The sequence below is a fragment of the Mustelus asterias genome, chromosome 4, assembly GCF_964213995.1.
Source record: "Mustelus asterias chromosome 4, sMusAst1.hap1.1, whole genome shotgun sequence".
Classification (NCBI taxonomy): domain Eukaryota; kingdom Metazoa; phylum Chordata; class Chondrichthyes; order Carcharhiniformes; family Triakidae; genus Mustelus; species Mustelus asterias.
The window spans coordinates 27,912,087-28,141,803 of record NC_135804.1 but is presented as its reverse complement, the minus strand read 5'-3'; the positions used below and the strand labels follow the sequence as shown (position 1 = coordinate 28,141,803).

Below are 229,717 nucleotides of genomic sequence, written 5' to 3'. Positions count from 1 at the left end.
CCGCCCAGTCTTGCATCTTGCATCCTATCTATGTCTCTCTGTAACTTCTGACATCCCTCCAGACTATCCACAACCCCACCAACCTTCATGTCATCGGCAAACTTACCAACCCATCCCTCCACTTCCTCATCCAGGTCATTTATGAAAATTACAAACAGCAAGGGTCCCAGAACAGATCCCTGGGGCACACCACTGGTGACCGACTTCCATTTAGAAAAAGACCCATCTATACACACTCTCTGCCTCCTTTGGGCAAGCCAGTTCTGGATCCACAGGGCAGCAGCCCCTTGGATCCCATGCCCTCTCACTTTTTCTAGAAGCCTTGCATGGGGGACCTTATCGAACGCCTTGCTAAAATCCATATAAACCACATCTACCGCTTTCCCTTCGTCAATGTGTTTAGTCACATTTTCGAAGAACTCCACCAGGCTCATAAGGTACGATCTGCCTTTGACAAAGCCATGCTGAGTATTCTTGAGCATACTAAACCTCTCCAAATGCTCATAAATCTTGTCCCTCAGGATCTTCTCCATCAGCTTACCAACCACTGAGGTTAGACTCACCGGTCGGTAATTTCCTGGGCTATCCCTATTCCCCTTCTTGAAAAGAGGAACAACATCCGCAATCCTCCGGCACCTCTCCCGTCTCCATCGATGACGCAAAGATCATCGCCAGAGGCTCTGCAATCTCTTCCCTCGTCTCCCACAGTAACCTGGGGTACATCCCACCCAGACCCGGCGACTTATCTATCTTGATGCCATTCAAAGATTCCAGCACAACCTCTTTGTTAAAGTCCACATACTCAATCTTTTCAGTCCACCACAGTACATCCACCCATGTCCTTCTCCTCTGTGAAAACCGAGGCAAAATACTCATTAAGCACCTCTGCCATTTCTACTGGTTCCGTACTGATTTTCCCGCCTTCACCTTTTATAGGCCCTATTCCTTCACGTCGCATCCTTTTACTCTTCACATATTTATAGAACGCCTTAGGGTTTTCCTTAATTCTACTTGCCAAGGCCTTCTCGTGACCCCTTATGGCTCTCCTAATTTCCTTCTTTAGTCCCTTCCTACAAGCCGTATACTCCTCTAGATCCCTATCTTCGCCAAGCTCTCTGAGCCTTTTGTACGCTTTCCTTTTCTTCTCGACTAGGTCCCGCACAGATTTCGTGCACCACGGTTCCTTTAACCTACCAACTCCTCCCTGTCTGCTCGGAACATTGTCCTGTAGAACCCTAGACAGACATTCCTTGAAAAACTGCCACCTCTCTTCAGTAGATTTCCCCGAGAATACCTCCTTCCAATTTACTCCTCTAATTTGCTGCCTTATGTCTTCATATTTCCCCTTACTCCATATAAACGCTTTCCTAGCTTGCCTGATCCTCTCTTTTTCCAATGCAAGCATAAAGGAGATAGAGTTATGATCGCTATCCCCAAGATGCTTTCCCACTGAGAGATCTGACACCTGTCCAGGCTCATTGGTCAGTATCAGATCAAGTACAGCCTCTCCTCTTGTAGGCTTGTCCACATGCTGTGTCAGGAAACCCTCCTGAACACACCTAATGAACTCCTCCCCATCCAATCCCCTTACCCTAGGGATATTCCAATCTATGTTTGGGAAATTAAAGTCTCCCATCACAACAACTCTGCTATTATTGCAACTCTCCAGGATCTGTTTCCCTATCTGCTCCTCCACCTCCCTGTCACTATTGGGTGGCCTATAGAAAACTCCAAGCAAAGTGATCGACCCCTTCCCACTCCAAACTTCCACCCCCAGAGACTCTGAAGACAATCCTTCCACAGCATACACCTTCTCTACAGCTGTGACACTATTCCTGATCAGCAGTACCACTCCACCCCCTCTCTTGCCTCCCTCCCTGTCCTTCCTGAAACATCTGAATCCCGGCACCTGTAGTATCCAGTCCTGTCCCTGAGACATCCAAGTCTCCGTAATGGCCACCCCATCACACTTCCAGGCATCGATCCACGCTCTGAGCTCATCCCCTTTATTCACTATACTCCTGGCATTAAAGTAAACACATCTCAATCCTTTGGTCTGAGCTCTCCCCTTCTCTATCCCCTGTCCATCCTCCCTCTTGCACCATCTATAACCCTTCTCTGTTTGCGAGCTAACTTCCTCGCTCCCAATCACCTCGTCTCGATCCCCTCCCCCCAACCTATCTAGTTTAAACTCTCCCCTGTAGCCTTAGACAACCTTCCCGCCAGGATATTGGTCCCCTGGGATTCAAGTGCCACCCGTTTTTTGTGTACAGGTCACACCTGCCCCTAAAGAGGTCCCAATGGTCCAGGAACCTGAATCCCTGCCCCCTGTACCAGTCCCTCAGCCATACATTCATCCTCCACCTCACTCTCCCGTGGCACAGGCAGCAATCCTGAGATTACTACCTTTGCTTTCCTCCTTCTCAGCTGTCTCCCTAATTCCCTATACTCTCTTTTCATGACCCCTTCCCCCTTCCTTCCCACATCAGCAGTACCAATATGTACCGCTACCTCTGGCTCCTCTCCCTCCCCCCTCAGGATGTCTGGGAGCCGACCAGCGACATCCTGGATCCCGGCCCCAGGGAGGCAGACCACCATCCGAGACTCCCACCTGCCTCCACAAAAATGCCTGTCCGATCCCCTTACTGTCAAGTCCCTGATTAACACTGCCTTCCTCCTCTTTTCCTTAGCCCTCTGAGTGACAGGGCCGGACTCCACTCCGGAGACACGGCCACTGCTGCTTCCCCCAGGCGGGCTGTCCCTCCCAGCAGTACTCAGGCAGGAGTATTTGTTGTGTAGGGGCACATCCACCGGGGTGCTCTCAAACACCCGAGCTTTACCCTTCCTGGGCGTCACCCACTTGGCCTCCACCCGTGGCCCTGGTGTGACCACCTGATGATAGCTCTTGTCTATCACCTCCTCATTCTCCCTTAACAGCCTAAGGTCCTCGAGCTGCACTTCCAGCTCCTTAACACGATCCCTCAGGAACCGCAGCTCAACACACCCCTCACAGATGTGGATGTCTGGGAGGCCAGGTACCTCCAGGACCTCCCACATCCTACACTGGAACAACACACTGGCTTCACACTCATATTTGCCCCTTTATACCAAGGTACACAGAGAAAAGTAAATAAGAATGAAAAAAAAACTCACCCCGCTCGCCCTGTCCCCCGAAGCCCTGTGAGCCAAAGCCCTTATAGCTCACACTCTGCTCCCTGCTCACTACGCTGCCTGCTCCCGACGCTGCCCGCTGTATACTGCAGTGTACCTTTTATACTTCACGCGCTTAAAAAAACCCTTCCCAGACTCCTAAGCAGCCCACTTCCGGTTTTCAGTTTAAAATTAAGAAAAATACTACTACAAAAATAAAGGCAAAAAAAACACACTAACTGACTGAATAAATAAATCTCTCACCAGCACTCCTGCCACAAATCACTCCCTCTCTGCTTGCTCCAGTGGAACAATGAGGGTGATCCGCGTGCGTGAGTGCGTGTATCCTGCTGTGTGTGCGTGTCTGTGTGTGTGTGTATCCTGCTCTGTGTGTGTGTGTCCTGCTGTTTGCGGATAGCAGGAAGATTGGCAGGGTGGTTAATAGTGAGGACGAAGGTCTTGGGTTGCAGGAAGATACAGGCGGGTTGGTCAGCTGGGCAGATCAGTGGCAGAAGGAACTTAATCCTGAAAAGTGTGAGGTGATGCACTTTGGAAGGAGTAACAAGACAAGGGAATACTCAATGACTGGCAGGGCTCAGAGGATTCTGGGGATGCTGGTCCACAGATCCCTGAAGGCGGAAGGACAGGTTAATAGGGCAGTTAAGCAGGTGTACGGGACACTTGCCCTTGTAGCATAGATTATAAGAGCAGGGAGGTAATGATGGAGATGTATAAATGCTAACTAGGCAACAGCGGGAGTACAGTGCGCAGTGCTGGCCGCCTCACTATAGGAAGGATGTGATTGTACTGGAGAGGGTGCAGAGGAGATTCACCAGGATGTTGCCTCGGATGGAGCATTTAAGTTATGAAGAGAAGCCAGATAAGCTCTGGTTGTTTTCTTTTGATGTGGAGATGCCGGCATTGGACTGGGGTAAACACAGTAAGAAGTCTCACAAAACCAGGTTAAAGTCCAACAGGTTTATTTGGTAGCAAAAGCCACTACCAAATAAACCTGTTGGACTTTAACCTGGTGTTGTGAGACTTCTTACTATGTTTTCTTTTGAGCAGAGAAGGCTGAGGGGGAACCTGATTGAGGTGTATAAGATTATGAGGGATATGGATAGGAAGCAGCTGTTCCCCTTGGTTGAAGGGTCAATAACGAGGGGGCATAATTTGAAGATGAGGGGCAGGAGGTTTAGAGGGAATTTGAGGAAACATTTTTTTACCCAGAGGGTGGTGGAAGTCTGGAATGCACTGTCTGGGAGGGTAATAGAGGTGGGAAACCTCACAACTTTCAAAAATTACATAGATGAGCGCTTGAAATGTCATAATATGGGCCAAGTGCTGGAAAGTGGGCTTGGTGTAGATTTAGTGCAGTTTTGTCAGTGCAGACTTGATGGGCCAAATGGCTTCTTCTGTACTGTATGATTCCATGACTCTACCATGCAACGTGGGCGGCACAGTGGTTAACACTGTTGCCTCACAGCGCCAGGGACCCAGGTTCAATTCCGGCCTTGGGTGTCTATCTATGTGGAGTTTGCATGTTCTCTCCGTGTCTGCGTGGGTTTCCTCCGGGTGCTCCGGTTTTCTCCCACACTCCAAAGATGTGCGCGTTAGGTTGATTGGCCATGCTAAATTGCCCCTCAGTGTCAGGGAGGCTAGCAGGTAAATATGTGGGGTCACGGGGATAGGGCCTGGTAGGGATTGTTATCGATGGGCTGAATGGCCTCCTTTTGCACTGTAGGGATTCAATGATTCCATAGATTCTATGAAAGTAAAAATGTTTGGATTGCACTTGGCGAGAATGATTCCCCCAACCCCCCACAAACCCAGCTCCGAGCAGTGTCCTTCCACTCCATTCCCCACAGCCTGCCTATCTATTACAATCTGAGATTCCTAACCAAGGATGATCAATATGGTCCAATAGACAAAACACAACCTTGGTCTTTGATGTTTCTATTTGGTTCACTTCATATTATTTAGTATTTTCAGTCATGAAAGGCACTACATAGTTGCAAGTATTTTTGTAATTTCTGCTCTTCTTGTAACTTGAGAGATTCAAGCAAATTGTAGAATATTATATCCATTGCATCAGGAAATATGATTTAAAAATCATTTACTTGAAGCCTAAGGAGATTAAATATCCTCCATAGTGAACTAATCTTGGTGTCTGAAAGATGTCTGATAGCTGGGTAAAGATGTATATGGTAGATAAAGGTGTACACTGGGTAAAAGTGTACATGGTGGGTAAAGGTGTACATGGAGAGTAACGGTGTACATGGAGAGTAATAGTCTACGTGGTGGGTAAAAGTGTACACTGGGTGAAGGTGTACACTGGGTGAAGGTGTACACTGGGTGAAGGTGTACACTGGGTGAAGGTGTACACGGTGGGTAACGTGTCTAGAAAGATGTGTTGAAAGGTGGGAGCTGGTTAGTTTTTTTGAAGGTTCTGTCTGTTACAAGTACTTGTTTTGGATTTGTCGTGTTCCAATGCTTCAGATTTTGTATTAGAGTGGGGCAAAGGAGAGACCAGCTTCAGCAGGTCAGATCCACAATGTATTTCCGGGAGGGGATTATTTGAAACATAGGAACTCAAATTGGTGTCCAATTGATTGATATTCAGGAGTCTGCCTGTGTCGAGTAACTGGATGCCCCCACAATGTGTACTCCAACCAGAAACACACGACAGCGTCTGAGAAATACAGAAATATATTGCAGCAATACTTTCAATCCCATCATAGGATATCTACACCAAGGTGCAGTGTCACTCTCATCCTGCCTGTTAATGTGCAGTCGGTGAATTGCCTCTGCACTGAGGGCAGCCAGGTCTTAACCTTAATCTACTCGATATTTCCGTGGTGAGCTGACCAGAGTTCCAGTCTCTTTGGAAGGTATAGTGGAATGTGTCAAGTTCTGCCTTGGGGCACGAGGCTGGGCAAATCAGCCTCTCAATTCAATTATACCAGTCCCTTTCTTTTGGTGCGGAGCTGGGGAAGGATATATTTATCCACATGTATAAATACTGAGATTTTTAAAGAATCAAATACTCAAACGAAGCAACATTTCCTCTGTGACTGTCACAGAGAAGGGGACAAATTCCCACACTATAATATCAATCGGTTGGAATTTAAGCCTTCCGATATCCAGACGAGTTCCGAGTTTAATCAATATTTATCGCAGCCTAGCTTTCACAGAATCATAGAATTTACAGTGCAGAAGAAGGCCATTTGGCCCATCGAGCCTGTACCGACCACATTCCCACCCAGGCCCGATTCCCCGTAACCCCATATATTTACCCTCCTAGTCCCGCTGACACTAAGGGGCAATTTAGCATGGCCAATCAACCTCACCCACACATCTCTGGAATGTGGGAGGAAACCGGAGCACCCGGAGGAAACCCATGCAGACACGGGGAGAATGTGCAAACTCCACACAGATAGTGACCCAAGGCTGGAATTGAACCTGGGTCCCTGGCGCAATGAGGCAGCAGTGCTAACCACTGTGTCGCCGTGCCGCCCTTCCTTTATGGGTCCTGTCCAAATTCCAATGTTCAAAGCCGATATGATCCCAATTTGCTCAATCATCAGGTATGCAAACAATGCTACAATCTGGCACAGCTTCTATTCTTTAACAATGAATGCTGCCGCACGCATATACCTCCCTGGGTTCAAATGGTGTTGAGACTTTGACACGGAAACCTCTCTGTGGATGTGTGTGTGTGTGCTGTGAGATGATCTTTCTCAGGCATGTGCTCACCAGAGTTTTTTGAACTTTGCCAGCAATTATACATAAAGTTTCACCATTAACCTTTAGAGGAGCAACAAATTGTTTAATTTATTTTTTCAAAATGCCTTGCTGTCACAGCTCCAGCTGTGTGCTGGTCCCACTTGTCAATCTGGCATTCACCCTGGGGCTTGGTGTCACCAGCAGCTCAGGGGCAATCCACTCCCAGATCCTTGCTGTCAGTCCTCTGTTTACCTGCACAGTACGGCAGAAATTATCTCGCTGCAACACTATTGGTATATAAGTGCATCCTTATAAGCTCCATATCCTATAAGACATAGGATCAGAATTAGGCGACTCAGCCCATCGAGTCTGCTCCACCATTCAATCATGGCTGATATTTTTCTCATCCCCATTCTCCTGCCTTTTCCCCATAACCCCTGATCCCCTTATGACTCAAGAACCTATCTATCTCTATCTTAAAGACACTCAATGACCTGGCCTCCTGCGGCAAAGACTGTCCCAATGACTGACTTCCTTCTCCCTCCTGCTTCCTAATTAAGACGAATTGTGCCTCATGTTATCTCTCCTGTGTGCTGTTATACATTATAGGGCTGGATTATTTTTCTAAAAGTTCAAATCTTCAGAAATCTGCACAAACACAATTCCTGTTCAGTGTTACAGAGATCAAACTCAGAAATACCCAGTTGGACTGTTGCCAACATGACCACAGTTATTGGCTCTTAATTCATAGAATCATAGAATCTCTAGAGTGCAGAAGGAGGCCATTCGGTCCGTCGAGGCTGCACCGATAACAGTTCCACCCAAACCATATCACCGTAACCACCCCTCACCCCCTGTATTTACTCTGCTAATTCCCCTGACGCTAAGGGGCAATTTAGCATGGCCAATCCACCTAACCTGCACATCTTTGGAGTATGAGAGGGAACCATAGCACCCGGAGGAAACCCACGCAGACACGGTGAGAATGTGCAGACTCCACATTGACCTGAGGTCGGAATTGAACCTGGGTCCCTGGCACTGTGAGGCAGCAGTGCTAACCACTGTGCCACCGTGCCACCCTTCAGTTTAGTTGAATTAAGATACACACCCAACATATTCAATACAGGATCTGCCACTGGACAACTGTTAAGTTAAATTTTTCTGCAATTAAAATATCTTTTGTCGGCTTCAGTTCTGTTATTTTAGAAAGAAAGGTTTGCATTTATATAGCACCCTTGTTCCAGAACATATTGAACAGTACCATAGGATTTTTGAACAGACACGGCACGGTAGCACAGTGGTTAGCACTGCTGCTTCACAGCTCCAGGGTCCCGGGTTCGATTCCCAGCTCGGGTCACTGTCTGTGTGGAGTTTGCACATTCTCCTCGTGTCTGCGTGGGTTTCCTCCGGGTGCTCCGGTTTCCTCCCACAGTCCAAAGATGTGCGGGTTAGGTTGATTGGCCAGGTTAAAAATTGTCCCTTAGAGTCCTGGGATGCGTAGGTTAGAGGGATTAGTGGGTAAATATGTGGGTTGGGCCTGGGTGGGATTGTGGTCGGTGCAGACTCGATGGGCCGAATGGCCTCCTTCTGCACTGTAGGGTTTCTATGATTTCTATGACACGTTCTTGGTTTGACAATGCAGCTCTTCCCCAGTACTGTGCAAGAGTGAACCTCAGAACATTCTGACACGTGTCCGGAATCGAATCCAGATCCCTGGCTAACCATTATGCCACCGTGCATTTGATTTATTGAATCAATAGAAATTTCCAATTTTTAAAATTTGTCCATGGGATGTGGGCGTGGCTCGCTGGGCCAGCATTTATAACCCGTCCCCGAGGGCATTTACGAGTCAACCACATTGCTGTGGGTCTGGTGTCACATGTAGACCAGACCAAGTAAGGATGATAGATTTCCTTCACTAAAGGACATTAGTAAATCAGATGGGCTTTTCTGACCAATCAACAATGGTTTCATGATCATCGTTAGACTTTTAATTCCAGATTTTATTGAATTCAAATTTCACCATCTGCTGTGGTGGGAGTTGAACCTGGGTGCCCAGACCATTACCCTGTGTCTCTAGATTACGAGTCCAGTGATAATACCACGATGCCACTGCCACCCCACAACTTATACTTAACCTGATTGGCAGACGTTAGCAAAAGGCTGTGGAGGCCAGGTCATTGAGTGTCCTTAACACAGAGATAGATAGGTTCTTGATTAATAAGGGGATCAGGGGTTATGGGGAAAAGGCAGGAGAATGGGGATGAGAAAAATATCAGCCATGATTGAACGGCGGAGCAGACTCGATGGGCCGAGTGGCCTAATTCTGCTCCTATGTCTTATGGTCTAAAAATACCCATTCATGAGAAAATGCTTGCTACCTTTGAGTAAAATTTCTTTCATCGAATATTCACATTGACGTTTTCCACAGATAATTACCATATAGACTTGTGTAAAAGCCAATCTCATGTAAAAGTGACCCCTGGTCTTTCACGCATCAAAGCCCAAAAAAATCAACACCAAAGCATAATGATTCAATTTTATTGTAAATGTAAAATTACTAATAAAAATGAATACTAGTTATTACGATCACCACTTTTTTATAACTCTAGTGACTGGGTGAAAGGATCACACAAGATTTCAAGTTTTAAGATTTTTATGGTAGCAAACAAACTAAAATGATCTAAACACTAATCAACAAACAACTTATACTTTAGATTAGAGAGAAGAAATTCCCCATTTAGATTTTAACATGACCATTAATCTCCTGCTATGGTTATACTTTATGCTGTCCCTTAAGTGGACACTTCTTTCTTCAGGGACCAGTCAAAAGTTATTCTCAGATTCTGAAGGCTTGCTTCCTTTTCCTTTCCCAGCCAAGTAACTGCTAATCCTAAAACTGATTTTTACTGTGAGGGTTCTACTGGAGATTCCTCCCTCTTGCCTAAGCTGGGTAAATCTTCCATCCTCCTTTAAATCCTCATGAATTCCATCTCTTTAATCTAATTGTAAGCTCCCACCAGTGCTTTGCACGATGATCAACAGAGTTGGCATTTTCTTTGCTATCGTGTGGGGTTGGCTGCTATCTCGCTGCCTCTCAGATTCTGAAGACTGACTAGGGTCTGTGAATTTCAGTGATACAACTAGAAAAACTGCAACCTGATATCACAATGGCTTTCTATTAACATGCCCCTTCCCAAAGCGCATCTCCATGGCACCATGAATCATACGGGTCTTGTATTCAGGTAGAAATGCTAATTAGCTATAATCTCGAACCTAACATTTTGAAATAGATGGTTTAAAGTCTAATCATTTTTAAAGCCTGGCATTCCTAACACCTCCCAAGAGGCTTGGAGAATAATAGTCTACCCACAGTCAGCACAGCCTCTCTTGCTCCAGGGGTGAACATCTAATATCTTCTTCCCAGACTGGGCCTGCCTTGCCCTGATTGTAACCCAGCTACCCAGGCTTCTTGTTGAGAAGAATTCGGAGTCGGTCACATGACTCCCATTATTACTGAATTTTACCTTAAAGAGACAGTCCCAAAACATAACAATTTAATACATTTTGTATTTGTAACGTGTTAAGTAAAGAGTTAATCATTATTACATTAAAAATTTGCTTTTATTTAATAAAACTAAAGTGATCAAATTACAATAATTAATATGAATTCTTTAGTATGGTTGGATTTTACTTTATTCTATAGCAAAGGACATTTTTGGATCTTTTAAAATTTATTTATTAGTCACAAATAGGCTTATATTAACACTGCAGTTAAATTACCATGAAAATCCCCCGGCGCCTGTTCGGGTACACTGAGGGAGAATTTATCATGGCCAATTCACCTAACCTGCACATTTTTGGACTGTGTGAGGAAACCGGAGCACCCGGAGGGAACCCACGCAGACACGGGGAGAATGTGCAAACTCCACACAGACAGTGACCCAAGCCGGGAATTGAACCCGGGTCCCTGGCGCTGTGAGGCAGCAGTGCTAACCACTGTGCCACTGTGCTGCCCCTTGGGGCCAACGTCAAAAGATTATCTCGAAAAGATTATCCGTGCAAATGTTGACCCTATGATTTTTAACCTCAAAAAATGGTCTCATAAATTTAACTTTTACATGAGTATATGCAGTTGAGGCTATTGAGGCAACCTGTAATTTAATAAAGTACTGGAAATCTTATGAAAAGGTTTAAAATTTTGAAAGCGAAAGGTCTATAAATACTTGGTTAAGCTTATTTTCATCCTGTTCACCTTATAGCACGAATAAATGATGTTATGCTTGAGGATAGCAATGATTAAAAGTCAAAGGTGCTGGAGAGGGTGTTCGGAGATAATAAACTGTACAATTATTGCCATCGTTGAGTTTTGACCAAGCTCTTTCATCTCACTCACTCCACTGGATTGCTCCTTAACTGCTGAGATGTAACCAGTAAATGTAACAGATGGAATCTGACCAAGCATTAAGAGAGATAGTGCAACTTGGAACTGGTACAGTAAATGGATTTAATTAAATTAGAAGAAAGACTGAAGGTCATGAATGTTATTGGAGCAATATCATTTCATACTTTCAGCATTCCAAAGCTAGCAACTGGGAAAGTGTAATGAGGGAGTTAACCCTTTCCATTCCAACATTCTTGAAGTAACACACACATTTTTCAAGGCTGATGGAATGAACAGCTCGCTTCCATTTGGTAACATTTAATGTCGATTTCCAGTGTCAGATATCACAAATTAAACAGGAGAAATTAGGAAACGGTTCTTTAATTAATTCCAGGTGGATGAAGAATACATGACTGCAGATGGAGAGTGGGGAGTTTAATCACTGCAGGAACAGCTGAGGCTGTTGCTATTTTTTTTAAATGTTGTTGGCTAATCTTACCCAAGGTAGCAACAGAATTTCAATCTGCCATAAATAATATTTTTGATAATATTTTAAAGGGGAGGCCATGGCCTAGTGGTATTATTGCTAGATTATTAATCCAGAAACTCAGCTAATGTTCTGAGGACCCGGGTTCAAATCCTGCCACGGCAGCAGGTGGAATTTGAATTCAATAAAAAATATCTGGAATTAAAAGTCTACTGATGACCATGAAACCAATGTCAATTGTTGGAAAAACCCATCTGGTTCACTAATGTCCTTTAGGGAAGGAAATCTGCCGTCCTTATCCGGTCTGGCCTACATGTGACTCCAGAGCCACAGCAAAGTGGTTGGCTCTCAACTGCCCTCCAAGGGCAACTAGGGATGGGCAATAAATGCTGCCAGCCAGCGACGCCCATGTACCACAAATGAATTTTTAAAAAATTCTTTTGGGGCTTCAGAAGTTACATTTCTACTTCGCAGCCTCATGGAAGGTGTAGCTGAAAAGCTTGTAAAACATTTACTTCCTGATGCTGGGGAGGGGTTTGAATTTGTGAAACTCACAACATACTCACAGTTCGTTGACTGAATATCCAGGTTGGAAAGCTGGTTTTAGGAACAGAGGTTCAGGAGATGGCTTGAGCCTGTTCTGCCATGAGATCATGGCTGATATGTGACAAAACTCCATATTTTGGCCTTTGCCCCATCTCTCTAAATGCCTCTGGTTAACAGAAATCTATCAATCTCAGATTTAAAATGAACATCGACAGAAATCATAGAATCCCCACAGTCCAGCAGGAGGCCATTTGGCCCATCATGTTTGCACCAGCTCTCTGACAGAGAGTATCTTCCCAGGACCTCCTCCACCCTCTCCCCATAACCCCACACATTTACATGGCTAATTCCCCGAACCTACACATCTTTGGACACTAAGGGGCAATTTAGCATGGCAATCCACCTAGCCTGCACATGTTTGGACTCTAAGGGGCAATTTTGCATTGCTAATCCACCTAACCTGCACATCTTTGGACTGTGGGAGGAAACCAGAGCACCTGGAGGAAACCCACACAGACACGGGGAGAACATGCAAACTCCACACAGAAAATCACCCGAGGCCGGAATTGAACCCGGATCCCTGGCGCTGTGAGGCATCCATTGTGCCACTGTAGTGCCCCTAGTTGAGCTAGCATCCACCGCCACTTGCAGAAGTTCCAAACTTCTATCACTCTTATGTATAGAATGTTTCCTAACTTCTCTCCTGAGTGGTCTGGCTTTAATTGCTAGGCCAAGTACCCAGTCATACACTCCCCAGGCTGTGCAGATAGTTTCTATCTGTCCTATCAATTTCCCTTATATCAAGTTCAATCAAACCTTTCAAATTCTAGGGGATGTAATCCTAGATGAGGAAATCTCTCCTCTTGGAATCCACAGATCATTATCGTGAACCTATACTGTATTCCCTCTAAGACCACTATATCCATTCCAAGATGTCATGCCCAGAACTGAACACAGTACTCCAAGTATATGATTTAACCAGGGCTTTGTATAGCTGCAGCATGACTTCTACCTCTTTGTACTCCAATCCTCTAGCTATCAAAGCCAGCATTCCATTAACCTTGTAGATTTGATGTTAACCTATGATACTTTAATGACTTAACTTCATGAATTTCCAAGTGTCTTTGGACTTCCAATGTTTGTAGCTTTTCACTAAAACATTTGCATTTATATAGTGCCTTTCATGATCACAGGACGTCTAAAGGCACTTTACAGCCACTGAAATACTTTTGAAGTGTAGTCACTGTTGTAACATAAGAAATGTGGCAGTCAATTTTCACACAGCAAACTCTCCCAAATAGCAATGTAATAATGACCAGATAATGTTGTCTATGATGTTGACTGAGGGACAAATACTGGCCAGAACACTGGAGATAGCTCCCCTGCTCTTCTTTGAAATATGGGAGGCAATGACCGAATGGTATTATCGCTAGAAAACTCAGCTAATGTTCTGGGGACCCAGGTTCGAATCCTACTATGGCAGATGGTGGAATTTGAATTCAATAAGAAATATCTGCATTAAACATGAAACCATTGTTGATTGTCAGAAAAACCTATCTGGTTCATTAATGCCCCTACCTAGTCAGGCCTACATGTGACTCCAGAGCCACAGCAATGTGATTGACACTCAACTGCCCTCAGGCAACTAGGAATGGGCAATAGGTACTGGCCAGCCAGCGACGCCATTGTCCCATGAATGAATATTTAAAAATAGTGCCATGGGATCCACATGAGAAAGTACACAAGGCCTCAGTTTAATGTTTCATCCAAAAGATGACACCTTTGACAGTGCAGCATTCTCTCATTACTGCATCGGAATGTTAGTCTTGTCTTTTTTGCTTGGAACCTTTCAATTGAGACACTGTCACCATTTAGACAGTACTTTGAGATATCATTTACCGCCTAATCTCCCCATGCTGATTGGCTAGATGCCAGGGATAGTTTACACATGCATACTAGGTTCAGACAATATTTGCTGACACTTGCGGTTTCTCCCACCGCTGCTGTCATGGTGCGCACTCATCAGACTGTCCCGGTACTGGTTTACGTCTCACTCGCTCAGCTGCTCACTCCATTGCCTGTATGCTCTGTCCGCCATCAGCGCCAACCCTCTGCAGATTACAGCAAGAATTCCTCTGTGCCATATTCGCAACATTCATCTTCACATGTGGGATTTGAAACTGATTATTTTTGCACCTTCCCTCTGTGCTAAAAATGAAAACACGCAGGAAAGCTCAGTGTGCTGCCCAGTTAATGCAATTCCTGGCGTTTGCCTTGATCCTGGAGCTTCTGGCCCACAGCTGGGGCACTACCCCTGGCACCACAAGACCTCCGTGTTTGCTTGTAACCGATAAAGTAAAATGTAGAAAATGAGCCCTGAACAGAGACATTTTGACGGTTATTATTGCTGCTTTTCACACCGGGTTCGGTTAGACTGGTTAACTAGAGGTGCAGTGAAACCTGTGGGATAAATAACTGGTCTGGTTGATGGTTCGTGCTAATATTTTAGAGATAATGTTTAGTTCTGGAAAGATTGATGTTGTGAAGGTAAATTAAGTAAATTAGGGTATAGATATTGCCAGAATGCCCAAAATAAAATAGCAGTTCAGAAGTTTACCCATCTTTGTTTAATAGAGTCATAATTGAAGACGTCAAACCATAAAACAGGAAGTGGGTTCACCTAGCTGGAGAACTGGAGATGTGGGGTGGGATTTTATGGCCTCGCTTGTCCCGAAACCATAAAATCCCACCCGAGGTCAACGGACCTTTCCATTCAGCTTTGACAAAGGGTCATGTGGACTCGAAACATCAGCTCTTTTCTCTCCTTACAGATGCTGCCAGACCTGCTGAGATTTTCCAACAGTTTCTCTTTTGGACCTTCCCATTGTCCGCCCCGATTCCCGTGGTGGGCGGGGCAGTAGAATTCCAGCCTGGGAGGGTGGTGGAGGCGGGTTGTCTCACATCGTTGAAGGCTGAGCACTTGGCACATCATCACATTCAGGGCTACGGGCCAAGTGCTGGCAGATGGGATTAGATGGGAGTTCAGGTGTTTCTAATGTGTCAGTGCGAATTTGATGGGCCGAAGGGCCTCTTCTGTGCTGTATGATTCTATGATGTCTACACTGCTTTGTAACGAGGTTCATTCCAGAGAGATATTTTGTTTTCTGGGTTAGAGCTAAATTAGTTTAGAAGCATTCAGTGAACCCGAAATGCTAAGTCATCTTGGAAATGGGTGGAACTTAAGAAGGTTCTTTGGTTTCAACTAATCTGAGTGTTTTGCAGTAGGGGAACAGACTCCAAACTGTAAAGGTGCTGCTGTTAGCAGGCTCCAGGCAGTTAGGGTTTAGAAAAGCCCAAGGACTCATTTGGTGCAGCTGTTAGTTGTAGTTTGGACCTCATGTGGTTTGCAGCTCACAGAGAAGCTCTCAGAACTATTCATTGCAGTTAGGGCTCAGGAGAAGGCATGAGGAGTTGAAAAAATGGAAAAAGGTAATTGGTTCCGTGTTGGAGACAATTAGTGCTCGGAGAAGCACTATTTATAGTTATTTAGAATTGGGTACAGGCAGGGGACTGGAGGTTGGAGAAACACAGGGGCAGTGCCAGCTTTGTGAAGTTAACGGTCTATGAAAGAGTTGGAATTGAGCTGGTACTTAGAGGGGGAAAGTGCACCTTTGTGAATCCCGGGAATCGTAATCACAAATGGAGAGACTGAACCATCGAGAGGTGAGCAGTCATTGTTACAGTCCAAGTTGGAGTGGCTTTAAAGGAATTTGAAGGAATTCACAGGCCTGATCTTAGAAGGTGGAGTGTTGAAATCCCTCATGAGAGAGGCAGAGTTTTATTGTGGACTCAGAGTGGTCAATGATATCTGGATGGGTGACTGAGAAATCCATGGGATCTGTCTTGGTTGCATCTGTCGTTTAATGTGCAGTTTGGTGTGCTTGACCACAGTTTGCTTGTTAATGCATATTTTCTTCATGTTAACTCTGAATGCTAGGGTATAAGATAGATGTTGTAAATTGCTTTACTTTGTCAATTTAGTATAATAAAGTTTATTGGGTTTGTTTAAAACTATGGAATTTTGTGGCTTTATCCTCGGAGTAAGTTACAGGGATTTTAAACTTGTCTATTTTAAACAAAATGTTACTGTTCCACAAGCGGATTGTTACAGCTGAAATGATATATCTTTGAAAGGGAATTCAAAACAACCAGCAATGAATAAGAATTTGTGTCAGCAAAATAAAGCTCATTGTGACAGATACTGTCAGATTTCCATTTTTTATGCATCTATTGAAATGGTAAGCAGTTTTCATTCAGTTACAGTCTTTCAATGCTGAAATGGAAATTGCATCAGTCTTTTTATTAAATCTTTGACATTTTTTTGAATATGTTTTGGGATTTGCAGACTGCTGTTTCAATCACTGGGTTTTGACATCACAGGCATTTTGACATTTTGACATCACAGGCAGTGCAAGTACGTGTCCATGAAGCAAACCCTCGACGGCTGCGCCATCACCAAACTTAGCCATCGCCTCTGTGTCTAAAGTGGGTGACATCACACTTGCCTACATTGAAATCAATTTGCCATAGACTTTTCCAATTCGTATTGTTGTAATTTTATACTTTCATCTGCTTACTGTTTACAATACTGCCTATCTTTGGGTCATTAGCAAACTTGGAAATGTGGCTTTCTATCCTATCATCCAAGTTGTCAATACTGTAAGTAGTGAATGGTTGTAACCCTGACAATTCTCAGTGGTTCTTAGCTGTTGAATGGACTTTTCAACCTCATGTTGGGCTGGGATTATGCTGAAGTGGTGGTGGGTAGCACGCTATGGGATGTGGTCAAAGGCACTCCTGTCGAGGACTGAGTCTCAGTTGGGGAGATCCTTGAAGTGCTCCTTCCAATGAGTGCTGACTGCCTCTTTGTCCTCAATGGGCACTACTCTATTCTTAGCTCTTAGGGTCCTTGGACACTTGGGCTGTAAATGATCTTGACCACATTGAAGAATCCATGCATGTCCTGGCAGTCGGTGAGTTGCTGTATTTTCTGCGCTCTTTCCATTCACCATCTTAAATTCACTGGGTTTTTTGTCCTACCTCAGCCTTCAATCACCTGTAGACCTACTTTCGTACCCTCAAATGTTGGTGATACTTCCCGTTCAGGAATGCCTTGTGCTTACAATTTAGCAGCTTCTGGATCCCCTGGTCATTCTTGTCAAACCAGTCTTGATGTTTCCTGGTGGAGAAACAAAGATTGTCCTTGAAGGTGTTGATTATGGTGGATTTAAGGACAGAGCAGGCACTGTGAACATTCTGTGGATCCTATTTGTTGAGTGTTGGCAGGTTGCTTGTGAGGCGCTGTTCTGAGTGGGTCTTTCTTTGCAGTGTCCTTGTGTGGGATTTTACAGCCTCGCTCTAGCGAGATTGGAAATTCCTGTCCGAGGTCATTTCCATTGTCCACCCCTCGCCCGCTCCGATTCCATGACGGGCGAGGCGGTAGATTTCCCAGCTTGAGTCCATCAATATTACATTTCAAAGGAACCTCAACCACACATCGAACCTAAAGCACAGAAACCGGCCAAACTGCTCCATGGTATCCTTTATACTCCAGACACATCTCCTCACTGCCCTTCTCTAACTACAGTAAGAAGTTTAACAACACCAGGTTAAAGTCCAACAGGTTTATTTGGTAGCAAAAGCCACACAAGCTTTTGGAGCTCCAAGCCCCTTCTTCAGGTGAGTGGGAATTCTGTTCACAAACAGGGCATATAAAGACACAGACTCAATTTACATGAATAATGGTTGGAATGCGAATACTTACAGCTAATCAAGTCTTTAAGATAGTCTGCTTTCTTGCATCTTTGTAGAAACTTGATGTCTGTGTCAATATGCGCGATCTTCTTAGAGATCCTCTCCACTTGGAGCCGGCAGTTTGCGGTGTCGATGGTAGTCATGATGTGGAGACCCCAGTCCAATGCCGGCATCTCCACATCTTCTCTAACTAACCATATCAGCACACACTTTTATTCCTTAATCTGAATATCTGAATTTACCTCAGCTACTCCTTATGATAGGGCTCATGGGATTAGAGGTAATATATTCACATGGACTGATGATTGGTTAATAGGCAGAGCAGAGTGACTAGGAATAAATGGGTCATTTTGGGATCGCAGGGTGTAAATACATGAGTGCCGCTGCCTTTGCCAGAGGCTAAGTCCAGTTTGGTTAATGTTTTCTGACAGTTGCGCTTGAGGCCGCCCTCAATAGTTGAGTGCTGCAAGGATCTGTGCTTGGACCCCAGCTACTTACCAATATTATACCAATAATTTAGATGAGGGCATCAAGTGTGAAATATCCACGTTCACTGATAAAACAAAGCTAAGCTGTAAGGAGAACACAAAGAGGTTGCAAAGGGATACAGTGTGGTTAAGTGATTGAGTAAGAAAATGGCAGATGTAGTTTGATGTGAGGAAGTGTGAAATTATACACTTTGGTGGGAAGAATGGGAAAGTCAAATAGTTTTTGGTGTGAGATTGGCAAATGTTGCTATTCAGAGGGAATTGGGAATCCATGTACACAAGTCACAGAAAGTTAATGTGCAAGTACGGCAAGCAATTAAGAAGAGTGAGGGACAATAAGAGTAAGGATGGCTTCTGAAATTATATAGAACTTTGGTGAGATCATATTCAGAATACCGTGTAAAATTTTATTGTCCTTATCCGAGAAAAGATGCATGTGCTTTAGAGGGAGTCCAGTGAAGGTTCACTTGATTGATTCCTGAGATGGGGGGGGTTTATATTTGAGGGACGATTGAGTAGAATGAGCCTATATTCACTGGATTTCAGAAGAACAAGAGGCGATCTCATTTAAATGCATAAAATTCTTAAGGGGACTTGATAGAGTAGATGCTGAAAGGATGTTTCCCTTGTATAGAGAGCCTCGAATGAAGGGGCATTGTCTCAAGATAAGAGGGAAGCCATTTAGGACTGAGATGACTCAGTGAGTCATGAATCTCTGGAATGCTCAACCCCAGAGGGCTGTGGATACTCTGTGGATAAGTATATTAAAAGCTGAGATGGATAGGTTATTGTGAACCAAGAACTTCGAGTGTGCGCATGTGCAAACTTCAAGTGTGTGCATATGTTAATTTCAAGTGTGAACTTTGAGACTGTGTACGTGTTCTGGTATCAATCCCATGAATCCTTTTTGCATTTGTTTCAGTACCTGCACAAGATTTTTATAATGCTGAGACAAGAGCACTCCCAATTGTGACAATACTGAGCCTTTAGGAAATGTATTTGTCATGTTTTTGTGCAGAATCTGTTGTCGCAGTTCATTTTTATTATCATAGCCATTCTGTCTGTACACAGCAGCACTGTATTGTTGCTGCAACAGCATAATTGATCTTAATTGCTACAATGTTTGTTTTAATCTGAACAAAGGCCAGGTTCTGTTATTTTGTGTTTTCCCCTGGGATATTGCAGAGTGGAGTGTGATTGACAGGTAAGGTCATAATCCTGGGTGCAGCTCAGCTTTCAAAGAGAACTCAAAACAGTCTCCTTTTTGGGATCTTTAGAGAGAGGTTGCTTTTTCTGTATCTCTTGCACTGTTTGAAGTAGAGACTGGAAGCTGTCAAGAAATAAATCTCTTTCTCTGAGATTCTGCTGTTTGGGGGTGGAACTTTCTTTGGAAGTTGCTGCATGAGAAGTAGACAAGTATCAGTCTGGATCACTCTCTAGAGGTGTTAAAAGACCAGTAATCTAGTAGCCACATAAGCATGTTTGGTTTTCTGTGCTAACTGGTTCTAAAGAAGGGATTTATGTCTATGGGGGGATACTGTTAAATTGGAACATTAGTGATAGCTAGCTGTTAAGAATATGTTGCCATGTTTAAGTATTTTAATTGGTAAAAGTTTTGCTATTTTCTAATGTTATATTCTAACTTTGTTCTTAAAGTTTGTTTTGATAAATGCTTCCCAGTGGGTCACTTAAATCATACCTGGAGGGAAACACCTTTTGCTCACCCTAATGCCAAAATCAAATGTAAAAGTTGGGGTCTAGGCCGACTGCATAATATATCTTGGAGTTTCTGATCTGGTTCTTAACACAATGTGGATTGACCAAGGCTCCGTATAAGGTTAACACAACTCATCTGCTTTTCAATTCCATCCCTTGAGAAGATAGCTCTAGTACTTGGCTCACTGTGTTTAAACAGATGGTCATTACATTGAGATTTGTTAGTGTCACTAGGGTTGTCACGTTTAAGCGATTTAATCATTGAAAGATGTGAACACTGAGTAAAAGATACAAGGGTTTTTGTACATTAATTATGATTTCGGAACAGTGTACTTTTTTTCCTAGATGAATGACAATTGACCTATGTATCATATCTTCCATAAGTATTGCAGTTAAGTAAGGGAAATATTTATTGTTAAAGTCAGAGAAAATATTTTTAAAAACTGTTCGTTCCGGTAGAAAAGTATTTTACACAATTGAAGTTGCAACAACATTTATAATGCTAAAATTCAACACATTTACTCTGTTTTCTGTTCATTATAAGTTGCTTGCTCAGGAAAATTCAGAAATTTACAACTTTTGTCACTTTCCCCAAAGGATAACAGAATGGGAAAGTGCAACTCCCCTATTGAGCCGTCAATCAAAGCACATCCACCAATAGACAGCGTCTTCTTGATTACTATTCACCAATAGACAGCGACTTCCTGGTTAATACACACCAATAGACAACGACTTCCTGATTACTATCCACCAATAGACAACGTGTCCCACACACTATCCACCAATGGTAGCGCAGCGCGCGATCAACAGAGGGACGCCGGTAACATTGTGAACAAGAGAGAGAAAGAAGATCACAGTGTTAGTATTTAATGTATTACAGCAGAGAGGGAGACTGGAGTGATCAGTGTTAGTGTTTAATGTGTTACAGCAGAGAGGGAGACTGGAGTGATCACCATGTTAGTATTTAATGTATTACAGCAGAGAGGGAGACTGGAGTGATCAGTGTTAGTGTTTAATGTATTACAGCAGAGAGGGAGACTGGAGTGATCAGTGTTAGTGTTTAATGTATTACAGCAGAGAGGGAGACTGGAGTGATCAGTGTTAGTGTTTAATGTGTTACAGCAGAGAGGGAGAGACTGGAGTGATCACAGTGTTAGTGTTTAATGTGTTACAACAGAGAGGGAGAGACTGGAGTGATCACAGTGTTAGTGTTTAATGTGTCACAGCAGAGAGGGAGACTGGAGTGATCACAGTGTTAGTGTTTAATGTATTACAGCAGAGAGGGAGACTGGAGTGATCAGTGTTAGTGTTTAATGTGTTACAGCAGAGAGGGAGACTGGAGTGATCACAGTGTTAGTGTTTAATGTATTACAGCAGAGAGGGAGAGACTGGAGTGATCACAGTGTTAGTGTTTAATGTGTTACAACAGAGAGGGAGAGACTGGAGTGATCACAGTGTTAGTGTTTAATGTGTCACAGCAGAGAGGGAGACTGGAGTGATCACAGTGTTAGTGTTTAATGTATTACAGCAGAGAGGGAGAGACTGGAGTGATCACAGTGTTAGTGTTTAATGTGTTACAACAGAGAGGGAGAGACTGGAGTGATCACAGTGTTAGTGTTTAATGTGTTACAGCCGAGAGGGAGAAACTGGAGTGATCAGTGTTAGTGTTTAATGTGTTACAGCAGAGAGGGAGAGACTGGAGTGATCACAGTGTTAGTGTTTAATGTGTTACAGCAGAGAGGGAGAGACTGGAGTGATCACAGTGTTAGTGTTTAATGTGTTACAGCAGAGAGGGAGACTGGAGTGATCACCATGTTAGTGTTTAATGTGTTACAGCAGAGAGGGAGACTGGAGTGACAGTATTGTTAGTGTTTAATGTGTTACAGCAGAGAGGGAGACTGGAGTGATCACAGTGTTAGTGTTTAATGTGTTACAACAGAGAGGGAGACTGGAGTGATCACCGTGTTAGTGTTTAATGTGTTACAGCAGAGAGGGAGACTGGAGTGACAGTATTGTTAGTGTTTAATTATTGTAGCAGTAGGCAGATTATAAGTGACCACATTATTGCAGCAAAAAGATCGAGGAAGTTTGTCTTTCACATTATATATTTGTACAGTTACAGCAGTGAGCTATGGGTTGGTACTGCATCTGGTCTTAAACAATTAATATAGTTATAGCAAAGAGTTAGGATTAGCAATTTACCAGTTACAGCAATGGAACAGATACATCCGAATTAATACACCTGTACCAGAGTTAAAACTATTAATAGTTAAAGCGGAGAGATATAAATTGGAATTTAATGCAGATACAGTACAGGGAAAGGTCAATGTTGTTTTACAGTAGGGAAGGATTGATGTAAGGAATACTGTGAAAGAAAACTGTTCACATAAAATGATGTTTGATTAGATTTTGCATATTTGCTTACACTGTGACAGTGCTTTTTCTGTAAAATACAGAATGTCCAGTGTTGCCTCCGATTATCTATCCTGTTCCCCTGATATGACGCAGAGGAAGACACTCTCACAGTTGTTGGGTGAGCTTACATTGAATTTATAATTAATATGGTTCTTTAATTTCAAGCTTGGGTCTACATTAGATGGACATTATCGTCACTGAACATTGCCTGGTGAAATTTGTTTGGGAAAGCAAAGAGGATATCTCACTTTATTTCAAATCACTATTTAGTCAAATTTGTATCAACTGATAAATGATACGACATTAAGTATTTGCAAACGTACAGAACAAACTCTAAACCTATTAAAAAGAAGATAAAAGTCTACAATTGAGTAACTCAGTGGTGGATGTAATTCAGTCCAAAGAAATGCAAGGTACCACAGATTGGAAAAGAAAGATGTTGCAAGCATAGTATGGATAGTGATGGAATTGGTAAAAATGAAGTAGAAAGGGATCTGGGTGTGATAGGATTTGAAAGATTTCAAACTTTTAAATGTAATAATTTTGGGGTAAAGATGATCAAAGCAGAGAGTTTAGTCACATTTGATAAGTTGCACATGAGTTCACAGAATCACAGAATACTACAGTGCAGAAGAGGACCTTCGGCCCATCGAGTCTGCACCGACGCATAAAATGCCCTGACCTGCCCATCTAATCCCACTTGCCAGCACTTGGCCCATAGCCTTGAATGTTATGGCGTGCCAAGTCGTCATTGAGGTACTTTTTAAAGGATGTGAGGCATCCCACCTCCACCACCCTCCCAGGCAGTGCATTCCAGACCATCACCACCCTCGGAGTAAAAAAGGTTTTTCCTCAAATCCCCCCTAAACCTCCCATCTCACTTTTAACTTGTGTACCCTCATAACTGACCCTTCAACTAAGGGGAACAGCTGCTCCCTATCCACCCTGTCCATGCCCCTCATAATCTTGAATAGCTTAATCAGGTCGCCCCCTCAGTCTTCTCTGCTCCAACAAAAACAACCCAAGCCTATCCAACCTCTGTTCATAACTTAAATGTTCCATCCCAGGCAACATCCTGGTAAATCTCCTCTGCACCCCCTCCAGTGCATTCACGTCCTTCTTATAATGTGGCGACCAGAACTGCACACAATACTCCAGCTGTGGCCTCACCAAAGTTCTATACAACACCATCATGACCTCTCTGCTTTTGTAATCTATACCCCAATTGATAAAGGCAAGTGTGCCATATGCGTTTTTCACTACCCTCTTAACCTGCCTTTCCGTCTTCAGAGACCTTTGGACAAACATGCCAAGGTCCCTTTGTTCTTCAGAACTTCCCCGTGTCAGACATTTCATAGTATACTTCCTTGTCAAATTACTCCTTCCAAAATGCATCACCTCTCACTTTTCAGGGTTAAATTCCATCTGCCACTTATCCGCCCATTTGACCATCTCATTTATACCTTCCTGTAACCCAAGACACTCAACCTCATTGTTAACCATCCGGCCAATCTTTGTGTCATTGGCAAACTTACTGATCCTACCCCCCAGTTGGAAGATGTCTTGCCAAAACTACAAATACTTGGGTCAGATTGAACTTTGAATATTGTATTTGGTTTTGGGTCACTAAAAATAGGAGCAACTTGAACAAAAATATGGAAACAATGTGGAGGAGGATCTCAAAGGATTGAGTTCTGAGGAAAGACAGGACAAGCTGAGTCTCTAGCATCAAAGGGAAGCAACTGTGATTAGGCTGCACAGTACAATATCACAGAATTGTTACAATGCAGAAAGAGATCCTTTGGCCCATCATGTTTGCACCAGCTGTCTGATTTCGCTTAGTGTCATTCTCCTGCCTTCTCCCCGTGACCCTACACATTCTGTCTCTTCAGATGACCCGTCTAATTCCCTTTTCAATGCCTTGACTGAACCTCACTCTCAGGCAGTGTATTCCAGGCCTTAACCACATGCTGTGTGGGGAAGCTTTTTTCTCATATCATTTTTGCTTCTTTTGCCAATTACTTCAAATCTGTGTCCTCTCATTCTCAATCCCCTGTGGGAGCAGTTTCTCCCTATCTGCTTTGTCCAGACCCCTCAAAATTTTAATTACCTCCATCAAATCTCCTTTCAGCCGCCTTTTCCCAAGGAAAACAGTCTTAACTTCTCCAATCTATCTTCAGAACAAGTTCCTCCTCCCTTGAACCATTCTTCTGAATCTTTTCTGCACTTTCCCAAATGCCTTCACATCTTTCCTCAGTTGTGGAGGCTAGAATTGGAGACAATACTCCAGCTGGGGTAGAACTATTGTCTTATTATGCTTGTAAGTGCGTTTTTTAGAAACAGCAATTTGAATTGAATTAGAAATGTTTGATTGTTTTGTTTTAAAAAAATTTTTTACATTTTATTTGAAATTTTAATCTTAAATTTTATTTGAAGTGTTAATTTTTTAAAAATGGCTTTATTTTTCAATAATAAGAATGAAGGAATGGTCCCAAAAAATAGTCAATTAGCATGGGTTTGATGGAGAATGAAGGGAACTGAGGAAAAATAACTATGGCGTAGTCTTGTCTTGCTCAGTATTTTTTGATGGTCTTGACAATTCCTCTTTCATTCGTTGATGTCCAGCAACTAAGAGAGGCCACAATTTTTAAAACTTTCTTCAGGTACAAGACCCCACAGGCACAGACGGAGATGCTGTTCAGAGCTTCAACTGAAAGATACTGTGATTCAGTTTATGAGGCATCATCAGAACCTGGGTGACCTACTCCTTGAGGTAATGTTCATGGCAAGACTGCTCACATTCCTGTACTCAGCAGCTGTGCTAAATGTTCGTTCAGGGTGGCACAGTGGGTTAGCACTGCTGCCTCACAACGCCAGGGACTCGGGTTCAATTCCTGGCTTGGCTCACAATCAGTGCGGAGTTGCGCGTTCTCCCTGTATCTGCGTGGGTTTCCTCCGGGTGCTCCGGTTTCCTCCCACAGTCCGAAAGACGTGCTGGTTGGGTGCATTGGCCATTCTCCCTCAGTGTACCTGAACAGGCGCCGGAGCGTGGCGATTAGGAGATTTTCACAGTAACTTCATTGCAGTGTTAATGTAAGCCTACTTGTGACACCAATAAATAAACTAAACTGCACATGGGAAGGTGCATTGCCTGTTAAAAGAACAGAAATTTCAGTCAGAAATAACACAAATAACTGTTCACTTTCTAGGTAAATGGGTCAATGAGTAGATGTTTATCTCATCCTGGTAAAGTTAACCCTGACGATCATGATGCCAATACTCCTGGTGAAGGTCCTTTTATAGGTAAGTTTATTACATAATTACACAACTTTAACCAACATTTTCCTGCGACTGTCTTCAGGCAGCAATTACATGGGTTACACGGACAGCCATTGTTGGCAAGAACTGACTAAATGCATGTGAATGCATCCTTTTATTTACTGCAGTTATGTCGATCTGGAGTTTTTCATGAAGTTTACTGATCTATAAATGTGTGCAATGCAGGCAAATATTGCTGAGGCCGTCAGAATTCACTTGCTGCATAAGAAAGAAACACTTGCTATGGTTACAATGACACTAAATCATGAGATATTAATTCTAAACCATATTACCACTGTTAGCCAGATAGATCCCACTGCAGTTAAACTGTGAACCCTTGCAGTAGGGAGTGATGAGGCATCATTGTGTAACAGAGCATCCAGCAGCCCTGCTTAGATCAACATTAGGCTGTCAGGAAGATACCCAAATGAGAATGCTGTCCAAAACCTGAATTTAAACCCAGCTCTCTCTGCTCAGGATGCAGTGAATTAATGGGTTGCGTCACTCACCTGCTGCTCATGTTAATTTGGCTACATTTAAGATATAATGTGTATTTATAAAAAATTGCAGTAAGAAAACAACACTGGTGAAATGATAAATAAAACACATATTTAAAACTAGGAGACTTAAAATGAAAGCTTTAGTCCATTTATATTCTAGTGTCAGAATAATGCATTCTGTTTTACATTTTATGATATTATTTGGTATACTTGACACTTCTACAACTGCAAAAATGACTTAACTCCTGTCAGCTAGTCACAACTAAGGTCAGGTGCTGAATGTAGTGGGAATTGAACCTACATTCATTGCTACATCCTGTCACTGAGCATTAGACGTTGAGCCAGGTTTAACCTGTTAAGTGTAACTCTTAGTAAGGTTGATGATAGCATTGATTGTCTACTGTAAATCACTGTTAGTGATTATGTTACCATGCTAATAACTGAGAAGCCTGGATTAATGGTCCAGAGAAGAATTCAAATCCCAACATAGCAGCTGAGAAATTTCAATTCAATTAAATACATAAATCTGGAATTTAAAAAGCTGGTGTAATTAAAGCTGGTGACCTGATGAAGGAGCAGCACCCCTAAAGCTGGTGGCTTTTGCTACCAAATAAACCTGTTGGACTTTAACCTGGTGTTGTTAAACTTCTTACTGTGTTTACCCCAGTCCAACGCCGGCATCTCCACATCGTAATTAATGATGACCATGCAACTGTCAGACTGTTGAAAAATCTTCTGCTTCACTAATGCCCTTTAGGGAAGGCAATCTTTGTTCCTTATATGGTCTGGCCTTAATGTGACCCTGGACCCACAGCAAAGCAGTTGACTCTTATCTGCCCTCCTGATTGGCCTAGCCAGCCCCTCAGTTCTATTCGAGAAGGTGGCTCACTACCACTGTTTCAAGGATAGTTACGAATGGACAATAAATGCTGGCCTTGTCCATGATGCACATGTTCCAGGAATTAATTTTTAATTTGGTGATCAATTTTTCTAATGTGCTTACTAACCAGCATGTATCTTCCTCAGCCTCCGTCCTACAAGAGCAGGCTTTGCAGATGGACCTCCCTGTTGGCCTTTTGTCTGCAAGAGCATCCATGGAGAAAGTCCAACAAATTATGCAACTTGGGGTTGTGTCTAGACGTGCTGTAATATTGGATTCAGTTCAACGTGTAGGTGAACTGCTTTTGATCAGACCTTTTTAAGTATGCAAATTGTGGCAGTAAATGTAAAGCAAGATGGGGGGAAAAATATTCTGAATAATCCGTAGTTGCCATTGATTTATCACAATGTCTGGGACAAGATACAGTAGTAATGATTTGAAATTGTTCACATTTCTGTAGAAAGTAGTAGGAAAGGAGGAATCTTTAGATCCTCGCCACTGTTTTGATGAAGATTAGTTAGGGTACCTTCCCAATGCCTAGATTCTCGGATCATTGACTGTCCTCAGTCTGGTGAACGTTATTTGGAGCTTGATGGGTTGAATGTGTTAAGGGCCAGATCTGAAACTCCAATATATATTGGAGAATATTATGAGGTTAGCCTAGATCCTAACTTTTACATTTAATTTTGGCATTAAGGTGAGCATAAGGTATTTTGCTCCAGGTGTGATTCTATTGACTCATTAGGTAGTTTTTATTAAAACCAACTTTATTTAAGAACACACTTTGAATATAACAAAAATAATTAGCATAACTTTTAAAATACTTAAACATGACAAAGTATAATTCTTAACAGCTAATTATCACTATAGTTTCAATTTAAGCAAAATCCCCATAGTCCTAAATCCTACTTCAGAACCAATTAGCCACCCAAAACAGATATGCTCATGTGGATGCTCGATTTCTAGCTTTGTAACCCCTCTGGACAGTTACAGAAAGGCCGTGCCTCTGACTCCCATGCAGCAGTTTGCAGAGAAAGATCTACCTTCAAGCAGCAGATCTTCAGAGAAAGAGACCTAGTTTCTGGCAGATCCCAGTCTCCAAACTTCAAAGAGAGAAAGAGTTACTTCTCTCTCCAGCTCCCAAGCAGCAGCTGAACTGGGTTTCTCTCTGTGAGCCTGGCCTCACCCAATCACGTGACCTTTCCTGCCAAAACCCGAATCAAGCCCCACTCTGGGAAACCCCCAGGGGAAAACACAGAAATTAACAACCCTGCATTATCCCAGATTAAAACAAACATTTTAGCAATTAAGATCCATTATGCTGCTGCAGTAACAGTACGACCTGCCAGATCCACCAAAACAGCACCAATAATAAAACAGATCCTGCACCAGAAACATGACACAAATACATTTCTTAAAAGCACAGTTTCGTCACAAATGTTACTATGGATTAGCAAGTTCTTTTCAGGTCCAGGGTCCCACGTGTGAATCTGACTGGCTGAGTAAAAGTTTAAAAAACTAATTGTAGGCCATTTGTTCTCCGTGAAGCGAATTTAAGAAGTCACCAGTTTGCAGTTCTTTCTCAGTACAAAAATGTCCTGATTTGAGAGCATTTGGCAATCTTACTCAGGAGGATACAGGATGCCTGATGTGAGAAATGATAATGTCACAAAGGTGCACTAGGTGGGAACTATAGCACGTGATTGAATAAGAGAGTAGAGGGAGCATAACTCTAACTGTATTTAAGTTGAGTGTCTGAAATAGAAAAGTGTTCAATTCTCCCGCACTAATCTCTCTAGCCTTAATGAGTACAGAAAGTCATCAGAATACTTGTGGGTGGGGGGGAGGGGAAGCAGGGCTCGGGTGGGGGGGAAGCAGGGCTCGGGGGGGGGGGGGGAGCAGGGCTCGGGGGGGGGGCGGGAGGGGGGAAGCAGGGCTCGGGGGGTTGGGGGGGTAGCAGGGCTCGGGGGGGGGGAGGGGCGGGGAGCAGGGCTTGGTTGGGGTGCGAGGAGTAAACTGCAATCATTTTGACTGATCCTGAACATTAATTCTAGCATATTTTAAATGGTTAGAATCAAGGCATTTATATAAAAAATGGAATGCTCATAATGATAGGAAAAAGACGCAGTTAATAGATATTGTTTTTAGTGAAAGATAAATAATCTAGGATAGTAGGAGCTGAATACTATCCATTCAGTAAAAACCTAAGCTAGGAGTTTTATAACAGGACAAAACCGAAGAGTGCCAATTTTCATTCTTTGGTTGTTATTGTTCATTAACACTGACTTCATTCATATTCCAGAGTATGCTTGCCTGTTTACTTCAGAGTATGCAAGAACTGTTGTCCTCCAACATTCTCAGCCGGCTACAATTCTGTGAGGAGATTTGGAAAGCAAAGGTAAGGAGAAAGGTTCAGTGGGATGTAATTATTGGATGTCTGTGTTGTACCTGAGATATTTCTCCTAGATTGCAATAGAAACATAATGTAATTCTTGTGGAAAGTATCAAATTTGTCCAACTGTATTTAATACAGGCTAAGTTCCATTTTAGTATTCGTGACAACCATTAGCACAATAGTGCAACAGAATTCACAATGAATATTTCATGAAACATGTCATGTTTTCATCAGTATAATATTTACTGAGAGATGTGTTACCACTTCCTAGAAACGGATAACCTTTGAAAAGAAATTCAAACATCCAGTTAACAATAGCTGCAAGAATGACACAACAAGGTTTTGCGTTATATAACATTTACTGTAACAAATGACGGAAAACACAATTGACTAAACATTATTTTCTTTTTGTAGGCAACTTTTACTTTAAACTACGGAGAGGAACATTTATACTTATCACACTTCACACTCCCCACCAAATTATAGCCTTTCAGCCAACAGTCCAGTTATTCCCATCTTCCAGTGGGTTCCTGTATCCCTCTTTTGCTGAGTAATAACTCGGAATGACCATCTCCAGGCACTTTCCTCAGTTTTCAGAGAGTTCTTTAAATCCACCAACAGCAGTAAAGCCAGTTCCGAAGATTCATCTGTCCCTGGCAATGCCAGAACAAATCATTAATCCGTAGAAGGCTGCAGAATGGAAAACTTCCACTAGAGACCATCTTCCTCCTGTATTCGGCTGTGGTTGTTCACACAACCATGCAGGCTTTTCTCTCTGCTGACCACACAGAATCTCTGCTGTCTGTCTATGATACTCACTGATTTGTAGGGAAGCCTACAACCTGATCTCAAAAATGGCTTTCTCTGCCCTCTTTTCCCCGTAACAACATAAGACTTTGTAGCTAAGTAGAAATGCTAATTAGTTACTCTTGACCTCAACCCCCTTTCATCTTAGAAATAATTGGACGGTTTACAGTTTACAACCTGACATCAAATGGCCTCCTCCTGCTCCTATCTTCTATGTTTCTATAGCAGGGTTAGGCTATTGAGTTGGACGATCAGCCATGATTGTGGTGAATTGTGGAGCAGGCTCGAAGAACCAAATAGCCTCCTCCTGCTCCTATTTTCTCTCAACAACATCTTTCTGGGACTCTGGGAGACTCAGTCTATTCATGGTAAACTCAGAAAATGTTGCCATTGTTTGCAAGTGTGAATAGCTTGGCATCTTCTTTTCGGTGAAACGCTCTAAGCCTTCCTTTGATCTCTAATAATCAAACCACCTGCCCAAGCTTACTGCCAGGCAGATTTCAGGACAGGTCACATGACTCCCTTTATTTACCCTAAATCGAAAGCTGCAGTCCAAAACTAGAATCTTACAAACCTCATAATTGTAACAGTTGGGCGAAGAGTTTATTTCTTTAATTGTTTTTATTGGTCTTAAAATAATTTCTCAAGAAAATTAAGGTGTTGCGCACTAGCCAGAGTGAGGATTGACTCTGTGTCCAGTTGGTGCATTAGATGTCCTGCTTGTTTAGTCGTCAGTTGTACTTTCTTGACTTTACCACAGATAGTAGTTCAGCGTGATTAATAGAATATTTTGTGTTTAAAATCCACAATTTCCTCCAGCTCAAAATTTTATTACAGAACTCTCAATACCTGGGGCTTTCTGTTTGAATGGAAGAAGTAGAATATGAAGCAGCATGGCCTTGTACAAACTGATGATGTTTAGGTATTCAGTTCTTTGTGGTGCTGTGTGAATCTCATTTCAAGGAATCCTATATCATGTACTCTGCTCCCATTTCCAAAATGCTCTTTTAAGGATTAGGGATTCTACAACATGCCTAAGCATTACAATTTTTAGAATGAAAAATATGCGTCACTTTTCTCACCTTCAAAAGGCAGAAGAACTGAGGAAGTGAGGGAGAACTGCAGCCTGACAACATTTCTGCAGTTGAGAATCCTATTTTTGGATGGGATTATTATCAGAAGGAGTGCCTTTGGCAAGTAGCTAGTGGTGACACAAACTGCAAAACTAATGATACTCGCTGGAATAAATACCTGAAGATTAACTACAGTAGCAGTTTTATAGAATTGCACAATATGTTCTTCAACCAAAGGTTTGCTCATGAAGAAATGAAGTGCAGTTATGCTGATCAGATTTTATTAGTGGTTTTGTTTGGTATGTGTGTCTGCTTTCTGTTGTAATTTGTATTCAATTAAAATGTAGAGTGGACTGAACTAAATCTGTCTCCCCTACTATGATTTATTACCTAATGTACTGCTGCCTCCGAACTACCAGGTCCGTGTTAATTTGTGTTGAGGAGTAAATCTTTGAAAACTTTATTTTCCTATCTTTTTGTCAGTGGTTAGAATGATCTGTAGAGCATTCATTTTTTGAATGACGAGTCCTTGGTTACTGATGTTCTAGTTGATGGTTTAGCTGGTGCGGTATACATTGTCCATTCTCATGCTCAGTGCTGTGTTCTGATGGTTACTACTGATAGAAACAGTATAATTTTTCTTTGACACAGGAATTACTGACTCTGGAAATTGTTTGGCACTTGCACAAGGAGAACATTGTGAGCCTTGAAGAGCTGGTGGTGAGGTATGTCCATTAAATAAATAAATAGCGTTCTGTATCCCATTATCAATGAGTGGCAGCCTCGCTGAGTGACTGGTTGTTTTGTGAGCCCATGCAGATTGTTTTCAGGTGGGGCTATTGAAAGAATCAAGTTTTTTTTTCAGTCTGGAGAGAGAATAGGATCAATGTTTAGAGTCAGGATGTCCCTTTGTCAGTGACGAAGGGTCCTCTAGATTCGAAACATTAGCTCTATTCTCCCTCCACAGATGCTGTCAGACCTGCTGAGATTTTCCAGCACTTTCTGTTTTTGTTTCAGAGTCCAGCATCTGCAGTATTTTGCCTTTTTAAAAAAATGTTCCTGCTGTAATATTTTTGATACCAATATTAGGACATCACTCTAAAGAGACCCCCCTTTGTCCCTGATTCATAGAAACATAGAAAAACTACAGCACAAAACAGGCCCTTCGGCCCAAGTTGTGCCGAACATATCCCTACCTTTTAGGCCTACCTATAACCCTCCATCCTATTAAGTCCCATGTACTCATCCACGGGTCTCTTAAAAGACCCTATTGAGTTTGCCTCCACCACCCTCTGTGTGAAAAACTTCCCCCTAACATTTCCCCTGTACCTACCCCCTAGCACCTTAAACCTGTGTCCTCTCGTAGCAGCCATTTCCACCCTGGGAAAAAGCCTCTGAGAGTCCACCCGATCTATGCCTCTCAACATCTTATACACCTCTATTAGGTCTCCTCTCATCCTACGTCTCTCCAAGGAGAAAAGACCGAGCTCCCTCAGCCTATCCTCATAAGGCATGCCACTCAATCCAGGCAACATCCTTGTAAATCTCCTCTGCACCCTTTCAATCTTTTCCACATCCTTCCTGTAATGAGGCGACCAGAACTGAGCACAGTTCTTGACCTCAGCTTTTTCACTTAATCCAATGGCAGTACTGTAATCCAGAAATGGCAGCAGGCAGGACTGGAGCCTTGAGAAGCAAAATGGCTGAACTTGGGGAAATGGCCTGGCAGAGTTTTAGCTATGATGGGGAAGAACAAGGGACTGTCATGATGTTATTTATACTCCAGCATTTTCTTCTGTTTTATTTTAATAATCTGATTTGTTTTATACAATCTTATGGTATCAAACAAATTGTAGAAGATCCTTTTATTGAAAGTTAGCAGAGAGTGAAAACTTTATAATCTGATGTTTAAAACCATGCTTGCAAAGCGACAGTAAGGGAAGAAGCCCTGATTTTCTGCTCTGTGTGCAGTAACCCTGACGCGACTGGTGTGATGCATTGGCTCTTCAATGATCTCTGTCTCCTTTGTTCGGGAACTGAAGATCATCAGCAGCATGAGGAGATACAGAGGCAGATATTATCAGGTAGGAAGAATGGCAGAAGTACTAAATCATGCAGTATATGCAAAACACTAAGTTAGTTAAAGTGAAAAAAATAGTTTTGTACTGAAATGAAGTTAGTCAACTTAAGGACTGTTAGTTATATCAGGTAGGTTTTTTAATCTTTTGTGTTCACTTGTATGTGTCTCGGCCTATCGACTGCTGTAAGCATTTGTATTACCATAACTCTTATGCACTGGATCAGTAGGGACATGTTGCACCTTTTCAGAAGCACTGACTGTTGTGATCTAGTGGGAGCTGACATTCTGTAATGAGGAAAGCTAAGAAGTATCACCACATCACATTGTGCTAATGCTGCTTCCAATATAAGGTCTATGTCTGTCCTGTGAATTTTTGCACATTTGAGATTGCTGAAGTCTCTTTGTTTATATAGTTACACCTCTACATTGAAGCACCTTTGGAAGCATTTATTCATTTTCACAGAAATAGATTTCTTTGAACAGTTGTTTTACACTATTTGTTCTTCTTTAAATATCTTTTCTTTCTTCACACACTGTTTCCAGCATTTTCTGTTTTTTGTAATTTCTGATATCCAGCAATTGTTTACCTCCATACGGCCGTAGCTTCTGAGCTTTCCAGTGCCAGATAGGGGGGTTACCCCAAAGATGTGCTGTGGAATCCTTCTTGGAACTTCCCAGGCAAGCATTTACACAGCAATTGTCCAGAAGCACTAACTTCCCTTGGGCAACTGCACTGCACTCTGATCCATCTGAGCTTCAGATTGTTCCACCAGGGTTATGCTAATTACTTAGAGAAAGTTAGAAGAAATAAAACTTCTAACTTCAGGGTGACTATTTTAAACACCCTGACCTATCCCCGCACGGGTCTCTCCAGGACATCCCCCAGTGTTTTAGGCAATCCTGGCTCCCCCATGGGATTCTCCACGTCCCCACTGGACCCCCACCTGTGAGCCCAACTCTCATCCCTGACCTGAAATTCCTGAGCACCGTGGAACCCGCCCCCCCCCCCCCCCCCCCCCCCCGACCCCAAAACTGACCAGGCTGAACCCCTCCTCCCCCTCCATGCACCAAACCCGACCTCTACACAACCCTTGCCGGTGTCTGACCCAGCCCCGAATTATATCCACGTGCCTTAAACACTTGTCCTTTCCCTAGCCTGTCATTTTCTATTGGACCTTTAAACTTAACTGCTTTACGGCAGTTAGTGCAGTAAAAAAGAGGACGTGTCCTCCTCCCCTCTGACGCTGTTAGACTTCAAAGCTGGGCCCTGGGACGCAGTGTGCTGCCTGGATCTCACCCGGCCTGAATCGGAAGGTGGGGTGTGACAGGCACGGAAGGAATTTGGTGCAGGGACGTGGGTACGGAGCAGCAACCAGATGCTGAATACTACTCTGAGGAAGTTATGGCCCATAGTGATAATAGATTTGATTGCCTGATTCGCCATTATGGTTACTATATACAATTTTGTCTTTTCAGACATGGTGACTGTGTTAATAAGAAATGGTTTTCAGGAACTGAATGTTGTGGAGTCGGATCCCAAGTTGCGGCACTTTCCACAGGTGAGGATGATTCCAGATGTTCCACCTTCTGGACCCAGTGTTACGAATGGCAGTATTTGTGAGTTTACAGCCTTTTCAATCCAAAACGTGAACATCATTGAACTCAGTAGATGTACAAAGTGCACCTGCTAACATGTCGTTAACCTGGTATCCTTCCAGTATCACACCCATGGTAAAATCTTCTTGGAGTACACACTTCTAAAGGGGATGTGTTTTAATTCTCTGTCGTATTATTGACCTTTAACTGAACAGTCTCTGTAGTGATTGATACTTTTAAAGAGAAATTCAAGCTTCCAGTTAACAGCTGAAAGAACAACATGGCAAGATTTCACGTTTTCAAACTTTTATTGTGTCAACTGACCAAAAATACTATTGACCAAACACTATTTTCTTTTGAAGGCAACTTATACTTTAAACTATAAACAGTTCCTTTTTATTCACTGTACACTGCACTCTGCATTGAATTCCAGTTTTATAGCAAACAGTTTACAGGAGCTCCAGGCTTCCAGTGGGTTGTTTCCTTTTCACTTTCCCAGGCAGTTAACCTCCAAGCCCAGAAATACCTTTCACTGTGAGGGTTACACTTTAGATTTCTTTCTCTAGCCGCTGGATAAATTTTCCAGCATCCTTTAACTCCTCACCAACTTGGTCTTCAAACTAAGTGCAAGCTCCCATCCGCGTACTGTATGGTGAATAACAGAGTCATCATTTTCTCTGCTTAAGGTGCAGGCCTGGTTTGTTTTACCTGTTGCTCTCTACATCTCAGTTGGCTACTGACCACACAAGGCAAACCTGCAACTTGCTGTCTGTCTGTGATATGCCTGGCTTTAAAGGGAAGCCTGTAACCTGATCTCAAAGCTATTCCTCTTCCCCATGGCAACAGAAAACAACTTTGTATCCAAGTAGAACTGGATAGTAGATCTATTAATCAGTTATCCTTGATCCCAACTTATTTTCATCTCAGAAGTAAAGGAATAGTTTACAGCACAACTTAATAACTTAATGACTAGAGCACTATTCAGGGAATATGAGAGTCTCCAGTTCTATTCATTGTAGTATTAGAAACTGCTGTCATTGTCCCCAGTAAATACCTTGCACATCCCTCAGTAAAACAATCTGGGCAGGATTTCATGTCTCATCCCGAAACCGTAAAATCCCACCTGAGGTCATGGTCCGCCCATCGCCCGCTTCAATTCCCGTAGCAGGCGGGACGGTAAAATTCCAGTCTCTGAGTCTTCCTCCGATCGCTAACAATCAAACCACCTAGACCTGCTGTCAGCCAGATTCCTGCACAGGTTACATGGCCCCTTTCATCTATCCTACAGTCCCAAAATATAGTCATCCTAGAAACCAAAAGATTTGATTTGACTTATTATTGTCACGTGTGTTAGTATACAGTGAAAATTTTTGTTTCTTGCATGCTATACAGCCAAAGCACACCATTCATAGAGAAGGAAAGGAGTGCAGAATGTAGTGTTATAGTCATAGATAGGGTGTAGAGAAAGATCAACTTAATATGAGGTAGGTCCATTCAAAAGTCTGACAGCAGCAGGGAAGAAGCTGTTCTTGAGTCGGTTGGTACGTGACCTCAGACTTTTGTATCTTTTTCCCGACGGAAGAAAGTGGAAGAGAGAATGTCCGGGGTGCGTGGGGTCCTTAATTATACTGGCTGCTTTTCCGAGGCAGTGGGAAGTGTAGACCGTGTCACTGGATGGGAAGCTGGTTTGAGTGATGGACTGGGCTTCATTCACGACCCTTTGTAATTTCAAAGTTTTGTAGATGCAATCCTAAAACATAACAATCTGATAAACTTCACAGTTGTAACTAACTTCTAAACCATTTTCCCTCCTCTGGGTTTAGGACCCATTCTTCAATATTATTCTTCAAATCATCAACTCCAGACTAAATACCAACTTCCATTCCTGAGAATTGTATGATTCAGAGATAGTTTGAACAGCAGCTAGGGGAGCTAAAGTTGAATAATTTATACAACGTTATGAACATCAAAAGTGACGAATATGTTACAGCGTCAACTATTCTCGGATGTCTTTCACCTCCCTTTTGAAGCTTTGCACTAGCAAGAGTTGAACAGTATAAATAACATAAGGTCACAGAGTGAAGTTAGATAAAAAAAGATACATCATCACCACTATCCCATTTTGGAGGAGTGGAGACCCCAAACACCTCTCTTCCCCTAGATCCAGTAGGGACGGTTAGCAGAGAGTTCTGTTCCTCCTGCCCACCATATTTAAATTCGATAAGCAACAGCTAGATGGGATTTGGTGTTCGTCTTTGGTAATATGCTGAGAATTAATGAAAGGGATGTTGGCGAATGTTTGACGACTTCACCTTTCTCTCTTTACGTGGCTGCCCCCTGCTTGTCCATGGCAGCTGCTCACAGCACCAAGTGTGGTGGGGGCGGTAGATCAAACTTCCTGCTGTGAACGTCATTAGGAACTGAGTTCCGGGGCTGAGTCCCAGGTCCATTAACTCCTGTGAGCTGCAGACAGCAATGGAACTTGAGCTTTTTTTGTAAAAGAAATCCCACCACTTTCAGTGGGAAGTGAATCGGGCGCATAGAAGCATGTTCCATCTGATCTGTTTTGGAATCTTTCTGTGCATGAATTTGATGCTGGTTTTCATAGAAGTCATAGAAACCCTACAATGCAGAAGGAGGCCATTCGGCCCATCGAGTCTGCACCGACCACAATCACACCCAGGCCCTACCCCCACACATTTACCTGCTAATCCCGCTAACCTACGCATCTCAGGACTCTAAGGGGCAATTTTTAACCTGGCCAATCAACCTAACCCGCACATCTTTGGACTGTGGGAGGAAACCGGAGCACCCGGAGGAAACCCACGCAGACACGAGGAGAATGTGCAAATTCCACACAGACAGTGACCCGAGCCGGGAATCGAACCCGGGACCCTGGAGCTGTGAAGCAGCAGTGCTAACCACCGTGCGCCTTACTGCCTGACAAGTGCCATTTATTCCAGCATAAGCGTTTCACATTAAATAAAACCAAAATAATAAATATATTTTGATTGTATAACTCCAGTACATTGTAATAAAAATTCTAGGGGATTGGTGGAATTTTTAGACCATTTTTAAAAGTTTATTAGTGTCACAAGTAGGAAGAAGGTGGAAGAGAGAATGCCCAGGGTGCGTGGGGTCCTTGATTATACTGATGCTTTTCTGAGGCAGCGGGAAGTGTGGACAGAGTCAGTAGGTGGGGAGGCTGGTTTGCGTGATGGACTGGGCTTTGTTCACGATTCTTTGTAGTTTCTTGCCGTCTTGGACAGAGCAGGAGCCATACCAAGCTGTGATACAACCAGAAAGAATGCTTTCTATGATGCATCTGTGATGGTTGGTGATCGTCATAGCGGATGTGCCAAATTTCCTTAGCACCGTATTGGGGGTAGAGGGAGTGTAGCTCAGAAGCAAAAGGGTTGCTGTGAATACCTGATATAGATGATTAGCCATAATCTTATTGAATAGCAGAGTTATTCAAGACCCACTATGTTAATATTTCTTATCTTAAAGAAAAATTATGGCCTTTAAAGAGACTTCTGAAGAATGGTAAACTTTTATTTGATTGTTTTAGATATTTAAATTGAGAACATTTGTGTCTTAATAATAACTTCAAAAATAAATTACTTTGGTGTTTTTGAAATGGTGCAGTAATCTCTGGACTATGAATCCTTCACTTCTCGGGATTGAGAATACTGAAGTTAAAGCCATGTTGAGGGCGAATATCCTATTTATCTTTTTCTGCACTGAAATGTAATGATGTCACAGGGTAAAAATCATCTTGACGAATAATACATTTCGTAAGCTCGCAACAAATCTTTGGAATGGTTTATATCTTGAAATGATGTTGTTTTTCTGAATGCTTGTTCACTCCTCTTTATTAACAGATCTGTTTCGCAGTGTTGGACAAGATGATTCCATGTAAGTAAAGTTCATTATCGATATCCACATTGTGATTTTAGAATAGACAGCAATGAAATGACTGCCGTAATCTTTGTGAAGCACGTTGTCTCCATGGTTGAATGAAATGTCTAACAAGGCTGCTAATGTAAGGAGAAAGATAAATATGGGTCAGAATGTGACCATGCCAAAATTCCGAGGTTCCTGTAAAATTCAGCTCTTGTTCTTCCAAACGCTGAGTATCCCGGTTACTCCAATGGGTTGAACAATATGCACACTGCCACGTTTCAATCATTCCTCGGTCAGTTCAGTAACAAGAGTTCCTCCATATCAGTCTCCTGGATGGTCATTTCTAAACAACCCGCTATTTACCAAGATGAACCATCCCAAACCTTGCATGAGGAGATTTTCTCTTGTCATCTATAACCTCCATTCAGTTTTTCAATAATGTGTTCAGAATTTTGCACTCGCAAGGGAACGCTGACTCATATTCTAATGCTTTTATTTCCTTGTGAGCTGCATTAATAACAGTACTGATCCATGTCGTTTATAGTCTGTTGGTGAATCATTTATTTTCGACAGTCAGGAGCTATGTTTTCTATGCAGTACATTGTGCACAGTTCTTGCTGAAGGTGTACTAGTCATGTTCTCATTACTGGTAAAGAATTGGGAATGCTGGTTAGGTCCTTTGCAAGTTGTACTTGAGAGAAAGTTGCAAGTAAAATAATCCTTCCTTTTGTTGTCATGTAGTTTTGATTCACCAGTTCCTAAAGGCAGGTTTCCTGCGAAAGTCTTCTCTGATCAGAGTCACAGATGACGGGTGAGATTCTCTGGCCACCTAGTCACGTGTTTCCCGCCGGGAAGGGGAGGGGGGGAGGGGGGGGCGCTAGCGGCGGGATTCTCTGGTCCTGCTGCTGTCAATGGGAATTCCCATTGATGTCACCCCATGCTGGCGGGAAACCCGTGGGCAGAGTGCGCTGCTGGTGGGACGGGCGAATCACGCCAGTGTGAATGGCCGGAGAATCCTGGCCAGCATCCTCTGTGCCTGAGTGCGGGACGATATCCCCTTCTCTTCCTCTGTGGCCTTTGACATTGTCAACCGTTCCTCTGATTTCTCTTCTCTGTTCATAGAATCATAGAAATTTATGGCACAGGAGGCCATTCGACCCATTGTGCCTGTACTAACAAAATAGTGGGCCAGCCTAGCCCCACTTTCCAGCTCTTGGTTTGTGACCCTGAAGGTTACAGGTGCTTATCCAAGTACTTTTTGTGAATGTGATGAGTGTCTCTCCCTTTCAGACAGTGAACTCCAGACCCACACCACCCTCGAGGTCCGAAAAATAAATACCCTCAACTACCCTTTGACCCTTCCACAATTACAGCTCAATTTGATTGCATTCTCTTACACTTTTATCTATTGAGTGGTAGCCAGTCATCTTCAGCCATGACTCCTCTCCCTGCCCTTGCACTGGTATCTCTAGAATTTCCCAAGGCGAGATTGTCCTCCCTTACAAGCTTCATTTTAATAAGATCATGTGAAGGTCAGCTTTGACCTGCATGTTACTGACACCAACTCTATTATTGCAATATCTGTCTTGCTGTCTTCATTGTTTTTGCTACCAGATTCCACATCCCGTCTTGGATCAGCTGCATGTTCATTTCGTTAACTATTAGGAAGAAGTAGGCCTTTGGTCTGTACCTCTGCCATTGATTCCTATTCAGCTCCAAGCTGAGCTCCCATCTCTCAATCCCCACTCGCACAAAAATTGTCTATTTTTATCTTTGTAACAAAAGTCTGACTTGGTTGGCTCTGCCTCAGCCAATCTGTTTCTGAAACCTCCGTCCAACCCTTTGTTATCTCAAAGTCTTGACTATTTCAGTGCTCCCCTGGCCAGCCTGGCACCCTCCAGAATCTGTAGACTTCAGCCCATCCAAAGCTGTGCTGCCTGGATTCTATCCCGCATTGATCCCCTTGCACAGCATTCCTCTCTTCGCTGACCCACATTGGCTGCTGGCCCTCCACGTTTAAATGATCACCCTTGGGCAGGATTCTCTGATCTCTGATCTCACTCCGGCCCTGCTGCAAGTGAGAACGGAAAATTTCAGCAGCACTGGAGAATCCCAGCCACAAATGAACAAAGAAAATTGCAGCGCAGGAGCTGGCCCTTCAAGCCTGCACTGATCATGCTGTCCGTCTGAACTAAACCCTCCTACCCTTCCGGGGACCATATCCCTCTATTCCCATCCTAATCATGTGTTTATGGAGGACGGAGATTTTCGCCACTAGTGTTAAATCTGTTCCTGACCTCGTCTTCCTGACCGCTCGTGCAGCCTAAATTCCCTGGCTACTCATAGAATCCATACACTGCAGGTGGAGGCCATTCGGCCCATCTAGTCTGTGCTGCCTCTCTGGAAGAGCATTTTACCCATGTCCACCCTTCTTTCTGAGGTACCAAGGGATGTTTTTCTAAATTAAAGACTTTATAAATGCCAGTTGTTGTTGATGCTACCATGAATTTTTGCCTTTATTTACTGTGAAAATCATGTTCATCAAGTTTGTTACTGCCTTTCCTCTCTTCCAGGGTTACTGGAAAATGTGTGGAATGCAAAGGAAAGTGAAGACACTATGGGGCAGAAAGCAGGTCAATTCTGGTATGTGCAAATGTCTACAAATTCTTTCATTTGTTCACGACCCATATTGGTGGAAGGTGACTTCCAGCCACAGTCTTGGTGGTTCTATGTATAATATGCACTTTAAAAAGTTTCTTTCAATTTTTCTTTGTTCCTCTCCAATTCTCTTGGCTTTGCTCCCATTGTGGGTGTTGACTGCCTGGCTGAGGTAAGGTTCCATGGACAGCGATCAAGGTTTTGCCCCAGCTGTCCATGACTTTTGCGTGAGGTGGGTGCTGGCTGATGACAGCGGGCTTTAGCAGATGGAGTAGAGTGGGAGCACTGCCTGCTGTTGTCACTCTTTATCCAGGACACTGCACTCAAAATTGTTTCCTCTACCGCTGCCTCAGCTAAGTCAGTACGCATTAGGCATTGAAATATAAATGTTGCTGCCTGGAGTCCAAACATGTCTGGGTTAGGTTGATTGGCCATGTTAAATTGACCCTTAGTGTCAGGGGGACTAGCAGGGTAAATATGTGGGGTTAAGGAATAGGGACAGAGTGGGATTGTTGTTAGTGCAGACTCGGGCCAGATGGGCTCCTTCTGCACTGTAGGGATTCTATGATATCACACAAGAACACAAGTGATAGGGACTGGAGTATACAGTGTGACCTGTACCTGCTCCACTATTCAATATTGTCACGGTTGATCTTTTGTTCCGACTCCATTTCCCAACCATCTCCCCATATCCTTTGATTTTGTCTATCTCAGCTGTAAATCTATTCAAAGGTAGAGTATCCACAACCCTCTGCTGTAGAGAATTCCAAAGATTCACAACCTTTTGAGTGAAGAAATTCTCCCTCATCTCTGGAAGCCATCCTGGACATGAGTTTCACAGTAAGAAAAGACAAAAATCCAAGGTAGCATCCACAACAACAACTGCCATTTATAATTCCTTTATCCTGAAATGGTGCCCCCCTGTTCCTGATTCCCCAGACAGGGGAAACAACCTTTCAGCATCTCCCCAGGAATGAAGGTGATCAAGTGACCTGTTCTAAGTTCTACCTGACAATGAACCTTGGTTGTTAAAGCTTAAAGAGAGGCCCAGGTTGTCTTACTGAACAGAAGCTGCAGGTTCACACCTGTAGGCAATGGCAAGAGCGGTTTTGCAGACTGTGCATAGACTGTTAGGGTGGGATTTAACCACCTAAGTTGCAGGGAGGCCGCCAAACATTCTTCTGGTGCTGTTGTTGTCAATGGGGTTTCTTGTTGAACGCACCTCTTACTGCCTGGAAACCCGCGGCGGGAGTGTACCGTCGGTGGGACCGGAAGATCCTGCTGGCATGAAGGGCTGGAAAGTTCCGGCCTTAGTCTCCAAGTCTCACAGGGAAGTGTTTGGAACGTCGGGTTTAATAAACAGTGACGCTGTCTGTGTAATTACAATATAGAATGGAGTTGGGGTCCAGAGTATTGGTAATGAGCATTTCTAAGCATACAGTTGTCCTGGAGATGATGTTATGATCCCAGCTGATAATACTGGACAAATCTGATTCCAGAGTGAAACCTGGCTTGATGGACCCTCACTTTTTTTTCGATTCCTGGCTTGGGTCGTTGTCTGTGTGGAGTCTGCACCTTCTCCCCATGTCTGCGTGGGCTTCCTCCGGGTGCTCCAGTTTTCTCCCCACAGTCCGAATAGGTGCATTAGCCATGCTAAATTCTCCCTCAGTGTACCCGAACAGGCGCCAGAGCGTGGCGACTAGGGGATTTTCACAGTAACATCATTACGGTGTTAATGTAAGCCTACTTGTGACACTAATAAATAAACTCAAAACTGTTAACATACTACGTCCCCTATTCTAAATTCTAATGGCTTTGCCTCGGATCTCTCCTGTAAATGTCCAGTGTGTTAGAATGTAACCAATGATAACACTGGATCTGTTGTAGGGTGACCAATGGTAAGAAGCTGTAAGGGTCAGCTGACCCAGTAAACTAGGAAACCAATGATAAAACGATATGGTGGTCAGCTGACCAAATACGAATCTGTTGGGCATTGGGGAGAGCTTGGAATGGCCCAGGATGAGACCTCAAATAATAAAGTTTCTTTATTAAAGCTTTTTCTCTGATTTATAAGTTGGAGTAAGTTTTTTTTTATTGCCTACAACTAAATAGTTCCTTCTGGAGAATCAACACAGTGAACCCACTTAACATCATTGTTCTCTTTGTGTGCCAAGATGTATTCAGGGTTGTGTGGGAGCCCCTCCAGGTCCAACAGGAATTTGACGGGGTGGCCCCCTAACCTGCAGTCTGCTAGGGATCTTCCTACCCTGTCCCACCTTGCTTTGCATACCCAGTGCTCTCTGACACTGCCATGCCCTCAGACTAAGTCTAAGGCATACCAGAAATGTGCGCTGCACCCCTCTGACACTCCAGGAGGTGGGTCTTGGCCCTCCTCGTGGCTGACTCCAGAGTTTATCCACATCCTTAACTAACCTGGTTTCAAAATCTGCCTTTTTGTTGGTCTCACTTTTCTAAACACCTCTTTTGTGGCCCAATTTCTGGTCGGTTGTCTGTATCCTCATTCACCCACTTGAATCCTGGGGCATGTTTTGAACTGTTAGACTATATTTGGCTTAATGTGTCACGCAAGCACTTAGGCTGCTTCTGTGTGTAGTATTGATAAATGTATAAAGATGATGGAGATATAATTAGATTACTAATTATTAGTAATCTAATTATAACACAGCACAAATTGCCAGTGGCAATGAGTAGTAGAATGATTGAGGGCTCAGTGTTTAGTGAACCGTACAGGCCCGGCATGTTCCATGTTTGATAGCTGAACTTGCAGTTAGTAGACCTGCACCAAGGCTATGGCTGGTTTCTCACTGCTCTGATAGTCAGCCAGGCTTCCCATTGGTAATTGCAGACCAGCTCTGTTTCAATGCCTACCTGGCTAAATACTCTGTCAATATCCCTTTGACCCACAGCTGAACAACGGAAGGGTATTGAAATTGTCAGTACCTGTGGTTCTGTACTGCTGCACCTTTGAACAAAGAGGAAATGAAAGGAAGAAGGATAACTTTCCAACCAATTAAAGCCACCATTTATTGTTTGGAAATCATGGATGGAATGTTGCAATATGTTTGATTAAGATAAGTGTCTTTCTCAACGTCTTCAACACGTTTCCTCTTTCAGCCGTGTTCAGGGCAAGTTTAGAAATAATCAAAGGCACATTGATATCAACGGGACAGCTATCACTGTGTGCTTGACTTATAAACTGCATTGATTCATTGATAGGATGTTGGAATTTCTGTTTCATGTGCAGCCTGGTGTAGGCTGATAGTGACAGATCTTTATTATGCTCAGGAGATTCTGTGTCTTTTGCTTGTGTAACTAAATATTCTTGGCAACTAGTCTTCATTCACGTTCTACAGCGAAACAAAACCTGTTTGAACATAGTGGGCCCGATTTTACCATTTTCATTCTAAGTGCTGAATCTGGGTGTAATTCAGATCCGACTTGGAAACCTGCTTTCAAGCGCCCCCCATACGCACTCAGCCTGAAAAAAACATCGCCAGTCCCATTCGCGCTGTGGGCGGGGCTTAGCGCGCCTGAAACGATCGGAGCTCTGAACTGCGCATGCGCAGTTAGAAAAAAAATTGAAAAAGCGCACCCGTGTCAGATTGCTCCCGGGCCGCAGAGAGAGTGGTCCAGGAGCGGAAAGCGGCAGCAATGGTGCACACAGTCATCACTGTCTGCCTTATCCACCCCACCACTCGCCACACACATCGCTGTCCCCTTATCCACCCCCCCACTACCCAGACCGATCACCCGCAGAGTGGCAACGGACCCCCCTGCCTCCTCCGCCTCCCCCCCATCAGAGATCTATCTGTCTCCCCCCCCCTCCCCACCAGTGATACATCTTACCTGCCTCCCCCCCCTCCCCCTCCCACAGAGAGAATGGTCTGGCCTCACCCTCCCCACCCCCCTCAGAGGAACATCTGACCCGCCTCCTCCTCCTCCCTCCCCCCTGACAACGATTGCCCCCCTTCCCCACCAGAGACGCATCTGACCCGCCTCCTCCTCCTCCTCCTCCACCCCCCCCTCCCCCTCCCCCCTACCACCAGACAACGATCTGGCCTCACTCCCCCCCGCCCCCTCCCCCCCCAACCAAAGAATGATCTGACCCTGACCCCCCCACCCCCGTCAGAGAGCAGTTGGAAGCCCTGAATGCGCTCTTCAGCAGCTGGAGCGCCCGATTCAGACTTTTATTTAGCAGGTCCATTACGATGCGTTCCTGATAAAGTTGGGCGGGCAGTTCATGAATTCAATTTAAATGCATGCAAATGCATTTAAATCGCCGTTGTGCCCGTTTTGGGCGAGAAGTGGATCACCGCCATTCTCGGGTTTCGGTAAAGTGGCAATCTGCGCGGACGCGGATCGCGTTAATGGCCTCACGCCTGACTTTAGCATGATTTCGCGCCCGTTGACGCAATGGTAAAATCGGGCCCTGTGTTTGATTGCAGCTCTGTGCGATGGGACATGGACAATTTATGATCACATCAAGATTTGCATTAGCTTATCCTCACTTTAGAGATTTTGAATAAGTTATTCATTTGTTAATTAAAGAGAAAACTTGTCTATTAGACCAATGGATTGAAATGGTACACTCCTACATACAGTCAATAGCAGGGGAGTTTGATGTGAAGGAAGTTTTTTTTGCATTTAGCCATGCCAGTTGGAATATCTGACGTTGTTCATTGAATCACCAGTCCATCCATTCTCCTTGGTTATTATGCACGAGGTGTGTTTAATGTCTGGATCACTGTAGATAAAGATGTTCTTTGTAGTGGGATGCATGCATGGGATTTATCTGAAATCATGTCGGAAAGTTAAATATCAAAGATTAGTATTTGAAATGGGTCTGGCTTGAGTTGTGATTGAAATTTCCCAGAACAGTTACTTCTGACATTTCATTAATTTTAGCTTATAGAACATAGAACAGTACAGCACAGAACAGGCCCTTCGGCCCACGATGTTGTGCCGAGCTTTATCTGAAACCAAGATCAAGCTATCCCACTCCCTATCATCCTGGTGTGCTCCATGTGCCTATCCAATAACCGCTTAAATGTTCCTAAAGTGTCCGACTCCACTATCACTGCAGGCAGTCCATTCCACACCCCAACCACTCTCTGCGTAAAGAACCTACCTCTGATATCCTTCCTATATCTCCCACCACGAACCCTATAGTTATGCCCCCTTGTAATAGCTCCATCCACCCGAGGAAATAGTCTTTGAACGTTCACTCTATCTATCCCCTTCATCATTTTATAAACCTCTATTAAGTCTCCCCTCAGCCTCCTCCGCTCCAGAGAGAACAGCCCTAGCTCCCTCAACCTTTCCTCATAAGACCTACCCTCCAAACCAGGCAGCATCCTGGTAAATCTCCTCTGCACTCTTTCCAGCGCTTCCACATCCTTCTTATAGTGAGGTGACCAGAACTGCACACAATATTCCCAATGTGGTCTCACCAAGGTCCTGTACAGTTGCAGCATAACCCCACGGCTCTTAAACTCCAACCCCTGTTCATAAAAGCTAACACACTATAGGCCTTCTTCACAGCTCTATCCACTTGAGTGGCAACCTTTAGAGATCTGTGGATATGGACCCCAAGATCTCTCTGTTCCTCCACAGTCTTCAGAACCCTACCTTTGACCCTGTAATCCACATTTAAATTAGTCCTACCAAAATGAATCACCTCACATTTATCAGGGTTAAACTCCATTTGCCATTTTTCAGCCCAGCTTTGCATCCTATCTATGTCTCTTTGCAGCCTACAACAGCCCTCCACCTCATCCACTACTCCTCCAATCTTGGTGTCATCAGCAAATTTACTGATCCACCCTTCAGCCCCCTCCTCTAAGTCATTAATAAAAATCACAAAGAGCAGAGGACCAAGCATTGATCCCTGTGGCGCTCCGCTAGCAACCTGCCTCCAATCCGAAAATTTTCCATCCACCACCACCCTCTGTCTTCGATCAGATAGCCAGTTACCTATCCAATCGGCCAACTTTCCCTCTGTCCCACACCTCCTCACTTTCATCATAAGCCGACCATGGGGGACCTTATCAAACGCCTTACTAAAATCCATGTATATGACATCAACTTCTATTCAATTCTTGCTGAATTTCCATCCTGCAACTCTGCCACTCTTAACCTGATGTGGAGATGCCGGCGTTGGACTGGGGTAAACACAGTAAGAAGTTTAACAACACCAGGTTAAAGTCCAACAGGTTTATTTGGTAGCAAAACCCACAAGCTTTCGGAGCCTTAAGCTCCTTCTTCAGGTGAGTGGGATTCTGTTCACAAACAGGGCATATAAAGACACAAACTCAATTTACAGAATAATGGTTGGATTGCGAATACTTACAGCTAATCAAGTCTTAAAGGTACAAACAACGTGAGTGGAGAGAGCATGAAGACAGGTTAAAGAGATGTGTATTGTCTCCAGACAGGACAGCCAGTGAAATTCTGCAAGTCCAGGCAAGCTGTGGGGATTACAGATAGTGTGACATGAACCCAATATCCCGGTTGAGGCCGTCCTCATGTGCGCTACATGAGGACGGCCTCAACTGGGATATTGGGTTCATATCACACTATTTGTAACCCCCATAGCTTGCCTGGACCTGCAGAGTTTCACTGGCTGTCTTGTCTGGAGACAATACACATCTTTTTAGCCTGTCTTGATGCTCTCTCCACTCACGTTGTTTGTATCTTAAAGACTTGATTAGCTGTAAGTATTTGCATCCCAACCATTATTCTGTAAATTGAGTTTGTGTCTTTATATGCCTTGTTTGTGAACAGAATCCCACTCACCTGAAGAAGGAGCTTAAGGCTCCGAAAGCTTGTGGGTTTTGCTACCAAATAAACCTGTTGGACTTTAACCTGGTGTTGTTAAACTTCTTACTCTTAACCTGAGCAGTGAATTACACAGAGTAAACAAAGTCACGAGACCAAATTAATTTACCGTTCCAAATCCGAACTTTGTTCAGTGTTCAACAAGAATATTCATATTTCCTACCGAGGATAATTGACAACTGGCTTATATGTATGATTAGGGTGGCACAATGGTTAGCACGGCTGCCTCACAGCGCCAGGGACACTGATTTGATTCCTGCCTTGCGTGACAGTGTGGCGTTTGCTTGTTCTTCCCATGTCTGCATGGGTTTCCTCCCACTGTCCAAAGATGTGTCCAAAGGTTAGGTGGATTGGCCATGCTAAATTGCCCCTTGGTGTCCAAAGATGTATAGGTTAGGTGGATTGGCCATGCTAAATTGCCCCTTGGTGTCCAAAGATGTATAGCTTAGGTGGATTGGCCATGGTAAGTGTAAGGGATTGCGGGATAGGGCGGAAGGGAGGGTCTGGGTGGGATGTTCTTTCAGAGGGTCAGTGCAGACTCGATGCCCTCTTTCTACACTATAGGAATCCTGTCTAGTGGTAATCAAAAGTTTTTGTTCCGCATATCTATCTAATTGTAAATAGATAGTTCAGTTGTTGATCTGTACACTTCACATCTGTTGAGTTAGAGTGGATGAGACTGCTAAATCCTGTAAACGGATAACTCTGAACATACAGTTTACAATTGGAAGAAGAAACACCTGCTTACAGTAACTCTTAAACTGGGGAGTGAAGAGCAGATCTACTCTACAGCACCGTCTCTTATATTATTTAACCTGGGATGTGGCGTCACAGGCAAGGCCAGCATTTATTGCCCTTAAGAAGGTGGTGGTGAGCCGCCTTTTTGAACCGCTGTGGTCCATGTGCTGTAGGTAGACGTACAGTGCTGTTAGGGAGGGAGTTCCAGGATTTTGACCCAGTGACAGTGAAAGAACGGTGATAGAGTTTCAAGCCAGGATGGTGAGTAGCTTGGATGGGCACTTTCAGCTGATGGTGTCCCCATGCACGTGCTGTCCTTCTAAGTGGTAGGGGGTCTGGAAGGTGATGTTGAAGGTGCCTTGGTGAGTTGCTGCAGTGTACCTTGTAGATGGTGTACACAGCTGCCATTGTGAGTTGGTGGTGGAGGGAATGGATGCTTTGTTCTGAAATTAGAAATTTTGGTATTACTCTGGACTCAGCAGTTTTTAAAACTGTACATTATTGGTAGTGAAATACAAAATCAAATCTTTTTTTAAAATCATAAAATATGTTTATTGCAAATACTCTGTTACTTTTTAAGAATTCATATGGATTCTGCTTCCTACAGGCTGAGTATGTTTGATGTGGCATCGTTCCATGGGGCCATCTCTCTGGATTCACTAAAGCTGTTCTTCTATCATGCACTAACGCAGATTCTCACCTCCAATCCTGTGCTTGAAGGTAAGAATAACAGATAACATTGACAATTCAGACAACACTATCTCTTACACACAAATTATAAATTAACAGGTCTGTATTGAACCTGCGCTCTCGGTCTTTGTGCTTTTCAAAAAATGTTTTTTTTCTTTTCCAAGCTAGCACTGCTGCCTCACAGCTCCAGGGGCCCGGGTTCGATGCCTGGCTTGGGTGACTGTCTGTGTGGAGTTTGCACGTCCTCCCCTTGTCTGTGTGAGTTTCCTCTCTCAGTCGGAAAGTCGTGCTGGTTGGGTGCATTGGCCATGCTAAATTCTCCCTCGGTGTACCTGAACAGGCACTGGAGTGTGGCGACTAGGGGATTTTCACAGTAACTTCATTGCAGTGTTAATGTAAACCTACTTATGACCATAATAAATAAACTTTAAACTAAGAAAAACAATCTTCCTTTATCCTGTTTGAATCTTTAGTCAGGAGGGTACGTCTGACCAGCAGCCTCTCCAGTGACAACATTAATAATGTTCTTCGGGTGATGGTGGCATGTTATGTTCCATTTATCAAGAAGGAAGTGATTTTGCAATGCTGGCTGCCACCTGCATTGCTGGACAAGTTGTTCCATTTATATTGGAGCAGTAGTTTTCAAATTGCAAACCTGGACCTTTTGGCTTGGATAGCCACTCCTCAAACCAGGAATCTTCATTTACATTTAAAGTTTATTTATTAGTGTCACAAATAGGCTTACATGAAGTTACTGTGAAAATCCCCTAGTCGCCACACTCCGGCACCTGTTTGGGTACACTGAGGGAGGATTTAGCATGGCCAATGCACCTAAGCACATCTTTTGAACTGTGGGAGGAAACCGGAGCACCCGAAGGAAACCCACGCAGACACGGGGAGAACGTGCAAACTCCACACAGACAGTGACCCAAGCCGGGAATCGAACCCTGGTCCCTGGCGCTGTGAGGCAGCAGTGCTAACCACTGTGCCACCGTGCCATCCTGGTAACTAGAGTTACCAAGGAGGGAGAAAGGTCAGCCAACATATATATAGGCACTCTCTCCCCCTCTCTCTTTTGAATGCTGTTAGGTAATTCCTGTTGTATATGGGTACCACACTGGGACAGGATCAGACTCTCCTGCGATGCTGCCCGATGGTGAATAGCCCAATACCACCAAGCGTTTAGCTAATGTATGAAGTGTGGAAATCTTACTGTGACATCCTTGAAGGACTGCCAGCCACCTTGTGGCAAAGCAAGAATCATCATCACCTTCAAGGGGGAAAAAAAGGAAGTAAATGGCCAATTAAAAGGAGTGCAGAGTGAGTGATGGTTACCACGTGTTTCTGCTGTTCTCTACACGGGGATGATATAGACAGAATCATGTTACACTATCCTGTGTCACCTGTCTGGTTTGATCTTCTCAAAAGCTTAGCTGTTAAAAGGCATTAATTTACTTTCTTTAATGGCTCCTTCTGCAACTATCAGAGAAATAGTGAAAAGTACTTTTAAATGTTTCTAAACGATTAGTTATAAAGAACAATTCAGGCCAGGAGGGAATGTCGGATATAACTTCAGCATTCTCTTCCTTTCACAGCTTCTGATGCCATTCGCTTGCAGGGAGAGTGGTGCTTTGCCAAAACAAGGCCGCTTCTAATAACGCTATACAGGAAGGTAATTGACTGTTGTAACAGATAGTTGCATTCTAAGAAGTTTATTGCAAATGCCTGAACGATGTGCTTCAGTGGTGATACGGGAAGAAAATGTTTAGCAGGGTATGTTCTGGTATTTTGTAACAGGATCTCAAGTCTATGCCTAATGACTCCTCCACAATCACAGCTGAATAGGTATGCAAAAAAGATTACACACAAAAATAATTTGAGGGACTGCTAAAGCTAAGTAAATATAGGTTCTAAAATCTACCATTTAAAGGATAGAACAGAGGATGCTGATCAGATTACTTAGATCATAGGTTTAAGGTGAGAGGGGAGAGATACAAAAGTGTCCAGAGGGGCAATTTTTTCACACAAGAGGTGAGTGTCTGGAACAAGCTGCCAGAGGTAGTAGTAGAGGCGGGTACAATTTTGTCTTTTAAAATGCATTTAGATAGTTACATGGGTACGATGGGTATAGAAGGATATGGGCCAAATGTGGGCAATTGGGATTAGCTTAGGGGTTTTAAAAAAAAGGGCAGCATGGACAGGTTGGGCCGAAGGGCCTGTTTCTATGCTGTAAACCTCTACGACTCTATGACTCTACTTCTTTTAAGTTGCAGTCTTGTGTTTTCCACTAAGTTGAAGACTCTGTTGCAGTTGAGGTTTATATGGAATTATCATTCTCCAGCCGAGTGACTTCAATTTAGTGAAGCAATTCTATTCTTGATCTTTCTCAAAACAAAAGGTTGAATCTGTTTCTCACTGAATTCAATTCACTCGGCTAAAGAGCCCAACAGTCAAATGTGCCGAAAAGCAAAGCATTACCAGACCATGTTCTGAAATATCTTGATCCTGAATTGAAAACTGGTTTAAAAACCAGTTCAATTAATATTGCCGGTTTGGAAGGTAAAATGAACCTGAACGTGGTCGGTTTAATTTAGGCTAGACTGTTCCATAGACTCTCTGAAAAAAATACTGATCTTAAAAAAAAAAGTGCAATGATCCAAATCTTTGACCTGCGGTGAAGGCTCTGCCTCAGTTATTTCAGTGTTTTGGATTTGTGTTCAAATCAAAAGGTGGGATTAATTCAGGTCAAAGTGACCCAGGATATCTGAGCCAAGAGTGACTGATCCCTATTCTACTCATTTGCTATTGCTGTTTATGTCTGGTGTGAGTCCTGGATTTCACTCCTTCCATTGCCTTTAGGAGGTTGAATGGAGTAACTGTATCGGCTGAAAGAATAAAATCTGTATTGTCTCTTAATCCTCTACCTCGGCCTTTTGCATAATTTCACATTACCCCCCCACTGTGAATTCGGCCTTTCTCCTCCGCTGTGCACTGACCAGCGCACTGCGATGGAACAGTGGTTAGCACTGCTGCCTCACAGCGCCGGGGTTCATGGTTCAATTCCCGGCTTGGGTCACTATCCGTGTGAAGTTTGCACATTCTCTCCGTGTCTGCGTGGGTTTCCTCCTGGTGCTCAGGTTTCCTCCCACAGTCCAAAGACGTGCTGGTTAGGTGAATTGGCCATGCTAAATTCTCCCTCAGTGTACCTGAACAGGCACCGGAGTGTGGTGACTAGGGAATTTTCTCAGTAACTTCATTGCAGTGTTAATGTAAGTGTACTTGTGACTAATAAATTAAGTTTAACTTTAACTTTTAATTTTAAGTTAGTTCAGCACATTATCTTCAATCCTCCACATCTCCCAAAATTTGGCAAGACCTCAGCAGTCAGCACATGTACTGCCTGTTTACAATTAGCAGCCCCAGTCACTTTATGACATTGGAAGCTTCTCCTTTTATTTTCTAATACATAGAATCATAGAATCCTACAGTGCAGAAGGAAGCCATTCGGCCCATCGAGTCTGCACCGTAGACCTAGCTAGTTCCCCTGACACTAAATATTAATTTAGCATTGCCAATCCACCTAACTCGCACATCTTTGGATGGTGGGAGGAAACTGGAGCATCCGGAGGAAACCCACGCAGACACGGGGAGAATGTGCAAACTCCACATAGACAGTGACCCAAGCCGGAAATCGAACCCGGGTCCCTGGCGCTGTGAGGCAGCAGTGCTAACCACTGTGCCACCGCATATTCCATCTCTTTTCCCAGTACCACCAGAAACGCGACCCTTCCTTTCCCAGTGTAATGAATTCTTGCAATGTTGTACCTCTCCTTGACCCTCTAACCTTTTTAGATTAATAACATGCTTTGTTATGCATTCCTGCTCTCGTGCAGCTGTTTGTAGTATTCAGCGCAGAGGAACTGATCACTCATTTTCAGCACGTTCTGGAGACCCATGAGGTTAACTGGCAGAATGTACTATCCTGTGCTTCTACGCTGCTGGTGTGCCAACCACAGACCCAACAGCATTTGAAAGGTATGAAATAATCGATATGAGGATGGTGACAGGAATTCGTTTCAGAAGTAATAAAATATTGTACCATTAAATGTGTATCTCCCCTGGTCTTGCTCATGGTTATTCCGAGCTACATTTCTTCTAATAGGCCAAGAGATTTGGAGTAAAAAGCATGAGCGAGTATTTTTTTTGAGTATTGCTTCTTTTAAAGATTACAATGCACCAACTCAAGTAAGAACACCAGTCGCTACATTACAATGATATCCATTTTACTTTCAATGTACTGGGGCATTGAAGTTACCTTGTGGAGGATTTTGACATAATATTAATCAGTTGATCAATTGTGACTTTGCATATCTTATTTATTAGTCACAAGTAAGGCTTACATTAACACTGCAATGAAGTTACTGTGAAATTCCCCTAGTCGCCACACTCCAGTGCCTGTTTGAGTCAATACACCTAACCAGCTCGTCTTTCAGACTGTGGGAGGGAACCGGAACACCCGGAGGAAACCCACGCAGACACGGGGAGAGCGTGCAGACTCCGCACGGACAATGACCCAAGCCGGGAATCGAACCCGGGTCCCTGGCGCTGTGAGGCAGCTGTGCTAACCAGAATGTAGTTACTCCTTTGTGTGTCTCTAATGTCTTTTTATTGCTCATTCTCTTCTATTCCTGTCACTTTCTCTTCTCTGCCTCTTCCACCTCCCCGCTTTAATTCTTCACATTGCTCCTCCGTGTATATGGACTAGCATTCACCTTTTATCACTGTCAAGCGGAGGTAATTAGTTGGTTTCAAAATGTAACTGTTTTTTGAAAATGGCAGGAATGAATGAAAATAGTGCTCTCTCTCTCTCTCCCTTTCCCTGTCTCACTGTCACTTCTCACTGTTCCTTAGCTTAATCCGCTGTGGAAGTTTATGGAACGTAAAACAAATGCTACAATGGAAGTGCGATCACAATTCCTTACAACCATTCAATTGCTTTTTAAATAAGAGAATACACTCAGTATAAATTTTACTTGTGGAAATCTTCTAAAATTTGTGTTGTTTTTGAAAATTATTTGAAGAAAAGCAACTGAGACGAATGTTCTGAGAGATATGTAAACAAATCCCATCAATACAGCGGATGGAAGTGCACTGGTTATCATGAGAAATTAGCTACACTGTATCTATATCACATGTAGACCAGGCCATTCAACGTTAGCTCATCGAGTCACAGTTCTGGCAAAACATATTGAACCCAATCTCGGCTTTTGTGAAAGGTGGGAACCATGTAAAAAAACATTAATTAAGGCAGTAAAAGGCAGTTCAGTGGATTATATTAAACTGATATAGTGGAATGTGTATTTTTAAAAATTTCAATGCATAAATTCTTATTTGAGACATTAAAAATTTCAGTTACTGAGAATTATTTTTTTAAATCCGCATTTTGGCCAGTTTACAGATTGTTTAGCTCAGTGTACTTCATTTGCATGAGCAACCACAATGTGACACTTCTAACGTACATACCCAGGTCTTCCCCCTACCAGAGTAATACATATTGTGTTCAATAAACATGTACATCTAATATATTTACTAGATTATATATGTCATTATATAAGTCATTAGTATATTTATTAATGACTTAGAGGAGGGGGCTGAAGGGTGGATTAGTAAATTTGCTGATGACACCAAGATTGGTGGAGTAGTGGATGAGGTGGAGGGCTGTTGTAGGCTGCAAAGAGACATAGATAGGATGCTAAGTTGGGCTGAAAAATGGCAAATGGAGTTTAACCCTGATAAATGTGAGGTGATTCATTTTGGTAGGACTAATTTAAATGTGGATTACAGGGTCAAAGGTAGAGTTCTGAAGACTGTGGAGGAACAGAGAGATCTTGGGGTCCATATCCACAGATCTCTAAAGGTTGCCACTCAAGTGGATAGAGCTGTGAAGAAGGCCTATAGTGTGTTAGCTTTTATTAACAGGGGTTTGGAGTTTAAGAGCCGTGGGGTTATGCTGCAACTGTACAGGACCTTGGTGAGACCACATTTGGAATATTGTGTGCAGTTCTGGTCACCTCACTATAAGAAGGATGTGGAAGCACTGGAAAGAGTGCAGAGGAGATTTACCAGGATGCTGCCTGGTTTGGAGGGTAGGTCTTATGAGGAAAGGTTGAGGGAGCTAGGGCTGTTCTCTCTGGAGCGGAGGAGGCTGAGGGGAGACTTAATAGAGGTTTATAAAATGATGAAGGGGATAGATAGAGTGAACGTTCAAAGACTATTTCCTCGGGTGGATGGTGCTATTACAAGGGGGCATAACTATAGGGTTCATGGTGGGAGATATAGGAAGGCTATCAGAGGTAGGTTCTTTACGCAGAGAGTGGTTGGGGTGTGGAATGGACTGCCTGCAGTGATAGTGGAGTCAGACACTTTAGGAATATTTAAGCGGTTATTGGATAGGCACATGGAGCACACCAGGATGATAAGGAGTGGGATAGCTTGATCTTGGTTTCAGATAAAGCTCGGCACAACATCGTGGGCTGAAGGGCCTGTTCTGTGCTGTACTGTTCTATGTTCTATGTTAACATATTTCATATGGATGGGTGCAGTTGTTTGCCTTGTGACAGTTCATTTTACATTTCTAATTGGAAAGTAGAAGTCCTGTGGTACAGGATTCTGTGCCAGAGGTCCAGGTTCAACTTCCACTCCAACACTTGAAGGACAAGGAAGGTGCACTCATAATGCGGCCAAACACATTGGGCACTATTTTACCATTTTGATTCTAAGTGCTGGGCGGACCTGAAACTGGGAGTGTTTCAGATCCAACTTTTAGACCTGTTCTCAGGCGCCCCCATACGCACTCTGCCTGAAAAAATAGCAGCATGGGATTTATCCAGTCGAAGGGGATTCAGGACCTGCCCCCTTGCCCCGCGGCACTGTGGGTCACACCTGTCTTCAGGCAGAGAATTGAAGAAGAAAAATATGAAAGATCTGTGATCTTCTTTCTTGTCCTTTCCATCATTTTTCTGCCCATCTGTTCACTACCCATATCATTCATACACTTATCCATATTAATCAGATTACAACAGTGGATGAACCTATTAGTATACAATTGAAACTATCTATTGTTATTCCCAGTGGAGACCATTCTTAACTTCAAACATGGAATATGTTCTTGTGGAAGTTTCTATAACTGTGTTTTATATTTTAAAATGGACACTCACAAGATGGCTGCCAAGAGTCAGGTAACCTTTGATTATTCAACACTGATCATCTCAAGCTACCGGAAAGTCCTAATTGAATCGCCCTGTGTGGAGGCCTTCTGCTGGAATGGACATACCAAGAAATTGTCATCCAAGAAAGAGAACTGAAGGGCATGTTTCAGCGATGGCTAAAAGATTCAGATGTTCCTCATTAGCGACAAACAAATAGTTTAATTACTCCTAGTTATTCATTTTTGTCAGGTCAGATTTTGAACCCTCTACAATTTCTCATGTCTTTCCAGAACTGCTGGCTAGATTGCTGATAAATTCCTTTGAGAATTACGAGTTGGAGAGTATCATCACTGCTTTGCTGCTGGCACGCCAGGCTGCACTAGAGGGACCAGCTGTTTTCATCAGCTACTCTGAATGGTTCAAGGTAAGATTGGACATTTGAACAAATATAGCACTTTGGAATCTTCTTCACTGCCTCTTTAAGTAGGTTCTTTTCACTTCCCTGAGTGAATGTGCAATCCCAACCATTGCAAAGTAAGTGCTCGGGGTATCCATTTATTCATTCAGGCTGGGAACTCTTGAAATATTTACTGACCTTCTTTGAGAGAATCTCAATTGGCACCTGAGGAGCTTTCATCATAGTTGAACTACTAATAATTTTAAACATTTTGAACAGAGAGTGGAGGTCAAGTGGCTAATTACAATTAAATAAAGGTAACTATAAAGACATGAGGGAGGAGCTGGCCAGAGTTGATTGGAAAGGAAGCCTAGCAGGGAAGACAGTGGAACAGCAATGGCAGGAGTTTTTGGGGGTTATTCGGGAGGCACAACAGAAATTCATCCCAAGGAGGAGGAAACATGCTAAGGGGGGGACAAGGCATCCATGGCTGACGAGGGAAGTCAAGGACAGCATAAAAGCAAAAGAAAAAGCATACAAAGTGGCAAGGATTAGTGGGAAGCCAGAGGATTGGGAAGCCTTTAAAAGTGAGCAGATGACAATTAAAAAAGCAATAAGGGGGGAGAAGATGAAATATGAGTGGAAGCTAGCTAGTAATATAAAAGAAGATAGGAAGAGTGTTTTTCAATATATAAAAGGTAAGAGAGGCAAAAATAGCCATTGGACCACTGGAAAATGAGGCTGAAGAAGTAATAATAGGAAACAAAGAAATGGCAGAGGAACTGAATAGTTACTTTGCATCAGTCTTCATGGTGGAAGACACCAGTGGGATGCCAGAGCTCCAGGAGAGTGGCACAGGTGAGTAGTGGCCATCACTAAGGAGAAGGTTCTGGGGAAACAAAGGTGTGAAGTTAGATAAAGCACCTGGACATGATGGACTAACAGAGTTCTAAAAGAGATAGCTGAGGAAATTGTGGAGGCATTGGTGGTGATCTTTCAGGAATCACTGGAGGCAGGGAGGATACCAGAGGACTGGAAAGTAGCTAATGTAACACCGCTGTTTAAGAAGGGAGGGAAGCAGCAGATGGGAAATTATAGGCCGGTTAGCCTGACTTCAGTCATTGGCAAGATTTTAGAGTCCATTATTAAAGATGAGATTGCAGAGTACTTGTAAATGCATGATCAAGTAGGACTGAGTCAGCACGGCTTTGTCAAGGGGAGGTCATGTCTGACAAATCTGTTAGAGTTCTTTGAGGAGGTAACGAGGAAGTTAGATAAAGGAGAACCAGTGGACGTGATTTATTTAGATTTCCGGAAGGCCTTTGACAAGGTGCCACATAGGAGACTGTTGAATAAGTTAAGAGCCCATGGTGTTAAGGGTAAGATCCTGGCATGGATAGAGGATTGGCTGACTGGCAGAAGGCAGAGAGTGGGGATTAAGGGGTCTTTTTCAGGTTGGCAGCCGGTGACTAGTGGTGTGCCACGGGTCAGTGCTGGGACCACAGCTTTTCACAATATACATTAACGATTTGGAGGAAGGGACTGAAGGCACTGTTAGGAAGGCAAATGCAATATTAGCATTCATGTCGCAAGGGCTAGAATACAAGAGCAGGGATGTACTTCTGGGGCTGTATAAGGCTCTGGTCAGACCCCACTTGGAGTATTGTGAGCAGTTTTGGGCCCCTTATCTAAGGAAGGATGTGCTGGCCTTGGAAAGGGTCCAGAGGAGGTTCACAAGAATGATCCCTGGAATGAAGAGCTTGTTGTATGAGGAACGGTTGAGGACTCTGGGTCTGTACTCGTTGGAGTTTAGAAGAATGGGGTGGATCTTATTGAAACTTGCAGGATACTGCGAGGCTTGGATAGAGTGGACGTGGAGGGGATGTTTCCACTTGTGGGAAAAACTAGAACCAGAGGGCACAACCTCCGGGTAAAGGGACGATCCTTTAAAACAGAGATGAGGTGGAATTTCTTTAGCCAGAGAGTGGTGAATCTGTGGAACTGTTTGCTGTAGAAGGCTGTGGAGGCCAGGTCATTGAGTGTCTTTAAGACAGAGATAGATAGGTTCTTGATTAATAAGGGGGTCAAGGGTTATGGGGAAAGGGCAGGAGAATGGGGATGAGAAAAATATCAGCCATGATCAAATGACGGAGCAGACTCAATGGGTCGAGTGGCCTAATTCTGCTCCTATGTCTTATGGTCTTAAGGTAGCCTTATGGGGAAAAGCAATTGAGGACTAACTTTGGACAAGATATTCTGAAACCTGGATGGGGTCACTGATCATTTTAAGATGAGTACCTCACACTTTCCTCACAATGTCATTGCATCATTTTACTTTCTAATGACCTGCATTCCCCTCCGAGCCATTCACCATCCTGACTTAGATATATAACGCTGTTCCTTCACTGTTGCTGGGTTAAAACCCTGGAACTCCTTCCCTAACAGCACATTGGGTGTACCTGCACCACATGGACTGCAGCGCTACGAGAAGGCAGATCATCACCATCTTCTCGAGGGCAATTGGAGATGGGCAATAAATGCTGGACTAGCCAGTGATGATCGTGTCTCATGAAATAACTTTTTAAAATATAAACTTTTTCAGGTTTTTCCTCAATTTGTTTATTGTACAGTAAATGCTTTGACTAAATTTCTATCCCATTCTCTGGACCTGTTGTTCTTGTGTGGAGACAAGATTAAGTTCCTTTTCTCCCACATTTGTTCAACTACTAGAAAGGATAAAGGAAGGGAATATTAGGATAGATTGACTTTTTAAAATAATCTTAAAACTTTCTAATACCTAATTTTAATCTTTGGCTGCCCATCATCCAAGACCTCCGTTTTAGGGCAGCTTGGTGGCACAATGGTTAGCACTGCTGCCTCACAGGGACCTGGGTTCAACTCCCAGCTTGGGTAACTGTCTGTGTGGAGTCTGCACATTTTTCCTATTACTGCATGGGTTTCCTCCGGGTGCTCCGGTTTCCTCCCACAATCTAAATGGTTAGGTGCATTGGCCGTGCTAAATTCTCCCTCAGTGTACCCGAACAGGCACTGGAGTGTGGCGGCTCGGGGATTTTCACAGTAACTTCATTGCAGTGTTAATGTAAGCCTACTTGTGACTAATAAATAAATTAAATAAACTAAATTATATAGATATTTAACAAGTCCTGTTTGGATATTTCCATGTCTAACACCTAGGACTGAGTTAACAGCTCGCTGAATGAACAGTGGGGCTTATTCATTACTCATGAATTTACCTTTCAGATCTATTCTTTGAGTTGCTATTACTAGCTGAGCATGTCTATTCATGGCAATAATTTAAATAACTCCATAATTAAGAAGGAACTACTCGATTGGATTCAATCGCCGTTCTGAGATGGGATCTGAGTTTCAATTTAAAACTGAAATTAAGTGAGAGCTGAGGTCACCTCTCTCCCTGCTCTTTCCATCGTAAATGCCAGCGTGATTTCAGATTACCCATGTTAATTACACTGAAGGCAAAACAAATCGTTCAAGAGTGAAACGACTTGTACGCACTTCCCTTTGCCCGCTGAGGTTGCCTATTGGATATTGGATTACCTGCCTGTTAACCTCTGATTTGCTGCATACAGTTGCATCCTGCTCCAGCTGCTGACCTGTCCTGGGATGAGTCAGCCTCTAATTGATGCTGGAAAAGTATGTGCAGTGTGTATTTAGCTGCCTTCTGGCCAGTCAGACAGAGGGCCATTATTTTCATTTCTTTTTTTTTTCACCCTCTTCTTTCCTCATTTAAATCACTCAGCAGTCCCAGCCCTTGTATTTGGAGGGTTCTTTATTTTACTCCCTGTAATGTGCACTTACAATACCAAAGACTGTATATAAGCTACTTCTCATCCAAAGCTAGGATTCCCTACCTCCTGTAATGAATCCCTCCACGGCGGCACAGTGCCTCATAGCGCCAGGGACCTGGGTTTAATTCTGGCCTCGGGTCACTGCCTGTGTGGAGTTTGCACACTCTCCCCGTGTCTGCGTGGGTTTCCTCCGGGTGCTCCGGTTTCCTCCCACGCTCCAAAGATGTGCAGGTTTGGACGATTGGCCATGCTAAATTGACCCTAGTGTCAGGGGATTGGCAGGATAAATATGTGAGGTTAAGGGAATGGGGCCTGGGTGGGATTGTGGTCGGTGCAGACTCGATGGGCCGAATGGCCTCCTTCTGCAGTGTAGGGATTCTGTGATTTTTGCCTGCTTTGTCACCATTCCTACAGTGGGTGTCGATGATCAGAAGTGCCGCTGGAGTTCGATTACCTGCTGTTACTGCCATTTGATTCATTTATGTTCTACCAGTGACTTAAATCTGGAAGCAGCTTTGCACTAGCCAACTGATTCAAGTCCTCTAAATCGGGGGATCTTTGAACTTATTGTTGCTGCCCTGTGCAGATATTCCACACACTGGCATGAAGAGGGTACAGGACGCACGATTGATTTGGAGCAAGTTTTTCTCTTTGATAAGAATTTCCTTCTGAGTGATTATCCAGAAGCTGATAAGAAGTGAAGGTAAAGCAGCCTGTGGCATTAGCATGTGTAAATCCACACCTACTGGTGGGAATGGTGAGATCTGTCACCTAGGACTGAGTTAACCGATGACTTTGAGGGGGGAAACATTAGGTATTACAAATACAGTCAATCTTAGCACCTCAGTGCTTCAGCCATCAAACATGAGGCTTTAGTAATGAATGTTGTAGATAGGTAACTCTACGTTGGAAAATGTCCTGGACATGCCTGCTCCTGCTGTCTCTCCTGATCCCTCCAATTGCTCATGTTCCAGCGGGATGGATATCCATTAGGGGGAAAATTAGCTGATTTTCAGTCTTCCCAGACTCAGCCTAAATCTAGCCCCTCCTGTATGACTGGTTCTGAACCAACTGGTGCTTTTCCAGGTGTTCTCTGGACTTCCGAATAAATTGCTGTGTTTTGAACTTCATTTTACTGTTGTATTTAACGTTGGTTATTCACAGGGTCCCTTAACCTTCCCTGCACCTCCACATTTTCTGACAGTTACGTGCCCAGCAATTTACATGGGCAGTTTAATTACTTGAAAGCTGCCACTTTATTAAGCTGTATTATTGATTTGTATGCAGATTGATCAGTCAAAAATCATGCAATAAGTTGTACAATTGTACACTGTGACCTCTCCAGTCCTGAAATCAATTGTTCAGGAACACTAGTTTATCAGCAATAAATCAGAGCAGACATTCTCTTGACGTCATTGACATTGTTTTAGGCAGCACTTTAGGAGCATAATCATGGAAAATACCTTATTTGGGTGAGTGAGAAGATTTTTATTACTACTAAGTTCTAAGTCTAAGTTTATTTATTAGTTACAAGTAGGCTTACGTGAACACTGCAATGAAGTTACTGTGGAAATCCCCCAGTTGCCACACTCCGGTGCCTGTTCGGGTACACCGAGGGAGAATTTAGCACGGCCAGTGCACCTAACCGACATGTCTTTCGGCCTGTGGGAGGAAACTGGAGCACTCGGAGGAAACCCACGCTGACACGGAGAGAACGTGCAAACTCCACACAGACAGTGACCCAAACTGGGAATCGAACCCGGGTCCCTGGCGTTGTGAGGCAGCAGTGCTAACCACTGTACCATCCTTTATGTTACTTTACTTTATGTTGTATCACTACTTCATGTTTCGGGTAAATATTTATATCTATAGTATTTTCCAGTTATAACACTTGTGGCTAGACATTCTAACATCTTTATATAATGTGGAAAATTTCTAAATCCAGGGATGAGTTGGTTCCAAACATCCCGGGCTGGAGAGGCTACACTGTGTTCAGTTCTAGATGGATGTTGCTGAGCCTCACTATACGGTCTCTACTGTTTGTAACTGGATTCCAGTAATACAGCACTAGAGGATCACTTGGATCCTTGGGGATCTTTTGACGCCACTCTGGTACAAAATTGGATCACCTGCAGTACAAAATAAAATATAATTCCCAAAACTCTACTCTTTTCCCTTTGTTAGAACTCCTTTGGGTCTGCGAGCGGTTACCATGGCAGCAGCAAGAAGTCCCTAATTTTCCTACTGAAATTCTTGACGGACCTGGTGCCGTTTGAAAATGCTCAGTACCTGAAGGTGAGAAGGTTATTCGCGATTGGGGATCAGTAGCCAGCCTGAAGTCTGATTTGAGTATTGTTGAGTCCTTTGTCCATCTATGTGTATACTCTGCTGGGGGACAGCAAGACAGGGGAGGTAGTGGCATAGTGGTATTGTCACTGTACTCGTAATCCAGAGACTTTGGGGACCCAGGTTTGAATCCCACCACAGCAGATGGTGAAATTTGATTTTAATACAAATCTGTAATTAAAAGTCTAAACGATGAGCATTGAACCATTGTTGATTTAAAAACCCATCTGGCTCACTAGTGTCCTGCCTGATCTGGCCGACATACTCCAGATCCACAATAATGTGGTTGACTCTTAACTGCCCTCTGAAGTGGCTTTCTAAGCCACTCAGTTCAAGAATAATTAGGGAAAGACAGCCAGCTCACCATCCCAATGGATGGAAAAAAAACACAAGAAAAGCATCTGTATCTAAAATGACCATGTTTACAATTTCCTTTGCTGTCTAAATAATTAAATGTTACATTAGGGGTTAAACAAAATTCCTTATTGTTCCTTTATGTGTAAATGCAACAGCATCGACAATACTTTGTCTCTGTCCTGGGATGAGGGGAGATTGAGTAGACTGGGCCTGTATACCCTGGAGTTTAAAAGAATGAGAGGTGATCTCACTGAAACATTGAAAGTGACTAAGGGTAGTTACTGAGAAAAGGGGTTCCCCTGGCTGGGAAATCTAAAACATGGGGTCACAGCCATTTAGGACTGAGATGGGGAGAAATATCTTTGCTCAAAGGGTTGTATGGAGTTCTCTACCAGAGAGCATTACTGATGCTCAGTTATTGAGTCTATTGAAGACAGAGTTGGAGATTTTTGGATACTAGGGGAATTAAGAGATAGTGTGGGAAAGTGTAGCTTAGGTGAAAATTAACCATGATCTTTTGAAAAGTGGAACAGGTTTGAGGGTCTGAATGGTTTTCTATGTTCTTGTAGAGCTCTCTGCAGTAGGAGCGACACTTCATAACACTCCCTTCCTTGTACAGGTTCATATCTTATATCCTCCATATGTGGCATCAAAATATCGCATCCTGCTGCTGGAATATATCTCTCTAGCTAAAACTCGGCTTTCAGATCTCCAGGTTAGTGATGAGACCAAATCTTGAACTGTATGATAGCTTAACAGGATTGAAATGCAAATCCTGTTTGGTTTCACGTAAAGAGGCTCTACTGAATGCTGTTTATATTCCATCCATTCCCTAATTACAAAAAATGAATAATAAGAAGGCTACAGATGTACATAATTAACGGCACAGCAACTAACCAGTCCCAGCCTTTTCATTCTGTATGAACTCTACACCTTCCTTTTTCTAGGTGTCAATTGAGGAGTTGGGTCTGTATGAGGACCTGTCAACAGCTCATGGTCCCCCTAAGGTCAGTACAGAAATTGACAGATATGGGTTGTGTGTGTCTCTGTCTGTGTGTGTCTCTGTCTGTGTGTGTCTCTGTCTGTGTGTGTCTCTGTCTGTGTGTGTCTCTGTGTGTAAGCTGAGAAATAGTCCACTTCTGTTGGTAGCTCTGTTAGCTAATGACTTTGCTTTTCATTTTTATTCCCTGAGAATTGCTTGCTGCGGAACTGAAATCTAGTATCGTATCCATTGTGATATTTTAGGTACAAGTCTCAAATTTAATTGGATAATGGACGCAATCTTTCACCGATTTATAAGGAGGATAATGAATTCATTCATGGGGAAAGTTTGGTTTGCTGCACTGAATAGATCTGAATGATTTGAGGTAACAATTGTATATCTGAAAAGAAATGTTTGACTAGTTTTGATTCAACCTCTTTTCTGTAGCCCCAGTGTCAAGCCACGCAGGATGTGGAGAGAGCTATTCTAATATTTGAAAACAGTGGAAAAATCCCAGCAAGTGTAATGGAAGCAAGGTAAACCATGCTCAGTTTCCAACTAGTGAAATCTACTCTGGGAGATTTGATTTATCTGTGTAACACTTGCTGGTTTTATGTAGACTTGTATTGCAAACGTTTACTGAAGAAGTTAGAAATCTCCAAACTCGCTTTGTTCAAGACACCCACCTGCTGCTCCATCGGCCCGATTCACACTAATCTGCACAACACACACTACCCCTGCCTGACCCCACACTGACATTGTAACTAGCTCTCACTCTTCAGCTGCCACCTCCCATCTTAACAACCTGTCGTCATGGGGTACAAGTCCACAGATCCCTGAAGGTGGCAGCACAGGTAGATAGGTGGTGAAGAAGGGATGCTTGCTTTCATTAGCCAGGGCACAGAATACCTGAGCAGGGAGGTCTTGGGACAACTTTATAAAACATTGCTTAGGCCACAGATGGAGTAGTGTGCAGCTCTGGTCACCACACTATCGGAATGATCTGATTGCACTGGAGAGGGTGCAGAGGAGATTCACCAGCATGTTACCTGGGATGGAAAGTTTCAGCAATGAGGAGAGACTGGATAGGCTAGGTTTGTTTTCCCTGGAGCACAGGAGGCTGAGCGGGGGGGGGGAATCTGATGGAGCTATAATGAGAGACATAGGCCGGAATTTTGCCGCTTCGCCCACCCCGGAATTGGGGCGGGCAAGGTTCACGGAACGGAATTTGCCTTTGTCATCAGGTGGGATTTTGGGAGCCTCACCTGAGCAAGGCCGTAAAATACCAGCCATGGAGAGGGTAGATCATGAGGATCATTTCCCATGGCAGAGGCGTCTAAGACCAGAGAGCATAGGTTTAACGTGGGAAGTAAGTTGTTTAGAGGGGATCTGACAAACTTTACCCAGAGGGTGGTGGAAATATGGAAGGAGCTGCCTGAGAGGGTGGTGGAGGCAGATACTCTCGCAATAGTTAAGAAGCATCTGGACGAGCACTTAAATCGCCAAGGCAAAGCAGGGTATGGTCCAAGTGCTGATAAATGGGATTAGTATAGATTGATATTTGACGGCTGGCATAGACATGGTGGGCCGAAGGGCCTGTTTCTATGACACTATGGGGGGAGTTTTCCCATCCCACCCGCCACAGGAATTGTAGTGGGTGAGGGGGTGGATCAGGCGAAGGTGTTGACCTTGGGTGGGATTTTACGGTTTGGGGTGACTCTATGTACTGTGTGACTCTGTTGACTTTATGCTCTCGCTACCCTGCTGCCATATTTCACGACTCCATTTCCTTTCCAAAATCTCTGAATGTGTCCAATCATTCCTAAAATCCCGGCTGCGAAATCTACCAAAGCACACAACCGCCCACCCACCCCCCCCCGCCCCCCCCCCAACTAAACCACACAATCCCCCCCAACTAAATCTCACAAACCCCCCCCAACTAAACCACACAATCCCCCCCCAACTAAATCTCACAAACCCCCCCAACTAAATCTCACAAACCCCCCCAACTAAATCACACAAACCCCCCCCCAACTAAATCACACAAACCCCCCCAACTAAATCACACAAACCCCCCAACTAAATCATACAAACCCCCCCAACTAAACCACACAATCCCCCCCCAACTAAATCTCACAAACCCCCCCAACTAAACCACACAATCCCCCCCCAACTAAATCACACAAACCCCCCCCAACTAAATCTCACAAACCCCCCCAACTAAATCTCACAAACCCCCCCAACTAAACCACACAATCCCCCCACCCCAACTAAATCACACAAACCCCCCCCAACTAAATCTCACAAACCCCCCCAACTAAACCACACAAACCCCCCCAACTAAATCTCACAAACCCCCCAACTAAATCTCACAATCCCCCCCAACTAAATCTCACAAACCCCCCCAACTAAATCTCACAATCCCCCCCAACTAAATCACACAATCCCCCCCCAACTAAATCTCACAAACCCCCCCACTGAAGCACACCCCCCCCCCAGTCAAAGCACACAAACCCCCCAACCAAAGCACACACCCCCCCCCCACTAAATCACACAAACCCCCCCCAACTAAATCACACAACCCCCCCCCCACTAAAGCATACACCCCCCCCAACCAAAGCACACAACCGCCCCCCCCCCCCCAACTAAAGCACACAACCCCTCTCAACCAAAGCACACACCACCCCCCCCCCCCCCCCCCAACCAAAGTCACAAATAGCATCCCCTGATTGTGGCCTTGATACATTTTCCCTCCTGTACTTCTCTGCAGCCTTTAATAATGATGATCATGTCACACTCCTCCAATGCCTCACCTCCCTTGGGACTGCCGTTACTTGGTTTCATTCAGCGTTATCTTAGTCAGAGCGTGGGCAGCAGTGACTCACCCCCGGCACTCTTAACCCGGGAATGTGAGAATCTACAGGCTGCTCTTGGTGATGTCGTGTGAACGTATGCGGTCAGCTTGCACATGTACACTGATAATACCCAGCTCTACGTCCCAGCCACCTCTCTCAACCCCTGCGCTGCCTCTCTGCTGTCAGGCTGCTCTGGATGAGCTGCAGTTTCCTCCATTACAATATTGGGAAAACTGAAGCTATTATTTTCAGCTCTCAACAGAAGGTCATCACATGATTGTCTTTAATATCACTCCTGTCGGAGCTGCAAAAGATTAGAATTTAGTTTTTAAAAACTCAGTATCAGTTTATTAAAAGATATGCGACCATGAAGCTATTGGAGTGTCGTAAAATCCAAACTGGCTTATTACTTTCCTTAAGAAGGGAATGCTCCCACCTTTACCTTCTCTGGTCTGTATGTGACTCCAGTCCCACACCACTGCGGTTGAGTCTTACCTGCCCTCTGAAATGACCCAGCAAGCAATTCGGTTATGTCAAGTCATTACCGGGACAATAAGAGGGAGGTAATAGTTGCTCCCTTCCCAATATCCCAGAATGAATGAAGTTTTTTTTTAAAAACCTGCTTTTCAAAAACATTTTTTGTACCTTATTCGGAAGTTGGGATCTCCAATTTGAAAGCCATATCCATCATTAAACAGTATCCGGAAATTTCCTGTCCTGTAACGGGCGGGTCGGAAAATTCACCGGATCATTTAAAGGTCCGTTGACCTCGAGCGGGAATTTCCAGTCTTGGGGCGCTGGAAAATCCCGCCCAGTGTTTTATTTTTAATCACTAGAAGCAAACTGATTTTCTAAACGGTTCCAATTGTGCAATCAGTATACATTTTCTTTTTCTTTTTCCAGTATTTTCCGAAGGCCGTATTATTTGACAAGGTTTTTGCCTGCTCTGCTTGCCCCTCGTGTGGTTAGTATTCCTGATATTTTGATAATAGTTGAACACACTGAGCAATAGGATATCGTAAAATTGTCACAATTGATGTGTCTTGTTTTATAAAATGAAATGCCTGATGCTTCAGTGTTAATGGCTGTGACTTGATGTGTTGTTACCTTCAGCTGCCTGTCTCCCAGGATTCACACATGGTCTTAATTGACTCTCTGAAAAAGTAAGTGACCGTCTCAAACCTATAAGTAATGCAGTAAGGTGGCACAGTGATTAGCACTGCTGCTTCCCAGCACCAAGGACCCGGGTTCGATTCCCGGCCTGGGTCGCTGTCTGTGTGGAGTTTGCACGTTCTCCCCATGTCTGCGTGGGTTTCCTCCGGGTGCTCCGGTTTCCTCCCACAGTCTGAAAGACGTGCTGGTTAGGTGCACTGACCCGAACAGGCACCGGAATGTGGCAAGTCGGGGAATTTCGCTGTAACTTCATTGCAGTGTTAATATAAGCTGACTTGTGACACTAATAAATAAACTTTAAAGAAAAATCTAGATTCAAATTTTCTAAGGGCCTAAGCACTGCTGTATAAAAACTACCTTTGGTTTGAGTCCAAGACACAAGCTATCTACAATTTAGTGTTAAATGAGAAACTCACTCGGAGGCCATCAAGCTAACTGGTGTGGAAATTTCACATTTGGAGAAAAGGGAACCGTCTCTCAGGTTGGGGACTAGGGTTTCGTTTAGTCAAGAACAAAGGAATCTCTTGACCATCAAACAGATGTCGTATCAAAGGGCTTTGTATTTATCTTTTATGCCCATATACGTCAGCTACCTCGATTGCTTTAGAATAGGAGAGACAAAGTGCTCTGGAAGGAAATTATACAGAGGATATGGGACAAAGATTATGGAGATCTGGAGAGTGTTAGTTTCAATAATTAAGTTGAGGAAGAATGAGTCTGAAGTGAGCTTGTACCTTAAACCAGCTTTATTTCCCAGACAGCAAAGTCACAGATACTCTCCCAGTTCCTCCCGGACACCCAGCTAGTTGCATTGAGTTCACAACTCAAAAACATGCTATTTGGCCAACCAGACTATGCAAGAATTATGCTTCGTACAAGTCTCCCTGCGTCCCTCTTCATCTAACTTTATCAGCATATCCTTCTATTCGTTGATTTGTCATACTCATCACGTTTCCTCTAAATGCATCTCTGCTGACGGTCTCAGCTACTCCGTGTGATAGCAAATTTCACATTCTAACCAGTCTCTGGATAAAGACCTTTCTTCCGATTTCGCTATCGGATTTATTAATGACTGCCTTTATATTTATGGCCGCTAGTTCTGATCTGCCCCACAAGTAGAAACATTTCTCTTCGTTTCCTTATGAAACCCTTTCATTTCCATAAAGAGCTCTATCGGGTCAGCCTTTGTTTACTAGGGAAAAGTGCCCAACCTGTTTGGTCTTTCCTGAAGCTCAATAACAAACTCAATGTGTCCTGGAGACCAGATTAAACTGTATGGGAAATAACTAACTGAAGCCATTTGTTATATTTGTCCCAAGTTAAGTTTATGGTGGCTTCCCCCAAAGAGTCTGTTTGAGACAATTAATGAGGACTTGAGAATTCAGCCCAAGAATAAAAACATTGGGTGGGATGTACCGAGCGACTTGCTCTGTGTTTCGCGGCGGCAGGAGGTGGCCTGCCATTGGCTGGCAGTGGGATCTTCTGCTTCCGCCATTGTCAAAGAGGTTTCCCGTTGAATACACTGCTCGCTGCTGGGAAACCTGCGGTGGGATCCGGAAGATCCCGCCAGCGCGAATGGCTGGAAAGTTCTGGCCATTGTGCGCCTCTACCTTCCGAGCCGGCACAAGAATATGGCATCAACGGCTGCCACTGTTCATTATGTACAACACTTATTATTCTGCTCTCATGATGAAGCAAGCATTGCAGTTAACATTTTGTATTGCTCCGTCAGGTGACAGTGGGTTTATGACTCTTATTTGAGTTTCTTCTCCTTTTGTTTCTACCAGAGTAGATAAAATACCAGACAGCATGTATTCGAGTTATATTCACGCATGTGAAAGAGAGAGACAACATCTGCTTGAAGGTTAGGACTTTACAGTGTATGCGTGTGTGTGTGTTGTCTATAAAATGTATTTTGAGCCTTCGCATGTGTTGTGAAGGTCATGTTATGTAACTTGCTAATTTCAGTGAATGTTACCTCTCTGCCCCACTGTACTGCATCTGAAATTATCTTGTTATTGAATCTGTAAATGGCTGTTTGTCGTAGATGATTTAAAAATAAACTCTCTATGTTTTGACCCCTGTTGCTCTGTTTCTGAAATATTCTCAGCCTTTTACCTCCTTTGTCTCCCATTCCCGTTTCCCAGATATTGGCACTGAACTGCTTCAAAGCACAGCGTAATCCGAATCAAATACATCTCGTAATAATCAGACCTCCCTCATTCTCAAATTCAGAAACCCACATACCATTCCTCCCTCTTAACAATACTATCTCCTCCCTCTGACCTGCGGCTTCATTTGCTCCAACATTAATGGACTGGAGCTGAACTGCTTCCTGTCCAAAATGTTGGAAATACTCAGCATGTCAGGCCATATCCGTGGAGAGAGAAACCGAGTTAACGTTTCAGTTTGACCTTTCATTGGAACACAAAGTAATTCTGTTTCTCCCTGTAGTAACTCAGGAAGCCAAACGGAAAGGAATGGTGTTTTATTTTATAGAGAGAAAGTTCAACCACAAGCCTGTGGTGCATGTACACAAGTCCCAGCCAGAACACAGAATAATGCACTCACTCGGGGGCCTGCTTTATAAAGGGCTCCAGATACAAGTTCCACCTGTTTATGTAATTGCCTATCACCACGGGAACTTGTATTCTACGGGTCCCACTGGAGGTTAATCAGGGATTCCCCACGTAAGTTCTGGAGGTTATCAACACTCCCCCAAAGATGCTGCCTGGTCTGCTAAGTATTTCCAGCATTTTGTTTTTATTTCAGATTTCTAGCATCTGCAGTATTTTGTATTCATGCTTCTGTTCTGCAGCGCCCATTAAATACAGCAGCTGATGAGCCACAATGAAGCAGTGAATCTCGCCCTGCCTCACTCCAATGGGTCATTATTCCATTCTCCCCAATGCCCCACCATGCAGCATGTTTTATCCCCCTCCCCAGCCACTGCTCAGTCAAACATTCCAACCATTTACACCTCTGGAATGCACACACTACTCATCCATACATCAGACCCTTGCACATCTGTCCTTCCTCTAAGCAGTCTTTCAAAATTAGATGACAACCTGTCACTTACAGCCCTGTATCTCCCCCATTCCCAGTAGCAGCAATTTAACACCAAGCAGAGGGTGCGGAGGGAGGCTGAGGCAGAGAGAGGGAAAGTGGAAAGTTTTTTGGAAAGTTTGTTTATTAGTGTCACATGTAGGCTTACATTAACACTGCAATGAAGTGACTGTGAAAATCCCCTAGTCGCCACACTCTGGTGCCTGTTTGGGTACACTGAGGGAGAATTTAGCACGGCCAATGCACCTAACCAGCACGTCTTTCATACTGTGGAAGGAAACTGGAGCACCCGGAGGAAACCCGTGCAGACACGGGGAGAACGTGCAGACTCCGCACAAAGTGACCCAAGCCGGGAATCGAACCCGGGTCCCTGGCACCGTGAGGCAGCAGTGCTAACCACCGTGCCACTGTGCCGATAAGAGATGTAGGAGAAGGGCAATATTACAATGACCCCAATTCCTACTGCACTCCCATTTGAACTACCGACAAATCTATTCCCCCTTTCCCTCCTCTTTCTCCCCATCCTCCCACCTTTTCCTTCCCCTTCCTTGTGTACTTCTCCTTCCTGCTCCAACTCCTTCACACTCTCCTGCTCTGCTCCCTACTCACTCTCCCCCACTTCCCCTTCTCCTCGGAGCTCTCCTTTCCCACCCTCTTCATTCTTCCTTCCTCGCTGCGCCTTGTCTGAAAAGTATTGGCAAATGAAAGGTCTTTTTAACTAAATGGTTTTGTCTGTTGTTAAATCGCATGCCAGTATGTTGATCTTTTTTTCACGGTAGTCTGGTTAGAATTCCAAACATTGAAATCGATATTAAAAAACTTGGAAGACGACATGGATCTTTATCAGTTTCTTGTTTTGAAAGCAGATATTTCTGTGTCTGAGGAGATGCAGCAGCCGATGGAACCGATTGCAGTCCTGACGACTGCTCTCGAAGAGCTGAACAGAGTGGTTACTAATCCAGGCAATAGTGACGGTATGAGTAGCAGATTAATCCAATGACACGGTCTTGAACAATGGGGATTGGTCTCACTGAATTCATTCACATCCCCAGCCTCTGTGCAACTGCTTTCAAAGCTGATAACATTTGTATTTTTAACAGGGCATTTGGCAACGCAATAAATTGGGGGATGAAAAGAAGCAAATTGTTTATTCTGTGTTTAACTCTGCGATAGACCAAATGGCCTTCTCCTGTCCCTGGAATATTCTCCAATCATCCGGTATTCCATTAAACAATTTTTGGATTGCACTTTTTAAATGTGGTGGGAAGAATTGTGTGTGCCCGTGACCTGAAGAGCTATTCTGGCAGGAGTACGACTCCTGGTAGGATTGGTCAAATGGGGTAGGAACACTTCACTGGTCCCCGAAGAACGTTGTGAGTTAGGCTAACAAGCTCTCCACATAAACATGTCTTTCGTTACCTCGACAGTCCAGAGAAAGATTAAGGGGGCAATTTTATCTTCTCGTCCTGCCCATCGATAGGCGGGGTGAGTCGATAAGATCGTGCAAGAGGCAGAAAATTGAGTTTGTGCCCGATTCCTCGCCTCTCGCGATCTTACCGGGCCCGGATTTCTGGCGTGATCAGCCTTGCGCCCAAAAAGGGCATAAGGCTGATTTAAATATTTAAATATATTTTAAATAGAATTGAAATATAATTAGTGAGCCCGGGACGAGAATCCCGTATGGTCCCTATCAACGAGGACCAGGCGTGATGAGCTTGCTGGTAGGACTGGAGGCCATTGGGGCCTCCCCAGGAGGTCAGAGGCAATGGAGGCATTGACCCTTGGGCAGTGCCGCACTGGCACCTTGGCACTGCCAAAGGGCAGGGTCTGAGGGTATGGGGCATGTGGGGGGCCATGATGGGAGCATGGCCAAGGGGAGTAGGGGGGGGAGCTGTGCACTCTATAACCAGGTCGGGGGGAGTGGAGTCCAGGTGCGATTGAGAGGGCTAGGGGTGGGATGTTTGGGCAGCGATTGACCGGGCTGGGGGTGGGAGATTTGGGGCGGTGATCCATCGACCCAGAATGCATGATCGGCCAGGGAGGCCAGCAATCCATGGTGGCGGGGAGAGGTGGGGGGGTGTAGGTGGGGAGGGTGCCTGACAGATCTCTCCCTGTTCTGTTCAATTGCACCCTTTGGTGTGAGCAGCCGGCTCTCTGGTGAACCTGAGCCACGCCCCCTCCCCCTGCTGACAGGAAACGGATTAAGCGAAAAAAACGCGTGAAGTAAGATTGCATTTTCAAACTCGCCCAAAAAATGTATCGGAAGTTCTCTTGTTTTTACCCTCGTTTGGCATTTAGATATTTTTGGTAAAGTTGGCCGCAATGTTACAGATGTAAAGTATGACTATAAAGAAGAAAGAAGCTGCATGTGTTAAGCATGCTTCACGTTTTCGGGGCATCCCAAAGTCCTTTCCAACCTGTTAAATATATTTGAAATGTAGTCATTGTTGGATAGGTCAGAAACATAGCAAAATCCAACAAACAGCAAAGTGATAATGGTCAAATCATTTGTTTTTCATTTATGTCAACTGAGGGATAAATATTGGTCAGGGCAGTGGAGAGAACTCCCCTGCTTTCCTTTTGGAAGGGTGACATTGAATCTTTTTCATCCACCTGAGAGAGCAGACAGGTCTCGGCTTTCTAAAAGACTGAGCTCAGACAGTGCATGACCAGAGCATTGACCTAGATTACCCAGGTGTCAGCCATGGCCCAGTTGGTAGCACTCTTGCTTCTGAGTCAGAAGGTTGAGAGTTCAAGTCCCACCCCTAGAACCTGAAAGAAACCTAGGGAGACAATCCTCCAGTGCAATGTTGAGGAAGTGTGGCTGTCTTGATGGTGCCATTGTGCAGCTAGATGAGGGTGGGCAGATGAACCTTCTCTGGTGAGCGTAAAAGATCCCATGACACTATTTCAAAGAAGATCAGGGGAGTTATACCTGGTGTCCTTGCCAATATTTATCCCTCAATCAACATCACAAAAACAAATGATCTGGTCTTAATCAAATGCTGTTTGGGAGAGCTTATGTCTTCAGGGTATATTTCATTGTTTGGGAAGTGCTTTGAGATGTCCCGAAGTCATGAAAGGCGCTACCTGAATGCAAATCTTTCTTGAACAACCTTCCGATTGAGAAATAGGAATTGTACCCACTGACTCTCGGCTGACAACCTGGAGTCTGATATTTGGAAATTTATATTAGAATGCAAAGGAAGTAATCTTTCCAGGACCGAGGTATTTAAAGAAATTATTTAAAACTATATCCATATTCCATCTCCTGCATGCTTATTAATTATGTCAGATGGATCGTAAGTTAGTTAATGTGAAAATGGATGATCTTTTTCTTACCATATCTTTGCTTAAACTGAAAATACAGAGATCTTTACATTTGTTTGTGCTCATGATGTGAACTCTTTTCCAGTTGTTTCTGCACAGATTGCTGTCATCTCTGGTCAACTGAAAACGATGATAGCTGATGATGATTGCATAGTGATGGATCAACCAATCCAATTAGAAACTTCTGTACATAATTTGGGGCCTCTAGAACTAGAGGTGAGTGTTCTTTTGAAGACCACATTAAACTAATGGTTGAACTGATTTTATATCTTTATCCAGTATTGATATGTAAGGTTGATGGGTATGTGTACACTGTGTCAGGTGTACAAACATATGAGAAAAATGTTCCTGCATGGCAGAAAGTTATTTTGTTTAATGCGGTGTTTTTTGTGGTGATGCAGACTTGCCATATAAATTTATTAATTAGTTAACAATTATTTTATTTATTTGTTCATGGGATGTGGGCTTTGCTGGCTGGGTCAGCATTTATTGCCCATCCCCAATTGCCTTTGAGAAGGTTGTGATGAGCTACCTTCTTGAACTGCTGCAGTTCATGTGGTGTAGGTACACCCACATTGCTGTTAGAAAGAGAATTCCAGGATTTTGACCCAGTGACGATGAAGAAACAGTGATATAGTTTCAAGTCAGAATGGTGAATGTCTTGGAGGGGAACTTCTAGGTAATGGTGTTCTCATGTGTCTGCTGTCCTGATCCTTGGGGTGGTAGAGGTCTCAGTTCTGGAAACTGCTGTCAAAGAAACCTTGTTGAGTTGCTGCGGTACATCTGATGGATGATACATACTGCTGCCACTGTGCATCGGTCTTGGAGGGAGTGGATGTTGGAGGTGGCGAATGGGGTGTCAGTTAAGTGGGCTGCTTTGTTCTGGATGGTGTCAAACTTCTGAAGTAGTGTTGGAAGTGCACTCATCCAGGAAAATGGACAATGTTCCATCACACTCCTGAGGTGTGTCTTGTAGATGGTGGACAGACTTTAGGGAGACAAGAAGTGAGTTACTCGCCGCAGAATTGCCAGTCTCTGACCTGCTCTTATAGCCACAGCAGTTTACTGGTGCATCAGTTCAGTCTTTGGTCGGTGCAAACCCCCAGGATGTTGATAGTGGGAGCTTCAATGATGGCAATACCATTGAATGTCAAGGGAATGCCACTTATATATTAATGATCTAGACCTTGGTGTACTGGAGACAACTTCAGAGTTTGCATTTGACACAAAACAGGGAAGCATTGTGAACTGTGAGAAGGACAGTGCAGAACTTCAACAGGTCATAGCCACGTTAGTGGAATGGGCAAACAGGTGGCAGGCGAAATCCAATGCAGAGAAATGTGAAGTGATTCATTTTGGTGGAAAGAAGATGGACAGACAATATAAAATAAAAGGTACAATTCCAAAGGGGGTGCAGGGGGACCTGGGTGTATATGTGAACATCTCATTGAAGGTGGCAGGAAAAGCTGAAAGAGCAGTTAATAAAACATACAGTATCCTAGGCTTTATTAACAAGGGCATAGAGTAGAAGAGCAAGCAGCTATGCTGAACTTGTACAAGACACTAGCTTGGCCTCAGCTGGAGTATTGGCTGGAATTCTCCAGTGTGGGATTAATCGCCGGTGGGATTCTCTGGTTCCTTCCAGCAGTGCACTCCCTGCCACAGGCCTCCCGGTGGTGTCAGGTAGCTTCAATAGGAATTCCCATTGACAGTGGCGGGACAAGAGGATCTCACTGCCAATGAATGGCGCCCCACCCCCTGCCACTGAGTGGAAGCCAGAGAATCTCGCCTATTGTGTCCAGTTTGGGGCGTCGCACTTGAGGAAGGATGTTCAGGCATTAGAGAGAGTGCAGAAGAAATTCACAAGAAGGGTTCCAAGGATGAGGAGCTTCAGTGATGAGGATGGATTGGAGAAATTGGGACTGTTTTCCTTGGAGACGAGAAAGCTGAGAGTAGATTTGATAGAGATGTTAATAATCATGAGGGGTCTGGACAGAGTAGATGGGGGAAACGGTTCCCGCTCATGAAAGGATGAGATCGAGAGGGCACAGATTTAAAGTAATTGGCAGAAGCAGCAAGTGGTTGCGGTCTGGAATGAACTAACTGAGTGTGTGTAGTGGAGGCACATTCAACCAAAGAATTCAACAGGCTTGTGAACCGTGAGGAGGACAGTGTGGAATGGACTGCTTCAGTATCTGAAGAGTCGCCAATGGTGCTGAACATTGTGCAATCATCAGTGAACATCCGCACTTTAGACTATATGATGGAGGCACGGTGAAGCAGCTGAAAGATGGTCGGGCTGAGGATTGTATAAAATAAAGATACTAATTGGAGCATCCGTTAGAGTTTTATAATCATGTAACAAGGGATTGGAAAGCTCCAGACCAATTTCAGTGTGGGTGCTACAAAATAGGCGGGCATGTGTTCCCAAAGTACGGAACTTATTTTTTGTTTGCTGATTGGAGATATTTTCCCACAGTATAGTGCATGTGGAATAGATTGTCAGATAAAGATGTGCAGGTTAGGTGGATTGGCCATGCTAAATTACCTCTTAGTGTCCCAAAATGTGTAGGTTAGGGAGATTAGTAAGGTGAATGCGTGGGGTTACGGGGATAGGGCAGGGGGTGGGTCTGGCAGGGATGCTTTGTCAGAGAGTCAGTGCACACTTGATGGGCCGAATGGCTTTCTTTTGCGCTGTAGGGATTCTATAATTCTAATATAATTAATACTAGGTCAGCTCAAACTTTTTAAGAAGGAGCAGAATCAGTATTGAATGAGAGAATGAATTGAACAGTATTGGAGATATTAATGATTCTATTTGGGTGAGGTATGAGTTGGGAAGGGAATAGAAGAATTTGGGTAAGTGGGAAAGGATATAGGAAGAGTCATAATTGAGAAATTCACACATGGACTGTGGACTAAACAATTTGAGTCCAATGGCATGATGTCATAAGTTTGATATTTTGTCTTGTTGAATTTTTGTCATGAGTGATAATAGAAATAGTGGACCCGATTTTACCATTTTGGTTCTAAGTGCGGAATCTGGGCGCAATTCAGATCCGACTTGGAAACCTGTTCTCCGGCGCCCTCATACGCACTTAGCCTGGAAAAAAAATCGCGAGTCTGAATCGTGCCCTGGGCGGGGCTTATCGCGTCTAAAATACTGCTGGTCTGATCGGAGCTTTGAACTGTGCACGCGCAGTGAGAAACAAAATTGAAACATGCGTCCCTGTCACATTGTTCCCAGGCCGCAAAAAGCGGATAAAGTGGCCCGGGAGTGAAAAGCAGGTACGATGGCCTCCACAGACATCGCCCCACCCCCACAACATAACTGTCCCCCTTATCCACCCCCCCCCCCCCCCAACTGGTCACCCACAGAGTGGTAGCGGAACCCCCACCCCCTCTCCCCCCTCCCCCTTTCCCACCAGACAACGATCTGGCCTCCCTCTGCCCTTCCCCAGATTTCCACTCCATCTGATGAAGAAGCAGCGCTCCGAAAGCTAGTGGCTTTTGCTACCAAATAAACCTGTTGAACTTTAACCTGGGGTTGTTAGACTCCTTACTGTGTTTACCCCAGTCCAACGCCGGCATCTCCACGTCATCCCCTTCCCCCACCAGACAATGATCTGGCCCCCCCCCCCTGCCCCCCGCCCCCCCCCCCCCCCAAACCAGAGATACATCTGAGCCACCTCCTCCCCCCTCACCAGAGAATGATCGGACCCGCCTCCCTCCCCCCAGCCCCCCCGATTTGAGTCAGAGAGCCGTTGAAGCTCTGAACTTACCTCTTCAGAAGTTGGAGTGCCCGAAACAGACCTTTGTCGAGCATGTCTGTTTCACGCTGAATCTGGACACGCGATGGTAACGGGGGAAATGCTGATAAAGTTGGGCGGGCAGCCCATTAATTCCATTTAAATGCATGCAACCGTTTCGGGCGCGATTCGGATCGCGGCCATTTTCGGGCCTTTTTAAAGTGGGCATCTGCGCGGACGTGGGTGCGGATCGCGCTAATTGCCTCACGCCCGACTTTACCAAGTTTTCGTGCCCAAAAACGGGCGTGACGCAATGGTAAAATCCAGCCCCAGTATCTCTGAGCATTTCAATGCATATTGAATCTTCTCTCGTTATGGCAATCCATATAACCATACTGTGCATCAAAAATAGCTGCCCAGCTATTTTCAGACTTCGCCATTTTGAGTGACTGGGCGGAGATTTTTGGGAGTTTTTAAACGGCCTTTATTACAAGATATAGAAAAGGATCTGGTGCTCCAGCTGGGGATGCATCAGGGAGCCCGGAATAAAGCATTACACGCACAGTTATACTCTCAGATTCAGTTACAAGGAGTTAGCATACACCAATCAAAGGTGTGCTTCTGTTCAGAAATAATCTATGATCCTAGGGAAGGGGAATTAAAAACTCGAGGGCATAGGTTTAAGGTGAATGGGAAAGATTGAAAAGGGACCTGAGGGGCAACTTCTTCACACAGAGAGTGGTGCGTGGGTGGAATGAGCTGCCAGAGAAAGTGGTTCAGGCAACGTTTAAAAAGCATTTGGATAAATACAAGGATGGGAAAGGATTAGAGGGATATGGGCCAAACATGGGCAATTAGGACTAGCTGAGAGGGCACCATGGTTGGCATGGACCGGTTGGGCCAAAGGATCTGTTTCCGTGTTGCAATGCTCTATGACTCTATATCTGCTCACAGCTAATAGTTAGGATTACATAATGTATAACATATGAGTGTTTGTCCAATTAAAATTTGTTACGCCTATTTAAATATAATATCATCAAGTGTGTATTTTTTCTACTTGCCTACCAACTTCCAGATATGAGTATGATAGATACATGTTTGACCAGTGGTGTATCAGCCTCCCTTGCCTATTGTTCCTTGTTTTTGCAGACATACACATTTGCAGCTGCATAATGGTCAATAAGATTTTTGTGTGCGTGCTGTATGACTACAGCCTTCCTTGTAATCATGGTCCCTTTAACTGTTATCTGGAGGCCGCCTGGTACCAAGTCATCTGGTTCCTCAGAGCTTCTCTGTCTTTGCAGTCTTTGAAAAATTAGCAGTTAGCAGCTTATGTGATTTTTAACCCTTTCATGCGGTGAGGTCAAGATGCTTGCTATTTCTGCAGTCATAAGGTGACAGACATAGTTGTTGTAATTTGTGCTACTAACAGCTGCAAAGACAGCTCTGGGAGGGAGATAATCTGTTTCAGGCTGTGCTGTAACTATGTGTTTGCACTTGTAGGTCAGAGATCTTCTGTTGAAGAGCTTTTGTCAGGCATTCCTTATAGCAACAAACTCCAACCCAGCACAGAGGTAAGACACTGCTGTGAAGTAAGCAGCAATGAGCACTGGTTAATTCAAAGACCAGGACAATGCCTCTTCTGTTATCATGAGTATCAAAATTAACCTGCTGCTAAATGTGCTGGAAAGTAGCAAAAGGCCTAAACCTGTTTGCTCCATAGTGCTATTGTCCAGAGTAAACATCTGTTGTATCTTACTGAAAACTATTATTTTTTTAAAAAGCATATTCTTGTGTAGAGACTTTTAAAAAAAGGTTCAAATATAATTAGTTTGAAACATCAGTTCTGTAGCTGTGAGGATGAACAGTGCCAGGTTCCAAGCAAATGTCTTGTTTACTGTAATTTGTTAATGGAGTTTGATTCCTTTACTTTCCTGTTGACTTCCTCCATACACCCCCCTCCCTCCATACACTTCCTCCATACGCCCCCGCCCCCCTCCCCCAAGCCTAGATTAAGCACATTTTTCTAGCCCAGAAGGCACCAGTTTCTGGGATATCTGTGTTACTCTCACCAGCTGCCAGAAAGCATTTTAACCAGTCTGTGCAATTTAGTGAGCGTGGTTTAGTGGTGTCACCACTCTCGTCTCAATCAGAAAGTCGTGGCTTCAAGTTCAATCCCTGAGCACAGAACCTGGGCTGATGCTCCAGCGCAATATCGAGGGAGTGACAGGCTGTTAGGGAGCAATCTTACCAGCTCATCCTGCCAGTCGATTGGCGTGGCAAGCCGGTAAGATCGGGTGAAGGGTGAAAAAATCTAGTTTGTGCCTGGTTTTATGCCTGTCACAATCTTACCGGTGCTGTTTTGCCAATGAAATTGGCCTCACGTTAAGGGCACAAAGCCGATTTAAATATTTATTACTTAATTTAAATATCATTAGTCAGTGGTGGGGCTGGGCAGTGCCCATGGCATCCTGACAGTGCATTCCTGACACCATGGCACTGTCCACCGTGGGGGGGGTGGGGTTGGGGGAAAAGACAGGAGATCTTCCAGCACACTGAATACGTGTACACAGTAACTGGGAAATCAGGGCACTTACGCAGTGGCGTCCCTCGAGCTCAGCAGCTGGTTTTCCAGTGAGATTAAGCTCCGCCCCACCCTCTACTGGCGAGAATCGCATCCTGGCACTTCTTTTTTGACTAAGTGCCATAAGATTGCATTTCTGAACTCGCCGAAAAAACAAGTCTGAAACTCTCCCGTTTTCTTGCTCATTCAGCACTTGGAATTTTTTTGGTAAGATCGCCCTCTAAGTCTTTCAGATGAGATGTTAAACTGAGGCTCCATCAGCCTCCTCAGAACATTACAAAAGACATTATTTTGAACCAGAGCAGGGGAGTTCTCCCCAGTATCCTGCTCAATATTTATTCATTGACTAATTCCACTAAAGCAGCTAATAATTTAGTCATTAAGTTACTGTGTGCAAATTGGCGGCTGTGTTTCAAACTGAGTTCACACCTCCAATGGGTTGTAAACCTCAATGAGCAGAGAAAGACCAGCAGAAATTCTATTGCCATTACCCATTATTATCTATTGTCCTCGTGTGTATTGTACAGTACTGCAGTTTTCATTCCAAGTCATAAATATTCTATACTTAGTGCTACATACTGAAGAGGTAAAAAGAAAAAAATCTACAAATGCTGTGAGTGTGAAATAAAAATACAATATTTTGGGGACACACAATGGATACATCAGCTTCTGAAAAGGGGTTAATGTTTTGAGTTAATTATCTAAGTTTAATGTTTATTTATTAGTGTCACAAGTCGGCTTACATCAACACTGCAATGAAGTTACTGTGAAAACCCCCAGTCGCCACACTCCGGCGCCTGTTCGGGTTACACTGAGGGAGAATTTAGCATGGCCACTGGACCTAACCAGCACGTCCTTTTGACTGTGGGAGGAAACCGGAGCACCCGGAGGAAATCCACGCAGACACAGGGGAAAATGAGCAGGCTCCGCACAGACAAGTGACCAAGCCAAGAATTGAACCCGGGTCCCTGGCACTGTGAGGCAGCAGTGCTAACCACTGTGCCACCGTGCCAACGTCAAAAAGAGTTGTTCCATTGGGTTCCAACCAAAACAATCTCACATATCATTTGTCAGACACTGCTATCTTTAGTGCTGCCTTTTGTACATATTAGGTCGGTGTATCTGTTTTGTTTTTATAGACAAGGTGAATGGGCCTCTCTGTTTGTGAAAATGCTGTGTGGTCACCAAAGATTTTTACATGCAATGCTTGCACGAGTCCTGCATCTGACCAGTAACCAGGTAAGAGAACAGCACTTTGCCTGCATCAGCAGGGTTCTGAAGTATTAAGAAAGGAGAATTGTTGGAGGTGGCAATGGGACATTCCCTTACTTAATATACCAGCAAATTCACAAAGTGCAGACCTCCAGGTAGTTAGGAATATCAAAGTAAAGAATCATAGAATATTATTATTTAAATAAATATTTAATGACTTCTATCAGAGAAATGCAAGAGTTTGATTTCTAATTGATTTTCCGGCCACACTCGCCACAAGGCCGAAAAACCCCACCCGAGGTCAACGGACCTTTGCATGGTCCGCTCTCGACTGCTACGATTCCCGTGGCGGGCAGGATGGAAAATTCCACCCAAAATGTCCCTTGTGGCTGCTTAAAGTAATCTGTTGGCTACTAACTCATGTTCAGACTGCAGAACTTAATCTAATAGGAATTAACATAAATATCCTAATTATCTTCTTATTCAACCTTGGAATTTTCGCGATGTTTTTTGCACAATTAAAGTCTGTGCATTTGTTATTTTTAAGGGTCCTTCGCTTGCTGATGTCCATGTTTTAGGACTGGCTGCTTTCACAGTTCACATACACATCTCGAAGATCTCTCTATCACCGATGAACTCCAGTGTACATTTAGCAGAGCTCACTAGTGAAGAACGAGTTTCCTTTGCTGAATACCTAACCCAGTTCCTAACCTGTGGGACGAGAGAATTTTCAACATTCTGTATGAGGTAAGTGGAGAACGTGTATTGTCTGGGGGCAGGCCTGGTTTAAAGGGGTTAACACAGTAAGAAGTTTAACAACACCAGGTTAAAGTCCAACAGGTTTATTTGGTAGCAAAAGCCACACAAGCTTTCGAGGCTCTAAGCCCCTTCTTCAGGTGAGTGGGAATTCTGTTCACAAACAGAACTTATAAAGACACAGACTCAATTTACATGAATAATGGTTGGAATGCGAATACTTACAACTAATCCAGTCTTTAAGAAACAAAACAATGGGAGTGGAGAGAGCATCAAGACAGGCTAAAAAGATGTGTATTGTCTTGTCTGGAGACAATACACATCTTTTTAGCCTGTCTTGATGCTCTCTCCACTCCCATTGTTTTGTTTCTTAAAGACTGGATTAGTTGTAAGTATTCGCATTCCAACCATTATTCATGTAAATTGAGTCTGTGTCTTTATAAGTTCTGTTTGTGAACAGAATTCCCACTCACCTGAAGAAGGGGCTTAGAGCCTCGAAAGCTTGTGTGGCTTTTGCTACCAAATAAACCTGTTGGACTTTAACCTGGTGTTGTTAAACTTCTTACTGTGTTTACCCCAGTCCAACGCCGGCATCTCCACATCATTAAAGGGGTTAAGCATAAAAATCAACGCAAGAGACGCGCGTGGCCATGAAAAGTAGGAAATGTAAATTTTCAGTGGGAATAACAGAGATATTGATGGGCTGGCACTAACACCATCTTCATAGCAAAACATACAACCTATCAATCAAAAACGAAGCTTTTAATGTTATCAGAGAGAGCATTCTTGGCAGAACCGACCATACTTCATAGCCATGCTGGAATAGCTCGGCTAAACACTGATAACTACCCGGAAAAGCATAAAATTGCCCTGATTTCCCCTCACCGAAATGAGGAGAAATCCAATCTAGCCAATTCCCATCCCAATCCATCATCAGTAATGTGATGGAAGGTGTTACTGACAGGGCCACCCAGTGCCGTTTGCTCACTATAGACCTGCTCAGTTTTGCCAGGACCACTTGGTTGCAGAATTCTTCACAGCCTTGGTCCAAAAAAGGCTGAATGCCAGCGGTGAGGTGAGAGCGACTGCCCTTCACATCAAGGCAGCATTGACTGAGCATGTCACTGAGGAACCTGAATGAAATTTGAAGTCAGCGGGAACTTGGAAAAGCTCCCCAGGGATTGGAGTCATATGTTACATCGAGGAAGATGCTGCGATTATTGGAGACAAAATATTTTAAGCCCCAGCACTTTGTTGAAGGGGTTCTTTTTTTTCTTCAAATTTTTATTCGATCTCCAAAACCAAATTAAAATTGAATTCAATTAATGGTCCCACAAAGAAAGACAAACAGGATCCAAGCTGACAGGATGACCCTATCTTGGGCTTGATCCGACGCTTCATCTTAGCCAAAAGGCCAAGATGGCTTTGAAAAGTTGTCAGGTGACTCCTCGCTTGAACTTTATTGGCTACCCTGATCATTGACTCTCGCCTAGCATGGAAGATCAACCTGCCTGATCATTGACTCTCCCCTGCCGGGTGACTCCGTTATGTGTTTCGCAGTTGTTCCTTTCCTTTGGGGCATTGTCCCAGCTCTAACTGTTTTTAGCTGCTTCATTATTCAATGATTTCCCTCCATCATAAAGTCAAAAGTGGGGATTTCTGGTGATTATTGCACAGTTCCATTCACTACTCTTCAGATAATGTAGAAGCTTGGTCAAAGAGATGGGCTTAAGGAGCGTCTTAAAAGAGGAAAGCGAGGTGGAGGAGTATTCCTTCCAGTGCTTAGGGCTTTGACAGCTGAAGCAGGAGCTACAAGATCAGAAGCAAAACTTTGAGGATTGAGCTGATGAAGAAAATTGTATATCCTGGCATTTTATTCCTTGAAAAAGACAAAAGGGCAGTTTGCTCAAAGATTTTTCAGTGTGCGTTTAAAAAATGATGGCTTTATCATTGCTGTTAAGTGGTGATCTAGATCTAGGGTGGCACAGTGGTTAGCACTGCTGCCTCACAGCGCCAGGGACCCGGGTTCAATTCTGGCCTTGGGTGACTGTGTGGAGTTTGCATCTTCTCCCCATGTCTGCGTGGGTTTTCTCCAGGTGCTCTGGTTTCCTGCTACAGTTCAAAGATGTGCAGGTTAGGTGGATTGGCCATGTTAAGTTGTCCCTTAGTGTCCCAAGATGTCTAGGTTAGATGGATTAATCATGGGAAATGTGTGGGGTTACGAGGAGAGGGCCAGGATAAAATACTCTGTCAGAGAGTCGGTGCAGGTTCGATGAGCCGAATGACCTCTTCTGCACAGTAGGGATTCTATGAAGTTAGTACCCGAATGGAACCTTTGTGGAGGATAGGGTCTTTCCACACTTGGGTTTACACCACACATGAAATATTAACTCTACAGTTTTACTGTTCAAAAAAAAAAGCAAGGAATCCCCAGAACACTTTTAAAACTGGCCTGTTTTTGATTTAGATGTTTGAAGGCTGTTCCAGTCGGTGAATAACTTGACATTTTCACTACAGAGGGGGCTGCAGTTGCTGTCTGTAGCTGTGTGATAAAACAGTCTCCTAAGCAGCAAGATTGCAGCTGACTGTATAAATGAGCACTGGCTGTAGGTGATGTTGTGGCTGGCTTCACATTGGTAGCTGCCGTATAAATGCATCATCAGGTGCACAGGGTTCAAGGAGCAAGGACAAAGATTCATAATGGAGAACTCCAGAAAAGGGACACAGCGGGGAGAATTTGCTTCAAAAGAAAATGATTGACACATGAGACACATTGTCAGTGCCAGTGGTTGAACAGGAGCGAGTGGGTTTAACGGAAGCAGACAGGTTTTCGAGGTACAAAAAGAATGCTTGTTATTCATGGAGTTATAGAACCCCTACAGTGCAGAAGGAGGCCATTCATCCCATCGAGTCTGCAACGGCTCTCTGACAGTTTCTTACCCATGCCCTCTTCCCCGCCCCATCCCTGTAACCCCACACATTGACCATGGTCAATCCACCTAACCTGCACATCTTTGGCTTCAGTTTTTAAATAATGGAGATACCTGACAGGAAAGGAAGGATGTGCAGACTAACCCACATTTTAACTATTAGGAAAAGTTGCCATATGTTTGCAATTGCACTGTGTATTCAATTATAAAATATTGGCTACATTGCTGTATGAATTAGCATTTGATTTCAATCCAGGCTGAAAAGTATTAGTGTTTCAGGAATAATTCCTTTCTGTTAGTTTGAAAATCATATAAAGCTGTATATATAATCTGTGTGTACCTACTGTTTGGGGATATGACCCACTATAGTAGTTTAATATTGCCCCTTTACTCTGACAGGTTTTGTACAGCAGCTGTTGCTTATGCAGTCTGCTTATCCACCTCATCATCAATCGATATTATAAAGCAGTTTGTTCCTTCTGGGTTCATGCAAAAGGTGAAGTATTTTGGGAGCAAGTATGTAGCTGTACTCAGTCCTTTGATTTACTTTACAAGTTAGTAACTGCCTTCCTCTGCTTTGGATGTGACTTTGTTTATCATTTTAATGGGAACAATTGGAATGAGATAAAAATGTTGTATTGTCTTAACCAGAGTCCTAACACCTGATCTTTGCCATGGCTAGTTAGAAACGCAGGAGGAGGCCATTCAGCCCCTCAAGCCTTTTCCGCCATTCATTATGATCATGACTGATCATCCAACTCAATAGCCTGATCCCGCCTTCCCTTCATATCCTCTGATCCGCTTTGCCCCAAATGCTATATCTAACTGCTTCTTGAAAACATTCAATGTTTCAGCGTCAACTACTTGCTGTGGTAGTGAATTCCACAGGCTGGCCACTCTCTGGGTGAAGAAATTTCCCCTCATCTTTGTCCTAAACCATCTACCCTGTATCGTCAGACTGTGACCCCTGATTCTGACACCCCAACCATTGGGAACATCCTTGTTGCATCTACCCTGTCTAGTCTTGATAGAATTTTATAGTTTCTATGTGATTCCCCTCATTCTTTTGAACTCCAGTGAATATAATCCTAAACAACTCAATCTCTCCTCATAGGTCAGTCCAGCCATCCCAAGAATCAGTCTGGTAAACTTCTCTGTGCTCCCTCTAGAGCAAGAACCTTCTTCCTCCGATAAGGAGGCCAAAACTGCATACAGTTTTCCAGGTGTGGCCTCACCAAGGCCCTGAATAACTGCATCAAGGCATCCCTGCTCCTGTACTCAAATCCTCTCGCTATGAAGGCCAAAATTGCCTTTTTTTACTGCCTGCTGTACCTGCATGCTTATCTTCAGTGACTGATGTACAAGAACACCCAGGTTTCGTTGCACATTCCCCTCTCCTAATTTATGGCTATTCAGATAGTAATCTGCCGTCCAATTTTTGCTACCTAAGTAGATAACCTCACATTTATCCAAATTATACTGCACCTGCCAATCACTCACTCAACTTGTCCAAATCCACTGAAGGATCTCTGCATCCTCCTCACAGCTCACCCTCCCAGCCAGCCTTGTGTCATCTGCAAATGTGGCGATATTACATTTAGTTCCCTTATCTAAATCATTAATATATAATGTGAACAGTTGCAGTCCCAGCATTGATCCCTGCAGTACCCCACTGGTCACTGCTCGCCATTTGGAAAATGACCCATTTATTCCTACTTTGTTTCCTGTCTACCAACCAGTTTTCTATCCATTTCAATACACTACCCCAATCCTATGCACTCTAATTTTACACGCTAATCACTTATGTGGGATTTTGTCGAAAGTCTTGTGAAAGTTCAAGTAAACCACATCCACTGGCTCCCCCTCATCAGCTCTACTAGTTGGGGAGGTGATGGCCTTGTGGTATTATCGCTAGACTATTATCCAGAAAACTGGACCATTGCAGATGGTGGAATTTGAATTCAATAATTAAGAACTTACTGATGACCATGAAACCATTGTTGATTGTTGGAAAAACCCATCTGGTTCACTGATGTCCTTTACGGAAGGAAATCTGCCATCCTTACCCGGTCTGGCTCCAGATGTGACTCCAGATCCACAGCAATGTGGTTGACTCTCAACTGCCCTCCAAGGGCAACTAAATGCTGGCCAGCCAGCGACACCCATGTCCTACGAATGAATAAAAAAAAGTTACATCTTCGAAGAATTCCAGTAGATTTGTCAAGCATGACATGTTTCTACATTCAATTAGCAGGACCATACGCCCTTCCTATGTGTAAATGCTGAATCTTTGGTGTATAATGAAGCTTATGGAAATACAGGGCAACTTGGACAGCAAGTTCCAAATGTTTGTGTTTGACGGCACATGCAGACACACAAAGTTGTTGTCCGATTTACTTCAGAATAATGGTGAATGTTGATATCCTCACCATTATTCCTATTGTAAAATCTGGGTCACCTATTCATGACAAAGTTGTTTACTTTTCTGGTTTTTAGCTACAGTACATAATTCCACGACTGATTCCAGAGGCCCAGCAAGAAGAGGGAGAAGTAGTGGATCCTAAGTGGAATAATCTTCTAGATCTTCCTATAAACTGGACCACTGCCGCTCTTTCAGTATTTAGACACCGTACATTCAAGGAACTTGCCAGGGTGAAAGGCCTCCAGGTAACTGAATATGTTGCTCTCCAGACTGAATTTGTTTGGAGATATTGACCGGAATTCTCCAATGTTACTGTTGCCAGCGAGAATGGAGAATTTGGCGCTCTGCCAAATCTCCATTCACTGCAGCAGGACTGGAGAATCACAGCCATGGGCGAGGTTGGAGAATTCTGGCCTTCGGATTGATGGGAAAGAAAGCCTTGATCAACATTCATTTGTAGATAAAAATTTTAAATTGGAAATATGCAGGAGTTTAAATTGGTTTTTGGCAGTAGTGTAAAGCAAGTGATAGCAAACATTATATTCCTTTACATCAAAACTAACAAGAAAGTACAATGACTGTGCACCCTTTGTATATGTTAATATTATCTATATAAATATAAGCTCTATACAAGTTATACTTTTAACCCTTCAGACCAAGACTATTTAATTGCCCAAGGTGTCATGTCATGTATGCACTATTATCACATGTTACTGTACTATTGAGCAAAGTGAACTCTTGAGAAAATGTAACGAATAATATAGATGGAAGAAAGTTCAATCAACTTCAGAAAATGATAAAAGGACAGAAGCTCCTCAGTTACGTGACTAAAACAATACTTTGAATGTGTTTCTAGATTAATGTACTGCTGATCAAATTAATCATTGTTCAACATGTCCAATAAATGTTAAGTTCAGAATATAGTGTACATGCATGTATAAAATATATATATTGTTATATATTAAGATGGTAGATGTATAAAATAGAGCTTAAAAGGAAAAATCCTACTCAACTCTTTCGACCATTCCCTCTCCTTTTCTAGTTAACGTTCCATGATTGGTTGATGTCTGAACTGGCCGTCCAACCAGACAAAGATCTACTATCTGACCTAGACAGGTAACTTTCCTCATTGACTCTAAAATAAACTCCGAGGATTCTTTCTGACCTCCCAGTATGTTGAATAACAAATAGCTGAATTGATACCAATTGTAAAACTAAATAAAACAAAAACAACACAGACATGGAATTTGTCCCTGCCAATGGTTTAAAATGGACAGGACTGGATCTGCTATCTTGCTGTGCAGTGTCTGATATTTCATTCTTTTGATTCCAATGGAACTGAGTGTCAGGCGCTGTGTATATCCAACCCCATGGAACGGAGTGTCAGGCACTGTGTATATCCGACCCCATGGAACTGAGTGTCAGGCACTGTGTATATCCAACCCCATGGAACGGAGTGTCAGGCACTGTGTATATCCGACCCCATGGAACTGAGTGTCAAGCACTGTGTATATCCGACCCCATGGAACTGAGTGTCAGGCTCTGTGTATATCCAACCCCATGGAACTGAGTGTCAGGCTCTGTGTATATCCAACCCCATGGAACTGAGTGTCAGGCGCTGTGTATATCCAATCCCATGGAACTGAGTGTCAGGCACTGTGTATATTTGATCCCATGGAACTGAGTGTCAGGCACTGCGTGTATCCAATTCCATACCGCTTATGTTGTCCTATCAGCCAAAATGAATTTCTATACCCATGTGTCTTGGAGAAGAGTTGACTGTTTAAAGAGTGCAGTGATAGTCTCCACCTAAACTTAATGAATGACCACGTTTTAACCTCCAATAGAGTATTTTATGATTTTTTAAAATCAGTGGTTTCAAAGATATCTCTTCAAAAGAAAATCCACATGGTGCTTGTTTTTAATGCCTTATTTTACCTAGATCAATGGATCTTAAATGTCACTCTCTTCTAGGCTGCAAATAATTAAAGGCTAAACTAAATCTGTTAAATACTGATTTGAATAAGGTTGTAATTGTGAGCTGTTCTATGCTTCAATTATAGGCAAGATTATCAGCATTGGGCCTGTTACCAACACTACCTGCCGTCTCCCCTTTGTGCAGGAGGATGTGGAGGGGATTTAGTGACAGCTTGCAGGATTATTGTCAATGCGTTAATGGATTTCAGTAAAAGGTATGTTTTTGACACATTTGTGTAGTGATGGTTCTGCATTCACAAGATGGCTTCACTAAAAGCGGTCACATCCTTTCCTCTTTTAAATTCTCCCTCCAAAAGTTTGACCTACAGACCAACCTTCATTGTCAAGTGTCACTGTTACTGTTGTCACTGTTGGGGTTAGGGTTGGGCTGTTCTACCTGTTGATATTGTTCTGTGGTACACTCCAGTTGGCTCCGCCTACCTGGAGGAGTATAAAGGTCACTGCACTGCTCCCCCCCAAGGTTCAAGGGTTAATGTTTTAGAACAGAGCAAAATACTGCGGCTGCTGGAAATCTGGAATAAAAACAGAAAGTGCTGGAAATGCTCAGCAGGGCCAGCAGCATCTGAGGAGAGAGGAACAGAATTGACATTTCAGGTCAATGACCTTTCTTCAGAATGCAGTTGCCATCAGGGGGGGTCAAAGAGGAAACTCCTGGAATCTTTTCTTCCCTGTATCCGATCCAAGAAAGTTTTTAATTGATTTATGAGAGGGAACAGATAGGAAAAGGTTCACAAGTCTGCACCATCCGCCCATGTCGGAACTGGGCTATATGACTTTTGCAACTCCCCACCCGTCAATCTCCTGGAAAAGGAATAACAGATCTTGAAAAATGTTTGGAAGCAGGATGTTTTTCTCATTACTAATTATAGTTCATTAATTCCAGAACGAAGGTGCAGTATTGCAAAGAGTCTGACTGTTCACAGCTTCCTTCATTCAGTAGATCATGCTATGAGGGTATTATCTGTCGACTGCAGGTAATGCATCACTTTGTGTGTTATGTTATATGTTCGTGCAGATGTTCCCACAAAATACACACTGGTGATCAATTTAAATTCAATTGTCGTTCAGAACAATTCTAAAATGGTAGTCATGATGTGGAGATGCCGGTGTTGGACTGGGGTAAACACAGTAAGAAGTCTCACAACACCAGGTTAAAGTCCAACAGGTTTATTTGGAATCACGAGCTTTCGAAGTGCTGCTCCTTCATCAGGTGAGTGGAGAGTTGGGTTCACAAACAGGGCATATATAGACCCAGACTCAATTGCAAGATAATGGTTCGCATTCCAACCATAAATAAGACTCTCATTCCAATCATTATCTTGTAATTGAGTCTATGTCTATATATGCCCTGTTTGCGAACCCAACTCTCCACTCACCTGATGAAGGAGCAGCGCTCCAAAAGCTCGTGCCACCAAGTAAATTTGTTGGACTTTAACCTGGTGTTGTGAGACTTCTTAAAATGTAATCAAATACCTTATTTTTAATTGCCTTATTAAATGTAGTGTTATATGTATTGTTTGTTGCTGAAGTAACTTCTAGTTGTGTGGTTCATTCACTTTTTAGGTAAGGGGTCCAGGCCCCTCACCCCGAGCCCTGAACGTTATACATTAAATGGCTGGATTGAAGCCAAAGATTGAATGGGTTGGGCTTGAAATGAATGTACTCGGGGCTTCTCAAAGATAAACTGTAAAATGAGAATATATATTAACCTCAACTGTCCGCGACTTCCCACGTTTCATCAATTGATTTTCAATACTTCTTTAAAGCATGAGGCAGTAATCTGAATATGATCTTATGTCTTTATAAATTAGGCTTTTAGTATTTTTTTAATCAAATATTCGGAAGGTTTGTTTTAATTGATTACAGGAGATGGTGTGTGATCTGGAGAAGGTATGGTCAAAGGCACTTAGTAAAAGCCCATCACTTGAAACTAGCCATTTTCCCCTGGATGTGTTTCAAGATAGAGTCGCAAAGCTGGAATTGTCAAATCTGAGCGTGGAGTTAGAGCATCAGACTGAGTTGCGAGTATTCATCAGGTAGGAATATGAAAGAAAAATACGGAAACAAAAGCAGTTGCGGAGTAGTCAATGTGAATGCTTACACTATCTTTCAGCAAATATTGGGATTGTGAGACTTTTTTTGTACTATACCAAAACGTAGCAATTATATAGCGTACAAGAAAACAAAATAAAAGATTTACTTTCTTGTATTCTGGCTGAGGCGTGCACCATTAAAGTTAAAAGAAAATAAATCTGTAGATTCCAGTGTAGCACCAATGAAAACTAGGTTCCTTTTATCCACTTCCCAATTTACTTTCCTATCTATTTTTCCAAAGGGATTTAGATAGTTTAAGTGAGTTGGCAAATGGAGTATGATGTGGGAAAATGTGAACTTGTCCACTTCAGAAGGAAGAACAGAAAAGCAGGATACTATTTAAATAAAGATTGCAGAACTCTGTGGTACAGAGGGATCTGGTTGTCCTGGTATACAAATCGCAATAGTGTACGGGTACAGCAAGTGATTAGGAAAGCAAATGGAATCTTGTTGTTTATTGCAAGGGAATGGAATACAAAAACAGGGATGTTTTGCCACAGTTATATAGGGTGTTGGAGAGACCACATCTAGAATACTGTGTACAGTTTTGAACTCCTTACTCAAGAAAGGATTTAAGAGCGTTAGAAGCTGTTGAGCATTAAACTCTTTCCTGGGATGGGGGCGTTATCTTACAAGGAAAGGTTGAGCAGGTTGGGCCTATACCCATTGGAGTTTAGAAGAATGAGAGGTGATCTTATTGAAACAAGTAAGCTTCTGAGAGGAACTGATAGGGTGGATGTTTCTCCCATGGGAGAGACTAGAACTAGGGGACATAGTTTACAAATAAGGGGAGTCCCATTTATGATGGAGATGAAGAAAAATGTTGTTCACAGAAGTTGAGAAGGTCTGTGGAATTCTCCTCCCCAGACAGCAATGCCAGCAATGGCAGGGCCATTGAATATTTTTACGGCAGAGTTAGATAGATTCTTAACTAACAAGGGATTCAAAGGGACAAAGAGGTAGAGTTGAGGCCACAAACAGATCAGTCATGATCTTATCAAATGGTGGAGCAGGCTCGAGGGGCCTATGTTCGTAAGAGGGGCCGAATGGCCAATTTCTGCTCCGAAGTCAGAAGTTCATATTTACTCTTAGCTATCCAGGGTATTCCTAATTTAAGAAAACATTTGTACTTTTTTAACCAGTTATTGCTTGCTTTGAAAATATAACGTGATTTCTTCTGACAAAGCCTGAAGATGTGTTCAATAACATTTCCTTAAATGCCCGAAACTGTACCTGCTTGATGTTTCTGTGACTCCCTGTAAGATGATCACTACTGTGCTGCTTGCTGCTCACTCAGGTCTCACTCCCTTTAGCCCATTCCTGCTAACAGTTCAGTAGCATCGCCAGACTACAGTGAAAACATTTGTTTCTTTTTAAATCTGTTGCGCTTTCTATATCTTGTTTTAAAAATCAAGGTAGAAATTGTGGAGCACAATGCTGGGCCCCATTTCTGGTGTCAGAAGTTATAAACTGCTTGAGAGTTTCTTTTATGATTTGCCTCACCAACCTCCCAATCATATCCTACAACCATGAATATCTACGCGTAGGGTAGCCAACCCTACCAGAATGGCCAGGTCTGCCCCAGAATTGGTCTCAATCTTCCATAGCCAAACAAGGCTTTCTGGGAGCATGTCAGCTCCTGGCAATGGCAGCCACCAACCAATCACAGCCCACGTCTAGGTACCACATGACCCTCCAGATGGCCAGGACCAATTGTTAGCCAATCATAGCCCACGCTTGGGTATCACCTGACCCTCCAGATGGCCAGGACCAATTGTTAAACATAGAAACATCGAAAACTACAGCACAAAACAGGCCTTCGGCCCCACAACTTGTGCCGAACATATCCCTACCTTTTAGGCCTACCTATAACCCTCCATCCTATTAAGTCCCATGTACTCATCCAGGAGTCTTTTAAAAGACCCTATTGAGTTTGCCTCCACCACCACTGACGGCAGCCGATTCTACTCGCCCACCACCCTCTGTGTGAAAAACTTCCCCCTAACATTTCCCCTGTACCTACCCCCAGCACCTTAAACCTGTGTCCTCTCGTAGCAGCAATTTCCACCCTGGGAAAAAGCCTCTGAGAGTCCACCCGATCTATGCCTCTCAACATCCTAAATACCTCCAGTAGGTCTCCTCTCATCCTACGTCTCTCCAAGGAGAAAAGACTGAGCTCCCTCAGCCTATCCTCATAAGGCTTGCCACTCAATCCAGGCAACATCCTTGTAAATCTCCTCTGCACCCTTTCAATCTTTTCCACATCCTTCCTGTAATGAGGCGACCAGAACTGAGCACAGTACTCCAAGTGGGGTCTGACGAGGGTTAAGTTTAAGTTTATTTATTAGTGTCACATTAACACTGCAATGAAGTACTGTGAAAATCCCTTAGTCGCCATCGTCTGGCACCTGTTCGGGTACACTGAGGGAGAATTTAGCATGGCTAATATACCTAACCAGAACGTCTTTCGGACTGTGGGAGGAAACCGGATTGATAGCCAATCACAGCCTGCGCTTGGGTACCAGCCGACCCTCCAGATGGCCAGGACCAATTGCTAGCCAATCACAGCTCGTGCTTCCACCTGACCTATCTTATGTCAGGGACTGGCTTTCAACCAATCACAGCCTGTGTTCAGGAACCAGCTGACCTTGTCTAGGCCAGGAACCTACTCCTCCACCCAGGGAAAGACCTGACTCAGTGTCTGCAGAGGCCACTTGGTGGAGGTATGTGGAGGGCCTACAGACCATGTGATCAGTGCTCCATTCAGTTGGTGCGATGCCCACTCTGGCTGCAGGGCTGGAGGAAAGAGTGCTGATGGTGAGCTGAGGGTAGGCTTGGCTGAGCCCGGCTGGATGCTGGCATGGTGAATTATTAATGCTATATTAATATTAATTAGTGTCGGATTGAATTGCTGTGCACTGTGATGCACTGTGGATTTCCATCCCCGAGAGCAGCTGGGAGGGGAGGGAATTGTAGAAGCTCGGTATTGTCCAGGAATTTGGTGGAGACAGGTTCACTCCCTCTCATTCAGTGTCGCACTGAATTAATGTTCGCAGTCAACAGATACGAGGCATCTGTGCGGAGTTTGTACATTCTCCTCGTGTCTGCGTGGGTTTCCTCCAGGTGCTCCGATTTCCTCCCACAGTCCGAAACATGTGTAGGTTAGGTTGTCATGATGTGGAGATGCCGGCGTTGGACTGGGGTGAACACAGTAAGAGTTTTAACAACACCAGGTTAAAGTCCAACAGGTTTATTTGGTAGCAAAAGCCATTAGCTTTCGGAGCGTTGCTCCTTCGTCAGATGGAGTGGAAATGGAGTGGGCATCGCACCAACTGAATGGAGCACTGATCACATGGTCTGTAGGCCCTTCACATACCTCCACCAAGTGGCCTTTGCAGACACGGAGTCAGGTCTTTCCCTGGGTGGAGGAGTAGGTTCCATTTCCACTCCATCTGACGAAGGAACAGTGCTCCGAAAGCTAATGGTATTTGCTACCAAATAAACCTGTTGGACTTTAACCTGGTGATGTTTAAACTCTTACTAGGTTAGGCTGGCCATGCTAAATTGCCCCTTAATGTCAGGGGATCAGAAAGATAGTGGGGAATAGGGCCTGGGTGGGATTGTGGTCGGTGCAGGCTCGATGGGCCGAATGGCCTCCTTCTGCACTGTAGGGATTCTATGAACAGCTCGATGGAGAAGCTTGGTGGGGTAGAGCCCTGAAGCTGCTTTCATCTGTATCTTTGTGGCTGTCAATCTCACATGTATTACATTGAACTGTGTAAAATATACAGCACAGAGAGAGAGGCTATTCAGCTGAACTAGTCTGTGCAGGATTTTCACGCCTGCCAACACCGCCTGGAATATGTCTAGCCAGAGTTGGCAGCCCTGACTATGCCTGTGAGGTATTGGGTGTGCTTTTTAAAATTTCAAGGCTGTTTTTGTCCCTTTAATAGTTTTCCCTGTTACCCTGAGCTGCCACTGGGATGCGTTCCCATTGCTGGATATAGAAACATAGAAAAACTACAGCACAAAACAAGCCCTTTGGCCCCACAAGTTGTGCCGAACATATCCCTACCTTTTAGGCCTACCTATAACCCTCCATCCTATTAAGTCCCATGTACTCATCCAGGAGTCTCTTAAAAGACCTTATTGAGTTTGCCTCCACCACCACTGACGGCAGCCGATTCCACTCGCCCACCACCCTCTGTGTGAAAAACTTCCCTCTAACATTTCCCCTGTACCTACCCCCCATCACCTTAAAGCTGTTTCCTCTCGTAGCAGACATTTCCACCCTGGGACAAAGCCTCTGAGAGTCCTCCCGATCTATGCCTCTCAACATCTTATACACCTCTATTAGGTCTCCTCTCATCCTTCGTCTCTCCAAGGAGAAATGATCGAGCTCCCTCAGCCTATCCTCATAAGGCATGCCACTCAATCCAGGCAACATCCTTGTAAATCTCCTCTGCACCCTTTCAATCTTTTCCACATCCTTCCTGTAATGAGGCGACCAGAACTGAGCACAGTGCTCCAAGTGGGATATGATGCAAAGATGCCAGCTAATCTCTAGGTGGTTCTTTGCACCTGAGGCTGGACAGCAAGTGTCGGCAGCTGTGGCAGGATAACAGTAGAAACGCCCGCGTTGGCACTTTACAGCAAAGTCCGTGCAATATTTTTTATTTAATGGAGGATCCATGCTGTTAGTTTCACATAACTTTTTGCCTTTTTTTTTGGGTCTGCTCAGAATTCTAGTGGCGCTTCCTCCCAGATTGCTGTTCAGGACTTGCAAAAACAGACTAAAGACAACTTTGGAATGTGAGACCTTCTTTCACTTTACAAATACGGAATTGGTAAGTGTGATGCTGGGAATTATACGGTAATGAGCTAACACTCATCAGTTATACTAACGTGCATAGATCTAAGACAGTTCATGAAGTACAACTAATGAGAGCGTGGGGCCACTGATTTAAGGTAATTGGCAACATCACGGTAGCACAGTGGTTAGCACTGCTGCCTCACAGTGCCGGGGGAATCTGGGTTCGATTCTGGCCTCGGGTAACTCTCTGCTGAGTTTGCACGTTCTCCCCATGTCTGCCTGGGTTTCCTCCGAGCTCCCAGGCCCCAAGCTGTGGGATCTCCTCCCTAAACCTCTCTGCATCTCTACCTCACTTTCCCTCTTTAAGACACGCCTTAACGTCTCTTTGACCAAGAGATCGATCTGACTTAATGGCTGGAATTTTACCGGCACGCCCGCCCCGATTCCAGGGCTAGGTGAGGCTCGGAGGACAACATTCTCCATTGGCTTTGGGCGGGATTGTACGAAACCTGGGCGGACGTGCCGGTAAAATTCCACCCAATATCTTCTTATGTTTTTTTTTGTAATTTTTTTCTTTCATGGATGTCGTTGGCAAAGCCAGTATTTGTTGCCCATTCCTAATTGCTCTTTTAGTGAGTGACGTGTTGGGCCATTTCAAAGGGAAGCCATGAGGTCATGTTGCAGCTGTACAAAACTCTGGTGCGGCCGCACTTGGAGTATTATGTACAGTTCTGGTCGCCGCATTATAGGAAGGATGTGGAAGCATTGGATAGGGTGCAGAGGAGATTTACCAGGATGTTGCCTGGTTTGGTGTGAAGGTCTTATAAGGAAAGGCTGAGGGACTTGAGGCTGTTTTTGTTAGAGAGAAGAAGGTTAAGAGGTGACTTAATAAGACCATAAGACCATAAGACATAGGAGCGGAAGTAAGGCCATTCGGCCCATCGAGTCCACTCCACCATTCAATCATGGTTGATTTCAACTCCATTTACCCGCTCTCTCCCCATAGCCCTTAATTCCTCGAGAAATCAAGAATTTATCAATTTCTGTCTTGAAGACGCTCAACGTCTCGGCCTCCACAGCCCTCTGTGGCAATGAATTCCACAGACCCACCACTCTCTGGCTGAAGAAATTTCTCCTCATCTCTGTTCTAAAGTGACTCCCTTTTATTCTAAGGCTGTGCCCCCGCGTCCTAGTCTCCCCTGTTAATGGAAACAACTTCCCTACGTCCATCCTATCTAAGCCGTTCATTATCTTGTAAGTTTCTATCAGATCTCCCCTCAACCTCCTAAACTCCAATGAATATAATCCCACGATCCTCAGACGTTCATCGTATGTCAGGCCTACCATTCCTGGGATCATCCGTGTGAATCTCCGCTGGACCCGCTCCAGTGCCAGTATGTCCTTCCTGAGGTGTGGGGCCCAAAATTGCTCACAGTACTCCAAATGGGGCCTAACCAGTGCTTTATAAAGCCTCAGAAGTACATCCCTGCTTTTGTATTCCAAGCCTCTTGAGATAAATGACAACATTACATTTGCTTTCTTAATTACGGACTCAACCTGCAAGTTTACCTTTAGAGAATCCTGGACTAGGACTCCCAAGTCCCTTTGCACTTTAGCATTATGAATTTTGTCACCGTTTAGAAAATAGTCCATGCCTCTATTCTTTTTTCCAAAGTGTACAACCTCGCACTTGCCCACGTTGAATTTCATCAGCCACTTCTTGGACCACTCTCCTAAACTGTCTAAATCTTTCTGCAGCCTCCCCACCTCCTCAATACTACCTGCCCCTCCACCTATCTTTGTATCATCGGCAAACTTGGCCAGAATGCTCCCAGTCCCGTCATCTAGATCGTTAATATATAAAGAGAACAGCTGTGGCCCCAACACTGAACCCTGCGGGACACCACTTGTCACCGGTTGCCATTCTGAGAAAGAACCTTTTATCCCAACTCTCTGCCTTCTGTCTAATAGAGGCATACAAGATGATCAGAGGATTAGCTAGGGTGGACAGTGAGAGCCTTTTTCCTCGGATGGTGATGGCTAGCACGAGGGGACATAGCTTTAAATTGAGGGGTGATAGATATAGGACAGATGTCAGAGGTAGGTTCTTTACTCAGAGAGTAGTAAGGGCGTGGAATGCCCTGCCTGCAGCAATAGTGGACTCGCCAACATTAAGGGCATTTAAATGGTCATTGGATAAGCATATGGATGATATTGGAATAGTGTAGGTTAGATGGGCTTTAGATTGGTTTCACAGGTCGGCGCAACATCGAGGGCCAAAGGGCCTGTACTGCGCTGTAATGTTCTATGTTCTAAAAGGCAGCTGTCTCTAGATTCACATGTCAACCAGACTGGGTGAGGATGGCAGATTTCCTTCCCTATAAGGGACAGTCGTGAACGAGATCGGATTTTAGGACAATCGATGATAGTTTCATGGTCATTATTACTGAGACCAGCTTTCAATCCCGGATTTATTAATTGAATTGAGATTCCACCAGCTGCCATGGTGGGATTTGAACCCGTGTCTCCCAAGAGAATTATTCAGGGCATCTGGATGACTAGTCTAGTGACGTTACCACTGTGTCACTGCCTTTGCAGTGTCATTCATACTTGTTTCCTGATGCTCCTGCAATGTACCTCGGGATACTTTATTACATTAAAGGTGCTATATAAATGCAAGTTGTTATATATTTGAACAAAAATGCTATTCGTCAGACTTTTCTTGTCCTTCAAATTGGGACATTAATTCTATCCAAGTGCAATGAATCCTGTTACGGACTCTTCTAAAGGTGTTTCCCTAAAGTCACCTGTGAACAATATATTTGTTTATGAATTGTATATTTATCCCTGGAGTGATTAATTCAATTGAAAAATAACCCACGACAAAGCTTTTTTATTCCGAAAGGAAAAAGTTGATTTATTTCACACTATTCCCCTGGAAGTTACTTAAGAAAAGATCAAGTTCCTCACATATAGACACACAAAGATTAGTTACAAATGAAGACAAAATAAGACTCATAAACATAAATCGAGTTTAGTCCATGTTTGGTGCAGGCCTGATATGTTTTGAAGTTGGGATGTTACGTTGTTTGACATGAAGTTCTTGAGCTTGTGGAGTTGTCTCTGCAGCTCTGATAACTTCCACTGTTGAATTGCCAGAGGTTGCTTTAATGGGTAAGCTTTGTAGATGGAATAAGGTTTACAGAAAAGAGAGAGGGTTCCTTGCTTCTAGTTCTGCAAGTGTGGCTCTTTTAGCTGTCTAGTTATTTACAGCAGACCATTAACCATATCTGGGTGTCACTCCCTCTCTCCCTGGATTGATGCTCTTGTCTGCTTCTCTGAAGATGTGGGTTTCCTCAGCTTCCTACTCTTTTCAATGCTTGCTGCAGGAGCTAGGATGGCTACCGTTATGATGTGACCTGTTCAAAATGCCAAGTCCTCTCCCAGGTAAGGCATTGAAGGCCCTTCTCCCACCTGGAGTTCTTGGCTTTTGTCCTGGCCAGGGCACAATTCTTGTGGTGAGGTGTCAACAAAATGTCATTATCTCCTGGACGAGACCACCCAGAATCAATCCAGGATCGCCTTTTGTCCTTTTGCAAGAGGAGACAGAGTCTGAAATCCAAAGTTCTGTCTGGTAGCTTGGAACCATTTTAAAATGTAAAGCAGTTTCTCTAAACAATTTTAATACCATAATTGCATCTTGTTATACATATAGGTGGAGTGGGACTGAGTGACATTTAAAACTTTGAAAAATCTTATTTATGGAAATGATGGTGATATTTGAATAGTGGTAATTTGTAGGATACCTTTTACAGTGGACTATTAATCTAATGCAACATGCTTTGTAGTTTTGTCAAGGATTTGTAGATTCTAGATGATGTGAGTAATGATTATGGAGTTTCTATTAACTGCCTTTGTTTCAGTTCCCACGATTTGAAGACTATTATTCTTTATCTGTTTACAGCGGAATGGCTACTCAAAGGAATTAGTGATTCCCTTTGGCATTACCTTGCACTTCTTCAGGGTAAGAAATCCACTTTTGATCATTACTGTCTTGTTCAGAATGAGGAAATGTATGCTGCACAACATAACATGCAGTGGGGAAAAAAATCATATCATTGGATCATTTTCCTTTCTAATAACTTCCATTCCTTTCCAAGTCACTCACCGCCCGGACTTGAAAATATATCGCCATTCCTTCACAGACACTGTGTCAAAATCCTGGAACTCTTCCCATAACGGTGGGTGTACCTACACCACAGGGACTGCAGCGGTACAAGTAGGCAGCTCGCCTTCTGAAGGGTAACTAAGGATGGGCAATAAATGCCGTCCTGGCCAGCGACATCCACAGCCTGTAATTTCTTTATAAAATGTTAATTCAAATTGATATTGGATGTGGTCTCGTTGGCAAGGCTTATTTCCAAAAAAAAAATGTTATTCCTTTCTCAGAGTTACAAAGCCAATGCACGGAGTGGACTGGGCAAGCCCTTCATCCATCTCCTTGCTTGTTCCAAAGACCAGTTCAAGTTCAAATTGAATCTAATTCATGGTGCCCACAAAAGAGATAAACTAGATCCAAGATGACAAGAACAGGCATTTCACCTGATCGCAAGCTTGATCTTAGCCAGAAAGGTTACAGACAAGACAGGCTACAGCAGTCCATGTTGGTGAGGTTGCAGCATTTGAGACAGTGCCTTGCAGATTGACAGGATTATGTTTCATGTTGTTCCAGTGGATGTTAGACCAACTGAAAATTTTAATTCAGTCAAACCAAAATCGAGAAATAAACGAAGTGACTGAATCTAATCAGATCACTGTAAAAACCCAACTATTCTTTTAAAATTCATTTATGGGATGTGATTTTGCTTTAGTCTGATTTATTATTATCACATGTATTAGTATACAGATAAAAGTATTGTTTCTTGCTTGCTACACAAATAAAGCATATCGTTCATAGAGAAGGAAAAGAGAGAGTGCAGAATGTAGCGTTACAGTCATAGCTAGGGTGCAGAGAAAGATCAACTTAATGCAAGGTAGGTCCATTCAGAACTCTGATGGCAGCAGGGAAGAAGCTGTTCTTGAGTCGGTTGGTACATGCCCTCAGACCTTTGTACCTTTTTCCCGACGGGAGAAGGTGGAAGAGAGTATGTCTGGGATGCGTGGGTCCTTGATTACGCTGGCTGCTTTTCTAAGGCAACAGGAAGTGTAGACGGAGTCAATGGATAGGAGGCTGGTTTGAGTGGTGGACTGGGCTTCATTCATGACCCTTTGTAGTTTCTTGCGGTCTTGGACAGAGCAGGAGCCATACCAAGCTGTGAAACAACCAGAAAGAATGCTTTCTATGATGCATCTGTAAACGTTGGTGAGAGTCATAGCGGACAAGCCAAATTTCCTTCGCCCCCTGAGAAAGTAGAGGCGTTGGTGGGCTTTCTTAACTATAGTGTCAGCATGGGGGGACCAGGACAGATTGTTGGTGATCTAGGCACCTAGAAACTTGAAGCTCTCGACCATTTCCACTTCGTCCCCGTTGATGTAGACAGGGGCATGTTCTCCACTACGCTTCCTGAAGTCGATGACTATCTCATTTGTTTTGTTGACATTGAGGGAGAGATTATCGTCATTGCACCAGTTCACCAGGTTCTCTATCTCATTCCTGTATTCTGCCTCATCGTTGTTTGAGATCCGACCCACTATGGTGATGTCATCAGCAAACTTGAAAATCGAATTGGAGAGGAATTTGGCCACACGGTCATAGGTGTATAAGGAGTATAGTAAGCTGAGGACACAGCCTTTTGGGGCACTGGTGTTGAGGATGATCGTGGAGGAGGTGTTGTTGCCTATCCTTACTGAACTTCCTTGAGTTAGGAAGTTCAGGATCCAGTCGCAGAGGGAGGAATTGAGCGAGCCCCAGGCCACGGAGTTTGGAGATGAGTTTTGTAGGAATAATGGTGTTGAAGGCTGAGCAGGAGTCTGACATAGATGTCTTTGTAATCTAGCTGTTCCAGGGTTGAGTGCAGGGCCAGGGAGATGGCATCTGCTGTGGACCTGTTGCGGTGGTAGGCAAACTGTAGTGGATCCAGTCAGTCCGGGAGGCTGGAATTGATTCGTGCCATTACTAACCTTTCGAAGCACTTCAGAATGATGGATGTCAGAGCCACCGGCCGATAGTCAATAAGACATGCTGCTTGGCTTTTCTTTGGTACCGGGATGATGGTCATCTTCTTGAAGCAGATAGGGACCCCAGATTGTTGCAAAGAGAGGTTAAAGATGTCTGCGAATACCCCTGCCAGCTGATCCGCGCAGGATCTGAGTGCTCGTCCGGGTACCCCATCCGGGCCAGTCTCTTTCCGTGGGTTGATTTTTGAGAAAGCTGCTCTGACATCTGCAATGTTGACCCCAGAATCAGGTTCTTTCTGAGTAGAGGGTGTGCTCTCGCTGATCTCTTGCTCAAAACGGGCATAGAATGCGTTGAGCTCATTGGGGAGGGGTGTGTTGGAGCTGGCAATTTTACATGCCTTCATCTTGTAGCCTGTTATGTCTTGCAGACCTTGCCACAGTCAGTGGGAGTACTGTCCGGTAATGTTTTTTGGCATCTTTGATGGATCTCCGTACATCATATCTGGCTTTCTTGTATAGTCATGATGTGGAGATGCCGGCGTTGGACTGGGGTAAACACAGTAAGAAGTTTAACAACACCAGGTTAAAGTCCAACAGGTTTATTTGGTAGCAAAAGCCACACAAGCTTTCGGAGCTGCAAGCCCCTTCTTCAGGTGAAGAAGGGGCTTGCAGCTCCGAAAGCTTGTGTGGCTTTTGCTACCAAATAAACCTGTTGGACTTTAACCTGGTGTTGTTAAACTTCTTACTTTCTTGTATAGGTCAGGGTTGCCTGACTTGAATGCCTTAGACCTGGACTTCAGCAGGCAGTGGCTATCCCTGTTCATCCATGGTTTCTGGTTGGGAAACACACAGATTTGATTCTTTGGCGCACAGTCTTCTACATATTTGACAAGGTGCCGCACTAAAGACTGCTACATAAGATAAAGGTGCACGGTGTTATGGGTAATGTATTAGCATGGGTAGAGGATTGGTTAACTAACAAAGCAAAAGTGGGGGTAAATGGGTGTTTTTCTGGTTGGCGATCAGTGACTAGTGGTGTGCCTCAGGGATCAGTGTTGGGACCGCAATTGTTTACGATTTACATGGTTTGGAGTTGGGGACCAAGTGTAGTGTGTCAAAATTCGCAGATGACACTAAGATGGGTGGCAGAGCAAAGTGTGCAGAGGACGCTGAAAGTCTGCAAAGAGATATAGATAGTCTAAGTGAGTGGTCGAGGGTCTGGCAAATGGAGTACAATGTTGGTAAATATGAGGTCATCCATTTTGGTAGAAATAACAGCAAAATGGACTATTATTTAAATGGTAAAAAATTGCAGCATGCTGCTGTGCAGGGGGACCTGGGTGTCCTTGTGCAAGAATCTCAAGGAGTTGGTTTGCAGGTGCAGCAGGTAATTAAGAAGGCAAATGGAATTTTGTCCTTTATTAGTAGAGGGATGGAGTTTAAAAACAGTGAGATTATGTTGCAGCTGTATAAGGTGCTGGTGAGGCCACACCTGGAGTACATGAGAAAGGATATACTGGCACTGGAGGGGGTGCAGAGGAGATTCACTAGGTTGATTCTGGAGTTGAGAGGGTTGGCTTATGAGGAGAGACTGAGTAGACTTGGGGCTACACTCATTGGAATTCAGAAGAATGAGGGGAGATCTTATAGAAACATATAAGATTATGAAAGGAATAGATAAGATAGAAGAGGGAAGTTGTTTCCACTGGCAGGTGAAACTAGAATGAAGGGGCATAGCCTCAAAATAAGGGGAAGCAGATTTAGGACTGAGTTTAGGAGGAACTTCTTCACCCAAAGGGTTGTGAATCTGTGGAATTCCCTGCCCAGTGAAGCAGTTGAGGCTGCCTCACTGAATGTTTTTAAGGCAAGGTAGATAAATTTTTGAACAGTAAAGGAATTAAGGGTTATGTTGAACGGGTGGGTAAGTGGAGCCGAGTCCACAAAAAGATCAGCCATGATCTTATTGAATGGCAGAGCAGGCTCGAGGGGCCAGATGGCCTACTCCAGCTCCTAGTTCTTATGTTCTTACACACTTACTAATGAAATCAGTTACTGTAGTGACGTACTCGTTCAGATTGGTTGCTGAGCTTTAAATATTGACGAGTCTCTTGATTCAAAGCAGTCCCGTAGGAGATCATCCGATTCCTCAGACCAGCATTGCACGACTTTCTTTGATGGATTCTCCCGCTTCAGTTTTTGCTTGTAAGCTGGGAGCAGGAGCACAGCCTTGTGGTCTGATTCGCCAAAGTGTGGGCGAGTGACAGAGTGGTAGGCATGTTTGATATTTGTGAGTTCTGACAAAGGGTCATCTAGACTCGAAACGTTGGCTCTACTCTCTCCCCACAGATGCTGTCAGACCTGCTGAGGTTTTCCAGCATTTTAGGTAGATTTGCCATCACTTTGCGTCCGTTTTCAGGCGCAATGCGGTGGTAAAGTGGGGCATAAAACGCTTAGCGTGATTGACGTTGGTTTTAGCGACCGGCGCCATTTTACGAGCGCGGATTTCTGGCGCGGTCAGCCTCTCGCTGGAAATGGGCGGGACGCAGGTTAATGTATGTTAATTTATTATAATGCTGTTTTACATCTGCTTAGCGAGCCCGGCGCTCAATCGTCCGGGTCCGCCCCCCTTTATGACCTCGCCGGGAAAGGTTCTCGCCGGTGAGGAATAGACATGAATGGGGAGCGGTTGACTTGGCTTCGCCAGTGGAACTGGAGACCTTTGAGACCCCCCTGGGGAGGCTGAGAGCAAAAGGGGGGGGGGGTCTCATGGGCCGTGCCACTCTGGCACCTGGGCAATGCCCACTGGGCAGTGCTGGGGGTGGGGTGAGTGGGGGCGGGGGCCTGTTGCCATTCTGCAGCCATCGGTGGGGGAGGGCAGTGGGACCACAATCGCTCCTTTGTGTCAGTTGAGATAGGATGGTTGTTGAGGATAGACCAGTCAACCAGTAACCTACAAAAGGAGTTAGATAAAATCTGTAATTGGGAAATGGATGGCAAATTAAATTCAGTATTGATCACTGCATAGGATGATGAAATGTGTAAAGCTTAAACGGAGACATATGAATGAGATAGTAGATTTTGACTTTTAATGTGTCAAGTCACAGTGGAGCTGTAATTAATAACATGGAAAGAATGCCTGATTATATTTCTAGGTCATATAGTCGTTTGGTAATGCTAAACCTGAGTATTGCTGAAAAAAGAAACAAGTTATTGAAGCTTTTCTTCTTGCACTCATCAGGACAGAGACAAGAATTCCAAATCTCAAAGGGATCAACAATTTATACTGCATGAGAAAAAGGTGCTTATTGGTTAGCAAGTGGAGTTGGTAGAGGTGTTGCCATGGAGAATGCCAAGGAACATTTTACTGCCAAGCTTTTGTTTAAATTCATACTAGGCAAGTTGATTCTGGTCAAGGCATTCCGATGGGGAATAAACCAGCAAATGGCTGTCCCACTAGCTTATTTTAGTTGAAAAAAGGTGCAATACGTAGACATGTTATTTTAGTTTGCAAGGGACAGAGCTCTGTGTGTGAATATACATAGTTTCTAGCATGCATACGTGAGCCTGACTGATCATATTAAATTGGTTTTTAGTGTAATTAGCACAGTTGAGATCGTTCAATCATGAAATCATATCTAATGTTGGACACTGTTTTGAATTTTGCAAGCACGGGCTCATTGAGCATGGTCAGTACTTTGCCCATAGTGTGAGCCAAAGGGGTGCGCTGTTTGAAATGATCCACCGGCCATTGGGACGTGCGGTCTACATGCCTGGTATCACACCGGCACTGAAAATTATATCCCACATTACTCATTTGCGTGATAAGCAGAACATCCATTGTAGCTTGAAAGGCTACCCCTGTCAGGTCTTTGCTCACTGTATATTGTGCAAACTCATAAATATTCCTATGGTGATTATCTTCAGTCCTGAAAAATGCCCATTAGGCGCGGCATGGTAGCACAGTGGTTAGCACTGCTGCTTCACAGCGCCAGGGACCCGGGTTCAATTCCCGGCTTGGGTCACTGTCTGTGTGGAGTCTACACGTTCTCCCCGTATCTGCGTGGGTTTCCTCCGGGTGCTCTGGTTTTCTCCTACATTCTGAAAGATGTGCTGATTAGGTGCATTGATCCGAACAGGCACCGGACTGTGGCGACTAGGGGAATTTCACAGTAACTTCATTGCAGTGTTAATATAAGCCTTACTTGTGACTAATAAATAAACTTTAAACTTCTACCTCAGATTACCCTGGATGAATGATATGTCTCAAATATTTCAGCAACAGGTGAAATTAGCCATTACATGCTGCTACTAGGCAGTAGCAGCATAATTGGTACTCCCCACTAATAGGGCGCTGCTGTTAAGCCATGGCAAAGTCTTGACCAATCACAGCCCACTTTGTTGGTTTGAATTTAAACAAAAGCTTGGCAGTCAACTATTCCCTGGTGCATTATCCATGGCAACATCACTACCAATCAGAGTTCACTTGCCAACCAACCAGCATCCTGCTCTCGTGTAATATAAATTGTTGTTCCCTTTGAGATTTGTTATTCCCCTGATAAGTGCAAGATGAAAACTTTGACAGCATGTCTCTTTTCTCAGCGATATTTTTGGGTCAGTTGAGTACAAGTTAGAACATTAGCAAATATTATTCGTCATTCTACAGAATCCTGGGCAGAATGCTCCTTGTGTTCGACTTTGAACATCAGTCTAAGGGAAGGATTCAAGCTATAGTGTGGATGTTGTTAGAGGCAGAAAAGGCTAAAGCTATTCCGTTCTGTGCTCCACTTGAGAGAACAAATGAAGCTTTCAGAAGTTTAAATCAGGGGTCTTTATTCAAGCTATAGCAGAGAAGTCTGCCACCACGAGGTGCCATACAAACTTTCAGAACAAAGGAATACAATGGTAATTATACTTTTAGGCTCAACTACAAGTAATTAACATACGCCAATTGACATTGGATATTTATTCAAAGGTAATCAACATCCAATCCCAACTAATAATTCTGATTACTCCAATTGTTTCCCACAGTAGTGTTTAACCAATTACAGCAACTGCAAGCTCGCCTAATTACAATAATGAATTGCCAATGAAGCTCACCTACATGGCTACATTCAAACATCTACACGTGCCGTTATGCCTACCTCCTTGTGGTTCTCAGATTCCTATCCTCTTGTCACTTGTTTGTGTAGTCCTTCTGTGACCATGGGAAACACCTGCACAGCAGCTGCCCACGGAAATATCCTCCACTCAATTCACAGGGGAGCTCTGCTACATTCAGTTATTTCAACCCCTTTGGGTGTGGAGAGGTGGGAACACCATTAATCCCTAGAGCAAAGGATTAATTATGAGGAAGAACTGAGGAAACTAGGATGCTGTCATTAAACGTTCTCTATTTGAAGATGTGTCAAGATTAAGGATGTGTCTTGGAGGCATAGAGTCAACAGCTCATAGGTCCTGGGGAGTGCTAATTCCATCAGCATGCACTCATTACATCTGGGCTGGCTTGGCCATGTTGATTGGATTGGTACAGTAAGAAGTCTCACAACACCAGGTTAAAGTCCAACAGGTTTATTTGGTAGCAAAAGCCACTAGCTTTCGGAGCGCTGCTCCTTCGTCAGGTGAGTGCGAGTTCTATTCACAAACAGGGCATATAAAGACACAAACTCAATTTACAAAATAATGGTTGGAATGCGAGTCTTTACAGGTAATCAAGTCTTAAAGATACAGACAATGTGAGTGGAGAGAGCGTTAAGCACAGATTAAAGAGATGTGTATTGTCTCCAGACAGGACAGTTAATGAGATTTTGCAAGCCCAGGCAAGTCATGGGGGTTACAGATAGTGCTACCAAATAAACCTGTTGGACTTTAACCTTGTGTTGTGAGACTTCTTACTGTGTTTACCCCAGTCCAACGCCGGCATCTCCACATAATGATTGGATAGGTGACAGCCATTTATCCAAAGACCTTCTGTCAGTGAGCTGCTGCTGGGTGACAGTCTCCTGGGCTCCAAGGACACCTGCAAGCGAGATATGAAGATAGCGGCGTTGCCATCGTCAACTGGGAGACAGTTACAAATATTACCGTGTATCCCGCTGTTACCTCTGGAGGCTGGTTGTTTGGAAGGGGCCTTAGAAGAGGGGAGCAGAAAGCAGGCCAGTAAATCCTGCACCTTCTCAGCTCATTGTTTTCCTCTGCAGCAAATGTGGCACGGACTGCCATCCCACTGCCATGGGACTCCTGAGCCACACTAGATGATGCCTCACACAGAGTGAAGCCACCACGGCACTAATGCGATGGAAGGCTGCCACTGGTCAAGAAATGAGAATAAAGGTGTGAAAAGCGCTTAAAGGAATTTCGGGGCAAACAAAATCTTCTTCATTTGAGAGGAAGATGATGTGAAGGGAGGAATATTAATCTTTTATTTTGGAGAGATGAACTAAAATGGATTTTAAATGAAGAAGAGTTGGCAATATTTCCTGGTGATATGGAGAGGATGAATTTAGTTGCATGAAATAAAAGAGTTAAGGAGAAACTAAAGATAACCTGAAGAGAAAGCTAAAAGAAAAACAGCAAAATAAATGTTTACCTTGTGTATTCTTGTCAGGATGAGGTTAGTAGAGAGGGACCATGGATATCACCTGGTTGGCATAAATCCCTCAGCAATCATGTGTTTGTTTCAGCATTGCAAACTCAGATATACAATAGAAACAACTGGCATGACTTTCAGCGAGAGATTTCTTTGCTTTCGTGAGTAGAATTCAGTAACTCCTGTATGATTCCATGGTTGCTTGAGTCAAGTCATTGGTAAGAATAAAGAATATCTTTTGTAAGGGGGGAGGCAGCGATGGAACTCGGATATCCGTGTTTATCTGTGCCTGTGTCCTATATCTGATATTGCTACATCATTTACGCATAACTAATGGTGAACAACGTTAACCTGACAGCAAAATCTGGGCCATTACTGATGCATCATTGTATATGGTAATAATAAGTCATACAGCAGTTACATAAGCCATTCCTATGCATGTGATGAGAGTTGTCAAATATCTATGTTGTATACTGTTGCTTTTAATCTGCATGTATATTCCCATCTTAATTAAAACTCATCCTCTTCCCTGTGTTAGTTGCTGTGTTAAAATGCAGAGGGATATTAAAAAGACCTGAAATCATATCATTCATCTTGAAGTCTCTTAATTATATCCTGTGGAACTTATTACCCAGTGCCCTGGCCACAGCTACACGAAAATTAAAAATGCTGCCACTCATGTTTATATTCTGAAATAAAATCAATGGACGTTGGTGTTGTAATTAATATGTGCCACCTTCTCTGTTCCAGGGTTTGCTTAATGCTTGTGTCGAGTGCGAGGAAGCAGATGGAGTTGTTGCTGAAATCCTGAACAATGCCAGAGAACATTGTCCTCTGCTCTTATTATCTGCGTCGGTAAAGACATCATCGTATTTGTGTGCAAACATTGCTGTTCTCTTTATTTGTTTATGTTTGACTCCGCAATGACGATTGCTTGTCATTTTCCATGTGCTCATGAACTCTTCCTATGGGGAATAGACATTGAAGTCTCAGGCCAATTCATTCAATCAAAGCACACTTCGTCTCATAACTTAATTAGCCGTTAACTAATGCGCTGTGTTATCACACATCCACTATGTTAGGATATCTGAACAATGTTAACATAAAATTATGATGTGATTATAAACTGACATGGTCAAAAGATAACTTGTGCCTTGCAATTGAGTACTGCACACCCCAGTTATAACTACCTGGATGTATAATCCCTAAATAACTGTTCTAAACTCAATAAAGTCCCAGCATTTTAATGAACCCCTGATTATGTGATTATGACAAATATCAGGTAAAGTTCCTTCAGCAGTCAGTGCGATTATTAAACAGTCCACGGAGAGGGTGCTTTGAATTCACATTTAAAAGCAAATTACTGCGGATGCTGGAATCTGAAACCAAAAGAGAAAATGCTGGAAAATCTCAGCAGGTCTGGCAGCATCTGTAAGGAGAGAGAGAAGAGCTGACATTTTGAGTCCAGATGACCCTTTGTCCCTGACAGCTTTGACAAAGGGTCATCTGAATTTGAAACGTCAGCTCTTTTCTCTCCTTGCAGATGCTGCCCAGACTGCTGAGGTTTTCCAGCATTTTCTCTTTGGGTTTAAAATTGGTTCGTTCCATTCGAAAGTTCATAGAATCATAGAATGCTACAGTACAGAAGAAGGCTATTCGGCCCATCAAATCCACACCAGGCCCCATCCCCATAACCCTATGCATTTACCATAGCTAGACCCCATGACACTAAAGTAAAGTTTATTTATTAGTCACAAGTAAGGCTTACATTAACACCGCAATGAAGTTACTGTGAAATTCCCCTAAGGGGCAATTTAGCATGGCCAATCCACCTAATCCACACATCTTTGGGTTGTGGGAGGAAACAGGAGAACCCAGAGGAAACCCATGCAGACACTGGGAGAATGTGCAAACTCCACACAGACAGTGACCCAAGCTGGGAATCGAACCCGGGTCCCTGGCACTGTGATGCAGCAGTGCTAATCACAGTGCCACTGTGCCACCCCTTGACAAAAGGGTTCAGCCTTAGGTGAAATATAATTGTGTTGTGCATAATTTCGTTATAGTTCATTCACAATTTTGCATAAGCACTTTAATAAGAAGTAGTTAAGCTTGTATATAACTAAAAATATGTTTAAAATATTGAGGTGGCTGAGACATGCCTGAGTTAAAAATGGGAAATTGTTCCAATTCCCGGCACTAACCTTTCTCACCTTGATGAAGGCTTGGGAATGGGAGAAAGAAAGTACTTTGAGCCAAGATGAGTTAACTATAAAATTATCCAGTTCCTTGCTTTAAATCTATTAAATTATTTCCTAATTTTTATATACTTCAAATAACCTGTACAGTCAAATAAATACAGCAATCTCGGGATATTTAGATGTAATTTTAATTGCTGGACATTATTAGTTGTGCTTATGAAAATGAATAGTTTAGGAAATTCTCATGTTCAGAGATCTGAAGAAGTTTCCTATTTACAACCCTATTGTAACTGCTTTCTCCTGGACTTCTGTTTGGCCTGACCATGATCTGTCTTTTTGTTGAAATGTAGTATTTTATCCCAGGAAAAGTTTGGAATATGAAACGACTAACCTAACCCTTTTTAATGTCACCCTGTTGTGTCTTGTTGCTGAAGTTTTGGTGGCCGAGACTGGAACCAGTGCTGGTCACACAATGGAAAAGGATTAGTGACACTTCACTTCCCGGAGAACTACAGAGGATGGTTGACAACCAGCGCTGGGCCAACAGGTAGTCCAAGAATTTTTTTTAAAAAATGTACTCCATTCTTAAAGTTACACAGTCAATGTGCAGACCTGAATCCATCTCGCTGCTTGTTCCAAAGACCAAATTCAAACTGAACCCGATTCATGGTCCCCACAAGAAAGACGTACAAGATCCAAGTTAACAAGAAAAGGCATTGCATCAGATCTTGAGCTCGATCTGACACTTGATCTTAGCCAAAAGGCAGAGAAGCAACATGAAAGCCAAGTTTGGAGAGGTCAGGCCTAACTTACAGAGCAAAGCTCAATGTTTGCACTTCCTTTACCTTCATTTCGGTGGAATTAAATACAGATCCAACTTAAGAGCTGCAGTACGCAATAGTTATTCTATTATAATATATAACATGTGGTTCCAGTCGTTTCAGAATGCCAGCTTAATGCATTATCCTTTCTGTTTTTGGGTTACAATGAAAATGTTTCTGCCAGTGATGAATAGCCTGGAATAATGCTTTTACTACAACATTTTCACAGATCACATCTGTGATTATAATCCAATTTTCCACTAGATCAGGACATATTGCAGTATTGATAATTGGACAATAGACACCAACACAGTGTCTAATAGTTTAAAGAAAATTGGATGTGAACCACGAGCTAATACAGTAATAACATTCGAGTGGGTGTTGAAGTCTGAGGGTGGGATTCACCGGCTGCATTCGCCTCAAGGCCGGAAAATCCCGCCTGAGGTCGACGGACCTTTGCATGGTCCGTGTCCCGTGGCGGACGGGAAAATTCCATCCTGAATGAGAAATTGGAATGCTTACCATAAAGGAAGTTGCTGCATCATCACCACCAATAAACCTGGGAAGGCATGTTGCAAAGTTTGACAGAATTTAAACTTTTACTCGTGGGTATGGGATTCTCCGGCCGCACTCGTCCCAAAGCCAGATAATCCCACCCAGGGTCAACGGACCTTTGCATGATCTGTGTCCCGATTCCCGTGGCAGGCGCGACAGGAAAATTCCATCCATGGAATTACTGCCCCATAGAAATTTATCTTTGACAATATTACAGTGTATTTAAAATGCAAGTCATGCAAAACGACCCCTTTCTTTATTAAAGAATTCTAAAATACCCGTTGAAATGTCTCTCAGCAATAAAACACATCCCGTTAAAGTACTAAAACTACTAGCTCAGGAACCTCAAGAATGCAGGCCCTAATCAAAAATGATAAATTTGAGGAGTCTGGTGAAGTTCTTCCTCTTGTAAGTAACTGAAAAGTACAAAACAAGTAAAGGTTGAAAGGTGATGGGGGGGGGGGGGGGGGGGGGGGGGGGGGGGAGGGGAGGATCAGGACTTTCTGCTGTTTCGGGATAACATCAATGTATTACTTCCCTCAAAATCTCAGGAAGTTTATCAGTGATTTGCTGACCCATACAGGCTCTTGGGGTTATTGGTATGATTCCCTTGCCGGGCCTGATCTTGTATGGAGCAGTTGTAGGGGTTAAAATTGGTTTCAGTGTTCCAGAATTGGGGGTAGGGATTACATTAGACAAGGATCCCACTGGTTGCTATCAATGTTGCCTGAAGACTGATCAGAGTTGACTGTGCTGCCCCCTACTGTCAAGTTGGCTGCAGGCACTTATTGCCAATACTGAATAATCGCACTGGGGGGGAAGGTACTGGAAGGTAACTGCAAACCATGAACCCAGAAGAATCTACGTCTTCAGGCGAGGCAGGGAGAAAACAGAAATACAAAATAGCCATAGTGGAAGCTCAAGTTATCCAATCAGATCTGGTTTGGATAATATCTCTATCCCAGCATTTTGGAAATACATTGCCTTATTCCCAGTGATTCCACAGACAATGGGATCGATCTTGCCAAAGAAATTCCAAGCCTTGAAAACGGCAGAGTTTCTGACCCGCGTTTTGACAAGTTCAAATCCAGTATCTTATCCACTCTGCAGGAAAAAATGGGCTAAATCATTCCTCGCCTGTAGGTGAAAATGGTGGGACTTAAATCGCCAGCAAACTTGCTGTAGCAGCAGAGGGCGCCATTGTGCATGTGCAGACCTCTGGCTGCACATGCACAATGGCAACCAGCAGAGGCCTGACTGGTCAGCTCACAGCTGCTCCAGCCGGTCTCATCCCAAAACCCAGCCCCCTCCCCCCCCCCCCCCCCCCACTCAGCTCCCGCGGGTGCCTGCAGCTGATTGTGAGCCCCACCCCGCCCGGAAATATTGCCATCGCACCTTCCCAAACCGTTGCCCAGACCGATCGCCTGCAGTGGGCACTGCCATGGGGCACCCCCCCTGCCCTCTATCTCGCTGGGGAGCCTCAGTGGCCTCCAGTGCTACCAGCGAGGCCATCATAGCTGGTTTCCCCTGGCCAGGCCACAGAGGCAAGTGAGCCCGGACGATACCGTCCCAGACCTCTTAATTCAAAGTAAAAGACATTTAAATATATTTGAATACGTTATTCAGCCTTGCGCCAGAAGTGGGCACGAGGCTGATCTTGCCGGGTATCTGGTGCTGGTAAGATTGCGAGAGGTGAGAAATCTGATGCGAATCTGATTTCTTGGCTTCTCTCATGATCTTATTGGCTTGCCCTCCCTGTCAGCCGGCAGGATGCAATGGTAAGATCATCCCCAATACGTTTACTTTTGAAACTTCTTTCATTTATATTGCCAGAAAAACTTTGGGAGTATATGAATAAAAAAATTGTGCTGTAAAGTAACAGGCATGTCCTCAGTGCCCCCTCCCCCCCTGCAGTTACAGCTGATCGAGGTACAAGACTTTATGAAGCGAGATTTATCTATTTTGTTTTTTCTTCTTCAATTGTTGCAGGTTACTTCTGGGGAAAATGGAAGGTCCTCCGTCTGATACACCCTGGCTTCTTGGTGCCTTTTTGTACTTCACTCTCCAAAGGAAAATGGGGCTGACGATGCTTCCGACTATAATGGGAAAGATCTGTGCTGAGGATGAGCTGGTAAGTGTATTCTTTATTATCTCATTTTCTTTCATCCTGACAGTATACATCACTTTGATAGATTTGATTTAAATGCTAGACACATCCAGCACTCGATCAATCAAAAATGGATAAGTCAACATTTCCTCTGGCAAAACCAAAGCCATTTTTTTGTGCGTCAGGTCTCTGCTGACCTGCGTTGCTGCCACCTATAGGACAGAGTTAGAAACTGCAGAATCTTTGCCCACTGCTCAACTCCAAGCTCCTGCAGATCCACTCTGTAAAATGGAACACTCTTTGTCTGTGACCCCCCCCCCCCCCCAAAACATTGCCTGCTTCCACCCTACTTTTCCCATTTAAATCCTGATCTGTGCCTTCAAAACCTTGAAGCTGGATTTCTAAGTCTCTTAATGGCTCCTTTGCCTTGACCTCCACGAGCTTCAATTCATTCAAGATGCAATGTCCTTGTCTTCACAAACTCTAAGTTTCAGATCACTCTTTCCTGTTTTAAAAGCCTCCTCAATGCCCTCCTCTTTGACAAAACCTTTGGTCCTGACCTTAGTCCTGCCCAATTTTCACACTTAATACATACTGTTTCCTCCCTTGAATGCCAATGTTGAGTGCTTTGTGAATACTGCCTGTGAAGGTGTGTATCGTTGCCATTATATGATAAGGGTAACACTGAATTGGAAATGATATATTTTTAAAATGCAAAGCAAATGGCTTTATATCATAAACTCACAGGTGATCCTTCCCTTTTCACCTTCACATCAGACGACCATTAGTTGTAGAATCATAGAATTCCTACAGTGCAGAAGGAGGCCATTTGGCCCATCGAGCCTGCACCGACAACAATCCCACCCTGGCCCTATCCCCATAACACCGCACATTTACCCTGCTAATCCCCCTGACACTAAGGGGAAATTTAACATGCCAATCTGCACATCTTTGGACTGTGGGAGGAAACCGGAGCACCCGGAGGAAACCCACGTCAGCATGCAGAGAACTTGAAACTCCGCACAGACAGTGACCCGAGGCTGGAATTGAACCCGGGTCCCTGGTGCTGTGAGGCAGCAGTGTTAACCACTGTGCCACCGTTAGTGGTATCAAAATCACAAGATTCATCAACATTGGTCCATAACTTAGTCCCTTTCTTTTGTCTCCAGGTTTCTGTGCTGTATCTCAGTTTGATGGATTTGATCTCATCCCTATTGCAACCTAAGGTAAATATGGTATTGCTTCATCCCCACACAGATTTGCTACAGGTACTGATTGACACTAAAGATGCTTCAGTTATTCTGCAATGCCCTGTTCATATTGTTGACACCTGCTCACTTCCCATTTATGTGAATAGCGAGCGAGTGTACAGCTTTCTGTTAATAGTTTTGTACTTGAATTTCTGAAAACTTATACCTCCAGGGTGATGTTTAGTTTTACAATCGAATATATACACAGATTTTAACACAGGGATGGTTGTGAGGCACGGCTGTGAGCCACGCATGACTATCAAGAAAGGAAACTCATCAATTTTCATCTTTGATATCTGTGGTGTGTTCTCGGTATCTCACACAAAGACATGAAAGCGACAGGCTTCTCAAATCTCTCATGTATGCTGGCACTCAGCAAGCAGAGGTGCCTTTGCCAGCTGAGGCACATTCCCAGGGAGGTAACAGACACATGTATATTCTGTATGGCCAAGTAGCCAGAGCCAAAAGACCAGTTGGAAGCCCAACGCTCCATTTTAAGTGTGACATGAAGGCCCTAACCATTGATTTTCACACATGGGAGACTCTAGCCAATGACAGAGTGGAATAGTGATATTACCTGTGGGTCGCGTGCTCCACCATGATGAACAGCTTGACACAGAAAGCACCGACACCGCAAATGCGAACCCACAAAAACACCTGATAACCACTTCATGTGCAGCACATGTGCTGGAACCATCCACACCATCTGAAACTATCCCATCTCCAATGGATTTGCTGCATGTCTTCCTTCCTATGTGCATGGGAGGATGCCAGTGCCGATGTTTTACTGTCCACACTGAAACCATTATTCTCGAATAGCAATCATAGAATCCCTACCGTGCAGAAGGAGGCCATTCGGCCCATCGAGTTTGCACCGACAACAATCCCACCCAGGCCCTATCATCATAAACCCATAAATTTACCCCGCTAATCCCTCTAACCTACACATCTCAGGACACTATGGGCAATTTAGCATGGCCAATCACCCTAACCCGCACATCTTTGGAATGTGGGAGGAAACCCACACAGACACGTGGAGAACGTGCAAACTCCACACAGAGTGACCCAAGCACAATAGTTATTGTGATACAGCACATTGTGGGAGAACAAACTTCTTCCAATGCTTACAATAAGGAAAGTCAAAACTTGAAATTACTGTTTGATTAACACAGTTAGCCACAGTATAAAGAGAAAGTGAAATGTCCCAGTGTGAAATTCATTCAGCTGAGGGATACTTGTTGAACTCACCTGTAACTGGCAACTCGGTGATCTTGTAGGGTTTCACTCTTTGACCATCATATATATTTTACACTAAGAAATAATCTTAAATATTTTGGAGTTATTTTAAGATGTTCAGTCTATTTAAATGGATGATCCATAATGTGTTTTGAATCTGCTTCTGCCAAAGAGTCTGACAATTTGTTGTTTTTCTTTCAAAAGGAATCCTTGGGCTTAACTGTTGCATTAAAAACATGTGCTGATGTGATTGTGGTTTTGGAGGAGCAGAACAAACCTTGGCTTCATATATTTTTGGTGACGAGCAAGGGTAAGCTGTCGCACCTTGTCCTGACTCATCTTTAACCAGCTTTGCCCAGCTTGCAGTCTGAATCGCACACCTCATTCATCTGAAAATATTCCAAATAAATGTTGATTCCTCGGTCTCTTCTAATACCACTACAACAACCACTTGCATTTATATAACAACTTTAATATAGTATAAGGTGCTTCACAGGAACATTATTAGTCTGAAACAAAAACAGATGAAGAGTCATCCTAACTTGAAACGTTGGCTCTATTCTCGCTCCACAGATGCTGTCAGACCTGCTGAGATTTTCCAGCATTTTCTGTTTTTGGTTCAAATTCCAGCACCTGCAGTATTTTGCTTTAATATTGCCGAACAAAGTTTGATGTTGAACCACAAAAGGAGATATTATGACAAAGGGGTAGATTTTAAGGTCTATCTTAAAGTTGGAGAGGGCTTGGGGCCTGGGCAACTGAACACGCAGTCTGAGGATTCGGGGTAGACCATTTAGGACAGAGATGAGGAGACATTTCTTCACCCAAAGAGTGGTGAGCCTGTGGAATTCATTACCACAGGAAGTAGTTGATGCCAAAACATTGAATGTATTCAAGAGGCGGCTGGATACAGCACTTGGGGCGAATGGGATCAAAGGTTATGGGGAGAAAGCAGGATTAGGCTATTGAGTTGGACGATCAGCCATGATCGTGATGAATGGCGGAGCAGGCTCGAAGGGCCGAACGGCTTCCTCCTGCTCCTATCTTCTATGTAACACAGGGTGGTGAAGCCAATGATGAAGCGATTAAGATCGAGGGTGCGCAATTCACCAGAAGTGAAAGAGCATAGAGATCACTCGGGTTTGCAGGACTGGAAAAGGTTGTAGAAATAGGGAGGGGATAAGGCCACAAAAGGATTTGAAATCAAGGATAAGAATTTTAGAATTGAGGTGTTGCTCAGCTGGGAACCAATGTATCTCAGCCAGCATGGGGTAGGTGGGTGAATGGGGTTTCATGTGAGTTAGGAAACTACTGTCAGCCAAGGTGTTAAATCAGTGGCTGAGATGAATGACATCAGTGCCAGCTCTTAAATGCTGTGTCAGTCATGCAGTGAAAAGTCTACCAAACTCATTCTAAAGTTTCAGTAGAGTGGATATTTTATTACCTAATGCATGATTGATAATTATTTTGTCTTTAATCATTTCTGGAGGGCAATAAGTTATGTTAACTTATTTACTAGTCTGCATGTGTGTGGCCACAATACACGGTTCCACAATACACCTGAATACAAGGTGGAAATACTGGAACTACTCAGGAGGTCTGACAGCATTGCAGGAGAGAGAATCCGTGGATGTTTCAGGTTTATGATCTTTCATCAGACCTGGGGAAGTCTAGAGACCCATTACATTTCTGACTTTTCCATGTCCGAATGAAAGGTCATTGATCTGAAATATTTACTCCTGCTTTCTCCACAGATGCTGCCAGACTTGCTGAGATTTTCCAGCGTTTTGTTTTTATTTCAGATTTCCAGCATCTGCAGCATTTTGCTTTTGTGCGTCAATATAACCCTCTCACTGCTTTGATCCTCCTCCCCATATCAGATCGTGGGCCACACCAGATCCTGAACGGCTTGATGTCTGACAAGGAAATTAAACTTCTCCCTGTTGCCTTCTTCAGGTATGATATGTAACTTAAAGAAAAGTTAAGACCACTTCATCAACAGGTTACATTTAAGAATGTTGTTCCTACTGGGGGCAGGTGAGAGTTGTACGCAGCACCAAGTAGCTTGATTCAAATCTGTGTTCACTAAATGTTTTGTTAACTTTTTTCAGGATGTGAGCATCACAGGCTAAGCCAATGATTATAGCCCAGCCCTAACTGTCCTGGGAAGGTGGTGGTGAACCAAATTCTTGGACTGTTACTTCCAGGTGGTACACCCACTGTAGGTACACCCACAGTGCTGTTAGAATCATAGAATCACTGCAGTGCAGAAGAAGGCCATTCAGCTCATTGAGTCTGCACCAAATCTCCGACAGAGCATCTTACCCAAGCCCTATCCCCATAACCCCACGTATTACCCCACTAATCAAAACATCTTGGGACTAAGGGAGCAATTTAGTGTGGCCAATCAACCTAACCCACACCTCTTTGGACTGTGGGAGGAAACCGGAGGAAACCCACGCAGACACTGGGAGGACGAGCAAACTCCACCCAAGGCCAGAATTGAACCCAGGTTTCCGGCGCTGTGAGGCAGCGGTGCTAACCACTGTGCCACCATGCTGGCTCGAGGGAATGTGAGGTGTTTAACCCAGCATGAACGAAGGCACAGTGATATAATTCTAAGTCAGGATTGTGTGTGGCTATGAGGGGAATTTGCAGGTGGTGGTGCTCCCATGTATCAGAAATCATAGAATCCCTACAGTACAGAAGGAGGCCATTCGGCCCATCAAGTCTCGACCAACCACAATCCCAGTCAGGCCCTATTCCCGTAACCTCACACATTTACCCTGCTAATCCCCCTGACACTAGGGTCAATTTAGCATGGCCCATCAACCTAAACTGCACATCTTTGGATTGTGGGAGGAAACCGGAGCACCCAGAGGAAACCCACGCAGACGCGGGGAGAAAATGCAAACTCCACACAGACAGTGACCCGAGGCCGGAATTGGACCCGGGTCTGTGGCGCTGTGAAGCAGCAGTGCTAACCACTGTGCCGCCAGTCTCTGATCTATCACTGTAGCCCAGTATTTGTATGGTTCATGTGCCTCAGTTTCTGATCAGTGGTAACACTTAGGATATTAATGGTGATGGATTCAACGATGGTAATACTGTAGAATATCAGGAGGAGATGGTTAGATTCACTGTTGTTGGAGGATCATTGCCTGGAATGATATTTTTATTTTGCAATTGTTGTAGAGATGAGGTAAATCTGAATTTATATCTGTTACTCTGTCTTTATAAACATCTGGCAGAATTGATCCTTTGATGCATACTGTGTGCAGTATTGGTCCCCTTATATGAGGAAGGATATATTGGCATTGGAGGGAGTGCAGAGAAGGTTCAGCAGGTTGATACCGGAGATGAGGGGTTTGGATTATGAGGAGAGGCTGAGGAGATTGGGTTTGTACTCGTTGGAGTTTAGAAGGATGAGGGGGGATCTTATGGAGACTTATAAGATAATGCGGGGGCTGGATAGGGTGGAGGCGGAGAGATTCTTTCCACTTAGTAAGGAAGTTAAAACTAGAGGACACAGCCTCAAAATAAAGGGGGGTCGGTTTAAGACAGAGTTGAGGAGGAACTTCTTCTCCCAGAGGGTGGTGAATCTCTGGAATTCTCTGCCCACTGAGGTGGTGGAGGCTACCTCGCTGAATATGTTTAAAGCGCGGATGGATGGATTCCTGATCGGTAAGGGAATTAAGGGTTATGGGGATCAGGCGGGTAAGTGGTACTGATCCACGTCAGATCAGCCATGATCTTATTGAATGGCGGGGCAGGCTCGAGGGGCTAGATGGCTTACTCCTGCTCCTATTTCTTATGTTCTTATGAATGTCAGGAATTAATTATTGACTAATAAGGTATCAAAATGTACAGACTAGACCTCCCTGCTAACCTGGGCTCTGAAACAAGAGCTCCTTAAGGGATACTGTGTAAAAATAAGATTTCTGTACAAAATTCGAACTTTGATTTTGAATTGTAGTGCGCAATTTTTTAAGTCTTCAGCGTTGCTCAATTTTCCAATAGCCTTATTCCTGGTCTGGATCCAAAGCTGCTTTCTTCCATCATCAAACATGCGGATTTCCTGTCAGTCGCCATCCTTCTGTATACTGCAATGGTCACGCTCTTCCTGGATGGAGAAGACATAAGCTCCAAGCAGGTGAGCATGGTTAATGTGGACCTTCATAGATGGTCAACAGGAAGAGTTTAATCTCTTTCTCACAAATTGCTAATTTCGAATTGAATCTGCGTGCACAGGTTTTTATTAAGTTTGCGATTTAGTTTGTTTCTACTTCTGTTGAAAGAAAATATCTGCTTATATTGTTCAATATTCTTGACATGAATTGCTTCCATAATCATACAGGTAGCTCACAGTCTTTCTTTGCTGCCCTACTGTTAGGTGACACTAAAGACAATGATTTTTTTACAGGCAAGGGGAGGTGGCTTGGGGTGTGCATGCGGAGTTAAATTGTCTAAAGTGATATCCTGACATCTTGCCCTCTTCCCAGTTTCACCCGGGTGGGTTTGAAGGCAAGTCAGTGCCTCTTGTAAGTGTTGGGTAAGGTATTTACATTCAAGTAGATTGTTACGTTCTGTTTTAACCCAAGATTCTGGTGTGAACTGAGTGGACCTACTTCACTGCTTGACAGGTGATTACAGTAAGCAGTCTCACAACACCAGGTTAAAGTCCAACAAGTTTATTTGGTAGCAAATACCATAAGCTTTCGGAGCAATGCTCCTTCGTCAGATGGAGTGGTCTCTGTTCTCAAACAGGGCCCTGTTTGAGAACAGAGACCACTCCATCTGACGAAGAAGCATTGCTCCGAAAGCTTATGGTATTTGCTACCAAATAAACTTGTTGGACTTTAACCTGGTGTTGTGAGACTGCTTACTGTGCTTACCCCAGTCCAACGCCGGCATCTCCACATCATGACAGGTGATTGCCAGCTTTGTGGAAGTCACTTTGCCTTTCTTCCACTTCACTCACCTTCAGCTACACTTTCTCTGCTGACAGTCTTCACGACATGGGAGCAGGTTGTGTAATTCCAGCTTGCACCTCTGATGAACAGCAAGAGAGCCAGCAGCACCAACAGCAGCCAGTTGTATTCTAAAGTAATCAAAGGTGTGGCTTCTGCTGTGAAGTATTTTGCCACTAGGTGCTCACCTCCACAAAAACACGGATCGTTTGGGCAATAGGAGTTTTCATGAATGCCAAAGTAAAGGAACTATTTTATTTAATTTGATAGCAAATGTCATCATTCAGGAGAGGAAGTATGCAGTTGGAAGACAAATCTGAATAAAGCTACTGATTGTAATGTTATCAATAAGTAATAAACTTGGCTTCTGTTTGCAGTCTGACCCTTTGGGATTGATTACACGAGGGCGTCAGTTCCTCCTGCGTTTAATTCCACAGTGTCCTGCTCAGACCACGTCACGGAATAAGGTAAGAGCTTCTGGCAAGATTAATTGCAATGCAAATGATGACTCCATGGTCAGTCACAAATTTCTATACTGTTATTTCAGTCGATTATTACCAATTATTTTACTTTAAGTACTGACTGTATGTTTGGAATCTGAGAGAATACATGGTAGCTGTTATTTTTTCCTGCTTGTTCCACATTAGAAATGTGATGTTGCTAAAATGCACCAACTGGATCAGAGAATAGCATTCAGCTGAAAGCAATAAATAGTTCACAACCATGATTATTGGATACCGAAAACAGAAATCTAAGCTGAAATAATTTATCCATCTTCAACAAACCTGTTTTAAATTTTAAACTTTTATATATTTGGTTAACTTAAATTCTAACTTAGTCAAATTTTAAGAACAACTTGATGACTGGAGACATAGGAACATGTGTAGGTCATTCAGCCCCTTGAGCCTGCTCCGCCATTCAATAAGATCATGGCTGATCTGTGGCCTAACTCCATGTACCTGCCCTAGGCCCATTTTTCCCTTGATACTCCTGCTCAAGTTTTAAAAAGTCTATCTCTGACTTAAACCTAACAATTGAACCAGCATCCACCGCCATTTGAGGAAGAGTTCCAAACCTCCTCCACTCTCTGGCTGTAGAAGTGTTTTCTGACATCTCTCCTGAATGGCGTGGCCCTAATTTTTAGATTATGGCTCCTGGTTCTAGAACCTTCAATTAGTGGAAACAGTTTATCCTTATCCACCATGTCCTTCCCTGTAAATATTTTGTATTATAATGGATTGTAGAAAGGCCCTGTGCAAACCTGGTTAATAGTTTGTGGTTTAGTGTTCCAGCTTTCTTTAGATTTGTTTATGCACAATTAAAATTAAAATGTTGGTGTAACGATAGAATAAAGGCTTTTAAGTTGTTTTAAGTACCTACAATTTAGGAACATCAAGGCACAAAGGAAAATTAGGTACTTAATATCCAGATTAAAAACTTGTTACGCTATCTTGCATAAATAGCCACTTAACTTGCATTTATTGTAGAGCGCTGGCATCCCAAAGTGTCTGTCAATTATTTTGAAATGAAGGTTATGTAATGAAGCATAATCTGATTATTAATCTGTTCCACTACTACACCAGCGTTTTTATTTTAGCTGATCTCTGAGGTTTTGCATGAACTAATCCAAAGAAAACTGGAATGGAGTAATGAAGTGCAACAACAAAATTGCATATAGCTATTAGACAAGTGATCAATTAAATATTTTTTGGCAGTATTACACAAGAAAGGCATGTCTGAATATTGGCCAAGACTGGAAACTTTACCATTAACCATGAGCTGAATCTGCCTTGGTTCAACGCCTTTAGCCAAAGAGCACGTTGAATAATGCAGCGCTTCCCATTCCAGCACAGAGCACCAGCCAAATTATACATTTTCAGACTGGAGTGCCTGGTTTTATAAGCATATTACAGTGCTGATTTTCCTGTGATTCATGCATGGAGAATATTTACTTCCCTGCACCAAAGCCACTTTTTCCTTCCCTGAGATTTACTTTACTTCCAAGCAGAGGTGGATTGCCTATGCCGGCAATAGATAAAAGGTTATTTACATAAGATGGGGTCCTGTTTAATTTTCCCTATTCCAAGTTTCATAGTCATAGAGATATACAGCACGGAAACAGGCCCTTCAGTCTAACTTGTCCATGCCGACCAGGTTTGCTAAACTGAACTAGTACCATTTGCCTGTGTTTGGCCCATATCCCTCTAAACCTTTCCCATCCATGTATCTGTCCAAATGTATTTTAAATGTTGTAATTGTATCCAGCTCTACTGGCAGCTCATTCCATATACCCACCACCCTGTGTGAGAAAAAGTTTCCCCTCTCACATTAAAACCTATGCCCCCTAGTTTTGGACTCCCCTACCCTGGGGAAAAGATCTTGGTTATTCATCTTATTTATGCCCCTGATGATCTTATAAACCTGTAAGATCACCCCTCATGTTCCTATGCTCCAAATAAAAAAAGTTTCACCCTATCCAGCCTCTCATCATAGAAACCCTACAGCACAGAAAGAGGCCATTCGGCCCATCGAGTCTGCACCCCCGACCACAATCCCACCCAGGCCCTACCCCCGTATCCCTACATATTTACCCACTAATCCCTCTAACCTACGCATCTCAGGACACTAAGGGCAATTTTAGCATGGCGAATCAACCTAACCCGCACATCTTTGGACTGTGGGAGGAAACCCACGCAGACACGAGGAGAATGCGCAAACTCCACACAGACAGTGACCCAAGCTGGGAATCGAACCCAGGTCCCTGGAGCTGTGAAGCAGCAGTGCTAACCACTGTGCTACCATGCCGCCCAATTATAATTCAAACTTTCCAGTCCCAGTAACACGCTTATTAAAGGTACAAGTGAAGAGCAGTTACAATATTGTTACTCAATGTTTTCTCATTGGTTCTAATAGCCACATGTTTTGTAACATACACTTCACCATACAGTGTAAGATTTAATAAAAAGTCATTGTTTTCTTTGTTAGCTACAGGCCGCTTGTAAGGACATTGACCCAGAGCTGAAAGCTGCACTTAACCATCATCTGCAGCTCTGCGCTGGTGGTGAACTCTACTCGGAACCAACTATTCTATAAAGAATAAGACTGGCGCGATTCAAGTTCAGCATGTTTGCAGTTTTACAAGGTTGCTTCTCAAGGTGTCAAAAATGATTGACCATCAGATCAATATACATTTCAGCATTTATACAAAAACAAAAAGCTCTCCATGTTCGCTTGCCTGTGACAATCAAAAGGTTTCTGGACTACAAATTGAATGACCCTTAAATTTGCATTGTTCATCATTTTTTTAATAGTACGATGCCACACTATGATTTCTCAATTTAAAATGCATACAAAAGCACTGCAGAATTTTCTTGCGCTTTATTGAAAGAGTGAACTCATTTTGCTCGTATTTTGAAATATGCAGAGAATCGGTTCAAGTAATTTGTGCTCTAACATTAACTGATCATTGACTGCTTTATTAAACACTGCCTCTATAGAACTCGGTGGGCAGTTTCAACATTCCAACCATATTATTCTTGTAAAACTAAAGTCAATCTTGCATCTGGATTCAACTTTGTCAACTAATCTATTGCATAATGTACCAGTGGTAACTGGCAGTATAATCTGCAGAACTGTCATTAGGTGTAATGTGCTGAATAGGATATGATATTTCTCTGGTTGTGAAAAACTGGTGAGAATAATTTTACCTTCTGCAACTGATTTTGGTGTTTTCGTTTGACTATGAACCAGTTTAATTCCTGGTGTGGATTTAAAATTGCGATGTGTTACAAATGATATTTAAGGAAACTTCATACAGCAAGGCATTGTAATTAAATTTTTCAGCATAAATACAAAACTACTCATGGTCTCATCAGTAAGCTGGTTAGTACCACTCATATAATTACTTTGGTTAGTCAAATCATATCTTACAGAAAATGTTTTGTAATATCAATCATTTGTATCTAATTTTGCTCTTTAATTTTAGTCAGTTGTTGAATTAACTGCCTAAAGAAAATCAAAATAGGCACGATTTTGTTTATGTTAAGCACAAACCTCCTGTTGCAGACAGTAAAAGTATTGTTTAAAGTCAATTTTTTTTAAAAATTGCACATATTGACTGCAAAACCTGTGTACTTAAAATACCATTAAGTCAGATTTAATGATTTTTAGAATGTATCATTCGTTGTCTTTGAATTGTGTAGATAAGGTAGGTAGTCCTTAGTGTTGCAGGAGGTACCACCAGGTACTGCCAATTGTATTTTCCAATAAACAATTCTGTAGAAGTTTTTTTCAGCTGATAGACTGTCTGTATTAGAAATTATCATTTATTATCCCTATTCAAATGTAACAGAATTAAATTAGGTTTACTCCCATGAAGTATTGGGACTATAGAGAGCTTCCATATATTAGAGTTCTACAAATTAAATATAAAAGCAATCTCCAAATCAGTTACATACATACACAGCCACTCTACGTTGTACAGTGTAAACAGTTACACAAAACTGCTGAAACATATTTGCTGAGATTCTGCTAATCAGCAAATTTTCTTCAAATGTGAAATGGTTGTATGAAAGCAGCAATTTAAGATTCATGGAAAAAAATACTCAAGATCTCATGTACCACTAAAAATTTAGAGGGAAGAGAGAAGGAAGTTATTTCAGGTGAGCCAGGAGTTTGTGCACTGTTCAGTTTGGATCAGTTGCTTTACAGAACTGTACTGACAAAATAGTTTGTTACATTATTTCTTCCACTTCCCCCAATTAAAATAATAGAATTCAGTCACACAGGAATTTCCGTACTTAGTTGTTTCTCCTCCCCTCCCCTGAAAACTAACTGACCCAAGCCTGAATGGCCAATTTTTCTGAAATGTAACGATGGGTGGATGTGGACTGGCCAGTAACTAAGAATCGAACGATTTACTGCACATTTAGAGTCACTCGTGGTTAGCAGTTTTGGATACGAGTCCACATTCAAAAACGGGTAGAGGTATGATTCTTCATATTTTCTCCTCCTTTTATTTGAGAGCTTTCACCCGCATTGTAATACATCCGAACAATCCCAATACTCAATAACCTAAGAAAATAGTCTTTATTCAAATTTAAACTGTATTGATTGAAGGGCCACCAGAAGCAATCAGCCAAGCCACCTCACAGCACTCTCATTGAAGCATTTAAAAGCTGTTTCTGTATCATTGTTGGTATCGATGATATAGATTTACAATGTTTCATCCCATACTTGTCTGTTTAACACTTCTTACTGGCTACACAAAACTAAACATCAACCTACAATGTGTAATGCAACCTTGAAATGTTTTGGCAATTTTTGTTCAGAACAAATAGGTATGCAACTAAGCTCCATATTTAAAGGAAAGCAGTGTAACCAAGAAGTATCCCCAATGTTTTGTGATTAAACCTTTGTGTGCTTCTTGTCGAACAAGCAAAAAGTGGTACTGATTCATAAATTCTCTGTTCAGATGAAGAGCTTGCTGCCACTGAAGACAAAAGGTGCAAATTTGTATCTCCTTTTCACTCTGCTAGCAGTTGAGTGGCTGTACATTAACTGGGTTCCCACTCTATGAATGTCTCAGCGCTTAGCTGGTTTTGTTCTGTTTCAGCACACTCAGCTGGTTTGCTTTTATCTGTGTTCTGGGTCAAGGGATGAACCATGGACATGTGAACATTCAGATTGTGGGCTTTCTCAAACCGCTTTCCACATTGGTCACAAGCAAAATCCAGTTCAGCTTCTGCCTTGTGCTTAGTCATATGGTATTTCAGCGATGCCCTTTGTCTACACTGGAAACCACAGATTTCACACCTACAGGTAGAAGGGGAAAAAAGAAATATTAGGTTCCTGAAAAAGAAAGGTAGCCATTCTTTAGATGTTACTGAGCCTGGCATTCAAATAATGTCACCAACCCTGCTGGAAACTTTGGTCCTTTCCTCGTAATTGTAGCTGTTCTGTTGTGAGAAGAGCTGGAATAATGAGATTAGGTTCTATAATTTAGTGTTTTTCACACTTTCAAGATAGCCCCTACATTTATATGTTAATGCTCACTCTTGGCTTCTCTGAAGCAACTGGTTATTTGTTGTTCTCCAGCCTCAATGCTTCTGCTGTTGGGAATAATTCTTTCAGCCAGCCGCTCCTGTTGTTCTGAATCCCTTTCCCAGATCTTTCCACTTTGCTTCTTCCCTTTCTGCTTTCAAAATCAATATCAACGCTTCAGCCTCCTTCCCATAATACAAGAGGGCAAAATTACCCGCGGCCTGGCATAAATTAGTTTCGGAAACTGGGGGAACTGCCTGCAATTTGTTTTCATCTACTGTATGCATGGTCCTACCAACGGAGCAGGGTCTTGGAAATGTCTCCCAAGTAAGTAGTTTCTGTTCTTGATTATCACATGTATACAGTGAAAAGTATTATCTCTTGCGTGCTATACAAAGCATACCGTGCATAAAGGAAAGGAGAGGGAGCATAATGTAATGTTAGAGTCATAGCTAGAGTGTAGAGAAAGATCAACTTAATGCAAGATAGGTCCATTCAAAAGTCTGATGGCAGCAGGGAAGAAGCTGTTCTTGAGTTGGTCGGTACGTGACCTCAGACTTTTGTATCTTTCTCCTGATGGAAGGTGGTGGAAGAGAGGGTGTATGGGGTCCTTAATTATGCTGGCTGCTTTTGAGGCAGCGGGAAATGTAGACAGAGTCAATGGTTGGGAAGCTGGTTTGCGTGATGGACTGGGCTTCATTCACAACCCTTTGTAGTTTCTTACGGTCTGAGTCAGAGCAGGAGCCATACCAAGCTGTGATACAACCAGAAAGAATGCTTTCGATGGTGCATCTGTAAAGATTGGTGAGAGTTGTAGCGGACATGCCAAATTTCCTTAGCCTCCTGAGAAAGTAGGGGCGTTGGTGGACTTTCTTAACTATAACGTCGGCGTGGAGGGAGCAGGACAGGTTGTTGGTGATCTGGACACCTTGACCATTTCCACTTCATCCCCGTTGATGTAGGCAGGGGCACTTCCTCCACCGCGCTTCCTGAAGTTGTTCTTCAAACATACCAGAAGAATGATCATTTGTGCAAAAAACAAGGAGTTATTAACGAACCAACAATGGAGAATTTGTGAATTGAAAAAGACACAGACTGGGAAAATCAGCGAATCTTGATTTAAAAATCTTTTTTTTTCTTTTTCACGTGCTTTCTGATGGCTCACAGCCACTGTTCAATACAGTGAGTGAGGGATTATCTAACATTTCCCTTGCTGCAAGGTTATCTGCCAAGTCTACAAAATCTATCCCACCAAAACAAGAGTGCAATATGAACATTTGACACCTACTCTAACGGATGCCATCCTGCCTCCACTAACCACTACCCAACTCAAAGTTCTTTTAGATATTGATCTTTCTGTGCATCTCCTGAACCTGCACTTTTGCCAGTTTTTAACCAAGGCCTATATTCTAATTATTATATGTGGAAAGACAGGAAAAATAAAACTATAATCATTCTGAATTCCACTGGATACCTACTGTAGAGGTTTTGCCCCCGAATGCCGCATTTGGTGAACTGATAGGTGCTTCCTTTGTTTGAAAGTTTGTCCACATTCATCACAAATGTAGTTTCTTTCTTCTGAAAAAAAAATTAATACGGATTTGAAACCACAACCCGGGGTGTAACAAGCAGAGTCCTCAGATGAATACTTAATTTCACACATAAAAAAGATGTAAAATCTGGCAATATTTTAAAGATGTCATTGGAACACTAACAATTGATTTTAATTTCCACAATAACTATGATGCATGTGCGTGTAATCTATTCATTAAGATCACATCATGCACACTGATTGCATTTATACAACACCTTTTATGTAGTTAACATTTCAAGTTTCTTAACAAACTGGACAGACATTGTACAGTGGAGTAATAGGTGAGATGGTATATTTTAACTACCTGAAGAACTGAACTTATCGATATTTACTACAGGTGAAGAATATGATTAAGCAGGCCATTTGGCCCATTGAATTAATTCACCATCGAAAGCTATAGTTTCCCCATCAAATCAACTGCCTCTTGACTTGAGTTGTTGCCTCCACTGCCCAACTCAGAAGGTCTTTTCATGTATTGATCATTCCACATGAACAACTACTGCTGATATTTAATACTGAACTTACCCTTTTACTAATTTATACTTTGTTCTATTATCTAATTTGCCAAGTTTACATGTAGAAAGACAGGAAAAATAAACCTATAATAAAAGTTGGTTAAGTTTCTCAACATATGCAGTGTAAGATTCTTACATTTATGATGGCATTGAAAAGACTCCGAGATAAAATATTATACATATCTGGAATTTCCAACAACCTGCACCAGTTATGCAGGTAGATAGAGAACACTCCTGAGGAATTTCTGCCCTCTCAGCTTTGACATATAAATAGTAACAATCTGATTTTAAACTTAGAATAGAATAGAATCCCTACTGTGCAGAAGGAAGCCATTCAGCCCATCGAAACTGCACCGACCATAATCCCACGCAGGCCCTATTCCCATAACCCCACATATTTACCCTGCTAATCCCCCTGACACTAGGGTCAATTTAGCACGGCTAATCAATCTAACCTTTGGACTGTGGGAGGAAACCCATGCAGACACGGGGAGAATATGCAAACCCCACACAGACAGTGACCCGAGGCCGGATTTGAACCCGGGTCCCTGGCACTGAGGCAGCAGTGCTAACCACTGTGCCACTTGTACATCAGTAATCTATTGAACTTGGCACTAGACCCAGCCAGAAATTCCACTGCCATTCGTATGGTCCAGTTTTAACCGGTTTTTGCCCACCAGATTGCAGAACACGGTCACTAGTAACTGAGATATGAGGGGAAATATGGTGACCATATAATCAAAAAGCTAATATAAGAAGAGCACTATTGATAAGTCATTTACTCACCCGTATGAATGAGTTTCACATGGCGTTGAAGATATCGATCAATTAAAAACACTTTGTTACATCCTGGGTGGGGACAGGGGCGCTCACGCACCTCTTCGTGATGTTCCTTTATATGTTTCTAAAACAAAAAGCAATTACTCATTAAAAAATACAATGCTCATTTACACTTTTTATATTTAGTACCGGAGTACCCCAATCCCAGAACACCATTAGTCTGTGGGAACAGATACTGAACGAGAGGGTCCTAAAGAACAAAGAAAAGTACAGCACAGGAACAGGCGCTTCACGCTCCAGGCCTGTGTCAATCATGATGCCCCAACCAAAAAGGAAACCTCCTTGGTCCATATCCCTCTATTTTCTCCCTATTCATTTACCCATCCAGATGCCTCTTAAATGTTACTAATGTGCCTGCTTCCACCACCTCCTCTGATGGCACATTCCAGGAACCCACCACTCTGCGTGAAAAACCTATCCCACACATCTCCCTTAAATGCTCCCCCTCTCACCTTGAACCTGTGCCCCCTGTAATTGACACTTCCACCCTTCAAAAAAGCCTCTATGACTATCCACCCTGTCTACGCTTCTCATAATTTTGTAGATTTCTATCAGGTCTCCCCTCAGCCTCTGTCTTTCCAGTGAAAACAATCCTAGTTTATTCAACCTCAAAGCCAACACCCTCGAGACCAGGCAACATCCTGGTGAACCTTCTTTGCACTCTCTCCAAAGCATCCTTCTGATAATGTGGTGACCAGAACTGCATGCAATACTCCAGATGCAGCCTAACCAAGGTTTTATGTAGCTTCAACTGATTTCCCAACCCCATGTACTCAATGCCCTGGCTGATGAAGGCAAGCATGCCATATGCCTTCTTAATCACCTTGGCCACCTGTGATGCCACTTTTAGGGAACTGTGAACCTACATGCCCAGTTCCCTCTGTAAATGTTCCTAAGGGTTCTGCCATTTACAGTATAATTCACACTTAAATTTGATCCTCCAAAATGCAACATCTTGCATTTGTCCAGATTAAACTCCATCTACCAATCTGTATCCAAGTCTCCAATCTATATCCTGTTGTATTCTCTGACAATCCCCGGCACTGTCAGACACTTCGTCAATCTTCGTGTCATCCGCAAACTTACCGATCAGACCACCCACATTTCCCCCCAGATTTATACTACAAACAAGAGGTCCCAGCACTGATCCCTGCAGAACACCGCTAGCTACTGATCTCCATTCTGAAAAACACCCTTCTCTCTTCTATACCCAAGCCAGTTCTGTATCCATCTAGCCAGCCCACCCCGAATCCCATGTGATTTTAATTTTTGTACCAGTCTGCCATGTGGGACCTTGTCAAACGTCTTACTAAAGTCCATATAAACTATATCCAGGCCATCCCTCATCAATTTTCTTAGTCACCTCTTCAAAAGACTCAATCAAGTTGGTGAGACATGACCTTTCCCATACAAAACCATGCTGCCTGTCACTAACTACTCCATTTTTCTCCAAGTGTGCATATATCCTGTCCCTCAGTATCTTCTCCAAAAGCTTCCCCACCACTGATGTCAGGCTCACCGGCCTATAATTTGCTGGATTATCCCTGCTTCCTTTCTTAAAGAAGGGAACAACATTGGCTATTCTCCAGTCCTCTGGAATCTCGTCAAAGAGGATGGGAAGATTCTGATAAGGCCCCGCTATTTCTCCCCTTGCCTCCCACAATAACCTGGGATAGATCCCATCCGGCCCTAGGTACTTGTCTACCTTACTGCAATTTAGGATACTGAACACTTCCTCCTTTGATATATTGACATTCTCAAGAGCGTTCATACACCTATCCCTGACCTCCTTGGTGAATACTGATACAAAGTACACATTAAGGATTTCATCTACTTCCTGTGGTCTACACAACTTCTCTCCATTGTTCTCGAGTGAATCTCCTGCTACCCTCTTGGTCCTAATATACGCATAAAAAGCCCAGGGATTCTCCTGAACCCTGTTTGCTAAAGATATTTCATGGCCCCTTTTAGCCTTCCAAATTCCACGTTCAAGTTCATTCCTACTTTCACTTTACTCCTCAAGGGCTTTGTCAGTTTTTAGATGCCTGGACCTATCGTATGTTTCATTTTTCTTTTTGACTAAACTTCCAATTTCCCTTGTCATCCATGGTTCCTGAATCTTGCCATTTCTATCCTTCATTTTTGCGGAGACATGCCTGTCCTGCACTTCAAACAACTGGCCTTTAAAAGCCTCTCACATGTCAGATGCGAATTTGTCCTCAAATAGCCACTCCCAATCCACACTCCCCAATTCTAATTTGGATTTAATTGACCCTTGCCAAATTAAGCACCCTCACCCAAGGGGGCACTCTTGTCCTTACCCATGACTACCCGAAATCTTATGGAATTATGGTCACTAAGCCCAAAATGCTCCCCCACTGAAACATCGATCATCTGGCCTGGCTCATTCCTCAATACCAAATCTAGTATGGCCCCCTCCCTGGTTGGATTGTCAACATACTGTATTAAAATGCCCTCCTGGACACATCTAACAAATTGCTCTCCATCCAAGCCCCTGGCTGTAAGGGATTCCCAGTCATTATGGGGGAAATTAAAGTCACCCATCACAACTGGTTTTTTTTGCACCTTTTTAGTATCTGACACAACTGCTCCTCTGTCTCCTGCGGCCAGTTGGGAGGTCTATAGTACACTCCCAACATTGTGATTTCAACCTTCTTATTCCTGAGCTCCACCCATAGTGCCTCACTACAAGATCCCTCCAGTGTGTCCTCCCTCAACACAGTTGTGATCTGCTCCCTAATCAGCAATGCAACTCCCCCACCCCTTCTGTCCCATCTAAATCAACAATACCCCTGAATGTTAAACTGCCAGTCCTGTCCCTCCTTCAACCATGTCTCTGCAATTTCAATTACATCATAATTCTATGCAGTAATCCAGGCTCTCAGTTCATCTGTCTTGCTGTATTGTCAATCCCAATTGCTCAAAAGACAAGTAGAATTATGCTACTTCGGCCAGTGTGAATTTTCAAACACATGAAATGATTTCTTTTAAATCATTTAAACACTGGACTGAGTATTGAATTGGAATGTCAGTCTAGATTATATGTTCAGACCCTGGTTTAGGGTTTAAAATTACGGTTCTTTGATCAAGAGCCCAATGTGTTACCGAGTGCGCTAAACTGACACTCAAAAAGCTTGAAGTTTTAAAATCTGCACTTGATCACTTTGTCTTGAACATAATTTTACCTTCAGTCCATCAGCCCCTCTGTAAACGGCACAGCAGCCCTTGTATTGACAGCGGTACATGGTGGGAAAGTCTTCTCTGAAAAACACCAGATATATGCTTATAGGGCCACACAAATTATGCATCCAGTAACTATACAGAGCAACATCCAGGTCTCTAATATTTCAAAGAATTACTAACACCACTCAAAATGGACACGTGTTGCTTTGTTCATTTTTGTTTCAGCAGTTATTTCTTGTGACATAATTTTTTTTTTTGGTTATGAGGCATGCATTATATTGAGATAATCCTGAAACTGTTAGCTAACTTTCTGTTTATGTTGGCTATCTCTGTTACAAAGCAAAGTTTAGCAAATATTGGAAGCTTCTTTCCTTCATCAATGCATGATGGTGCCTGGTTACTAACGCAAGATAAAGAAGTAAACCCCCAAAGAACAGAAAACGAGATCGTTTGAAGATAAATATAGCACGTGACTTAATAATGAGCAACTTCAATGCATCTTCAGAATTATGAACTCTGCATTAGTTAATGTCACAGACTAAAATAAATTAAACCTTGGAGAATAAAATCTTCTTTAATATCATAAACTGAAACAAATCAATTTCTAGCCTAATCCAACCACACCCCAAGTGTATTTCAAGTTCTACTACAAGATTACTGCTTTTGGTGCCTAAGGAAAGATATTTGCATTGAAACAGAACATTGTTTAACCACCTTCATTCTCCAGGAGAATTACCATCAGTACCTTTCAGAGTTTGACTTTGGTTTTCGTCCACGCTTTTGTCCAGGTGTTTTCTTCACTTCCTTACTATCACATTTCTTAGTTGGTACTTTACTGAAAAGAAAAAAAACATCAGTTCAACCACCCAACGGTTTCTTTTTAACTGTTCCAAATTGAGCAGGAAAAATGTTAAAAATTGAACCAAAAAGTGATAATATAAACAACTGCCATGTGCGTGAATTCTGAGTATTTACAGACAGGCAACTGATTTTTATGTCCACTTCCTTCTTTAAAAACAGAGTTTTCAACTCTGAACCTGAAAGTTGTGTGGCATCTGGATCACTGCGTACAAATATAAAAGGATCAGCCAGTGCAGTTATCTTCAGCCTATGAGAAAATCACAAGCTTTCGGAGTGCTGCTCCTTCGTCAAGTGAAGTGGAGAGAGGTGCACAGGCACAGAGTATATAGGCAGAGTGACGATCGCCCGATACTCACAGGAAATCAAGAGTGTCAACAGACAGTGGTGTAGGCCGGCTGAATAATAAGTCTTTACAGGTAATCACGGTTGCTAATAGATAAGTGCAAGCAGTTAAGTATAATCAGTATGTGTGAAGTGTTGACAGGCTGTATGACAAGTGAAGGGATGACCTAAGAACCGATAATTTAAGGCAGGGAGATAATTACAAATAATCAAAGAGTTTAAGATGATGCTAAACACTATGCAAACTAACTCAGGCAACCCGTAATCAAGGGGTGCCTGGTGTCAAAGCAGGACAGCGAGGAAGATATTTCCCCCCCCCCCAACAGAACAGTATGATGGGGTTACATGTAGCGTGACATAAATCCAAGATCCCGGTTAAGGCTGCCCTCACGAGTGCGGAACTTGGCTCAGTTCCTGCTCAGCGATTCTGCATTGTCGTGCCGATTAAACTCTGCCTTGGACAATGCTTATCCGAGCAGACTATCGCCATTTTTAATATGAGTGAGCTTCTATCTCTTCCTGCAGCAAAACACCACTTTCTACACAATAATTGAAACATTGACATAAAAAGCAGGTGAATTATTGCATCAATTATTCAGAGCCAGACCATTATGGAAGGCAAGGTCAGCCGAATTAGAGAAGTATACTGCAAGGACTCAGTAAACAAGTGATAAATACAGCTCCTTTAAGATTAGGTAAATAAAATACATGGTGCAGTTGATATTAATACTAAACTATTGGAATACTGAGTGTTTGTTTATAAAGGTTAAAATACTTTCGCCCAACATACCAGTTTTAACTACAATAATTGACAGAGAAATGCTTTCTTAGAGCCCCTATATTTAAACTGAAACTATTTTGTTCCAATAAAATAAATACGTCATGTTCACCAGGACTCACTTCTTCTCCCAATATGGCTGAAAAGACTCATCTGGAGAACCATTCTTAACCTTTTCCTCCCCATCATCTTCACTTGACAAATATCTAGAAAAACAGAATTAGTAAGATTCATGATCACGGTTAAAACAGAATAGTTGATAGGATACAGAAAAAATAACAATGCAGTATGCCACATTCCCCTCAATGTGTATGGCCTCACTGCCAGTGGTTAGCACTGCTGTTTCACAACACCAGGGACCCGGGTACGATTCCCGGCTTGGGTTACTGTCTGTGCGGAGTCTGCATATTTTCCCTGTGTCTGAGTGGGTTTCCTCCGGGTGCTCCGGTTTCCTCCCACAGTCCAAAGAAACGTGCTGATTTAGGTGCATTGGTCATGCTAAATTCTCCCTCAGTGTACCCGAACAGGTGCTGGAGTGTGGCAACTAGGGGATTTTCACAGTAACTTCTTTGCAGAGTTAATGCAAGCCTACTTGTGACAATAATAAACATTAAAACTTTAAACTTGTTTCATCTGGTTGCTCCAAAGAGAGCCTATCAAAACAGCTTTGCATTGGATCATTGCTCAAATGGAAGCTCCAATTATTGAAATTCCGTGAATAAAAGATAATGGTAATAATAAAAGCGCCGGGAAAGTAGAGAAAGATCAAACAAATTTTAACATGTTGCAGTTTGAGGATTTCCAAGTCCGAGAAATAGAAACAATAAAAACCAAAAGACGAGGATGAGGACATTAAATGGAACAAACAGAAATTAAAACATTTGAAATTAAATCAATGTTGATTTTAAAAAAAATTTAATTTATAATTGTCACATATATTAGCATACAGTGAAAAGTATTGTTTCTTGCATGCTATACAAAGCATACCGTTCATAGAAAAGGAAACAAGAGAGTAAAAAGAGTTAGAGTGAAGTTTTAGAAGCATAGAATGAGAGTAAAAGATAGAATTAGAGGGTATGCTGGGCACAGCTCGCAAGAAGTTGCCTCACTCCAGCGCCATCTTGGGAATTAAAGTAAAAAGAAAAAGAAGTACATTCACAGGACCTACCAGATTTTAAACAATTTGCTCCATTCATGGTGACACTGGTTTATCATTTGGGTCACTTATTATGAGCTCTAAATCAAGTCCAGTTTTTAGACGTTCCCTTACTTGCCAGAGCACTGAAATTTATACTCTGTTTTTTATGCAAAACTTTGAAATATGAATTAAAAAAGCATTAAAAGTTTATACAAAGTCATATTACTCAAAAAATGTCTAGAATTCTGGCAGTCTCAGCACACTAAATCACAATGTTTCTGGGGCTAGTGCCCAACTGCAGCGAATCAACGTTAAGTCCAAGGTGCTGCTTGAAAGATGCCAATTAAGCATTTATCATATATATTAACACTAATTGTAATGAAGGCCTACCTGTCAGAGAGATCACTGGATTCTAACCCATCTGCAATATCATCCTTTACAGAACATGACGCTTTGTTGCAGTTAATTTGATCTACTGGGTGAGAGGTGAAAGAAAAAAAAGTTACGGTGACAGGAAGGGTAGTGAATGGCCACAGAACAGTATTAAATCAGCACAGAACACTTCCCCATAACGGAATTCATTATGAAGCAACAATCAGGCATTTACTGGTAACAAGATAACATTTTCTCCTTCTTTAATCACAATCACTTAAAGTTAGTAATATTTTCTCAATTTGTTGTGTGATATTTAGAAATTGCAGCAATCAACCCGAGGCCATGAATCCTTTTCACATTTAAAGCAGGCAGAGATCTTAGCATATTTCCAAGGCCACAATGTTCATTAAAACGAGTACCGTAATATTGTGGTTCCAGGTGATACCCACTTTAACTTTGAAATGACTTTTCTCAATGCAAGGTGTGTATTCAGTCAGGTTACAAGATCGGTTCTGAGTAAAGCCATTCTGGAGATCATTCATTTGTACCATTTTGGTTCAAGATGATTGGCCAGGGCTAACATTACAATGTCAAAAACTTTACAAAAATTAATTCCATTCATCAAACAGCTGGTAACATCTTTCAATATTCCACCATTGCAGCTTTAAGATTTTTGAAGGATCTCTTCATTTCTAAAGATTAAGTCAGCTTTTTAAGGAGTTGACACTCAATCAGCAATGTAGTCCAATAGGTTGCAAATGTTTCATTGGCACACAAACTGTACCCAATAAATTTACACGATACATCATTCCCAGGCTTCAGGTTAATGTACCCTCTCCTAAATTTGTGTCACCGCTCCACTTACTTTTAATTTCTCCTTCTACTTTAAACCTAAACAAAAGACTGGGGAGGCAGTGGTATTGTCACAAGACTAGCAATCCAGAGACCCAGGATAAAGCTTCGGGAACGAATCCCACCATGGCAGATGGTGAAATGTGAATTAAATAAAAATCTGGAATTAGAAGTCTAATGGTGACCATGAAACCATTGGCGATTGTCGGAAAAACCCATCTGGTTCACTAATGTCCTTTAGGGAAGGAAATCTTACCCGGTCTGACCTATGTGTGACTCCAGACCCGCAGCAATGTGTTAACTCTTAAGTACTCTCTGAAATGGTCTAACAAGCCACTCAGTTCAAGGGCAATTAGAGATGGGCAACAAACACTGGCCGAGCTGACAAAGGCCACATCCCATGAATGAATAAAAAAAACCTTGTGCATCTGTACTCTTGGGTCTTTGAAAGATTTGCGCTGCCATTACTTGTCCTTTCGAATGTAATTTTAATCAACTATGTTCACTTTACACTGATTTCCTAAAAGAAACTAATTAGACTAGTAAAATCTGCCTTTTATAAATCCACACTGACTGTCCCTAATTTGTCATCTTTTAAGGGTTCACTAATTTTGGTCTCTATTGTGAACCACACAGTGCCAATTTGACAAGATTCTATTAGTACCAATGTTCCTGGCACTCCACAGCTCACTGATTTCTTAAACAGCCTGAAACAGGGTCCGTCACAGATACCATGTTATCAATACAAAACTCATTTCTATGGTATTCTTACCAGGTCAAAGCTCAAAGTACATGAGGTGTATGCATTAAATAAAACCTACATTGGACTTTTTCAGTGGAGTATTGAAAAAACACGATATTTCATATTCAATGTTCAGCTATTCAGATTTATTTTATTCTGATAGATTGAAAGGAAGGGTGTCTCAAATTAAACTGCAGTAGAGCACTCTGAACTGGGTCTCCACCTTTCTGAAAATAGTAAATGACATTCCCAATTTAAAAGGAAAGCTGAACGTTCGTAACACTGCTGGTTTGTCCCCCCTATTACATAGCACGAATAGCACCTGATCGGAAGAACAGGGTTGTAATAGCAGAGCAGTCCCAACATCTGCACTGAGGTGTTACCGTGAACTTGGGTTTTCAACCTTTGTGCTTGATGACCTTCATTGTGTTCTGAAAATTCCAATTCCAATCGTGTAATACCAAAATTACCATGCATAATTCAGCATTTCTTACCTTTTGAATTTAATGTTCGCGTAGCATCCTGCAACTGACCTTTTCCCCAGGAGCACTCAGTATTATCAGGATCTATGAGCAAAAACATATCTTTGCTCAACAGACATTCTGAATTGTCCACATCCACTGGCTGTGAAGTAACTCCACTGTATATACAAGGCTGAGAGTCAGATGACCATAGCGACACTGGAACTGGTTGAAGCTTAGCGATAGAACTACCCTCACCATTTTCAGTACCTGCTCCATTGTGAGATGGTAGAGGTAAGGTGCTTCCCACAATTTCCTCTTTCTTTGAATCATTTTTCTTCTTGTGTGGGCACTGTCCCTCATTCAGTGCAATGTTATGATTTGAATGCACATCCAGGATGTAACTATGGCCCTCTGGACATCCCCATACTGCTCCAACTACTCCGCGATATGCTGCGGATAAGACGCTCTGTACATTTGGTGGGGACCCACAGCTGCTGCCATGATGGTGAGCCCATGTGACCAAAACCTGTAGACATTGTGGGCTTGCGCTTACGGCACCGTCATTTAACATCCGTTTAAAATCATCTAAAAATAAGAGAAATTATAAAAACAATGCAATTGAAAACAGATTTTAAAATAACACGGTTTAATTATTGTTGCATTTATTTAGATATTCATACTTTACTGCAATTCAACAAATAACAATACAAAATGAATATTTCTCCCAATGAGGTCAGTAAGATGAAGATGCCAGGATATTTAATAAGCAAATTCCAATTCAAGCAGCTTTCATTCTCCGTATGTATCAATTGTCCAACTAATCAATCGGGAATAGGTTTATCACAGGAATAAAGTAGCAGACCCTTACTGAACAGGAGCTAAATATACTCAAATATAGGTATAATATTGTACCACGTTCACAAATATAAAGCACGTTTATTCAACCTATCAAGAAAATTATTTCATTTTTGCCTTTTACACCGGAAACAATTAACGCAGTAATTCTGATAAGCAGTTACTCTCTTGGCAAATGTTTTTGCATCGACCTCTAAAGGTGGTTGAGCCATATTTAATAGCAGATTTATTAAAACCAATTGGCAGCACATGAAATCCCAATTGTCAAATTCAGTACATGATAAGGGAACAAATACTAAAATAGAGGATTTCTCAGACTTCCTCAATCTAAAACAAAATTGAAACGGCAGTGTAATAATCAAGGAAACTTAAAATGGTACAGTTTTCATAAAGGATCCAAACAATAATTAGATACAGTAGCCTTTTGGCTAAATAATGAAATCTACTTGTTTCTTCAGGTGATGAACTATAAATCAACATGTTGGAAACAGTAATGTTTATTTTTGGACACAGCCTAATTCTTGACTACCTCTGCCTATACAATAAACTTGATACAAACTGAAAAGGTTTCTCTAATTTTTCAGATACCAGCAAACATCTTATAAACTCTTAACAATTTTCAAATGAAATTGTACTTTGTAATAATTCTATACCCGATACAACTGGACAATAAGACCCGTGCAACATGGAATTGTTGCAAGAGCATAGGAAATATGATTAGGCCATTCAGCCCATCAATCCTGCTCTGCTGATTAACAACGTTATAGCTCAACTTTTATATCAACTGCAATTTCACGCCACATTTCCTCATATACTTTGATTCTCTTAGTGCTCCAAAGTCTATTGATTTCTGTCCTGAAGATACTCATCAACTGAGCATTCTCAGCCCGGAGGGAAAGAGCTCCAAAGATTCACAACTCTCAGTGAATAAAACTCTCCTCATCTTGGTCTCATAATGCTAACTGTTGGGTGGCACGGTGGCACAGTGGTTAGCACAGCTGCCTCACAGCGCCAGGGACCTGGGTTCGATTCCCGGCTTGGGTCACTGTCTGTGCAGAGTCTGTATATTACCCCGTGTCTGTGTGGGCTTCCTCCGAGTGCTCCGTTTTCCTCCCATGGTAAGTTGACAACTCATGCAATATTATCCATGTTTGCCCAGGTTTGGCCTGTGAAGCTAGAACAGCTTTAGTGATTGTAGATTGATTTTGGCAAGATGTATAAACTCATTCCAGCAACTGCTTAAATTCATTTTTCACAGGAAGGTCAGTACTTTTTCCTCAAAAGTTGCAACCTTAACAATTGGAGAAACAGGTCACTGACCGAAAATGTTAACTCTGTTTCTACAGATGCTGCCCCACCTGCTGAGTGTTTCCAGCATTTTCTCTTTGTATTTCACTATTTCCAGCATCTGCAGTATTTTGCTTTTCATAGAATCCAGAGTGCAGAAGGAGGCCATTTGGCCCATTGAGTCTGCACCAAATCCCTGACAGAGGATCACACCTAGGCAATTTCCCGTAACCCTACAAATTTACCCTGCTAATCTACACATCATGGGACACTAGGGGGCAATTTAGCATGGCCAATCCACCTAACCTGCACATCTCTGGAGTGCGGGAGGAAATCAGAACACCTAGAGGAAACCCACACAGACACGGGGAGAACATACAAATTCTACATAGACAGTGACCCAAGGCCAGAATTGTACCCAGGTCCCTGGCACTGTGAGGCAGCAGTGCTATTTGGAGCATCTGCCCTGGCTTGTGTAAACAAAAATTACACACAATTCCAAGTGCAGCCTGGGGCAGGAGTGAGGGTTGGAAGAGAAGAGGATGTTGTGACGAGATAAAAATTGACAGGAAATTATTTATTTTTGCTAAAAGCCTGACAAAATTAGCTGTGTCGGATGTATAAAACAACATCAACTGAAAACAGAACAAAATCCTATTTATTAAAAGAATCATAACATAAATCCCATGCATTTTGAAGTGTGGCTGGGGCGGGGAAGTGGGATGGAGAAGATGATGGCTCAAATTATTAGAAGTATTAAACATAATCAGGAGTTTTTATTATAAGTAATATATGTTGATTCATCATTTTGAATCTATAAGTGATTTTACTCATCTGGAAATGCAGTTTCCCAATGGCTGATACAGGCAGTATCGAAAAAGAAAATTTATTCAGTGATTTCATGAAGTCATAGAGGTACACAGCACAGAAAAAGGCCCTTCGGTCGATTGCGTCTGTGCCAATTGAAGACAAAGCACCCAACTATTCTGATCCCATTCCTAGCACTTGGCCCAAAGCCTTATATTGAGATGTTAGGGTGGCTAAAGGGAATCAATATCCTTTGGTGGGGAAAATCCAGACAAGAGATTATAACGTTAGAGACAAGTCAATTCAGGACTGAAATGGGATAGAACTTTTTCATAAATCTAGAACTCTCTCCCCTAAAAGGCTGTGAATACTGGGTGAATTAACACTCCCACGACCAAGATTGATAGATTTTAGATAGAGAAAGGTGCCAAGGGATACACTGCACTATGTTAAAGGAGCTTTATAAATGCAAGTTGTTGTTGTTCATAGGTATTTTGTTCTATGCACAGTAAATTGAAGTAGAGTTGATACTGTGATTCACTTACCAGAGATGGAATTGTCTAATGGAGATTGTGAAAGTGATTGCATAGATGATGACTTTGTTGCTGCAACACATCTACAACAATAAAATAAAATAGAAGCATTATATCCAACTGAGATCGAAAACAATAGGCACTACTGTAAAACTAAAAGATATGGAAGAATCAACGTGGAGAATAGGAAGGTTTGTTTATGTCATAGATGGACTTTCCTACAACACTCTGTCATAGTTTCAAGCTGAACTGCCATGGAAAAACTAGTTCAATTTGCAAAACATCTAGCTTTCGGCATTTGAACAATGCAGACAACTGACAATTGTTGGAATATAATTGATTATATAATGTGTACTACTGAGCTGTACGCTAGAATCTTGCTGCCATTCACACTGGCGGAGTCTTACGCTCCTGCCGATGACATACCCCACCATGGGTTTCCCAGCGGTGAGGGGTATGTTCAATGGGAAACCCCATTGACAATGGCGGGATCATAAGATCGCAGCAGCACACCGCCTCCATGAAACACGCTGCGGAGGGCAAGAAAAATCCTGCCCATAATGTTTACGTTCAGGGTTTTGAAAATAAATGAATGTATTCGCAAGGGCTCAATTTTTTATATTAAAACTTTGTATCTGTCAATAATTTCTATAATCTGAACAACAACTTGCATTTATATAACGCCTTTGACATAGATAACATTCCAAGGTACTTCACAGAGGGGAAACCACAGCTTGGTTGAAAACTCCCTTTGAGAGAAGCAGCGTGTGCCTCTGCCTACGGATAGTGAAATGGATGGAATGGGGGAGGCAGTTAAAAAGGAGGGGAAGGGATTCACAAGATGGAAAGGCAGGAGAAAGCGGCAGACACAAATTAGGGCAAAGAATAAAATGATTTTGTAACGGAGGATGAGGATTTTTAATTTGATGCATTGGAATTCAGGGAGCCAGAGAAGAGAGCAACAAGAATGATGAACAGGCCGAACAAGATCATAGAAAATCAGACGATGAGGGACATTTTTCAATTTTAATTCAGCAATCCAAATGAATCCTAAAATCCAACTCTTCTTAATAATGTAAGACAGAGGCTCTATGTACTCTTTCAGGTGGATGTGAAGGATCTCATGGCCCTATTCAAATGTCCGGTTCATTGTCTGAGCCAACACTGGTCCCTCAAACAACCCCAGTGTAACAGTGTCGTTTGAGGGACCAGTGTTGGCTCAGACATGAATAAAAATGTTTTCATGACACTGCTCAAAAAGCGGAAGAGTTCTTTTGGTGTCTTTCATGACCTTGGGATGTCCCACAGCATTTCATAAGCGCAGTCATGATTGCAATGTAGGGTGACTTTGCTGCCAATTTGTGCCCTGTGTAGTCACTGAACAAGCTATAAAATAAATATCTTTATTCATTTGAGACAGCAGACAGAGCTTTGGTTTAACACCTTATATGAATGATGGTACACACACGCAGTCTCTCAGCACTACACTGAAGTGTTTAAAGTTTATTTATTAATGTCACAAGTAGGCTTACATTAACATTGCAATGAAGCTACTGTGAAAATCCCCTAGTCGCCACACTCCACAGGGAACCGGGAATCGGACCCAGGTCCTTGGCGCCGTGAGGCTGCAGAGCTAACCACTGTTAAGTGCCAACAGAGATTATATCTCTGAACCTACGACCTTTTGAGTCAGAGGCAAGAGTGGCACTGAGTGAAGGTTGACACAAATCAGAAACAATCATGGTCTCTACATCAAGTCCAAAGATGTGCAGGCTAGGTTGATTGGCCATTCTAAATGGCCCCTTAGTGGCCCGGGATGCATAGGTTAGAGGGATTAGTGGGTAAATATGTAGGGATATGGGGATAGGGTCTGGGTGGGATTGTGGTTGGTGCAGACGCAATGGGCCGAATGGCCTCTTTCTGCACTGTAGGATTCTATGATTCTAAGCTCTGGTGTATCTCCACTCTAACATAGTAAACAAAATGTATGTGAGTTATCATTTAGGGCATCTTATTCATTGCAAGGGTTTCTTCCCCAAAGCCTTGAAAATAATTAGTAATTCTTTGTAATAGAACTTTATCAAAATCATTTTAGAAGTCTAGGTATGCCATGTCCTATGGCTTTCCACAGTTCATTTATGTAACACCTCCTCCCAGAAAATGGAGATTAGTCATGCAGAACCTTAACTTCAGAATCTATCCAAAAAAATGCAAAGGAAGGCCCAACCTCTTGTGCTCCAAACATATCTTGGGTTGATATGCAACGGCAGAAACATTTGGGTTTCAGCTTTGTAAAAGGCTTTCAAAATGTTTCCCAATATCAAGCTGGACAGAGGATTCCTTGACACCTACGGATCATCAGTCAATCGATGACAAAATTGGGTTAGAGTTGCTAAATAATCCTGGATAATTTAATATTGCATTTTTACTTTTTGAATGCAACAGGTACTTCGATTTGTTGCATACACAATAAACAATGTACACTGGGTAACTATAGAAAATGGAGTACAGTAACCTTTCGATCAGTGATGTAAAGTACCTGCTTGTCTCTTGTCCACGCTGTACAGAAGCTACTGGTGAAGTATTCACTCTTTGAATGTAGTTTCTCAAGATACTCCGACATTTATAAAACTGAGCATGACAGTTCCTACAGATATATTGTGGCAAAGTGGGATCCTGCCTCACCACAACTCCTACTAACTTCTGAAAATCAGCACCAAAAGTCTGTTGTGCTCGGCGCTGCATCTCTGGATTCGCCTCAATCAGAGGAACTTTTGAAAAAACATTACGTAGACTCCTGGAGGAAAACTTTCCATGACAGAGACGGCAGTAGCTGGTCGTCACAACAACAGGTGTAGTAGCTATTGAGAAACGGGATACAAATATATAAGTCAACTGCTTTGTCAGTGAACATAAATTGCGCTGGGAATCAAATATTCAAGTTTATGTTAAGCATTTCACTTCGCATTTACAATTAGGATAAAGCTTATAAACATGAAATTTAACATATGCAGCCATATAGTTGTTACTCTAAGGAAAGCTCATTAAATTGAGAGCTCTGTTTTAAAAAACACATTACTCCATTGAAAAGATAAAGGTCGAGATTCTCCAGCCTCCCATTTCCCGCCAGCGGGAGGTGGCTCATTGTTTGCTAGCGGCAGGATTCTCTGGCTGCTGTCAATGGGAATTCCCATCGACGTCACCCCACACTGGCAAGAAACACGCGGACAGGGGTGTGCTGCTGGCGGGACTGGAGAATCCCGCTGGCGTGAAAGGCCGGAGAATTCTGGCCATGGTATTTAGAAATAAAACAAAGACAATTGATCTTGCTGACAGTGCAGCATGTTTGGAAACTGGCACCGCACATCAGGAATTGTTGAATAAAAGACCTCAGCTAATTTTTTTTTATTCATTTGTGGCACATGTGTGTCGCTGGCTGGCCAGCATTTATTGCGGATCCCTAGTTGCCTGAGAACAGTTGAGAGTCAACCACATTACTGTGGCTCTGGAGTCACGTGTAGGTCAGACCAGGTAAGGATGATAGATTTCCTTCCTTCAAGGATATTAGTGAACCAGATGGGTTTTTCCAACAATCGACAATGATTTCATGGTCATCAGTAGATTTTAATTCGAGGTATATTTTTAAAAATTCCTACCTACATCAAAATGGGAAGCTCTTTCACCTACAGAAGGAATAAAAACTGTAAGAACGTGGAACTCGCTATCACAGGGAGTGATTGAAGCAAATAGTATGAATGTATTTAAGAGGAAACTAATCAAACATATGAGGAAGAAGGGAATAGATGGTTATAAAGATATGTTCATGAGAGAAAAGGGAACAAGGCTTGCCTGGAGCACAAACACTGATATGGATGTTTTTGTATTGCATACCTTATTTAAGGATGGATACTAAAGCCCGAGAGAGAATGCAAAGGAGATTTACTAGAATGAAACCTGAAATGAGGAATTTTAGATGCAAGGAAAGATTAGAGAAATTGAGCTTATTCTCCTTCGGGCAGAGAAGATTAGTGACCTTATCGAGATGTTCAAAATTATGAACAATTTTGACAGGGTAAAGAAGGATATTTTGTTTCGCAAGTTGATATGTCAGTGAAGGGAGTCACAATTTCAAGATGGTCAGCAAGAGAGCTAGGAGTGAGATGAGGAGAAACTTCTTTACTCGGGGAGTTGGTGGGATTTGGAATGTGCTGCCAGGGAGAGTGGTGGAGGTGGATTCCATAGGAGGCTTCAAAAGAGAGCTGGATATATATTTGAAAGTAATGAATTTAGAGGACCATGGAGGTAGGGCTGGAGAATGGGACTAGCTGGGTAGCTCTTTCAGGAGCCAGTGAAGATACACTAGCCCCCTTCTGTGCAGTAAAATTCTATATCCTATACAATATCACTAGATATATGTAAATTCTGTGACTAGTTATAGAACAGTAAGTAGTACCTGATGGTAAGAGAGAGAGAGAGAAAGGGAAGTTAAAATATGTTTCTGGATAAGTCGATTGTGCCTATTTCTGCTGATCAGATGGATAAGAAGGTGATTTAGGAAAAGTGTTTGTATTGAACTTGTATCTTAATATTTACAATTTATGATTAATCAAATATTTTCTGTAAAAAGCGATTGCAATCATGTAATGTATTAATAATCTGGAAATGATTTATTTTAACAAATAATCCTGAAAAAATTAAAATATGAAGCTTTTAATGCAGTTTTCCTAAAACAGGAACTTACATTTTACACATTCTTTAACGATGCACTCTGTCTAATTTTCCCCAAAGTGTTGTGTGTCTCCCATCTATTTAAGGTTTAGCATTAGTATTATAAAGATAGAACTTTCAAAGACATCATAACATAAAGGCATGCCTTGAAAATCAGTTTTCAATAAGATAAAGTTAACTAAATGCTTGTTTTCCCTCAAGTGACAATTTTTTTTAGATACTTGAATTTATAATATACTGTGTTATCCTCAATTTACACAAGGTAATATATTCTCAGCAGTCGAAAAGGTGAATGTAAACTACTTATATTGGAAAACACTCAAAAATTGATAATATTGTAGAAATCATTCTAAAGGCAACCAATAACGTACAATAAAAAAAATCCCACGATATAAAAAAGTCAATGGAAATCAAAAATATCAAATGGCAAATTTATTCACAGAATGCATAACTTTAGGGAACTGCACTGTTAAGCGAATATTTCAACTCAACCATTTTTATAATTCCAATGAGAAATTGGAACTGTAGTTTACACACAAAGGTATTTTAAATATTTCAATGAATCGAGCAAACGCTAAATCTTATATTTCTAAATTGCCATTCTCAATTATCACATCAAATTCTAGGGTGGTAAAAGCAAATTACTGCAGATGCTGGAAGATAGAAGAAAAACAGCATCTATGGAAAGAGAACAGAGTTAACTTTTTGAGTCTGAATGACCTTTCATAACAAAGGATTATCCAGACTCAAAATCTGACATCTATTTTGAAAAAGATTAACTGTCAAATCGTAGAGCATTACCTTAGGAAATTGTTTTGACACTGTGAAAAGAGCTTAATCAGTGATATTGAGTGTCAGGAGTTAATTACAGAAAAGAAAGCTGTTTTTGTAATTGAAGATTCTGATTAGTTAATTGAATTTGAGAAAATTAAAGGATTTATTGGATAGAAAATATACAATTGATGTTGTATACCAGAATTTCAGAGACAGATGACACTCTCCAAATAATTGTCTACTGTCTCAGGCTTGTACCAATGTTGACAGCAACATGTTGAATTGGATTAGAATTTGGCCATGCAGTAGACAGCGACAATTTGTGCTGTATGGGGAAGTTAAGTTAAGTTTATTTATTAGTCACAAGTAAGGCTTACATGAACACTGCAATGAAGTTACTGTGAAATTACCCTAGTCGCCACAGTCCGGCACCTGTTTGGGTCAATGCACCTAACCAGCACGTCTTTCAGAATGTGGGAGGAAACCGGAGCACCCGGAGGAAACCCACGCAGACACAGGGAGAACGTGCAAACTCCACACAGACAGTGACCCAAGCCGGGAATCGAACCGAGGTCCCTGGCACTGTGAAGCAGCTGTGCTAACCACCGTGCCACCAAGGAGGAAAGAACAATAGAGTGGACTATTGGGATTGTTCTTCACCAGAGACTCAATGGGGCTCTCCAAGGGATCAGTGCTTCTAAATGATCTGGAGAATGCAATCATGTCAGATATGTCTAAATATACAGGTGGTACTGCACTGGTGCCAGCAGCAAACAGTGGTCAAGGTGCACAAATCTAAGAAGAGAAGTAGCAAATGTAATTTAACAGCACAACTTTGAGATGCTGTCAAGTCTCTTTTTGAACAGTGAGAAATCTGAGGGTAGCTTTACTTCTGGGATTAATTTAGTATACCTCGGCTGTATGATACATTTCAGATCTCCTGGAGCTTTACAATTAACTTTTGAAGTCCAGTTAATATTGTTTTGTAATCCAATTTGGACATAGCAAGGCTCCACAAAACATAAATGTGATAAAGAGTGGGGGAATTTGACAGGTTTATGAAGCAGGCAGATGGCTGGTCAGGGCAGCTCACTAATGCTCTTGCTTTTCTGCAAGCTGTGCCACAGGATCTCAGACATTCATCTGAATGATAGATAGATAGATACCCTACAGTGCAGAAAGAGGCCCTTCGGCCCATCGAGTCTGCACCGGCCACAATCCCACCCAAGCCCTATCCCCATATCCCACCCACTAATCCCTCTAACCTAGACATCTCAGGACTCGAAGGGGCAATTTTAACATGGCCAATCAACCTAACCTGCACATCTTTGGACGGTGGGAGGAAACCGGAGCACCCGGAGGAAACCCACGCAGACACGAGGAGAATGTGCAAACTCCACACAGACAGTGACCCGAGCCGGGAATCGAACCCAGGTCCAGGGAGCTGTGAAGCAGCAGTGCTAACCACTGTGCTACCGTGCCGCCCAGATGGGCAGACTTTTGATTTATTATTGTCACATGCATTGGGATACAGTGAAAAGTATTGCGTCTGGCAGGTTATGCAGACAAAACATACCGTTCAGAGAGTACATAGGGGAGAAGGAAAGGAGAGGGTGCAGCGGTGGAATGGGTTAATGTCGTGTTGGAAAGACGGTGCCTCTGGCAAAGCTGCGCACTCAGACCCCAGAGTGGAGCCCAGCTCCTGGGGTGAAAGGGGAGCCAGCCACACACACACTGAGCGGGTTGTGTGAACCGAGTCAAACTGACAGACAGAGCGGTGGACAATCCTCGGCTTTTAGAAAGGGCGACGGGTGATGTCCATTCAAAGTGGGACAGGAGGCCGTGAGGAACAGGAGAGGGCACTAACCTGACTCTGGAGCGGGCCCCGGGCCCCCGGCTCCCCCTGGCGGAGCTCCGGTCCGGGGCCCCGGGCCCCCGGCTCCCCCTGGCGGAGCTCCGGTCCGGGGCCCCGGGCCCCCGGCTCCCCCTGGCGGAGCTCCGGTCCGGGGCCCCGGGCCCCCGGTTCCCCCTGGCGGAGCTCCGGCCCGGGGCCCCGGGCCCTCGGCTCCCCCTGGCGGAGCTCCGGCCCGGGGCCCCGGGCCCCCGGCTCCCCCTGGCGGAGCTCCGGCCTGGGGCCCCGGGCCCTCGGCTCCCCCTGGCGGAGCTCCGGCCTGGGGCCCCGGCCTCTCGGTGCGCTCCCAGCGCTGGCGCTGAGCCTCGGACAGTCTTTCCATCTTCTGCGCCATGGCCACCGACACGAAGCGGCCGCGTCTGTTCCGCTTCATCTCCCTCTCCCGCCGCGCCTCGAGTGAAAAGTTTAAAATGTTAAAATCCCGTCACCCGGACGAACGGTAAACAACCGGAAACGGAACGGCGGCGATAAACCCTCCGGGCTGCACCCCCAGACCGAGAGAAGAGTTCCGAGGCCGGGCCGCACACAATCTGTCAACACCGCTGGCCAAGACAGCCTGCTTCATGGTGACACTTTAACCGGACAGAACCACAGCCAGTGTGCTCGTCGCAATTTATAATTAAATGTTGCACCAATATCCCTCCCATTGCCCAATAGCGACAAATTATTTTTTTTAAAAAATTTCCGCTGTTTAAAAGCGCCACACAATTCAGCAGCGGCGTTTTAAATTTGCAATTTAATTATTTTCTCAAGGATTTGCGAGGCTGGGTTCCTGTGGTTGCCCTGGTTACGGCCCAGTTTTCGATCCTGGCCCGGTGGTTGCCCTGGTTACGGCCCAGTTTCCGATCCTGGCCCGGTGGTTGCCCTGCGTTACGGCACGGTTTCCGGTTCCGGCCCGGTGGTCGCCCTAGTTCCGGTTCCGGTTCGGCTGAGCGCGTGCGGGTTGGAGATGAGGCCGCTGACGGAGGAAGAGACCCGGCTCCTGTTCGAGAAACTGGCCAAATAGTGAGGCCGGGGACTGGGGGCTGCTGCCGGTTTATTGTACCGGAATATCCCGGTGTTCAGTGGTTGCCCGAATCTCTGTGGGTGCCTTGGCTCAGAGGAGGAATCCAGGCTTAAGAGATGTAGAGGGGTGGGTGGGATCCACCATTATACATACGTGTGTATATATGTATGTACATGTGTGTATATTTATATACATATATATGTATGTGTATATATATTACGTACAGGAGTGACACAGTGGTTAGCACTGCTGCTTCACAGCTCCAGTGGATTCGATTCCCGGCTCGGGTCACTGGCTGTGTGGAGTTTGCACATTCTCCCCGTGTCTGCGTGGGTTTCCTCCGGGTGCTCCGGTTTCCTCCCACACTCCAAAGACGTGCAGGTCAGGTGGATTGGCCATGATTAAATTGTCCCCGGGATAAGTATGTGGGCTTATGTGAAAAGGCCTGGGTGGGATCCTCTCCCACCCAGTTGGTGCAGACTCCACGGGCCAAATGGCTGTCTTCTGCAATGTAGGGATTCTATTCTATGCGCTACTTGTTGTCCAATCCGGAAGAAGCTTTTGGAGATTTAACAATGTGGCTGAAACTTAGATTTCCAGCTACTGGGATATTTTAGTTCGTGTTACACTTAATATTGGGAGCATTTTGTTTAAGAAAAAGACTTTGGACTGATGCATGTTGCTGGGACAGAGTAGTGGCAGTTATGATGCATCTCATCCCACAGTGCCGATCTTGGAGTGCTTAATTTCAACAATCTTGAAATGAAAAATATTTATTTCCCAGCACCAATATACAATCATCTTGATGAGCAGAGAACTCAATTAAAAAAGCCACAATAAATACGTGTTGAATGCTGTTGGAAAATCCATATGCCAGAAATGTGCGAGCACTGACTCCTGAATCTGGCACTGCTGCCTCATAGCCCCAGGGACCCAGTTGGGTCACTGTCTGTGCAGAGTCTCCATGTTCCCCCCACGTCTGTGTGGGTTTGCTCCGGTTTCCTCCCACAGTCCGAAAGACATGCTGGTTAGGTGCATTGGCCATGCTAAATTCTTCCTCCGTGTACTTGAACAGGCGCCGGAGTGTGGCGATTATGGGATTTTCACAGTAACTTTATTGCAGTGTTAATGTAAACCTACTTGTGACACAAATAAACTTAAAACTTACTGGTATGTTGACATAAAATTGTGTCGTATTGTTTTGCGTTGCCTTATTTGCTTTTTTTAAAAAAAAATCCTCATTGTGCATTATTAAGGTTTTCTTTCGCAAGATTCCATTGGTCCTAAACTTCTCATAGTTGTAAGTGGGCACTTTTACAAGTTATTAATCATTTTAGTGGGCAGTTATATCTCTACACTATGTACTGGTTCTTGTATCGTCGTCTTTTAAGTACTGTTTGGCAAATAGAACACTACCTTTGGAACACAAAAGCAACAAGGCACTTTAATTTCTGCTCTCATTTTATAATGTTTGACTATTTTCAGTATTGGAGAGAATATTAAATTACTGGTGGATCGTCCGGATGGAACCTACTGCTTCCGTTTACACAAAGATCGTGTTTATTACGTCAGGTGAGAAGTGAAACAAATTTTTATTCCTGTGCTGCTGGCCTTGAGGGAGGAAGAGATTTCAGCTGAAGTATATTGGAGGTTGGGGAATTGAGGAATGAATCCATTTAAGGATGAGGCACAATGAATTTGTGCAGAAGAGCAGAATGAACATTTGTGAAAGCATGTATTACATAATGGCTCTAATTAAGGGTTTCTTAAAATAAGATTTATTTGTGTAGGAATTGCCTGAAAGGACATTGTCACAAAATATCACACTTACACTTACCTGAAATTTTTGTATTTTCTGTTGTAGTGAGAAAATCCTGAAATTGGCAACAAATATATCTCGTGATAAACTTGTTTCGTTGGGAACCTGCTTTGGAAAATTCACCAAAACTTTAAAATTTCGACTTCACGTTACAGCGCTCGACTATCTTGCTCCTTATGCTAAGGTAGGTGATGTGGTGTTCTATTAACTGGTAGAAGCATAACTGAATAGGGCGAAGTCACTATGGTTTCATCACGGGGCAGTCATGCCTGACAAATCTGTTAGAATCTTTTGAGGAGGTGGCGATCCACTGGCTCTCCTTTAAACAAAGGAGAGCCAGTGGATGTTATCTACTTGGATTTCCAGCAGGGCTTTGACACAGGAGACTGCTGAGTAAGATAAGCGCCTGTGGTGTTAGAAGCAAGGGACTAGCATGTATAGAAGATTGGCTGACTGGTAAAAGGCAGAGAGTGGGGATAAAGAAGTCTTTTTCTGGATGGCAGCCGGTGACTAGTGGAATTCCGCAGGGGTCAGTGTTAGGACCACGACTTTTCACTTTATACATCAATGATCGAGATGAAGGAACTGAGGCTAAATGCAGTATCCCTAAACTTTTCTGTCATGTTTAGTGACTGAGTACTGCGACCTCATGTAATTTGATGCTGAATCTATGGGCCTGATAACTGTGCAGTGAAGGAGGGGCAGGGCAACTCATACAGCAGCTTCTGGATTTTCAGGCTTTACTGCACAAGTGTGGCTGTGAAGACCAGGTCATTGAGTGCATTTAAGACAGAGATAGGTTCTTGATTGATGAGGGGATCAAAGTTTATGGTGAAAAAGTGGGAGAATTGGGCTGAGAAGCTTTATCAGCCATGATTCAATGGCGGAGCAGACTCGATGGGCTGAATGGCCAAATTCTGTTCCTATGTCTCCTGGTCTGAGGAATGGAAATTTGGTGCTATTTTAATCTGGGCAATGCTGAAACTGTTGATACATTGTTGAAATGGGTCGGCACGATGGCACAATGGTTAGCACTGCTGCCTCGCAGCGCTGGGGACCCAGGTCCAATTCTGGCCTCAGGTGACTGTGTGTGGCGTTTGCACATTCTCCCCGTGTCTGCATGGGTTTCTTCTGGGTGCTCTAATTTCCTCCCACAGTCCAAAGATGTGCGGGTTAGGTGGATTGGCCATGGTGAATTGACTCTAGTGTTGGGGATAGAAACATAGAACATAGAAAATCTACAGCACAAACAGGCCCTTCGGCCCACAAGTTGTGCCGAACACATCCCTACCTTCTAGACCTACCTATAACCCTCCATCCGATTACGCTCCATGTACTCATCCAGGAGTCTCTTAAAAGACCCTATTCAGTTCGCCTCCACCACCACTGACGGCAGCCGATTCCACTCGCCCACCACCCTCTGTGTGAAAAACTTACCCCTAACATCTCCCCTGTACCTGCCCCCCAGCACCCTAAACCTGTGTCCTCTCGTAGCAGACATTTCCACCCTGGGAATAAGCCTCTGAGAGTCCACCCGATCTATGCCTCTCAACATCTTATACACCTCTATGAGGTCTCTTCTCATCCTTCGTCTCTCCAAGGAGAAAAGACCAAACTCCCTCAGCCTATCCTCATAAGGCATGCCACTCAATCCAGGCAACATCCTTGTAAATCTCCTCTGCACCCTTTCAATCTTTTCCACATCCTTCCTATAGTGAGGCGACCAGAACTGAGCACAGTACTCCAAGTGGGGTCTGACGAGGGTCTTATATAGCTGCATCATTATCCCTGGACTCCTAAACTCAATCCCTCGATTGATAAAGGCCAGCACACCATACGCCTTCTTAACCACCTCCTCCACCTGCGGGGCCGATTTCAGAGTCCTATGGACCCGGACCCCAAGGTCCTTCTGATCCTCTACAGTACTAAGAGTCTTTCCCTTTATATTGTACTCCTTCATCCCATTTGACATACCAAAATGGACCACGACGCATTTATCTGGGTTGAAATCCATCTGCCACTTGTCCGCCCAGTCTTGCATCCTATCTATGTCCCTCTGTAACTTCTGACATCCCTCCAGACTATCCACAACCCCACCAACCTTCGTGTCGTCGGCAAACGTACCAACCTATCCCTCAGCTTTCTCATCCAGGTCATTTATGAAAATGACAAACAGCAAGGGTCCCAGAACAGATCCCTGGGGCACACCACTGGTGACCGACCTCCATTTAGAAAAAGACCCATCTATACCCACTCTCTGCCTCCTTTGGGCAACGATGGTAGTCATGATGTGGAGATGCCGGCGTTGGACTGGGGTAAGCACAGTAAGAAGTCTCACAACACCAGGTTAAAGTCCATGATGCTCCACGTCTCCAGCTTCCGCCCTAAACACGTAAAAGAAGCCATCCCCTACGGAGAAGCCCTCCGAATACACAGGATCTGCTCAGATGAGGAGGATCGCAACAGACACCTCCAGACGCTGAAAGATGCCCTCATAAGAACAGGATATGGCGTTCGACTCATCGATCAACAGTTCCGACGCGCCACAGCAAAAAACCGCACCGACCTCCTCAGAAGACAAACACGGGACACGGTGGACAGAGTACCCTTCGTCGTCCAGTACTTCCCCGGAGCGGAGAAGCTACGGCATCTCCTCCGGAGCCTTCAACATGTCATTGATGAAGACGAACATCTTGCCAAGGCCATCCCCACACCCCCACTTGCCTTCAAAGAACCACGCAACCTCAAACAGACCATTGTCCACAGCAAACTACCCAGCCTTCAGGAGAACAGTGACCACGACACCACACAACCCTGCCACTGCAACCTCTGCAAGACGTGCCGGATCATCGACACGGATGCCATCATCTCACGTGAGAACACCATCTACCAGGTACACGGTACATACTCTTGCAACTCGGCCAACGTTGTCTACCTGATACGCTGCAAGAAAGGATGTCCCGAGGCATGGTACATTGGGGAAACCATGCAGACGAGATAACCACTCCATCTGACGAAGGAGCTGTGCACCGAAAGCTTATGGTATTTGCTACCAAATAAACCTGTTGGACTTTAACCTGGTGTTGTGAGACTTCTTACTGTCCTTTGGGCAAGCCAGTTCTGGATCCATCATAGAACCATAGAAAATTACAGCTCAGAAACAGGCCTTTTGGCCCTTCTTGTCTGTGCCGAACCATTTTTTGCCTAGTCCCACTGACCTGCACTTGGACCATATCCCTCCATACCCCTCTCATCCATGAACCCGTCCAAGTTTTTCTTAAATGTTAAAAGTGACCCCGCATTTACCACTTTATCCGGCAGCTCATTCCACACTCCCACCACTCTCTGCGTGAAGAAGCCCCCCCTAATATTCCCTTTAAACTTTTCTCCTTTCACCCTTAACCCATGCCCTCTGGTTTTTTTCTCCCCTAGCCTCAGCGGAAAAAGCCTGCTTGCATTCACTCTATCTATACCCATCAAAATCTTATACACCTCTATCAAATCTCCCCTCAATCTTCTACGCTCCAGGGAATAAAGTCCCAACCTATTCAATCTCTCTCTGTAACTCAGCTTCTCAAGTCCCGGCAACACCGGGCCGCAGCCCCTTGGATCCCATGCCCTCTCACTTTTTCTAGAAGCCTTGCATGGGGGACCTTATCGAACGCCTTGCTAAAATCCATATAAACCACATCTACTGCCTTCCCTTCGTCAATGTGTTTAGTCACATTTTCGAAGAACTCCACCAGGCTCGTAAGGCACGATCTGCCCTTGGCAGAGCCATGCTGAGTATTCTTGAGCATACTAAATCTCTCTCAATGCTCATATATCCTGTCCCTCATGATCTTCTCCATCAGTTTACCAACCACTGAGGTTAGACTCACCGGTCGGTAATTACCTGGGCTATCTCTATTCCCCTTCTTGAAAATAGGAACCACATCCGCAATCCTCCGGCACCTCTCCCGTCTCCATCGACGATGCAAAGATCATCGCCAGAGGCTCTGCAATCTCTTCCCTCGCCTCCCACAGTAACCTGGGGTACATCCCATCCGGACCCGACGACTTATCTATCTTGATGCCATTCAAAGATTCCAGCACAACCTCTTTCTTAAAGTCCACATTGGATTAGCAGGGTAAATTGAACCTAGCGTTAGGGGGATTAGCAGGGTAAATATGTGGGGTTACGGGAATAGGGCCTGGTGGGATTGTGGTTGGTGCGGTCTTGATGGGCCGAATGGCCTCCTTCTGCACTGTAAGGACTCTCTGATTCTGTGTATTTCATGAACATTAGAATGCTGAATATTTGAGAATGCATGTGTGCCTTCATTCTTATTTCTATCATATTTTAAATTGTGCAGATATGCATGGTAATTGTTTCTTTTTGTTTCAGTATAAAGTGTGGGTGAAACCTGGAACAGAACAATCTTTCCTGTACGGAAACCATATATTGAAATCTGGTTTGGGCCGGATTACAGAAAGCACAGCCCAATACCAAGGCGTAGTTGTATACTCCATGGCTGACGTTCCATTGGTAAGAGAATGGCTTGTCTGCCCCTCAACAACAACTGAAACGTAACCAGCACCATTATTTTAGAGGGAGTAAAATAGACAAACTCTCACCATAATGAGAGTTACCAAGGAGTAACAATCACAATCAGAGTGTCGCTCCTTTTTACTTGCCCACATTGAGAGTTGCAAATTACTTGCCCAAACTTCCAATCCGGACTCCGTGAGGAATGTCCAGCGCATCAGCTCCAGAGTCCCATCAGTATGGGCCAGTAGCATCGGGGGAAGTGAAACCATGCCTGTTTTTGTAGCATTAGCTGCTGTAACTCAGTCAGCTTGCAGGTCGGGGATGGGAAGGAGGTCAGAAGAGTAGTCGTGGGAGTGGGGGGGGCGGAGTTAGATGTCAGTGGAATGGGTGGTGGGGTGTTGGTCAGTTGCGACGATAGTCGAGGATGAAGGAGTTGGGGGTGGGAGGGTACTCGGGTGGGCAAGGGGGGCAGTGTGGACGTGGGGTCCGATGGGTAACCAGGAGCTGGGGGGAGGTCAATGGGAACGGGAAGTCGGGAGGGCTGGTGGGGGGGTTGGTCAGTATTATGGTTACCCAGAGGAGTTGGAAGTGGTTTAATCCGTCTAAGGTTTCCTGGGTAACTTCTATTGGGTGGATCAGAACCATCTGAAGTCTCAGAAATTGGAGTATTGAATCGTTCCATGTGCAGAGTCATTGTCTAATGGAAATTTGAACTTCCCGGGCAAATCCCATGTGGTGATTGTGTGGAGTCTTCCGAGAGGGAATACCCCACTGCATTTTCTGGGACACCTCCGGAGTTCTGGGCCCATATATCATGGTTCACTCTTAAGATATTACTATTTTATTGGCTGCAGTGACATTTAACATTAATTTTCTAAGATTTGCTTCACAATCTGAAATCAAGTAAGTTAACTCTATCATGAATGGTCCTAAATATAGCTGTCTGATCTAATTTGAGTCTAAAATTAGTTTATTTTTAGTTCGTGCACTTTCTACCTCCAAGCTAAAGGGACTGAGTAAAATAATTTTCTGAGCGTTTGATTATTTTTTACAACACTAATCAACTTCAGGGTTATGATTCACAATGTTGACATCTGTTGTTTATCCTTCTGGCTTTTTGAGTAGCAACAGGAATCTGATGAACACTAAGCTGTTGTCTTAGTTGACAGATTATTATCTAAATGGAGAGTGACTGCAGGTAAGTGAATTACAGAGGGTGTTCTAGTGCATGAATCACAAAAAGCTAGCAAGCTGGTCCAAAAAGTAGTCAAGAAGGCAAATGGTATTTTGACCTTAAAAAGGATATAATAATGGTGGAGGCAGTCCAATGAAGATTCACCTGGCTAATTCCTGGGATGAGATGATTGTCCCATCAAGAGACTAAATAGTCTGGGTCTGTGTTCCTTGGATCTTAAAAGAGTGAGGGGTGACCTTATTCAAACATATAAGATCCTGAGTGGGCTTGACAGGGTAGATGGTGAGATGTTTTCACTCGTGGGAGAGTCTCGAGCAAGAGGGGATAGCTACAAGATAAAGGACCGATCATTTAAAACTGAGATGCATAGAAATTTCTTCTGAGGGTAGTGAATCTCTAGAATTCTCTGCCCCAAAGGGTAGTGGAGGCTGAATCATTAGAAGTATTTACAATGAAGGTGGATAAATATTTGATAGATTAGGGAATAGAGGGCTAAAGGAAAACGGTACAGAAAAGCAGCAGAGGCTGTCATAGATCAGCCATAATCGTATTGAATGGCGGAGCAGGCGTAAAGGGCCTGGTGACCTACTGCTTCTATTTTCTTGTCTTGTGTTCTTGTGTGTTGTGTCAAATTATTTAATTCACAGCGTATAAAACATTCTTGAATTATTTCTGAAGGGCTTTGGAGTTGCTGCAAAGTCGACCCAGGAGTGCCGGAAAGTGGACCCTATGGCAATTGTTGTATTTCACCAGGCTGATGTTGGCGAGTATATTCGAAACGAGGACACGCTCACATAACTTCATCTTATCAATCGCTTAAAAAGACTGTCGTTCTCAAGCTGTGGAGATTTATCATCAAGGGTCACATTTTACTAACCAAGTTCCTCTGGCATCCTCACGAGGAAATGCACAACGGACAATTTTGATGGAGAAATGAAGTGAATTCAACTAACTTTCATCCGAGCTATAAATATGTAAGCAATATACTTCCAAGTTAGCATCTTTTGTAAACCTAACAGGTTATTCGTTCAGGGCACTTTGGAAAATGTTACTGGTGATTGAGTCTGTTCTTTTCACTTGTTATAAATTATATTGAAATTTCAGATAATGGGGTAATTTAGTAGATTTGACTTCTGAAAATCCTAAAATCCAATTTGTTATAAAGAGAGATACGAGATAGGATCGTCATAGGCATCTCTATACACATGGTTCATTCACAGGTAATTGGCATGTTTTAATTAGAAAGCATTGAAGACCATTTTGATATGTTTGAATAAATGTAATTAAAGAAACAATTCACTTTCACTTTCTTTGAATGTATTAGTCATTTGTCCTAGGCCCAAACTTTAGCCTCTTCGTCAATGACGTTCCTTCCATCATTAGGTCAGAAGTGGGGATGTTCAGCACCATTCGTGACTCTGCAGATACTGAAGTAGTCCATGTTCAAATGCATCAGGACCTGGGCAATATTTAGGCCTGCGCTGACCATACAAGTGCCAGGTAATGACCATCTCCAACAAGAAAGCATCTGAACAATTCCCCTTGACATTCAATGGCATTACCGTCGCCGAATCTCCCACTATCAACATCCAGGGGGGGTTACCATTGACCAGAAACTGAACTGGACTAGCCATATAGATACTGTGACAACAAGAGCAGATCAAAGGCTAGGAGTCCTACAGCAAGTAACTCACCTCTTGACTCCCCATGTTCACCATCTACAAGGCAGAAATCAGGTGTGTGATGGAATACTCTCCAATGACCTGGATGGGTGCAACTCCAGCAACACTCGAAGCTGCACACCTTCAGGACAAAGCAACCTGCTTGATTGGCACCATATCCACATTCAATCCCTCCACCACCGGCGCACAATATAGCTCTGTGAACAATCCGTAAGATACACTGCAGGAACTCACCAAGGCACCTTAGGCAACTCTTTCCAAACCCTGACTACTATCTAGAACAGGCTTGCAAACTCTGCACAGCATGTGACCCAAGCTGGGAATCGAACCTGTGTCCTTGGCACTGTGAGGCAGCAGTGCTAACCACTGTGCTACCATACAAAAGGGGGAAAATGAGTCCAGCCCACCATCAGGTTCAGCTGCTGAAAGACCAGCTATGTCTTTCCTCTTTGCCCGCTCCCGACGCTGCCCGCTGTATAGTGCAGCCGGTTTTTTATGCTCCCAGCGAACCCCCCAGGTAACTGCCTTTTATACTAAGACTCAACCTCCCAGAATCCCCTTCAGCTGACCTCACTTCCTCAATTCAAAACCCTGAAAAAAGCCCGCGAAATATACTAGGAATACCCTTAAATGAATAAATAAATAATTAAATCACTTCTTAGCTTACTCTCAGCACTCCTGCTAAGACTCTCTCCCCCAGTCTCACTCCAGTTAAACAACGAGGAATTTGGATGTGGTTGCGGTGACAGAGACTTGGTTGAAAGAGGGACAGGACTGGCAGCTGAATATTCCAGGGTACAAGTGTTTTAGGCGAGACAGAGGAGGGGCCAAAAGAGGTGGGGGAGTAGCGGTATTAGTTGGAGAGCATATTACAACGGTGCAGAGGGAGGACAATTCAGAGGAGTCGTGTAACGAGTCACTCTGGGTGGAGCTTAGAAACAGGAAAGGCGCAGTCACTATGTTGGGGGTGTACTACAGGCCCCCCAACAGCCCAAGGGAAGTGGAAGAATGGATATGTCAGGAGGTACTGGATAGGTGCAGGAAATATAGGGTTGTTGTAGTGGGAGACTTCAATTTCCCTGGTATAGACTGGAAATCGCTGAGGGCAGGGACTCTGGATGGGGAGGAATTTGTAAAATGTGTACAGGAGGGTTCGTTGGAACAATATGTGGACAGCCCGACTAGAGAGGGGGCTATACTGGACCTGGTACTGGGGAATGAGCCCGGTCAGGTCTTCAAAGTTTTGGTTGGGGAACATGTGGCAAATAGTGACCACAATTCTGTTAGCTTTAGGATAGTGATGGAAAAGGATGAGTGGTGTCCCAAGGGTAAGGTGTTGGATTGGGGGAAGGCTAACTTTATTGGGATCAGGCAGAAATTGGCAGCTCTTGATTGGGAGAGGCTGTTTGAGGGTAAATCCACATCTGGTATGTGGCAGTCTTTTAAGGAACGGTTGTTAGGGCTACAGGACAAGCATGTGCCTGTAAAAAAGAAGGATAGGAAGGGTAGGATTAGAGAACCATGGATAACCAGGGAAATTGAGGGACTGGTCAAAAAGAAAAGAGAGGCGTATGTTAGGTCCAGGCAGCTAAAAACGGAGGGAGCTCTGGAGGAGTACAATGAAAGTAGGAAAGTACTCAAACGGGGAATTAGAAGAGCAAAAAGGGGTCACGAAATGTTCTTGGCAGACAGGATTAAGGAAAATCCCAAGGCATTTTATTCATACGTTAGGAACAAAAGGGTTGTTAGGGAAAAAATCGGACCTCTCAGGGACAAAAGTGGGGACTTATGCTTGGAGCCCAAAGAAGTAGGGGAGATCCTAAATGAATACTTTGCGTCGGTATTCACAAAGGAGAGGGATGTGTTGACTGGGAGTGTCTCTGAGGGGAGTGTTGAACCGTTGGAGAAAATCTCCATTACAAAGGAGGAAGTGTTAGGTTTGTTAGAGAATATAAAGACTGACAAATCCCCAGGGCCTGATGGAATCTATCCAAGGCTGCTCAGGGAGACGAGAGGTGAAATCGTTGGGCCTCTGACGCAAATCTTTGTCTCGTCACTGGACACAGGTGAGGTCCCAGAGGATTGGAGGATAGCCAATGTGGTCCCGTTATTTAAGAAGGGTAGGAAGGATAACCCGGGTAATTATAGGCCGGTGAGCTTGACGTCCGTGGTGGGGAAGTTGTTGGAGAAGATTCTTAGAGATAGGATGTATGCGCATTTAGAAAGGAATAAACTCATTAACGATAGTCAGCATGGTTTTGTGAGAGGGAGGTCATGCCTCACTAACCTGGTGGTGTTTTTTGAAGAAGTGACCAAAATGGTTGACGAAGGAAGGGCCGTGGATGTTGTCTATATGGACTTTAGTAAAGCGTTTGACAAAGTCCCTCATGGTAGGTTGGTGAAAAAGGTTGGATCCCATGGGATAAAGGGGGAGGTGGCTAGATGGGTGGAGAACTGGCTTGGTCATAGAAGACAGAGGGTGGTAGTGGAAGGGTCTTTTTCCGGCTGGAGGCCTGTGACTAGTGGTGTACCGCAGGGCTCTGTATTGGGACCTCTGCTGTTTGTGATTTATATAAATGATCTGGAAGAAGGAGTAACTGGGGTGATCAGTAAGTTTGCGGACGACACAAAACTGGCAGGACTTGCAGATAGTGAGGAACATTGTCAGAGGCTACAGAAGGATATAGATAGGCTGGAAATTTGGGCAAGGAAATGGCAGATGGAGTTCAATCCTGATAAATGCGAAGTGATGCATTTTGGTGGGAATAATGTAGGGAGGAGCTACACGATAAATGGAAGAACCATAAAGGGTGTAGAGACGCAGAGGGACCTGGGTGTGCAAGTCCACAGATCTTTGAAGGTGACGTCACAGGTGGAGAAGGTGGTGAAGAAGGCATATGGCATGCTTGCCTTTATAGGACGGGGCATAGAGTATAAGAGTTGGGGTCTGATGTTGCAGATGTATAGAACGTTGGTTCGGCCGCATTTGGAATACTGCGTCCAGTTCTGGTCGCCACACTACCAGAAGGACGTGGAGGCTTTGGAGAGAGTACAGAGGAGGTTTACCAGGATGTTGCCTGGTATGGAGGGGCTTGGTTATGAGGCGAGATTGGGGAAACTGGGGTTGTTCTCCTTGGAAAGACGGAGGATGAGGGGAGACTTAATAGAGGTGTATAAAATTATGAAAGGCATAGATAGGGTGAACGGTGGGAAGCTTTTCCCCGGGTCGGTGGTGACATTCACGAGGGGTCATAGGTTCAAGGTGAAGGGGGGGAGGTTTAACACAGATATCAGAAGGACATATTTTACACAGAGGGTCGTGGGGGCCTGGAATGTGTTGCCGGGCAAGGTGGTGGAGGCGGACACACTGGGAACGTTTAAGACTTATCTAGACAGCTATATGAACGGAGTGGGAATGGAGGGATACAAAAGAGTGGTCTAGTTTGGACCAGGGAGCGGCGCGGGCTAATTGTTCCTTGTTTCTCGTTTCAAGGCTTCATTCTATGATCATCTTGCTGGTGCCAGTACAGAGTGAGACTGCGGATAGTTGGGAACCTGTCTCGGGGGCAGGGAATTCATATGGTGTTCGTGGAAGTGGAAATGACTAGGGTTGGGAAGCATTTTCCAATCAGGGCCAGTGTGATCTCCTGGACTCGTTTCGATCGCCTCAGGGGGTCGGAGAGGAATTTCCCAGATTTTTTTTTCCCCATATTGGCCCGGGGTTTTCACTCTGGGTTTTCGCCTCTCCCTGGAGATCACATGGTCTGGAATGGGGGGGTGGGGGTGAGTTAATAGGTTGTGATGAACAAAGCATCGTAGCTGTGAGGGACAGCTCGGTGGATAGGATATTGGTATGTAGATAGGCTGGAAAATTGGGCGGGGATCCTGGATTCAGGATTCAATCCTGGACCGGGGAGCGGCGCGGGCTTGGAGGGCCGAAGGGCCTGTTCCTGTGCTGTATTGTTCTTTGTTCTTGTTCTTTGTCTACTTGCCAGATTTAGTGGCGTGACATGATTAGATCCACAACCCAGTCCTGTTTTCCAATCATATATCCCTTTAATACTCAAATTACACTTGAGTCTTACTCTATTTTTAATCCAGCTCAGGGGGTTTTACAAACAGTCTGCCTTTTTTAACTCCCTTTCAAATTGCCATCCTATGGGTGAGAATGTAGTACTGGGTTCCCAACCGATACTCCCATCCCATCCTTTTTCAGCCCACCCACAACCTAATCAGTGATTCGAATCGGGTATGCCTGGTCTTTCCAAAGGCATGGAAGCGGTGCGTTCCGCATTAGTTCCTCCCACTACTTGCGGCCGATGACTAGTAGAGGTTACTCAATCTGATATCAAGATATTGGGTTTCTTTATCCACTCCCCCGATGTCGGGTTTCTTTATCCACTCCTCCGATCCTCCTGTAGGTAGTTGTACGCATTGTCCCGTGTGCAGGCAAATGCTGGCCTTCAAATATACCGTTGGTGCCTCCATGATTTCACAAGTGCCACCAGGATAAATAAGAACCTTTAAAAATATCAACATCAATCCCCGCCAGTTGGGTGGTTGTTAATTTTTTTAGGGTCCTCATACATCTTTAGTTGACAATAATGCTTCCACTTACTTTCCATCTTTATATCGATCAGCATGCATGTATCACCTGTGGCGATCACCTTGTACAGTCTGTGCCATCATGGTTGGAGACTGCTAGGCTCTGGTCCCACTTTCACTCGTACTTTCTCGCCCACTTGTGATACCTTTAATTTTTCAAACTGCAGTTACTCTAGGTCCTGCACTACCTGGCAATCCATGACCTGCTGCTTTTGCTCTAGGTCCTGCACTACCTGGCAATCCATGACCTGCTATTCTTGCTCTAGGTCCTGCACTACCTGGCAGTCCCTGACCTGCTATTCTTGCTCTAGGTCCTGCACTACCTGGCACTCCCTGACCTGCTACTTTTGCTCTAGGTCCTGCACTACCTGGCACTCCCTGACTTCTTTCCTCATCATGTGCAACTGTTGGCTTAATTCCTCGGATCCTGCCTCTGAGGGGTCCCATACCATTTCCCACTGAACTGACCCCCTTGGGTAGTTACATGGTTTGGCAAGGCATTGACTCAAAAGTTGTGAATCTGGTACTCCGGTCAAAGTGGCTTGTTGGTGCATCAGGAAGCCAGGTAAGACCGTCACCCAGCCTTCCCCAGTTTCCTGAATTGCCTTGGCTAAGGCTGTTTTAAATATTCTGTTCATGCGCTCAACCATCCCAGAACTCTGATATGGTATGTGAACTTTCTGTTTAATTCTCATTTGCTTGCTTGCTTCCTTAATGATTTTCCCAGTGAAATGTGCACCCTGGTCTGAATCCATTTGAGTTGCAACACCCCAACTTGGTATAGTTTTTTTCCGCTAGGATTTTAACCACAGTCAGGGCAGAACAGTTCATGGTGGGGATTGTTTTCCACCCATCTAGTGAATTAATTCTTATTACTGGACAATACCTCTTTCCCTTTGGGGGTAACAAACCTGTAAAATCGATTTTTATGTGTTCCCAGGGTCTCTGGGTTGGGGCTTTATTTTTACTTTATATTGGGCACAGGTAATAAATATGCTGCTGACAGAACTGTGCGGTGTCCCCTGCTGCCCACAAAGACGACCATAGCCTCGCCTACTCCAGGCTCCCACATGATCAGTGTAATGTCCCCCTCACCAACACCAGTTCAGAAGGTCCAACATATTATTCTGTCCAGCAACCTTGTATCCTGGGATAAATCCCTATTAACAGTTTGCCAATACATTTCTGGGCAATTACCTTTCCTTCCTTCAAGCACTATCTGGGGATGCTCCCCACACTTTCCATTCTTCCTTTGAACTAGCATGTAGGCCTAGTATATTCACTTCAGTCCCCTCGCTCACACTGGAGATAGCCAGGTTATCATCTTCCTGCCCTACCGCCTCTTTGGCTGCTTTGTCTGGTCATTGCCTATTTGTCTGGGGTCTTCAACTTTCCACTGGACTCTGATCTTACTGCAATTTCCTTGGACTCCTGAATTAGTTCTTCATGCTGGACTTTCTTTATTCATTCATGGGACATGAGTGTCGCTGGCGGGCCAGCATTTATTGCCCATTCCTAGTTGCCTTTGGAGGGCATTTGAGAGTCAACCACATTGAAGGGCTCTGGAGTCACATGTAGGCCAGACTGGGTAAGGACGGCAGATTTCCTTCCCTAAAGGACATGAGTGAACCAGAAGGGTTTGTCCAACAATCAACAATGGTTTCATGGTCATCAGTAGATTCCTAATTCCAGATAGTTTTTATTGAATACAAATTCCACCATCTGCCGTGGCGGGATTTGAACCCCCACCCCCAGAACATTAGCTGAGTTTCTGGATTAATTGTCTAGTGATAATACCACTTGGCCTCTCCATTGGCTGCCCACTAGAGGTGACATAGCCTCACCCACTCCAGGCTCCCGCATGATCAGTGTAATATCCCCAAAAGCATATCGGCTATCGGTGTAGACATGAACTCGTTTGTGCCTGGATAATTTTAAGTGCCTCTAACAAGGTTCATAAATCTGATATAATTAAAGCAAAACACTGCGGATGCTCGCTGGAATCTGAAACAAAAACAGAAAATGCTCGAAAATCTCAGCGAGCCTGCGGAGAGAGAATAGAGCCGACGTTTCGAGTCTGGATGACCAGCAGAGAGTTTCTCAGTGTCATGCGTCAGCACCTAGTCATGAATATAATCAACGATAATAGTCACCAAACTGCGATCCTGTCATTGCTGGCAGCTGGAGCGGATCGCGTGCTCATCACCAAACTGTCGTGGAGAGAAGTAGGCTGGAAAGCTGTTGCGTTCTGCGTTCCCCGCCAGAGGTCAGACAAAACTTTTGGAGTTGAAAAACTCGGCTTTTATTACAAGCTACAGCAAGGGCTCCAGTACGCCAGCTGGTGGCGCACCACAGAACCCGGAACACAGAGTTGCACAGATATACTTTCAGGTTCCCTTACAAGAAATTAGCATATACCAATCAAAGGTGTACATTTGTTACCGATTATCTGTGTCCAATCACTGTTATTGATCTGGTTTACATGATGTGTACAAACAATTACAGCATATGCCCATCTCCTTAATTATAAAATGTAATCAGTGTAAGGGCACGTACATTCTATCTAATCTCATTTACTACCAGTTACAATTTGACTTAAGCACAGTACCGTTTGGAGAGTTTAAAAGGATTACAACAGCAATTATCCTCCCTTGTCCGATGTCTCAGGTGTGTAAATGAATCCCCTCACAGTATGGATGTTCAATAGATAAACAAACTCTATGTGGAATGGTAAATATTACCACCCCTTTTGTTATCTCCATACAATGTGGTACTAGAACAACTATTAGAGCAATTCCACATTGTTTTTACAGTCTCTGAGACTTTGCACCTGCAGTTCACAGTTTGTGTTATTTTAACCAAACCAATTTATTTAACTTTTTCAGTCTTTCCCTTCAGCCGTGCTTCGAATCCGGCACTGCTCTAGATTACTAGTCCAGTGACAATGCTATTACACCACCACTTCCCTTATTTAAATCTGGTAGCTAAATGGGCTTTATTGTATTTACCATTATAAATGCACAAAAGGAGTTTATAATAAAAATAAACGGAATTTCATCTTTAAAATGGGAATTAATACAACATTTTCCAATCTTCTGCGCTGACAGCTATTTTTGAATCAATTGGCTTTAATCTCACCTCCCATCTCAGGGAGTGCAGTACTTAATCAGACCTTATAAGCACTTATTTCTACCTCTTACCTCTACCTCTTAATTAACATTTGCTATTGGTGGAGATGCTCTTAGATGATTGGTGCCCTTTCTATAATGCGTCTAAATATAACGGAGCTAATACTGTAATCACCAAACACAATGGGGCCAATTTTAACCTAACTCAGCAGTTGGCAAACTGATGGGACTTTGCTCTCGGGGGGGGGGGGGGGCAAATTCTCTATTGCAAATGCTCGCAGACATCAGTTTTGCATCAATTGTTAATCTAGTTAATAAAGTCTTGAATCCCCATTTGCTGACTGGTACCTATTGTTGGTGCTAAGTGGACAGATGTTACTGCTCCTGGGATTGAGAGTGAAAGTGATGGCTCCAGCAGGCAAATGAAAGATACAAAAGTCTGAGGTCACGTACCAACTGATTCAAGAACAGCTTCTTCCCTGCTGCCATCAGACTTTTGAATGGACCTACCTCGTATTAAGTTGATCTTTCTCTACACCCTAGCTTTGACTGTAACACTACATTCTGCACTCTCTCCTCTTCTTCTCTATGAACGGTATGCTTTGTCTGTATGGCACGCAAGAAACAATACTTTTCACTGTGTACTAATACAGGTGACAATAATAAATCAAATCAAATCAAAGGAGGTAAGATCCTGATGCCAGATTATATGGATTTGCTGCGGAAATGCTGAGAGTTAAGGCAGATCTTCTGTGGGACTCATCAGTAAATAGAGTTGCCAATTTTTTAGACAAAAAAAACTACAATCTCGGACTTTTCTCTGAAAGGATTGAATTTTGCTTGGTGCAGCTTATACAGTGGGAATATTTTAGTCATGTGAACTGTACAGTTCTGGTTATTGTTTGATGTTTTAAGGCATTTTCAAATGTTCCTGCAGTGTACGGCGTACTGTTTAATTAGAATTACATTCGACTCAGTTTGTTTACACTGGCAGCGAATTAGATTTGTTTTCATATATGAAGGAGCTTTGAATTAATATCAGTGGGCCGGAGGTAACTTTGCGATCTATCAAAAGATAAAAGCGTGATTTTCTTTGTGGGGATTGTTGTGGCTTTTTGCCCCATTGGCTTCTTCCTAAAGATTGTTGTTTATAATTTGTCACTCTTTCTGAGGCTATATATATATAAAATATATATATACACAAAGTACAAATATTGTAATGCAATCTTTAGCCTCATGGGGGCTCCAAACTGTTTTGCAAGCACCTCATGACAGTAGTTAAACAATCCGTCCCTGGGTATGATTTTTCGGTTTTTCATTCCCTCGAGAAAGGAGTCCCAATGTTTGTTTTTTTTAAATGGTCATGTTCATCATTGTTGCTAATTTTAGTGATTTGTGTATCTGTGCCCTTAGATTCCCTTGCTGTTGTAATCCTTTTAGACTCTCCAAACGGTACTGTGGCATCTTTATTCTTCCTGCTATAATGCACCAACTCACACCGGTCTATATTGAAATTAATTTGCTTTTTACACAGCCATACTGCAAGATCAATAATGTCTTAGTGTATTTTGTTGCATTCTTTGTTTGTATTAACTACCACAACATTGGATTAAAATAGATCCCAAGGCAGAGAACCAGGGAAGTGTTTTTATACAGAGGAATAGACTACACTTAGTGATTAAACCAGAGACCATGTCAGTGTTCAAGAGTAGATCATGTAGGCCAGGGGCTTCCCAAACTGGAGCTCGTGACCCCCAGTGAGATCGCGGGATGGGCAATTGGGATTGAGGCCACCAAGGCAGCAATAGTTGTTGGGGAGTGGAGAGTGACATGTGACAGTCCTGGGATTGGCTTTGAGGTCCCTTAAAATGCATATGAAGTTTTTTTTGTGTTGGTGAGGCCTAATGCAGACTAACAGCAACAAAGGCTGCAAAATAGTAGGTATCCAACATTTCTTTGTACGCCTGTACCCCTCAAGTTTGAACTCCCTCCTTCCTCCCAGTCAACAACCCTCCCCCAGCTTAACAACTCTTCTCCCCCCTGCCCTGAACAAATCCCCCTCCAGTGCTCATCAACTCTCCCCTGCACCCAGGTTCAACAATACTCTTCCCCCTGTCTCCAGTTGCCCAAGTGTGCCCTGACCCCAATTTTCATTTTGGGGTTGAAGTGTTAAAATTGGATCACGACAGGAAAAGGTTTGGAAAGCACTGGTCTAGATAGTTGAAGAAAAGGGGAATAATTTTTACATAATTCGATGAGTCACAAAGCAACCCTGCCTACTAAACAACACAATTCCGAACCAACAGACAGGAATGTCCACAGCTCCAAATATAGTAGACCATGGTATTCCTCTAAACTAAAGTTTATTTACTAGTCACAAGTAGGCTTTCATTCACACTGCAATGAGGTTACTGTAAAAATCCCCTAGTTGCCATACTCCAGCGCCTTTTCAGGTACACTGAGGGTCAATTTGGCATGGCCAATGTACCTAACCAGCACGTCTTTGGAAACCAGAGTACCTGGAGGAAACCCGTGCAGACATGGGGAGAAGGTGCAAACTCCACACAAGCAGTGACTTAAGCCGGGAATCGAACCTGGGTCCCTGGCGCTGTGAGGCAGCAGTGCTAGCCACTGTGCCAGCATGCTGCCCCTGTACTGTGCGATGTACAACACTGCACTATGATTTTATAGAATATCTGTCTGTTAAATTAAAAGGGGAGAATATCATGATTGAATTTTCTTTCAGATAGGACCCCAACTTGGTGCCTCGAATTTTAATTGGAAATTCCACTTGGGTCTCAATGTTGGAATTCTAGGTATTGCTACAACATTTTAATTGTATGTCTTGAGTGAGAGACGGGGGGGGGGGGTGGGGTGGTGTATAGGAATTGTTCTTGCCCTGCTTTAGTGCAACTGTAATCTGCAGGAAATTCTTGCAAGGGTAGAAAGACCCAGATTGTCTGTTTCCTGTGTTTTGCGTCTGCAATGGAGGGAGAAGGGCGAGTTGAACAACAGAAGTTATACTTTTCACTCTCTTTTACAATGTCCAAAATAACGGAGGTATGACTAACCGAGAAAAAGATGTTTTCAGCTTTTACATAGTTTAGACTGTTAAATAAACCAGCCATTGGAAGCAACCAGATGCTGGAACATACCTAAGGGATAGACTTTACATAGGGAACTCTACAGAAGTGACACAAACTGCTATTTATTCCTGTTTTTGCTCACTGTACTGGGTGTTTGGAAGAAACTCCATGGAAATTCTGCCTCTAAATATTTATTTATATTCAAATTGTATTTTCTGGATAGTTGCTTAGGCACTACTACTGAACTTCTATCACCTTATTTAACCCTTATACTAATAAGTAGTGTGCTAGGTAAACTAATGTGACAACTGCAGGCAATAGCACCGGTGGACTTCCATTATTGATTTGCTTCTCATAGCCATAGCCGGTTCTGCATTGATTCTTAACCTGTTCATAAGGAATAGGCTCATCATCTCCAGAAGAGTTGGATTTAAACTAGAAAACAAAGCAGAAATACATATATGTTTGTTCATCCAGTCCGTTACCATTTAGAACTTGCTTAAAATATAATTGCCAGCCAAAATATGAATGGAAAACTTTATTGAAATAATGAATTCCATATTAGTGTCACAAGTCAGCTTACATTAACATTGCAATGAAGTTACTGTGAAAATCCCCTAGTCGCCGCATTCTGGCGCCTGTTCGGGTTACACTGAGGGAGAATTTAGCATGGCCAATGCATCTAACCAGCACGTCTTTCAGACTGTGGGAGGAAACCAGAGCACCTGGAGGAAACCCACGCAGACACGGGGAGAACGTGCAGACTCCGCACAGACAGTGACCCAAGCCAGGAATCGAACCAGGGTCCCTGGCGCTGTGAGGCAGCAGTGCTAACAACTGTGCCACCCTATGATAATAAAATTCACAGGCTGAACACATGTTATTGCTTAATTTATGCTGACATTCCTCTCTTTAATGGAATGGACAGTTCTACAGATTATATGCACGACCATCAAATATAAAAACAGATGAGTGATATATAGTAGACATTTACATGTTAACATAAGACTCGATTGTTGCAATTGAGTTATCGTGCTCTGTTCAAACTCAGGGGTTATGCTTTGGGGTATTTACCAACTGAAAAATTAGCATTTGGAACTGGTCCTATGCAATCAGAAAACAATGATACCGTTGAGCAGCCAGCTTCTAAAATGGATGATGGGATCTATTGAGAATATCAAATTTGCTAAAGAAAATTGATCAAAAATTAAACAGTCAACAGATAAAATAAAACTAAAGTCAATATTTCTATAGAACAGGGAAGCAAGAATAGGAATAAAAGGAAGCTGCAGTAAGTAGAAGTAAAAAGTTTAATTTTAAATGTTCTATTTCAAATTTTTTAAATTGTTCATTTTAGTTTAGAATCATAAGTCCCGACAGTGCAGAAGGAGGCCATTTGGCCCATCAAGTCTGCACTGACAACAATCCCCCTCAGGCCCTATTCCCATCATTTACCCTAGCTAGTCCCCCTGACACTAAGGGGAAATTTAGAATGACCAATCCATCTAACCAGCACATCTTAGGAGGAAATCAGAGCACCCGGAGGAAACGCACACAGACACTGAGAGAATGTGCAAACTCCACACAGACAGTGACCCAAGCTGGGAATCGAACCCAGGTCCCTGGCACTGTAAGGCAGCAGTGCTAACCACTGTGCCACCATAGGTTTCATAGGTTCTATAGTCTGAAAGCATTCAGTTGTGAATCTGGTGGACAATTGAACAATCAACTGGAGGAAGAGGGGGCATCAAAACATCCCCGTTCTCAATGGTGGCAGAGCACAGAATATCAGTGCAAAAGAATGTCATTTGCAACCATCTGCAGCCAGAAGTGCCAAGTGGATGATCCATCCTAAGTTTGTCAGCATCATAGATGCCAGTCCCCAGATGATTTGATTCACTCTACAGGATATCAAGCAATGGCTGAAGACACTGGATACAGCAAAAGGTGTGGATCCTGACACCATTCCAGCTACAGTATTGAAGACTTGTGCCCCAGGGTTAGCCATGCTCCTAGCTAACTGTTCCTGTATAACCACAGCACTGACATCCACCTGACAATGTAGACAATTGCTCAGGTAGGTCCTGACCACAAAAAGCATGACAGATGCAATCTGACCAATCACTGCCCGATCAATCTACTCTCAATCATCAACAAGGTGATGGAAGGTGCAGTTGAAAGTGCTATCAGGCAGTAGATACTCAGCAATACCGTGCTCACTGCCTGACCTCACTGCAGCTTTGGTGAAAACATGGGCAGAATAGCTAAATTTCTAAGCTGAGGTCAGAGTGAGTGCCACTAATATCAAGACAGCATTTGACTAAGTGTGACACCAGGGAGTGCTGGCAAAAGTCAATGGAAATCAGGGGGAAAACTCTCTGCTGGTATGAATCAAACCTAACATAAAGGAAGATGGTTGTGGTTATTGGAGGTCATTCATCTCAGTTCATATTATCCCAATTTCATAGAATCCCTACAGTGCAGAAGAAGCCATTCAGCCCATCGAGTCTGCCCCAACTCTCTCACAGAGTATCATACCCAGGCCCCCTCCCCGCCTTATCCTCATAACCCCATACATTTACCATGGTCGAATCTACACATCTTGGGACACTAAGGGGCAATTTATCATAGCCAATCCACCTAATCTATACATCTTTGGACTGTGGGAGGAAACCCATGCAGACATGGGGAGAGTGTGCAAACTCCACACAGAGTCACCCAAGGTCAGAATTGAATCCAGGTCCCTGGCGCTGTGAGACAGCAGTGTTAACCACTGTGCCAGCACCCACACCAGCACATTTACAATCGTCACCTTCGGGGCCCTTTAATTCACAATCACATGGAATCTGTAATTTCATCCAGTCATAGCCCACTGTTTGATATGTTAGGTAACCCTCACCTGTTCCACTTGCTTAAAAACTCGTATAAAGTTGTCTCCAAGAGCTGCTTTCACCTCCAAATCAGTCCACTTTCTCCTCAGTAGTTCAGCTACTAAATCTGGATAGAAGGACACATCAGCCAAACCTGTAGGAAGACTTCAAAATGAAAAATGTAAGCATTAAGTAGGTTATTTGATGGTGAGGCAGTCAGCCAGATCTTGTCTACTATTCACACACGTACATACTTTCCAGTAGTGTTTACAAAGACACTGGCAGATATTTTGGGTGGCACAGTGGTTAGCATTGCTGCCTCACAGTGCCAGGGACCCAATTCATAGAATCATAGAATCCCTACAGTGCAGAACAAGGCCATTTGGCTCATCAAGCTGCACTGACAACAATCCCCCCCAATCCTATTCCCGTAGCTCTAGGTATTTACCCGGCTAACTCCCCTGACACTAAGGGGCAATTTAGCATGGCCAATCAACCGAACCCACGCATCTTTGAAGTGTGGGACGAAACCGCAGCACCCGGAGGAAACCCACAGAGATTCGGGGAAAACATGCAAACTCCATACAGTTGCCGGAATTGTACCCGGGTCCCTGGCACCGTGAGGCAGCAGTGCTAACAATTCCGGCCTCAGGTCACCGCCTGTGTGGAGTTTGCTCATTCTCCCCGTGTCTGCATGGATTTCCTCTGGGAGGAGAGAGGTGGATACTCAGCAAGACCTTGGTATCCCCATGCATCAGTCAGTGAAAGCAAGCACACGGGTACAGTAGGCAGTAAAGAAGGCAAATGGTATGTTGGCCTTCATAGTGAGAGGATTTGAATATAGGGATAGGGAAGTTTTACTGCAATTGTATGGGCCATTGGTGAGGCCGAACCTGGAGTATTGTGTCCGGTTTTGGTGTCCTTATCTGAGGAAAGATGTTCTGACCATAGAGGGATTACAGTGAAGGTTTACCAGGCTGATTTCTGGGATGGCAGGTCTGTCATATGAGGAGAGACTAAGTCGGTTAGGATTATATTAATTGGAGTTTAGATGAGTGAGAAGGGATCCCATAGAAACTTATAAAATTCTAACAGGATTAGACAGGGTTCAGAAAGAATGTTCCCAATGGTGGGGGAGTCCAGGACTAGGGGTCATAGTTTAAGGATATGGGGTAAATCTTTTAGGATTGAGGTGAGGAGAAATTTCTTCACCCAGAGGGTGGTGAGTGTGTGGAATTCACTACCACAGGATGTAGTTGAGACAAAATGTTGTCTGAATTTCAAGAATGAATTAGATGTAGCTCTAGGGGCAAAAGAGATCAAGGAATATGGGGGGAAGGGGGAATGAGGATATTGAATTTGATGATCAGCCATGATCAAAATGAACGGTGGAGCAAGCTCGAGGGGCTGAATGGCCGGCTTCTACTTTCTATGTATGTTTCTATGTTTGTGTGTGTGTGTGTGGCAATGGGGGTGAGTGCGAATCCTAGACAGGGAGTGTGGGGCTCACTCCCTGTCTAGGGTTCACACTCACAGCCACACATCAGCACACTTACACCTATTCCTGCAGTGGATGAGGGTGAGTGAGTAAGTACCCTGAGACTGGTCATGAAGCTAAAAACACAATTTGACCCTTTCAGACTAATGGTGATCTTTATTAATTACTCAAAGTTTTAAATTATTAATTTAATGCTTTGATATTGCTTTATTTTTGCTCAGAAAGTTGTTCCTTTTCTTCATAACACAACATTACACTGAAATTCATGTTTAATGTTGCGCAACACTTATCTTCTGGAAATTTGCTCCCTGGCCCTCAAGTGAGAGAAAAATTGGAATATGCCCCCCCATCCCCTCCCCTCCCCACTTCACCCCTCTCCCCTCCCCACTTCACCCCTTTCCCCTCCCCACTTCACCCCTCTCCCCTCCCCACTCCACCATATGAAAAGATTGGACAAGCCTATACTAAGTCATGAGTCATATGGACTCGAATCATTAACTCTGTTTATCTCCACAGACAGAGCCAGATTTGCTGAGTCTTTCCAACATTTCCTGTTTTTTTATTTATAACTTCTTATTTTCTTCTTGCCTCAGACAAGAGAACTTCCCAAGCAAACGGTCAGACATGGGTTAATCATTTATGGTTCCATTCCAATAGCAGAAACAACTAGCAGAAACCACTCTTACAGCAATACCTTGTGGGCGGCATAGTGACACAGTGGTTCGCACTGCTCCCTCACAGAGCCAAGGACCCAGGTTCAATTCCGGCCTTGGGTGACTGTGCAGAGTTTGCACATTCTCCTCATGTCTGCGTTGGTTTCTTCTGGATGCTCTGGTTTCCTCCCACAGTCCAAAGATGTGTGGGTTAGGTGGATTGGTCACGCTAAATTGCTCCCTAGTGTCAGGGGGATTACCAGGGTAAATATGTGGGATATGGGGACAGGGCCTGGGTGGGATTGTTGTCGGTGCAGGCTCAGTGGGCCGAATGGCCTCCTTCTGCACTGTATTCAATGATTCCATGACATGATCTTGACAATTACACTTTGAATAGTGGAGATGCCATTTTTAATGAGGCTTTTCAGTGTGTTTAACAACTGAAAGCATTGGAGCTGCACCATAAACAAAGATAAGTTGGAAATTTTGAGATAGGAAAGGAAATAATATTTGTGGTAATATGAAATAAAAAGGGGAAACCCCACTAATTTTCCTGGAGAGTCCTGATGAAAAGCCTCAGCTGAAACAGCAAATGCAATTCCCTTCAGCGTGTACTCTTCGCTCGCTGTTTTTTTATTTCAGTCGTCTTTGCCAGTTCTCATTATATTTAATGTTCTATTTATTTCCAATATCAGGCTTGTAGAAAACTGCAGACTAAATCCATTTCTCAGCAGAAGGAAAAGGTCTCCTCACAGTGGTTCATGCAACTCTTCACCAACTTCTATAGATGCACCATAAAAGCATTCTTTCTGGTTGTATGACAGCTTGGTATGGTTCCTGCTCTGCCCAAGGCCACAAGAAACTATAAAGGGTTGTGAACTAAACTCAGTCCATCATGCAAACCAGCCTCCCATCCATTGACACTGTCTGCACTTCCCGCTGCCTCGGAAAAGCAGCCAACATAATTAAAGACCCCACGCACCCCAGACATTCTCTCTTCCACCTTCTTCCGTCGGAAAAAAGATACAAAAGTCTGAGGTCACGTACCAACCAACTCAAGAAAAGCATCTTCCCTGCTGCCATCAGACTTTTGAATGGAGCTACCTTATATTAAGTTGATCTTATATTAAGTTGCTTTGCTTGTATAGTGAGCAATAGAACATAGAACATAGAACAGTACAGCACAGAACAGGCCCTTCGGCCCACGATGTTGTGCCGAGCTTTATCTGAAACCAAGATCAAGCTATCCCACTCCCTATCATCCTGGTGTGCTCCATGTGCCTATCCAATAACTGCTTAAATGTTCCTAAAGTGTCTGACTCCACTATCACTGCAGGCAGTCCATTCCACACCCCAACCACTCTCTGCGTAAAGAACCTACCTCTGATATCCTTCCTGTATCTCCCACCACGAACCCTATAGTTATGCCCCCTTGTAATAGCTCCATCCACCCGAGGAAATAGTCTTTGAACGTTCACCCTATCTATCCCCTTCATCATTTTATAAACCTCTATTAAGTCTCCCCTCAGCCTCCTCCGCTCCAGAGAGAACAGCCCTAGCTCCCTCAACCTTTCCTCATAAGACCTACCCTCCAAACCAGGCAGCATCCTGGTAAATCTCCTCTGCACTCTTTCCAGCGCTTCCACATCCTTCTTATAGTGAGGTGACCAGAACTGCACACAATATTCCAAATGCAAGAAACAATACTTTTCACTGTATGCTAATACCCCTGTGACAATAATAAATCAAATATCAAATCCAATCTACTGTGAGAGCTCTTTGTCTCAAACCAATTCTGCATTCTGCTGACAAAGGTTTAATATGCAGCAGAATAGATTTCTCTAAACAGATGCAAGTGAATTATAGAATAGTAGAGAGAAGTGTAGATAGACAGCTAGATTGATAAGAGTATTACCTGGTTACGCCATCATAATCTCCACCAAAGCCTAGAGTCTGGTAACCAGCAACCTTTTTGATGTAGTCAAAATGATCTGTAGAAATCATTTGAAAAACATGACTTTTTAAAACCACGTTTGAATTCCATTACAATAATTTAAATTCAGAGTTCTGAGAAAGCTACAAGTGACGTGTTAAAGCTCCCTGCCAGAAATTGGTGGCAGAACATCTGGAACTCCCTAAGTAACAACACTGTGTGGGCACCGTCACCACACCAAAGGAAAGAAGGTTCACCATGTGCCTTCTCAAGGGTAATTAGTGATGGGCAATAATTGCTGGCTTTGCTACCTCTTAAGGATGACCATGAAGGTTGAATCCCCCTTCCATGTTACTCCTGGGCTGAAGCAGATTGAGCAGGGAAAGACTATGCATAGTGTGCAGCACCTCCCAACAGATGTATGGTAGGGGGAAAAGGTCAATCGGAGGACTCACATCTGCAGGATACTTGGGATGCCTAGATGCTGCAGGCAGCAATGTCAACAACCTGGAAGGTCACACTCTTAGCTGTGAATGTACTACATCAAGGAGTTGAAGAATATGGGGCAGAATCAGAAAAAGAAAAATAAAGAAAAACAACAAATAACTTTATTGCAGTTAGCTGAAAAAGTTTTCCACAAAACTGGAGTCAATGCTTGCAAAGACTTTTGATCAATAATTTAAAACAATATCATGTATATCATTGAGGAAGACTAATAATTATATCAGAAATGCGATAAACTATCAGGGTTTTTAATCTTTAGCCACTTAAAGCTCTAACAGTAGCAATATTTTTGTCATGCAGTTTCAAAGTATATTAATTTACTCAATTAGTTCATTTTCTGACACCGTGGTGACAAAATTGGACACATTCAGTTAAAATTAAACAGGCATCTTTTTGTTAATGGCTTGAAGAAATCCCTTTCATGGTGGCTAGTTAAGCTGCAGAAAACGTAAAAGCTTGGCTGAATTTCAAAACGAGGTCATGCAACAGGCATTAGACCCCAGGTTAGCAGATGGAAGGGGCCTAATTAGATATAGTTAATAAAGCTAAAGGGATCAAGGGATATGTAGGGAAGGCAGGATCAGAATATTGAATTTGGTGATCAGCCATGATCATAATATATGGTGGAGCAGGCTCAAAGGGCTAAATGGCCTACTCTTGCTTCTATTTTCTATGTTTCTAATGCCTCTTTCAAACAGCCTTTATGGATATATATAACTGAACCAATATGGCGTTAGATGTACTTGAGGCACGGTGTTCCAACTGGGCATATCTCAACCCTCAGGACTCAACTTTGAGTGTGATCATTCTCCTCCATTTTATACCCCTATTTTTAAATATATTATTGCCTCAATATGAACCTCCTTCCCTGCCACACTCCCTCCCACGCCAGGCCATCTCTCTCATGTTTTTGAAGTTGTTACTTCTTGTTGCAATCTCTCACAGCTGCACTTTAAAATCTAACGCAATCTCCCTCTCCCACCAGTTCTGACAAAGAGCCAAGAGGACTCGAAACGTTAGCTCTGTTTTCTCTCCTTATAGATGCTGTCAGACCTGCTGGGTTTTTTTTCCAGCATACTCTGTGTTTTGTACTCGAGACATGGTTTGGGCAGGGAACGCTGCACCACAAGATTCATAGAAACCCTACAGTGCAGAAGGAGGCCATTCGGCCCATCGAGACTGCACCGACCACAATCCCACCCAGGCCCTACCCCCACATATTTACCCACTAATCCCTCTAACCTACGCATCTCAGGACTCTAAGGGGCAATTTTTAACCTGGCCAATCAACCTAACCCGCACATCTTTGGACTGTGGGAGGAAACCGGAGCACCCGGAGGAAACCCACGCAGACACGAGGAGAATGTGCAAACTCCACACAGACAGTGACCCGAGCCGGGAATCGAACCCAGGACCCTGGAGCTGTGAAGCAGCAGTGCTAACCACTGTGCTACCATGCCGCCCAATTTGCAGTAATTCTGTGTCTAAGAAAGATATGATCTAACTTCACCCCTACCCCTGCTGTCTTTCTGTGGTCTCACACAATAACAACATTAGTTCCTGCTGTTCAGGAAGTAGCAATTTCAGCCCAAAGTCACAGTTATTGTGAAATAAACGGTCGTGAAAAGGAACCCAAGTTCCAAAAAGCTACATTAAAGCGAAAGAGTTAAGCCCAATGCACAACTCAGATGAATTTTTAAAAAAATAATGGGTTGAAACATTCTTTTTGTTTTCTTTTCTTTGTTTATTCTCTCTCCTTACATTTATAGCAGCACACTTTTGTCAGAAACAAGTCTATGATTTGAGGCAAGACTCCTCACACGGAACTGGAGAAGTGGCTTGGTACTGTGTGCACTGTATTGTGGTTCATTTATACTGCAGATCCAGGAAACCAAAGTAAAAACAGAAAGGGGGCAATTCTCCCAGCAATCTGCATTGTTCTAGCAGTAAGAGTTTTAACAACACCAGGTTAAAGTCCAACAGGTTTATTTGGCAGCAAACACCATTAGCTTTCGGAGCGCTGCTCCTTCGTCAGATGGAGTGGACACTCCATCTGACGAAGGGGCAGCGCTCCGAAAGCGAATGGTGTTTGCTACCAAATAAACCTGTTGGACTTTAACCTGGTGTTGTTAACACTCTTACTGTGTTCACCCCAGTCCAACGCCGGCATCTCCACATCATGACTTGTTCTAGCAGCACAGTGTGCCATGAGAGACCGGTTAGCGGGCTTCCCACGGGGCACCATAGCCTCCGCGTGTCTCCAGCTGCCAGATTTCCAGCATCATCAACTCCGCGCCATAAATCGGCGTGGAACTGTTCAAAATATTTAAATTAAAATTTGAATTATCATTAGCGGGCCCGGGAATGAAGTGTCTGGGCCCGCCTCTCCCCCCGACCCCGCGCCAGGAGTGTTTCACTCTAATGGGGTTTACAACAGCTCCCCACTTGCGGGGATTTGCCAGCCCCACCCTGCTGGAGTGAACGGGGGCCAGGGAGGTCCCCCAGAAGGTCAGGAATAAGGGGGAGGGGGTGTCCCCTGGGCATTGCCAGCCTTGATGTGGAGATGCCGGCGTTGGACTGGGGTAAACACAGCCTTAGCAGTGCCAGCCTGGTCCCCTGGCACTGCCCAAGGGGCACCTTGGCATTGCCTGATGGGCAGGGGCGTGGCCTGTTGAGGGCAGGGCCCGTGGGGGGGAGATTGGTGGGGGTGGGTGATCCCGCTCTGCACTTGGAATCAGTGAAAGGAGGAGAATTGACAGCGATCGGGGCTGGCCATCGGGATGGGTGGGGGGGGGGGGTGGGGGGGGGAGGAATCTTGGCCTGCCAGGGGGTGGGGCCAGGGCTGAGGGGGGGGGGGGAGGGGTCAGATTGGGAGATTGGGACTGCCGGGGGGAAGCGGGAGATCAAGGCAGGCAGGGGGAGGTGGGGTGGGGGGGAGCTGGCCTGGAGAGGTCCGAGAGGGCAGTGATCAGGAGGTGGGAAGGGTCCGAGGGGCAGCGATTCAGGGTTGCTGTGCTGGCAAGCAATTGAGCTGGCCAGTGATCGGGAGGCGGGCAGTGCGGGGCTACTGCACATGCACTGATCTTGGCTCTGACAGATCGGCGCATACGCAGTGGCCCGCTCAGAGCTACGCTGCCGGCCTCTCCAGCGGGAATAGGCCCCACCCCTGGATTTTTATCGAAATCGACGCTGAGACACTCCGTGATACACAGAGTGTGGGAGATTCATTTTGAAAATCCTGCTTAAAAAAAAACCAGTGGGATTTACTCCAGTTTTTACACGAATTCAGCACTTAGAATCTTTTTGGGAGAATCCCGGTCAAAATGCTGGAAATAGTCAGCAATTCTGGCAGCGTCGTTGCAAAGAAATTAGGTCCAGATTTTTGCAAAGAAATTAATTCCCAGATTTTTGTCTCTGGAATGGCTTGGCCGAGTTGGGAATCTCCTGGCTCAGCGAACCTGACCTTTCAAAATGGCCGCCTGCCTTTTCAGTCAGCTGGGGTGAACTGAAACAGGAGTCGAGGGTGGGTGACCCCAGAACAGAATTCGCAGTCTGCCGCTGAGCGCAAGGCCTGTGTCTATGCACTGGCACTGTGTTGAGATCAATAAAAAGTAACAACAAAACAAACAGCATCACTCCAGCCCTCACCCCTTACATCTCCACACACCCTCTGGGCCCGATTTTACCATCACGTTGAGCCTGTTTTCGGGCGCAAAAACTTGGTAAAGTCGGGCGTGAGGTGGGTAGTGTGATCCGCGCCAGCCTCCACGCTGGCTCCCCCTTTACCAAGGTCCGAAAATGGCTGCGATCGGGACCGTGCCTGAAATGGGCGCAACGGCAATTTACATGTATTTGCATGCATTTAAATTGACTTAATGGGCTGCACGCCAAACCTTACTGGCAGTTCCCCCTTTACCACTGAATTCGCCCATCCAGAATCGGCACGAAACAGACATGCTCCACAAAAGTCTGATTTGGGCGCTCCAGTTAGTGAGGAGGTAGGCGTTGAGCGTCCAACTGCCCTCTGCTTGAGATCGATGGGGAGGTGGAAGGGGGGGGGCGGCGGAAGGTGGGTCTGATGGCTCTCTGCTTGAGATCGGTGAGGGGGAAGGGCTGCCACTCTGCCTGAGATCAGTGGGGGGGGGGGGGGGGGGGGGGTCCACTGCCACTCTGCCTGTGATCAGTGGAGGGGAAAGGGGGTCTGCTGCCCTCTTCCTTAGATCGATGTGGGGGAAGGGGCCCACAATCGTTCTGGGTGGCAGGGGCATGGGGGGAAAGGGTGTCAGTAATGTTGTGAGGGTGGGGCAATGTCTGTGCGGGCCAGGGGGAGGCATTATCCGGCCCGTGAGGAATGTGGCAGGGGAGCCGCATTCTATCATTTTTTTCTGCACACGCGCAGTTGGAGGTTCCAATCGGAGCTGCAGGGTTTGGGGCACGTTAAGCCCCGCCCAGAGGCTTGTGCGATGCAATTTGGAATTGCTGATATTTTTTCAGGCAGAGTGCGATTGGTGACACTTGAGAACAGGTCTAAAAGTCGGATTTGAAACACTCTCAGTTTCAAGTCCGCCCAGCCCTTAGAATCAAAATGGTAAAATAGGACCCACTATGCCCAATCCATGCCAACCTATGGCCTTCTACCCTCATTGCCCCATTGAATGGCAGATAAGGGAGGCTGTATGGTTCCCTTGTAAACCTTTGTTATAATAGCAGCAATTAATTTTCCAAAGCAATGTGACCTGAGAACACAATGGAAATACTGACCTGCCACATCTGAAAGATTAGCTGCAGAGCTGCAGGTAACGTACTGATTGTAGAAATTCACCATGACGATACCTCCTTTCTTTCTCTGCGAAGTAAATCCATTCATAGAAATGATTCAACAGGTTTAATGGTAATCTCTGTGTACAAATATATATTTGTATTTTATATATTTAGCCATTTTCCTGTCCAAAAGTAAAGGTTGCATGAAGAATTCATTGTCACAGAGACAGGGATCTGGAACTTCCCGATAGCAATGATAGAGCATCTTCAACACATAGGTGGCAGCAGTTAAAGAAGGCAGCATACAATTGCCTAGGGATTAGCCCGTTTGACAATAGCCAAATCCATAGAATGAATTTTTAAAAAGACAGTGAATGTGAAATATGAATTTAGGATCCTTTGTCGATATTTATTGTTACAAGTAGTCTTACATTAACATTGCAATGAACTTACTATGAAAATCCCTTAGTTGCCACACTCTGGCACCTGTTCGGATACACTGAGGGAGAATTTAGCATGGCCAATGCACCAATCAGCACATCTTTCGGACTATGGGAGAAAATCCACACAGACACAGGGAGAATGTGCAGACTCCGCACAGACAGTGACCCAAACCAGGAATCAAACCCGGGTCCCTGGCACTGTGAGGCAGCAGTGCTAACCACTATGCCACCGTGCCGCCTCCTGCATATTGTTAATATGCCGAGGGTAGACAGTTTCATGCCTTTTGTTTTTCCTAAGTGAAATTCCTTTTCCTTAATTTGCAGCCCCTGGCTCAGTGGGTAGCACTGTAGTCTCTGAGTCAGTACGTTGTGGGTTCAAGTCTTACTCCAGAGACTTGAGCACAAATACCTGGGCTGACACAGCAGAGCTATACTAGAGATATACTTGTGGGCGGCACGGTAGCACAGTGGTTAGCACTGCTGCTTCACAGCTCCAGGGACCTGGGTTCGATTCCCGGCTTGGGTCACTGTCTGTGTGGAGTTTGCACATTCTCCTCGTGTCTGCGTGGGTTTCCTCCGGGTGCTCCGGTTTCCTCCCACAGTCCAAAGATGTGCGGGTTAGGTTGATTGGCCATGCTAAAAAATTGCCCTTAGTGTCCTGGGATGCGTAGGTTAGAGGGATTAGTGGGTAAATATGTAGGGATATGGGAGTAGGGCCTGGGTGGGATAGTGGTCAGTGCAGACTCGATGGGCCGAATGGCCTCTTTCTGTGCTGTAAGGTTTCTAAGATTCTAAGGTTTCTAAGATGTCGGGCATGATCTTACTCACAACGGGTCAGAGAATTTGGCTGCAGCCTTGACTCTCCCTCCCACGGCAACGGGTCAGAGAATTTGGCGCCAAATCTCCATTCACTGCAGCGGGATGGGAAAATCCCACCGGTGTGAACGGCTATAACATTCCAACCGTCATCTTTAGCTGAGATGGTAAACTGAAGCTCCGTCTACTCTCTCAGGTCTATATAGAAGATCCCTGGCACTATCTTGAAGAAGAGCAGGGGAGGAAGCCTGGTTTCCTGACCAATATTTATTCCTTAATCAACAGATTGAGAAAAGATTATCTGGTCATTATCACATTGATATTTATGGGATATTGCTTTGCACAAATTAGCTGTCATGTTTCCAATGTTACAACAATGACTTTGAAAATATTTCATTTGCAGCACTATGTGACCTCCTGAGGTTGTGAAAGGAGCTAAACAAATGCATGAACTCTTACTTGTATTTTGAGTCTTTTCACAGCACAAACATCTGGTTGAAGAGTTGGGAACTTTCTCCCAGGCTTTTACTAATGTTAGTGCAAGTGTATCCTGTGACATGTCTCATTCTGAGTTTCCTATTACCCTTCGATTCCCGGCTTGGGTCACTGTCTATACTGTAGAAAGGAGATGAAGGCAGCAGTAAAGGTGAATGATTGAGGTGATTGATGCGAGAATGGAGGGTTAGGGATGAGCAGTGGCTGGCAGCAACATATGGTTTTACTGTGAGGCTAGAAGGAGCACTGCTGTTCCTCCTGACTCCACGTTGACATGGAGGCGAGAATATTTTGCCACTTGCAGAAATACTTTGAAGGAGACGATTAGGCCGTGTATAAACCTAGAATCCCTGAATGCAGCCGGCCCAGTGATAGAACCCCACTCCGACTTAAAATCCATATCATAGTTCTCATGTCTTCTTCGATTGCCTTCTGACCAATGTGATATTGAAAGACCTTTTTACTGTTGTGTTTTATCTTTGCCTTTTTTCCAGATCTTTCTGAGTGTTTAATAACCTTTACAACTCAGGACAGCTCAGATTGTGAATTATTCCCCTGAAAGAGTAAACTTACCCTCACAGCACCTACAGCTGGACTTTGAGCATTAGTGATAACGCCAGCTTCGCAACACCCACCACACACTCACTTTTATCCAGAGAACAGAATTCATAGCATCCCTACAGTGCAGAAGGAGGTTATTCGGCCCATCGAGTCTGCACCAGTTTTACAAACGCATTCTTCCAAATATGCAATGGAATCCTTCAAAATTTCCATAAAATCCGATCGAGATAAGCAGTAAAGCATGAATTTATAACAGGGATTCTTACCACTATCTTCAGAATTTCATCTGGCACATTGCGTTTATGGTTACATAGAGCATAGGCAGATGAGTGGCTAAATATGACGGGAGCCTTCGAAAGCTGCAGCACATCCTTCATGGTCTTGACAGAAACGTGCGCTAAATCGATGATCATTCCCAGGCGGTTCATCTCCAGAATGATTTTCTTAGATTCAATGAAATAAAGAACAAATAAAAAACTTACTCAAAGTTGGGTGAAACTCATTTATTAGATGAGTTTTGAAATAATTTCATTCTGATTAGATGCAATGCCTCTGGGTCTCAGTTCCCAGTCTCCTTCCTGTCTGCCACCAAACTGCACCAACTGCCCACTTTCGTTTCTAATCCACTGTAAGGAATTTTGTTAACTCAATTAGTTAACTCAGGGGTGGCACAGTGGTTAGCACTGCTGCCTCACAGCACCAGGGACCCGGGTTCAATTCTGGCCTCGGGTCACTGTCTGTGTGAAGTTTGCACGTTCTCCCTGTGTCTGCGTGGGTTTCCTCCGGGTGCTCCGGTTTCCTCCCACAGTCCAAAGATGTGCGAGTTAGGTTGATTGGCCATGCTAAAATTGACACTAGTGTCAGGGGGATTAGCAGGGTAAATATATGGGGTTACGGGAATAGGGCCCGGGTGGGATTGTGGTCAGTGCAGACTCGATGGGCCGAATGGCCTCCTTCTGCGTTGTAGGGATTCTATGAATTTGATTTTATGGCCTTGCTCATCCCGAAACCGTAAAACCCTGCCCGAGGTCAGCGGGCAATCCATGGTCCGCCCCTCGCCCGCTCCGATTCCCGTGGCCGGTGGGGTGGTAAAATTCCATCCATTAACTCTTGCAGGTTTTATTCTTTTAAAGTTTGCCGCTCCAATTATTAGCACAGTAATGAAACAAAATATAATTTGGTTCAGTTACAAATGATTTGAACTAAGGATTGTATAATAATCTGCTTTCTCTAAGTCTTCTCCATGCTCATTACTCCAGATTGGCAGGAGTATTTTTCAGTTATTGTTAGCACAGATAGCAACAATTCAAGGAAAAAGTTGAACATCATCTTCTCAGGGCAATTAAAGATGGGCAATAAATACAATATTGCTCGCACTGCCCGCAGCCAAGAAGAAATTTTAAAAAGGGAATATTTTCTAGGTTAAAAATGTCTTTCTGAGTTTCAGGTGGCAAACAGTAACATTTTAAGACTTATCTAGATAGCCATATGAACGGAGTGGGAATGGAGGAATACAAAAGAATGGTCTAGTTTGGACCAGGGAGCGGCACGGGCTTGGAGGGCCGAAGGGCCTGTTCCTGTGCTGTATTGTTCTTTGTTCATTTACATATTAGCAAATGATCCTGTGTTGTTCACGTGTGAACTTGAGTGTTTCCCTCATTGTATATACCAAAACATAGAAACATTAGTGCAGGAGTAGGCCATTCTGCCTTTTGAACCTGACCACCATTCAACATGAACAAGGTTGATCATGCACTTTCAGAATCCCACTCCTGCTTTCTCTCCATATCTCTTGATTCCTTTAGCCACAAGGGCCACGTCCTTTCTTATTCATAGGTTGCACTGTTTATAGATGGTTCATCTAAAAGCCACACGAATCATTTTGCAAAACTGTATTCTGACTTGGAGTCTTCGCTACCTGGAGTATGCATCATAAATTTGGGCTGCCCCTTTCTCATGACTTTCTGTCCATTTTAATACTTGGAGAATCCAGGAACGCAACTGCCCAAATTTGCAACACGTGCCCCTGGTGGACAAGGCTCTGTGCCAGGAATATGATTCTGTAAAACTCTGTTTTGTGTAAGCAAAGGAATCCGAAAAGCCATAATAATGTCCAGGCGAGCAATGCAATGATGTTGTTCAAGGAGATAAACATCTACAAAGAATGATAAAATAAGTTTGTTCAAACAAGTTTTCATTGAAGACTTTTCCTCCTGAAGTTTTGGAAAATGTATTCAACATATAGGTTGGATTAGTACATAGAAGCTTCGCGTTTATGGAAATAATGCATTGATTTACACATTGAAATTTCAAACTAAACAACCTTCAGCATTAGTGGAACACACTAACCTTCCCATACTCGGACAATCCGTTACTCTCACTTATGTCATTTCCAGTGTCCACAAGCCAGTTATCCGCCCTGAAAGATTTAAAAAAACAGGGTTTATATCTCTTGGACAGGGGGTTCCAAAGGAGCATAGACTTATAGAACAGAATCCCCACAGTGCAGAAGGAGGCCATTTGGTGCGTCGGGTCTGCATCGACTCTCCGACAGAGGATCCCACCCAGGCCCTTTCTCATAAGCCCACGTATTTACCGCGCTAAACCCTCTAAACCATATATCTTGGGAAACTAAGAGGCAATTTAGCATGGCCAATCAATCTAACCCGCACATCTTTGGACTGTGGGAGGAAAGTGGAGCACCCGGAGGAAACCCACAGAGTCACGGGGAGAATGTGCAAACTCCACACAGTCACTCAAAACTGAATTGAACCCTGGCGCTGTGAGGCAGCAGTGCTAACCACTGTGACACCACGCCACCCTGGGCTGAAAGTTTCCTGTGTTTGTTAACTGCAAGTGTTCTTTGTGAAATGAATCTGTCAGCCTTAATCAATCATTTGTCATGGCTTCCAGTGATTTTGGGCTAACAGCACAAATTGACTATAACTTGGCATTATACTTGTACTTAATGGGTATGTAGCTGTGAACCCACAGCACAGCAAACATGCAGGAATTAGACAAGACCATACATAGTTAATATGGACACTGGAAGTCTGATAGAAATAGACATGTGTCAACAATTAATGGGAAGTACCATTCTGCCCTGTTAACCCCACCATTGAATATATCAAACATTCAATCAAGAATATTTTAAAACAATTATTTTTGCCAGCCTTTGTTACACGTCCCTAATTGTCCTTGAGAAGGTGATGGTGAGCTGCCTTCTTGAACTGCTGCAGTTTAGATGGCATAGTTGTTTAATTGTCCACCACCTTTTATGGCTGGGTGTGGCAGCTCGACAGAGCTTTGATCTGATCCATTTGCTATGGGATCCCTAAGCTCTGTCCATTGCCTGCTGCTTCCATTGTTTGGCGTGCAAGGAGTACTGTGTTGTAACTTCACCAGGTTGGCACCTCATTTTTGGGTATGCTTGGTGCTGCTCCTAGCATGCCCTCATGCACTCTTCATTGAACCTTTATCGAACATATATGAATGACCTTTTAAAAAAAAAAGAGGAAAGGAATCTCCGAACTTTGTCTTACCATGGTGTATTACAGCTGTGTGTGAGCGTAACATACCGAACACCCAGCTGATAGAAGAGGCGTAATGTGGCCATGTTGCTGTCAATGGAGTGTCCACCCTCCACACCAATTAAACTGGCCACTCTACCTCGTTTGAAAGCATTAATAAGCTCTGCATTTAAAAGGAAATACAGGTTATATACAACAATTCACTTTAAATCAGATTAAGGTGATTTAGTACATTCATATTTGGCAAACAAATTTCTGAATGTTTCTGTTTTTAACACTTGATTCTAATTGTTTTATTTAATTTATATATTTTACTTAATTTCAAAACAATATTTGGAAAATATGTATTGATTGAAAAGCCAGAGAATGTCTTGTTGCTTTCTACCTTTCCAGAAACAATTTGTCTTCAAATACCTAAATACAGTAAGAATTTTGCTCTATTCAATAGAACTCTGAGGTACAGAGGGATCTGGGTGCCCTGGTACATGAAACACAACAGGTTAGTCTGCAGGTGCAGCAAGTGATTAAGAAGACACATGGAAAGTTGGTATTTATTGGAAGAGGAATGGAATATAAAAGTAGTGAAGTTTTACTACAGCTGTACCTTTTTCTTTGGCGATTAGTCACTAACAATTGTCCATCTAAGAAATTCCATGAGTGAGTGGGAAGAGGTGGTGAGGATTTGTGAGTGGACTATACAAATGGGAAAACACGGGTGCATTGCTTGTGGCATTAATGAATGTAAATAGGAGGTCTTGTGGTGCAGGGTAGCAACCGTACCTCTGGATCTGGTCCAAGTCTAATGCCAGCACTTTGTGACTAAGAAAGAAGAGTTCATAACATGGTTCAGTGGGCTGATAAAGAGCCCTAGAATCCTTCCAGCCTTTCTCCAAAGGTAAAAGCAGCATGGGTGTGAAGACACACTAACAAAAAATGGATGTAAAGTTTTATAGCGAGCAACTGTGGTTTTCTGATTAGTGAGCTACTGTGTGCAAGGACCTACCTACCGACTGTGAGGAGCGTCAGAGAGTTCCATCATGTGAGATTAAGGAAGGGAAATGTTTTGAATTTCACTTTAGCAATGCAGCACAATAAATTAATATTACACAGCAGTTACTTTACTTTGAAGTATGTATTCAGAAGCCAGCAGTGGGTATATTGCTGGGGAGCAAGAGAAGGGAGAGGAAAGGTAGGCATGGGAATATAGGGAGCGGAGAAAGCTTACAATTAACACTAGCTCCACTTCATTAATGGCTGGTTAGCTCAGGTGGTATTGGTGTGGTTCGATCCCCATACTGGCCAAGAGCCCTGCTGCACGCAATGGTCAAACTTCCTGTTCCTCTTTCCAGTGGCGGCATGGTGGTACAGTGGTTAGCACTGCTGCCTCACAGCACCAGGGACCCAGGTTTGATTCCGGCTTTGAGTGACTGTGTGGAGTTTGCATGTTCTCCCTGTGCTTGTGTGGGTTTCCTCCGGGTGCTCCAGTTTCCTCCCACAGTCCAGGTGTGGGTTAGGTGGATTGGCCATGCTAAATTGTCCCTTAGTGTCCGAAGATGTGCCAGTTAGGTGGATTAGTCATAGGGGAGGGCCTGGGAGGGACGCTCTTTTGGAGAGTCAGTGCCGACTCAATGGGCTGAATGGCCTCCTTCTGCACTGTACGGATCCTATGGTTTCTGAGTCATTGTTCCGCAAGACTGGTTGGATGCAGAATCTGTTGGCCATCATGGGCAGACAAGGGTCAGAGATATATCCAAAACAGCCCCTCTGTGCAAGTCTGACCCTTGTTAATGAAGTGGTCAAACACAACCAGGGTCAATGCTGGAAGATTGTGTGGACTTTCAGCTTAGCTTACATTGCAAGAACCTGCAGTTTTGAAAGTTCTTCCTCACCACATTGACTAAGCAGGTTGGTATGCTGAAATCTGCTGCCCTGTAACACGATATGTACTTGTGCTGGTAATGTGCTATGTACAGATACTGAGTTTCTAATCATGATTGTCCATCAGAGGATGTGCTGTGCAAACGTTCAGCACAGTTTATGTAGCTAACCAAAATTTTGAAACATTACTTGGTACTGTTAACGGGTATTGGAAATAGATTACCTCACCTGTGCTTGAACCTACAAACTGGAAAGTCTCAGGGTACTTCTGACACATCCTGTGAATAACATCAATTTGCTCCAGGGTTTGTCTCACACTATCCCTGTATTGGGTGTCACATGGTGTATACGCTGACCAAAACTGGAAGGAGAGATGAGACATTATTTTCCAATTTAGAACATTAATAAATTAAATCCACTGAAACTGTGTGTACAAGAATCAAATTTATACCTTGGCTATTAGTGAGTTTTTAAAATTAATTCATGGGATGTGGGTGTCTCTGGCTAGGCCAGTATTCATTGCCCATCCCCATTTGCCCTTGAGAAGGTGGTGGTGATCTGCCTTTTTGAACCGTTGCAGTACATGAGGTGTAGGTACACCCACAGTGCTGTTAGGGAGGGAGTTCCAGGATTTTGACCCTGTGACATTGAAAGAACAGCAATATATTTCCAAGTCAGGATGGTGAGTGACTTGGAGGGGAACATTCAGAAGGTTGTGTCTCAGGTATCTGCTGCTCTTATGGGAGTGATTGTGGGTTTGGAAGGTGAGTTTCTGCAGTGCAACTTGTAGATGGTACACACAGCTGCCACTGTGTGTCAGTGGTGAAGGGGTATTTGTGGATGGAGTGCCAATCAAGCGGGTTGCTTTGCCTTGGATGGTGTCAAGCTACTTGAGTGTTGTTGGAGATGTACCCATCCAGGCAAATGAGGATTATTCCATCGCACTTCTGACTTGTGCCTTGTAAATGGTGGACAGACTTTGGGGAGTCAGGGGGTGAGTCACTTGCCACAGGATTCCCAGCCTCTGACCAGCTTTATTGCCACGTTATTTACGTGGCTAGTCCAATTTAGCTTCTGGTCAATGGTAACCCCAGGGATGTTGATAGTGGGCGATTGAGTGATGCTAATGCATTGAATGTCAAGGGGCGATGGTTATATTATCTCTTGCTGGAGATGGTCATTGCCTGGCACTTTTTAGCCCAAGTCTGTATATTGTCGAGCTCTTGCTGCATTTGGAAATGGACTGTTTCAGTATCTGAGGAGTCACAGGTATCATAAATGACCTCAATAAGAGAATTAACTAATTCAACTCCTTTCAGGGACACATCTGGTATATAGGATGAAATAGGCTAGATGGGTGAATGGCCTTTTCTCACTCCATTCCATCATACGTTTTATAGTCTTACACAGAATGATGTTCCATTCTGTGATGGGCAGCATGGTGGCACAGTGGTTAGCATTGCTGCCTCACAGCGTCAGGGACCCAGGTTCAATTCCAGCCTTGGGTGACTGTCTGTGTAGAGTTTGCATATTCTTCCCGTGTCTGCTTGGGTTTCCTCCGGGTGCTCCGGTTTCCTCCCACAGTCTAAAGATGTGTGGGTTAGGTTGATTGGCCAGGCTAAATTGCCCCTTAGCATCAGGGGATTAGAAGGGTAAATATATGGGGTTATGGGGATAGGGCCTGGGTGGGATTGTGATTGGTTCAGACTCAATGGGCTGAATGGCCTCCTTCCGCACTGTAGGGATTCTATTATTCTATTAGCTTCTGTGTATTGCCGCATGAGTGACACAGGTTAAAATCGATGGCCAGGATATTTCCATTGGATTCATCACAGGCTGAGTTGGAATCCAACTTAATGATCCTAGGGCCATTAAAGAACTGGCTTCAGGCACTTTTCTCCTTTGATTGTAAAGGGACACAGACCCAGGCCTGAAGATTCCACACCCTGCTGGCATTCGAGTGTATTGGAAGAATATAGCCTTCTTGTGAGTATCTTGAGTGACAGATACCCGCTACTACCCCTTGCAGCACACTGGTAATTGGTCCAATGGGTGATTTGAAAGTGTGTCACATTAGCTCCAAGCATATCCTGGAACGTTTGTAGAATCAACAATCAACCCACTAAGGTTGTCCTGTAAGGCATCTACTGAAGCAGTTGTCACCATTCCAGAAGTCACTACTATCATCAGAACTATCTAACACCATGTCGTTGCAGTTACCACTCAGACTGCTGAGGGTTCTGCATGGCCTAACCACTGCACTGCACAGTGTTGCTGACAAGGGGACACTTTCTGGCACATGTATGGGAACCATCTCCACTGTCTGCATGTCAGGTTGATAGTCCCAAGTCATTTTTCTTTTGAAGAATGGGTCCAAGATTCACTGTTTGTTCATGGGTAAAGAAAGGAAATTAATTTAGAAGGTTGGACCATCGATGGTCACTTTGTAGATATTACAGGTCAGTAATCACCAACTTATTAGGGTTCTAGATCAGAAACCCTAAGGTATTTTATGAAGCCAGACTAGATCCCAACTATTTTCTATTTTGGTATCACTGTGAGGATAAGATGTTTCACTAGAGGTGCGATTCTACTCACACACTGGGAAGCTTTTATCAAAACAAACTTTATTAAACAATTAAAACAAATGAATTAGCTTAACTTTTAACAATTGAACAATATTTAAGACAAGATACAATTCTTAACTGCGAACCTATGAGTGCCAATCAAGTAAAATTTCCCTCATAGACTTAAACCTCTCTTTATAATTAGTTAGAAAAACACAGGCATACTTGCTTGTGAGTTAGATTAACAATCCCGGAGCTTTAAGAAAACTGTGGAGAGAGACACAAAGAAAGACACCTATTTCTTCTAGTAGGTCCAGGCAGCAACTGCTTATATTTTAAAAATGAAATTGAAACTGGTCTCTGCTGCAAGCTTAGCTCCTCCCATTAGTCACATTACTCTGTCCCTGTCAATCAACCTAATCAAAAACTCATGTGATTCTGCATACCTAGTCTAAAAGTCCAGGAGAACCTAAATAAACAAAAGGTCCATTAACTCTACAAAGTAACACATTCCTAGCTAAAACAATTATTAGCCTGTATTCGTAGCATCTACTGCATGTTTACCAGACAAATCAACTCCTGCAACAAAACACTGCCTCCTAAAGCAACCCCACCTCACACATAAAATATATCAAAATAACACAGTATCATCATAAGCTGTACATTTGAACATCTGGAAATAACAACAATCCCCAGTGGGTATTATAACTTGATCCTGTGTGCATCAACACACTTTTGACAACTCAAAGCTTACTTCCCCATTTCTCACTTCCTCTGCCGTGTGCATTCTGAGGGCTGACATTATTTTCTCCTCAAACACACTTAATGTTCCTATTCTGGCTGATCCTTCCTCTATGGTTGCCCTTTAGTGGGCCACCAATCCCTTTGCAAGCAGAAAGACACAAGAGGTCCTAATACTGATTATTTATTCTGTGAGGTTTATAATATGTATGGAAGTGAGTCATACCACTAGAATTCCTACCAGGAGATACATGGGAACTTTTGACCAATACTAAGGCCATTAAAGCTTTACAGGTGCCATTTTACAGTACCTGAGGAGATGGAGGTCGCATTGACTGTCTCTGCCTCTGTCACTTCCCTTTATAATACCTGTCCCACTGTTAGTACTTTCTTTTCTTAAATCAGAAAACATAGTGATTCAAATAATTGTGTGCAGTTTTCACCAACTAAGCTCCAATTATTCATTCACCTGCCTTCTCATTCTCCTGGCATCTTGCAATATCTTTCCAATAACTTTTATATATCTTTGTGTGGAAACTAGTACAAGCAAATTCAAATGCCTATTGTTCCAAATTCTAATAAGACTTCCAGAAAACCCAGAGTAAGATGCTGGACTAGATTCTTCCTCATTGCAGATATTTTGGTTCTTTCTATGGTAAGTTATTGTCCTCCTAACTCAGTGCATCATGAATATAAGCCATGATTAGTGTTGCATTTGCTTAGCCTTACTGGCCAAATTGCATTAGTTATCTTTTGCTTGCATCTCTGTGAAGCATTGGGAGGTGTTTTTTTCTGTGATAAAGGTTGTTGTTGTTTATAAAGTGACTTTTATTTAGTCATTCACGGATTTGGATTGTCGCTGGCTGGGCCAGCATTTATTACCCATCCCTGAGGGCATTGAAGACACTGCTGTGGTTCTGGACTGACATGTAGGTCAGACCAGGTAAGGATGGCAAATTCCCTTCCCTGAAGTACAGAAGTGAACCAGATGGGTTTTTACAACAATCGACAATGGTTTCAAGGCCATCAGTAGATTCTTAATTCCAGATGTTTTTTAATTCAAATTTCACCATCTGTCATCATGGGATTTGAACTCAGGTCCCCACTAAGTCATTGCCTCTCCACCATGATGGTTACATGGATTCAGCCTGGGGAAAATGTATCAGACTTTTCACTATTCTAACTGCCATGAAGTCAGTGTTTCTTCAGAATTAATGTTGGTAATCCACAGAAGCTGCATCTTGGAAACAGGCCTTTCAGCCTAACTGGTTTATGCTTGCGATTACTTTTGTGCAGACAAATAGTTCAATCATATTTACCCACTTTATTTCCCTATCCCTTCATTCCCTTATCTTTCACCTGCCGAGCAAATCTAATCTTGGATGTTGAATATTAATGTGAAAATCGAATAAGCAAACTGAATACCTGTCCTCCTATAAGACCATCTCTCAACTTGGGGATATTGGTGTGGGTTCCATTCAGTTTGTTCAGGTCCACCTTGCTCAGTTGGTTGTTGTAACGTTTGAGAAGTTGCCACGGGAGGTCATTGTGTCTGAATTTAGAAAACATACTGTCAAGATCAGTTGTGACAAATTACTTTTGATACACTTCGTTACAATATGGACGGCACGGTGGCATAGTGGTTAGCACTGCTGCCTCACAGCACCAGGGACCAAGTCCAACTCCAGCCTCGGGTGACTGTCTGTGTGGAGTTTGCACATTCTCCCTGCAATGGTGCGGGTTTCCTCCCACACTCCAAAGATGTGTGGGTTAGATTGATTGGCCATGTTAAATTGCCCCTTCGTGTCAGGGGGATTAGCAGGGTAAATGAGGGTTACGGGAATAGGACCTGGGTGGGATTGTGATCGGTACAGACTCACTGGGCCGAATGGCCTCCTTCTGTACTGTAGGAATTCTATGAATTTCTGATAAATCAGGAAGTGTGCAAAACAATTTAATTTTCAGAGGATTTTGAAAAGCTATTTTAATGTCCTTGAGTTGTGGACACATCTGGAGTTTTTAAAGAATTACGCATTGAAAAAGAACCTTAACTCTTAGAAGTACAGGTGACTTTTCTTTTCTCTGAAATTCGGATACCAGTTGAAATAAGTTTTAAAATTTGTTTATTATTGTCACAAGCAGGCTGAGCACAACTCTGCAGAAGGGGGGAGGGGCAAAGAGGGGGGGGGAGGGGAGGGGGCAGAGAGGGGGGGCAGAGTGGGGAGGGGGCAGAGTGGGGAGGGGGCAGAGAGGGGAGGGGGCAGAGAGGGGAGGGGGCAGAGAGGGGAGGGGGCAGAGAGGGGAGGGGGCAGAGAGGGGAGGGGGCAGAGAGGGGAGGGGGCAGAGAGGGGAGGGGGCAGAGAGGGGAGGGGGCAGAGAGGGGAGGGGGCAGAGAGGGGAGGGGGCAGAGAGGGGAGGGGGCAGAGAGGGGAGGGGGCAGAGAGGGGAGGGGGCAGAGAGGGGAGGGGGCAGAGAAGGGAGGGGGCAGAGAGGGGAGGGGGCAGAGAGGGGAGGGGGCAGATAGGGGAGGGGGCAGAGAGGGGAGGGGGCAGAGAGGGGAGGGGGCAGAGAGGGGTAGGGCAGAGAGGGGAGGGGGCAGAGAGGGGAGGGGGCAGAGAGGGGAGGGGGCAGAGAGGGGAGGGGACAGAGAGGGGAGGGGGCAGAGAGGGGAGGGGGCAGAGAGGGGAGGGGGCAGAGAGGGGAGGGGGCAGAGAGGGGAGGGGGCAGAGAGGGGAGGGGGCAGAGAGGGGAGGGGGCAGAGAGGGGAGGGGGCAGAGAGGGGAGGGGGCAGAGAGGGGAGGGGGCAGAGAGGGGAGGGGGCAGAGAGGGGAGGGGGCAGAGAGGGGAGGGGGCAGAGAGGGGAGGGGGCAGAGAGGGGAGGGGGCAGAGAGGGGAGGGGGCAGAGAGGGGAGGGGGCAGAGAGGGGAGGGGGCAGAGAGGGGAGGGGGCAGAGAGGGGAGGGGGCAGAGAGGGGAGGGGGCAGAGAGGGGAGGGGGCAGAGAGGGGAGGGGGCAGAGAGGGGAGGGGGCAGAGAGGGGAGGGGGCAGAGAGGGGAGGGGGCAGAGAGGGGAGGGGGCAGAGAGGGGAGGGGGCAGAGAGGGGAGGGGGCAGAGAGGGGAGGGGGCAGAGAGGGGAGGGGGCAGAGAGGGGAGGGGGCAGAGAGGGGAGGGGGCAGAGAGGGGAGGGGGGAGAGAGGGGAGGGGGGAGAGAGGGGAGGGGGCAGAGAGGGGAGGGGGCAGAGAGGGGAGGGGGCAGAGAGGGGAGGGGGCAGAGAGGGGAGGGGGCAGAGAGGGGAGAGGGGCAGAGAGGGGAGAGGGGCAGAGAGGGGAGAGGGGCAGAGAGGGGAGGGGGCAGAGAGGGGAGGGGTAGAGTGGGGAGGGGGCAGAGGGAGAAGGGCAGAGAGGGGTAGGGCAGAGAGGGGAGGGCAGAGAGGGGAGGGCAGAGAGGGGAGGGGACAGAGAGGGGAGGGGGCAGAGAGGGGAGGGGGCAGAGAGGGGAGGGCAGAGAGGGGAGGGCAGAGAGGGGAGGGGGCATAGAGGGGAGGGGGCATAGAGGGGAGTGGGCATAGAGGGGAGTGGGCATAGAGGGGAGTGGGCATAGAGGGGAGTGGGCATAGAGGGGAGTGGGCATAGAGGGGAGTGGGCATAGAAGGGAGTGGGCATAGAGGGGAGTGGGCATAGAGGGGAGTGGGCATAGAGGGGAGTGGGCATAGAGGGGAGTGGGCATAGAGGGGAGTGGGCATAGAGGGGAGTGGGCATAGAGGGGAGTGGGCATAGAGGGGAGTGGGCATAGAGGGGAGTGGGCATAGAGGGGAGTGGGCATAGAGGGGAGTGGGCAGAGAGGGGAGGGGGCAGAGTGGGGAGGGGGCAGAGTGGGGAGGGGGCAGAGTGGGGAGGGGGCAGAGTGGGGAAGGGCAGAGTGGGGAAGGGCAGAGAGGGGAAGGGCAGAGTAGGGGAGGGCAGAGTAGTGGAGGAGGCAGAGAGGGGAGGGCAGAGAGGGGAGGGGGCAGAGAGGGGAAGGGCAGAGAGGGGAAGGGCAGAGAGGGGAGGGCAGAGAGGGGAGGGCAGGGAGGGGAGGGGGCAGAGAGGGGAGGGGGCAGAGAGGGGGGTGCAGAGAGAGGAGGGCAGAGAGGGGAGGGGGCAGAGAGGGGAGGGGGCAGAGAGGGGAGGGGGCAGAGAGGGGAGGGGGCATAGAGGGGAGGGGGCATAGAGGGGAGGGGGCATAGAGGGGAGGGGGCAGAGAGGGGAGGGGGCAGAGAGGGGAGGGGGCAGAGAGGGGAGGGGGCAGAGAGGGGAGGGGGCAGAGAGGGGTGGGGGCAGAGAGGGGTGGGGGCAGAGAGGGGTGGGGGCAGAGAGGGGTGGGGGCAGAGAGGGGTGGGGGCAGAGAGGGGAGGGGGCAGAGAGGGGAGGGGGCAGAGAGGGGAGGGGGCAGAGAGGGGAGGGGGCAGAGAGGGGAGGGGGCAAAGAAAGGAGCAGGAGATGGGTTCAGCTCACCCGAGGCACTTCCCAAAATACAGGGGCAGAGCTAGGGGTGGGACCGAGGGGAAGCCTCACGTGCGAGGACTCATTTATTTTTGATGGTGGGACGGATTTGGGGGGAGTGGAGATGCCGGCATTGTTCTGGGGGATGTGGGTGGTGAGGGGATGCTGGTAATGATGGCGTGAGGAGGGGGGAGAAGAAGATGCTGACGATGCAAGGAAGGGAGCTGCCAGTATTGAGGGAAGTGAGGGGGGAGATGCCAGCGATAGCAGGGGTGGAGGGGGGGATGCCAGTGATGACGGGGGTGAGGGGGGAGATGCCAGCGATGACGGGGGTGGAGGGGGGGATTCCAGCGATGACGGGGATGAGGGGGGAGATGCCAGCGATGACGGGGTGAGGGAGGAGATGCCAGCGATGATGGGGGTAAGGGGGAGATGCCAGCGATGATGGGGGTGAGGGGGGAAATACCAGTGATGACGGGGGTTTGGGGGGAGATGTCAGCGATGACAGGGGTGAGGGAGGAGATGCCAGTGATGTCGGGGGTTAGGGGGAGATGTCAGCGATGATGGGGGGGAGGGGGGGATTCCAGTGATGATGGGGGTGAGGGGGGAGATGCCAGCGATGATGGGGGGGAGATGCCAGCGATGACGGGGTGAGGGAGGAGATGCTGGGGATGATGGGGGTGAGGGGGGAGATGCTGGGGATGATCGGGGAGGGGGGAGATGCCAGCGATGATGGGGGTGAGGGGGGAGGTGCCAGCGATGACAGGGTTGAGGGGGGAGATGCCGGGGATGTTTGGGGAGGGGGGAGAGGGAGATGCCAGTGATGATGGGGGTGGGGAGGTAAATGCTGGTGATGGCTGTTGGGGGAAATTCCTGATGGTTAGATTTTGCTCAGATCAGAGCACCCTTTAAAAAGGTGCCCTGGTCTCTGTGTAACCGGCTATGCCTTAGGCCCCACCCCTCAAAATGATGGTGTGAAGTACATCCCCCTTCTTTATTTTGATCAAGTGTCATCAGATCTGGAGAGAAAAGCTGCCTGTTTCTCACAGGCCGGTTTTCAGTCAGATCCTCACACCCATTTTTTGGTAAGATTCTGCCCAGAGTTTCCTTGTTATGTTGGAACAGCAGGTGTTCCAGGAGGCTCTGATTGTCTTGTCAGGTGGGTCAAATACATATAGCCTGGGAGAAGGCCCTATCCCTGCGGGACGTGGTGTTTATGCTTCACCTGTCGCAGTTAACAGCAACATCACCTCAATTTATTTGCCTCCAGATCCTTCCAAATCTCATCCAGAATTAAATCAGGAAGTCCCAGTCGGCAACTCATGAGCGACTGACTATTAGATTAATTTTGCCTGTTACACCGATCAGACAGAGTGGGCTCTCGGGTTTGCGTCTGGGCTTGTCTTCCCACAGGTACGGAGCTGTGTGCATAGCGGGGAAGTGATGGCCTCGTGGTATTATCGCTAAACTATTAATCCAGAAACTCAGCTAATGTCTGGAGACAATACACATCTTTTTAGCCTGTCTTGATGCTCTCTCCACTCACATTGTTTTGTTTCTTAAAGACTTGATTAGTTGTAAGTATTCGCATTCCAACCATTATTCATGTAAATTGAGTCTGTGTCTTTATATGCTCTGTTTGTGAACAGAATTCCCACTCACCTGAAGAAGGAGCTTAGAGCTCCGAAAGCTTGTGTGGCTTTTGCTACCAAATAAACCTGTTGGACTTTAACCTGGTGTTGTTAAACTTCTTACAATAAATGTTGGCCAGCCAATGACGCCCATCTCCCACTAATGAATTAAAAAATCCACAAAGCTATCCAGATTCAAACTGGTTGATAAACTGCAGAAGTTTCCACTCCATTAATGTGCAGCTGGCGCGCACGAGATTCCCAGGCAGTTGTAGATGCTGTCAATCTGTGGCAGTCCCTGACACCTCCGGTCTTGGGAGCATGTGGCTGCCAGGAGGCAAGAGATCCCCCTGGAATATTGTTATATCATTCCAGAGTGATTTAGGAACTATATTGTCATGCACATGTATAGCCAGGCTGCCACATCACTCAGCACTGTTCTACAGTCTGTGCGCTGAACCTACAATGTATCATTCCACCACACACATGGAAAAATATACTTGATGAAAGCTCCAGTATCTGTGCCAATACATGTGACTATTTTGAACTTCTGGGATCCTCAAGACTTAACATATGGCAGCAGGTGTTTGTGAGTAAAACATTATAAATGTGATAAGTTGCTGAATTAGATTATGAAAAATCAACCTGAATTAGTACCAGAGTGTGAAAACTGAGTGAATTGTGCAAAATGAGAGATGGCTGCCACCCTAACAATGAGCACACAACCCCGGCCCAGGACAAACTGGGAGGCTGACAATGCTGTGGAAACATTTGAGAAGATAAAACAGAAATGTCGACTGATATTAAGTGATTTTCTGACAGGCTTGAGTGAAGAGGAGTCAGCTACATCCTTTTGTCGGAAGGATATCAAGATTTAGATCTTTTCAGCAGTCGGGAAGTGAGTGATAAAAACTCAGACAAAAACTTTGAGAAATTCACCACACATCTCCAGTCAAAGTTGGATCTACTGATATGAATTTCAGAGCAATGGAGGAGGAACCAGGTGAGCCTGTTGACAATGTCCTAATGAGAATGAGAAATGTAAGTGGGGGATGGATGAAAGGCTGGTAGTTTTGGGACTCTGCGCACCCTGATATACAAAGAACTCTCATTGGAAAGGACGTGTAAATTTCAACAGTTCAACAGCACAGGGAACCACAAGCAGACAGATAGACATGGTGAATAATCAAATGGCTAGCCTTCAATTAAGTGAAGATAAAGGTCAGCAGGACTGATGCTGTAAAATAGCAACAAAAGAATGCACACCAGACAGAGAGAAAGATGCTCCAGAACTTTGGATGACTGTGAGTTCACAGATAGAAGGAAATACGGATCAAACTGCACAAACTTTAGAAAGCCCAATGTCCAGAACAAAGAAATGGCCAAGGTGTTACTAGAGGCAGAGGCATGGGACGAATGAGAAAAGTAGGAAACCAAAACATCCATTCCCTGGAAGACGATGGTGAGCTTGAAGACACAATAAACATTGGAACCAAACACCTACATGGGATATTAAGATGAGATAGTATCCAGAGGAAAGAAATCTACACAATCATTCAGATCTGAAATAAGGTGAGAAATAATTGCACTGCCACAAGCCTGACACTGAAGCTTGATACCGGGGCACAGAGTCCCATTCAGATTGCACCAAAAAATCTATCCTGAAAGTCAAAAAGAAAATAGTCCCCCAAAGAAAGTTGCTCTGAAATAGAGTGGAATCACACTGGCTGCGTATGGTGGAACTGAGATTCCACAGCAAGGAATGATCCAAATCAGAGAGACACTCAAAGGGAAAAAACATCAACTGCATGTTTCTCGTCCCTGGAACAGGTGCTCCTGCTACCTGAGGGCTGAATTGTTGTGAGGTTGATTTCAGTAAATGATGAGGTAAAGGTGGTTTTATTGGTGGGTGAAGTTAGTAAACCCATTGGGAAGCATCTTACCAAGGGAATTGAGAAAGATCTGGGGGGATTCTCCCAGCCTGCTGTGCTGCTCTAGCGGGAGATTCAGGCGGGGGGCATTTAGTGCGCTTCTTGCTGGGCACCATGGCCTCTGTGCGTCTCCGGGCCCCGGAGTTCTGGCAGCGCCAGCTCCACGCTGGAAATCAGCGCAGAGCTACTTTAAGTATTTAAATGAAGATCATAATCTTATTAGCGGGCCCGGCCTGAAGTCTCCGGGCCCATTAACCTCTCCCCGCACACATACCTGGGAGGATCCCCGCCCTGGTGTGAATGTATCCCGAGTGTTTTGATGAGGCAGTTGGATACATTGAAGATTTGGAGTATCACATGACCATAGATCCACAGAAGAAGCCAGTGATTAATTTCCCACGTAAAGTAAAAAGGAACGCTTGAAAGATAATTCCAAGAGGTGGAAGAAAAGAAAGTGATTGTCAGAGTCACAGAGCTTACAGATTGGGTAAATTCCGTCATGATAAGAGTGAAGTCAAATGGATGGCTGTGAATTTGCTTCCATACCAAAGATCTTAATCAAGTAATAAAGAGAAATCTTTACTCCTCTGCTTCAGCACAGGAAGAGATCACACCAGCAGAGCAAAAGCTTTCAGCAAGCTTGATGCCAAATATGGCTACTGAAACAGGAAGCTTGACAAGGAATCTTTGCTGTTGTCAACATTCATTAGTATTAATTCCTGTGGCTACCTTTTAGTCTTAAAATGAGCCAGAATGAGTTAATTCCCACATTTCAGAACACGTAGCAAGCCAATGAGAGCTGATGAGAGAACATGTTGAATATCAGTGCTCAGAGTCACACGGGAGAGGCTGCAGCAAACTCTAAGCTCATGCACGGCACGGCGGTACAGTGATTGGCATTGCTGCCTCACAGCGCCAGGGACCCAGGTTCGCTTCCCAGCTTGGGTCACTGTCTGTGTGGGTTTTCTCCCCGTGTCTGCGTGGGTTTTCTCCGGGTTCTCTGGTTTCCTCCCACAGTCCGAAAGACATGCTGGTTAGGTGCATTGGCCATGCTAAATTCTCCCTCAGTGTACCCGAACAGGCACCGGAGTGTGGTGACCAGGGGATTTTCACAGTAACTTCATTGCAGTGTTAATGTAAGCCTACTTGTGACACTCATTAAAAAAATAAACAAAGAGTATGCAAGTATCCACGCCTGTCACATGACAACAGAAAGCAACCTGCCATTCTGCAAGTAGATGCTTTTGCAAGAGGACTGGGAGTGGCCTTGCCACAAGAGGGAAAGTATTTGCATCCAAATCTCTCAGATCAGCTCAGACCTGATATGCCAATATAGAAAGAGTAAAGTCTGATGCAAGGAATCCTACGCCTATCTCGATGGGAGAAAGTTCATTTTGGGGAGTGATCATCAAACACTAGAACAGATCTTCATGAAAAATCTGTGAAGAGCATCAGCAAGATTGCTGAGGTTCCTCTTGTGGCTTCAAGCTTATGTGTTTACACTGAAATATAAACCAAGGAGAAATATGGCTTTAGATGTCATATCTCATCTGTCACCACATGAGAAGCGGCCTATGAAAGATCTAGGTGTAAAAAATCCATCAGCAATGAACTAACATCACCTAAATTGAGGCAAGTTAAAGATGAAAGCAGTATAACACAGAAACATAGAAGCAGGAAGGAGTGAACCATTTAACCCTTCCAGACTGTTCCACCATTCATTATGAACATGGCTGATAGTCCAACTCAACAGCCTGAACCTGCCTTCCCCATATATCCTTTGGTCCCCTTCGCCTCATGTGTTATATCTAATTTCTTCTTGAAAACATACAATGTTTGGCCACAACTGCTTTCTGTGGTAGTGAATTCCACTGGCTCATCATTCTCTGGGTGAAGACATGTCTCATCTCAGTCCTAAAATGTTTACCCCTTATTCTTAGACTGTGACTGTTGATTCTGGACGCTGCCACGCCCTCCCACACCAGCCCTCCCCCCCCACAAACCCCCCCAACCCCCTCTCCCCCGCCACTGGGAACATCCTTCCTGCATCTACCCAGTCTAGTCCTGCTAGAATTTTATAGGTTTCTATGAGATTCCCCACTCATTCTTCTGAATATAATACTAACTGAAACAATCTCTCTTCATATATCAGTCCCACCATCCCAGGAATCACCCTGGCAAACCTTCCCTGCACTCCCTCTGTGGCAAGAACATCCTTTCTTATATAAGGAGACCAAAACTGCACACAGTATTCCAGGTGTGGCCTCACCAAGGCCCTGGATAATTGCAGCAAGACATCCCTGCTCCTGTACTCAAATCCTCTCGCTATGAAGGCCAAAATACCAATTACCTTCTTTACGCCTGCTGCATCTGCATGCTTACCTTCAAAAACTGGTGCACAAGGACATTTCTTTATTTTTCAGATAAAGCTCGGCATTTCAGATAAAGCTCGGCACAACATCGTGGGCCGAAGGGCCTGTTCTGTGCTGTACTGTTCTATGTTCTCTATGTTCTATTTCCCCCTCTCAATCTATAGCCATTCAGATAATAATCTGCCTTCCTGTTTTTGCGACCAAAGTGGATGACGTCCATTTATCCACATCATACAGCATCTGCCATTCATTTACCCAGTCACTCAACATGTCCAAATCATACTGAAGCACCTCTGCATCCTCCTCACAGCTCACCCTCCCACCCAGCTTTGAGTCATCTGCAAATTTGGAGATGTTACATCTAGTTCCCTAATCTAAACCATTAATATACATTGTGAATAACTAGGGTCCTGGCACTGATCCCTGTGGTACCACACTAGTCACTGATTGCCATTCGGAAAATGACCCATTTATTCCTTTCTTTTTAAATGTGCATGCTCTTGGTGAACCACAAGCTTTTTGTCTTCCTTTCCCTCCTGCTCAGATTCTGTTCCGAATGTTGAGATGTTCTTGACTGATGTCTCTGGGGCTTTGAGAGCCTTGCCAAATACTGTCCCACCAGTACCTGCGCAAGGACAAACTCAAGCATTTGGACAAGATGCAGTTAGTTAGTGATGGAGGGGAATGTCAATGGATGAGTAACGGAAGCATTTTGAATTGAGTCCTCATTTCCAGGTCCTCTTTTTCCAACCTTCTCAGGGTCCAGCCACACTTCACTGCAACCACTCTGCTGGACAGTTTGATGCTAATCAGTGTGGTAACGTATCTGCCATTCTATTTAAGGCAATAGACATGCACAGCCATTGTCAAAGTTGGCATGGACTTGAGTGATTACCATATGGAACTGGCCACTTTATCCATGCAAGAAGGCATCATTGTAATGCCCTGCAACATCATCACACTTGTGTATGAAGTTCTCTGCTCCATCCTTTTTTAAATTGTAGATAGTACAGCACGGTGGCACAGTGGTTAGCACTGCTGCCTCACAGAGTGGGTTCGAATCTCGACTTGGATCACGTTCTCCCCATGTCTGCGTGGGTTTCCTCCAGGTGCTCTGGTTTCCCCCCACAGTCCAAAAGACGTGCTGGTTAGGTGGACTGACCATGCCAAATTCTCCCTCAGTGTACCCAAACATGCGCCAGAGTGTGGCGACTAGGGGAATTTCACAGTAACTTCATTACAGTGTTAATATAAACCTTACTTGTGACTAATAAATAAACTTTAACTTTAACTTTGGTAAGTGTGGAAGATTTTGCGAGTACAATGGACATTCTCTGTAGCTCCTCAATTACTTTTCATCATGGCTTTTGAGATACAGCATCTGTGTCCAGCTGAGCAGAGCTTGGAGATGGCTGCATTCTTCTGTGCGGCCTCTCCACTGAGTGACCAGATGAATAATAACGATCAGTCTAACTGGTCCCACTGAAGTGTGTGAGCAGGTGCACACAAAGCATGAGGCCCATGATAATGTTCCTTCAGAAGGATTCAGCTCCTCTGAGGATTCAACATCCAGGAGATTCCTGGAAGACTGCTGCATGCATGAATAAGAGATGAACGATATGAGTTAGTTTTGAGAAGACTTGCAACTTACCATTCTGGAGGTAATCATATTTAATTCACTGCCTAAATCAAGTCAACGTAACAAAGTTTCATATAACACATGTGTGCTTTAAGTTTCATTCTGTCAGCAGGAAGCTGGAATCTCACCATCTCTAATGGCCAAGCACACTGAGGTGCCATGATTGTCCAGTGCTTCCTCTGGGCGGCATCTGTGAAGTTCCCCTCTCTTTTGCATTCTGCACTCCCTTCTTCTGCAGTGGAGGATGAGCAGACTGACTGACTGTGATGGTGTGTGCTGACCTGATGGAGTGTGTTTGGTGAGGGTGACTGGAAGGGAGAGATGTTAAACTTCAGAAGGATAAGGATGAGTGATAATGATAGATAAATAGATGGGGATGTGAAGAAGTATCTAGAAAGAAAAGAATGAGTACGCTTGCAAGCTAAATGTGTATGAGCGGTGATACGATGCATTAGGCTTGACAAGGCAGAGTGAGGTGGGGGTTGTTTGTCGCCTACGGCAGGTTGTAGGTGAGTGTACAACCTTTTGTGACCTTCCTAGGTTATTGAAGTACTGCTGCGCTCAGGAACACAGCTCAAGGCGTCTGCTGCTGACCTTCTGGATACCCCAGTCTTCATGGTGGCAACTGGTTTCTTTCTCCCATTATTGATGAAGATTCTACCTCTTTGCCTCCTCACAGTCCTTGGCAAAACATCAAGGGAAACATCGGGAAAGTGGGATGCAGCCTTTGACAATCCTGAATCCATTGTTAATCTTATGGTGGTGCTGTTGCTTCTCACATAGCATTAACAAAATAAGGACAGGAGATCAAGGGTTGGGATGAAAGAGCCACAGTTTTCACATGAAAATGGCAAAGTTTTTATTATTTGTTCACAAACAAACATGATATCAGATAAATTGCATCAAACTATTATTGTCACTTGTGTCTAATGGCATTCGATAACTTAACACCTTTTCTGACCTCATGATAAAGTCAATCAGATTATTTCTCACAAAGAGAATTTACCTTTTAAATAATTGTCGTAAGGGGAATTTTCTGTTTCAATGTTCTTTAAAATATTTGCAATATTTTGATGAATATTGGCCAAAGTAGTGTGAAAACTATAAGGAACATGCTACACTGACAACCTTAATTTACTGTAGCTGTCGCTACAGTTCGAGACAAAGCTCTCAAAGAGACTGATTTGGCTTCACCACAATTACGATTTGATGTGAGGTGATAGGTGATTTTCCTTTCAAATGTTATTCAGGTGGGATGTACACGACAACTGCCTGTGGGAGTCAGCATGGGATCCAACCAGTTATGTTCCTGGATCCTCATTATAATGTGGTCGGCAAGATGCCACCATGAAATGCATTCCCCAACAGGCAGCTCAGTGATCTCAGGTGGGAAAGCAGGCAGGGCAGGAGCCTAAGCTGCAGCATTAAGGGAAGGGCTATCAGTTTCATCAATAATAAGAAGCAGGAAGCAATACACGCACAGACCTTATACCCAAATGGAACATATATATAAATGCCTATGACGTGCATTTGCCACAAACAACTTCCATTAAAATGTCCCTCAAAGCAGAATCCAGGGACCCTCACTGCAGCTGAAGATCCTTCTAATTATTGCTGGAAATTATCATTGCCCAGCTTGCATTGTCCATGGTTGGTGATTGACAGCAGGAGGTAGTCAAAACAGCAATGGGCTCTGAAGGGCATTATTCGACCCTATATTTGCTCAAATGCGTTCTGAAGGCATGCCCGGAAATCGAATGGCTGCCAACTTCTAGCTGCAGAGAAGGCCCCCTTGGTGCCAGGCGTTTATTGCACCCCTAATGAACAAGGTAACTTCCATGGATAAACACATAGCTTGCATTATGCTTGGGTAGAAATCAAAATCTCTCCTAATAAAAAAGTCAATGATGGGTGAGGAAATTCTAGTGGCATTTGAACTTTCCTTGATCAATTTTCAAGAACACGTATCAAGAAAATTTCATTGGGTAAGATGACCAAGAATGTTGAAAGCTATGGATACCTAAATGAATGTCAGGGTCTTTGTGTGAGAATTCACTGGAAGTCTAGCTTGATGACTTTTGAGCAAGTTTATATTTGGCATTATTACATAAGAATAGATTTCACTCACCCATCTATCAGAGGAGTCTCTTTCATTAGTTTCTCAGCCCGTAGTCTGTATTGAACTGCAGAACAGGATGAGCAAATACACAAAAGGAAAAGAAAAATCCACATCTTCTTTATCATTGATAACTGTGTCTCAGGCTTCACTTGGCTGAAATTCCTGTTTTCTTGCGCTCATTTTATACCAGAGTGGTAAATTGAACCTTTAACCTCTCTGCTTTTAAATTCATTATCTCTTTGCGCAGTCAGTAGAAATTCTGCTAATAGCTAATCAGGGTGACTGGTGCCAACTGGGAGTGAGAAAATTAGGAGTGTTTCAGATCAGGTTCTTATTCCGGGGAAGTTTAGAATCAAACAGTGAGGAGGTCTGTGTTTCGGAGCACCGAACCACTCAGGGCTGTTGTTGCATTAAATCTTTGATATGAGAAACCTGAACAAACTACATTTGACTCATTTGTAAAAGGGTGCACATTATGTGGGGGTGCTGTGCACAGAGAGTTTACACGCTTTAACATCGTTACTGCATTCTAGATGAATTTACAGTTTGGTAATCAAAGTCCAGGTGCTCCCCTGTCACGTGATGATGAGGTGCCTTTTAAACTTTCAAAGGCTCCCCAAACTTCCTTTGCACATGTTTCCAAATCATTTTCTTCAGGGGTTTTCTCACTGAGACTGGCTTAGAATCCTTACAGTGCAGAAGGAGGCCATTCAGTCCATCGAGTCTGCACCAACACTTCAACAGTGCATCTTACTCAGGCCCTATTCACGTAATCCCACATACTTACCCTGCTAATTCTCCTAAAAGGTGGGCTATGACCTTGGGGGTTGCCCTTGACAAGCACAGACCCCTCTTCCCCCCCACCACCCCAACAGGAGCTATCCCCCCCCTTTCTGCCTAACAGCAGCTCATGCAGTAAAAGCTGCTGACTGCTTGCCTTAGCTCTTCCTTCCGCAGCCATGGGTAGAATAACAGCCAGAGTTAGATTGACGCACTTAAGGGGGCTCATATTGAGCACTGGAGGGTCTCAATAGGCTGAAGGATGGGCAGGATGTCTGAAGCATTACCCACCCACTATATCATGGGAGATAGTTCGAAGTTGGTGGGATGGCATCAGGTTGGCCACCTGTTTTATAAACTCTGGAAGAAGGTAAAGATGTTATAGGTTTAAAACAAATTGAAGGGGGAATAGGAAGAAAGAACAACTGGGAAGGTCTGCTATAGGATGGAGGATGGGAGTGATTTAAACAATGCAAAATGAATGGGTGGTAATGGGACAAGTGAAGATCGGTTGAGAGGAACTGTCAACAGCAGAATTGTCACTAAAAACTGCACTGGTTACGGTCTGAAATTGTTGAACTGAGTGTTGAATCCAGAAGGTTGTAGGGTGCTTAACTGAAGGGTGAGATTCTGTTCCTCAAACTTCCAATTAAGACACTTTACTGCCTTCCAGACTCAACATTGAGTTCAGAAATGTCAGCAGTTTCTTATCAGAACCACTGCCCCCGTTTTTCTGAGCGGTGGGTGTTTGCCAACTTTCATTTTTGTTCTTTCCCACCTTCTCCTGCTCACTCTTGGAGAGTTTGATAGAATTAGAGTAGGCAATAATAAGTCATTAGATGAGGTCAGAGTAAGGGGGAAAGTTAAAAAGCTTAAAAGAGGGTTAATGTGCATGTATGTGAATGCACAGAGTGCATTAATAAGATCATCGAGCTACGGGCACAGGTGCAACTATAATATTATTGCTGTAACAGACACATGGCTCAACACAGGGCAGGCTTGGGCATTAAATATTCTTTCTTTTCCTTTATTCTTTCATGGGATTTGGGCATCGCTGGCATGGAGAGACAGGAAAGAAAGAAGGGGGTGGTGTCGTGTGGTGGGAGTGGCAGTATTGATTAAAGATGGTATGACAGAATTGGAGGAAAAGGAGGTTCCAGAGAAGTCAAGGATCAAATCTCTCTGGCCACAGGTAAGGACTAAAAAAGGTGCAATAACATTGATTGATATAATATATAAACTAGTGGGATGGATGCAGAGAAACTAAATTTCAAAGAAATTACAGAGAGGTGCATAGAGTAACTAGGATGGGGGATTTCAATTATCCATTATAGATGGGATAGGAATAGTGTTAAGGGACAACATGAGCAAGAGTTCCTGAAATGTGTTCAGGTTAATTTTCTGCAGCAGTATGTTTCTGGTCCCAATCAGAGGGCTCGCACTGTTGGACCTGGTTCTGGGGAAGGAGTTGGCCCAAATGGATCAAATATTAGAGGCAGAACGGTTAGAGGACAGTGATCAATGTATCATAAGGTTTAGTTTGGCCATGGAAAAGGACAAGGAATAATCCAGAGCAGGGATAATTAATTGGGGGAAAGCCACCTTCGATGGGATGAGAATGCATCTGAGTTGAGTGAGTTGAAAAGATGGTGGCTGAACAATGGGTTACCTTCAAATAGAGAGCAGTGCAGGCAATGTCAAGGTATATTCCCTTGAAAGGGAAAGGAAAGCCAATAATCTCTCCTTCAATGTCAGCAAAACGAAGGAGATAGTCATCGACTTCAGGAAGCATAGTGGAGAACATGCCCTTGTCTACGTCAACGGGGATGAAGTGGAAATGGTTGAGAGCTTTATGTTTCTAGGCGTCCAGATCACAAACAACCTGTCCTGGTCCCTCCATGCCGATGCTATTATTAAGAAAGCCCACCAACGCCTCTACTTTCTCAGGAGGTTAAGGAAATTTAGCATGTCAGCTACGACTCTCACCAGCTTTAACAGATGCACCATAGAAAGCATTCTTTCTGGTTGTATCACAGTTTGGTATAGCTCCTGCTCTGTCCAAGATTGCAAGAAACTACAAAGGATTGTGAATGTAGCCCAATCCATCACGCAAACCAGTCTCCCATCCATTGACTCTGCCGCTGCCTCAGAAATGCAGCCAGCATAATCAAGGGCCACATGCACCCCGGACCTACTCTCTTCCATCTTCTTCTGTCGGGAGAAAGATACAGAAGTCTGAGGTCACGTACCAACCGACTCAGGAACAGCTTCTTCCCTGCTGCCGTCAGACTTCTGAATGGATCTACCTCATATCAAGCTGATTTTTCTCCACACCCCAGCTATGACGGTAACACTACATCCCGCACCCTCTCATTTCCTTCTCTATGTATGATTGCTTTGTCTGTATAGTGCACAAGAAACAATACTTTCCACTGGACACGCGACAATAATAAATCAAATCAAATCAAATGATGAGGTTGCTATCTGAAAGAAATAATATGCCATGTTACAGGGATAACACAGGGTAATGGGATTATGTAGAATGCTCTTTCAGAGAGACAGTGAAGACTCAATGGGCTGAATGGACTCCTCTGCACTGTTAAGATTCTGTGATTTGTAATCACAGATGTACAAAATTAGACATACAAAATAAAAATATTTTCAGTTAAAGATGAGGTTTCACAAAGATGGTATAGACAGAAAGAGTGTGATTTTGAATTGCCTCTTCAAACACTCTGAGATAACATGCTGCTTACTTTTACCTACAGCTGACTCTGTGTCGAGTGACTTTTAGATACTCCACAACTGTACTCATGTTGTGGATAGGGAATTGTTGGGGCCCTCAAGAAGACTGGGGGATGAAGAATTAGTAGCATAAGCATCATTTTCAGGGGTCGAGTATGTGAATGAAAGAAAATAATGAATTGTGTTTATATAGCACGTGACGTTAGGACATGCAAAGTTTTTTTTATTCATTCGTGGGACATGGATAACGCTAGCTGGCCAGCATTTATTGCCAATCCCTAGTTGCCCTTGTTCTTGCTGTGGCTCTGGAGTCACATGTAGGCCAGACCTGGTAAGGCCAGCAGATTTCCTTCCCTGAAGGATGTTAGTGATGATGTGGAGATGCCGGCGTTGGACTGGGGTAAACACAGTAAGAGTTTTAACAACACCAGGTTAAAGTCCAACAGGGTTATTTGGTAGCAAATACCATTAGCTTTCGGAGCGCTGTTTCGCAGCGCTCCAAAAGCTAGTGGCATTTGCTACCAAATAAACCTGTTGGACTTTAACCTGATGTTGTTAAAACTCTTAGGATGTTAGTGAACCATAGAATCATAGAATCCCTACACTGCAGAAGGGAGCCATTTGGCCCATTGAGCCTGCACCACTTAGGCCCTATCCCCATAACCCCATGTATTTATCCAGCTAATTTACCCTGCTGATAATGGGTTTTTCTGACAATCGACAATGGTTTCATGATTATCAGTAGATTCTTAATTCCGGATATTGTACTTCACAGCCAATAGCATAGTTACTGTTGTAATGTAGGAAATGCAGCAGTTAATTTGGGCACAGCAAACTCTGTGATAATGACCTGATAATGTGTTTCTAGTACTGTTGGATAAGGGATAAATATTGGCCATCAGGAATAGACCTATTAATGCTTTGTCCTTCCAAATAGAACCACTGAATACTTTACATCCACCTCAGAGAAATAATGGATCCTCAGTTTAATATCTCATCCGAAATAAAGATGTAAAAATGGCAGTTTTGAAACCCACTAGGAAAGTACGCAATCATGGAATTATGCATAATTCTTCATTGTAGCTGGATTTAATATTATGTGAAACATCTGAACTCCTATTAATTACTGAGATTGCTGAATTATTGCCAGCGATAACAAGATCCACCAGGTGACATTGGTAACTCTATTGATGCCAGTACTCTCTCCATGGCAGATAATCTTACAATTTCCTCTGCCACTAATCCACAACTGTTGGAGTTAGAATTTTCTCCTTGCTATTGTGGAGAGTGTGCAGAACTTATAAGTTTAAGTTTATTATTGTTACAAGTAGGCTTACATTCACACTGTATTGAAGTTACTGTGAAAATCCCCGAGTCACCACACTCCGGCACCTGTTTGGGTACACTGAGGGAGAATTTAGCATGGCCAATGCATTTAACCAGCACGTCTTTTGGACTGAGGGAGGAAACCGGAGCACCCGGAGGAGACTCATGCAGACACGGGGAGAAAGTGCAAACTCCACACAGACGGTGACCCAAGCCGGGAATCGAATCTGGGTCCAATGGCGCTGTGAGGCAGCAGTGTCGACCTTACCTTATCTGTACCTTGCAAAATTGCTGCTGTACTTTTATTATCTTCCTTATCAATTATCGACTTCAGAGTTCAGTTTGTGTAACTAGATTAGGTGAGCTCGGAGACGATTGCTCCCCTTGATGCTGAATCTCTAGAGTTGTCCCAACTAACCTAACTGACTCTCCAACTGGACCCACCAGGATATTTCATGTGTGTATATGCTGTGATGGTTTACTCCCAGAAGGAGTGAGGACCTCTGAAAAATTGCCCTGGCATCTCCCGCATTTTTTATTCTATCAATGAACACCCTGGAAAACAAAAGGTTAGGGAGTGGAATTAACTCTCCAAAAGTCACAGTTTTGCCAATCACAATATTCAATCTTCCTATAGTTTAGTCCTTGATGAAGAAAAGTCAGTATTTATCAGAGATAAAAACAGAAAATGCTGGAAAATCTCAGCAGGTCAGAAAGCATCTGTGGAGAGAGAATGGAGCTAACATTTCGAGTCTGGATGACCCTTCATCAGAGCTGAAGACAAAGAACATACGACAAGATTTGTAGTGTAAGGGTAGGGGTTTGTGCAATTGACCAAGATGTCACAGACAAAAAGACAAAGGGAGTGTAAATGGCGATGATAAAGGCTGAGAATGGTGCTACTAAGAGATCAGAATGTGTAAATGGCAGAACAAAGGTGCAGAGTATCAAAGGACAACCTGAGGTATGTGGCAGGTAGCCTTAGTCGGGTGGGATGAGGCGGGTGCAGGAAACAAGATGGAAAGTGAGATTTAGAAGTGGACAAATGAAATGATGGAAGAAATTAAAATTAAAAATGTGTAATAAGAATATAAAGAAATAAAAATGGATTAATAAGATAAAAAGGAAAGAAATGAAATAAAATAAATGGAAATGGAGTAGCAGTGGAGGAGAGCATTCATACTCTGAAATTGTTGAACTCAATGGTCAGTCCAGTCGGTTGTAAAGTGCCTAATCGGAAGCTGAGTTGTTGTTCCTCCAGTTTTCATTGAGCTTCACTGGAGCATTGCAACAGGGATGGACATGTGGACAGGAGAGCAGGCTGATGTGTTGAAATGGGAAGTGACAGGAAGGTCTGGGTCCTGCTTGCGGTGTTCTGCAAAGCACTCACCCAGTCTGCGGTTGGTCTCTCCGATGTAGAGTAGACTGCATTCAGAGCAGCGAACGCTATAGACCAGATCGAAGGAAAGGCACCTGAAGCGCTGCTTCACCTGAAAAGAGTGTTTAGGCCCTGGGATGGTGAGCAGGGAGGAGGTAAAGGGGCAGGTGTTGTACCTTCGACGATTGCTTGGGAAGATGTCGGCGCGGTGGATGACGTATTGAGTGTGATGGAGGAGTGGACCAGGGTGCTCCAGAGAGAACGGTCCCTGCGGAATGCTGACAGGGGGAGCGAGAGGAAGGTGTGTTTGGTGGTGAAATCATGCTGGAGTTGTCGGAAATGGCAGAGGACAATTCCCTGAATGTGGAGGCTGGTGAGGTGAAAAGTGAGGACATGGGGGCGGGAGGGCCCTAATCCTGTAAATCTCATCCTATTTCCTTTGTCTTCAGCCCTGACAAAGTGTCATCCAGACTCGAAGCGTTAGCTCTATTCTCTCTCCACAGATGCTGTCAGACCTGCTGAGATTTTCCAGCATGTATCAGAGATGTTTAATTTCCGTAACCGGTCTCTCCATCTCTGACTAAGAGGGTCACTCCTCTGTATCCGTGAGTTGGATAGTTTGTTGCAGGCCACCTCCAGCCCCTCCTCTTCCTTTGTATTTTGTGCTCTCTTCTACAAAAGGGCAATAGAACAGACCTGTGATTGAATCAAATGTTTTGAGGCATTCACGGCATTCATAATGTCACGGGCATTCAGCCTCTGATCTTCAGGTAAGCGTTCTCCAAGGCGGCCTTCACGACACACGACAGCGCAGAGTCGCTGAGCAGAAACTGATAGCCAAGTTCCGCACACATGAGGACGGCCTAAACCGGGATGTTGGATTTATGTCACATTATCAGTAACCCCCACAGCTTGCCCCCTGGACTTGCAGAATCTCACTAGCTGTTCTGTCTGGAGACAATACACATCTCTTTAACCTGTGTTGAATGCTCCCTCCACCCACATTGTCTGTACCTTTAAGACCTGGCTGGCTGTAGGGATTCGCATTCTAATCAGTATTCTGTAACTTGATTTTGTGTCTCTGTGCACTGTTTGAGAGTACATTTCCACTCCATCCGACGAAGGAGCAGTGCTCCGAAAGCTTATGGTATTTGCTACCAAATAAACCTGTTGGACTTTAACCTGGTGTTGTGAGACTTCTTATTGAATCAAAGTCAGGTATTCATTATTCAGTGAAGGTGACTGACAAAAAATGTGTGCGATTACTAATGGACCAGATACAGGCGGGGGTGAGGAAAGATAAAATAAGTGTAGGACGCCGATGATGTTGAAACTTAAGTGAGCATGGCTCCTGATGTGATAATAAACATTTTGCAAGTTGGGAATGCAATATTCAGACCACAGAATGCAAGTGAATCAGCAAAAGGAATAATTTCTCCTGACCTGCTGAAGTCATAAACCACTTCCTACAGACAATGCTCCTCCTGTTCTCTTCCTCAAACACCTCCAGCAATACCTTCGTGCTGACAGAAACATTTCCAAAAGCACTATTTACACAAAATTAACAATGTTGGATTCCAGAGCATCACTGGAAATCACTTGTCCTCCAATGACCTCAGGTACATGAGGGCTTTGGTTTCTTCACCTTCAAATTCCTTCTATAGTTTCTGTTTTAAAACTGAGATCGGAAAGAATTTCTTCTTGTCCCTCATGAAACATCATTTACCTGCAGTTGTGTTTGAAGTTCCTCCTCGATGAAACAATCAGTTTCATCCTGTTCAGAACACCATTGCACAGATATCTTCCCCTTCCCCAGGACAAGTAGGATTTTCTGGAATGCATCCGATAAAGCTTTCTGTGTTGCAGCCTTTTGAGCCCTTCCAAGTTCCAAGGCAAAATTCAGTGGATCTTCTTGCTGATAACATTGTTGTCCAATGTTGAGGAATGTCTTTCCCTCCCTTTCCCAACGGCAGCCAGCAGTAATTCAAGGGATGCATCATTGAATCGGGATGCTGCCCTTGATCTTTGTGAAACGCTCCCTGGATTCTCCAAATTCCATTTCTGCACTGGCCCTATAAACACTAGGCTTCAGCTGGGTTTTATGGGTGCGCTTCTCACCTGTTACACAGCTTTGAGACATGAAACCTGGAATATAGGGCCAGATTTTCATCCTAGGATGAGAGATGGGAATTTTCCAAGCTTAACTCATCCTTTTCAGGAGAAAGTGCCAGTAAAAGTGCGATTTTCACATGGGGGGTGGGGGGGGTGGGGGGGTGGAGGTGGTGGGTGTGGAGGTGGCAGGATGATGGAGTGGGGTGGTGAAGATGAGGTGTGCTGAAGAATAAGTCCTACAATGACAATAGGATGTGTAAAAAAGCTCAGTGTTCATAAAGAATGCTTTCGCTACGGCCCAATGAAAATGTCAATCAAGGAGACCCTTTAAAGTATCAGAAACTGCAAGCATTCGAAACCTCATGATCTTGTGTAAATAAACATTGTGAAGTTGGCAAAAGGATGGGAGAACCAGAGCTGTCATGTCCAGGCTCCAGCCAAGAATGCATAATAAATTCCATAGCTGGGCATGGAAGGTATTCCGGGAAGTGCTGGGGGTGGGGAGCATAGCTTGAGATAGGTAAGAGCTTTTGAACTTACCTTTCGAAAGGTTCCCTCGTCCAGACTATGATTCACAACACCTCTGATGCACAGTTCTTTGAAAAGCTGGCCCAACTCCATGCAAATTGCAGAGGACGAGAGCACACCAATTCCTGAATGGAGCCGGGCCGGTCCGGAAGGCAAGGTGTGGGTTCACGACCTGAACCATCCCCACAGTGAAACGACATGGCTGAAAATTGGAAATCCTGGAATGAGGTCGGGATTCCTGGAATCCCAGTCCCTGCTGTCACCTTTGCCCCTCCGAGGAGATTCCACGACTCTCTGAAATTCCAGCTTTAATGATTACATCATGTCAAAATTGGGGAATTCCTGTTAAATTTACTACCAGATTTCACCGAGACAAGCCTTCCTCCTGCTCGCAAGCTATCTTTGCATTAATATTGGAGCTAATTGATTACTTAAAAATAACAAACCCACAGATAGCCTGTGATAGACACTGGGTGGGATTCTCTGGCATCCCCGTGGCATCTTTCTCATGGTAGAAAGCAGCATGTCATTGGCTGACAGCAGGATCTTCTGGTCCTACCGCTGTCAGTGGGAATTCCCGTCAACTCCTCCCCACGTTACCGAGAAACCTGAAGTGGGAATTCATGCAGTCGGCAGGGCCAGAAGATCCCGCTGGCGTGAGCAGCTGGAAAATTCCAGGTAACATCTCATACAGCACAATGTGACTCATGAATCGAAGACATTTATTTTTTTGCATGACAATGGTTTCTTATTTGGAAAACATCCATTTGCTGTGAGGACATCTTAGTGTGGAAATCCCTACTTCTACATTGTAGAAAGTGGAAGGAAGTGGCTTTGCATGGATCACAGAAAACACATGGTTAGTTCGTGCGCCATATTCCTCTCCAATATCAACCATTACAACAGACTGGTTTCTGCATAAGAGGATCTAAAATATTTATAAAAATAGTGAGCCTTTTCTTCTTGTTTTCTCTAAGGGTAATGGAATATTTTGCAGTTTAACCTCGGCATGAACCTACTTCCCCCAAACTGTCCCTCCAATGTTTTGCACATACATCTCTCTCTTGGTGGGAGAGTAGGCAGGCAGCCTGAACAAAGGTCCATGTCTGTACTGACATTGCACTGGACACTATATTGTCGGCCCCTTGACCCCAGTTGTGCTCCCATTGTGACCTATCAGGCCTGACATTGTCTTTTTTGTCAAGATCATGACAACTGACCACTTGGGGTCAAAATGGGGTCCTGACCCCGAACAATGTCAGCAGTGATTTTCCCCAAATTGGCAAGTAAGTGATGGTATGCGCTTATCACCAATTCAGGAGGGTTGGAAGGTTTTCAAAGCTGGAAGACCAATAGCAGCTCCTCCTGCACTTAAAAAGTGCAAGCCTGCCATTATAGTTATGAGAGGAACAAAGAACAAAGGACAAAGAAAAGTACAGCGCAGGAACAGGCCATTCGGCCCTCCAAGCCTGCACCGACCATGCTGCCCGACTGAACTAAAACCCCCTACCCTTCCAGGAACCGTATCCCTCTATTCCCATCCTATTCATGTATTTGTCCAGACGCCTCAAACTCACTATCGTATCTGCTTCCACTACCTCCACCGGCAACAAGTTCCAAGCACCCACCACCCTCTGTGTAAAAAACTTGCCTCGTACAGCTAGCTCCTTTAAACTTTGCCCCTCGCATCTTAAACCTATGCCCCCTAGTAATTGACTCTTCCACACTGGGAAAAAGCTTCTAACTATCCACTCTGTCCATGCCCCTCATAATCTTGTAGACTTCTATCAGGTCGTCCTTCAACCTCCGCCGTTCCAGTGATAACAAACCAAGTTTCTTCAACCTCTCCTCATAGCTAATGCCCTCCTTACCAGGCCTGGTAAATCTTTTCTGCACCCTCTCTAAAGCCGCCACATCTTTCTGGTAGTGTGGCAACCAGAATTGAACACTATATTCCAAGTGTGGCCTAACTAAGGTTCTTTAAAGCTGCAGCATGACTTGCCAATTTTTAAACTCAATGCCCCGGCCGATGAAGGAGCCTCCACCTTCAACTTAAGACAATCTAAACTAAAAAGAAACTACAGCTGCTGGGCCACCATTCTTGAGGGGGACCCATCTGACCAGGTAAACCCAGGGGGATTTTCAGAGTCTTTCTGGAGCACTGACTCAGCTCTCTGGTGCTGGGAAGTCAGTGGGTCTGTTCCCAACATCGCAGGAGCTAAAAAGTCCAGTCAGCTAGATCATTGGCCATAATTGCCCTTTAATTCACCTCAATTGGCTACCACAATTGGCAACCGCTTCACCCTCCCCTACCTCCTGTAAGCGGCATGGACAGCAGCATGAAGTTACTCAGTCACCTACCCCTGTGTCCCTCTGCCTAAGCCTGGAGCACATTCAGAGCATGCTATCCTGAGAGATCAGCTCATTCAGACATTGGTGCAGGCAGTGCCTCGAGAGCAGCGACTCATTGACCAAAACCCTCCCATCTCCCTGCAATCCCGCCCATTATCTGGATCTGCCCCGTCTCAGGTATTAGTTGTGGTTCAGGGGTTGCATGCTTGGCACCTGTTATGATGCACTTTCACAGACCTCATCAGAAATATAAGAGGCATTCGTCTCCTGCCTAAGAGAGGACTTACTCTGCTGTGTTGCCCTTAAAGAGGGCAATCACCACAAATCACTGTGGGCCCCAACACCCTGGTGATTTTCTTTGCCTTCCTTTGTGCGTAACATATTCTTGTCTACCTCATCGGTGTGACTGACCTTGGCAGCGAGAGGACAGAGAGGTGAACAAACAGAGTCCAGGGATTGAAGTCAATGGGGACGATCTTACGAAAAAAATTCTAAGTCCAGGGCGAGTGTGAAAACAGGAGAGTTTCTGACCTATTTTCTGGCCAAGTCCAAATTCAATATCTTATCCATTTAGTGCAGGAAAAAGTGAGCTAAACCATTCCTCGCCTGTAGGGGAAAGGGACGGTGCTTAAATCACCAGCAAGCCTGCTGTAGCAGTGGAGAGCGCCACTGCGCATATGCAGATCTCTGTGCCTGCACATGTGCAATGGCAACCTGCAGAGGCCTGACAGGTCTGAGAGAGAGAGACCTGTCAGCTCTCTGCTGTTGCAGCCGGCCTCGACCCAGACCCCCCCCCCCTCAGCTATCCCAGGGGGGTGTGGCCAATCACAAGCCCCACCCCACCCGGATATATGGACCTCGCTCCCCCCCCCGCCTCCCAGACAGATCACCCACAACCGCCCTCCGCCATTCCCTCTCCATCGATCACCTGCAGAGTGGCGGAGGGGCCCCCCTCCCTCCCCCACCGATCACCTGCAGAGTGGCAGTAGATATGGCTGCTACTAGGTATGCATTTGTCTAGTTTCTGGAGGATAATGTTCATTGAATTGACCATGTTGATAGGGACCTTGACCCCTCAACACACACCCCAGGGAAGATGCGCATGATGCAGTGGTTAACAAAGAGTGAGTTCATCAACTACTGGTCATCTGGAAAAGAGCACTGTCGGGAGACAGAGCATAGATTCTCATGCAGGCAGGTAACTCTCAAAGCTGAGGGGGCTGGGCACAATTTTAAATCATTTGCTCCAAATTCATGTTTCCTTTCGCTGGCCATGTGAGCAACATATGGGGGCATGCTAAATTCTGCTTCAGAGTGTATGTTCAGTGATTTTGTTTCTCTACAGTACGGGCAGCCTGTTCCATAATACCAGCTTAATGTCTGGTGGCAAGTTCAAAACCTATCCTTTAGGTTTCAAAAGAAAAATCAGGTAAAGAGAGGAATGGTGAAGCTGGAAATTAAAAGCTTGTTTACCTGGTGCCGGATGAAGGGATATTTAGAAGTGGAGGGATAGGATCTGGGTCGGGAAGGACCACCTATTGTAATCCGTGGCACAGTGGTTAGCATTGCTGCCTCACAACGCCAGGGACCCGGGTTCAATTCCCGGCTTGCATCACTGTCTGTGCTGATTCTGCACGTTCTCCCTGTGTCTGGGTGGGTTTTCTCCGGGTGCTTGGTTTCCTCCCGCAGCCTGAAAGACGTGCTGGTTAGGTGCATTGACCATGCTAAATTCTCCCTCAGTGTACTCGAACAGGCGCCGGAGTGTGGCAACTGGGGGATTTTCACAGTAACTTCATTGCAGTGTTAATGTAAGCCTACTTGTGACAATAATAAATAAACTTCACAAACTTAATGTCAGAGCATCAACACTGGAGACAAAAGAGAACAGGTCCTGCTGAGGGACTCTCAGTAACTAAATTAAAAAGCAGACCTTTGGAGGATAGTGACCTCCAGCTTGCTATGCAGCCCACTTGTTGTGACAGGGGAATAAGCAGAATAAGTGAAGGTGTGATAAAGAGAATGAGAGGTGCCAAATTATGGGACTGGGCTCAATATTGAGACTGGAAGCAGTCGGACCGCTGAGATGAATTGAACTTAGCGAGACTGAGACCAAGGTTGTAGTGATAAGGAATAATGGGCTGTAAAAGGACTTTAAAATACTAAATAGTAAAGGGCGTGGCAGGCAAGGGGTTAGTTTGGGAGTAAATAGTAATCTAAAGATAAGGGAAAGTAAGTTATGGCACCAAAGGTAATCATACTACAAGAGAGAAAGATAACATACATATCCAGACAAGAGTAAAAGTTATAGGAAGTAAGACCTGTTAAAAATAAATATAGGAGAAGCATCTTCCACTAAAAAATAAGATCAACTCACCAAAGGAGAGTCACAATGAATAGATAATGAAGAAAGGATAAAATCAAATCTAACAATAAAGGCATAGGCAGACTACATGAGCAGTAAAAAAAGGTAGTGGCACAGGAAATATGATGGGCTTAGGGAAGAATTTTTTAAAAATAGGAAGCAATGAAGAAATATATAAGAACATAAGAACTAGGAGCAGGAGTAGGCCATCTGGCCCTTCGAGCCTGCTCCGCCATTCAATAAGATCATGGCTGATCTTTTTGTGGACTCAGCTCCACTTACCCACGCACTCACCATAACCCTTAATTTCTTTACTGTTCAAAAATCTATCAACCCTTGCCTTAAAAACATTCAATGAGATAGCCTCAACTGCTTCACTGAGCAGGGAATTCCACAGATCCACAACCCTTTGAAGAAGTTCCTCCTCAACTCAGTCCTAAATCTGCTTCCCCTTATTTTGAGGCTATGCCCCCTAGTTCTAGTTTCACTCGCCAGTGGAAACAACTTCCCTGCTTCTATCTTATCTATTCCCTTCATAATCTTATATGTTTCTATAAGATCTCCCCTCATTCTTCTGAACTCCAATCAGTATAGCCCCAGTCTACTCAGTCTCTCCACATAAGCCAACCTTCTCAACTCCGGAATCAACCTAGTGAATCTCCTCTGCACTCCCTCCAGTGCCAGTATATCCTTTCTCAAGTAAGGAGACCAAAACTACACAGCACTCCAGGTGTGGCCTCACCAGTACCTTATAAAGCTGCAACATAACCTCACTGTTTTTAAATTCCATCCCTCTAGCAATAAAGGACAAAATTCCATTTGCCTTCTTAATTACCTGCTGCACCTGCAAACCAACTCCTTGAGATTCTTGCACAAGGACACCCAGGTCCCTCTGCACAGCAGCATGCTGCAATTTTTTACCATTTAAATAATAGTCCATTTTGCTGTTATTCCTACCAAAATAGATGACCTCACATTTACCAACATTGTACTCCATCTGCCAGATTCTCGCCCACTCACTTAGACTATCTATATCCCTTTGCAGACTTTCAGCATCCTCTGCACACTTTGCTCTGCCACTATTCTTGGTGTCATCTGTGAATTATGACACACTACACTTGGTCCCCAACTCCAAATCATCTATGTAAATCGTAAACAATTGCGGTCCCATCACTGATCCCTGAGGCAACCACTAATCACTGATTGCCAACCATAAAAACACCCATTTACCCGCACTCTTTGCTTTCTGTTAGTTAACCAATCCTCTATTCATGCTAATACATTACCCGTAACACTGTGCACCTTTATCTTATGTAGCAGTCTTTGGTGCGGCACCTTGTCAAATGCCTTCTGGAAATCCAGATACACCACATCCACAGGTTCCCCATTGTCCACTGCACATGTAATGTTCTCAAAGAATTCCACCAAATTAGTCAAACATGACCTTCCCTTCATGAACCCATGCTGCGTCTTACCAATGGGACAATTTATATCCAGATGTCTCGCTATTTCTTCCTTGATGATAGATTCAAGCATTTTCCCTCCTACAGAAGTTAAGCTAACCGGCCTATAGTTACCCGCCTTTTGTCTACCTCCTTTATTAAACAGTGGTCACATTTGCTGTTTTCCAATCTGCGAGAACCACCCCAGAGTCCAGTGAATATTAGTAAATTACCACTAGTGCATTTTGCTATTTCTCCCGCCATCTCTTTTAGTACCCTGGGATGCATTCCATCAGGGCCAGGAGAGTTGTCTATCTTTAGCCCCATTAACTTGCCCAACACTACCTCTTTCGTGATAATGATAGTTTCTAGGTTCTCACCTGCCATAGACTTCCTGTCATCAATTTTTGGCATGTTATTTGTGTCTTCCACTGTGAAGACCGACACAAAATACCTGTTCAATGCTCAGCCATTTTCTCATTTCCAGTTATTACATCTCCCTTCTCATCCTCTAAAAAACCAATGTTTACTTAGCCACTCTTTTTCGTTTTATATATTTGTAGAAACTTTTGCTATCTGTTTTTATATTCTGAACTAGTTTACTCTGATAATCCATCTTACTTTTCTTTATAGCTTTTTTCGTGGCTTTCTGCTGACCTTTAAAGATTGCCCAATCCTCTCGGTTCCCACTAATCTCTGCCACTTTGTATGCATTTTCTTTCAATTTGATACCCTCCTTTATTTCCTTAGATATCCATGACTGATTATCTCTTTTTCTACAGTCCTTCCTTAACACTGGTATATACTTTTGCTGAGCACTGTGAAAGATTGTTTTGAAAGTCCTCCACTGTTCCTCAATTGTCCCACCATAAAGCTTTTGCTCCCAGTCTACTTTAGCCAACTCCTCCCTCATCCCTTTGTAGTCTCCTTTGTTAAAGCACAAGACACAGGCGGCACGGTAGCATAGTGGTTAGCACTGCTGCTTCACAGCTCCAGGGACCTGGGTTAGATTCCTGGCTTGGGTCACTGTCTGTGTGGAGTTTGCACGTTCTCCTCGTGTCTGCGTGGGTTTCCTCCGGGTGCTCCTGTTTCCTCCCACAGTCCAAAGATGTGCGGGTTAGGTTGATTGGCCATGCTAAAATTGCCCTTAGTCTCCTGAGATGCGTAGGTTAGAGGGATTAGTGGGTAAATAGGTGGGGATTTGGGGGTAGGGCCTGGGTGGGATTGTGGTCGGTGCAGACTCGATGGGCCGAATGGCCTCTTTCTGTGCTGGAGGGTTTCTATGATTCTATGATGATTCTATGATTCTATGACACTATAAAAGCATAAGACAATATAAAATGAAAATATTAAAAATATTTTCAAAATTGTACAATATCCCACAGGCTGATAAGTAATAAAAAATAGAATTAAGACAGGAATATGTCCACTAAGTGATAAGCAAGATAAATTCACAGGAGGTGATACTGAAGTTGAAGGGATACTGAATATATACTCCCATTAGTTTTCACGGGAGAGGATATCAACGTGGAAATAACAATGGTTCAAGAAGTCATTGTATTACAGTTTATAGAATAGAATGAAAGGAGATACTAACCAAACGAGCCAAAGTTAAGGAGGACAATGGCCGGAATTCTCCCAAAAAAATTCTAAGTGTTGAATTCACATGAAAACTGGAGTAATTAATGCTGGTTTTTCAGTGGGAGTTCAGTCTGGAATCTCCCACACTGACCGTGATTCTCCCATCCCATTGCGCTTTAGCACTGCTGCCTCACAGTGCCAGGGACCCGGGTTCGATTCCCAGCTTGGGTCACTGTCTGTGTGGAGTTTGCACATTCTCCCCGTGTCTGCGTGGGTTTCCTCCGGGTGCTCTGGTTTCCTCCCACAGTCTGAAAGATGTGCTGGTTGGGTGTATTGACTCGAACAGGCACCGGAGTTTGGCGACTAGGGGAATTTCACAGTAAGTTCATTGCAGTGTTAATGTAAGCCTTACTTGTGACTAATAAAGAAACGTTAAAAAAAACTTTAATTATTTAGCGCAGCAGGCCAGGAGAATTGTGCGGGGGGGCAATGCACGGGATTCGCGCGAGAGTTCGTGTTCCGCAAGTGTCTCAGTCTGTTCAGCACCGGAAATCAGTGGGGAGGTGAGGCTAGCATTTAAATGATAAATTATAGCAGGCCCGGGACGGAATTTTCTGGGTCTGCTGGTCTCTCCCACCCCGCCAGAGTGTTTCACTCCAGCGGGGATTATAGTAGCTCCCCACTTGTGAGGAGCTGGCAGCCTGACCCCGCTAGAGTGAAAGGAGGGCAATTGGGGCCCCCCAGAGGGTCAGGTGATGGCAGGATGGTGCCCCCTGGGCATTGGCGCCCTGGCAGTTCCAGCCTGTGTCCCGTGGCACCTCCCAAGGGGCAAAGTTCCAAGGCCAAGGTGGCATCTTGGCACTGCCCATCGGGCAGGGGGCAATGCCAAGGGGGTGGGTCCTAAGGGGTGATCGGTGGGAGTGAGGGGGTCCCACTGCCACTCTGCCTTGGGGAATTGTCAACTAAGTAGGGAGACCAGCAATCGGGGCCGGTTCCGAGGGAGGGGGTGTGGGGGTGGGGTTCAGCTGGTGGGGGGAGTGTCAATCGGATTGGGAGGGTCAGCCGGGATGGGGGGGTTTGGGGGGGGAGAGTCTGCCTTCTGGGGGATGGGGGGGGGGGGAGGATCGGCCCTGCGGGTCGGGACTGGCCCAGGAATGGTCAGGGAGCCCACGATTGGGCCATGGGGGTGGGTAAGAGGGACAGCATTATGGGGGTCGCGGGACTGGCCAGAGATTGAGCTGACCAGCAATCGGGAGACTGACAGTGTAGGGCCACTCGGATGTGCTGAGGCCTGCTGATTTCAGCCTCCGGGCTGGGAGTAGGCTCAGCCCACTGATTTATAATGATATTCATGTTGGTGGCCTCTGCAGTGCACAGGATCAGGCCCTGTTGGATTATAATCATACAATCCTACAGTGCAGAAAGAGGCCATTCGGCTCATCGAGTCTGCACCAAACACAATCCCATCCAGGCCCTACCCCCATAACCCCATGCATTTACCCTAGCGAGTCCCCTGACACTAAGGGGCAAATTAGCAGGACCAATCCACCTAATGTGCACACCTTTGGACAATGGGAGGAAACTGGAGCACTCAGAGAAAACCCACGCAGACACTGGGAGAACATGCGAACTCCACGCAGTCAGCGACCCAAGTCGGGAATTGAACCCGGGTCCCCGGCGCTGTGAGGCAGCAGTGCTAACCACTGTGCCACCGTGCTGCCTCTTTTTTCCAGGAAGTCTCTGAGATCCTTCTCCAGTTGGTTCCCAGTTATCCAGATCATAGAATCCCTACAGTGCAGAAGGAGGTCATTTGACCCATCAACTCT

General features: G+C 44.1%; 4 protein-coding genes across 4 annotated transcripts; 2 read left to right on the top strand and 2 right to left on the bottom strand.

Annotated features, from left to right (window-relative positions):
• Positions 1-22,544: 22,544 nt before the first annotated feature.
• Positions 22,545-129,221, top strand: fanca (FA complementation group A). The gene is made up of 43 exons (XM_078210729.1): positions 22,545-22,844; positions 25,390-25,499; positions 25,936-26,029; positions 27,571-27,713; positions 29,727-29,822; positions 32,351-32,424; positions 33,671-33,783; positions 35,256-35,338; positions 39,260-39,293; positions 41,855-41,924; positions 50,143-50,255; positions 51,821-51,897; positions 54,119-54,260; positions 57,724-57,857; positions 63,842-63,952; positions 64,980-65,075; positions 65,308-65,367; positions 65,790-65,878; positions 69,101-69,161; positions 69,311-69,360; positions 71,158-71,234; positions 73,303-73,410; positions 75,852-75,982; positions 81,019-81,089; positions 83,239-83,338; positions 83,859-84,058; positions 87,397-87,493; positions 89,494-89,664; positions 90,462-90,535; positions 91,483-91,611; positions 92,301-92,391; positions 93,284-93,453; positions 98,253-98,358; positions 102,289-102,348; positions 111,778-111,882; positions 113,663-113,775; positions 116,594-116,735; positions 117,881-117,937; positions 119,402-119,507; positions 121,078-121,153; positions 123,218-123,350; positions 124,545-124,634; positions 127,153-129,221. The coding sequence occupies exons 1-43, from the start codon at positions 22,769-22,771 to the stop codon at positions 127,258-127,260; spliced, it is 4,341 nt and encodes a 1,446-aa protein (XP_078066855.1). The 5' UTR covers positions 22,545-22,768; the 3' UTR covers positions 127,261-129,221.
• A 15-nt stretch (positions 129,222-129,236) lies between these two features.
• znf276 (zinc finger protein 276) lies at positions 129,237-153,254 on the bottom strand. Its single transcript, XM_078210730.1, has 11 exons — positions 152,766-153,254; positions 147,936-148,257; positions 145,409-145,479; positions 141,945-142,499; positions 139,872-139,956; positions 138,466-138,549; positions 137,108-137,197; positions 136,365-136,440; positions 133,105-133,222; positions 131,688-131,787; positions 129,237-129,981 (listed from the first exon to the last, which is right to left on the bottom strand). The coding sequence occupies exons 1-11, from the start codon at positions 153,181-153,183 to the stop codon at positions 129,723-129,725; spliced, it is 2,178 nt and encodes a 725-aa protein (XP_078066856.1). The 5' UTR covers positions 153,184-153,254; the 3' UTR covers positions 129,237-129,722.
• A 71-nt stretch (positions 153,255-153,325) lies between these two features.
• Positions 153,326-162,666, top strand: nip7 (NIP7 nucleolar pre-rRNA processing protein). The gene is made up of 5 exons (XM_078210728.1): positions 153,326-153,815; positions 155,302-155,388; positions 155,681-155,819; positions 160,023-160,163; positions 162,040-162,666. Exons 1-5 carry the CDS (start codon positions 153,760-153,762, stop codon positions 162,157-162,159), a joined length of 543 nt encoding a protein of 180 aa, XP_078066854.1. The 5' UTR covers positions 153,326-153,759; the 3' UTR covers positions 162,160-162,666.
• An 11,413-nt stretch (positions 162,667-174,079) lies between these two features.
• Positions 174,080-211,434, bottom strand: dpep1 (dipeptidase 1). The gene is made up of 10 exons (XM_078210238.1): positions 211,295-211,434; positions 198,538-198,664; positions 194,033-194,165; positions 191,939-192,089; positions 190,746-190,815; positions 188,663-188,839; positions 186,082-186,166; positions 180,799-180,874; positions 176,762-176,897; positions 174,080-174,297 (listed from the first exon to the last, which is right to left on the bottom strand). Exons 1-10 carry the CDS (start codon positions 211,408-211,410, stop codon positions 174,130-174,132), a joined length of 1,239 nt encoding a protein of 412 aa, XP_078066364.1. The 5' UTR covers positions 211,411-211,434; the 3' UTR covers positions 174,080-174,129.
• Between the last annotated feature and the right edge of the window lie 18,283 nt (positions 211,435-229,717).

Bases quoted from the DNA above. Each gene is read 5' to 3' on its own strand.
- dpep1 (XM_078210238.1), bottom strand. From the start codon at position 211,410: ATGATAAAGAAGATGTGGATTTTTCTTTTCCTTTTGTGTATTTGCTCA. The intron at 190,816-191,938 runs GTAAGACAAAGT...TAAATCTTTCAG, and splicing joins CACAGCTGTAATACACCATG to GGCGGATAACTGGCTTGTGG. The intron at 188,840-190,745 runs GTTAGTGTGTTC...ATTGAATCTAAG, and splicing joins GATTGTCCGAGTATGGGAAG to AAAATCATTCTGGAGATGAA.
- nip7 (XM_078210728.1), top strand. From the start codon at position 153,760: ATGAGGCCGCTGACGGAGGAAGAGACCCGGCTCCTGTTCGAGAAACTG. The intron at 153,816-155,301 runs GTGAGGCCGGGG...GACTATTTTCAG, and splicing joins TTCGAGAAACTGGCCAAATA to TATTGGAGAGAATATTAAAT. The intron at 160,164-162,039 runs GTAAGAGAATGG...TTATTTCTGAAG, and splicing joins CCATGGCTGACGTTCCATTG to GGCTTTGGAGTTGCTGCAAA.
- znf276 (XM_078210730.1), bottom strand. From the start codon at position 153,183: ATGAAGCGGAACAGACGCGGCCGCTTCGTGTCGGTGGCCATGGCGCAG. The intron at 142,500-145,408 runs GTAAGTGAATCA...TCTTATTTTTAG, and splicing joins ATTAGACAATTCCATCTCTG to ATGATTTTAAACGGATGTTA. The intron at 131,788-133,104 runs GTGAGTAAATGA...TTTTTTTTTCAG, and splicing joins TGTGAAACTCATTCATACGG to AAGAAAGAAACTACATTTGT.
- fanca (XM_078210729.1), top strand. From the start codon at position 22,769: ATGTCCAGTGTTGCCTCCGATTATCTATCCTGTTCCCCTGATATGACG. The intron at 33,784-35,255 runs GTAGGAAGAATG...TTGTCTTTTCAG, and splicing joins ACAGAGGCAGATATTATCAG to ACATGGTGACTGTGTTAATA. The intron at 81,090-83,238 runs GTAAGACACTGC...TTGTTTTTATAG, and splicing joins AACTCCAACCCAGCACAGAG to ACAAGGTGAATGGGCCTCTC.